General features: G+C 41.3%; 3 protein-coding genes across 3 annotated transcripts; all 3 read left to right on the top strand.

The window, feature by feature from the left end:
- The first annotated feature begins 12,315 nt into the window (after window positions 1-12,315).
- CNGA1 (cyclic nucleotide gated channel subunit alpha 1) lies at window positions 12,316-27,007 on the top strand. The gene is made up of 5 exons (XM_063309860.1): window positions 12,316-12,413; window positions 14,424-14,522; window positions 15,994-16,101; window positions 17,866-17,972; window positions 25,611-27,007. Exons 1-5 carry the CDS (start codon window positions 12,316-12,318, stop codon window positions 27,005-27,007), a joined length of 1,809 nt encoding a protein of 602 aa, XP_063165930.1.
- A 5,833-nt stretch (window positions 27,008-32,840) lies between these two features.
- NFXL1 (nuclear transcription factor, X-box binding like 1) lies at window positions 32,841-77,916 on the top strand. Its single transcript, XM_063309657.1, has 22 exons — window positions 32,841-33,003; window positions 35,281-35,457; window positions 37,214-37,323; window positions 38,505-38,638; window positions 43,171-43,349; window positions 43,980-44,141; window positions 44,370-44,470; window positions 45,318-45,432; window positions 45,797-45,921; window positions 46,950-47,072; window positions 48,408-48,498; window positions 49,808-49,928; window positions 51,671-51,830; window positions 52,352-52,443; window positions 53,262-53,283; window positions 63,280-63,420; window positions 66,080-66,246; window positions 67,328-67,397; window positions 67,829-67,933; window positions 72,398-72,484; window positions 75,115-75,168; window positions 76,906-77,916. Exons 1-22 carry the CDS (start codon window positions 32,856-32,858, stop codon window positions 77,077-77,079), a joined length of 2,658 nt encoding a protein of 885 aa, XP_063165727.1. The 5' UTR covers window positions 32,841-32,855; the 3' UTR covers window positions 77,080-77,916.
- Window positions 77,917-87,241: 9,325 nt separating this feature from the next.
- On the top strand, window positions 87,242-229,221 carry CORIN (corin, serine peptidase). The gene is made up of 22 exons (XM_063310346.1): window positions 87,242-87,276; window positions 112,872-113,016; window positions 116,537-116,950; window positions 135,627-135,837; window positions 160,910-161,091; window positions 168,818-168,931; window positions 171,947-172,054; window positions 174,636-174,746; window positions 175,325-175,441; window positions 180,867-180,974; window positions 191,841-192,072; window positions 199,831-199,976; window positions 205,283-205,390; window positions 207,801-207,914; window positions 212,609-212,719; window positions 214,548-214,677; window positions 220,841-220,963; window positions 221,770-221,819; window positions 222,730-222,904; window positions 224,782-225,053; window positions 225,500-225,633; window positions 228,020-229,221. Exons 2-22 carry the CDS (start codon window positions 112,896-112,898, stop codon window positions 228,200-228,202), a joined length of 3,264 nt encoding a protein of 1,087 aa, XP_063166416.1. The 5' UTR covers window positions 87,242-87,276; window positions 112,872-112,895; the 3' UTR covers window positions 228,203-229,221.
- Window positions 229,222-237,528: the final 8,307 nt, after the last annotated feature.

Here is a 237,528-nt window from a genome sequence, read left to right as displayed (position 1 = left end):
CCTCTCCAAATGGGTTGTCGGTAGGATCGACCTCCGCACGGGCAGCCCTCACCTTCCTTGGTCCCGAAGGCGACTTGCCGGATGACTTCCCTGGCCGCTCCTCGGATCTCTTTCTTGGGCATGCTGCTGTGCGATGTCCCTCTTTCCCGCATCTTAGGCACTGCCCTTTTGCAAAACGCCGTTCTTTTTCTTCCTCCCAACTCTTCGGTTTGGGCCGGCTTGGGAATCCCGGGGCACGGGCACTTTTACTTGACTTCCCTTGCTTCAGTTCCTTGTTATGTTCGAAAGTCTCTAGGGCGTTTTCAGCATTGCCTGCCAGCTGAATCCACCCATACAATGTTTTCGGATCGTCGCATCCCAAAGCCCAGCGGAGGACCTCCGTCTCCAGTCCCTGTTTGAACATTTCCACTAGAGTGGACTGGGACCAATCCTCCACCTTCCCAGCCAGGGCTTTAAACTCCAGGGCGTAGTCCGCCATGGAGAGAGATCCCTGGGCAAGTTTCCTCAGCGCCCGTTTCGCTCGTTCCTGGGCCAAGTGCTGGGTCTTCGAAGTGCTGTTTTAATGCCCACAAAAACTCCTCAAATTCTTCCAATTCCATGGCTTCGGCTTGGCATAGCTGTACATACCAATCCGCTGCCCTCCCCTTTAGTTTGTTGGCGATGGCATTGATTTTCCATGTTCTGAGCGAAAGCTTCGCCCCCAGTCCTCCATATAATTCCTGGCATTGGTAATGAAGAAGGACAACTTGGTGGGATCGCCATCAAACTTTACCATGAAAGGCGGAGGGGTTCTTGTTGACTCTTTCGGCTCAACTGTTTCCGCGAAAGCCAACGAACGCCTGCCCACCGCCTGTGCCCCTTCCCTGGTCACTCCCGACTCTTTTCCTCTCGCTTGCCGGAAAGCCCGAGTCCTACTTCTGCCCCTGGGTGATGGGGACCTCGCCCCTGGATTGAGCTGTTGGGTTGACATCTCCTCCGGACCCTCTCGCGGGGATCCCGACCCTCAGGGGGTTTCCTTTAGTATGGCAAGTATGGATTCGATTTTTTCCTCCAGTGTTTTTATGCGCGCGGGGGTAACCGGTTCTTCCAACGGCCCCTTGGTCACCACTACCATAGGTGACAATGGGATCTCCGGTTCCCAGGATGCCTGGGGCGATTCGACCTCGGATTCTCCTTCCTCCCCGGTTTGATAGTCATCCCCTGTAGCGCCGCTCACTTCAGACGGTAAACCCTGGTCTTCCCTCTGAGTGCCCCGCTTATCCCGGCGGGCTGCCCTCTGAGCTTGGGGCCACAAGCGCCTTTGTGGTGTCTGGCTCTTCCTCACCCCCTTCGCTCTCTTGCAGCCTGGGTTCGGACATCGCTAGCGTTCCCCTTCACCAATCACTTGGATGGGGCTAGCGGAAAATTTACTTATGGATTCTCAGCTTTATGTAATGGTTGCTTACTCCAAAATACTGTCTCACAAGCCCGAGCTTAAAGATAACTGATTTATTTAAGGAATAGAATGCAAATACAGAGAAAGCTGAGAATGAGCAAAAGCGCGTGAAATACAAACCAAATACTCTCGCTTCACCCCCAAACCCGCCCCTCGTCCCAGCATAGCAACCACCCCCTCCCAGGTGTTAGCAACCGTCCCACATCGGCCTGGGAAAGTAACCTTGAATACATGTCATAACCCAAACACACATTCCTGCATCGCAGCATGGAGATTACAGCCCGGCACGGCTGGAAGTCCCATCCCTGCCGATGAGAGACACGGAACATGAAAGTGACATGAGAAACGTTACGATGGACTCAAACCATTGAAACGAGGAACATGACAGATGTCCTCAGGACATGGTCAAAAAAGTCAAGATGGCAACCAGGATGGTGGACTCAAAGTTCTGCCTGTTTTAAATTTTTAAAGCACATGACTTTAAATTTAAGATTTTGGTCTACTTGAAGTAGATTTTTTTTTGTATCATAACAATTGCCATTATTCCAGATTAGAGAATTTTCACACCTCCTGCATTGCATCTTAACAGACCAATGAAAGAGTCCCCTTCACACAGATTCTGACAAGGGTCAACAAAGAGGCTTCTGCGCTTATTTAAATTAGCAATGGCAATTGTACCATCTCCCCTACTTGGGTTTTCCTTTCTAGTATCTCCCTGGCAAGATAAAAAAGCAACGGTCAGTTGGGAATACTCGCTTATGAAATACATTTAATAGATAACAATTATTATAGGGTGGAAGAGTGCAAATCCCACCCAGGTCCATGCTATCATAGGTTTCAAGTTACCCTGTGAAAAATGATGCATGACACTTTCTGATACAAAGGCTTAAGCAAGTCCCATCATAAACTGTAGGGCAGTTGGGATTTTTTATTACTTTTTATTACTTACTCCATTTGTGCTCAGGAATCCAGGTTTTTTTCCCCCCTGCATTCTTTCAAGCTGGGTAGTTTGCCTGAGGAGGCACAGTATACTGGTAGTCCTTGCTTAATAACTATTCATTTAATGATGGTTTGGACTTACGACCTATCCTCACACTTACGACAATTGCAGAATCCCCATTCTTGTGTGATCATGATTTGGGCACTTGGCAACCAGTTTGCATTTATGACTGTTGCAGTGTCCCGTGGTCACAAGATCGCCATTTTCGACCTTCCCAGCTGGCTTCTGGAAAGCAAAATCAATGGGGAGCTGCGTGATTCACTTAATGGCTGCAGTGATTCGCTTAACAACCACCACAAAAAAGGTTGTAAAATCAGGTCAGATTTGCTTAATGACCACTTTGCTTAGCAACCAAAATTCCGGTCCCAATTCTGGTCATTAAGCAAGGACTACCTGTAATGCAGAAAACTGTTAACAATGTTATTTGGTTGCTTATCCCCTTGGTGCAGGTAAAGAGCCCTATTCTGTGTGTTAGACCATTCTATCCGATTTCACTGAAACATATCCCTTAATTTGAAATGCATTTTACCAGATATTCACCACATACAGCAAATGAGCCTATTCATAACTCTCTAGCTATGTTCCCACCACACATTTGCTGAATTTAATTTAACCATTATTTGCACACTGAATTAGTTTTACATGTCCTCACAACACAAGGAACCATACATGAACTATACAGCTAGGTTCGTGTAACATGGTTGCTAACCTTGAGACCTGCAACAAAGTCATGTTAAATAAACCATGATTCAGTTACCCATAGTTTAACACAATGTTTCTCAACCGTGACAACTTGAAGAGGTACGCACCTCTTCAAGTTGTCACGGTTGACAAACACTGGTTTAACCTGTCATATAAACACAGTCTTTTTAATTTTAGGTAAAAAATAGGTTGATTTTAATCCTCTGCTGCATTGCCCTGCCTTTACTTTCTCATCTTCCGACTGAGACAATCTTTAAAGCCTTTATCTCTCCGCTATTTTTTCCTGCTCCAGAAACAGTCCAAGTGTCCATCTCTGGCTGTGGAGAATGAGCTCTCAACCTTTACCCTAAGTCACTGTTTAGTTTCCATTTGATCATTTGGTTGGTCAACAATGTTGCGATTTTCTCAGGGCAGCTGGTCAACTCAACAGGCTTATATTCTGCCTCCGCCGCTCTCACCTGTTGAGTTTCGGGGTGCCAATAGCTCTCACAGATGCGGCCAGCAAGAAACTTTCAATGCTCAGGACCTGCAGGCGGAAGAGCACGTGTGCAAAGCGTGCTACGTCCAAACGGAGCAACCCCCTAGCTAATCCCTTTCCGTTTGCGACTATATTGTTGTTGTTGTTATTATGATGGATGCTACAGTGCCAAAGGTGCTAACGTCCCATCGACACACACCGCTTCGGCACGGACCCAGGTGAGAGGCGAATGTCCGTGCAGAAATTAAGATCCCCCCAAGACGGGGAGAAGCTGGCCACTGACCTTCCCTGCACGTCTGGGGTAGCAACACCATTTTCTCCTCACGCTCGGACAGGTGCTGGGTTGCCCAATCCGGAGACACCCGCCAGGGACCGACGGACGATCCTCCCGTGGGAAAAGCAGCAACAGCAGTCCCGCGTCCCGCGCCCCGCGGAGTCGCCCACCTCGCTTTCAAAGGCAAGCATCTGGAGCGGCCTTCTCCCTTTCGCCGAGCCGCTCCACCAATCCCAGCCGAGGGGCGGAAGTCGCGAGGACCGAGAGACCTCCGGAGCCGGTCCGCTTCTTTGTGGCTCGCTCCGTTGTGACGTAATAAGGGACACGAGTCGGGAGAACGTTCGGCGCGGATCCGGGTTCCTGCAAAGGGGAAGCGCCGCTTCATCCGTCCGCAGAAACTCTTAACGACCCGAAGGTAAGGTTTTTTTTTTTTTTGAGGTGCTTTCTCTGACTCCACTGCTTTCCTCCTCCCGCCTGATCCCTCGGTCCTTGTGTGTTAGGTCTCTTCAGTCATGGTGGATCCATCTTCCTTGTCTTCTCTGGGAAACTTTGGGGATAAATGTGGGGTAAGGAATTAAAGGAATGTAAGATTCCCTTCCGCTCGTAAGGCGAACAGTTTAGAGGAGGAAGATGCACCAATTCCCGCCATCACGAGTTTGTGCTTTGTGATTTAGGCCCAAGAGCTTGGAGGGTCTGGCCGTTTCCCCTACTATTGCACATTCTTAAAAACACATTTGAGTCCAGAATGTTCTCCATGTGGGAACATCTGGGATGAGACATGGGAGCTGCAACTCTGTGTTAGCGCCCAGGAATGTAAACCCAACTGAATACCAGAGGACAGATTTTAGGTAGGTAGGTAGGTAGGTAGACTGTCTGTCTGTCTATCATCTACCTATCTATCAGTTAACTGCACTTGAAAATATCCCTGCTGTGACTGCCATTTGAAAAAATACATCTATTTTGTTTATCAGTTCATTAAATGTGATGCCCCTTTTCCCAGCTCCAAGTTTTTTTTCCCTTCCTCTTCATCTTTAGGCTGACCAGTTAAAGCAGTTTTTCTCAACCTTAGCAACTTTAAGATGTGTGGACTTCAGCTCCCAGAATTCTGTTGCTAAGGTTGAGAAACACTGAATTAGAGACTTCTAGCCTCTTTAGACTGAGAATGTCTGATCGGAAACTAATTTATCATCAACAAAAATGCTGTGTTCAAACCCCCAGTCATTAAAGCCCTAAATAAATGTTGCCCATATGACCTCGGAGGGGAAAATGTTTTAGCAGTTTTGTGTTGTTTGATGGTACTATTCAGATGTGCTGGATTAAACCATAATCTTAGTAGGTGTTAAACCATGAAATTTGCCTTTGCACTGAATTTAAGTCACAGTTCCATACTTCCTAGGAGACAGTGGTTTATATAAGCCATAAACAATGCTTAGATATATTTTAATTTTTGAAATACAATCATAACTACCATTTCATTTTCAGGTTGCTGAGTTTAAGGAGGGCAGGAGAGGCCTACAACAAAGTGTGCATGGCTTCAGGCAGGTGCAGACAGCTCCAGGCTGAGCCCTTAGACTAAGGGAAGGTAAGTTCTCACGCTACGCAGGGCTAGCTTTAAAACTGTTGTAGCAATGTTCACACACGTTAGGTTTGTGCAACCTTTTGAAGAAAAGATGCTTTGGAGTGCAAATGTAGCCTGCAGTTCTTTAAAGTATCCCACAGCTGCCTTCAGATGATCAACACGATACGGCTGCTTTTAAGGTTTGCAGACATCCCAGGGGGCTTTGAAGCAGCTCTTTGGAATTGAGTTTAAAGCACTGCAGAGTCCTACATGCAACATGCTAAGCTGTTGTGAACCATCTGAAACACAGGTTACAGAAGTAACCCAGTTCTTTGAGTATGCACCACAACACAGAGCTAAGTGTAGTAGCTGAGTTCCCAGTCATTGCTGGAGAGAAAACTCATGAGGACCACAGATCACTCTCTCTCCTCTGCTGTTTTTACAGCAAGGTTCATTTGTCTACTCCAGTGTTTCTCAACCTCAGCAATTTTAAGATGTGTGGATTTCAACTCCTAGAATGCATGCTGGCTAGGGAATTCTGGGAGTTGAAGTCCACACGTCTTAAAGTTGTCAAGGTTGAGAAACACTGATCTGGTTCATTACTGGTTTCCTAGGTGCTTCCAGGCAGAGCTTCAACTGCACTGTTGCAGGCGCCATGACATTTCTGACTATCTACCTCTGTAGATGCTTGATTATTCCAGATACTTAGGTGATTATAAGCCTTGAAGTCTGAAGTGACACAAAGTCCAGACAACCCAGTCCTATGGGTGTCACTGCATCCTAATCTGGGGCCTAGTTCACACATCACACTATGGTATAGTACACTATGAGAAACCATCCACGGTGGTACAGTGGATTGTATGAAGCAGGCCACTGTAGCTTAACCATAATTAAAACAAACTTATTTTAATGTGATATATGAATCTGTCTGGGCCTGTAGAATGTACAGAATAAAACTGTAAGAACTATCCAGAGTTTTCCTGAGAGGGTTTGGAAGTCTGTGTAATAATGATAGCCTTAATGGGATTGAAAGGAATTAGAAAATACTTGACTAAGCAAAATACAAGACAAGATTAAAGATGGCCTATTAAAAATAATCCAGTGCTGCTGTTCTCCAAACCATTTAAGATTTCAAATTGCAAATAATTAGAGACAAAATATTATTTTGCCCAGAAACTTATTGTACACAAATTTGTATGTATATATGGACAGATGGACTTACTTTGCTGTGAATGCTGGTCTGAGAAGGAATAATAAAAATACAGCACGTAGATAAATCACATGGGAGTTACGATTTGAAATATCAATTACTTACTCCTCACTGAGGAAATCTGAGAATAGAGCAAAGAATGTAAATTTTCAGAGGACAAAACAGCATTGTGCTGAAATTCAGCTTAGTTCTTTTTATTATTACTTATTTTTAATATTTTTCCTCCCCCTGCCCCTCGTCCTTGGGATTTCTGCAGCAGCACATTGGGGAGCCAAGCTACTGCTTGAAATAGCAACACGCAGTATTTTTCTCTGTAAAAGGGAAAAAAAGAGAAGTAGGTAAATCTTAGATTGTCCTGTATTTAAAGTACAGTAAGATTTCAAAGAAAGGTAGAACTTTGTCCCCTCTGAAAATCAGTGAGTGTCACCCACATATTTCAGCCGCAATCTGGGTTTAAAGGATGTTCTAAGCCCGACCTCAGTATTTATTTGTTTATTTTATTGTGCCTTATTTGATTCCAAGTTCCCATTATGTATGTGGTTGCTGTAGCGTGGAGACTTAAAGGATTTCTTTCATTACCACAAACGGCAGATTACATTTCCAAGGTAAGCGCATGCTGCAGCGTAATTCCATTGAATTGCCAACAGCACCATTGGAATCCTTTCTGTGTTACAGCTGATTTATTTTTCCCCAGGTTACTTCACTGTAGATTTATTCTTTAATAGAAGATTGAAGATTTCATTATCCCCTGGGATTTATTGCAGTGTATGGAACGAAAGAAATGAGGTTGGTATTTACAGTTTACTTCGTTTAGTTTTGTTTAAAATTCAGACTGCTATTAATCGATGGAAGTTGGCAATGGTCAGTGGAAGGAAAGAAGGACAGTACTGAAATGCGTGATTGAGTAAGGTTGCTAATTTTTTCCTGGAAGAAAGATGTGGAAATTACTGAGAACAAAAAGAAGGGAAATATGCCTCTTTTTAAATATATTGCGCAAAGATATATTCTTACAGTAGTCATTATGAATGCAAAACTAATTCTGAGTCTAAACTGCAAGAAATCAGGTTTATTCCTAGATACCTACAACAATGCTGGAAGTGGCAGATCAATGTCACTTTTGCCATAATCCAGCTAAATGCAAATGCATTTAATTTTTTATTTGTATTCCCACTGTGTTTATGGGGATTATTCCCTGGCATAAGTGTTTAGGTTTGCTGCCTAAAAATCCCCATGATGTGAAATGAAATACAAACCCAGCATTATTACAGAAATTGGTGAGGTGGAAATGTATTTACACTTAGTTGATCCCCATCTATAGTACATTCTTTCTTAATACATACTCCGTCGAGGAACATTTAGCCTTACTTATGGTGCAGCTCTGTGCATATTTAGTCAGAGGCAACCCCCCTGCGTTAAGTTATACCTGCATAAGTGGGTATAGAACTGTTTCTTAAATGCCATTGCTTTCAGTGGGAGAACGCTTTCATGGCTTCCATGAAAATCAATTGGATGTGATTTCCTTTTGCTGGATCGTGACTTATATTGGGTTGGCTTTGTTTTAATGCCAGACTTTTTAGCTAAAACAAAGTCTGGTTAGAAAGCAAGTGTTGTTGCGGTCATCTCACCACCTGTTGTTTATGGTTCCTCAACAGAATTATAGGCTTACGTCAACTTGAAGTTGAAACACTTGCTCCTTTAGATTTGCAGAAACTGGAAGTTGAGACCAAGGTTTGATGTAGGTTATGAACATTTGTTTCTGCAAATCCAAGAGTGGCCAATTTATATTCGGACAATCGGCAAGTGTAATTTGTGACACCCAGGAATGCCTGAGCAGACTGCTTATTCTCTAGAAAAATCCTTTTCCTTCTTGTAAATTAAGTCACAGATGTGGGGAGAAGCTGAATCCCATTCATTTCCAGTCCTTGGTCCAGCAACTTCTGCCTTGATTTTAAAAAATTAGAAGCTTTTTTCCTTTGCTAAAAGGTAGGGGGTTGGGTAATCTGCCTGCCTATGTGATAAAAGGAGCATCGCTCGCTCTCCTTCATGAAGAGGGAGATTCCATATTTGAGAAGACTGAGTAAGGATCCAAATCTAGCTGCTGGTTGAGTATCAGGGAATGTGAGAATGGGAGTTTGTCTACCCATTCACTATCCTTTGTTTACAAGAGGCAATTGGCAGACCACTGGTAAAGCAACCTGCATTGGATTCCTTAGAGGTGGGCAATCGTAGGCCACTCTTCCATGGTTGGATAAAATGATTAACACTGTGGTCATTCTCAGTTGCAAGCACTTCTGAAGGAATATCCTGACTTGTTTCAAACTGGCTTCAGAATGTTGAGACTGCCTTGGTTGGAGTATTGGTGATCTTTGGGGACCAATTATGGAATGTGATTTTTGGTTCTCCTCAACCTCTCGGTAGCTTTTGATATTACTGACCTAGATATACTTCAGTACTGCTTGACAGGCACTGCTTTGCAATGGTGCCATTCATACCACTGAGGCAGATTTCTGATGGTTTTGCTTGGAGACACTTGCTGAAAATGAGAAGTATTATGTAGAGTCCCTCAGAGCTCTATGTTGTCTCCAATGATTTTTATATCTCTATGAAACTACTGAAGGGAATCGGGAGATTTAAGACTGGTGCTGTCAGGATTACACGCAAATCAGTTGCTTTATAACATCTTCACCCAGGCCTTTGGCAACGGAGAGGGAGACCCCTCTCTTCATTGTGCTTGCCTTCTTTTATCTTTTGTTGATTTTATTGTAATTTGTTTGTTGTGAGCCGCCCAGAGCTGTTGAGAGTCAAGCAGCACATAAGTTTAATAAATTAATAAATTAAGAGCCAGTTTGGTCTAGTGATTAAGGCAACAGGCTAGAAACCAGGAGACCGAGAGTTCTAGTCCCGCCTTAGGCATGAAAGCCGGCTGGGTGACCTTGGGCCAGTGCCTCTCTCTCAGCCCAACCCACCTCACAGGGTGGTTGTTATGGGAAAAATAGGAGGAGGAAGGAGCATTAGGCATGTTCGCCACCTTGAGTTATTTATAAAAAAATAATAAAGGTGGGATAGAAAATAAATATAAATAAATTATCATCATCATCATCATCTTCAGGTAATGGGGAAATTCTCCTGAATGCCTGCTTACTGTCAGTATAATAAATGTAAACTGTATCCAGACAACACAGAGATCCTTTTGATCGATCAATTGCCAACATTTACATGCTACCTATTCAAACAACTCTAGGTGGCTTTCAATAAAAAAAACAAACTATCGGAATAAATAAGATAAAAAATACATACTAATTGCTGTCTGATTAAAATGTTATCCAAACACAGGGACAGTAGTGAACCATTGTTTTTCAAGAAATAGGGGGATTTCATTGCTTATATAAGAAATACGCATTCTGGAAACAATTGGTCTCAAACATTATGGACTTGTGAAAATGTTCCAGCGGTATGCAAATTGTTTCAAATTCAAATTAAAAAATTAAAAAAAAACAAAAACAAAAACAAGAGAACTGCCTTCACCAGTTTCCTGAAAACTGAAAAGGTGGGGCTGAACTGCTTTCAGGGGGCATGCTGTTCTGAAGAAAGGGAGCTACTGCTGAGAATGTTGTTTTCCAGGTCTCAACTGCCCTGATCTCTTGCAGAATAGATACCCAAAGTATCTTTTCTCTGTTAGGGTAGGTAGAATCTACTTGAAGCCATATATAATGTAATCACCAGCACTTTGAATTGGACCTGGAAGATACTGACCTCACTGAAGTTGCCACAAAATAGATGCTATTTTATTAAATGATCTGACACTGGTCAATAGGTGGACAGCTGCATTCAGTGCCAGCTGCAGCTTCTGAATGGTCTTCTGTGGCTGCAGATCAGAGTAGTCTAGCTTTGAGATGACAAAGCTGTGAGTCACTGTCTTCAAGGGCCTCCTGTTCCAGGAAAGGGCATAACTGGTAGACCTGCCCAAGTGTCAGTCTTAACAGGTAGACCAGACAGGAAACACGACCAAATAAGCTAGTCCTACTTTATTGTGATGCTACATTAAGAGAATCTTGCAAGTCTGAAAGTACAATTCTCCCACCTTCTTCTTTACAGCCTGAGAAGTTAGGGAGGGTCTCTTCTGAGCGTCTTGCCCTGCCCACTATCCAGCTGCAGGCTATGCCCCCTCTTATCTGACAGTTCCCTAGGCAGCATCTCTTTGCCCCATCTCCCAAGGTCTTTCCCACATACCATTACACCAAGTTGGCCAAAAGCTGTCACGGTCTCAGCTTCTACCTGCTGTTTAGTCTAGGAGAACCTCCAGGTTGAACACCACTCCTTCTTGGCTTGTGCAGAGTGATAGGTTTCTGTAGCAGCAGTAACTGTTAGGATTCAGTCTTAGATTCACTTTTTTGCCCACCTAAATCCATATGGCTTCTAGCACTGGGTCATGATGATCAGTCTCAATTCCAGAAAGGTAATAGATCTTATTGCTCTGAATGGGGTCACCTTCTCCCAGAAGGGAAAATATAATCAGTTTGTAGATCTGGACCACTTTCTGGTTTCCCAGATTGAGGTAATGGTTAAGAGCACCTTCATCAGGTTCTGTTGATATGTAATTGCAGTCCTCCTGGAAAAAAATGATCTTAAAATTGTGATGCACTTGCTGCAGTTTCTGGGTTTGATTGTTGTAGCATGCTGTGTGTATATGTATGCCTTTGTATCTAGTCCAAAGATACTAGATTATTATTTATTCAGATTTATTATAGCCATCCAACTTCAATGGACTCTAGATCTTTGGACTAGATAATAGATCAACAGTCAAGTCAACTTCTGGAAGAATGCAAGGAGATCACAAAGAAGTGGGCTCCAGTTCCTGTCGCTTAAGTGTTGCCATCGAGTGGGATCTAGGAAGTGTGCCTTTTCCATAGCAACTCCTGCCCTTTCAAATACCCGGCAGCGCCCCCCCCCCCACCTTTATACCCTTCCAGAAAGCATTAAAGGGCTGGTTTTGCCCCAGACGCTGGGATAGGATAAGGTTGGAATCGAATTGCTTGGATCCAAGTTACTTGAGATAACACCTTGACAACTTGAAGAGGTGTGGTGTAGACTTGAATACCCCTGGCTGGGGAATTCTGGGAGTTGATGTCCACACATCTTAAAGTTGCTGAGGTTGAGAAACACTGGTATAAGATATTCTCCACCCATGGAGATTCTTAGGAATTTGCCTACAGTTGTTGCTGGATGTCTGGTAACTTGGGATCAATGTTTCTCTGTAGATGACCCAGATCTATGGTGTGAACTCCTAGTTGAGTTGAGGGACCTAGTCTCTTCTTTGACTTTTTAAAAAACTCAGCAACATGCCTTTTAAAAGCAGGCTTTTGACCATTGTTTCAAATGATTGTTTTAAATTGTTTTTAGTATCTCAGGTTTTAATTTTGATTTTTCCCCCTTTTTCTTTAATGTAAACCACTGGGAGACCTTGGTAGTCAGTGGTATGAGTGAATAAGCAAATAAATAAATAATAAAACTTTGGTTAAGTTGCGAGGCATGCCAGAGGTAAGATGGACGTTTTCACATGCCATTATATATGAAAGCATTGTTACAAACTATTGGTCCACTTCGAATATATTTTTCTCTCTCACTCTCAGATAATAAATTATCACTACAAATGCAAGGATGGGGGAGAATGAAACCCAACACTCAGATTCAGATCCTCACAATTTAGCCAACCAAGGAAAAAAGCAGTGTGTAAAAATGGAGGATGGTGAAAGCAGGTAAGATGTATCAGTGAATGAATTAATTTTACTTTTTTTGCTGAGGATCTGAGCTTGGGTTAATGTCATGGTTCTTAATTCCTTGATTGAGCAATTACATGCCATAAAATCATTGTCGACCCTTAGCGACCACACAGATAGCTTTTCTCCATGACAGTCTGTCCCCATGTCATGTTCACTGTTTCAATGTGCACTGTACATCGTAATGTTTCACATGCCATGGTGCTGACGCGTGTTTCTGTTTGGGAGGGAGCTGCTGTGGAACCTTGTGCCAAGCTCTGTATCTATGTTCATTTCAATAGAATGTGTTTGGGTTATGTGCTCTGCTCAAGGCCTTTTCCCGTGGACCATCAGAAGCCGTTAGGAGCACCTGGGATTGTGAGCTTGGGAAGGTTCTACGGGGGGAGGGATCTCATTCGTACCGAGGGTTTTTAGTTTGCATTTCGCGCTTTTTTCATTCTCAGCTTTCTTTGTGATCCTGCATACTATTCTTTAATAAATCAGATATCTTTGTGATCCTGCTTATGAGTCTGATGGTGTTTTAGAATAGGCAATCTTTACACCCCAGCCTGGCCCTTCAGCTCTTCCAACGGTGCCCCCATCACAACTGAGTCTATTGACCTTGCTGCTGGTTGTCCTCTTCTCCTTCCTTCCACCTTTCTCAGCATTAGAGCCTTCTCCAGAGAGCTAGGTTTTTACATAATGTGTCTGAAGTAGAATAATTAGAGCCTGTTAATTCCATGGCTGCTCTGTTATATTGTTGACCTAATTAACAAACATTGGGCAATGAAAGGTGCAATTCCCTACTACTTATATATGTGGAGAACGATCCACACAAGTTGAATATATCTTGAAATCTCCAAGTAGAGCCAGAGGAGCTTATGACTGGAATCAGTTATTCAATGATTTTATTAAGCTTTAAGTCATGGTTTATTAAATCAACCATAATATACTGAATCAAAACCAACACATCACATTACAGGTAGTCCTCGACTTACGGCCACAATTGGGACCGAAATTTCCATTCTAAGTCATTGCAGTCATAAGTCAAGTCACCACATGACTGGACCCGATTTTACAACCATTTTACAGGAGCTGTTAAGCAAACCATGGGTCATTAAGCGAATCACTGCAGTCGTTAAGAGAATCCAGCTTCCCCAATGGGCGTTTTTTGCCAGAAAACATTGGAAAATGCTGCAAAACATGATCACGTGACCACAGGATGCTGCAACTGGTCGTAAATGCAAGCCAGTTGCCAAGCATCCGAAATGCGATCATGTGACTGCGGGTGTGTGTGACGTTTTGCGACCCTCAGAAGTGCTTTACAGACTATAAAGCCCCATTCCGAGGCCGTTGTAACTCTGGACCATTGTTAAACGAATGGTCGTAAGTAGAGGACTACCTGTATGATTTAGTATACTGTTACAGTTATGGTGTATTGGCTATCATTCCTTAACTTTGTGTGGATCATATCCATTACTTGGCTGAACTGTGCTTCAGTGTTATGCATCTGATATGAAGTATATTGCAGTGCAATAAAGAAGTGTTCCAGATCGTGTAGAGTGGTGTCTCTCAACCTTAGCAACTTTAAGATGTGTGGACTTCAACTCCCAGAAGTCCCCAGCCAGCAGGTTTATCAGACTGGCGCAATAACAATCTGTGGCAATAGCAATTATAGGTGTAATTGATTACAGAGTAATTTCTTAGGTATTCAGAAGGTAAAATGGTGTAAGGTAAAGTACTACAAAGAAAGAAGTATCACAATACTTTGTGGGGTTGTAGTTAGTTAGCTAGCTAGCTTAGTTTATTAGGGTCATAGACCAATCTGAAATATATTCAGAACTAAAACATACAATTCCCAATAGTGAGTAGTGAAAATGAACCATGGTATACAGAACTGTGGAACCTATATATGGCAGACTAATTAAAAATAAGACGGAATAAAACTAATACGATCGTATTTTTTATGGTGAGGGTGCTATTTTTAACAGCCATGAGTTTTTGTTTCAGTAAAACTGGTGATGCAAAGGAAAATAACATAGTGGACAAGGAAGATAAGGATGAGAAGAAAAATAAAAGTAAACCTGAGAAGAAAAATAATAAAGAGGAGTAAGTGCTTTTAAATTTCTACGCAGAATGATCTTCTGTTAAAACGAATCACTGCCCAAGTCAGTTTGCAGACAAGATCCTTTTGTTCTGATGTTAGCCCTGTGAGGTAGTCCAGACAAGAAGCCCACCAATGAATACTAGCTCTATCTTTATTGCAAAGTTACATTAACAGAATCTTGTGAGTCTGAAAGTATTCCTCCCCTCCCCTCCTCTTAATCTCTGAAAAACTAGGGAGGGTCCCTTCTGAAATGCTTCCCAGCCCCCTCCCTCCTGTGGACTGACATACCTTTTGCATGATGGTAGTCTAGGCTGCAGCTCTTCCTCCTGTCTCCCAAGGTCACTCCTACATATTATTACATCTGGGGCCCTACTATGGGGATAATAACAGCGATTTAGGAATGTGATTTGGCAAGTTGTCACAAGATCTATTTTTGCTAGAACTGTACTACAGCTAAGCCGGTGTTTTTTAACCTTTTTTTGCCTTTGGCCCCCTTCCGACCCTGTTTTTCACCTGCAGCCCTCTGGTCCAGGTCCCATTACTGGATACAGGTAGTCCTTGAATTACGACCATTCACTCAGCAACTGTTCAAAGTGATGGCAGCACTGAATGAATGTTACTTACGCCTGTTCTCCAAAGTTATGGCCATTGTACTTTCCCCAGTCACATGATCAAAATTCGGGCACTTGGCAGCCAGCCCACACTTACCACTGCAGGGGTGCTTCAACTCCCCACACCTGCCTATCTCCCTTTTGGCCCTCCGCACCCTTAGCTACCCTGCGCTTCGCCACTCCAGCTGACCTTCACCATCTGCTTGCTCCCGCTGCTGACCAAGCACAACCAGCCTGGCCCTTCACGGGGCAGCTGCTGGCTGTGCAAGGCTTTCTTCCTGAGGTTGCGCACGGCGGTTTCCTTGTGAGACCTGGGGAAGGAGGTCTCACGCAGCCAGCAGCTGCCTCATGAAGGGCGAGGCCGGGTGTGCTTGGTCAGCAGTGGGAGCAAGACAACGGTGAAGGTCAGCTGGGGTGGCGGAGCGCAGGACAGTGAGAGCAGCTGGGTCTGGGACTTTGCGCAGCGGGGCTGGTCCAGGCTGGGGCGGCTGTGGCTTTCTGGGGCAGCTGTAGGTTCCTGGGCGGCTGTGGCTTTGTGTCTTCTTGCAGTCCCAGAGCCATGGCATGTCAAGAAACCCCTAAACTGCAGTGGTTCTGGGGTTGCTTGCTGCCCACAAGCCAAAGTGCAGGGTGGCCAGAAGGGCAGAGATGCGGGGGGAATAGGCGGTTGGAGGGAGTTGAAGGAGGCTGGCTTGGGAATTCTGGGAGCTGAAGTCTTGAAGTTGTCGTGGTTGAGAAACAGTGATCTAAAGTTAAGTTCCCCTCATTTCTAAGAAAGAGTAGATTCAGTGAAATCAGTTGTTTCAACTTGGGCAGTCATTTTGTATGAGTAAGATCCTTTTTCCTTTTGCTTACTCTTTAGGGGGAAGAAAGAAATATTTGTCATTGATCCCTCTGGAAACCTTTATTACAACTGGCTGTTCTGCATCACGCTGCCTGTCATGTACAACTGGACAATGATTATTGCTAGGTATTGTAATATTACAGAAGACTGAGCCATATTAGAAATGTTGCTGTGTCTTAAACCCAGCTTCCCAACTTGGCATCATCCAACTGTGTTGCGCTCCAGCTCCCATAATTGTTACCCATCAAAGCAATTGGTTGTTTTAGACGGAGAAAGAACTTTTTTCTTTCTTAATCTTTATTTTAGATTCTTACTGTATTTTTTAAAAATGGTTTTAATTGTAAGCCGCCTAGAACTGTTGGGAGTCGGATAGCATACAAATTTAATAAGTAAATAAAGTGAAAATATGATCCTACCAGTCAGTCAGTCCAGTTAAGCTCATTGAGAAAGTATCGGTTGTCCAGGCTGTGGTTTAGGAAACTTCTGTGAACAATGAAGGTCTCAGCAAAAGCATCTCTAGAATGTAATACAGGTAGTCCTCACTTAATGACCACAATTGAGACCAGGATTTTGTTTGCTAAGTGAAGCAGTCTTTAAGCGAATCTGACCCGATTTTACGGGCCGGGAAGGTTGAAAATGGCAATCGCGTGACCACAGGATGCTGTGACAGTCATAAATGCGAACCGGTTGCCAAGTGCCCAAATCATGACCATGGGGACACTGTGATGGTCCTAAATGTGAGCACTGGTTGTAAGTTGTTTTTTCCAGCACCGTCATAAGTCTGAACTGTCACTAAACGAATGGTCATTAAGTGATGACTACCTGTACCACCTTCTCTAATCTGCAATATGGGTATAAGGATACTCACTTGTTTCACCAAGCTGTTCTGATGGCTACTGATAAAATATATGTAAACTGTTCAAAGATTCCATAAATGTTTCATAAATTATCATTTGCTGAACCTTCAAACTGTAAAATTTGAGACTGAATATCTGTATATTACAGATTTGAATGTGCAGTTGATTTAACCTTAGGAGATAGCTGATTTGTACAATGACACAACATCCCAAGTTTCAGGGAAGATTAATTAAAAAAAGAGTGGCACCTTCTTGCCCTGGTTAGAGATTTATCCAAGGCTTGGAATACCATCTGAAGCTGAAGTGGGCTTCTGGATATAGTGATTGAAATCTATGATAAGCCCCAATGTCAAGTATTGGTTTTCATAAATCCTAAGTGGTACCTGCTGTGGAATCACAAGACATGCTAAGCCTTTTGATATATGTGAGTTCAACAATTTTTCACTTGATGGTGCTGTTAACATCCAGCTTTTCCAAAACAACACATGTACATCAAAAGGTTTCAGGCAATCTCAGAAACACAATGGGTTTTTTTTGCAAAATACAATTCTTAATGGATAAGGTACTTATAATCTCTCTTACATGTAACCTGTATTTGCATAATCAACTCATTTTCCCCTCCCCCCAATTTAAATCCACTCTGCATCTGATGAAAGCTTATGCCTTTTTCTAAAATTTGTTAGTTGGAAAAGATGCTGCCAATATAGACTAACACTCTTCTTCCTATTCTGCTGCAATAGATCTGAACCTGTTTATCAATGGATTGCTATTACCAGTTTTTCTGCAGAGCAGGAGAAATTTGCAGGGATATGCAAATCTTCATTTTCTTTAACAGATAAAGTAGAATGACTACTGTACAGAATCAAATTTTGTGGCCCATTAAATTTCTGTCAGTTGCAACTCTTCCCCAGAATGTGTTCTTAAAATGCCACACAGTCACTCCTTAGTTCCACTGAAATGAAAACTGTGGTTGATGAGGAACATACTTGATGCTTACTTTTAAATTCTGGTTTCTTTTTTTTTCCTTACTCAGAGCCTGTTTCGATGACCTTAATAATAACAATTTAGAAATGTGGTTCATTTTGGACTATTCTTCAGATTTTATTTATATTGCTGACATGTTTGTACGAACAAGGACAGGTAAGAGTATGTTCTATTGTCTCTGTTGTGCCCTATATGGTGGTAAACCTGCCCTTGAATTCTTGAAAGTGACTTTATTAAGTATGGTCCAGCTTCACAAAATAGAGGAACTGGGAAGAGCTATTATTCTGCCCACTTCTCACATCTGGACAGAAATGTTTTTAAAATTAGTTTTTGTAATGAGATGTTTCATGGAGAAAATGTATCACGTGTGGTAGCTAAGAGTCGACAACTTGATGGCACTTAATCAATCAATCAATCAATCAATCAATCAGTCGAGATATTATTGTTCTTCTCTTCTCATTATATCAAGCCACATTATTTTATTAGCCATTCAAGGCAATTTCTTCCATGGGGCATATGTTGCAATTCATCGAGAGGTAATAGGGCTCAACTCTTTACGCATTTTTGTGGGTGCAGGATCAGCTCTTCCTAGCTGCCTTCCCCAGCTGTGCATAACAAGTGCATGTTGCTTACAGGCTCGAGTTCTCTGACTGGTTCTTATATCTGCTTCTATAAGGATTTCTTATATGAAGATTAAAAAAAACAACAATAGCAATGATGCAGTGGAAGGAGAATAGAAGGGAACATGACTGTGAGACAATTCGCTGAGCAATAGGGAGGTAACAACAAGGCTCTGGAGGGTTGTGTAACACATCAGCTTGCAAGTAGATAAGGTGCTTCAGAGTATGCACATATACCACCTGCCTTTTCTCTGATTGCAGTGCAGTGATGGTGAGAAGCTGGAAAAGAAAAGGCTTCCTATCCATATATAGATACATAGATACACAGATACAGATAGAAAAGTTTACAAAGATTAAAAAATACAAACTAAAAAAAAAATAAAAGAATGAAAAGATAGAAAGTGCAGAAAATAAAAGAAAAATAGAAAAAAAATAAGAATATAGTGAAGAAAAGAAAGGAAATATATGAAGAAATGACTTTCCCTTCATCCCAGCAAGGACAAATAATTTCAGCAGCTTCTCTGAAAATACAGTAAAAGATCTGGGCAACAAAATTCCAGAAACATTTAAGGGTGACCAGAACAACAACAAATATATTTTAACCTTGATCAACCAAACAAACTTTATATTCCTTCCCTTTGATTTTAACGATCTTTAATCCCTTTATGTAATATCCCAGAACTTGATTTTCTTGATTTCTTTTCATTTTCTCTGTCTCTTCTCAGAAAATCCTTCAAAACGTCAACAAGTCCCTTTTGTAAATCCAAAATAAGAAAGTTATCCAAATCACTCTTCTAGCTTATTATTTGTATATCCCTCTTAATTATTAAAACATCAGCCAGTTTCATTTGTATATCCAGCGTAACATCTTTTTCCGTATCTTTCTTGTAACTTGTCATTTTTAAATCCACATTCAAATTCAAATCAGCCTCAGTCTTGTCCAGTAAAACTTGTTCCTCTTCTATAACTTGTTTTAAAACCAGTTTGTCTATGATAGCAGATATAGCTATCTGAGTCCGTTGTTCACAAATATCCTTCAGTTTATCAAATTCAATTCAATTCATTAAAAGTTAAAGTATTTTGCTCCATTCTGTATTAGGGAGTCAAATTTAAGTGTTCTTCTCCTTTAATTATAATCTTTAGTTCTTTCTGGTTCCCTCTAGTGCCCAACCTTCAAAGTCCCAAAGTCCCATCTTACCATTTTTTTTTTAAACAACAGCATTTTCCCATGGGAAGATCTTATAATTAATTTCAAAATTATTTAAAATCCCTCTGGACCCATAATCCATTTATAACTTTCTAAAATCAAGATTCTGATCATGGTTTTGCTGTTTATCCCCCCCATTTTTTTTTAAGCCTTGTGCTTAAAACTTCTTTCTCCAAGGATTGAAGGAGACTCACCCAGTGAATGTTATAAGACCTGTTGATCCATTCTTAATAGTTGAAAAACAATTAAAAGGCAATTCCAAAAGTGATTAAGAAATGAGGCTCAGCTGAGCTTTTTGTCCACATAGGCTACGTTGCAACTGTGAGCTTAGATGGAATCCCTCGACTCTCAGCTGCTCAACTCATGAGCCAACCACAAAAACTTCAGTTCTGCAGTTTACTCACGAGGACTAGCTGTTTGGAGTGCATGTGGGCAATCTCACAATCTCTCCTTTTTCCAGAGATTTCAGCGGCCAGAACTCGCCTTCTGGTCACTGATCTCTGCCGCAGCATCATCCCCTCTCCTTCAAGGACATTCAGCTCACCATGTCCTCACTGGAAGTCTCACGAAAGCAAAAAAAAAAAAAGCTGCTTTAAGGAGTTACCAGAAGGTTACTTGTGTGCCCCTACATGTTTCTAAGCACCTTTTTCCTTCCTATCTGAACCACAGAACCTTCTTCAACTATTATTGTTATTTTGCCACTACACACAGGAAACCTGAGAGTGAGGAATAGGTTAACGATTCTCCTTTTTTCAATACTATTCATACTAAACATTGGTTTTTAAGTAATTTTCATCTGAGCTATTGCTTTCATCTTCAGCAAAGGACTGTTACCTTGTCGTGGTGCTGGAGCTTGAGCACCTCAATGATGCCATGAGCTAAACCGTGAAGGGCCACCCAAAACTGGAAGGTCATGACAGAGAGGTCAGACTAAATGCGATCTCTGGGGAAAGGTAATGGCAACCCACCCCAGTATTCTTGCCGTGAAAACTAAATGGATCAGTACAACCAGAGATATGTCGGTATACCATCGGAAGATGAGACCCCCAGGTGAGAAGATGGTCAAAATGCTACTGGGGAGGAACAGAGGATGAGTTCAACTAGCCCCAGACGTGATGACGCAGCTAGCTCAAAGCCGAAAGGACGGCTAGCGGCCGACGGTGCTGGTGGTGAACGGCGAATCCGATGTTCTAAGGATCAACACACCATTGGAACCTGGAATGTAAGATCTATGAGCCAGGGCAAATTGGATGTGGTTATTGGTGAGATGTCAAGATTAGAGATAGACATTTTGGGCGTCAGTGAACTGAAATAGACTGGAACGGGCCACTTCACATCAAATGACCACCAGATCTACTACTGTGGACAAGAGGACCACAGAAGAAATAGAGTAGCCTTCATAATTAATAGTAAAGTGGCTAAAGCAGTGCTTGGATACAATCCAAAAAACGATAGAATGATCTCAATTCGAATTCAGGGCAAGCCATCTAACATCACAGTGATCCAAATATATGCCCCAACCACAGATGCTGAAGAAGCTGAAGTAGAGCAGTTCTATGAGGATCTGCAGCACCTACTGGACAACACGCCTAAAAGAGATGTTATTTTCATCACGGGAGACTAGAATGCTAAGGTGGGCAGTCAATGACCCCTGGAATTACAGGTGAGCATGGCCTGGGAGAACAAAACGAAGCAGGACATAGGCTGATAGAATTTTGCCAAGACAACTCACTCTGCATAACAAACACTGTCTTCCAACAACCTAAGAGACGGCTTTATACATGGACTTCACCAGATGGACAACACTGAAATCAGATTGACTACATCCTTTGCAGCCAAAGGTGGCGGATATCTATACAGTCGGTAAAAACAAGACCTGGAGGTGACTGTAGTTCAGATCACGAACTTCTTCTTGTACAATTTAGGATCAGACTAAAGAGATTAGGGAAGACCCACAGATCAGCTAGATATGAGCTCACTAATATTTCTAAGGAATATGCAGTGGAGATGAAGAATCGATTTAAGGGACTGGACTTAGTAGATAGGGTCCCAGAAGAACTATGGACAGAAGTTTGCAACATTGTTCAGGAGGCGGCAACAAAATACATCCCAAAGAAAGAGAAAACCAAGAAGGCAAAATGGCTGTCTGCTGAGACACTAGAAGTAGCCCAAGAAAGAAGGAAAGCAAAAGGCAACAGTGATAGGGGGAGATATGCCCAATTAAATGCAACATTCCAGAGGTTAGCCAGAAGAGAGAAGGAATTATTTTTAAACAAGCAATGCGTGGAAGTGGAAGAAGACAATAGAATAGGAAGGACAAGAGACCTCTTCCAGAAAATTAGAAACATTGGAGGTAAATTCCAGAAGAGATCAAGAAAAGGTGGCAAGAATATATGGAAGACCTGTATAGGAAGGATAACAATATCGGGGATAGCTTTGACGGTGTGGTCAGGGCCAGACATCCTGAAGAGTGAGGTTGAATGGGCCTTAAGAAGCATTGCTAATAACAAGGCAGCAGGAGACGACAGCATCCCAGCTGAACTGTTCAAAATCTTGCAAGATGATGCTGTCAAGGTAATGCATGCTATATGCCAGCAAATTTGGAAAACACAAGAATGGCCATCAGATTGGAAAAAATCAACTTATATCCCCATACCAAAAAAGGGAAACACTAAAGAATGTTCAAACTATCGAACAGTGGCACTCATTTCACATGCCAGTAAGGTAATGCTCAAGATCCTGCAAGGTAGACTTCAGCAATTCATGGAGCAAGAATTGCTAGATGTACAAGCTGGGTTTAGAAAAGGCAGAGGAACTAGGGACCAAATTGCCAATATCCAATGGATAATGGAAAAAGCCAGGGAGTTTCAGAAAAACATCTATTTCTGTTTTATTGACTATTCTAAAGCCTTTGACTGTGTGGACCATAACAAATTGTGGCAAGTTCTTAGTGGTGTGGGGATACCAAGTCATCTTGTATGCCTCCTGAAGAATCTGTATAACGACCAAATAGCAACAGTAAGAACAGACCACAGAACAACAGACTGGTTTAAGATTGGGAAAGGAGTACGGCAGGGCTGTATACTCTCACCCTACCTATTCAACTTGTACGCAGAACACATCATGCGACATGCTGGGCTTGAGGAATCCAAGGCTGGAGTTAAAATCGCTGGAAGTAACATTAACAATCTCAGATATGCAGATGATACCACTTTGATGGCTGAAAGCAAAGAGGAACTGAGGAGCCTTATGATGAAGGTGAAAGAAGAAAGTGCAAAAGCTGGTTTGCAGCTAAACCTAAAAAAACCAAGATTATGGCAACCAGCTTGATTGATAACTGGCAAATAGAGGGAGAAAATGTAGAAGCAGTGAAAGACTTTGTATTTTTAGGTGCAAAGATTACTGCAGATGCTGACTGCAGTCAGGAAATCAGAAGACGCTTAATCCTTGGGAGCAGAGCAATGACCAATCTCAATAAAATAGTTAAGAGCAGAGACATCACACTGACAACAAAGGTCCGCATAGTTAAAGCAATGGTGTTCCCCGTAGTAACATATGGCTGCGAGAGCTGGACGATCAGAAAGGCTGAGAGAAGGAAGATCGATGTTTTTGAACTGTGGTGTTGGAGGAAAATTCTGAGAGCGCCTTGGACTGCCAGAAGATCAAACCAGTCCATACTCCAGGAAATAAAAGCCAGACTGTTCACTTGAGGGCATGATATTAAAGGCAAAACTGAAATACTTTGGCCACATAATGAGAAGACAGGACACCCTGGAGAAGATGCTGATGCTAGGGAGAGTGGAAGGCAAAAAGAAGAGAGGCTGACCAAGGGCAAGATGGATGGATGATATTCTAGAGGTGACGGTCTCATCCCTGGGGGAGCTGGGGGTGTTGACGACCGACAGGAAGCTCTGGCGTGGGCTGGTCCATGAAGTCACGAAGAGTCGGAAGCGACTAAATGAATCAACAACGACAACATTGCTTTCATATTTAATTGAACTGGTATTTCAACTGGCTGAAGAGCATCTCTGTGTTTTAGAAATGGAACCGGGGGGACCACAGGGGATCCAAAAAGTCGAGTTGGAGGTTACAACCGTGCAATCAAATTTTTCTGCTGCCCAGAGTCGTGTACGAGATGGGCGGCAGAGAAATTTGATAAATAAAAAAAAATCAAAGCCCCACCCCTCTTTTTCCAGATTCAGCCACATATTTGTGGCTGCCACCTTGAGCTTTTGTCCTCTTCCCTGCAGGTACCCCTGAATGGAACCATGCAGGCAGAAGCAACCATCAGCGTTCAATAGCACTTATGCCTAGATATTTATACCGCCCAGAGTCTCCTTTTCGGGAGAGATGGGCTGTGATAGAAATTTGAAAAATAAACGAACAAACAAACATACATATCTTTCAACATGCCTTACAGATTTATTGCAAAATAATTTTTGAATGCATTTATTTTTAATGTGGAACAGTTTGGGATGCATTTTATGAAGGAATTTTTAATGTTAGCTAGGTCCTGAATCCCCCCTCCCCCCCAAAAAAGGCCTCATTTCAGATCCCCATTTTTTAAATTTCTGGGCATGATTATCTTAATATCTGGACAGTTAAATTAAGAAACAGGTAGTCTTCCAAATACCCTCACACATAACACTTTAGCTATTACTGATTATCACAAACGAAGGCCAAACCCTAGTTCGAAAGGTGTTCAGTTTCTTGGATTGGATATCATGGGAAAACTTTATGAGCTGTATAACAATATAAAAGCAGCAATGTTTCTGAATTATTTGATATCATGAGCAATAAAATTAAGTTAATTCAGAATTTTAAGCTAGGGAAAGTTTCATGGAAGTTCACTGTATTAACAAACTATTGTTGCAGAAGAAAGGTGACAAATTTCTAAATTTGAGGGACCGTCTCATCCCCATAACATTGACTCGCCCCACCCAATCTTGCAGAGAGGGCATGTTACGGACCCTGTCCGTAAGAGAATTTCATCTGGCGGGGTCCAGGAGGCGGGCCTCCTCTGCAGTGGCGCCCGCCCTGTGGAACATTCTACCCCTCGAGGTGAGGCAGGCCCCTTCACTCCTGACCTTCCGGAAGGGTTTGAAGACCTGGTTCTGCCGCCTCGCCTGGGATAGGAAGGGCAACAGCTCTTCCTGGGGGTGGCTGGTGACGTAGAGTTCTCCCTACTGAATGGAAATTTCCCACTTGGATTCCGTATTTATATTTATTTATTATTTTAGTATTGTAGGTGTTGATTCGGTGATTTTATGATGTTGAGGTTTTAAGGAAAATTTTATTGTAAACCCCCCAGAGTCCCCCTTTTGGGGGAAGATGGGCGGTAATAGAAATGTGAATAATAAATAAATAAATGCATTACGGACCCCGTCTGTAACAGAATTTCATCTGTGGGGTCCAGGAGGTGGGCCTTCTCTGCAGTGGCCCCCGCCCTTTGGAACATCTTGCCCTTGGAGGCGAGGCAGGCCCCTTCACTCCTGACCTTCAGGAAGGCCCTGAAGACTTGGCTCTGCCGCCTCGCTTGGGGCGGGAAGGTGAGTAGCCATTCTTGGGGGTGGCTTGTGCCTTAGAGCCCCTCCCACTGGATTGGCATCTCAGAGCCACTTGGATTCTATATTTATTTACATTGTATTTTATATTGGTAATTTTTTTATTTTTATCGGATTTTAATGTTTATTGTCGTGGTATGAATTTTATTGTAAACTACCCAGAGTCCTCTTGGGAGAGATGGGCAGCAACAAAATTTGAATAATAAAATAATAAATAAATAAACGTTGATCGAGTTCTTCAGATTTTAGTTTTAAATGTGAACTAGAAATGTTAAAAATTCTCACTACTTGCAAGGATGAAAGAGGTACCTGATCTACGAGACAGTTCTAGATAACGGTTTAGTAATTACTTCTGAAAATAAATAGATTTGTATCATAAAGAACTGTTTACATTTTGCTTCAGGTTATTTGGAGCAAGGATTGTTGGTGAAAGAAAAATCTAAGCTCAGGAAAAGATACAAGGAAACATCACAATTCAGATTAGATGTAATGTCCATCATGCCAACTGATCTACTTTACTTCAAATTAGGACTGAATTATCCAGAAATAAGAATAAACAGATTACTTAGAATATCACGTATGTTTGAATTCTTCCAGCAAACAGAAACAAGAACAAGTTACCCAAATATCTTCAGAATCTCTAATCTTGTCATGTACATTATAATAATTATCCACTGGAATGCTTGTATGTATTTCTCACTCTCAAAAGCAATTGGCTTTGGTACAGACACATGGGTCTATCCCAACATTTCTCATCCTGAATTTGGCAGGCTTGCTAGAAAATATGTATATAGTCTTTACTGGTCAACACTGACCTTGACAACTATTGGTGAAACACCTCCTCCTGTGCTAGATATTGAGTACTGGTTTGTTGTTGTCGATTTTTTGGTTGGTGTATTAATTTTTGCTACCATTGTTGGTAATATTGGTTCTATGATCTCTAATATGAATGCTGCCAAGGAGGAATTTCAAGCAAGGATTGATGCTATCAAGCAGTACATGCAGTTTCGTAATGTAAGCAAAGATTTAGAAAAACGGGTTATCAAGTGGTTTGATTATTTGTGGACAAATAAAAAGGCAGTAGATGAAAGAGAAGTCTTGAAATTTCTTCCAGATAAATTACGAGCAGAAATTGCTATTAATGTTCATTTGGAGACATTAAAAAAAGTCCAGATTTTTTCAGATTGTGAAGCTGGTCTTTTAGTTGAGCTAGTCCTGAAGCTACAACCTCAGGTATTTAGTCCTGGAGATTATATCTGCCGGAAAGGTGATATTGGGCGAGAAATGTACATTATCAAAGAAGGAAAACTTGCAGTAGTAGCTGATGATGGCATAACTCAGTTTGTTGTTCTTAGTGATGGCAGCTATTTTGGAGAGATTAGCATCCTTAACATTAAAGGGAGCAAAGCTGGAAATAGGAGGACAGCTAATATTAGAAGCATTGGCTATTCGGATTTGTTTTGTCTGCATAAAGATGACCTAGTGGAAGCTTTAACAGAATACCCAGATGCCAAGACTTTGTTGGAAGAGAAGGGAAAGCAAATCCTTATGAAAGATGGATTACTGGATTTAGAACAAGCAAACTTGAAAAGAGACACTGGAAATCTTGAGCAAAAAGTTAGCCAAATAGAAGGAATGCTAGATAATTTACAAACAAGATTTGCTAAACTTTTGGCTGAATATAGTGCTGCACAGCAGAAATTGAAAACAAGGCTAAGACAAGTTGAGAACATCGTGAAACCATCTCTAGAGTGTGATTTTTCAGACTTAGAAGAATCGCAGAGAACTACTGGTCAATAAGGATCGAAACAACATTTCAGATATTCAAACGTGAGGATGAATTAATGAATGATAGACAGAATTATGTTAGACATTCCATTAGACATGGGAAGCTATTCATATCACCCAGTTTTTTCTGGGCATATATATATTTTTAAAACAAACCGTGTTCAACAGACATGTTTAAGAACTTAAATTTTGTCTCTAGGAAAGATATGCTTTTAGACAATGCCATCATGTTTTGTGGTTCTATAAATCAGAATCTCCATGGATCAACTTTTATGGGTACATCAGCAGGAACGAATGAATGATTAGTATATTATATTCTAAATTTCTTCTGTATAATGCACCTAGAAAGAAATAATTTTTCCAGTAGCCATTTTGTGTTTACAGTTGTTGAAGATCGTTAAACTGTCTGATCATGTTAGAGTCTTTAGTCATAGAACAACTTTGATAGCAGTAACTATCCAGAAAACTCAAAATAGTATAGTATAATAAGTGGAAATATTTCTACAAGAAAATTCTGCACTGCTAGTAATACAATAATGTTATTTATGCAGAATTGTGCTATTTGTACTGACTATAATCAGATTCAAATATATTGAGATTCATAGCAATGTAGAATTGTTATCATGAGACCTACTCTTTTTGATTATCATTGTTTTAAACAAAACATAATTTCTGTAGTAACTAGATGGTATAAATGAAGTGAAACCAGCCCTGCTCTCAAAATACAAGACTCAGTAAAGGAGGAAAGATAATGGAAAGACACCTAATTGAGGAAACCAGAATGAAGATGTAAGATACAGAACTGGCATGTAATCTTTCATGAAGATCCCCTGGAAAGAATGCAAGGCAGGGCTCTGTTCTGCTTGGATTAGCTAAGAAAAAGCTTCGATAGCCATCGATAAACAACCCACACTAACCAAGTGCTCCATTACCAAAGTAACAACCCAACCTCCCACCAGAGGTGCTGTGTTTAGAACGTTATTCAGACGAGTACAAATGCACTGCAGCAACCCAGAGCACCAGAAAAAGGAAAGAGGCTGCCTATACAGCATCTTCCAACAAAATGGATACCCCCTCAACTTTATCAAAAAGTGCCTCACCACTCAGCCCACTACAGCACAACCAATACAAGCTAGGAAAAGGGTAACACTACCATACTTCAAAAACATCTCAGAAACAATCAACAGACAGGGATGTACTTTGGCTCCTATCCTGTTTAAATCGTACATGAGCGTTATCCCAAGGTATCTCCATGATGTACATACAGTATGCCCAGAGTCAGACATAAATGTGTAAACATCTTACTTTATGCTAATGACATGGTTTTGTTATCTTACTCCCAATTGGGGAGAAGAAGATTGCTGCGTCAGTTTAGTTCTGATTGTGAACATAGCCCCCTGGCTCTTCATAAGACATAAGAATAAATCTAAGATGGTTGTCTTTGGGAAGAGACCAGCTAGATATAAGTGGAGGTCAGACGGAGAAGCAGTAGATCAAATTACCTGTACATAGGTGTGGTCTTTTAGAATCAGATTCTTGAATACCACATTTTAAGCAGAGCTCATTAAAGGCCATAGCTAGCTCTAATTCTCCAATGCACCTTGTCAGTCATAGCTATCCAGGAACTTTAAACACTATTGCCAAAATAGTTCCAATTTTAACATGGGGCAGAATTAAAGTTTTATGAATGTTCCTATATTGGAACAAATTCACTATTCATATCTGAAATGTATTCTGGGCTGAGCTGGGAATATTTACCATACAAAGTCATCTTATAATTGAGATGTATGTAACTATTGGTTGAAGATCCATTCAGTGGAAACAGACAACAGTCCTGAAAACACATCTGAATGTACTTGGGCTTCCCAAAACACCAAAATCACCTTGCAATATGGAACTTCAAAACAATTCCTAGTACAAGCAGGCCCAAATCTTAAGAAAATGATTGTGCACTAAGTCCTTGAAATGGCTGCCTACATTCAAGCCTCTATTTCATACTGAAAAGTATTTAATAGTCTATATGCCCCAACACCATACTGTAGATTAGTTTTTCCCAGGGCATCGTTTGAGCAACTCAAATCTGTGGTTAAGCTTGGGAGATTTTATAGAGTTGTGGAAAAGTTGGGCATATATAATACAAATGTAATTGAAGGTATTGCCCATCTGTTACTTGAATGTCAATAATACGCTGTAGAAAGGGCTGATCAGTCAGAATCCCACATAAAATTTAAAAACTTTTAGGAGACCAAGGTTAAATTGTCCCACTAACTGCAGGGAACCAGCTTGTTGGTCATTAGAATTGCCTCATTTATATATAGAATAATGCAGAAAAGGAAAGATCACCTAGCACAGATTGCAACTGATTGTAGGGTCGATGAAATGATCTGATCCATATTGATCCTGATTATCTTTTAAATTGTATTTCATTTCTTTGTGGGTATTTTTATTGTTTGATGATATAGTTGAAAGACTAATCAATAAATTGTTTATGTACAAAAGATTTTGCCATAATAAATGTGTTAGTTTTTTAAAGTGCCAACTGATTCATTGCTATTTTTCCATAACTGATATTTCTGCTGAGATCTCTTCATCCACATATAGAAAGTGCTATTGCGACCATTATCACTTAAAAAAACCCACAATATATTGGCATTTTGTGTTTAGATCGTCAATAAAGAATCAAACCTCTGGCTGGTTTGAAACAAAAGGAACATGGGTGGGTTTGCAGGAAAATGAAATGTGAAAAAACAGGATTCTAATTTAAAGTATATGTATGTACCTCTCAATTTTCAGGACACCGTGATTTCTAGTCCCGCCTTAGGCACAGATTCCAGCTGGGCAACTTTGGGCCAGTCACTCTCTCTCAGCCCTAGGAAAAAGGCAATGGCAAACCACTTCTGAAAATGTTGCCAAGAAAACTGCAGGGACTAGTCCAAGCAGGTACCAGGAGTCAACACTGACTTGAAGGCAGAAAATAAAAAAAAAACAATACAACACCGAATCATAAACTAACCATAGTGGCCAGATTCAAACAACAGGTAGCTTATTTGCAGAATAGCTGCATCTAGCATGAGCCACAGTTAAGTTACTTACCCAGTGATTCAAAGCAACCAGCACCCCAAGAACAAACTAGCTTTGCTAAAAAGCAGCCATCCTGAACAGGATGCAGTAGTAATCTGGATGTGAGTCCTTTTTATGTGACAGTTTGAAAAATCTGAAGCAGACTAAATGTAACTGGAGCTTCAGCTTAACTCTTTTTTTCCATTCTTTTTTTCTCTGTTACTCCCCCATGCACCTGTTGGAGAATTTTTTGAGTTTCTTTAAACCACCTTCACTGGTGATTGGTACTGGAGGCAAAGACAAAGGGAGGAGTTACAGTCCCTCTTTATAGACTTATGCACATTTAATTGGCTTCTGGCTTATTGATTGGCTTATAGCAAATGCATGTTAATGTGTGTGGTAATGAGGTGAGAAAGGTGAGGTCATGGGTCCTAATACAATGGCATCTTCGTGTTAAAGGGTTGAAGAAACCATTTCTGAAGACTAACATTTCTTTAGGTGCTAAGGAAAAGCTTTGAGTTCCCAGAGGTCCTTAGCTGACTGAGTTAACATTCTTTGAGGTTAACACTTTCCCTATCCTGCTACTGCTTGCAATATTCCTTGCACCTGAGTGTTCGTTGTACCTAACTAATTAATAGCTGAGCTAGCATTTTGTTTCTCCCTGGGAAGACATATTTGGGTAAGGGGCTTTTTGACTTGACCCCAATTTTGTACTTCATACCCATATTTATTTTTATATGTCAGCAGAGATGGAGCCATCCAGATCTCACCAGGGATGCTGACACCACAACATAGAAGGCATCCTTCCTGGGCCCCACCAGATGGCACTGTGTAATAGACAGGAGCTGGAGTATGCCAACCCTATCTGATTTTGTTGGGCAGGCAAAGACAATCAGGGATAGTTCCTCAATTATCCAAGCCATGTGCCATGAAGGGCTTTGTAGATGACAACCATCACCTTGAGTTGCACCAAGGTGCCTACTTGTAATCAGTAGTGCTGTTACATGGGCATAGTAAGGTGTGCCCATAACTACCCACACTGCAGCATTGTAGCAGTTGTGGCTTCCAAGGGATCTTCAAGGGCAACCAGAGTCATCCTATGCGAGATGGGTGGCAAAGAAATTTAATAATAAATAAAAATAAAATATTGCAGTAATCCAAAAGAGACCACCAAGGCATGAGGGATTGAGAGCAGGTCTTTCTGATCCAGGAATGGGCTCAGCTGGGGCAAAAGCCCTCCTGGTCACAGCTGCCACCTGCATATTGGGGCTGATGCAAGCCTAGGGAGAGCCTGAAATTGTGTGCCAGTTCTAACCAGGGCAATGCAGCCTCCTTCAGAAAGAAAGATGGAAAATCTCCAGAACCCACAGACAAGATGGAAATTCTCCAGAACCCACAGCCGAAGTTGGAAATTCTCCAGAACCCACAGCCATTCAATCTTGCTATGACTGTGCCTGAGGTTGTTTTTCCCCACCCAGACCCCCTCAGCCTCCAGACCAGTATTTCTCAACCTCGACAACTTTAGTTGTGTGGACTTTAACTACTAGAATTTCCCAGCCAGCCTTGCTGGCTGGGGAATTCTCAGACTTAAAGTCCACACATCTTAAAGTTGCCGAGGTTGAGAAATACTGCTCCATGTACTGAGATTCAACCTTGACCACATCACTGGAGTGACCAGAGTAGAGTCATACAGCTGAGTAAAGTCAGCAAACTGATGATACCTAGCCCTGTGCATAGAGACAACTAAAACATCTTTTTTACCAGGCTGCTTTAACACCCTGTTTCTGTGTCAGAATCAGAAAGACATTAAGTCACCTTAAGCGTTTATTCCAAACCTGGGCAGCATATGAAGCCCACGACAACAAACGTCGTGGAGAGAGATAATTATACTCTTTTTTTAATTATACTCTCTGCCCTAAGAAAGATCGGACTCCAGAGATCCATTTCAAGTTGTGCAAAAGTAGCCGTGAACTGCAAATTAGCCAGCCATGTTTTGTCCTCAACGGTTGCTAAAATCTGGTCTTTCTCTGAAATAGCCCGATACGTAGATCCATCTTTGAAAGTAACAGCGAACCGAAAACTGTATAATTTTAAAAAGAGCAGAATATATGAATTGACACTTTCCCCCACCGTTTGGCTCGATGCAGAGCGTTTCCACATAAAAGCTACGCAAAGCAAGATGGCATTTTTTGCAATTAGGGAACCCACCATGAATGCAGATCTATGTGGTCGCTCGGAGTCGAAAACGACTTGATAGCACATAATTAATCAACCAATGCATTGCAATTAATGCAGAGGGTAAATGAACGCTTCTCCCCCTCCGCAATTTTATTAATTTTTGCATCTGAATTGATTTGGGGACCGCAATGAATGCATTGCAACGGATGCAGAGGACGAATGAACGCTGCTCCTCATCCGCAGTTTTATTGATTAATTTTTGCATCTGAATTGATTTGGGGGCCGCCCGGCTACAAAAAAAAAAGATTCAAACATAAAAGAACACCTATCATACAAGCGGAGCTGCGCGAGTCCTCTGCCCGCTACTTCCGGCGGCGTCGGCTCGCTTTGAATAGCAAAGCCTCGCCTCTGGCCGGCCTTCCCGCCTTCTTCCGGCGGCGCTCTCCCGCTCCCCAGCGGGCTTTCTGTGCGTGGGGATGCTGGGAGTCGTAGTTTGGGCCGCCGGCCCGGCTGGAGCGGGAGGCGAAGCGCTACGTCGCCTCTCCGAGCCCTGGCCGGCGGAAGAGTGGCCGGCGGAGGGGGAGCTGCCGGCAGAGGCCCGCGGCTTCGCTTAAGCGGAAGGATGGAAGCCGCTGCTTGGCGCCAGGGCGGGCGCGGGAGGGGCAGGGGCCGGGCTGCAGCCGGCGGGGTGTCTTCGGGGAACGGACCCGGCGGCCGGGGAAAGGCGAGAGGAGCGGGGGGGCTGCCGGCGGGCGCGGGGGGAGCCCACGGTGAGTATCCCTCCCGTCCTTCCTCCTCCCCGCTGCCCTGAAGGAGGACCGGGGCGCTTCTTGTTTTAGCAGGGGGAGCTTTCTGGAGCCGCCTCCAGCCCGGAGAGCGAGTGGGGGGGACAGTGGCTGCTCGACCCTCCTTGCTCACCTGGAGCCTCCCCCTCGGTGGGGCTGGGCCTCCCCTCCAGCCTGGCCTCTGAGGGTCTGGCAGGATGGGATGGGGCCCCGGCAGCCCCGCGTGGGAAAGCTTGGAGAGCGCTGCCTTTAAAAAGAGCGCTGCACATTGCACACTTTCAACACCCCCCCCAGCTCTACTGTATAAAGTTAAGATAAATTCCTTTTTTATCCTCCCAGAGTTGCTGGGAGTCGGGTGGCATATAAATTTAATAGATTATTATTATAAGGATTATTGTTATTTCCTTTTTTTTTCTTCATTCTTCCAGGGAACTCAGGGGAACTCAGTTATGTTGAGTTTTCTAAATCAGGTTGAACAGTTTGCTTCTTGTTTCAGAGAAAGATGATTTCTTTCTCTCTCTCTCTCTCTGTAGGGGAAATGAATTCCTATGCGGCATAAAGGGAAATGGGTTTCTTCAAAGCCTTTATATTTTTCCAGCTGGTTGGTCCTGGAGCCCCTACTCCTCAATTGCTTAACAATCTTCAGAAATTTCACTAGCATCTAGTTTCCACTCTCATTCTTCTAGGAGTGTAGAAATGGAACAGAAACCTGGCCAGAGATCCATTTCTGCATTTGCACATGGTAGCTATGGAAACGCGGAATGTGTTCTTCCTAGATGCCTGTCTAGATGCCTTTCAGCACATTGCACGGGCCATATACCGTACACAGATAAAAACCCAATGCTGTGTCAAGTTTGCAAAACATGATTATTTTTCCTGTGATATTTAGCATTTAATGGTATACCACAAAGCCAAAGCATGAAAAAAATCTTGATACTTACGTTTTGATGGAGAGAGAGAGAGAGCATCTTTTTTTTTGTTAAAAGTATTTCTTGTAAACAGGTTCCATGAGCATGTACTATTTTAACTGTGTGTGGTTCTTTTTTTTTTTTTTAAAGAAAATCTTAAGGTGCAAGCTACTTAAAACAGGTGATAACTCTTTCTTAGGGTTTTGTTAAGTAAAGCTTGAAATCTTGTAATAATGTAGTTCTGTGATTAGTGAATACAACATCATACATTTTTCAGGAGCATTTGTTCATTGTAGATCCTGCATTCAGGTTACAGTAAGGACAGTGATGCTTAGCACTGTACAGTGTTGTTCATAATGCAGTCATAGGGAGCAGTTTCAAATGCCTGAAATCTCAGGCCTGCTCTTTCCCCCTTGGCTCCTTTCCTGGGAGGAAAAGGGCTCAAATTCTAACATGTTAATGGAATAATTATGAATACGAATGTAACTGAACTTGGATTCCCAAAGAGCTTAATTAAGTTAATAAAGAGTTAATAAAGGAAGAGAAAAATCACATTGAAACAGGTTATGAAGTAATAGCTGGGTATGTGTACATCTTGTGCAAATCAGCAGAGTTCTTATTTGGGACGTTTAAATACTGTAGCTTGGTTCCTTCTGTCAACAGAAAGTTTCCCTAGAGTTTGATTCTCGTAATGGGCAAGCCATGATTTCTGGCTTTTTTCTCCCAAATATGTCAGGAAAGGAAAGCCAAGCGGCTGAAGAAAGACTTTTCCTAAAGACTTTTCCTTTTTCTTTGTGCTCCAAATTAGCCCTTCTTGAAAAAGAAAGTTACATGCATTCATGTGTTATGCTTAGTTAAAATCCTGGATTCAAGCTATTATTGACTGACTTACTCCCTTCACATTTGCTTTCACACATGACTTCCTTATTGAAAAGATGACTGATTTTAGCATTTTGAGCATTTTTAGTGAAGTACAGTAAGAAACCTGGAAACCCTAAGGAGAGAGTAATCTTAATTCTCCTGGCCATGCATGCTTGAAGATAATTGAGATTACAGTATATGGAGAAAAGCTTATACCAAAACCTCTTTTTAAAGTTTCTGACCTTTATATAGATAAATATTTAAACAGAATTTTAGTTCATTGGCCTTAATGTTGAAAAAATAGTGCCTGGATTCATATTTCATGCTAAGCCATTATGTGACTTGTTTGGTTTGGGCTTGGTGTATTTATGTATGTTGTCACTGTGATTCATTCAGCAATGCAGCTCAATAAACCATTGTTCTTGTGCTGTATGACCCTAATTACTGTTTTAGGTTCTCCTAATGTGCAATTTTATCATTTTTATTTTAACAGAGCTTGCGTCACAGAAAAAATTTGATGAAATTAAGAAGGCTAATCAAGCTGCTGTTAAGAGGCTTGTTGAAAATCAATTTAGCTCCTCATCTGAAGATGATGATGATGATGAAGAAATTGAAGGAAAGCATGGACAAATATTGGCCAAAACGTTTACAAAATATACTAATCAGACTGGTAAATTTTTCTATATTGGCTTCTCAGCTTTCACTTTAAAGAGCAACATGCCGTTGCATTAGATATTGATTTCCATATTTCTGATAGAATCTTACCTTTATAGATTTCTTCTGGAAAACTCTTGCTAAACGTACTGAGTCAACCTTTGCTGTGTAGTTTGGACAAAGTATGTGAAATCTTGGTATAATCTGCTCCTGTAAGATGTAGAGTTGCAACTGCTGTTCCTCTCAGTGAGATTGAAATTTGCACTTCAGGACGCAGGTTTGGGGAAGTGAATCATGACCACTCATAGGAGATGTCTGTAGACTTCAGGAAAAGGGTTACCAATACATGAGACAAAAAAGGCTATAAAATCATTGCCAAAACATTGGCCTTTATCATTTTACAGTCAGGCAGAAAATATTCAATGCTATCATTACTTTTCCTAGGAGTGATGGTCAGACAAATTTTTCCTCCAAAGCAAGGCTTATGGTACACAGAGAGGTTGCAAACAACCCCAGGATGAAGGCAAAAGATCTGCAGGCCGCTCTTGCCATGTTAGATGTCAGTGTTCATGATTAGGAAGACATTGAATAAAAGTTGTATGCGTGAAAGGATATGAGGGAGGCAACTACTGCGTCCCAGAAAAATGCATTGCCATCCCTCTCAAGTTTGCCAAATATCACCTGGATAATCCAGATGGCTATTAGAACAAAACACTCCATTTCAACAAAAGACCCTCATCCCAACCATGAAGCATGGCAGTAGGAATATCATGGTTTGGGGCTGCGTTCCAGCCTTAGGACATGAATGGTTCTTTATCACTGAGGGAACCATGATTTCTAGATTGTACCAGCAAATTCTATGAGGGAATGTCCGGGTACTTGTCCATGAAATGAAGCTTAAATGAATGTGCATCTTGAGAATGATCCTAAACACACAAGTAACTCTATAATAGAATGGCTGGAGCAGAAGAAATTTTACATTTTGGAATGGGTGAGACAAAGAGCTGATTTGCCCCAATTGAAATATGGCATGACTTGAAGCAAATAGGCCATGCAAAACAGCCTTGAAATATTAATAAATTGATACAGTTCTGTAAAGAGGATTGGACAAAAATACAAGTGGGTGGGTATAATGGATCAGGCAGACATTTGGTTTAAATCATTGATGTTAAAGGATTTGCAGGCAGCTACTAAATCTAAAGCTGCTTATCCTTTTACTAACAAAGAGTGAATGTTAGCTCAATAAAGACGTAATGCTGTGCACGGTTTTGCGTGTTGCTCATTTACTCAGAATTTTTTTTAGGACTTAGATGAAGCTAAGATATTGTACATCGTAGGACGGGCGAGTTAAGTGTAGTTATAAGATTTACAAATGTACTCATACCACTGTATTATGGAAAATAAAGGAGTTATCTGTGAGACATCTTTTTACAGATCTTTGTAACTGAACAAAAGGATTTGGCAGCAGCATGAGTCACGCTTCTCTTAGCATTGTCTAGTAGGAAAGTTAGAGTCTAGTTCAGAGACATTCTGTAGAATTGATTAAAATGTAGGAGAAATAAATATTTAACACTCAGTGTGATAGAGGCTTGAAAAGAATACAGGTTATTTTGTGATTCTACACCACCTAGCCCTTAGAGGCAGAAGCAACTATCATACGGTATACCCTGGAAATGACTAACATGGAATTCTCAAAGAAGGTCTTGATTACCCATCTGCCTTGATCCTCTAACGTAATAAAAGTTTTGTCATCAATATTTTTCTATTCAAAGATGGAGATGCAAGTGAGCTGGAGCGCACAAAGCAATATATGAATGATGCCTTTCAGTCTGGGGCACTGACGTGCCTGATTTGCATTGCTTCAATTAAGAGAAATCAAGCGGTGAGTATCTTACATTGTGCATATTGCTGTATTATCTTTTCCCCAATCTGTATTTACTACTCTCTTGAAATACCTGTGGTTCCAAAAAGAGACAGCATATCAAGATGCTTATTTGCGATTCTTCCTTTGGAATCTCCGATCACTGTATTCAGAAAATGACATAAGTCCCTTTTTTCCCATTTCTGTGGTGGGTGGATGTATCAACCTGAGTGAATAGAATTTTTATAACAACCGTTTATCATTTTGGTGCCCACATTCAACCTGTCCACATCTGTTATAATTATTTGGGGGAATTTTCAGTATTTGAAAATACTGCTATGTTTGAGTTTACCTATTCTAATAGTAAAATTATCCTTTTTGAAACCTCTGATTTGTCTCTGCAAGGTGCATGAATCTATCTTAGCACTCAGTGCTATTGTCAAGCCCTGATTGCTGCTTATTTTATGAAGCTCAGTCTAGCCTGACATTGGCTGATATTGAAAAAGCAAAGCAAGGCTGCAGATTAGATTGATTTAGATGGAAGATCACCAGTCTGGACACTAGACAGGGAAGATGAAAAAGCATTCTGTAAGAAGCCAATGGCAAATGACTTTTGTATTGTCAAGTAACAACTTGAATGTGTCCACAAAGTCAATGTGAGTTGAGTCAACTCAAGGGAGACTTTATGGTTTATCTTATTACATTGGTATATGGTTCAGTTTTGTCCACGACAGTCCTACAGTTACGATTCTTGTTAGAGGCTAGTCAGATCCTTTACCAATAGGATCATAAAAATCTTTAGAAAATCAATTTTAAAGAAAGCTTTTATAAATGCTACAATATGTAATTTGTATCTGAAACTTGGTATTTTAAGTACTTAAGCAATATGGGTTCACTTTGCTTTGTGTTAAAATACCTTGTTAAACACAAGTAGAGATAGAAAAGTTTGGGAAAAAATAAAGTAAGACAGCTATACTGGTTAATAATTTATTGCTAAGACATCTCTAGCCACAAAATGCTATGTTGCCAACAGGTGAAGATAAACAGAGTTAATGTAGTAGTGAAACAACCAGGTATTTTACATCATGCATAGGCACAGTCTTGTCTTAGTCATTTTCTTTTGTTTTTAAGGATTAAATTTTATTTGCCAGATCAACACATTACTAAGAAGGGCTTCTAACGTATCCTTGTCTTTCTTCAAGGTCTGGAGTTGTTCTGGATGTTTCTGCATATTTCACATGCCATGCATACAGAAGTGGGCGAAGGATAGCCTTTTCTTAGTATCTTCTCCTCTGACAGATGATGATTTTGGAAAAAAGGATTATCCATGGCCATGGTAGGCTTTTAAGATTTTGTTGCAAAAGCTCGTTTATTTACTGGAAAAAAAAAATGAGCAATAGCTTTGAAAAAAGAGAGCAGATATAGCCAGAAGCCTGTACCTTATGTGCTGTAATTTTACCGCAGTGTAACCCCCCACAACTGATAAAATTTACTTCACATTGAAGTATGCTTAGCTAAATTAGAGCATCTTGAATATTGTGTAAGTTAAGAATATCACCTCTGTGATATTTTCACCAGGACTCCAGCCAAAATTGTGCACATTCTCAGCTTTCCGTTCAAAATTGTTGAAACTTGAAAATGCTTACATTTGGCATGACAGTAATCTGTGAATTTATCTGTTAGCCAGTGCTGAGTTGAATTTAGTTCACTGCTTATATCCATCATATCTGTTACAGGCCTTTGGTAAGTGAACTTCAGACTGTACTGTTTATTGCTTCAAACTTGCTGAAAATAACAAATGTAACTGGGGGAGCTGGGGGTGTTGACGACTGACAGGAAGCTCTGGCGTGGGCTGGTCCATGAAGTCACGAAGAGTCGGAAGCGACTAAACAAATAAACAACAACAACAACAACAATAACAACAAGGCAAAACAGTATCTAGGAACAGAAAGGCTGATGTTCCACTCTTCTTTGCCACCCTCGTTGGTATGCTGTCCTCTTGCATCTCCTTTTGCATATTGTTCTTGTTTTTTCGTTTAGTCGCTTCCGACTCTTTGTGACTTCATGGACCAGCCCACGCCAGAGCTTCCTGTCGGTCGTCAACACCCCCAGCTCCCCCAGGGATGAATCCATCACCTCTAGAATATCATCCATCCATCTTGCCCTTGGTCGGCCCCTCTTCCTTTTGCCTTCCACTCTCCCTAGCATCAGCATCTTCTCCAGGCTGTCCTGTCTTCTCATTATGTGGCCAGAGTCTTTCAGTTTTGCCTTGAATATCATTCCCTCAAGTGAGCAGTCTGGCTTTATTTCCTGGAGTATGGACTGGTTTGATCTTCTTGCAGTCCAAGGCACTCTCAGAATTTTCCTCCAACACCACAGTTCAAAAGCATTGATCTTCCTTCTCTCAGCCTTCCTTATGGTCCAGCTCTCGCAGCCATATGTTACTACGGGGAACACCATTGCTTTAACTATGCGGACCCTTGTTGTCAGTGTGATGTCTCTGCTCTTAACTATTTTATCGAGATTTGTCATTGCTCTTCCAAGGATTAAGGGTCTTCTGATTTCCTGACTGCAGTCAGCATCTGCAGTAATCTTTGCACCTAGAAATACAAAGTCTGTCACTGCTTCTACATTTTCTCCCTCTATTTGCCAGTTATCAATCAAGCTGGTTGCCATAATCTTGGTTTTTGGTGCCAGCTTTTGCACTTTCTTCTTTCACCTTCATCATAAGGCTCCTCAGTTCCTCTTCGCTTTCAGCCATCAAAGTGGTATCATCTGCATATCTGAGATTGTTAATGTTTCCTCCAGCGATTTTAACTCCAGCCTTGGATTCCTCAAGCCCAGCTTGTCACATGATGTATTCTGCGTACAAGTTGAATAGGTAGGGTGAGAGTATACAGCCCTGCTGTACTCCTTTCCCAATCTTAAACCAGTCTGTTGTTCCGTGGTCTGTTCTTACTGTTGCTACTTGGTCGTTATACAGATTCTTCAGGAGGCATACAAGATGACTTGGTATCCCAATACCGCTAAGAACTTGCCACAATTTGTTCTGGTCCACACAGTCAAAGGCTTTAGAATAGTCAATAAAACAGAAATAGATGTTTTTCTGAAAGTCCCTGGCTTTTTCCACTATCCAGTGGATATTGGCAATTTGGTCCCTAGTTCCTCTGCCTTTTCTAAACCCAGCTTGTATGTCTGGCAATTCTCGCTCCATGAATTGCTGAAGTCTACCTTGCAGGATCTTGAGCATTACCTTACTGGCATGTGAAATGAGTGCCACTGTTCGATAGTTTGAACATTCTTTAGTGTTTCCCTTTTTTGGTATGGGGATATAAGTAGATTTTTTCCAGTCTGATGGCCATTCTTGTGTTTTCCAAATTTGCTGGCATATAGCATGCATTACCTTGACAGCATCATCTTGCAAGATTTTGAACAGTTCATCTGGGATGCCGTCGTCTCCTGCTGCCTTGTTATTAGCAATGCTTCTTAAGGCCCACTCAACCTCACTCTTCAGGATGTCTGGCTCTAGCTCACCGACCACACTGTCAAAGCTATCCCCGATATTGTTATCCTTCCTATACAGGTTTTCTGTATATTCTTGCCACCTTTTCTTGATCTCTTCTTCTTCTGTTAGGTCCTTGACATCTTTGTTTTTGATCATACCCATTTTTGCCTGGAATTTACCTCTGATGGTTCTAATTTTCTGGAAGAGGTCTCTTGTCCTTCCTATTCTATTGTCTTCTTCCAGTTCCGCGCATTGCTTGTTTAAAAATAATTCCTTCTCTCTTCTGGCTAACCTCTGGAATGTTGCATTTAATTGGGCATATCTCCCCCTATCACTGTTGCCTTTTGCTTTCCTTCTTTCTTGGGCTACTTCTAGTGTCTCAGCAGACAGCCATTTTGTCTTCTTGGTTTTCTCTTTCTTTGGGATGTATTTTGTTGCCGCCTCCTGAACAATGTTGCAAACTTCTGTCCATAGTTCTTCCGGGACCCTATCTACTAAGTCCAGTCCCTTAAATCTATTCTTCACCTCCACTGCATATTCCTTAGGAATATTAGTGAGCTCATATCTAGCTGATCTGTGGGTCTTCCCTAATCTCTTTAGTCTGATCCTAAGTTGTGCAAGAAGAAGTTCGTGATCTGAATTACAGTCAGCTCCAGCTCTTGTTTTTACCGATTGTATAGATGTCCGCCACCTTTGGCTGCAAAGGATGTAGTCAATCTGATTTCGGTGTTGTCGATCTGGGGAAGTCCATGTATAAAGCTGTCTCTTAGGTTGTTGGAAGAGAGTGTTTGTTATGCAGAGTGAGTTGTCTTGGCAAAATTCTATCAACCTATGTCCTGCTTCGTTTTGTTCTCCTAGGCCATGCATACTTGTAATTCCAGATGTCATTTGACTGCCCACCTTAGCATTCCAGTCTCCCATGATGAAAATAACATCTCTTTTAGGCGTGCTGTTCAGTAGGTGCTGCAGATCCTCATAGAACTGCTCTACTTCAGCTTCTTCAGCATCTGTGGTCGGGGCGTATATTTGGATCACTGTGATGTTAGATGGCTTGCCCTGAATTCGAATTGAGATCATTCTATCATTTTTTGGATTGTATCCAAGCACTGCTTTAGCCACTTGACTATTAATTATGAAGGCTACTCCATTTCTTCTGTGGTCCTCTTGTCCACAGTAGTAGATCTGGTGGTCATTTGATGTGAAGTGGCCCATTCCAGTCTACTTCAGTTCACTGACGCCCAAAATATCTATCTTTAATGTTGACATCTTCCCAATAACCACATCCAATTTTCTCTGGCTCATAGATCTTACATTCCAGGTTCCAATGGTGTGTTGATCCTTAGAACATTGGATTCGCCGTTCACCACCAGCACTGTCAGCCGCTAGCCGTCCTTTCGGCTTTGAGCTAGCTGCGTCATCACGTCTGGGGCTAGTTGAACTCATCCTCTGTTCCTCCCCAGTAGCATTTGACCATCTTCCGACCTGGGGGTCTCATCTTCCGATGGTATACCGACATATCTCTGGTTGTACTGATCCATTTAGTTTTCACGGCAGGAATACTGGGGTAGGTTGCCATTACCTTCCCCAGGGATCGTATTTAGTCTGACCTCTCTGTCATGACCTTCCCGTCTTGGGTGGCCCTTCACGGTTTAGCTCATGGCATCATTGAGGTGCTCAAGCTCCAGCACCACAACAAGGAAACGATCCTTTGCTGAAGATCCTTTGCATATTAGGTTGAACTTTTTTATCTGCAGCCTCTGTGCACTGAAGTTTATTTTGTAAACTTCAATAAGTCTGCATGTGCACAAGGGTGCTTTGTAACCCCAATTAATTCTCTATCCATTTCAGTTCTGTAGATATAATTTTTCAGAGGCCTTTCTTTATTCCATTCCCCTTAACAATTAGTTTAAGTTATATTAAGAAAAAATTAGAGACAGAATCCATTTATGCATTTTAAGCGGTGGAAAAGTATTGTTATATTTGCATATAACAGAGCTGCAAGGTAAACATTAAATAGATTTTCAAATATGTTCTTCAATGGCCACTATTTTTTCTTTCCTTATAAAAAGTATAGAGGCAATAATTTTATAATCAGGAGAGAATAGATAGAAGGTAGGTTCTGTGTGTGCAGGTATATACGTCCAAAACCATACATAAATGTTCAGAAGGGAATTGAGCTGTTGCATATCTTTGATTTTAGGGGAACCAAAAAGATTTGTGTTTAGCGATGTCCATCCGCTCATGGAAAGCAATTATCAACAGAATTCATTCCCCTCCTCCTCATCACATCATCTTTCAGCTTCAGAGCAGATTAAGTGGGAACGAAACATTACTGAATGTGGCATTGATTTTTCCCTTTTCAGTCCAAAATGTAGGTTTGAATACAAGCGATCTGAGATTCCTACTAGATACTACTGCTATTGTGGGAAAAATGAGGATCCACCTCTGGATCCCTGGCTGGTTCCACATTCTTGTGGCCAGATCTGTGAGAGGGATTTCAAACCTTCTTGTGGACACAGGTGCCTATTACTTTGTCACCCAGGTATGTAATATTAAGGCAGTTGCTTGTAAGCTATCACAGATATAAGACCGTATGCCTTTTTCAGCAGTTAACATGAAAAGCAATCAGTAAGTTAGAGTTTTGAGATTATAGTCACTTGAGGACCATTTTATCTTATATATGCAACAAAGTGATATTGAGACCAAGGTGATAACGAGGACAAAAAATGAAAGAATTCATCTATAACAATTATGCAAGGTACAGTAGGATGAGATATAATGTTGACCTCAAACAGCCAATGAATTTTTTGGCCTCCTGAGGATTTCTTTGGGCCATTCTGTTAATTTATAAAGCAGTGTCCGGGCAGCTCGAGTTTGCATGCGGGCAGGGAGCATCTCTTACTCCCAAATGTCTGTTAAATTGCAAAAATAATGTCAGTCATGACTATTTACATCATTTGTAAGTGATGTCATTTGTGGGTGATGTCACACTGCAAATGATGTCATGATGTAAAATTGCCTCATCTGAACTAGTTCAGATACAGTAGACTTGTCTGTTATTTCCAGTGTTTGTGTGCATTGGAAGTTTGGCCCATTACATCTGAAGTCTATTAAATTGAGGTTTCAGTTGTATTAGTATATTAATTTCTTGATGTTGTCTTTTGCTTTGTAGGTCCTTGTCCACCTTGCCCAAAGATGGTCACGATAACTTGCTACTGCAAAAAGGCTAAGCCGGTGCCACGGAGATGTAGCACGAAAGAATGGTCATGTCAGCTACCCTGTGGACGAAAATTGCCGTGTGGGCAGCACAACTGTGAAAATCCTTGTCATCAAGGTGCAAATTGTATTGTTCAAAGACTTTGTTTGGCTAATTCCCTGTTAGATTACGTTACAGTTCTCTTATTACTTTGGGCTCTGAATAGATTTGGTGGCTTACAAATCAAATAAATAAAAAATTTCTGTTAATGAGCTTTTCCCTCTCCCCTACCTCCTCAATGGGCAGACCTTTAAAATGTTCTCTTTCCATGCTGTTTTCTAATCATTAGCTCCATCTTACTTTTAGGAGATTGCCAACCATGTCCAAGAGTCAGTAAACAAAGCTGCATCTGTGGTAAACAAATAGCAGAAAGGCAGTGTGCAAGTCCTTTATGGCAATGTGATGAGGTAAGTTTCCTTATAAACAGCAGATTTGTTTACAGCAATATTAAAGATTATAACTACTTAACTCCCATACTTCATTGTCCAGAAAAAATGTGGATTAGCATTCAGAACAAGGGTTTTAAGATTGAAGTAGGGAAAAAAAGACTTCTGTCCCAGTTCACATGTTCAGGAAGTCAGTATGAGGATTGCAGTGTGGCTTGCAGACGCACATGTGCAGTGAATTTGAAATTATCTCCCATCTGCAGACCCTTCCTTCTTCAGCTATTAGAATGATGAAAATTTTCCTAGTTACAGTATCAATTGTAGACAGTTTTTGTACTGAAAGAGTCAAATTCATTTGGCCTGTGTCTGAAATATGAAGTAATCAAAGGAATATATCCTCAAACTTTATTCAGCTAGAAACAAAGGAAGAAATAACTAGGAAAACTTTATTCCAGTGGTGGGGAGTTGGTAAGCCTCTAAATATCATTGGACCCCTATTTTCATTAGCTCTAGCCAATGATTGATGATACTGGGAGATGTTACCCAACAACACATCCTGAGAATTAGAGCTTTCCCATCTGTTTTTTATTCCATGATACAGGACAGGTCCCTTTAAATATTTTGGAATCAAACTCCCATTAATTTCCTACTGGAGAATTGTTTATACTGACTGGGGCTTATAGGAGCTGTAGTCTAGAACATTACTAGAAAATCAGATCAAATAAATATAATTAATTTTCATGTTTTAATTGTTTATGTACTAACTTATTTGGAGAACTTTATTTTTCTTCTTGTATTTTGTTGAATTATATCTGATAAGTTTCTAAGCTCCCTACTTGCAGTTGCTATATATATATTTTCTCACAAGGTTTGTGGCAGAACCTTGTCTTGTGGCTATCATGTCTGTGAACAAATTTGTCATGGTGGTTCCTGTGGAGAATGTCCCAGATCTGGGAAAAGGTCTTGTCCATGTGGAAAGTCAAGTAAGTGTTTCCTTCCCTGCCACCTTTTTGTTCACCATTAAGTCATTTAAGTAATACAATTTTCCTAAACTAGTGGTGATTCAAATTGCATTAAGAACAAGCTGAATATAGAAAAATCACAGCAGTTAAAACCCTACAAAGTACTGGGTTATTGAAAAGTTGCTGTAAATGATGTCCAACATTTCTACTTAGATTCAGTTACATTTGATCATAGGTGTAAAAATTAAGATTTTCAGTTTAACTCTGTCTTGAAGCAATACATTTTTTAGATAAATGTGAAATCACATGGACGTATAACCTTGCATTTTCATTTGTATATTAAATGGCAGCAATTTGAATAGTTTCAATTTGACGTTTATTTTAGAATTTTCTTTGCCGTGTACTGAAGATGTGCCTACTTGTGGAGATAGTTGTGACAAAGTTCTTGAATGTGGGATTCATAGATGTTCACAGCGCTGCCATCGAGGTGCTTGCGAAATTTGTAGACAGGTTAGCATTTTTCTTTCAGTTTATATCCTTTTGAATAGTTTAGCATTGTTTCAGGCCTGTTGAAAGATCTTATTTCAGTGTATTTTCCTGAGGTGCTGAATTCTTTTTCCTTTTCACAGTCCCTTATCTCCTTGAGTTCAAAACTTCCTATCTCCATTATTTCTAGGTGTGATTAAACAGGCCTCTGCCTCTTGTAGTTTCTGGTTTCTTTTGTTCAGAACCAAGATAATGCACATGTAGTTATTCTTTTACTGTGACAAATGGCTTGGGCAAGTGTGTTGGGGCATATTTAAATGAAGCTGATCCAAATAATAACATTCATACTGAATGACACAGGAACAGTGTGTGAATAACTGGGTCACAGTCAGGAAAAGAGGATCCTAACAAGGTACTTGCTTTTCCCAGAAATTGAATTCTAGTGAAAAATCACGGACAGGTAACTGGGAGGTTATTCCAGAGGTGAGGTGGTTGAGAAATGCTATGTTGAAGTAAATAAATAATTAACTGGGTGCCTCCGTCTCAGGAAGATGGGGAAGAAAGTTAAGAGAATGTGGAGCGAAAGGAGAGACATTAACAGATCACACACATATTTCAGAAATGATTATTTATTTATAGAGCATAATTAACTCGATCATTAATTATTATAACCCTACAATGGATTGAAACACAAATGCATCCATTTCCAATCTACAGAAAAGCTGAACTTCCTTATTAGATTACATCCAAAAGATCAATGAAAACAGTTTACAGGCTAACAACAGTCTATCCTAAATTTCAGTATGTATCTACACATCTTAAATTTGTCACTTTACATGCCATTACACGTTAACAGCTCTCCAACCAACATCGATTATTGTAATTATCTATGTAGATTTAAGGGGTTTTTTTCCCCAGTTGTTCCTTTTAATCTGCTCCTTTTTTCTCTAAAGGCTTCTATTTATAGGTCATCCCTTTTATTATCAAGTAACTTGATTCTGACATGCATAATGTATGCCAGCTTTAGTTTCTTTCCATCTGTACCTTAACAGGAAGTTGAAAAGCAGTGTCGTTGTGGAAAGCATATGAAGCAGTTGCCCTGCCATAAGCCATACCTCTGCGAAACAAAATGTACAAAAATACGTGATTGTCAAAAACACCAGTGCAAGAGAAAGGTCAGTGTGGCAGATTAGTGCTGTATTTTAGCTAAATTGGAAGTTTGGTGTCTAAATTTTCTTTGGATCTAAGAAACCATCTAATTAAATACATAAATATGCCAGGAAAAGACAAAGCAGCTTTCATCTTTCCTAGTATGTGAAATAATTATGTATGTAAAATTTACATTTTTTAAAACTGCATTTTCATTTAAATAATTTTTTTTGGTTAGGAATAATCTTATTCAAGAATAATGTTATCTCCTCTACAAAGGACATGCATAATTTGAAGATAGTGACTTTTATTGAACAAGATTATGAAGAGTCCAAAAGGAAAATAATATTTATTTATTTATTTATTTATTCAATTTGTCCCCGCCCATCTCTTCCCATCAGGGGACTCTGGGTGGTTTACAATAATTGATTAAAACAACAACCATACAATAAAATAAAATATACAAATATAAAATTATTCTAATAAATATAAATAAGAGTAAAAAGTAAAAAAGTCCAAGTGGCAGGAGAATCTAAAACAGTCCAAGTGTGGGAGGAGTGGTCTATAGCAGCCATCCCCATGTAGATCTATTCCCCTCTCTGCCCCAAGCAAGGCAGCAGAGCCAGGTCTTCAGACTCCTCCTGAAGGCCAGGAGCGATGGGGTCAATCTCACCTCCGGGGGCAGCATGTTCCACATGGCAGGAGCTACTGCAGAGAAGGCCTGCCTCCTGGATCCCGCCAAATGGAGTTCTCTTACAGACAGGGTCCGCAGCATGCCCTCTCTGCACGATCGGGTGGGAGGGGCTGATGTAATGGGGAAGAGGCGGTTCCTTAGGTAACCTGGCCCCATGCCATGTAGGGCTTTAAAGGTGATAACCAACACCCTGAATTGGACCTGGAAGCAAACTGGTACCCTTTCTAGAAGGCCATAAGAAGTCCATTGTAACATTGGGAGAATAGGTGCAGACAGTGTTTTCTGGCCGCAGCCCCCCTCACTTCATAAAAATGGGGAATCTCCAGTAGTTTTTCCCAGGAAGATCACCTTGGACAGATCCTCTCTGGTTGGAGCAGATGATCTTGCAGATACACTGGTACCAAGCCATAGAGGAATATCTAAGTCAGAACTAATACTTTGAATTGCACTTGGAAACCTATGGATCTGCCTGTTGCCCAGGCTTGAATCCAAATTGAAAGGGCTCTAGATAATCTACATCCTTCAGGGTTTTATAAGAACAGTCTTATGCATGCTTGCTTAGAACTAAGTCCTGCTGTACGGAATAGCATTTACTCAGGGAAATCTGGGTAGGCCTGCAGTTTCGTATAGCAATCCCTATATTTAAGAACTTATATATTTGATACAGTGTTGTCCTGGAAATTGTCCACCATGTGACCAAGTCTGTGGTCGAACGTTAGGATGTCGCAATCACAAGTGTCCTTCGGTCTGCCACAGAGGTAAGAATGAGCAGGAAATCCTGCTTGTAACCTTTCAGACTAAAGGGCATCTGGATCTTTGCCTGCATGTTATGGAAAACATTTACCATGCATAATCACGGATAAGCCAACCCTTGAAATTTCAACCAAAACACCATGAAAAATGCATCATCCGCAGATAAGTTGACTCTTGAATTTTTAACCACAGCAACAGGCAGGAAACTGCAAAGTGTTGTGTCATCATTTAAAGAACCACACAATTTTAAAGCTGTGAAAGGCTTTAAAAAATCTGAGCTCTGGTCTGCAGGTAAGCCAAACCCAAATTTTTGGACATATTTTGGAATCTAAAATTCTGGCTTATCCTTGAGTATATACAGTGGGCCAAAACTTCTCACTCCAGTTTAGGTGCCTTGTTAATTGTCTTGCATCCTGGACAGGGCTGTGTCAGAGATGATAAAATAACAATGAAATATCTTAAAGCATAAGCATTAGTAAAAAAAATCCCCACTAACTCCAATATCATCCATTTTTTATTTTTAATGGATTGATATTAGATAGTTACATGGTTTTCATGAAAAAAAAATTACAGGCAATTTTATCTATCTATCTATCTATCTATCTATCTATCTATCTATCTATCTATCTATCTATCTATCTAATTAATTTAATCACTGCCCATCTCCCCCCAAAATTTGCAACAGCTTGTTTGGCCTTCATCATATTGATGAAAATTACACAGGAATAACCATATAAATCAGTTGCTACACTTTGGCTTGAGGAAAATTTGGCTCACACATTGAACTGACAAATAAGCTTTCCACATAATTATTATTTTCCATTATATCACACATATGCATGCACGCACATAGAGCCCATTTTGTATTCTGCAAAAGTGCTTCAGATTTGTCTGAGGAAACTTTAGAGGTACAAACATGAAGCTTTTGGGCAGATCAGAGAAATGGTTGCTTTCTGGCCACTTGTGATTGAAAAGAGCTCCGTATAGAAGTCATAAATTTGTGGGTTCTCTTCTGAACTTTTGGAAATTACAGAGAAATGGCTACCAGTATAATTGTACTACTGGACAATTCCTTATTCATGAATAATTATGGATTGAGATGCATTGTAAATACGCAGTAGATACATGTGATTCAGAACTGTGAATGAAGGCCTTGTGTGGTACTGGAAATCTTGATTGTGTGATCTGGTACAATGGTAGTCGTAGTTGCTTTGATCGTGAACGATGTGGCATGATCGTTGCCAATGGCTTTCCAAAGTTTGTTAGTTGTCTTTTTTCAAAACTGCTCGATCACAACATGTGTATTAATTTTAGGCAGCTGCTATCCATGCCCTGAAACTGTGGATGTGAAGTGCAATTGTGGCAAAACTGTTCTCAAAGTACCCTGTGGGAGAGAACGTACCACCAAAGCTCCCAGATGCAAAGAACTCTGCAGGTTAGTATTTGTTTATTTTATCTATTGTTTTTTTAATTAAACTTGTACAGTAGGGAGTATGATACACATCAGGTGCATCTTTGGGAACTTACAAAGGTTGGGAACTTTTGTTTCCGGTTTTTCTTTTTGTGCCTTTGAGTCAATGTTGACTCCTGGCAACTGCCTGGCCATTGCCTGCTTCCTAGGCTGAGAGAAAGTGACCGGCCCAAGGTCACCCAGCTGGCTTTGTGCCTAAGGCGGGACTAGAACTCATGGTCTTCCGCTTTCTAGCCTGGTGTCTTGACCACTAGACCAAACTGGCTCTAGTTTGGTCTAGTTTAGTAGGCAGTTAAACTGATGCTCCTATACCAGGTACTGTAGGTATTTTAAAGAAGACTAATTCTGTTGCTGTTAACCATTTAAGAAAGTAAGAAACCAAGCTTTACCTAGTCTATCATTTTGTACACACAACTGTGGCTAACCAGTTGTCAGTGGGAAGCCCAGTAACAGGTCAGGAGCAGTTTAGCACTCTTTTCCTTCCTTGTGGCCCTTGGCCAATTGTAGTTAAAGGCATACAGCCTCCTGTAGTGAAAATAATGTATAGCTATATTGTAGCCTATATTGTAACTGTGAGAGCCAGTTTGGTCTGGTGGTCAAGGCACCAGGCTAGAAAGCGGGAGACCATGAGTTCTATTCCCGCCTTAGGCATGAAGCCAGCTGGGTGACCCTGGGCCAGTCATTCTCTCTCAGCCCTAGGAAGGAAGCAGTGGCAAACCACTTCCAAAAAACTTTGCCAAGAAAACTGCAGGGACTAGTCCAGGCAATCACTAGGAGTCAAACACTGACGCAAAGGCACAAAAAAATTGTAGCCTTACCCTCCATGAATTAAATTGTCACTGCATTTTCTGATAGCAAATTCCACAGTTTTAATTCTACTCCATGTGAACAAGACTCTCCACCCTTGGTTACACAAATTGCCCAGGTAATATTATGAGAGGGGATAAATTAAGTGTGATTGCTTCCTCGTCACTGTGAATAATTTTATGACTCTCTATCATATCCTCCATCTTAGTCACCATTTCTTCTTTTTCACCATTATGACTTCACTCGTAATGGATGTTCTGGCCACTTGAGTGTTCTAGTTTTTTATAGCCTCTCCAGCCTTAATATCTTTTAAAAATTTGATGACCCAAAGGTGTTTGTTTCTCTTACTTCTGCCTAATCAATTATTTTGATACTGAGGTTTTATTTATGTTTTAAAATGTAATAATAGCAGTAAGGGGGCAAAATCATTCCAGTTGGCCATCTGCCTGTTTAAATAACATATTTTCCTACTCTTGGTAAATGGGCTTCATTTCCAGAACTTGAGAGTGATCATTATGATTTGTGGATTAGAGGATCCCATCTAGGATTCAAAGTTTGGGGTTGATTTTGAGGTTGATTTCATATACTGTGAATTGTTTACATTTGTTAGTATTCATTTCTTAATCACAATTTCCCATGGATATTTTAATATTATGCATATCTCATTGCTAGCTCTGATTGAATTATGGCAATGGTATGAATGAATGAATTCACCAAATGCATCAGTGAGACATAGTGTGTGATCTGAGAACACATGACAAAGCTCCAGTAAGAAATGTTCTTTCAGTTAGGCTGGTTTCAAATGACTTAAGGCTCTATGGGTTGTACCCATTAATATGCATCATGCCAAATGACTATGATTCAACCATTGCATTGATTTCTAATTCTTCTTGTTCTAGGCAACCACCTACTTGTCATCATCCTAGTCGAGAGAAACACAATTGCCATTTTGGCCCTTGCCCTCCTTGCCATCAGGTCTGCAAGAAAGTTTTGGAAAAGTGCAGTCACCTATGCCCGGCTTCGTGCCATGATGAAGCACTTGTGAAGCAAACTGGCTTGGTGAGACAAAAGCCTGTAATGTAAAAGATGTCTTCTGCTCTTCTTAGGAAAGAGAGTTTTAACAGCTAAAAAATGCTTAAGGATAGACGTTATGGGTTTGCTTAACTTAGAAATCAAAAGATTTGTTGTTGTCTTTGCCCAAATTGTCTAATTTCTGATAGGTAGCCAGGACATGTTTTCACTTGGCGGCTGATGTCTTGGTGCTGGCTAGACTTAAACTGTAGGATATAATGAACCTTGGGACTTTGACAGATGTTGTATTTACCCTTACCCAGCAGGTGATCACCTACTCTGAAATAGTCTGAAATGAGTAACAGTGGGAGGAGAGGTGAAAACCTACCTCAAGTTACTGAAGTAGCATGGATGTGTCCATACGGAACTGGCAACCATGACTCGTAGAATAATGCGCTTGTAATTAATCATCACAGCCTGCGTTGAACTTAACTGTTGTGTATTCAGTTCAATTAAATCAACAAAGCTGAGCTTTGTTGGGTTTATCTGTTGATTTCTTTTTCTTATAGCATCAGCCTGCAGGACCCTGGGAACAGTCCACTGAGCCGGCCTTTATTCAGACAGCATTGCCTTGTCCTCCATGCCAAGTCCCTATTCCAACGTGAGTTATTTTGAACGGCATGATACTTTTTTATTTTGCTATTTTCAGTACATAGAAATACACAGTATTGCAACTTACTTGTATTTTAATTAAAGGAAGAACTAATCCTGAAGACCAAATTGAATCAGCTGAAATATGTAAAATCCAGTTTTCTCTTACCAACAGCACCTCCATCTTCTCCAGTTATAGTTTCAGCTTACTCAACCATTGTAACTGCTTTTCCATCCCTTTAGGAGTTTATAGGAGCTACCAATGTAAAACTAATCACAGAGTGATCTGTCCATGACAGTGGAATTACAGGGAGCTCCAGAGCTTTCAGATCAATCGAACAGAATACTCTGCTGAATATGTCGGCCCAGATGCCAGTAGATTTTACCAGCAACTGCCTGGTGTGCAAAAGCAGGACCTTTAGATTGGCATATGCACCATACGTATCATTTAGACTTCCTTGGTTAGACTGCAGCCTGAAAGAAAGGCCAAAAAGCGGCACATTCTTCTGAACCAGCAATGGCTAATTGCAGCCTCCTGCCATATCTTCCTTTGACAGTTATTACAACAGTTTTTTACTTCCAGAACATAATTCATTTTCCTCATCACCCCGATTCTCCCTATAAGAACAAGCCCTAATTAATAAAACTGGCTAACTGAAGCAGATTCTCCATGTTGTGAGTCCAGACTCTCTCTTGTTGCTCATACATAAAGACAAACAAATTGGCCCATCCAAGGGATCACTATAAGGGGTTACTAAAGGAACAATTTAGATTAATGAAATGGAGTCATATTGAAATAGCTTGAGCTTGTTTATTCTCTATTTGCAGGCAATGCCTTGGAAAACATGAGGTGAGTCATTATAGCTGTCATTCTTTGGAATAAATCTGAGCCATGCATAACTTGGTTTTAATTACAGTCCCAAAACTAAGTGTTAGCATTTAATTGATTTGACATGGAAGTTTGTTTGCAGCTGAAATGTTTTGGTTTTTGTTTGAAACCCACAGATAGCTTTTCATTAGAGATCTGGCATTTCCATCAGCAGAGTAATGCAAAATTGTTCTAAAGCATTTGTAAGAGGGGGATTCCTAGTTTGATTTAACTTCAAACTTTCGACATTACATTTCAAACAATGTGGAATGTTGGTGAAATGATGATGATGATGCTATTGGTTCAATCATGTCCGATTCTCCGCAATTCCAGCTTCCTCCATTTTTCTGCTTCTTTTTGTCGTTTAATGCTCTGGCTCGTGTTGTTGGTGAAATAGTCTTTTGTTAATGTTTAATAGCAAGATTTAGGTTAGCCTTTGTTTTATAGAGCTTTATTACTTTGTTTTTTCCATCTTGCTCAGAAATAGTTAAATGGCTTTTCTTGTGCAGCTGATACTGCTGGCATGATACATTTTGTGGGTGTTTTGAGAGCATCTGCAAATTATTTTGAAAATGGGTATTAAATGTTACTTAGGCAAGTATGATGACCAAAGTAGCATTTGAGAGCTCTCTAGTTGCATGTAGTATATAATATGTCTTAAGCTAAATATTTTACAAGAGGTCCTGAAGTCATCTGGGAGGAAGATGGGGAGGGTTCCTTAGCATTGTGTAGTGTGAATGGAAACCAACACTCACACTGTGTTGAATTACACAGTTTTCTAAAACAGCAAAACATGGTTTTTGTGCACAGGAAAGAAAGGAGGTTCTTTATTTAGAACAATAAATACGGTAACCAAATATATTGAAAGAAAAATATTTTGCTTTATAGTTGCTGATTTGGGTGTTACATTAGAATGACCCCTGAAGAATGTGTACTTAAATAACAAGAATATTCCATCATTAAAATGGCTTGAGGTTTATAAGGGGTTGAATTGATCTCTTACAATTGCATTTGAGCAACTGAAGTTAACTTTGATGGGTATGCTTAGAGGGAAGTTCTATTTTACTATAAATACCTAGTACATTTTTTTACAAAAAGGTTTGTGAGGACCTATGAGAACTAGAATTTATAAATATGATTTTGAGTCCCAGTTGACATAATAAACAGAATAAATAAACTGCTGCCAAATATAGTGTATCCTTCTAAGTTGGACGTGCCATTTTTTCCCCCTGTCCTCTGGGACATTAGTTTCCTTTCCCTGTTAGACTTCTTAAAGAGGTTTTAAAAATTGTTTCTGAACACAGGTGGGTTTCCATAAGCATTTTGATCCTCTTTTTTTTTTTTGATAACCCAATTTTGGCCACAATCCATCTACTGTGCAGGTAGTCCTCATTTAGCAACCACAATAGGACTGGCAACTCAGTCATTAAGTGAAGTGGTCACTAAGTGAAACTGCAACTGTGCTTATGATCTTACTTCAGCTTTCCTTTGCCTTACCAACCTGGAAAGGTCGTAAATGCAAGGATTGGTCACAAAGTAACCTTTTCATCCCCATTGTAACTGCGAACGGTCGCTAAACGAGTCAGTTGCTAAACAAGGACTACCTGTGCCTTCAAACAGAGTTTACTCTTAGAAAGAGTGTCTGATTTGATTATGAGATGAGAATGATGACAGTGTAGGTTGTCATGTACAGCTACTGTACATAACATGTAAGGTTTCATACCATGATGGATTTTAGATACTGATGTGCCATGGGAATTCACTATGGTTACTATTTAGTATAATTTAGAAAATCGTTTTCTCCCAGTTCTTTATGAAATGATTCTAGAAATGTAGTGTGGTCTTGGCCCTGCTGCTTTTTTGTTTTGTATCTTTTAAAATCATGCTTTTCATCTTACTGACTTAAGCTTAGGCTTGAAGTGAAGCATTATCCTCTTGTTCTTTATTCGTCCTACCCAGAGTTGTTTTGGAGTTGGGCAGCTTAGATTTGATAAATAAATACATCATCTATGAAATGTTCCATATTTTGAAATGAATGCTTAGACAGAACTGTCAGAGTAATTGATTGGCAACTTCGAAGTAGCATAGTTTAAAAGTAGCATTTGTATGCTGGAAGAGTTGTAGGCCATTCTGAGTCATTACAGGGAAGACTTTTGAGCTGCAAGATTAGCCCTCCAAAAAAAATGGTGCCAAAGAAAGCGAATTCTGAAGTAATAGTGATTATATGAAACATGCAATAAATGCTACTTTCTTAGACTGATTGTCAGAGTAGAACCACTTTCAGTCACCATGCAGTATGCTTGACAGAGATTTTTTGGTTGCTGTTCCTTCCTCTTGTTCATTGAAAAAATGATTCTGTATCTGTCAGTTGTGTGATTGTACGTTAGATCTGTGTCTGGACGTATACGTGCAACTGAATGATGTGGTAAACTGATACAGGTTGGATGCCAGTAGTGAATATTCCCACCCTAAGAGAAACTCTTCCAAAGGGAAAACCAATTCAGTGCAAACGCAAATACCAGCACAAGGATGTGTCAGTTGTTGTCAGAGCAGCCACACTCAGAATAAGACTCAGACTCACTTAGACGGTCTAAAGATTTCTGGTTTTATTTGAACGGTGTGCGTGCAAAGAGAAAGACGGGAATCCTTATGTGGTGACAGGGTGCCCTATTTATACTTTGCTGGCGGACGTTGTGCTCCTCTACCCTCGGGCCAGGACCGGATGGGTGCTTGAGACCGCGATGCGTCAGCTGATGGGCGATCCCGGCGATCTCCTTTGTCTCCCTGTCTTCGTCCGGACCGGGTGCGTCCCCTGAAGGTGTTTCCCCGACCTTCTGATAGGCGTTAACTACTGCGTGATGGGTGCTCCCATTATGTTGGGCATTACTCTGTGGACATGCGTGCCTGAGGGAGGTGTGAATGCATCCCCGGGGGAAATGGGAAGGCGTTCCCCTTGCCTCTTGATGGGTGCTAAGTTTGATCTGGAAGGCTTATCTATTGTGTTGGGGGTTCCCCTCTGTATATGGGTGCTTGAGTGATTTAGGGATTATGCTTATCCCTTCCTCTTACCTAATGTGCATGTTCCCCGTTGTGATGCACATATGCCTTGCAACGGGGAACATGACAGTTGTGCTGGTTTGTATTGGCACTGCGTTCCTATTTTGAGACGGCACTGAAAATATAATCTTGTACTACACATATTGTTACGATTATGATTAATATATTTTTTATTCTGCTTTTAATAATGAACAGTGGAATCATTTTTTTCTGTCTCTGTCTACTATATTATGGTATGGGCAAAGAAAGTAATTATATCTATCTTAAGTCGTTAAGACTAACACTGTTTAGTCAGTCAACTAAATAGTATTTATCTGAAAAATTAATTGAGATTCCATGTGACCTTATTATGAATCTTAGCAGTTATGATACAGGTTTGTGTTTTGGCTTAGCCTGTTGTGCAGACTCTTCAGCTGTGATTTGGAAGCCATGATTCTTTTCCCCCCTGAGCTAAAACTAAATAAATTTCATTATGGTGAGTCAAGCCATGGGTTTTTATAGTGATTTCTTTCCACTGAGAGGACAGCAGTTGCAAGTAAAACAGATTCCTCTGCTTCTTGATGTAGCCGCAAAACTGATGGGTTGGGGGGCTTTCTGAAGCGGTCTTGGGGTGAATTTGAAGGTTCACAGAAAGAAGAAAGCAAGGGGAAGTTTGTATGTACTGTATAACATTAGATGTGGCCCTAACGTTTGTTTCAACTTTTTTTAAAATTACATAATTAAGATAATGCATAGCTTAGAGCGATCATAGTATCACATTCAAATTGTAAATAGCTTCAGTTAATTTTTAGTAGAAGTAAGTAACTTGCATTAGAGGGTGGCAGCTTGTAACATGTTCATTTTCTGGTTTTTAGGAATTTGGAAAAAAAAGATACCAATTTGAATTATTAGATTATAGATCGGTAGTGAAATGGCCGTATCATAACTGTTGCCTGAGATAATGCTCTGCTGTTCTGCTTTTAACATTAATTGGGTAGGAAGAAAAAGCAAAATTTTCATAGCGATAACATAATGTACTGCCAACATAAGGCATTTTGATAACTAAAAGTTTCCAAATACACACTTTAAACATGTATTTTTCTACAGGAACTGTTCATATTACAAGAGAAAAATGACTCCTTTTAGTTTTAGCTACATAGTCCTCCACTGCTTGCTTATACAATGTGGTTTACATTTCATGGTAAATGAAAGTATAGCCTTTCATTTTCATCCCAGACTTCAGCAAACAAAGCCCTTCATAAAATATTTGAAAATATTTAATATTAAATATATGTCTGTGTTTGACCTAACATTATCTCAACATTAACATATTAGAGTTATATAAGAAATTTATATAAAACACACACACATTCTGGATGGACACACACACATGATATTCACACAGCATTTTTTTAAGTTCTGATCCTGGAATTTATGATTCTGGCTAAATCATTATAAGAGCCAAATAATACTTATATCAGCACATGCACATTTGGTATTTTTAAATTAAAGCTTTAACTTCTTGGATCCATTATGTTTGTTTTCCAAAAGTACATGATCTTTGTCTTCTGTTGACTTCCTGATTGTGGTGCTTAATATCCTTATCTGTCTCTTCTCCCAACATTGACACATACTCTTGATAGTAATAATGCTGTTCATTAGTCTTCTCATTTCTGAAATTCTTCCTTTAGTTCTGTCCTTTGTTTCATTTAATATATATACCTTATTTTCTATATTCAACATTTCTTTTCCTATAATGTTTAGATTTTGGTGTTCCATTTTCATACAGCCTCATGTGGCGCAGAGTGGTAGGTGGCAGTATTGCTACCAAAACTTCCCACAACCCAAGTTCCATCCCAGCGGAAGGTGGATTCTCGGGTAGCCGGCTCAGGTTGACTCAGCCTTCCATCCTTCCGAGGTCGATAAAATGAGCACCCAGGTGACAACTGGGGAAGGTGACGACTGGGGAAGGCAATGGCAACCCCCCCGCTATAGTCTGCCAAGAAAACGTCGCGAAAGTAGCGTCCCCCCAAAGGGTCAGACATGACTTGGTGCTTGCACAGGGGACCTTTCACCTTTCACTTTTTTCACATTTTCAAATAGTTTTCTTAGTTCCCTGGGTATATGTTATTTTTTTTTATCAGCATAGCACATCATTGCTATCTAAAAAAGGGAGCTTTTCTATGTAACATTCTTTACCACTTGGCCTTCAGTTGGGTCTTTTTCATCCTGAATTTAAAATGTGCTATAAAAACCATATTTCTGCATAGGTATTTTCTCCCTCATCCTTGTGGGCTTTTAAAAATTTTTTTGCCCTTTATTGTATTTGTACAGATATATATGCTTTAAGCCTTGGTTGCATTTGTTCAGTATGAAGTTACTGTCCCTCAATAATGTTAGATCATCTCTCTAAAATATCATTTCACAGTTTTAGGGCTTGTTTGCAGGCATAGCTAGCATTTTTATTGCAAGTGTTTTGTAAAACGTTACAGTTCCTTACAAACTTAAACATCTGCATTATTTGGTAAACCCAAATGTTAGAGTGTGGCATGTGTTTTAAAAGAAACATGTTTGTTTTAATTGATATATTTGCATTGTCTTCTGTTTGGCTTTGTTTCATTTTACTCGGCTTGTAAGGATTTCCTACTTAGTTGTTTTCACTTTCAAGGAGAGCTCCCTCCCTCCCTCCCTCCTTCCCCAAAAGAGAAGCATGTAACTTTACACCAAAGGAGGGAGTAGTATGTTAGATTGTAATGGTTAATTTTTCTGCTAATTTTTCTTGTTTCCCTGTTTCTGTCATTCCATAAATTATGTTGAGCTTTTGATTCCTGAAAGTATTTGTTTTTAGCAGAAATAATTATTTTTAAGAGTCAGTCAAGCAGAAAGAAGATAGTGGAACTTCAAAGCGCTCCTTGCATGCTATTCTTTCAGGCACGGAAAGGGAGGTTGTTGGATGCTCATAGCAGAAAGCTTTACATAGTCCAGTTGCTTCTGCTAGTATTTCTTTTCCTTTCTTTATGTGACTGACTCCACTTTTCTATCTAAAAGCACATTGTGACCAGCAAAGTGGCTTTAATACTAAATAATAGTAATAATTTTATTTATTTCATGGTATAAGTAAAGACTTTACCAGATACACAGTACAACTTACAATACATGATTATAACAACCTAAGCAGTAAATAAAGGGAAGCATATCTGAGGAAATCTGGGAAATGGCCACTTTACCAGCCAACTAAGAAAGAAAAATGGGCACTTCAAATGCAAGTAGGAAAAGAAACGAAGGATAGAAAGTATATTGGGCTGACAGTGTGTCTTGAAGATCATTTCCTCAGACACTGCACAAAATGAAAAAGGCAAGGGAGACATTGTTTAGTTGAATGCCTGCAGAGTACTAGGACACCTTGCATTCATCAGCTCTTGAATTTTCATACTAAAATAATGATTAATCTCCTGCAGTACAAAAGGACTACCTTGGCGAACTAGATTCAATAAGGCTGTAGTCAGCCAGTCATCTCAGTGTAGTTTCTTATTGTAAAGCAAGGGATAATAAAACGATGGGGAGATCTGAAGACAGTTACTACAAAATGTGCTTTTGCTGCTGTGCTTCTTACAGATTGCACAAGATGTCTCTGATGTATGTGTATTATAGAAAACATGTAGACTAGTGGGAATGTAAACTGTTGAGGCTAATGTAATCTGTGTGGCTAAAGTTAGGGAATTCAGCGTTAATGTATTCCAATGTAATTGAAGTGAGTGCAGAATATACCTTGCTGTTTGATTATTTGGTCCTTCATTTAGGTAGAGTTGAAATAATAATACTAAGAAAAATATATGTTGGTTGGTAGGAAATAACCTTAACAACTGCATGTATTCCGGCTGCTAAAATTTGGAAAATAATACCATTAATAATGGACTGGAACATCTGGCATAGATCGTTGATTTAGAACAAGTGTGGGTTATGTTTCAGGAGTGTGGATTGGAACTCTTGTTTCTCAGCTTTCCAGCAGGCTGCTATTCGGTGATGATGTGATGTCTGGAAGGTCAGGACAGAACTTTTGGGCTCATTTTTTTCAGATGGATGTGAGTGGAAGTGGGCATTAAGAGTTGGGAGTGGGATGTGTCCCAGAAGAAAACTATTACACCACAGCCTTTCTCTATAGTAAAAATTATGCACAACTGCAGCAGAATAGAGCGTATTCTACAAAAATGTCCATTCAGAATGTCAGAAGATGAAATAATGTCACTCCCAACCATACAATTCTTTGTCAATCTGTTCTAAAAATGGTATTATATTTTCATGGCCAATAAAGAACATTATTTTATTGTTGTTGTAGCTGGTCCATTTACAACACAATAACATTGTTTAAAGCAACAACAATAATAAATCAGCCCTTCCAGAAGATGAATGCCAATTTAACTAGAGTTGAAAGCTCCATGAAGTAAAATTGTCTTCCATATGCTGTGAGGGAGGGAACTTGATGAAATTCTGGATATAATAGTAACATTATTTATTTGTATTGATAGAAAAATAAAAATACAGACTTTCCAGGGGAAATTCTAATCTGAAATCCAAATTATGTATATGATTTGTGTGTGCTTATATGTTAATAGACTAGCTTCTCTTCTGGTTAATATTCTGAACAGGCAGTCTGGCGCTACTGGAATTTATACTTCTCCAGATGTAGTTTGCCCTTTCCTTCTCTTCTTTTGTTCCTTATTCCTTCTCAGATCAGCATTTTGTCTCTAACATCATCAGAATTCCTATTAGCTGCTGTCTTCATAAGCCGCCTGTGTATTTAATAACGTTGTTTGCTGTCTATTTTCTTTCTTCTCCTTGGCCGTCTTGGCTACATTGAGGGAGCTTAGCATTGAATATGAGGGGTTTTGTCATTCAGTTGTTAAGACAACCAAAATAAGACCCAGACTTCCTTAGAAGTTCCATTGAACATAAGTAACATGAGGTTACTTCTGAGCAAAAATATACAGGCTAATGAAACACCCCATGCCCGCTCTGTTTCTTTAAATATTCTGCTCTGGCCGAAGAATCTTCATAGTCAGATGCAACTCTCTCTGTTCTGATTGTCTTATGATTTCTGTTTCTCCAGAGAGATGTGCAAATCCTTCGAGCTGATAAGCAGATCTTTATTTTTGCTGGCCTAATTCAAAAATAATTTTACCAGCCATCTGGAGAGCTTTACATGGAGGAAAAAGCACAGGCCTGTTGTACAGTGGTAGTGGAGGCTGTGCCATTATGGACACCACCCAATGAAAATTAAACTGTAATGTCATATCTTAAAGAAAGAATCAAATAATGCCATGACTGGCGAATTAAAGGGATGAAAGATTTAATGAATCCTACTTCATGCAGCCGTTAAAATCATTACAGCCAGGTCTGATAAGTTAAAAAACAGTATTTCTCAATTTGATGGTAGACATCTTCTAAGATAATAACACCTTCACAGAAAGAAAAGCATTACAAGCTAAAATTACACATTTGGAAGCATAATCACACAAGAATAACATTAAAAATAGCATAGCTCAAGATACAGAAAAAGATAGTTCAAGATATGTATCAAATATTTGACTAACTGGTTTTCAAGTGAAAATAGAGCTGATCAGAATCCAGCTTCCTTCCCCTTGTAGAATTAAAAATATGTACCTTTTATTGATCGTTATCAGAATTCTGAAATTTAATCACTCTCCCAGATCTTTACAAGGAGTTGTGAAGTGCTAAGACTGAACTGAATATATTGTTCTCTGTAAAAGTAGATTTTGCACTAAGATGCCTATCATAGACTGTTAGGAAAACTCATAAAGACGTGGGGAGAAGCAAGTAGGCAGCTTTATTCCAGTGATTCAGGATAATTGTAATACCTATTTAATGTAAAGATGTAAATAGAAGATTTTCAGAATTTTACTCAAAAGTTTACAAAAAGGGCAAGGATTAAATGGAAATTGGTTTCCTTTCATTTCCCCTCTGGTGCTATTTTTTGAGCCTATTAATGAAGAAGAAATTAATACCTTGCTGATTACACAAGAAATTTTAAAAAGTTTCTCAACAGAACAATACATATTTAAAATTCTAGACTTTTATAAGAAAGGGTTTGAATCTAATATTATGCCAGCTTATTTTAATCATGCTTATATTACTAGAATTCCAAAACCAGGTGATGATCACAATCCTATTTCATTAATGGATATAGATGTCAAATAAGTACCTGGGATTCTTGCTGACCAACTTCAGAAGGAAATAGCAAATTCAATACATCTTGCTTGAGAAGGATTTATTTGTCAAAGGAAAGGAGCTGATAACCAGAGATTAATAGCTTCAAAGAACATCAGGATGAAACCACTTACAATTATTTCATTAGCCACAGTGAAAGCCTTTGATAACACTCATCGACAACATCTATTTTTTATTTTTTCAAAATCCTAAGAATTTTTTACAAAAACTCATAATTTTGTATTCTTTTCCAAAAGCTCAAGTGAAAGATTTATTTATGAGCAATAGAATTTTCAGAAAATGAATGGTGGAATGCTAAAAATCCAGTCTGTCTCACAATATAGATACGCTTCTCTGTGTCTGTAATGAAATAGTTGTAAAGAATTTGCCTGGCTTATTGATAGCCATGGTAACATCCTTATCAAAAGTAGAATTATTTATCTTTGGATACTGTTGCATGAAATGTATGGTACCATAATTATCAGTGGCCTTCTACTAGAGTTCCTTGGAGTCTATAATATTATTATTATTATTATTATTATTATTATTATGGTTTTACTGTTGTAAGCTGCTTACAGTCTGTTATTGAAGCAACATGTCCTAAATAAGGAAGATTAAATTTTATGTGTTAATTTGTATTACATGAAAGCTTGTGGAATTAATGAAATTTTGAAGGCTGTCTACAGTGGCCCTCAAGCATTTTTTTCAATCTTTCAGATAAGCCCATTGCCATGTCATCGTGCAGGACCTTATTCTTGTAAAAGAGTCTGCGGAAGGTTGCTTGATTGTCAGAATCATAATTGTCTGAAAGAATGCCATACAGTTACTGAAACAGATACCAACAATGACACGCAAAAGGTAAGTAATTTTTTCAGTGGCAAAGACAGTTGGTTTCTTAATAAGACCAGAGCCATTTTAATGGGTGCATTAAATTATAAGTAGGGGTTTATGTGTGTTACACAGGGCCTCTCAATGTAAATTTTTTTAATAGTAATAAAATCTGGAATAATGTATGTTCTAATAAGTAATAACTTGTTTATTCTTGCTTGTTGCATGGTGGTGCTATCTGACAGGGACCCATGAAGCAGGGAGGTGTTTACGAATGGCAGAGTTCTATGCAGCAATTTAAATAGGATCATAAAATCCAAATCTTCTTAACTATCACTCTCTCTGTGTATGCTGAATCGAAATATATAGCTTGCTTGTGCTCATGAAGGTTCATTTCATTGAATTCTTTACCAAGTATTTTGCTCCTAGATGATAATGGTGATGAAGATGTAGATTTGCAGATGAGAGCCAAGCATCACTTGGTTATTGCTGAGCCTCATAACAGTATCTAGATTTAGAACAGTAATTGCTGAGCCTCATAACAGCGATTTTATTCTGGCTAATGGCTGCTTTTTCTTTATTCTCCTATTGTGCTGCCTAAACTACATAATACTTTAAACATTTCTGGCTTTTAATATTAAAAAAAAAACACTTTACTGTATTTAAGGCCTTGGCCCACAAGGTGTTTCTGCCTTTAGACCATTACAGGTATTTTTACTCATCTGTGGCAGTTTATTTCCTGCATTAGGAAAAATCCTTATAACTGCTGTAGGAGACTGGCCTGAAATTTATAGCCGTTCTTCAGAGGTTTTCCTGACCTCTCATTTTCTGAACTTGGGTTCTGATCTTCACAGAACCTCTTCAGTTTGGACACTTCAGAGCTAACATGTTGTCCCTAGCAAATTCATCTGAAGCTAGATCTGATGTCTCTTCTGCACCAGGTGAAGCGTTATTTGCACAGGCCTCCCAGCTTATTGTCAAAGCTGGCATTCGAGAAGGCTAATGGGGAGGAAAAGGATAGAAATTTGGAAAACCTACTTATGAATGAAAGCAAGTGGAATGTTCACTTTTTTATGTATATAGGCCTCTAAATAGCTGTTGTTCCCTAGTGAGTTTGGGAACTTGCTTCCTAGGCAGTAAGCTGAAAAATCTAGGAGATGGTAATTAAAGGATCTCTTTTAAACAATTTTAAACTGAGTTACAGTAGATCCAAATAAAGACCTTTAACCTTAAGATGATCCATTATGAGAAAGGTATAAAAGTATATAATTACTCCAGTCAGTTTCTTTTTTCAGCATTTTGCAGAACAGTTTGCTGTCCTGAATAATTCAGAAAACCTTGCAAGTGCAAAAGTCAAGAGTTCATATAGAGAGATGAAAATATAAATTCGTTTAATACATAAATAAATCCTTTAATTAATTAATAAAAGCTGGCGACAACAGCCAGCGAAGTTAGATTCTCTCTTCCCCCATAGGCTATTTAGAAGGCCTTCTCATCTCCCCCATTGACATCAGCATCCACTGCCCCCAGGGAAGGATCCTAAATGTCTGTTGGTTTTGAAATAACACTGTATTTTTATTTACCAATGTTTATATTGCTTGTAAGCCGCTTTGAAAGGATTGTTAACCTAAACAATGGGATATAAATAATTCAAATGAATACATTGATTTTTTATAATAATTTTATTAAAAATTACACTTAACAACCTATAAAAAACTAATACAAACTACAAGTCCTCTCCTTGTCCGGCAAGAAATTACAAAGAGCCGGTCTACTTGCCAGTTCTTCATTCTGCTGCGGTCGTCAGCTCCGCTTTCAGCGGACCCTTCTTCAGTTTACCATTTCTTTCCCTGGAAGTGGAAAATAAAGAAATACATTGTAATAAATAAAAAGCAAATGTATTCTTGTTCATGGCAGATATTAATGGCTCCTAACGCTATAGCGTAAAGCAGAAGACTTTGCAAATAGCAGTTTTGTGTCAGAACTTCTTTTGTTCGATATATTTAAACAGTGGCAACTTCATGACTCAAATCAGTCTTTGCTCAATATTTTATGGGGTAAAAAAGCAATGCAGGTGCATTGGCTTTATGCTTAAATGTCATAGTCAGAATCACACAACCATTTAACCTTCCTGGGATTAAATTTGTGCCATTAACCATTCTTTGCTTTGCCTCCTGTGCTTGCCAGCTCTTACTGTAATTATCTCTTTCAAATTTTTGAATGCAGACTAGCTCTATTTAGTGGTGAATTTAAAAAATGGGGCATGCAACTAAAAGATAAAAGATATCTCCTACTGAAAGCAGTGCTCCTTTCAGTGTGCTTTGCCCCTCTCACTTCCTACCCAGGGAGGCCATTCAAACAAAAGAGAGAGCTTAATGTGGAAAAAAGCAAGCAGAAAACTGATGTGCAACATTCTTTGGGTACTCAGCACACTTAATCTTTATCAAACTGCAGATTCACTTAGGTCACACAGGAGGCTCCCCTACCCATCCTTCTTTAGGAGTGACTTTCAGGGAGGAGGTAAGGAAGACCAAATGCCCACATGGCTTCTGCATATGCATTTTTAGGTTTCGAGCCAAGATATTAAGAGTCTTTCGCTTGACCACCAAGTGCCTTTACATAAATTTAAATTAATGGATTGTCCAAAAAGCAAATAAATTATTAATCTCATGTTTTGCTGCTTTACTAGGCAGGTCCAAAATGTTCTCAGTGCGAAGAAGAATGTTCCAAGCCACGACCACCTGGATGTTCTCATGCGTGCCCTCTGCCATGTCATCCTGGGGAATGTTTGCCATGTGCTCAAATGATCCGAATAAAGTGTCACTGCAAACTGACAAGCCTGTACATCGAATGCTTGTACGTAATTAAAGGATTTTTTGTTTCAACTTTCAGTAATTAAACTATAATTATTTGTTTTCTGCACTGCTATGCTGAGATGAAGGTTTTCCCTCCCAATTCCCTTCCCTTCCCTTCTGAATAAACAGAGCAAGAAGCTGCTGGTGGGAGGCAAATTTACCCATGGGATGTTTTAATGGTTGTGTTTAGTCTGGACTGTCTTGTTTTATGTTTTAATTGTTTCAATCTACTACTATATTTTGTATGCTGCGCAGAGTCCACTGGAGTGGCGGCTGTATTAGATGATGATGATGATGATGATGATGATGATGATGATGATGATGATGATGATAGAGATTTACAAACAAATTGTGCGCGCATAGGTCTATTTGGAACTGTCAGGCAGGGCTTATCCCCCAACCCCATCCTAAGCAGACTCTACTCAGAATTGGTTCTAAAGTTTTTTGGCGGGGAAGCTGGTTGGAATGCTAGAGGGCGGTACCAATTTCTTAGGGTTTTACTTCAGTCTTGGTCAAACAACTTGATATACTAGGAGATACTAATAAAGTAGAAGGGCCTGTCATTTTACTGCACTAGCATATTGTACTGGCTGGCTCATCTGTCTTTCTGACTTCTTTTTGCTTGCTGCTTATGTTTCAGATAAGGTATCATACTAGACATAAAAGGCCAGAAGAACAGGTTTAAAGGTGAAAACTAGAACCACTGTTTTTGGGCACACTGGGTTAATGGCCAGTTTATCCTGTCTATAATTGTCAGGCTAGTTCGAATCAACAACCAAATTACCAAACGTATCTGAGATACACTGGGTGTTTCAGGTGTTGCCTTGTCGTGCCAGAACTTCTTGTTTTATTCTAATATACCGTAGCATGAGATTTTCATTAACTGTATCACTTGATCTGTGTTTAATTGTTCAAACTCAGTCTCACTTTATCCTTGCCTGTTTTACGTCTGCTTTCTCAGTTCCGCATAGATCTGTTTGCCGATATCTCTCAAAAATAGGGCAAAATTCAACAAATAGCTTGACTTACTGGTTATTTTATCTCTCTTTTTTTTTAATGACCATTGATTTATCTTTCTTCAGAAAAATCACTAATGCTGACCGGCAAGAAAAAGAAGAACTGTGTTCATGCAAAAACCAGTGTCCAAAAGAGGTAAGTCCTATAAGTAAAAGCATTTAAAACTATTTATGGGAATAATGTAGTATTGAAAATTGACAAGTAGTGCCACGGCAGATTTTACAAGCAACCTAAAGTGCTTATACCACGTATACCCACTGACAAATGCATCCGGTGATTTTGCTTTAATCCTAAAAGCTGATGGGGAAGAATAAAAGGACCGTGGGTTGATTCGAATAGAAAACTCTCAAGTAATGTTTAACTTCAGGTGACTACATGGATGCATCCTCATTGTTTTCTTGGTATTAGCGTGGAAATGGTTTTGCATTAAAATTGTACAGAAAATTTCTTTGCATCATTGGCTCAAAGTACAAGGAATTTAAGTATATAAACAGCTAATGTAAGTAAGCAATACTAAGCATTTAGGCTTCGTGTCAGACCCATATATTTTCTCTCTTGTATTACAGCTGCCTTGTGGTCATCGATGTAAAGAGATATGTCACCCAGGCGAGTGTTGTCAGAATTGCAATCAAAAGGTTAAGGTCCGTTGTCCTTGTAAGAGACTTAAAAAGGTAAGCCATATTTATGTGGTAGACTGTTATAAGCAAGGTTATTGTATCCCATGTATATTCATGGGTGAAATGTGATTTAGCACTGAGGGACTTGCTGGAGCAATTTTAGGGGGTCACACAGGGAACTCTTGTTCCACAAGGATAAATCAGCTCATTATTTATTTACCATTTGATTAAACTGTATTTAAGGCGTTTATGTATATTGCCCATGTAATACTTATTCTGGGATGACTTAGAAACAAAGCAATAATAAGGTAATAATATACCTTATATTATTGTGTGTGTATTACCAATAACACACACACGCACACAAATTTCATAGCAAATGCCTGTAAGCAATAACTCAGAATAAAACTTAAACACAAAACACACTAGCAATAAAAATAATATTGTTAAGAGATTAATTTGATAGATTCTACAGGCAATGAAACAGAACGTAACAGCATTTAAGTACATTGTATTATTCTGATCAAGAATAAATATGTAAATAGAACGAGTGTGAATGTCCTAATAAAAAGCACAGTATAAAAAGTAACTCATAGATTCAGTGGTTCCAAATTCACATAAGCGAAGATGGGCTGCATGAGATTTTCTTAAATTGCCTTTTCAGAACAGCTGCTGAAGCACATTGAATCAAGTTAAGTATAAAGCTCTTCTACTTTAGACACAATTTGATTTGGGCATCCAGCTGGTCTAATACTATAAAGTTGGCTTCCTAAGAATGCCCCTCTAGGGAGGCATAATTGGTCTAACTGCCTTTTCCACTGGAGGGAACTTTACTGTCTCATGAATTGTTTTGAATGCTTTGAAGAACTTTGAAGATATTTCTAAGGAATTTTGGTTGTACCAAAATTAATTTACAATGTTACATTTATGTACCAACTCTCAAATGATTCTCCTGTAAATTCTGATAGTTATGGTAGTGCAAATAACAACTTTGGATAAAAATTATGTCCAAAATGAGATGAATTGCCTTGAATATGGTTATTGTAGAATTATAAGAAATCCTCTGCAATTAATTGTGTTAAATTTGGAGTTCGGCATTCTGCTGGGAAATACCTAGTGTAGTTTAGCTCAAGAATGACTAATCCAGAGTGAAGAGAGGAAATATGTATTCCTGACTAATAATCAGGAGGTCATAATTGATTACATAAAAATGGACCAAGAATGATGGTTAAACCAATGAATTCCTAATGTATTTTACAGCAGAGATTCTGCAAGTCTCAACACTGCTATAGTGTTGTCATTACACATGAAATAAGCAATATAATGAATAAGTAATTTTGCCTTTTATGACTTTTTTTCTGAAGCCATGCATTGTCACTTGTCTTTATTCTACAAAGGAACAGTTGTTTAAATTTAAAATAAATCTAGATTTTCAGAATGTCTTTATAACTCGTTTCTGTATTGTCTAGATTTAATAATACGTTAAAAGACCAGTTAGTTGTTTATACTATACTGCTTTTCCTTTTTTTTTTTTTAAATTAGGTCACTATAATCACTAATATGAATATTTTTATTGTATTATGCTTAGTTTTTGTTAAATTTCACTATAATCTATAATAAAACTATATTGGAAAAAAGTAAAAGAATAAATGGAGCAAACAAATATATATTGTAATATTAATATATATATATATATATATATATATATATATATATATATATACGCTCCATTTATTCTTAATAGTTCAGACCTAAATTTATTTATTTATGTCTCAAATTTGTACTATCGCCCATCTCCCCCCGAGGAGGGACTCTGAGTGGTTAAATAGTTAAATATAGTATATTTATGTACTGCCCGACTCCCAGAAACTCTGGACAGTATACACATTTAAGTGCAACTTACAAGAAGGGTCTTTTTTTTTTTAAATCTTATGTGTGCTTTTCATTTTTTCTTTTTTGTAGTCACCCTTGATTAGAGAGAATTCCCCAAACTCCTTCCTTCAAGCTCTTCTTTGTATCTTTTTGGCTACTTAGTACAGGACTTAGATAACATATTGTGGATGCTCTTGAGATAGTAACAATAGAAAGCCAGTCTTTAAGCCCTATGATATGTATGGCATAGTTAGCATGGAATTAAATTTAAGTATGGTTAATTTCCCCATTTAATCAGTTGGATACGGCTGGATTTGGATATTTTAGATTGGTGATGACGTGCTGGCCAGATAGAAGAATAAAGGCAGTAGGTTAAATTCCATTTGGTGACAAGAGAGCAACTGGAATATCTGCTCAATTACCCACAAAAGAATTGTGATTTTTTTTTCCTTGAATGCTACTAATTATGCTAATAGGATACTCTGAAATTGGCCAGGCAGCACACTTCTGAGAGTCAAGCAGATGCCTGGGTAATAAACCAATGCCCTGTATAATTCCAATGTTTATGCTTGAGAAAAGGCAGACAAAACCTTCACTCTTTAGAAACAGTCAAGTGAAAATGTATTTATTTATTTAAAGGTGTATGCTAATTTTGTGATATTTCAGGAGATTCAGGTTCTATACGCAGTGTTCCTTCTCCATTTTTTTCACATAGCAACCAGGTGAAGGTGGTATGATTGAGAGACACTAACTGACCCCAAATCACCTAGTGAGATTTGTAGGTGACCCGTTGACCCATTTTATGTAGAACAGTGGCCCATTAGAACCCTCTTTGGCCTGGAGCAGTAATCTGTACATTACTGTGCCCTTATTTGTTGAAAAGTCTTACTGCATAGATGGCTGCTTAAGATGCTGCCACACCAACAGTTTATTTGTAAAACTAAAGCAATACAGAAAAAGAAAGTCAATATTTTTTAACCATGCAGTTAAACGATGGGGTTAAATACTGACTGGCTTGGGAAGCCTTCTTGAGATACAGTGTTCCTGATCTAAAAAGTCACAGGGCAGAGATAAATTCAAGCGTACTGTTTTCCCCAATGTGTACACAAATAGGAGACTTTCATATCAGTTTCCTGATTTGGGTATCATGGGAAACTGATTTAACAAACTGGTGTCTTGTTTGATGTTCAGCGTGCAAGGAGGAGAAAGGAATGTCACATTTTGTTATTTATTCCCATTTCAGCATTTGTTAATTGGGGAACATCAATATATGTGAATTGGGCTGGCATTTTTATTACTATTACTAGAATAGTCAGCCTGGCACAGAGTTATTTTTCCTAGGGGAAAACATTTATTGAATATTTAGCATAATAAGTATTTCGAATATTTATTGAATATTGACTTAAGAAATGAAGAATGATGAGGAATTCATTTTGGGAAATTGTTTTTTTATTTATACTCTTTTTCTGCCTTATAGGCTGTTAATGTGACTTGAATGTCCATCTAAAACAATCCAATTAAATGCCAGCGATGCATTTAATATGTTGACTATTTGCTAGAATATTGCCAGGTAGTAAACAACATAACAATACATTCAGTACAATAGAAAATGCAGCAAAATATTAAAAACAAACAAACAGTTAAAATACAAGCAAGGTAAAATAAGATGAATGGATGCAGTAATTAAATTAAATTTAATCTAACAAGAGTTGATGACCATTTTGGCATCCATATTATCATGATATGAATAATAGAAAGTACATTTCAGGATTAAAACTTATTTTGAGACTAAAATATAGCAAGATATAAACTGGCAGATAGATTTTTCAGCAGTTAGTGTAGCAAACAATCGTTAATAGATAATTTCTGAAAGAGAATTGGAGTTACAGTATTGATCTATCCACCTCAATTAACTTTGAAAAACATTAACATTGCACACAAAACAGGTGGAGTTTTGATTGCACTGTTAGGGCTTTTTACCATATCCTGTCTACACCCCTACATGTGACTTTTTGTTGTGCGCAACAAACCATTCTGGACTAACATTGGTTCCAGTTCTCCTCTTCTCATAAGAATGCTGGTTGGATCCATTAACGCCTGGGAGACTACCTGTTGTATTTCCCCTTAAGTGCTGCCCTGTATGTTTATTAGTTATTTGTCACATGCCTGGGTTCTACTTATACATAAAACACTTCGTCATACATGCATGTTATGATATAAGTCCATCTTCCCTATTTAGGAAGGGAAGAGATCTAGCATTGGGTGGGTGGATCTTCAGCTCCCTTTATTCTGTCTTCTGCTGGTCCCCAAATCTCCCCACTTGCTAACAGATTTTGAACGATATGGGAGATAGGAAGAAGAAGAGGAATGGTGACATCCATCCAGCTAGCAGATGAATGCAATAGGCTCCTTCCTTCCTTCCTTCCTTCCTCCCTCCCTCCCTCCCTCCCTCCCTCCCTCCCTCCCGCAAATTTATATGGCTGCCCATCTTAATCAAATAACTCAGAGCAACTTGTACATTGTTCATTGTGAGAATAAAATAGTTTTTTAGATTGTTTTGAACATTCTTTGTAGCATGTAATGTTATAATACTCAGAATTTGCAGGGGGGAAGTAAGTTTTTTTTTAATTTGAATTTTGCTCCTAGGAACTTCTGTGCAGTAAAGTTCGTGAAGGCCAGTTTTTCTTAGAATGTGACACTGTGTGCAAAGAAATGAAACGGAAAGCTTCTGAGGTAATTTGCCCTTTGCGGTTATAATGTATTGTTGCTATTTTGAGTAGGGAAAATGAGCGCAGGATTACTTTCCAAGGTTGTTGGGCAGGCCAATTAAATAGCAATTGCATGTTAAATTTAGTTTATTTGTACGTAGTGTGAATAAAGCAGAAAGTCTCCAGATGGGATTGAAAAACCTCTCTCTGGGCCAAATACCAATCCAGAAGAACAATATAGGATTAGATTAAAGAGGGATCTGCCTTGGTATAATGCAATAGACAGTAATCCAGATTCCATTGTCTTGCTCTTTAATGCTATGTGCCATGACACATGTTAGGTTACAATACTTTTAACTCTTACTTGTTCTTCTAGTCTTTCTATAATTGCTTTAAAATTGGGGTGCTTCTTGAGTCTTTTATAGGAGAGGTACATTTTCATTTCCTGGGAAACGTGCTGGCCGCTCTTACTCAATATTCTGCATTGTCTGATCTATTAGATTTCAAGTGCAATAATTTATTGACTGTATCTGTTACAGTTTCAAAACTCTGGCTGTTAGTTTATGCATGTGCTTAGCTGTATTTTTCATCACCTGACAACTATATACCTGATCCATTCTGTGCATGCAGTTTCAGTGATGATGCAGAACAAGAGTTCAGGGCATTGTGTTCATGACGTATAACCCATTGCGCTTACAGCCAATAGGTGACCAGCATGTATGCATGAATCAAGCCTCTGTGCCATTCATTCTTTATTTTTAATGGGAACTAAAGAGATACTGAAAAAAACCCTAGTGTAAGAATGGCAGTATTAGTGAAATATGCCTGTGTATGTAGAAATCATAATTCTGTAGGAATTTTACTGGGCAGCATATCAATAATAGGGAGAACTTAAGCTAAGTTATAGCTTTCTTAATAGTTATATTTAATGAATAGGCATTTCTGAAAGGAAAGAGTGTTTGCATTATGACATGCAAAAAAAAAAAGAAAGCTGTGCATTAGAAAAAGCTTGACTTCCAAAGTCGAACAGAGTAATTTGGAACAGATTTTAATATACTCAGTGAGGGCACAAAGCTGCATTCCCAGTTTGTCGCTTCTGAGCCCTAGCATGTTGCATGCCAGATGGCAGTGCAGCAACCTGTGCCAAAAAAAAAGAAAGGAAAGATGTAGTTATTGATGTAAAATACCCAGTCTGGGAACAGGACAAGTGGGAGTACTAGATACAAACACATTTGCCCTCGGATCTGTGATTGGATGTCTGTCATTTGCCTCAGTTGCAGCATTTGACAGCAGTGGAGAGACCTTGGGACATCCTCAGTTCTGCTATTTGTCTACATCAGGAATTCCAGTCTATCATTCCTAGCAGTTGCATATAATATCTGTGAACTCTTTTGGCTGGTTTACAGATGTGGCTGGTTCATTTTAGGAAAAGACCAATGAATTTATTTCTTATATTCCGCCTGCCCCTGACAATCAGCCTTCCTGCCTTCAGAGAAGAGACATGACTCTTCATCATCATCATCATCATCAATCATCCCCACATGCACGACACACACGGTCTCTTTACTTAACCCACTTTCAGCCAATTTTTCTGAAATCTGTGATGGATATTCCACACAATAGGAATCCTGTTTCAAGCAGACCTGACCACGTTCTACCTGTTGGGGAAAAAAGCACAGCTTTTAACAAATTCAGAATTTAAAGCAGAGACAGGCAAATTTTTGGTGACTGGGGGCCACACTTCAGGGATTCAGGGGCCCTGGGGGTCATATTGGGAGGGGGATGATGCAGACTGGGTGGGACCATCTCACATATGTGGGTGAGGCTGGAATATTCTACATTGTCTAGATTAAAGGTAGGCATTTTTTCCCTTATTAAACTAAGTTTTGCCTATTTTGCATGAGACAGACAGACAGTCATTTGGGGAGGCGGTTTTTTCCCCATGCTAGCTAACAGGAGGTCAGACCTCTGAGTTTCTGAAGCTGCTTCTGATTTCAGCAGCTAAGCTGGACCAACCCAGATCAGGTTGGGTCATTTCCTGAGCTCCAGATACAACCCTCAAAACCTGAGTGGGTGGTCTTCCCCTATTCCTGTAAGGAGTATGTTTATATCACTTGCAGAATAGATGTGGGCAGAGATGTCCACAAAATCCAGCACTTTTGTCAAAACAATGAAAACGTCATGCCATTGCAATACAAGCTTCACCGCTTTTAACATGCCTGCAATGTCATGAAGCATGTACAGAAGGGGCAGACCTTTTGCCACACTGGCACAATGCTGCTTTCCTAATTTGTCCCCCCAATGTACTGATGTCATTATTGCAAATGATATAAAATGATGGCAAATGATGCAATTTGTGTAGTTTGTGTGATGATGTCACTGTGGGTGATACATTCTTCAACTGAATGGACAATCAGGAATAGCTCATGCTCCCCCCAGTTTGACCATTAAATCAAGATTTTACTGTTCTTCTTAATGAAGACACAAAGCAAGTAGGGTAGCATGGCTAGAAAGTCCTCTGCCTATACTTTAGAGGGCTGCTGAAAATACTGCCATTTTCTAATATTGTGTCATATGAAGGTATGTTGTAGTTTAGATAAATAAGCCAGAAGTGTTTTTGCAAAAAGCAGTAAGTTTTATACTGTATTTACACAGATTAAGGAAGCAGAGGCTAGAGCTGCCATTGAAGAAGAAAAACGAAGACAACAGGTATACACTCCAACTGTATTTCCATTGTGTAGGAGAAATTTTTAATATGCTCTTGCTTTGAACTAGATGTTTCAGATTAAAGTAAACTTGTGAAATTCTAAGCAAGCCAACTTCAGTCCATGAGTTTATTGTGTTTAAACCAGTGTTTTTCAACCTGGGCAACTTTAAGATGTGTGGACTTCAAGTCCCAGAATTCCTCAACCAGCAAGGCTGGCTGGGGAATTCTGGGACTTGAAGTCCACACATCTTAAAGTTGCCCAGGTTGAGAAACACTGGCTTAAGCAATCAGTGGTCTGCGCTTACTCAGTTGATCCTGCTTAGCTCCTTCTGCCAGTCTAGTTTGTTTCATGTTCTGTATGAACTGTTTCCACCTGGGGTCTCTGTTTTGTTGCCCTCCTGATAAGGTAGTCTCTGACGCCAAGGTTTGTCCTTGCATACTTATTTGGGTATAATTAGTTAGGGATCCTGCTGAGAGATAATGCTGAACAAAACATATGTCAGGCTCCCTAATTTGCTTAGCTGCTCTTGCTGGCAGGGAGAGACAAATGGAATGATTGAATATTAGTTACTAATGCCCACTGCACAATCACGATAAGCCAGAATTTGGAAGAATTTTGGCTTATATGGGCAATTGGACCAATGTGTTCAAATATGGTTTGATAATCAGCTCTCAAAACTGCTCCATAACAGCTGTGGTTACTTTTGGCAGTTTCTGTTCTTCCAAATGTTCCTTCCTTTATGCATGACAAAGAGGATCTTCATCTGTGATAAGAGTGTTATTTATAATTGTGCCAAATACTACTTGTATTGTATATGTGATCATGGAAAAAGAGCAATGCCCGTGTGTTGTGTTGGCCAAATATTACTGCATAATTATATTTTTAAAGCTGTAGTGCCTATTACATCTAGAAATACTCTTCTTCTCTAATGTCTCCACTCTTGTCTGATTAAAATCTTCATGTATAGGTTTTGAGAATGCAGTTGTCAGGAGTTCTTGTTCCTGAGATGGCCTTTATTTAATGGAAGTATGAAATGTTTATCAACCGTAGCACTGTGATATTCTAAACCATAGCTTCTGTTTTTTCCCTTCCCCTTAGGCTGCTCATTGCAGCAACATTAAACATTCAATGCACATCCCATGTAAATACACCATAAACTTTATATGCACCATATAAAGATGGCTCTGCAAGGATGGGCTGGTGCTAAAGTTATAACGTTCTTCTTAGTAAGGAGCTACTGCCTCTAGAGCTGAAGCTCCTCCTTGAAAATGACTGCTCTGAAGAAATGTTCAATGAGTTCATTCCGTGCAGCTTCTCACACTAATGTCCATGAGCACACAAATGGGTTTTTTTTAAAAAAAATGAAGGCTGTAATTACTGGAACTTGCAGATTTCTGTTGCTTATTCCAAGACTGTGAAGAACCTGAATACTCTAGACATTTCGTTTCACTGCAGTTGAATTTCCAGCTGCAGTATACGGGTAGGGGCCAAGCGTGGGTCTTCTCCATGTCATAGAGCCGCTCTTCCAAGTCTGACGTTCTTGAGATGGGTTGGACTACTCCCATCTCTTTCCTTAATGAGCATCACCAAAGTCAGGCCTTAGCATTATTCCATTTACATAAAGTCAGTGTCTCATGCAGTGTACCATTTTGAGAAACAAGTGGGGAAAAAATGGGTAAGTTTCATTGTTAAAAATAGTTTTAACATTTGTTTTCATCTTTTATTTATTCTTCTCCAGGCAGAACTGGAAGCCTTTGAGAATAGATTGAAAGGACGTCGGAAGAATAAGAGGAAAAAGGATGAGATTGAAGTTGAACAACCTTTATGGCAAAAATATAAGAATATGATTTTGCTGCCAGTATGTGGAATTGTTGTCTTAATGATTGCCTGGTTGCTAGCGTACAATAATTGAAGTCTTAATTACTTCAGTACAGTTCAGCATGCTTCTATTTAAAGAATTGCTAAAATGTTCTGTGTTCTATATTGAGAATTAATGGTCATTGGTGGTTTTTAGTAATTTCCCTGTTTGCTGGAGAAAAACAAAACCTGTCTCAGTTTTTACCTCAAAATCCCTTTAAAATATGTTGTGATGATCATGCCATGCTGTCAATCCTAAGCAATTATGCCAAGTTCTTTAAAATGTCTGTGTAAGATTCATCACATATTGCTTCTCTGACATTATTTTATTTCAGGTTGTCTGTCTGTGCTTAATTATCTTGCAGTGTGTTAATGACCTCTTGGTGATTTAAACATTATATGTTAAAGTTGCTTTAGTACACCTGCATAGCCCTGCAGGTGTTTGGTTTAAAGCACTTGATATGAAACGCAGATAATTCAGCCAATTGACTTGTGGATCAAGCAGCTGCAGCTGTCTAAATGGAATTTAAGATTTTAATTTTTCATTTAGTTAGATTAATATAGGTCCTTAAAAGAAAACCTGAAGCTGCACAGCAATCCTAATTATACTGTGCCGAAAGTTGTTTGTTATTTTTTAAAATCTACTTTAAACATTCTGTGCTCTAAGATTCATTTTTGCTAATTATATAATCAAATAGCAGCTCTTTCCATATTAGACACCTTTCTGTGGAGATTTGCACAGTAGTCAATGTAAATGTCTTTTTCTTTAGATATAGCTGTCTTCAGCTGAAAAGACTTCCAAATCATTGTATTTAAGGCTAATATCTCTGCCCCTCTGAAAAATAGTTTTCATAAAGAAAATGTACTTTAAATAAATTATTACCTGTATCTATTTTGTGTATAAAGTGGCACTCTTTTATCAATATGTTTGCGCTCACACATACAAAGGATTTACCTGATTCAGGTGTGTTAATATGCAAAAAACCCTCTTAAAATCGTGCCTTGTAAATGAACATTTAAAAAGTTGTTTAAATGTTCAACTAACCTGCTACATGTTTACATTAGAATGTTAGCAGCCCTCCTTCAAACTTTCAGATGTTTGATTATTGTTCAAAATTCTGAAATAATTTATAGAGTGCACTGTCACAGTGAAGTGAGTACAAGATTATCTGGCTGTCTTGGTTCATAAACTAGTAAATTAAATATTACTGATTATTAGTTTCCTATAAAATAATGCTCATTTAAAATTGGCTGAATCTTGGACAAAGCAAGCTAGGTAAAAGCTAGTAGAAGTGTTTCAAGATGCTTTGAGAGGTGATATTTTCAAATATTAATGCAATGGATTAGACGAGATTACCAACATTACACATTATAAAAGTATCTAGGCCTAATAAGTGGCTCTATATGTATATGTATGCACATAGCCTTCAGATTATATATCAGAAAAATGGTCTGCAAATACTGTAATTTATTTGGGGAAGTGAAGAGTAGCTTTTAACTTATTTTAAAAAAATGAATTCTTTTGAAAAGACCCTTCCTGCAGTTTTATATTTTAGAAAATCAGCTCCTTAATTTACTTCATAGCTACATGACATTTCTATTATTTAAGGTCACGAGCGGGAAGCTTGTTGTCTTCTAGATTTCATTGAACTACAGCTTCCAGCAGTCCTTTTATTGTTCATGTTGGAGAGCCTGTTGGGAATTGAAGATCATGAATGTCTGGAAGGCCACAGGTCTCCGTCCCTATGCAGATTACATTTCATTCTCATGTATGTTAGTCTTTTTTTTTATTATCTTACTATTATAAAATCTATGTTCACAGGTAATTATATGAAAACCAGTAGCAGAACAGATTTTATCTTTGTGTATTATGTGTTGAAGTAGCTCAGTGTTGTCTCAGATTGAATGTTGGTGAAATTTCTTGGCAAATAGCTGGATAAACGTTTAGCTATTTCAGTACTCTCATTAATGCATTTGTTTCTCCGGCATGTAAGTACATAATGTACCATATCTAGAAGAGATTAATGTTTTGGCTATTCAGCTGAAGGAAACTAATAGGAGTGGACACAAGTATAAAAAGTGTCAAAATTATTTGCCACTATTAGATATGAATAAAGAAAGGGAACATAATTTACGAGTTCTGAGGGCTGTGCAGAGGGCAACAGAACATAGCAATGGGAATGTAATACAGAGTAGCATCCAGTAAAATCTGTTTTCATCATTTTCATAATGATGAAAATGCTTCTAATGTTTAATTAGTAGAGTTGGAGTAAAGAATGCCTAGTGGAAGCTTGGAAATTAGGAGTAGAAGTAGTGATGAGTTGGGATTTCAGATGTGACTGAGTTTGAGAAGGATTTCCTTACCTTGAACTGAGTCATTGGCCAATTTTTTTTTCCTGCAGGTGGGTTTAAATACCTGTGTCAAACTGAGAGCTAAAGGTTGCATGTTACATTTAAAACATGGAGAATCCTAGTCCATACCATTTATCTTTTACGGATGTTTCTCCTGCTTTTGATGGCTCTTCCTTTTGACTTTCTTTTGAAATTAACCAAATACACCAGTAATCCAGTTAGTTTTGTGTTCTAAATTATTTAAACCTCTAAGAGAAATTTTGTTTGTGCCCCTTACCCTGGTCTTGCTGGGCAGCATTCTTAGTACCTACAAAGTAGTGTTGTAGGCTACCGAAAATGACTTGGAGGGCTTTGTTCTAAATGATTTTTTCCACGTAGTTGCATGAAATCAAAATTCATGGTAGAAAAGCTGCAAGACTTCAATTGTTTTGGTGTATAGATTGTCCCATCTTTTCACTCACTGGACTTGCAATATTTTATTCCAGGGGGGGGGGAAACCAGATTTTTCTATCAGTGCATTCTTGGCCATAATGAAATATGGTTATCCTATGTATCACAATCACTTTCAGCTGTTGGAGGCTAATGTAGCATTTCTTCTGATAGGCACTTACTGTAAATCAGCCAGGTTTTCTATCAATTTGAAAACAAAGATGTCCAACCATAAATATTTAATACTTTCTATATACAGTACATGGAGGACTATTTTATTAGAAGTGTTATTAACTCTTTGTTAATAGTCAAAGAGTGTGTTTTTAAAAGCTTAAGGGATCCTGATAGCACATGTGAAGTTCCAGAACTATGGAAGCTTGAAGAAGTTGGAAGTTTCCCTTTGTGGGTAGACCAGGGTGGGAAACAGTTGGAAATAAACAAACAATAAAGGGATTTTAAAAACCAAGTAATTGTAAGAGAATGTGTAGAATAACAATTCATGACCAAAGGCTGTTTTTCACATATATGGATGATATCACAAATGGGCCCAAAGGTCAGAGATCATCCATGATACCGTCCAGTTTCGTAAGCGGCAGCTGCCAAACAACAAAAGCCATCTGAAGCAAGCATGTGTCCCCCAGAAGAACCACAGCTACACACTGGCTGCCTTAAGCACACCACAGTTTTGGCCACCACCCATTTTTTTAAGGGACATGGTGACTGAAATAGAGCTGCGCTTGCAGTGGGAAGGGTGCTTGCAGTAAGCTTCAGAAGTGCCAGCTGAACTACTGAAGTTCTCCTGCTCAGGAGGTCTAGTGGGTTGTGCAAAACTCTGGTAGAAGATCTGATTATTGTTAGCATGCTTCATATGCATTGCTATCTATTCATTTCTCTTGTATCTATGCCTGGTTGCTTAGTATTGTAAGAATGTTTTGGGTACTGGGGGGTGGGGGACACTTTTTTCCCCCCAGAAATTTAACAACTTTGCATAATTTTTCAGGAAAAAAGTATCCTAGATCAGAACAGCTAACATGTACAGACTTGGCCCATTAGTCTATCTAATCCAATACTATCAGTGCCAACTGCCAAGAACTCTTGAGGATATCAGACTGAAGTCTTTCTCAGCCTTGACTTGGAGAAGCCATGGATTAAATCTGGAATTTTCTGCATAGAAAGCAAAGGCTCTATCTGAGCTACAGCTCTGCCATTCCTTTTGGAAACTTTGGGAAGCATTCTGACAAACTAGAAGTGGAAACTGGTGAGTGTTTTAACAGTGGGGATGGGGGGAAATGGATATTGAAGACAGATACTTTTTGGAACACGCTTTGCTTTTACCCTGTTTTATCATCCCCCTTTCTTCATCTGCTAATATAATACAACTTTTGCATTTCTTGAATTTTAACTTGTACAAAAGCTCTTGCAGATTCTGTGCCTGCTTGAACATTTAAAGGGGTAGGTGGAAATGAAAGCATCAGAGAATAGATCTTTTCTAGTAGTCCTGGTGATTGAGTAGGCTGAGCAACAGCCAGGTGTACTAAGATCAGCCAGACCTTCAAAAATTGGTATACTAGGTCTACTCCCTATTTTCCTGTGGCTAAATCTGCTGCCTGTCAGGAGTGGACATCCAACAAAGTCATTCAGGTCCTAAAACAGTCTTACAGCAATCAGAGATTGGAAAGGAAAATAAATGGATGCTCAATCCAGATTTGACTGGTGAAATCTGAGTGGCATTTTGAATGTCATTTTGGAGAGGAAGGTAGGAAATGGATTAATTAGGTATGGAATATTGCTTAATCTAGCTTGCAGCTCACCTCTAGACTTTCTAGGTAAGAAACAACAAACCAGCAGCTTCCCCATAAATTACAGAAGATGAAAGTACATTAATCTCTGAATAGTTGTACTCTCAGTTGCTCAGAAAAAGGAAAATCCCATCCTGGATGAAACTGAAAGGGAAATGTGCAACCTTAATTTTACACTAGAACCTCTTCTGGTCTTCCATAAATGTCATTGCACCTTCAATCAGCTTTAACCCCCCCCACACACACCACATTCCCCTTAAAACAAAAACAGTGCCTAATAGGAGAAAGTTGATGAAGATTCTCAGTCATCCAGGTGAAATTCTCTGTAGGTTGAGTCATGGCAACTGGATTTCTTTCTTTTTGGTTGAAGCGTTTCGCTGCTTGTCCAAGCAGCCACTTCAGTCTGGGCAAAGGTTGGTGAGGGGAGCCCATATATGTCTTCCAGGGTGGCTGCATTGTCCCTACACCTGAATGGCTGTTAATCCATTACATGACAATCCAGACCTCCATGGCACAATTAACAGCCATTCAGGTGTAGGGACAATGCAGCCACCCTGGAAGACATATATGGGCTCCCCTCACCAACCTTTGCCCAGACTGAAGTGGCTGCTTGGACAAGCAGCGAAACGCTTCAACCAAAAAGAAAGAAATCCAGTTGCCATGACTCAGCCTACAGACTAATAGGAGGAAGGGCTCTTGACAATATTGGGCTATTTTTCAAGGCCAAGTGTAGCACGCACTCTAGCAGGCACTGTCCTGTTTTTGCAACGTATTTGTTATAATATATAAAGGGGCAGACTTTATCAGCACGCTCGCTCTCAGGAGAATATATAGTCACTTTGGGGGGGCGGGCAGGTCCCACTTCCTATTTCTGCACCCTTAGAAAAAGCATTTGTGCAGTATAAAGTCTGGGCGGGAGAAGCCCAGCCGCACCTAGGACAACGTGATGCATAATACCATGAATGTTGAAAGAACAATTCGTACAGTGACATTGTAACAGTTGAAGAGTAAAACAAAGAATTGAAAGCTGGGCCACAGAAGGAATTAGGAAGAACGTGAGTTTGCAACTAACAGACTAGGTACAAGAGAGGAAAGCTCTCCAAATCTGAGCAAAGCTATTTATAAAATAATCCTGGTGTTAAGTAAGAGTTCACTGTGGCTACCTTTTTTTTTTCCTAGAACAGGAGCTGAAGAATTTGAAACTAGAGTTGAATATTCAGTGTGAACCATTTCCATCATTTCAAAATACAAATAGTTTTAGGATTGCTTACTGTTTGTTAAAGGCCTGGTTTCTAAAGCTCAAACCTTTGATTTTCCATTTCCCTGAAAGTGAGTGCAAATGTGGAACTAAAATCTGTTGTGGCTGCAGAAAGAACATTTGAAAAGACTGATTATTGAGTATAATATGCCATCAACAGTCAAGATCTCTTTTAAGACATAAAACCCAAGTTTAAAGCTGTGAGACAAGCCAGCCACTGGCAACTACAGGAGGAGCCACCTAAGATGGTTTCAGAGCTGGGGGGTCATATAGAAAGAGGCCGTTTCTCAGAGAACTGACTCACCCAATATACTTCCATGGTGAGAGTTAGTGGGTTGTATTTTGTCTGGAAACAAGTTGGTAATCAACCAACATTTCCAAGTCAGACATAAAGCAGCCACAACATAGCACATCGCATCAGTTAATCCCAGACGTTACCAGTAGACACAACCACACTTTTAGGTCATTTTCGTCCAGGAAAGGACCCAGTTGATGAACCAGCTGAAGCTGATAAAGCGCTCTTGGCTGTTAAACCAAGCCAAATTAATGCTGATTTGTAATCACCTCCCAACTGCAGGCCTGCTTCTTTTGAGAGAGCGTAAACCTATTCAGAGAAAGAAGACCAGCCATCTTGGTCTAGGAGGTTAGTGAGACATGATCGACCTTTTCAAGAAGCCGTGTTGTTTTCCAGCGAGTTTAATGCATTGTACACGTTATTTTCTCATTACTTTTCACTGGTTTATTCCAAATAACTAACTAGACTGGTTTGGGTTTATTTGTTTTTGTAGGTTCTGTTGATCATCTTTTAGAAACTGGGGTTATATTGGCTGATAATTTTGCAATTCTCAGGGAAAATGCTGATATTTAGGGAGAACTTGCACATTTTTGTTGATCAGTGATTTCACATCTGAAAACCTCAGGTGGATCCCACCTGGATTAGAATTTTGGCTTAATTTCAGTGTATCAATAAACCCTTCTCTCTAGTCATCTCAATTCTTCCGATTTCTTTCCTGGGAAAAAACAAAAAGCTAAAGCATAATAGTCTGCTCTATAATCTCTGCAGATTAGATGGATGCAAAGGATTCATAAAGCATCTCTGTTACAGTATTTCTTTGTTCTCTGCTTACGCTTCTGTCATTCTAATGTCATTCAACAGTTCAACAGTTTTCAGCTCAGTTTCAGCTTCCAGCAATATTTTTAAATTTTATTTTTTCACTTTTAACATCCTGTAAAATGGCAAAGAAACAATACAACATCTAAGGATGGTATATCTGGAAAATGTGTCACAATTCCTGTATATCACTAGATTTGTCAAAATTAGACCTATTACTAGTATCGACATAATACGGTATGTATAATCTTTCCAGATAGATAAAAATGTGATTAATCCCTCTGTGAATTTAATATTTGAATTTTATCAGTATTTTTTTCAAGAAGAGCAACTGACCATACATACCTTGGTGCACTGATTGTCCAGTGATAAATTATCCAAGTTTCCACTTTTAAGTGATTATTGATTTAGCACCTAGGAATAAAAATATAATGTTCCTCTTTGCTTAGGAGTTACCTTCCTTGAAAATAGGTAATAATCCCAATTCTGGAACACATTCTACTTTTTGCCTAGTTGTTATTTTGAGCTCTTCTAATATTTTCTTCCAGAAAGACACAACCTTTTTGCATGTCCCCACATATGAAAAAACGTTCCATTCTGATAGTCTCTCAGAATTTTGATGAGTATCTATGAGATAAGGGACACGGTGGCGCTGTGGGTTAAACCGCTGAGCTGCTGAGCTTGCCGATTGGAAGGTCGGCGGTGTGAATCCGCTTGACGGGGTGAGCTCCCATTGCTAGTCCCAGCTCCTGCCAACCTAGCAGTTCGAAAACATGCAGATGTGAGTAGATCAATAGGTACCGCTTTGGCGGGCAGGTAACGGCGTTCCATTCAGTCATGCCGGCCACATGACCACAGAAGTGTCTATGGACAAACGCCGGCTCTTCGGCTTTGAAACGGAGATGAGCACCGCCCCCTAGAGTTGGACACGACTGGACTTAATGTCAAGGGAAACCTTTACCTTTACTATCTATGAGATATCTGTGTGATTTTAATTGGAGTTATATACCAGCCATATATTATCTTCCATTGCATGGATGGATGGTGATAGAAAGTCACCCATTCCTTTAGATTGGGAAGGATTACTATTAATTTCTCAAAGGCAGTTAAACACCAAGAGGCTGACTTCTTTATATCCTCCTCATTCAACAAGAATTTAAATTGGAAGCATGTTAGCCAAGACTAGTAGGCAACCTATTTGTAACTCAAGTTCTTCTTTATTCTGTGGTATCCTATTCCTCTAAAAGTCTCTTGCTCCATAGCAACTGAGATTTCTCCAAGTCTTCATTTCTATTGATCTATCTTGATTATAGAATCCTGACTATACAATTAAAGGTGTTAGGGGGAAGATGTCCTCATCAGCGCTTCATATTGTTTTTTCCACATCTGAAATGTAGCTTCTCATCCAACATGCTTAACTTCTAAGAAGTCGTCCATGGGTGAAAGCTCAAGAGTGATGCTTACTTGGGCGGTTCCTAACCAGGAAAGTGTTGTCCCAGGGCGGGATTGGATGTTTTCAGCAAAGTAGACAGTTGGATATTGCACCAACTTATTTCCCCCAAAAGATGATGACAAAGGGTTTTCCCCTTAGACAATGATTTAGGGGAGCCTTGAGACCAAAGAGGTCAGAGGCTTGCGTGTATGTCTCTGTGTGTTTTAAGCAAGGACATAATCTATTCTGCCGAATTTAGTAGCCATAAGGGATGTGTTTGGGAAATAAGGGAGAATGGGCAATAGTGGCTGGAGAATTATTCAGAGGGGATCTGTGTTTATGGAATATGGTGAAAGGTGAAAGGTCTCCTGGGCAAGCACCAAGGCATGTCCAACCCTTTGGGGGGACGCCACTTTCACAGTATTTTCTTGGCAGACTGTAGCGGGGTGGTTTGCTATTGCCTTCCCCAGTCGTCACCTTCCCAGCAAGCCGGGTGCTCATTTTACCGACCTCGGAAGGATGGGAGGCTGAGTCGACCTGAGCCGGCTACCGGAGAATCCAGCTTCCGCTGGGATTGAACTCGGGTCGTGGGGAGGGTTTCGGTTGCAATGCTGCCGCCTACCACTCTGCGCCCACGAGGCTCAGTAGATTATGGAATACACTGAGACGCAAATTATGATTCACAGACCAGAATGGCTAAAAACACCAATCATACAAGCTTATTGTTTAGAGTAACTTTTGTCCAACAAGTTTAAGCATGGTTAACCAAACCACAGTTTATCCAATTAACCTAATTTTCTTGGTTTGCATGATGCCTTGAACCATAATCTCGATATACAGGCAGGCTTTCCACAGCACACCAGCCGAAAACGCTGGTTTGTAGTCTATGCGTGGTGCCATCACAGCTAATCCAAAAGAGCAGGAAGCTCCATTGCCCTGTATGCAAAGCACTCACAATCTATAGAAATCCTCACTTCCGAGTTACGCAACCCTTGGTGGCATGTGTGTGTGTGCGTGTGCGGGGATGAAGGGGAAAGGAATTGCCCATCTTGGCTTTAATATTACTAGCAGAGGGGGGAATAAGTGCTTTTAGTGAGCATTTTGCTGTCTGGAGGACATTCTGCAGTATTTCATCCAAAAGACAGATTCTGAAGAGTGGTGTATCCTGAACAACACAAATGCGAATTTTATGTAACTCTGAGTGCTTCCTTTCAGTCCCATCCATCCATCCATCCATCCATCCATCCATCCATCCATCCATCCATCCATCCATCCAAACTAATACGGTTTTTCTCCACCTAGTTTTATCGGTGCAAGGTAAAAAGGGGCAAGCCCTGTTGGGGGCGGGGTGATAAAAGAAAGGGAACTTTGTTGAAAATTCTTCTATATGAGCTTCCGCGGGTCGCCCTTCTGCCCCGAGGGCTTCGTTCCGAAAGGAAAGGGCTGGGCTTTGAACACAGACCGCGTCCCCTTTAAGCCTGCTCGAGGGCAGCCCTTCCCTTGCTGCCTCGGTTCGGAGGTCTCTCCGGGGGACGAAGGTGGTCTCGATCCTGCCCTTCGCTTCCTCGCGCCGCGCCCGCTGTCCCGCCTGGCAGGCAAGGGGGCTACGGCTGGGGTCTCACCCGTACGCTCCGGCGGGGCTGGGTGTGGATCGCTGAACGGCCACATCCCCGAGCCACCCCTACTCGGGAGCCGCCTGCCTGCTGGCGGGGTGGGCTGGGGAGCTGGCTTTCGCCGCCGAGACCGCGCGAGGAGTCCGAAAGCCACAGCCGGGGAAAGTGGCGAAGAAGACGGACGCGCGGAGCATGTCGGCTCTGGACCGGCTCCAGCCGGAGGGAGACCGCTACCGGCAAGTCCTCCCCACGGAGCAGGTAAGGGTTACGCAGCTGCGCCCTTTGCAGCCCGGCCCGCTGGCAGCTCCCGCGGTGGTCAGCTCTCCTTTCCGCCGCTCCCCGCAGGGCGCGCAAGGCGCTGGCAAAGCTCGCCCGCGCTGCCTCTCCGTCGACCCTCCCGGGGCACGCTCGGCCAAAGCGCGGCTGGGCGGTGTGGCGTGAGCGTGCCGTGGGAATGCAGCTGGGCTGCGGGGCACCGAGCAGACGGGCTTTGTCCTGGGGAAGCTAATGCCGGGCTGACAGTCTTGGAGAGCCTTGGTCTTGGCAGGCGGGCGCTGTGCGGCCGCTTCGGGGGACCAATCTCGCAGGTCGTGTTTTCAAAAGCCCGACGCGAGCCCGCTCCTTCTGGGCACGGAGAGGCGGTGGTTACAAAGCAGAAGCGGAGTTGGGCTGCGCTTTTCTGGTTCCGGGAGATCGGGTGTTGGAAAGGCGAGCTCCGGGGCGGGTAAAATCGGAGAAAGGTTCCGCTGAAGCCTGAATGGGCGCGCGCATAGCCACGGTTGGATGGAAGTGCCGGCAAAGCTGGGCAGACGCCGACGGTCAGGAGCGAAGCGTCTGCGCGGCCCGCCGGTTTTCCCCGCCCGGCCCGTTCCGCCTTCGCCGGCTTCGCGGGGTTCAGGTCGCGCCGTCCGTCGCCTGAGCAGCTCCTGCGGGTGTCTCCGGATACCCCCTCCCCGCATTTGCTCCAGGCCAGGCGTGCAGAGGAAGGTTGTGTGCTGAACTTTATTGCATTTATCGGCCACAGGTTCACCGGTGCTTGGCTTTGCCAAGATTAAGCAGATTTTCTGAAATCTCGAGGAGCTCGAAACCATAAACTAAACCCCCGGGCTGGCACAACCCAATCGGCTAAAACGTGCACGAACTGTGCCAGTTATTGCAGGAACTCAACCCGCCTGCTCCGCTTCGGGAACCCCGCCATTTCGATTGGTGCATGCCCTAAATCACGGTTAAGGCTGACCGTGGTTTAACTATGGTTAGCGGAACTGGCGCATTAGCTCCTTAACCTTGGGTGAGTGTCCTGGGCTGGGCCAACCAAGCCCATTGGGCTTTTTTTCCTGATTCACACGACTGTGTTAACCCAGGAAACTGGCCACTTCCATCACCAAGGGGAACCTGGTGCGGTCCGGGGAAACTGAGTTCGTAGCTTTGTTCATTTCTAAGGTGTGAACGAACCGATTCGGGGCAGCGTTTTTGCAAACCGTATTGTGAAAGCAAGCAAGCAAGCCGGTGTGGCCCCCGAGGCTGAATTCCCGCCCTTGGGATCCGGGCCGCCGCGTCCTGCTCATCATCTCCTGCAGGTGTGCAAACCGGCAGGGGATCCAGCGCAAGCTGGTTGCGCGAGTTTGGCTGGGGAGGGAGAGTTCAGCCTAAGCCCCCGCGTGATTTGGGACCTGCGAAGCCAGGCTGCCTCCCGGGGTTTCCTGGAAGAAGGCAGGATGTGCCTCTCAAGAAGAACGGGAGAAGGGAGTGAACAAGAAAAGAAAGCTTTTTGTCCTCGGCCCCCGGTATTTAGGCTAGAGCCGGAGTTTTCAAAATTTTCAGGCCGGGGAACCTGCTAATTAAAAAGAAAAAGATCAAGAGGGAAGCCCCAGAGATAGGAAATCGGCTGCGCTCGACTGATTTTTGTTTTCTTTTGCCCCCGTCTCTCCCCGCAACCCTGTAAGTCCTTGCGGAGCCCCTGAGTGAAAAACGAGGGGCTAGAAGACAAAAGAGGTCGTGGCAGCTGCAGGATCCGCGCCGGATCCCGGGCTGCCGGAGAGCTACTCGGCTGCTTCCAGCGACGGCGGACGGGAGGCTCGAACTACCCAGCGACTTCAAGGCTCGCCCGCGGGTGCTTCGCTGCGGGGCTTGTAGGTGGGCTTTTGCTACTTCATTTCAGAGCCGGGAAAAAAAGAGCCGGTCCTTGTTTCTTCCCGTCTTTCAGGAGTCCACATCCCGCAGGTTTAACTTCCTGCTTTAACTTTTTCTTGGCTGCAGCGTTGTCTGTTCCTACTTCGGCTTTTTCCGCTGAGATCCCCCTCCAAAGTTAATCGTGGACCCAGCCTTAAGGGACAGCACAGGCGGACGGGGTCGCTGGCTCCAATTCCGTAGCGCCGACCTAATGCGGTGTGGTTAATAATTCTCACCTTCCAGCCCAGCCCGGCCTTTGCTTCTGGGTTACGGCTAAAAACAGAATTTAGTGGTTTTTTTTAAAAGACACCTGCAAAAAAAAAAAAAAAAATGAATAGGGCAGCAGCAAAGCAGAATGTGGCAGAAAATGCCGAACGCTGGAGGACAAGCTGTGGTGGTGGTGGGATTTGGGCATGATAATTTCTACTCAATTGCTCATCCAGTCTCTGTTCAATTAAAAAAAAAGGCACCTGAGTATTTGCTGGAATACCTGAGGTTGGAAAGGAGTTGTAAACTTCTACCTGGAGTTGTAAAGGGGTACAAAGTTTCCAATCTTAAGCCATTTCCTCAGTCACTAATGATTCATTGCCACTCCAAGTATCCATTGTGATAAAAAGCTTATTCTCATTACTGGCACAGCATCATCCCACCGTTCCTGAGCTGATGTACGATGCCCCACTAGCGGGGAAATAGCCATGGGTCTGATTGGAAAACATGCATAATTTCTAGTCTGGATTTGTTCATTTAGCCTCCACTTCCATGTTTTTCCATAGTGTGGACTCGAGGTGTTTTAAAAGTAAAGTTTCCTGGGATTCCAGAGGATGTCAGGTAGTTTTCTTGAAACAGTAGAGAAGTGGCTTGCTGTTGCCTTCTTTAGAGATAGTTTTCAACTTCCCACTTTGTTTTACAGCCCTGGCGTTTCCAGGTAATCTCTCATCCAAGGTCTAATTAGGTTTGATCGGTTCTTATTTTTTCAAGATTGGCTTCATGCTGCCACCTGCTGGGGCCCAGGTGGGCTGTACAATCCAAGCAACTTTTAAGTAAAAATATAAATGCCTTTTTGTGCTCACCTAGCTTTCTCTTAGAGTAGTGGCATATTTGTGCGGCTCTTAATAAAAGTCTAACGAAACAGGAGGTGTCTTTATTCATTTAATCAGTGTGTTTTCTGATGAGTAGGGAAGTTAAGTACCATCGGAAGATGAGACCCCCAGGTCGGAAGATGGTCAAAATGCTACTGGGGAGGAACAGAGGATGAGTTCAACTAGCCCCAGACGTGATGACGCAGCTAGCTCAAAGCCGAAAGGACGGCTAGCGGCCGACGGTGCTGGTGGTGAACGGCGAATCCGATGTTCTAAGGATCAATGCACCATTGGAACCTGGAATGTAAGATCTATGAGCCAGGGCAAATTGGATGTGGTTATTGGTGAGATGTCAAGATTAAAGATAGACATTTTGGGCGTCAGTGAACTGAAATGGACTGGAATGGGCCACTTCACATCAAATGACCACCAGATCTACTACTGTGGACAAGAGGACCACAGAAGAAATGGAGTAGCCTTCATAATTAATAGTAAAGTGGCTAAAGCAGTACTTGGATACAATCCAAAAAACGATAGAATGATCTCAATTCGAATTCAGGGCAAGCCATCTAACATCACAGTGATCTAAATATATGCCCCAACCACAGATGCTGAAGAAGCTGAAGTAGAGCAGTTCTATGAGGATCTGCAGCACCTACTGGACAACACGCCTAAAAGAGATGTTATTTTCATCACGGGAGACTGGAATGCTAAGGTGGGCAGTCAAATGACACCTGGAATTACAGGTAAGCATGGCCTGGGAGAACAAAACGAAGCAGGACATAGGCTGATAGAATTTTGCCAAGACAACTCACTCTGCATAACAAACACTCTCTTCCAGCAACCTAAGAGACAGCTTTATACATGGACTTCCCCAGATGGACAACACCGAAATCAGATTGACTACATCCTTTGCAGCCAAAGGTGGCAGACATCTATACAATCGGTAAAAACAAGACCTGGAGCTGACTGTAGTTAAGATCATGAACTTCTTCTTGCACAATTTAGAATCAGACTAAAGAGATTAGGGAAGACCCACAGATCAGCTAGATATGAGCTCACTAATATTCCTAAGGAATATGCAGTGGAGGTGAAGAATAGATTTAAGGGACTGGACTTAGTAGATAGGGTCCCGGAAGAACTCTGGACAGAAGTCTGCAACATTGTTCAAGAGGCGGCAACAAAATACATCGCAAAGAAAGAGAAAACCAAGAAGGCAAAATGGCTGTCTGCTGAGACACTAGAAGTAGCCCAAGAAAGAAGGAAAGCAAAAGGCAACAGTGATAGGGGGAGATATGCCCAATTAAATGCAAAATTCCAGAGGTTAGCCAGAAGAGATAAGGAATTATTTTTAAACAAGCAGTGCGTGCAAGTGGAAGAAGACAATAGAATAGGAAGGACAAGAGACCTCTTCCAGAAAATTAGAAACATCGGAGGTAAATTCCAGGCCAAAATGGGTATGATCAAAAACAAAGATGGCAAGGACCTAACAGAAGAAGAAGAGATCAAGAAAAGGTGGCAAGAATATACAGAAGACCTGTATAGGAAGCATAACAATATCGGGGATAGCTTTGACGGTGTGGTCAGTGAGCTAGAGCCAGACATCCTGAAGAGTGAGGTTGAATGGGCCTTAAGAAGCATTGCTAATAACAAGGCAGCAGGAGATGACAGCATCCCAGCTGAACTGTTCAAAATCTTGCAAGATGATGCTGTCAAGGTAATGCATGCCATATGCCAGCAAATTTGGAAAACACAAGAATGGCCATCAGATTGGAAAAAATCAACTTATATCCCCATACCAAAAAAGGGAAACACTAAAGAATGTTCAAACTATCGAACAGTGGCACTCATTTCACATGCCAGTAAGGTAATGCTCAAGATCCTGCAAGGTAGACTTCAGCAATTCATGGAGCGAGAATTGCCAGATGTACAAGCTGGGTTTAGAAAAGGCAGAGGAACTAGGGACCAAATTGCCAATATCTGCTGGATAATGGAAAAAGCCAGGGAGTTTCAGAAAAACATCTATTTCTGTTTTATTGACTATTCTAAAGCCCTTGACTGTGTGGACCAGAACAAATTGTGGCAAGTTCTTAGTGGTATGGGGATACCAAGTCATCTTGTATGCCTCCTGAAGAATCTGTATAACGACCAAGTAGCAACAGTAAGAACAGACCACGGAACAACGGACTGGTTTAAGATTGGGAAAGGAGTACGGCAGGGCTCTCACCCTACCTATTCAACTTGTATGCAGAACACATCATGCGACATGCTGGGCTTGAGGAATCCAAGGCTGGAGTTAAAATCGCTGGAAGAAACATTAACAATCTCAGATATGCAGATGATACCACTTTGATGGCTGAAAGCAAAGAGGAACTGAGGAGCCTTATGATGAAGGTGAAAGAAGAAAGTGCAAAAGCTGGCTTGCAGCTAAACCTCAAAAAAACCAAGATTATGGCAACCAGCTTGATTGATAACTGGCAAATAGAGGGAGAAAATGTAGAAGCAGTGAAAGAGTTTGTATTTCTAGGTGTGAAGATTACTGCAGATGCTGACTGCAGTCAGAAAATCAGAAGACGCTTAATCCTTGGGAGCAGAGCAATGACCAATCTCGATAAAATAGTTAAGAGCAGAGACATCACACTGACAACAAAGGTCCGGATAGTTAAAGCAATGGTGTTCCCCGTAGTAACATGTGGCTGCGAGAGCTGGACCATAAGGAAGGCTGAGAGAAGGAAGATCGATGCTTTTGAACTGTGGTGTTGGAGGAAAATTCTGAGAGTGCCTTGGACTGCAAGAAGATCAAACCAGTCCATCCTGCAGGAAATCAAGCCAGACTGCTCACTTGAGGGAATGATATTAAAGGCAAAACTGAAATACTTTGGCCACATAATGAGAAGACAGGACACCCTGGAGAAGATGCTGATGCTGGGGAAAGTGGAAGGCAAAAGGAAGAGGGGCCGACCAAGGGCAAGGTGGATGGATGATATTCTAGAGGTGACGGACTCATCCTTGGGGGAGCTGGGGGTGTTGACGACTGACAGGAAGCTCTGGCGTGGGCTGGTCCATGAAATCATGAGGAGTAGGAAGCGACTGAACGAATAAACAAGGGAAATTAAAATATTTAAAATGTGTTTGATTTTTCCACATGTCTTTACTATTACAAATAGACTGGGAACATTTATTGTGAATTAAAAAATAGAACATTTATGGTTCTCCAAACAGAGTATGCTTCTCCAAGCGTAGCAAAAGAGTGAACATAGCAGTCCAGTGATGAACACTGAGGTCAAAATAAATAGAAAGGATATAAAAGCAGAATTGTGATTGGTGTCTTCTGCAGACCATCACCTCAAGGAGAGGATGTGAATAATAGTTCCCTGAAACAGATTACAGAATTGCAAGGAAGGATCATTAATGGGGAAACTGATTTATATCTGCTAGCATATGAATTCTGTTGCGCATAAATCTCCCACAAATATGCGATACGCTTTATTAATAAAGCATGTCCTTTTAAAGAAGGAGAAAGGAAAGCAATTTGCTCTCCCTGACTTTAGCGTTAAGAAAATATGGTTAATCAGATTAAAGTAGTGTGAATTAGGGATCATGTCTGTGAAATTCTGGAACTCACGACCACGTGGAAAACAGTAGATGCTGTTAGTTTTCTTGTGTTCTGCAAAAGCACCCAAGCTTCAGACATGTGTTTGGACTTGGTTCCATTTAGGAATCAAATCCTGTTTTCCCTTGCTTATAATTAGGCATGGATCTTTAAATGGGAGGTACGCAGCACACCAATATTGTACTGTATAGAACAGCTTCACAAGGAGAAGTAACGTTCAGAAGTTTGGCAGGAACAGAAAGCCACTGAAGCTTAGTGGATGAGAAAGACTGCCATTTAGGAAGTTGCGGGGAAAAAAATGGAGATTACCTCACAGATGTCAGCTGAAATTAAAATACTTTGGGAGCTACCAGCCTTGTGTTGTTGATGGTATCCTTTTTCCTCTCCCAATGAAAGCCAGGGGAGCCAGAAAGACAATCCCCCACCTCTCCAATCCTGAAGTTATAAATAACTATATTAGATTCCTGGGACTCAGTGCTTCCCTGAGCAGTGGAAAGTCTGAGGCAAAAAATACCGCTATAAAAATAAAACCCCAGGACGCCTGGGAAGAATCCAGCACAGGATTGGCAGTAGGAAGTCTTCTCACCATCCTGGTAGATAACCATGGCTGCCAAGGGTAGTCACGCTTGCTTTCTCTCCTTCATGTCATTTGAGGGTCCAAGTCAATTTTGGCATGAAGCAAAGCGATGCAGCTTCAGGGTTTCATGACCAATTCCAGGGTGTGTGTGATTTCCCTCCTTCTGTTTAACATCTGAAAAAAGGAATGGGGAGTGTTATTACTGAGTTTGGCTTCACTGGAGGGAAATATCAAGGGCCAGCTGTAAGCAAAGGGCTGTTTCATCATCAGGGCATATTCCAGCAAGGACAATTAGGAGAGCCACAGTTAAAAACAAACAAACAAACATGGAGACTTGTGCCATAACAACTGTACAACACATAGAAATTTGGTAGTTGAAGCTTCCCACTTCACTGCGTCTGAAAAAGTTTGAAAGGTTGGATGTCTGTGGCTGAAACATGCAAAGGAAAAGCAAACGCAACTAGATTTTAAGCCCCAAAACTACATAGCTCACTTTTTACATCTTCTCCCATCTTGCATAATGGAGGTTCCCTTTTAAGGCCAAATGGTGCCGGTTCCTCCCAGAAAAAATAATAAATATGTAATTGCCTGAAATCACTTAAACAAAGACTTTCATGGGTGATCTTAGTAATTGTTGGTTGATTTATGCTAGTCCATTTATGCTAGTCCATTTTCTGTTGCTTCTCTTGTGCCTGAAACTTGAGTCTAGGTTCTTGCTGGCAGAGGAAGAATCTGCAGATCCCAGGTCCCATTCCATGATTTCCTTGCTCCAACATTTTCAATTACAGGGAAGATCGAACTGCCTTTGCTGCTGTGTTGGCCACATTTGAGCAGAAAAGTCCCATGGAATTTGCTGAGTTGGCAAACCATCAATCAGGCAATAGAAACCATATGTCAGCCAAAGGAATGTTCGGCCAATCATATTAAGCACAGTGATGGAGAGTAGTCTAGGGCAGGGTCTCCCCCTTGGACATGCCTTTGGATGAAGCTTCTATGATTGGACAATGTTCCACTGAAGGGCTGGGCCATGCACACAAAGACCAATTGGAAGAAGACCCTAGTTCCAGGGTCAGGCATTCCCCTCCCCTTTTGCATTGCTGTTTCAAGGCAGAGCAGGAATGAGGGGGGCCTTCATCCCTAATCAGTGCATCCCTAATCAGGGTCCACTTTGTGCCCTAATCAGTGCCTCCTGAAGCTCTTCCTTCAGGTCTCCCTCCCTCCAATATTTTTAACAGGATTAATCCAGGGGAATGACTTACCTGGCTTCTATAACAGGAAGTCCAACCCTAACCTTTAAGTGCTTCATAATCTTATTTTTATTATTAGCAAGTTAGCAATGGGCTGAAAACATCCATTCCAGGCAATCCCATTTACAAGACTTTTACCAGGAAAAGCTGAACGTCGGATCATCACGACCTCTTCAACCTGAGGTTTTGTCCACTGCAAACTCGATAGGGGCTGCAGAACTTGAGGATGTGCCTGCACATAGTTTTGGAATATGTAAAGGGGCTAAGCTGAAACCATCCTGAAAAGGCCAAATCAAATTCTGTCGCCACAGGACTCTCAGCCGTCTCCCATTTCTGCGTGGTCACTTTGGAACTCCTGAACTCTTCCCTTCCTTGTTCCTAAAAATAAGATGGGGTTACCCAAGCTGGCTGCACTTATTCACCGCCTAAATAAATTCCAGTGTCTAACAACTGTTACTGCTTTGAAATTATAAAGTCACATATAAAATATGTTTCCCCTCTCAGTAAGCGTTTTGGGTTTTGAGCAAAATATAAATAGACATAAAACAATAGTGCAATGTTACTGAACGTATTGTTAGTTGCACTTCATAGCACAATTCTTGCACTACCATTCAAAGACAAATTGGTTTAATTATAGATGCTTTTAATCAGTTTAGGTACGATAACAATGAAGGTTTCCACTTCTGTTAATCACTAAAAACCCAGGAAGTGAAGCATTGAGGACTTCTCAAAGGCAATGGATTGTTATTATTTTCATAGGGAATGAAAACTCATTTTAGATACTTACGTGTTGTAGAAAGTACTGTGCAGTGGGAGTTCCCTTCAAATGTTTTGTTGGAGTTGAACCAAAAGGAAACGACATACCAAAGACACTTTCTGCTCATGGACCCTTGATATGTAGTTCCCTTGTTGGCATGACTCCAACAACATATTTGTAGAGGAATTCCACACCACCAGGAATGAAATAGCAGATGTGAATGGATTCTAATTTAGGCACCTATCTAGACTAAAGCACCCACTGGAGAGCAGTCAGCATAGGAAGTGTTGCACTGGTAAAATAATAATTCTTCTCTATCAAAGCTGTATATTGGCTCTTCTGGAATGAGTGTGTATTGAAGGATTTGCCAGAATCCCTACTTTATAGAGAATTGGATCTATTGGGATGACTTAGAGCCTGATAATGAATATTTAAAATACCAATATTGTCTCCTCTAGGTTTGTAACACTACTACCCATATTCTTGGCAGATTGTCAACTTCTCTGGCTATGGGGAGGGGGTCTAGAAAGACTTGTAATTCCTGGGGAGAAGATTAGGTTAAGAGAGGAGAGTCTCTTGTGGTTATCCTGTTAAATCAGGATTCAGAACTTGGGTCACCTCTCTTGCTGGCTGTATGATCAGTAGAAGTGTGCAGCTTGCAAGCAGGCTACCCCTTATTATGTATTATTTTATTCACTAGTTTTAAACCCTGCCTTTTCTCTTTGTGTGAAAGGTAGCTTACTTTGGGATGTCCCTTCAGTTTATCTCCATAATCCTGTGAGATAGGCTGGGTTGGGAGAGAGCGATTGGCTCAAAGTCACCCAATGAGTTTCTATGGCTTAGTGAACTCAAACCATAGCCGGAGTCTCCTGAGTCCTAGGTGACACCACACTAGCTCTGCCATGCCATAGTTGTAAAGACACAGCACTCCGCCTTCACAAAATGTTTAGGCAGGGCGGATTGGCCTTGATTGGATGTCGGGAAGCTTCAGCAGCTGCAAAATGCAGCAGCACAGGCAGTTACATTATGTGTGCTCCAAGATTTGCACATTTGCTCTGCTGCATGAGCTGCATTGGTTGTCAGTTTGCTTCTGGGTCCAATTCAAGGTGCTGGTTATCACCTTTAAAGCCCTACATGACATGGGAGCAGGATATTTGAGGAACCACCTCTCCCCAGTTACATCTCCCATCAGGACTAGCAGGGGAGGCATGTTGCAGGTCCCATTGGTCAGGGAGTTCAGCCAGGCAGGACCTAGGAGGAAAGTCTTTTCTGCCATGGTCCCCACTGTGGAACATCATTCTCCCCAAAGTGAGGCTGGCCCCAACTCTGCTGGCTTTCCGGAAGGCCCTCAAAACATGGTTCTGTCAACTGGCCTGGGGATCTCACGATGGAGTGGAGCCTGCTAGATGGCTATATGATAGTTATTTGGAATGCACTTTCTTGTATGCTTTTTCACCATTTTGTTTTTATCTTTTTATTTTTATTTTGATTGCATTTTAATGGTTTTTATATACTTGGACTGTTTTACGATGTACGCCACCCAGAATCACTATGCAAGACGGGCGGCTATACAAATGTGATTAAATAGATAAATTTGTCTCATTGCTGGTCTTCCTCTTGTTCGTTCCTTCAGCCTTGCCAAGCATGATACTTTTCTCTAATGGTTTTTCCCATCATGTGATCTGTCAAAAATATGAAAGTCATTCTCTTCTCATTTGAGCTTCTAAGGAAAGCTTAAGCTTGGTGTCCTTCATCATTGATTTATTTGTTCAGTAGTAGCTATGGCAGGGACGCGGTGGTGCTGCAGGCTAAACCGCTGAGCTGCTGAGCTTGCCAATCGGAAGGTTGGCGGTTCGAATCCGCATGATGGGGTGAGCTCCTGTTGCTAGTCCCAGCTCCTGCCAACCTAGCAGTTCGAAAACATGCAAATGTGAGTAGATTAATAGGCACTGCTTCGGTGGGCAGGTAACGGCGTTCTGTTTAGTCATGCCGGCCACATGACCGCGGAAGTGTCTACGGACAAACGCCGGCTCTTCGGCTTTGAAACGGAGATGAGCACCGCCCCCTAGAGTCGGACACGACTGGACTTAATGTCAATGGAAACCTTTACCTTTAGCTATGGCACAGGGCTTGTAAGCCAATCAGGTCAGCCAACTCTGAGCATTGTGTGTTTGTGATTATAATAAGTATATAGTTATCCATCAATAAGTTATTAAGAAAAATGCTGGTTAGTTTTAGTCTTTGAATAAAGTCAACTACTTTAGCTTTGAGTATACTCTTATAGAAAGCACTGTTTCATTAAACAAAATTGTTATTGCATTTTATATTATTCCTACAGTAGAAAACTTTATAGAATTGTTCAAATGGCTTTAAAAAAAACTCAAGTAGATGTATATTTTCTTGCATTTTTACTTTCCATAAACCATGCACGTATATGGCACTTGAGAAAACAATGAGGAAATTGAGATTCCTAGAATCTAAAAATAGACACAAGAAGAATAACAGAAAAGAATAGGATTGGATGGAAATGTAAAATGGGAAGAATGTTCTATGTAGCTTGTAAGGAAGTTATATCATTGTATAAGTAAATAATAATTCTGTTTTGTAATAGACCTTTAGCAAGCACAGAGAGTTGGTTTTAAGTATCTTTTTCTCTTCATGCATAAATGCCTTGACAACACTTTTCCTCTTTTTCCTTCCAAAAACTGATGCCCATTCAATTTTCACATCCTGTTGTGGATTTAATTTTCAGAGTTATTTTTAATGGTTTCAACTACTGCTTCTGTTAACATTAGCAATATCTGATGTTATAAAGGTCTATGCTCATAGGATTGAAGCCAGGTTTAAGCTTCTCCCATGCTGGCTTGGACTTGGAGAAACAGTGCTAGAGTTGTAAGACTGTAACTGGATTACAGCCAGTTTGCAGAGTTCTGAGAGAGATTTAATAAATACTGTATATTTTAGTTTAATTCAGTGTTTCTCAACCTTGGCAACTTTAAGATGTGTGGATTTCAACTCCCAGAATTCCCCAGCCAGCATGGGAATTCTGGGTGTTGAAGTCCACACATCTTAAAGTTGCCAAGGTTGAGAAATGTGTGAGCTAATGTGGTGTCATCATTGGATGGCTGGGCTTTTGATTATTTTGCTGATGCCAAAACACTATACTGGCCACAGGAAGCATACAAGTTTCTGTGTGGATTGCACTCCTGAATTCCAAATTTAGGCCTTCCCTTCCTCCTCCTCTCTTTTTCTATCTCTCTTACCCTCATTTTGAAGAGGAGACAGGCCTGCAATATCTCACAAGCAGTTTAGAAATACTCTTCTGACTGCTGTATATAGTTTTCATTATGACTTAAGTTCCTACTTCTCAATTCTCAGTTCACAACTTGTTTTCGGCTGCTGGTGCATATTAGGAATACTGAGTGGAAAGACTGGAAAACCTCTTTGTGGTGATGGGAGAAGACAATTCCAAAAAGTAGCAAGCCATACTCCTTCATTTTGCAGGGGAAGAAATATACTAGATTTTGAAGCCTTTGCTGACACAGGACACTGATAAAAGCCAAGGGAAGACAGTGCCAACAAAGTATTTCAAGGCTTTTTGGAACATGGGTTTTGAGCAGTGCATGTTTTTTCCATGTCTGCCAGCAGGATAAAATTAACATGGATGCATTTCATTCTTGGTTCTGCCATTTGGCATCCTCCTGCAAAGTTTTTTGCACAGATTAGGAAACAATGAAACAGATCACCCAAAGTTGCCGATCAGCCATATTAAGAAAGCACAATTTGGGGAATCCTCACATAACTTTAATTCCAGTCTTGGATACTGCAAGGACATCTGAAGTTGCAGAGATGCAAGCTTAAGAGATAGAGTGGAAGAACTTGTGCAATCAAGTGGTGAGTTGCTCAGCAGTTTATACTTGACCTTGCTTCTCAAATTCTGGACTTAATGCTGGTGACCACAAGGGGACAAGCCAATGTCCAAATGTTTGTGTTGTGGTGCATCGTCTCCTCATGTGAATGTCAAACCAGCCAGGGATGCCTCCTACTGTTCACGCAGTACATGGAACCATTTTCAGAGATGTTGTGAATAACAGGATGCAAATCCTGACATTCACAGCTGATTCACAAAATACGTGTCATGTTCCCCGTTGCAAGGCATAAGTGCATCACAACGGGGAACATGCACATCAGGAAAGAGGAAGGGAGAACCATAATCCCTTAAACACACACATCATCCCTTAAGCACACAAACCCACAAGTAAATCACCAGGACAATAGAAGGGCACCTCAGACCGGACCTGGAGACCATCAGCAGATTGGAGGAACTCCCACCCATTACCCCGGGGGGACGCACCTGCACCGGACAAAGGCAAGAAGACAAAGAGGATCGTCGGAGATCGCCCGAATCACCCATCACCGAACCCATTACCACGCTAATCCCCCATCCAGGCCTGGCTTGGGAGGACAATAGGGGGTGGAGGGGGACAAGGTCCGCCGCCGGGGTATAAACAGGATGCCCTGCCACCCTTCACGCATTCCCGTCTTTTTCTCTGCATGCATTCCGTTTCAATAAAGCTGGAAATCCTTAGACCCTCTAAGTGAGTCCATGTTTTATTCGAGGCGAGGCTGCCCTGACATAAAGACGGGAATCCAAACTTTTTTTTTTCCCACTAGCACCCGTCCAGGTCCATTCTGTGAGGGAACCAAGCTAGCATGGAAGACATCAGCTCACGGCGAGGCGACTACCCGACGACCGGCAGCGGAACTCCCATCCCAACGAACGGAAGGTGCCCAAGGCCCCGACGGCGCGAGGTCCAGGTGAGCTCGGGATCGAGTTCGGAGGGAGAAGTAACGGCAAACGCCACCCGTGAGTCCCGTGGCACGTGGGCCACCATCAACGAGATGGGGGGATCCTTGCCAGGATCGCCCGGAACCCCGGAGGAGCCGCGGGACGTCCCGTCATCCACGGCATCAGGAACCGAAGGCGAGCGGAGGGACGACCGCACCAAGAGGAGCTCTCGAACGGTGGCAAGGCTGAGTGCGGTCGAGGAGAAGCTGGAGGCGATGCAGCAGTTGCTCCAGAGGTTAGCAGCGGCATACGAGTCCCACAGCCGGGGCGCGGAGGGGCCGGACACCAGATGCCCGACACCTCTTACCCCCCCCCGGAGACACACCAGCCGGAGAGACGGAGGAGAGGTCCAGAGGATGATGCAGCGCCAGGCAGAGTCCGTTTCCAGGAACCCGCCAGATGGGCTGCACCCCACCCTCCCACCCCGATGGCACGACGACTGGAGCGAAGCGGGAGCCAGCAAGAGAGGGCACCAACACCACCCAACGCCTGATGGAGGGAATCCCCACGGCGAGACCACGGAGCCCCGACTGCCCGAAGCACACCGAGGCGCCCAGATGCAGCTTGGAGCCCACCGAGAGTGGCGATCAAGGACTTCGGCATTAAGTTCGATGGGGACCCCACAAAACTCTCCTTTTTTCTCACCAACGCGAGAAACTACATGGAGGAATGGGGTCCCTACTTCCGAATGGAGAAAGGCAAGGTAAATGCCTTGGCAATAAAATTAAAAGGACGGGCCGCCGACTGGTATGTCCAGTTATGCCAGGCAGGCGCCCCAGAACTTGAGGACTGCAATGAGTTCCTATGGGCAGTGGAACTGCACTTTAGGGAACCCCTGGAAAGGGAGAGGGTGAAAAGAGCCCTGAAAGCCCTAAAACAAGGACAGCACTCCATGGCAGACTATGCCATGGAGTTCCAAGCCCTGGCCGGTAAGGTCGAAGTATGGTCTCAATCCACCCTCATTGAGAAGTTCAAAGAGGGGCTCAACCTGAATGTCCTCAGATGGGCACTCTGCAGAAACAACCCCAACACTCTGGTAGAGTGGATCCGGCTGGCAGGGGAAGCAGAGGATGCCCAGGACACTTTCCTCCAAGCGAAGAGGGAAGCGCAGCATGCAGAGGCGGCGAGAGGACCCCACACAGCTGCAGGACCGGCGAAGTTGAGACCCCAGCTGTGGAAGGAAGAAAGAGACCGACAGTTTGCAAAGGGCCAGTGCCTTAGGTGCGGGAAGGAAGATCACAAGGCGGCGGTCTGCCCGAAAGCGAAGGCGAGGGACAGCTCGTGGAAGACACCAACCAAGCCAACCCCAGCACCCAGGAAAATGCCAGTTGCGACAGGCAAAACCACAGCAAAGGACTTCCCTTACCTCACCGAGGAAGAGGAAAGCAGAAACGACGAACCGGCGGGAAACGCCAGCCACCTGCCCTAAGAAGCGCCAGAGGACAGGTGGAAGGAAACAAGAGGCACGACAATGGGGGGGTGAGTGAAAATTGTCCCACCCTATATGTAAAAGTCTCCCTAACGAATGGTGGGAAGACGGAAAAAGTTTGGGCACTAATTGACTCTGGCTGCTCGAAGTGCCTTATGCACCCGGACCTGGTGGCCACGCTAAACCTCCACTGCTATCCACTTCTGCACCATTTGGTGTTTACACAGTTGGATGGATCAGCAGCGGGAGGAGGCACAGTCACCCAATACACGGACGAAGTTGTGCTGCAGCTTGGCAACCACAAAGAAAGACTGCCCTTCATTGTGGCACCGGTGGGGCAACCCCTAATCATCCTAGGGATCCTGTGGCTGGTGCAACACAACCCACAAATTAACTGGACAACCAGGGAAATCACGTTTTTGGACGGGCGCTATCAAGCACCCACAGGGGATCGGGTTCCCCGTGCTGCAATGGGGAGGGCGTCGTCGACCTCGATGCATCTGGAGGTGGCGACCATGGAGGGCCTGCCAGCCAGATATGCAGAGTTTGCCGATGTGTTTGGCGAGAAGGAGGCTGACAAACTCCCACCCCATAGAAAAACAGACTGCACCATAGAACTGGTCCCTGGTGCAACCCTACCAAAACCCAAAATCTATGCGATGACCCAGAAGGAGCTGGCAGCATTAAGAGAATTCATCGATAAGAATTTAGTGCGGGGGTTTATTGAGCCCACAAACTCACCAGTCGGAGCCCCAGTCCTCTTCCGGGAGAAAAAGGACGGGTCACTGAGGCTCTGCACCGATTACTGCAGCTTGAATGCCACATCCATTTCAAATAAATACCCATTACCCATAATAAAGGACATCCTAGCCCACCTGGCAAAGGGCAAAATATTCTCAAAGCTGGACCTAAGGGAAGCCTACTTCCGAATACGAATAAAGTAGGGGGACGAATGGAAGACAGCTTTCAACTGCCCGCTGGGGTCCTTTCAATATAAAGTTCTACCATTTGGGCTGGCAGGGGCACCGGGAGTGTTTATGCAGTTAATTAATGAGGTCTTGCACAACCACTTATTTAAGGGGGTGCTTGTCTATCTCGACAACGTTTTAATTTATTCAGAGACCGAAGAAGAGCACGAACGCCTAGTGAAGCAAGTGCTCAGGAAACTCCGCAAGGCAGAGCTATACGCCAAGCTCTCCAAGTGTGGGTTTCACAAAGACCAAATTGACTACCTGGGCTATAGAATCTCGGCAAGGGGAATCGAGATGGACCCAAGCAAGGTCCAAGCCATACTGGCGTGGGAGCGCCCACGCACGAGGAGACAACTCCAAAGTTTCCTCGGGTTCACTAATTTCTACAGGGGTTTTATCCAGGGGCTAGCAGAGATTGTGCTGCCCCTGACCAACCTACGCTGGACAAAGGGCCTGGGGGACACACGTAAATCACGGAACCTGGGGGCGCTCCTGAACTGGACAGCTGATTGTCAAATGGCTTTCGTACGCCTCAAAAGCCTATTCACAGCAGAGCCAGTACTGCAACACCCCGACCCCACCAGACCCTTTGTCGTGCAAGTCGACGCATCTGACTTCTCCATCGGAGCACTCCTGCTTGAGCGGGATTTCGACAATCAGCTGAAGCCCTGTGTGTACCTTTCCCGCAAGTTCTCCGAAACGGAACGGAGATGGCACGTGTGGGAAAAGGAGGCGTTCGCAGTCAAGGCAGCCCTAGAAACATGGAGGCACCTCCTGGAAGGGGCCTTCTGCCCCTTCGAGGTCTGGACTGACCACAAAAACCTAGAGGCTCTCAGCACTCTGAAACACCTCAGCCCAAAGCAAGTACGTGGGGCGCAATTCTTCAGCAGGTTTAACTTCAAATTAAAATTCATACCAGGAAGAAAGAACTTCCTTGCAGATGCTCTTTCCCAACGGCCACAGGATGCCAGCCAGGCATCAGACATTGTAGGGACTGTGTGGACCAACACACAGCTGGGCTGCCCTGCTGTCATGTGCAGCCAGACAAGAACCCAACGCACCCCAGCGCAAACACCCATGAACGGAGGGAGACGCAGATCAATGTCACCAAACTGGCAACAAAGACTCGTTCAAACCCTCAAGACAGATACATGGTTGCAAACCAACCAACACCATGTATCTTTTACGAACGGTCTAGCCTGGAGAGAAAAAAACCTGTACGTGCCAGAGACATTGCGAGCGGAAGTTTTAAACCACTCCCACGATGACAAGACAGCCGGACACTTTGGTTTCGTTAAAACACTACACTTAATCAGGTGACAATTCTCTTGGCCCACCCTCAGAAAGGACGTTAAAGGATATGTCGCTGCCTGCCCCACATGTGCCACATCAAAACGAAAGGTGGGGAAGCCCCAAGGACTGCTGCAGCAAGTAGCAAGCCCCTCCCGCCCCTGGGAGGAAATTTCCATGGACTTCATTGTAGACCTACCACCCAGCCAAAGAAAAACGGTCATCTGGGTGGTAAAAGACTACTTTTCCAAGCAGGCACGCTTCATACCCTGCGCGTCCATTCCGTCCGCACAACAGCTGGCACGCCTATTCCTTAACCACATATATAAACTCCACGGCGCCCCCTCTCATTTGGTGACCGATAGGGGCACACAATTTACTTCCAGGTTCTGGAAAGAATTCTTAAAACTCATTGGCACCAAGCAGGCACTGTCCACAGCTTGGCACCCCCACACAGATGGCTCTACGGAGATCCTCAAATCCACCCTGGAGCAATTCCTATGATCATTTATCAACTATCAACAGGACAATTGGGTGGACCTGCTACCTTTTGCAGAGGTAGCCTACAACAATGCAGTGCACCAAAGCACAGGTCACACCCCATTCAAAATAGTCTATGGCAGATACTTCGTGCCAATCCCGGAACTGCCCCAACCAGACACCCCGCCCTGCTCCCCAGACGACTGGGCGGCACAACTGGCCACGGTTTGGCCCATCATCCAGCTGGCTCTGGCAGACGCACAAGCCATATACAAAAAATTTGCAGACAACCACAGGGTGGCGCAACCGAACTACAAAGTGGGAGATAGGGTCTACCTCTCCACTAAGTTCATCAAATCCCCACGACCATCAAAGAAATTGGCACCCAAATTCATCGGACCATTCCAGATCATAGAGATTATCAACCCGGTCACCTTCAAGTTGGAGCTACCCCACAATTTGCGGCGCATACACCCAGTATTCCACTGTGCCCTACTGAAACCAGCCACTCCTTCCAAATGGCACAATGAGACCCCCCCGCCCCCACCCATCATGATAGATGGGCAACAACATTTTGAAATTAAGGAGGTACTAGACTCCAGGAGGCTAAGGGGCACCCTACAGTACCTCGTCAAGTGGAGCATTTCCCGCACCCAGAGTGGGTCCAAGCACAAAATGTTTCAGCAAAACGGCTGGTCTAAAGCTTCTACGAAGCATACCCAGAAAAACCAGCACCTTAGACTTCTCTTAGGGGGGCAGCATGTCATGTTCCCCGTTGCAAGGCATAAGTGCATCACAACGGGGAACATGCACATCAGGAAAGAGGAAGGGAGAACCATAATCCCTTAAACACACACATCATCCCTTAAGCACACAAACCCACAAGTAAATCACCAGGACAATAGAAGGGCACCTCAGACCGGACCTGGAGACCATCAGCAGATCGGAGGAACTCCCACCCATTACCCCGGGGGGACACACCTGCACCGGACGAAGGCAAGAAGACAAAGAGGATCGTCGGAGATCGCCCGAATCACCCATCACTGAACCCATTACCACGCTAATCCCCCATCCGGACCTGGCTTGGGGGGACAATAGGGGGTGGAGGGGGACAAGGTCCGCCGCCGGGGTATAAACAGGATGCCCTGCCACCCTTCACGCATTCCCGTCTTTTTCTCTCCATGCATTCCGTTTCAATAAAGCCGGAAATCCTTAGACCCTCTAAGTGAGTCCGTGTTTTATTCGAGGCGAGGCTGCCCTGGCATAACGCATCTCCTTGTCTTGGACTTAGAATCAATATCTTCTCATAGGAAAGGTGCTCTTTTTGTCATATAGAGACAGATGCTCCCAGCACTCCCTTTGCTAGAGACAGGACAATAGAGAGTCTTTTTAGAACAAGACAGAAGTTGCTGAAGGAGGGCTGGAAAACAAACCAGTACCTCCCCAAACAGGTCCTGATAAATGGATGGAATCCTCAGGAAACGGATGAGATGTTTGAAGAGGCATCTACTTCTATAGGATTAGGTAAAAACATTTAACAAGGATTCCGCACTAAATTGATTTGTTTCTCTCTTCTTCTCTTTGCATACATTATAGAACTGGGTGTATCAGCCTCACCCTGCACTAATTCTTTCGGGCAGTGTGCAAGGCAGTCCTATTTCTTTTTAACTTTATGAAGAAAGTATAACAAACAAGCAAAAAGTAATGCATTAGTTATAATACAATAAGAAAACCACATACAGTGATTACAATAAATTAAAGGGGGAAATCTAATGAAAAAATGATTGATAGGTGATCAATAAAAATGAACTCAATCCTCAAACCTATTGTTACATGCATACCAAGCAGATCATATTGTGCTGTTTTCTCACTTTTAGAATATAAAGATATTTCAAAAATTGATAAAATGTGCCTTGAATCTATTGTATAGCTTATTATACAATAGATTATAGAGTATAGATTTCTTTCAATTTGCATAAAATAATTTGCTTCGTGCAAGATGGGTGGGGACGAAATTTGAAATATAAAGAAATAAATAAAAATTATTTTTGCTGACCCCAAGGCTTCAGTGAGTGACAGGTCTTCATAAAAGGTCAAATTTTGGGACGACAATTCAGCATCATATTTGCATCTTTTATTACTATATTTTCACCCCAAGGCTAAAGCAGCATAAATTATACTGTGACTTGAAACCAAAAAAGAAGGTGGATGCAGCCAAATCATGTGAGTCACAGAAAGCAAATTTCTTAGAACACCAACACAAAAATATCTGATTACCAGTCTTTTAAAACATTCTTTAATAAGTCCAACAAAAGCAAAAGAAAATGTTCTGATGAATTAACTTCATTCTTAAGTTCTAATAGGTATATTCTATATTTCTTAAAATATGGACCTACTGATTTTCCAGAACTGGATGTTCCAGTTCCTTATTCCACATATCATACATATCACTACATGTAGTCCTTGCATAACCATGGTAACTGGGACCAGCAACTTGGCTGCTAAGCAACACGGTCGTAAAGTGCAACATCACATGACTATGCCAACTTATAATGGCAGTTGTGGCAGTTAGGCGAATCCCATGCGGTCGCAGCATCCTGCGGTCGCATGATCACCATTTGTGACCTGCTGGCTTCCCCATGGACTGCTTGCCAGAAGCCAGCAGTGAAGGTTGCAAATGGCGATCATGTGACTGCGGGATGCTGCAACGTCGTAATTGCGAGCTGATCGCCAAGTGCCCAAATCACGATCATGTGACCAGGGAGGACACTGTGACTGCTGCAACTACAAGGACCTGTTGTAAATTTCCCTCGTTCAGCGCTGTCGTAACTTTGAATGGTCACTCAACAAGGACTACCTGTAATGCTCACCTTCATGCTGCCTTGTTTAGGTTTCATGTAAAATGAAATTGTTGGTTTCACTTCATGTACAGCATCCTTTAAAGAGCCTAGAATTTCTGCTACCTCTGAAGCTGCTCAAGCAGCTGGACCTTTTTTTTGTCATTACATGTTTAATTGTATATACAGCCAAGCAGTAAATCCTAGCCAGAGCATAGCATCTAAAAACCCTTAAAATAGCCGATTTAAGGTATTTAAGGTTTGAATGAAGTTGCAGTATTTCTGTAGAACCTTCTTGTATTGGTAATAGTAATTTAGGATCTCTTCTGAGGGTAGGGTGGAAATAAGGCGCTTGAAGCATACCAGAGTCATCTTGTGGTCTGCTTGGAGCATTTCTGGTATAATTCTTTTTCAACTGCTACGCTTGATTAGAACAGCTCTGACACTTATCATGACCAGCACAGTTTCAATTTTAATATTTTAATATACTATCTGAAGAGAAACCAGAGTATATATCCTCCCAGTTTTGTGCTACCATCTGTATAATACATTACACCATCAGTTAAGTTTGGATACTCATTTATTCATCACTTTTTATAATATTATTTTTATTTTATTTTATTATATATGTTCTTACTGATTTTTTGATTCTATTACACTCATTATTTTTCTGTGATATATATAGATGTGTGTAACAGTTCTACTATTAGATATTGTACTAAATCTGGCCTTACGGCTGTAATAAACTGATTGGATTTGAATATTTTAATATTTGCCTCCATCTTGCTATGCCCATGGAAGATATTGCAACGGAAAGTACCAAAGAGAAGCACCAGATTAACCCCATTCTCTGTAACATGGTGCCAAAGACCATTTTTTTCACAAGTTAAAACTGCTATAGAATTAGACACCTGTCTTCAAATGGCTGTTTGGGTGGTCAGGATGCTTAGTGGAGAAACCTTCCTGCTTAGATGGACTTGAAATGCACATGACGCAAATCATAGCTTAGCATAATGTTTGCGCCCACCTACAATCTTCTTTTTGGTTTGTTTGTATTTTCTGCCTCTTTAAATGTTAGCTGAGCTTAGTTCTGGACAGAATTAAAGAACTGGTTGAAAGGTTTTTTTCTATTATCATTTTATCAAGCATGTTCTTGTCAAATTTTTTGAGGATGATTTAATAGATGCCAACAACCCTTGTGGCCTCCCATAGAACTGTAAAAAATGGGCTCTTCTCTTGGGCATTAAACCAGAATGGTAGCTGAGCCTATTTCTGATATGAAAGTGTATTATTATCACCAGCCTTGATTATACGTGGCTTATATCTTGTTGATTCTTTTTCTTGATTCTTTTTCTTTTATTGGGTTTGTACGGTACTTATTTTTTTGTTTTCCTTTTTTGGATCTTGATTTTATTGTTGTACGCTGCCCAGAGTCACAAATTGTGAGAGGGGCAGCTTATCCAATTTTTAAAATAACTAACTAACTAACTAACTAACTAAACAAATAAACAAGCTTGAATATAGATTTAAAACAAATTTATTTAAAACTAGACGACTCTCCTATGTGTAAGGGCTAAACGTTAATCAGATTGGGTAGGCTTAATTCTTTGCTGGTGGGGTCAGGATAGAGAGATGATTGGAAGCAATTCCCATTTGACCGATGCCTCCTGGACTAGCAGATAGTCGTAAGGAGGGGAAGGTAGTCAGGAAGAAACAGTGAGGGTGAAAGAGACTTACTGTACTTTTCTTTGTTTATTGGCTCACGGCTGGCTCCTACAAAATAGTCAAATATTTTGTTTGGCTAAGAGAACCTCCATAGGTTTTAGATAGTGTGTTGATCTGGCAGCCAGAAAATGTCTTCTCTTTTTATACATTGCATTTTTACTACTATATTGCTCAGCTAACCTGCTTTAAGGTATATGTAGTATATTTAAGGTACTGTATTGCTAAAGCAACCCTTTCCAAGAATCCAAATAATTGCTCGGAAAGATTGACTTTTGAGTTGCATTCAGTGCAACTTGCACTGTGGAATTAACAATCATAATATTTGAACTATCTTATAGACATGGTACTATGTGCCTAAAATCCTGGGGGAAATAGCTGCTTTTTTTAAAAAAAAACAACAGGGAGTATGATTTGTATATTAAATGCTTCTAAATCTTAGTAAGTGCCAGATTTATCTATGGTATTTGGATAAGACATTAAAGGGATTGTTTGTGCTAGCCAAATTCTCAATCTGTATACGCATTTCTAGGATGCCCCCTATCATTACACAAAAGAGATTTACCTGTTCAAAAACTGAACCCTTTAAAAATTGAACAGAATTTAGGAAGGAATGAAGGAAGAAGCTATGGGAACAAAGGAGTTTTAATCATCACCCCAAAACAGCCTCTGGTTAAAGTTTGGACTTTCCAAGAATCTAGAGAAGACCAAGTAAACAAGCAGAGGAAATTCTGCTTCAGAAAATCATCTCTGTAGAGACAGGTACAATTCTTGGCAGCCTCTTGATTCATCTTTCTGTAAGGCGATGCTTAATCTTTATTGCCTCTTGTACAAGCAGGGAATTCTGTGTAACCTCAACCTTTTTATTCTGCCTTTATTTCTCTCTTTATTCACCTTTTGTGAGCTGAAATATAACTTGGAAGCAGTCTTTCTTCTGACATCTACCCTGTTTGAAACTGGTCAGCAACATCTTGTGGCTTGCTTGGAACACTGTATGTACTCCTGTGTATTTCTTTTAAAGTAAAACAAGTTTTGTTTATCCAGTCTTTTCCATTTTTTGAAATAAGAGTTGATTTTATCTCGTGCGAGATTACTCTTCCAAGGAAGGGATGAAACCTCTATGTAATGAATGCCTATTCCAGAATAATTCTCAGACTCACAAGCCAAAGCTTCATAAAATCTGGTTTTATTATAGAATAGAGTGCAAACACAAAGGAAGCTGAGAATGAGAAAAGTGCGCCTAAATTCAAACTAAATATCCCCTGATACAAATGAAGTCCCCCCCCCTTACAATCATCTCAAATTCACAATACCAGGTGCTCCTAATGAGTTCTGCTGATCAACGGGGAAAAGACCTTGAACAGAGAAGATAACCCAAACACATTCCATCTTAACAAGTACAGATAGAGAGCTTGGTGCAAGGTCCCTCAGCAGCTCCCTCCCAACTAGATATGCGCGTCAGCGCCTTGGCATGTGAAACGTTACAATGTACAATGCACATTGAAATGATGAACATGACACTCTAGTTGCATGCCTCTCAAGTGTATTGTCAGGAGGCTGAATTATAGCAGTTCTTTTATTTTTAACCCATTGTTCCCTTTTAAGCATCAGAAAAGCAGCACAGGGTGTTAGAACCATCAGTATCGTTGTGGAGGGCAGAGGGAACGGCTTTGAAGGACAGGAGGAAGAACCACTAACGAGGCAATGATCAGATAAGAGGGTCTTGAGCCTGGGCCAAGAAAGTAACTTGAGAAAACATCTCAGATAAGCCCCTCCCTAGTTCACATGAGGATGTTGAGGGAGTGGGGGAGAGCACATTCAGACTTGCAAGGTTCTGTTACTATAGCCATTACAATAAAAGTAGTCCTGATTTATATGGCATTGGTTTCTTAGTCTGGTCTACCTTGTAGGGCTGACACTCATCTACTGGAAGTAGGGGATGGATGCCAAGTGAGGCACTTCCTGGAAGATTGGTAATGGCAGTGGGGACTACCAAGATGCTATTCCAAGCCAGAATCAGAGTATAAAGATTCAGTGGCTTCTGGGACAGAGTGTTTGAGACCTCCAGCCTGTCATCCTATGGGCTTATCCATTTCTGCTAGAAAAAATATACAGGTAGTCCTCACTTAACAACCATTCATTTAGTGATTGTTTGTACTTATGACGGAAAAACCGACCTATGACCAGTCCTCACATTTATGACCATTGCAGTGTCCCGGCAGTCACATGATCATGATTTGGGCGCTTGGCAACTGGTTTGCATTTACAACTGTCACAGCGTCTTGCAGTCACCAGCTTTTAGACCTTTCCAGCCAGCTTCTGGCAAGCAAAATCAATGGGGAACCACATGATTCACTTAATGACCATGTGATTTGCTTAACAACTGCAGTGATTCAGTTCACAACCACTACAAAAAAGGTCATAAAATTGGGTCAGATTTGTCATGAGTACTGATGGTGAGCAGGAGGGGGCCCCTATCCAGGGGGGAAAACGCATGCGTAGTACTGAGGAGTTAAGCAGCCATTCAAAGAGACACAGATCAGACCCGCCTTGACTTTGGGGTTTATCTGTCTGGGTTTTTCCCACGCTTCTTCAGTTTGTTAGGATTTTCTGTCTAATGTAGCAGTAATAAAACACTAAAGACCTATTCCTTGTCTCAGCGTGGTTCCTGACTGTTAGGACAAGATTTGCTTAATGACCACTTTGCTTAGCAACCAAAATTCTGGTTCCAATTGTGGTTGTTAAGCGAGGACCACCTGTAGTTTGATTCAGTGGTAGTTTTTTGTTATAGGGTACATATAGAATTATAATTGCCTGTCTGTCTGTGTTTCAGGTCCCCAGAACAGATGAAGATAAAATGGAGGATGGCTGTTCTCAGAAACTGGCCTCTGAAAAATACTTCAGACCCTTATTGCTAATACTAATTCCATGCATCTGTACTCTTATACTTTTGTTTGTGATTCTTCTTTCATTTGTGGGTGAGTATAAGAAAAGATGAGTAAAGAAAAAAGAGAAACACATTGAACTTCATCAATAATTGGATGGTACAAACGATGACATAATTGTTTTTATGCAGGGTAAGAAAACATCCCTGAGATATTACTGGCCATCTTGATAGGCGAGGAAAATGAGCTCTGTGTGGAGCTACATTGTCCTGAAGGAAGATTGCATTAAGATGCAATCAGCATGAATCAAAGTTTTACTGGAATTGTTTCATTTTAACGTATCAGAAATGCCTTGCTTCTGAAATGCCTAGCACATTGGGGACAAGAGTTCTAGCCACTGATATCTATGAGTGATACACACTGGATAAATTCCAAAGCCTGGGCCAAATATAAATGTATAAACCTTGATTTGTGGCTTCTTGTGTCTGGAAAAAAGTGATCTATTTTCCCCAACCCCACAGTATTTGGACAGTGAGAGAATGAAGAAATAATCAAGTATTATTTTGTGGCTGACAGCTCTAGCTTCTGTTTTACTTCCAATTGCAATGCTTTTGGGAGGGATGTAAAAATAAATTAGGGTCTGTTTCTGTGTTTTCACTGCAGGCTGAGCAATGCCCAAGGCTCCCGGGAATACTTAAAGGCCAACTGTGAAATTGTCTGGAGGCACTGCTTTTCCTTCAGTGGATAGTTGCTGTTGAAGATTGTGCTTCCATTATTAAGTCAGCCTCCTCCAGGCTGTTGAGAAACGGGGGAGGAATCGATGAAATCTTAAACTACGAAAAGTATACAGAGCTGAAATTCTCACTTGCCTTGAGTCAATCAGCCTGTAGCTTATTAGTTTTCCTGTACTGATTTGGATGCCTGCACCTTGCAGGCTGTTGGTGCTACCAATCTTGAAGGTGCTAGGTGGCTATTCTTTTCTTCTTAACAGATATTTTTGCAGCATAATATGGAGAAATTGGCAAGAAGGCAATGGGTTGTGACAAAGGAAAGGCAACATTGTTTGGAATGTGGCCTGTTTGATCACCATGTATTATATCCAGGACACATTTCTTCAGCTGATCAGCTAATACTGTTGTAAAAATGTTATACTCTACAATCAGCAGGGAGATTGGTTTGTATGACTGTGGTTACTCTGGGTCATTCCCTTCTTTATAAATTAGGGTTATGCATGCCTCTTCCCATGCTGATGGTTTTGCCTTTGTTTCTTCAATTTCATTCATTGTGTTTGTCAGTGGCTCTACCAGATCCTCAAGTTCTTTGTAATGTAGCTCTATCAGCACAACTGGACCTGGTGCTTTTCCTGATTTAATTTGTTTTATTGCCTTTTTCACTTCTTGAACACTTATAAGTGCTTAATATTTGTCTACACTGGCCATTAAATTCTCTGATGACTGACTTTTTGATATATTTATTTGGTGAATGAGACAGGAGACTGGAAGTACTCATGAAGAAAGGATCGTGTAGTGGTGATCAGAAATACAGCAGGTGAAACATCCTACCAATTCACATAAAGGCACATAGAAAATGGGCAGAGCTTCAGTTGCACCATTGTGGCTGTCATCTTGATTTTGTTTTAACCATACCTTGCAGACATCCCTGGGGAGGAAAGGCAGGAAATGAATGGATGGATGGATGGATGGATGAATGTTTATGGAGAATAGGAAGTGGTGGTGTAAAAAGAATAAAATGTCACATTGGGACCCAAAAGCTCTGGCATTTTAGAATAGTCCCTTTTGCTCATTGAAGAAAGGAATTCATTCTTTGATGTGGATAATATTATAGGTAAATGTGACTGTAAAAATAATCTGTTTTTACACATCTCTCAGGTAATAATAATTCCAAGTGTTTAGATTCTATTTGGCTCGTTTCTGGTTAGATTACAGAATTGTCAGCGCCCCTTAAAATGCAGAAATCTTTATATCTGAAACAAAATATGAAAACTTTAAAAGTGACAAACTGCTAAAAATCTTTGAATTCGAATGCAATAGGTATTTGATTTTTATATGGAGCACACTGGCTGCTTTTGTAAACTTAATGAAATGCAGATTTTGGCCTGGTGTGTTGTATAAACCCAGAAAATTGTATGATGATGATGATTAGATTAATGGAGTTAGGTTAACCATGGGTAAATGAATTACCCAAAGACACCCACTAAGTTATAGCCAGAATGTTCTACACATGTTTTTAATATCTATCCTCTTTAAGTTTTACCTGAGGGCAAAGTGGTCTTCCTTTTCTCTGACAGGGGATATATATTTTGGCAGCTATGTGATGGCAACCATTCAGCAGTTGTTGCTTTTTAAGTCTTTGGCTTTCTGTCTTTCTTTCTAAGCCGGAGTTATTTGTTTTGTCTATAAGGTATGTATTTAAGTGCATATAATTCTACTGGAGACAGAAATAAAGTTTCCCTCAAATTGAATTTGACTCTTAGTGATACATCCATATAGTTTTCTTAGGAACAGTGCAGTTTGTCTTGCCCTTCTTCCACTACATTTTTTTTTCTTCCTTGTCTACACTACAGTCCTGGGATTTCTGATGGTTATCCATGCAAGTACTAACCAGTTCCAATCCTGGTTAGCTTTCTCAAGATAGCCGAGACACGCTAGTTGCTGCCACTTGCTATGAGTCAGAGTTAAAAATATAATTCAAGATTAGTTTGGGGTCTGTTCTTGGGCCCATCAATGTCCACCTATACACAAAAGATGTTTAAATTAATATTTTAATGTATTATCATGCTAAATACATTGTATAAAGACACATTCTTACACACACAGATTTATACACGGACACACTAAATTACTGTATGTTATGTAGAGCAACTTGTTGGCTTGCATGTTAAAATAAATATTTAACATAAATAAGGAGAATAGTTAATAAAAAAGTACATAAATAAGAAGTAGCAGATTGCCAGGACTTTAGAAATGAAATATTCAGTTTTGACAGTAAGTGGATAATCGTGGTTCAGTTGGTGAGGGACTGCAATCCTGAAATCCTCAAGAATGGTGAGATAGATGTCAATCTGTGAAAAAGCTTCCATAAAGATACAGCATCAGAAATGTCCATGAAATTCCTTCCCCAAGTGAGAATATGGTGGGGGACAAAACATAGAATGTTACTAAACCTTGTGGAATCCTTTGAAGACACAACATAAAGGCTTGTACAGCATGTTGTGTGTACTGTACTCTTAAATCAACTTAACTGTACATATATATCTGTACGTTGGGCAATAATACAATCATAGAATGTGGACTGTGTTCTGTGGATTTTTAAAGGTACAGCTGGCTAGGTGAAGACTAGGAAATTAAATAATGGATGGAAAACTATTGGTAACCAATTGCCATGATGGTTAGAATTAAAAACAAAAGAAAATAAAATCTTATCCTTATAAAATCTTATCCTTATGGTTTATCCTTATAAATTTTTTCCTCCCAATATTTTATAGTTTTCAACTGCCTCTTTTCATATAACAGGTTGAGTGTGGAATGTTTCCTGGAAGTTAATACATTTTTCAGCTAGGCTGATTATGTTTTATTATTTTTCTTCAACGCAGGTGTGTTGGGGAAAAAATGTGTTCATTCAAATGGAAGTGACTTACTTGGCACGGATGTTGTTTTTCCTAACATGACTAAAAGTGATCCAGTTGTGGTTCCTTCAATGGACAATAAAATGGAGCCACCCTCTTGGACGACAAACCCATCTTTTCACGTCAACCAGATGCACACGAACATTAGTATACTTAGGGGAGCCTCTCAGGTTGTCTCTCAGACTCCAGCAGTGAAATCTAATATGACAGATGAAAGGATTTTGACCAAAGCTCCTCACAAAAAGTGGTCATCAGCAGAGGGGGCAGCAGAAGAGCTGTGGTCCACCGACTCACCTGTCAAAGTCATAGGCAGGGCATCTTCTGTCCCTACAGTGAAACCTACGAAACCATCTGTTGTGCAAGACATGGGCTTGAAAAAAAGTAAGTTTATGTTAATATGAATTCTTAATTAGGACACAAGAAAGTGGTGTGATGATTGGAGAAATTCTTAGATTTACAGGTACTATCACTCAATAAAGGTGGTTTCCATGGCACCCCTTGGCTCCTTTGGATTATGCTTAGCCAAAAGCTACATATTAATGTCGAGCCCCACACAGTCAGATGCCTAACTGGTTATTGCAAACATGTTTATATAAGTGAAGGTGAGCTCCTGCAGATCCGAACCAGGGCAGCAGCAGACTAAGCTGTTTATTTTTGGAAAAGTCAACAGCCGAGGTATGCTGTCACTTAGCAAGTCCCATTAAACATGTTAAAGTACGTTAAGCAAGATGTGCTTGAAGCTTTCAACTGTTTCATTTCTTAAAACTGTCTGTTTATTCAAGGCCCTTGCTTCATTGGCAGCGAGTCAGCCGTGCTGAAATTAATAGCTCCAATCCCAAAATAATTAGTCTCACTGAACTCTAATTGAAACAAGCCATATTGCTTTAAACTGAACTTTAGCATAGGTAAGTATATTTGAAGTAGCCCTTTTCTTTTAGTAGCCTACATCCTTTTCTCTGACGTAAGACTGGGGCAGGTTTTCATAACTGTGGTATTTAAATTCGTAAATGGATTTTGAGATCAGCTCTGAAAAAGTCAAAAGTATTAAGCTGAATAAAACATAGTATTTTATTTTACTTTGGGAAATATTCATCATTAAAGAAAATGTCCTTGGCATTTTGATTTCTTTGTATGGTATTTCTTCATACAGTTCAACATCAGTAACTCACCCAGGCACTTTGCAAAGCAAAGCACAAAAAGAAGGAACTGTGGAATTGATGTATAATGTTGTAAATAACTGATCAAAAGCAGGCAGGGTGTGAAAAATGGAGCTCTATTGTTGTCATGCGCTGCCTACCTCCGAGTAATACACAGACGCTGATTCCGTGAAACAGGCTCTGGTTTATTCGCAGTGTAGATACAGTATAGGAAAAAAGCTGAGAGTGACAAGAGCGCGCCGGTGCGGGGTTTAAATACCCCGCGCTGGTCAGCGCCCCCTCACTCGCGGTTACGTCACCCCCCTTTGTCCAACACGCTGTCCTGCCGGTAGGTGAGGGGTTGCGAGGCCCCGCTGGCGTTCCGGGATCGCCCATCATCGGTTTCCCTATTCCTCCGGTGATTGCTGTCAGCTGGGCGATCTCCGTTGCGTTAGCGCTAACAGCTTGGGTGTGCCTCGCGATCCGTTTAGCCATTGTCTCTTGTCCTTCAGTCTTTGTAAGTTGATGGCTACTTATCTTGAGCCCCTTCCCCTGTTTCCTTGTTATTGTCATGTGTGCCATTGCGCTGATGTCTTCAGCTCAACGGCACTCATGACATACTGCCCCCTGTCCGAATAGTGCCCCCCCCCCGGTTTTCTGGTTTTTTACCAGGAGAGCTGTCAAAATGGTTTTCTTTTTTTTTTTGAATTTCCCGCCGGAGTATTTTTCGCCCCTCCCTTTGTTCCGCCCTCTACCACGTGCCTCTCTAGGGTGTGTTCTTAGTGCGCATGCCCAGGTCACACCCTGGGCGTGCGCATGCTCCGGCCACACCCTGTTTGTTTGGCTCAGTTCGACGAGGAGAGAGGCGTGGCCGGTCGGGTGCTTATCAGCTCCAGGTAGGGCCCTTCTTTTTTATTCTAAGTGCGTCGCCTTTGTTATGTGTGCTCCTGGACGTTGCCCCCAGGATGCACTGTTGACTTGCTTGCCACTCCCCCGAGGGCCCGGGGCGGGGGGAGGGTGCTGGCGACCGCTTGTTACTGCCTCGTGGGCCCGGGGCGGGGGGGGTGAGTCCCGGGGGGGGGGAGGTCCACCCAAGTCACGGGCTTGGGGGGGCCCTTTCCCTTGGGGCACGGTAGGCGGGGGGGGCCCGCAGGGGAGGGGTTATGCAGGTGACGGTTTGCTAGTCTTGGTTTTGGCTTGTCGGGGTATGCCCGGTGAAAAGCTCGGGTCAGGTCAGGCGCGTTAAAGTTGTGCGCCGCCACCCATTCTGGGTGGGGGAAGTGTTTCCACCTGACCAAATAGTGTAAAGTTCCCCATTGCCTGCGAGAGTCGAGTATGTCCCTTACGTCAAAGTGATGTTGCCCGTCGATCATCACCGGTGAGGGCAGTGGCGTGCTTGGGTGCCATCGAGAGGTGGTTGCTGGTTTCAGGAGGCTGGTGTGGAACACCGGGTGGAGTCTCCGTAGGTTGTGTGGCAGGTCCAAGCGTATTGCCACCGGGTTCACTATCAGCGTGACTCGGAACGGCCCGATGTACTTAGGCCCCAGTTTTTTCGAGGGTTGGGGTGACTTTAGGAATTTGGTGGATAGGTAGACCATATCCCCTGCCTGGAACGTCGGTTGTTGGCGCCGGTGCTTGTCGGCCTGCTCTTTGTAGGCCGCCTGTGCATCCTTCAGCGCTGCCGTGATTATTGGCCACGATTCCGCAATCTTCCGTCCCCAGTCGCTAGCGTCCACCTGGGGTTCCGGGGGTTGTGGTAGCTCCGGTATGGGGACGAAGTCGCGCCCCGAGACTACCTCGAACGGAGTTTTCCCCGTGCTCGTGTGGACGGCGTTGTTGTATGCGACTTCGGCGAACGGGAGCAGTTCGGCCCAGTCGTCTTGATGATAGTTGGTATATGAGCGTATGAATTGCTCTAGGGTGGCATTGAGGACCTCTGTGGCTCCGTCCGTCTGGGGGTGCCAGGCAGTGGGTAGGGCCTGTTGGGTCCCCGTCAGCTTTAGGAAGGCCTGCCAGAATTTAGAAGTGAACTGTGTGCCCCTGTCGGTCACCACACGTGCAGGACATCCGTGTAACCTGTACACGTGGATGAGGAAGAGTTTGGCTAGTTGTTGTGCGGACGGGACCGACGTGCAGGGGATGAAGTGGGCCTGTTTCGAGAAATAATCCTTCACCACCCAAATGGCCGTTTTCTTCTGGCTGGGTGGGAGGTCCACTATAAAATCCATGGAGATTTCCTCCCATGGGCGGGAGGGTTCTGCCACCTGTTGTAAAAGCCCCGCGGGTTTGCCTGGTGCCCGTTTGGCCCTAGCGCACGTTGGGCAGGACGCTACGTATGCTTTCACGTCTCGTCTTAGTGCGGGCCACCAGAATTGACGCCTTGTTAGGTGTAGGGTCTTAAGGAACCCAAAGTGTCCCGCTTGCTTGGCGTCGTGTGATCTATGCAAGATCGCTTGGCGTTGCGAGTCCGGGACATAGATTCTGCCTTCCCCCCATGCCAGGTCCTGTGCCATCGTTACCTTGTCGGGGTTTGCCAGGAACCAGGGGTCGGTTTTGAGGGCGGCGGCGAGGTCCGTGCGTATCCCCCCTGGTAGTTGCGGTTGGCGTCGTCTGGTCACAGGTTGTCCCGCCGTCGGTTGCGCCGTAGAGTCGAGCTGCCTCCGAGCGCCGCTTCGGGTGGTCACGGCCATCCCCAGTTGCGAGGCGGATAGGACCGTCCCAATGGTGTCTGGGGTGGGCTCTTCGTCTTGGGGCAGTCGGGAAAGGGCGTCGGCCAGGAAGTTCTTTTTACCCGGCATGAACTTCAGCTGGAAGTTGAAGCGGCTGAAGAATTGGGCCCATTGGACCTGTTTTGGGCTGAGGCGTCTGGGCGTTCGGAGGGCCTCGAGGTTCCGGTGGTCGGTCCAGACCTCGAATGGTTGGGTGGCTCCCTCGAGTAGGTGTCGCCATGTTTCTAGCGCCGATTTTACCGCGAAGGCTTCTTTCTCCCAGACGTGCCATCGCCTTTCTGTCTCGGAAAATTTCCTCGACAGGTAGGCGCATGGTTTCAGGAGTCCTGTGGGGTCCTTTTGGAGTAGGATGGCCCCCAGGGAGAAGTCTGAGGCATCGGCTTGGACCACGAACGGCCGTTCTGGGTCCGGGTGCGCGAGGATTGGCTCCGTGGTGAACAGCGCTTTCAGCTTGTTGAATGCGGTCTGGCACGCGGGAGTCCAATTCAATACTGTGCCCGGGTTCTTGGCGCGTCGGGTGTCCCCCACCCCTTTGGTTTTGAGGAGGTCCATTAGGGGGAGGGCTATCTCTGCGAACCCCCGGGTGAATGACCTGTAAAAATTCGCGAAGCCGAGGAAGCTCTGGAGTTGGCGTCTGTTGCGGGGGCGTTCCCAGTTCAGCACCGCCTCGACTTTTGCGGGGTCCATTTCTATGCCGTCTCCGGAGATTCGGTCCCCCAGGTAGACTAGGCGCGCTTTATGGAATTCGCACTTTGTGGGTTTGGCATAGAGCTGCGCCGTTCTGAGTTTGTCGAGGACTTGCCTGACTAGGGTCACATGTTCCTTGTGCGTTTTAGTGTAGATAAGGACGTCGTCTATGTAGACAAGGACCCCTTTGAACAGGTGTTCATGCAGGACCTCATTGATGAGCTGCATAAACACCCCGGGGGCCCCCGCGAGTCCGAACGGCAGCACTTTGTACTGGAAGGCGCCTAGGGGGCAGTTGAACGCAGTCTTCCATTCGTCCCCCTCCCTGATTCGGATGCGGTAGTACACCTCGCGAAGGTCCAGTTTGGAGAAGACTTTGCCCGTGGACAGGTGGGCGAGCATGTCTTTCACCAGGGGTAAGGGGTATTTGTTGGACAGGGAAGCCGCGTTTAGGCCCCGGTAGTCGGTGCAGAGCCGTAGGGTGCCGTCTTTCTTCTCCGACCGGTGAGCATGCTGGCTCTATGAATCCCCTCTCTAGGTTTTTATTGATGAACTCCCGGAGGGTTGCCATCTCCTTCGGGGTCATCGAGTAGATCTTCGGTCTAGGTAAGGGGACGTCAGGCAGCAGGTCGATCCAGCAGTCCGTCTTGCGGTGGGGGGGTAGTTGGTCAGCTTCCGCCTCTCCGAAGACCTCGGAGAAGTCGGCGTATTGTTCCGGTAGGTCTGCTGTGGTAGCGGCGTTGTCCTGTGTAGTCGCCTCTGCTCGTCCCACAGTGGGGTTGGTTCTGCCCACCGGAACTGGTGCCCGATACTCGCCGTCGCCAAATGTGAAGGTGCGGGTCTCCCAGTCGATGCGCGGGTTGTTTGTCGCGAGCCATGGCATTCCCAGGACTGCAATGGGTCGTCCGATGTGGGTGACGACGAACGATGTGCGTTCGGTGTGAGTGCCCATTTGCAGGGTGACCGGCTCGGTTTGCATCGTGGCTGGTTTCCCTCCCGCTGTAGAGCCGTCCAGCTGGTGGAATGCCAACGGCGTGGGGAGGGGGAAGCAGCGGAGGTCGAGTTTGGTGACTAAGTCGGGGTGGATGAGGTTTTTTGAGCACCCCAAGTCCACTAGTGCCGCGGCCGTGGTGGCTCCGTTGCCGGCAGAGAGTTTGATTGCCGCCATTATCACGGAGCTTTCGCCGTTCCGTCGAGGTGGTCCGTGCTGCTGTCCCACCGCCTGCCTCGCAACGCGTTTCAGGGCAGGCGGGGAGCGTTTCCCGCCGGCTGGTCTGGGTCTACGTCGTCCTCTTCCCCCCAGTAGGTGTCCCAGCCTTCCTCTGGTGTCGCTGTGGCTCCGGTCATTCGGCGGTGAGGGGGCGGCGGCGGGTTAGGTGGTTTGGGGCTAGTTTTCGGGGTGGGTTTAGGCACACTGGTCGGCGGTCGGTTGGCGAAGCAATCTGCCGTCTTGTGCCCTAGTTTTCCACACCTCCCGCAGGGCCCCCGATTAAATTTCTTCTTTGGGTATGTGGGGCCGGCCGTCCCCACGTGTGATGCGGGTACCTTTTTGCAGGTGTTGTTCGTGTCTTCCGTAGTTGTCATGAGGAAGGTGCGGTCCGCGTGTTCTGCTTTCCCCGTGAGGTGGATCCACCCGTGTAGAGTTTCTGGGTCGTCGCGGTAGAGGGCCCATTGAAGTACGTCGCGGTTGAGCCCCCTTTTGAACATTTCCAGCAGGGTGGTCTCGGACCAGTCGTTGACCTTCCCCGCGAGGGCTTTGAACTCGAGGGCGTAGTCTGGGACAGTGCGTGTGCCCTGTTTAAGTCTTTGGAGTGCGCTTTTCGCCCTCACTTTGGCTAGTGGGTCCTCGAAGTAGCTTTTCATCTCATTGATGAAGGCGGGGAAGTTGGCGAGGGCGGGGGAGCTGGACTCGTACAGTTGGACGTACCAGTCCGCCGCCCGGTCTTGTAGTTTGATCGCCACGGCAGCGATCTTGTCCGCTTCGGAGTCGTAGGAGTGTCCGTGCCTCCCCATGAACTCCCTGGCGTTCGTGATAAAGAACGACAGTTTCGCGGGGTTCCCATCAAAGAAGATGGGGAAGTCCTTTGGGGCCCGGGCGTTTTGTGCGCCCCTTCCTCTCGCTTCCCGGCCTGTGGTGTCGTCCGCCTGGGCCGTCTGTTGACCTTCATTTGGCCTGTGGGGGTTCGGCGCTTCGCTCGGGGTGTGGACCTGTGCGGGGACGTCATTGGGCGGCGCGGGGGGCATGAGCGACTGAAGCATGGTCCGGAGTTCCTTCAGTTGGGTCTCCATGGCCGCGAGTCTAGCTTGTGCGTCCTCGTCCGCGATCCGCGCCGCCGCTGGGGCCGGTTCCGTCGGTGTGTCGGCGGGGGTGGGTTGCCGGTGGGGTTCAGTCTCTCTCGGCCGTTGGTCCGCTTCCTCCGCCGTCTGCTGGGTTGCTTCATCGTCCTCCCCCGTGCTTACCGCCGTTGGGCTGCCGCTCCACGCCCGTTGCTGGGGTGCGATGTGGGGCGCGGGGTTCTCCGCTGGTCTCGGGAGGTATGTTGCTCCCTCCCGTGGTCGGGTTGCCTCCGTCGCCATCTCCCCTTGGGGTTGGAGCTGAGGCTCGGGTTGGGTCGGGTGGGCGTCCATGGCTCCGGGAGTCCGCGGTGCCTCTGGCCTCGATCGGTCCTCCTCTGCTTCTTGCCGTGCGGCTCGCCCCCCTTGTCCGCGTCGCGCCGGCCTCATCTTCCTGGTCTTCTCGCCGTCTACTCCTCCCGCGGCTCGTTGTCGTCCGGTGGGGCTCGGCGAGGCTGAGTTTATCACTCTCTCAGCTTTATGTCATGCGCTGCCTACCTCCGAGTAATACACAGACGCTGATTCCGTGAAACAGGCTCTGGTTTATTCGCAGTGTAGATACAGTATAGGAAAAAAGCTGAGAGTGACAGGAGCGCGCCGGTGCGGGGTTTAAATACCCCGCGCCGGTCAGCGCCCCCTCACTCACGGTTACGTCACCCCCCTTTGTCCAACACGCTGTCCTGCCGGTAGGTGAGGGGTTGCGAGGCCCCGCTGGCGTTCCGGGATCGCCCATCATCGGTTTCCCTATTCCTCCGGTGATTGCTGTCAGCTGGGCGATCTCCGTTGCGTTAGCGCTAACAGCTTGGGTGTGCCTCGCGATCCGTTTAGCCATTGTCTCTTGTCCTTCAGTCTTTGTAAGTTGATGGCTACTTATCTTGAGCCCCTTCCCCTGTTTCCTTGTTATTGTCATGTGTGCCATTGCGCTGATGTCTTCAGCTCAACGGCACTCATGACAATTGTGCAACTAGATACCCTGTAGTAAACATTCTTAATTCTGGCTTTTACTGAACTTATTTGGGGTTTTCCTTAGAAAGAACATGTACTGTAAATCATAATCCCAGAGTGTACATTTTAATGCTTGTGTTATTGTTTACTTACCACTTTCCCATGCTTGGTTTTTTTGAGATGAAGCTCTTATATTGCTCTTCTATAATGTCATCATTTGGTTTGACTATATCGCCATCCCTGTAAATTCAGAAGCTTTGTTTCTTGGTTACTTGATACTGTACATATATCTCACTAGAGGTTTAAGAAATCCATTATATCGAGGACACAAATACTAAAAGAGAACAGGAGATGGGCTGTGTTGCTGTGAAGGGCTACAGATTTCTCTAATGAGTTACGAAAAGTTGAACTTGCTCATAAGTGTTCAATTTCATAATGAGATTTGGGACATTGCATAATATGGTAAATAGCTTGAAACCTCTAATAAAAGTGCATTTACCATGCAACTAGTTTGGTTGACTGAGGAACAATACATAAGGACACCCAGGCCACAAAGCTCTTTATTTTATCTAACACTATTTGCATTTGTAAAGTGTAGATCTTCAGCAAAGGATTGTTACCTTGTCATGGTGCTGGAGCTTGAGCACCTCAATGATGCCATGAGCTAAACCATGAAGGGCCACCCAAGATGGGAGGGTCATGACAGAGAGGTCAGACTAAATGCGATCCCTGGGGAAGGTAATGGCAACCCACCCCAGTATTCTTGACGTGAAAACTAAATGGATCAGTACAACCAGAGATATGTCGGTATACCATCGGAAGATGAGACCCCCAGGTCAGAAGATGGTCAAAATGCTACTGGGGAGGAACAGAGGATGAGTTCAACTAGCCCCAGACGTGATGACACAGCTAGCTCAAAGCCGAAAGGACGGCTAGCGGCCGACGGTGCTGGTGGTGAATGGCAAATCCGATGTTCTAAGGATCAACACACCATTGGAACCTGGAATGTAAGATCTATGAGCCAGGGCAAATTGGATGTGGTTATTGGTGAGATGTCAAGATTAAAGACAGACATTCTGGGCATCAGTGGACTGAAATGGACTGGAATGGGCCACTTCACATCAAATGACCACCAGAGGACCACAGAAGAAATGGAGTAGCCTTCATAATTAATAGCAAAGTGGCTAAAGCAGTGCTTGGATACAATCCAAAAAACGATAGAATGATCTCAATTTGAATTCAGGGCAAGCCATCTAACATCACAGTGATCCAAATATATGCCCCGACCACAGACGCTGAAGAAGCTGAAGTAGAGCAGGTAAGCATGGCCTGGGAGAACAAAACGAAGCAGGACATAGGCTGATAGAATTTTGCCAAGACAACTCACTCTGCATAACAAACACTCTCTTCCAGCAACCTAAGAGACGGCTTTATACATGGACTTCACCAGATGGACATCACCGAAATCAGATTGACTACATCCTTTGCAGCCAAAGGTGGCGGACACCTATACAGTCGGTAAAAACAAGACCTGGAGCTGCCTGTAGTTCCGATCACGAACTTCTTCTTGCACAATTTAGGATCAGACTAAAGAGATTAGGGAAGACCCACAGATCAGCTAGATATGAGCTCACTAATATTCCTAAGGAATATGCAGTGGAGGTGAAGAATTGATTTAAGGGACTGGACTTAGTAGATAGGGTCCCGGAAGAACTCTGGACAGAAATTCGCCACATTGTTCAGGAGGCGGCAACAAAATACATCCCAAAGAAAGAGAAAACCAAGAAGGCAAAATGGCTGTCTGCTGAGACACTAGAAGTAGCCCAAGAAAGAAGGAAAGCAAAAGGCAATAGCAATAGGGGGAGATATGCCCAATTAAATGCAACATTCCAGAGGTTAGCCAGAAGAGATAAGGAATTATTTTTAAACAAGCAATGCGCGGAAGTGGAAGAAGACAATAGAATAGGAAGGACAAGAGACCTCTTCCAGAAAATTAGAACCATTGGAGGTAAATTCCAGGTCAAAATGGGTATGATCAAAAACAAAGTTGGCAAGGACCTAACAGAAGAAGAAGAGATCAAGAAAAGGTGGCAAGAATATACGGAAGACTTGCATAGGAAGGATAACAATATCGGGGATAGCTTTGACGGTGTGGTCAGTGAGCTAGAGCCAGACATCCTGAAGAGTGAGGTAGAATGGGCCTTAAGAAGCATTGCTAATAACAAGGCAGCAGGAGACGACGGCATCCCAGATGAACTGTTCAAAATCTTGCAAGATGATGCTGTCAAGGTAATGCATGCTATATGCCAGCAAATTTGGAAAACACAAGAATGGCCATCAGACTGGAAAAAATCAACTTATATCCCCATACCAAAAAAGGGAAACTCTAAAGAATGTTCAAACTATCGAACAGTGGCACTCATTTCACATGCCAGTAAAGTAATGCTCAAGATCCTGCAAGGTAGACTTCAGCAATTCATGGAGCGAGAATTGCCAGATGTACCAGCTGGGTTTAGAAAAGGCAGAGGATCTAGGGACCAAATTGCCAATATCCGCTGGATAATGGAAAAAGCCAGGGAGTTTCAGAAAAACATCTATTTCTGTTTTATTGACTATTCTAAAGCCTTTGACTGTGTGGACCAGAACAAATTGTGGCAAGTTCTTAGGGGTATGGGGATACCAAGTCATCTTGTATGCCTCCTGAAGAATCTGTATAACGACCAAGTAGCAACAGTAAGAACAGACCACGGAACAACGGACTGGTTTAAGATTGGGAAAGGAGTACAGCAGGGCTGTATCCTCTCACCCTACCTATTCAACTTGTATGCAGAACACATCATGCGACATGCTGGGCTTGAGGAATCCAAGGCTGGAGTTAAAATCGCTGGAAGAAACATTAACAATCTCAGATATGCAGATGATACCACTTTGATGGCTGAAAGCAAAGAGGAACTGAGGAGCCTTATGATGAAGGTGAAAGACAAAAGTGCAAAAGCTGGCTTGCAGCTAAACCTCAAAAAAACCAAGTTTATGGCAACCAGCTTGATTAATAACTGGGAAATAGAGGGAGAAAATGTAGAGGCAGTGAAAGACTTTGTATTTCTAGGTGCGAAGATTACTGTAGTTGCTGACTGCAGTCAGGAAATCAGAAGACGCTTAATCTTTGGGAGAAGAGCAATGACAAATCTCGATAAAATAGTTAAGAGCAGAGACATCACACTGACAACAAAGGTCCGCATAGTTAAAGCAATGTAGTAACATATGGACCATAAGGAAGGCTGAGAGAAGGAAGGTAGATGCTTTTGAACTGTGGTGTTAGAGGAAAATTCTGAGAGTGCCTTGGACTGCAAGAAGATCAAACCAGTCCATCCTCCAGGAAATAAAGCCAGACTGCTCACTTGAGGGAATGATATTAAAGGCAAAACTGAAATACTTTGGCCACATAATGAGAAGACAGGACACCCTGGAGAAGATGCTGATGCTAGGAAGAGTGGAGGGCAAAAGGAAGAGGGGCTGACCAAGGGCAAGATGGATGGATGATATTCTAGAGGTGACGGACTCGTCCCTGAGGGACCTGGGGGTGGTGACGACTGACAAGAAGCTCTGGCGTGGGCTGGTCCATGAAGTCACGAAGAGTCAGAAGCGACTGAACGAATAAACAACAACAAAAGTGTAGATAGAGTTCACACATGGTTCTAATTTAAGCCATAAGGCAGTATGCTTGGTTTTGGGCTTAACATGGTACAAAAAGTAAACTATTGTGGTTTGTGTACCATAGTTTGTGACTTATTGCAGTATCTGACCCCAGCTTCTTCTGGCTTATTCAACAAGCCATGGCTTAAAACATGTTTTCAACTTGATCATCACAAAAAAGTTCCCCTACAGAAATTCTGACTGGAAACTCATTGTGGCAAATAATTCTTACAGATGTTTTTGGTAATGCCTGCCAATTCTAATATGTGTTATTTCGGTTTCACATATAACATGCTTGTCATTCCATTGCATTACTTGCATGGACAATTAAACAGCACAAAGCAATTAGCTATGACTCCTTACTACTATACAAATACAGACTTTTTAAAAAAAAATATTTCCAATGTTTTATTCTTAATGGCACGAAATTGAGCAAAAAAAAAAAGTTGAGGCATTGTTGTGTATAAGAATACATTTCTTACTTAACTCTCCTCCCATTTCTTTCTCCCTGCAGAACTCATTTCTCTATCTTTATGAGAGATTTTATAAAGTGGCAAAATGGAAGAGAGAGAGAGAGAGAGAGAGAAAGGAGACAATAAGAATTTTCCATAACTTTCTGAAACAGTTGTCTGTATTACTTCAAGATGTGTTCTGTGTGTATAGGATAGCTGTATGTTTGCAGTGTTGTAATTCCTTTGGTGACACAGAAATGTAAAATAAAGGATTTTATCTAAGGTGAAGGAAGAAAAGCAATGATTGGTGCTCAAGGCACAAGCAGCAGATGATGTAGATGTAGAGTAAGTGTGCAAGAGAAGGACGGTCACACTCCCTTCATCCAGGTTCTGGTACAAGCCTTCCATGAGACTGACCATGGAGTTAAAGATGCTTCTTGAAGAGTGTTCTGTTGTAATCCATAGGGTTTTCATTGGCATGTTTTTGGGAGTAGATTGCCAGGCCTTGCTCCCTAGTCTGTTCTTGGTCTGGAAGCTCTGCTGAAACCTGTCCACCATGGGTGACTCTTTTGGTAGTAGAACCACTGGTGGCACAGCTTCCAGCATCATAGCCACACCCAAGCCACCACAGTACGACAAACACAACCAGAATGTTCCCTAGAGGTGAAGCTAACTAGGCTTAGACTCTCATACTTTGGGCACATCGTCAGGAAAGACCGATCGCTTGAAAAGGACATCATGTTTGGTAAAGTTGAGGGCCAGCAGAGAAGAGGAGGACCTTCAATGCAATGAACTGATACAATTACAGCAAGAATGGATGCAAACATTGGAACAGTCAGGCACATGGCGCAAGACCGAACAGCACTTCGTTCTGTTATACATAGGGTTGCCATGAGTTGTAAGCGACTTGACGGCAACTAACAACAACAACTTGAAGTGTGGGCAGACCAGTGCCCTTTCAGTGCTTCTGGAACCTCCCTGGTCCTCAAGAAGGGTTGACTAAGCCTGGATCCATCTCCCAGTCCCCTCCCTGCTACCTTTAACAGTCAGGTGAGGTAGGAGTCCAACCTCAAGGGATCAGCTTCACTGAATACAATGGGACTACTCAGTTTGTATGAGTTTGCATTGAATTGTGCAGATAATAGTTACAGTGATAAAGCCAAAGTTCATACAAATTTCAACTCAGTCAATGTAACGGGATAATTATGAAGGTCATTACACCTGCTAATGTGCATTTATAATAATTAGCTATACCGGCTATTCTAATCCTGAAATAAGTAAATAGTGCTTAGCAGAGCCTCCAAGCATAGATGAGACATATTATGTTACTCAATAATTTCTTTTAAACCTTAGCAATATGCAAAAAAAAAAAAAACCTACCCCAAACAAACCCTAAGGTCAGTAAATAGTTATGGATCACTTGGCTAGAAATCATGGAACAGATAGAAGTTTGAAGTTACTTGGGGCAACTGGGAGATCATAGAACTAAAATGTGCTTACAAGTGACAAAGTGTTCACAAGAGTAGCTACTGAGATTACTACAGGTATTCAGGATGGTCCATAAGCACTGCATTCTTAGAGAATGATGATTTGTACTTGGGCAAAAGACCAAGCTCTTTTGAGAATAATAAGCATCTTCTTTTGGCAGAGAATTAAACACAATAGTCCTCATGACAGTAATTTTTCTTTTGGAGCATCATCATTTTCTATTTCCTCTTGCTCCAACTGGGATCAAAGAAGTCCTGGGGGAAAGATTACCCAGTTTTGCTCTTGAACCTCTATGGTGAATATTGGTTTGATTAAATTGAGTTATAACCCTGACAACCTCACATTGTGCAATGTCAGACAGTTTCCTTCTGCAAACTTTGTTTTTTCATGCAAGAACATTTTGTGTTTGAATGTTTTTTTTTCTTCCAACAAGATAGACATCTGGTGGAAATATATTCAGTACAGTGATTCAAATATGAGTGGACACAATTTGTCTAAGTAGTTTACTGATACAGCGAAAAAGGTAAAACTAAAATTCCCACTTGGAAATAACATTCTACATATCTGAAACGATATTCTGGGCAATCAAAACAAAAAATAGATTGCAAAGTATATCTTTAAGTAACACTATCACATTAAAACAATACATAAACAGATGTGACAGCATATATTGAGTATGATTCCCATCACTCATATATTTATGGAATCATAATTAAGACTGTTACCTTTAGAAACTGAAATTATGGCTGTTGAGTTTTATTACCTTAATGTTTGCCTGTGTCTATGAGGACTAATTTTCAATATTACCGCTAGAAGTACCTTAGATATCTTCTCCCTTATTAATGAATAATAATGGCAACACAGCAATGACAAACATGCATATTTGTGGTACACAAAGCAGTATCTTAGTCTGTACCAAGTAATACATTGAGGACCTCCTTGACATGTGGTATCTTGATTCACTTGACATAGTTATAAAAGATAGTAACGTTTTTGCTTTTAACAAACCAACTGAAATGTTTATGCAAATAAAGATTAGCTTAAATCCAGGCTGTAGGGTGTGCTGCAGATATTCACCTTCAAGAACTCAAGGAGAGGATGGCCTGGAAGATAGCTTCATGATCATCAGCACCCTCCCTGTTGCATGTTCTGCCCCGGCCCCTGAGGTCAGGATGGCCCCAATCCAACTGTCATGCAAGAAGTGCTATTTTGCAGAACCTTCAAATTGGATGTTCTCAATAGTTGACATCATCGGAGGAAAACATACTTATTTTGATTTTATTATATGTATTGTATTTTTATGTTTTTAGCATTACAATCTTCCTAGAGTCTAGGGAGTAGATGGCATACAGATAGTTGCAAGAAATAAACAAATACAGCAGGCTTAGAATCAGTATTTCATATGGATTTTAAATTATGGTTGTGCTGGTAATAGGAAATGTTTTAAATTGATTGTTATAATGTTGATATTGGTCTATACTGTGTTATATTTTTATTGCTTTGTTTTGTACTTAGAAGTAAATGCACACTAAGTAAGTGTGTTAGTACTAGTACTATGTTCTTAATAATAACAGCTGTGCAATGCTTGAAGGGGATGCTCTGCTTTGACAAAGGGTCATGCCAAGCACACATTCAGAGCTACTTCGTGAAGCAAATATGTGCCCTTGCTTCTTAAAATGAAGTGAAACAGCCATGTTGCTTTCCTTTGAGACCACATCTGCAATTCCAGGGCCTGTGAGACCCTTCTGAGTAAGTGCAGATATGGAATGAGAGAGGGCAGCGGAGTGGGAAAAGATGAAGGAGCAAGTGATGGAGCAAGCAGTAGATTAAGAGAAGGCAATAGAACAAGTAAAGGAGTGAGTTGTAGAGCAGGTGGACATGTGAAAGGGCAAAAGAGAGTGTGTGAGAGACAGAAATACAGTATGGGTAAATATGAAAGACTGATCAAACAAGAGCAGCCAAGGAGAGAACGTTAGAGCGAAAAAAAGTGACAGAGAAGGTGATGGAGCATGCTACAGAGTGAGCAGCAGAGAACTGATATAGCAAAAGAATGCACAGGATGTTCCAGGCTGCCTGGCAGAGTTTAGATAGCTGTGGTGCCATAACATTCCCTGCTGTTCCAGCTAGAGGGGCCCATTCCAGGCACCCCAGCATCCCTGACCTTCCACTGTGGGACACTGCACATTTCTGCACACAGAGCTTCCAAAGGATGGTTGCAAACATGCAGAAGGTCTGTCTTGTTCACCAAAGATACTTTAGTCAATAGTGGGAAGGGGTAGGGACAGGACATAAGGTAGGAAATAGGAGGGGAGAAACTGGAGTTGAGTTTTATCTCTCATTTGGTCAGGACAAATTATCTCTGGAATAATGTAGAGAACACTCACGTGTTTGCCAAAATTTAGATAATACCCCTAGTTAAATAGACTCCTACAGAGTAGCACCATTCAATGGCCTTGTTACCAAGGCAGAAAGGAAACTGGTGGCTATGCTGGCATACTTTTGTGCTGCCTCACACAAGACAGGAAGGCTTGTTAAACTGGCTGTCTGTGTGTGTCCTGGGTCTGCAAGATGGCTTTATGTTTTTTCAGAAAAGCCATACGAGGACAAATCCCCTGAATTTAGATTCTCAAATTCCATAATCCAAAAGCTTTGCATTCCTTGACCTTCTAGTGTCTCTGGAGAAAGGATCCTGAGCAAGTTTATTATAAATATTTTATTAAGCAACAAGTGGAGGGAGGTTTATAGAACAAGGGGTGATCCCTGAATTTTCAACTTTAAAAATATCACATAAAATATTAACTTAAACATCTAAATCCCTCAGGAGACATTGTTGAAATAAATATGTTATCCATGTGTTAATTCAAAAACAACCATGAAGTAGTCTATTCAAAGGACTTCGATATCCTGCAAACTTGGATATAAATGGAGGAATGTGAAAAGATGGAGGACGAGGAGGAGGAATAATTAGTTTTCACTTTAAAAGGTCTCACTATATAGGGTTAAAAAAGAACTCGTACAAGTGTTAAAAGTTTCTAATTAAACTAAAACAGCAATCCTTTACAGCTTACTTGAGACCCATTAAATTTAACAGGACTTTGTTTTCTGAGTGGAAATTGACAGAATTGTGCAAGAAATGAATTTTTGTTAAGTTGTAAACTAGATTTCTAAGTACAAGAAATCATGAGAAGAATTCTGCTTTCTTGGCAAAGCAACATCATCATAACCAAACAAGTTCTAAAGAATATAAGATTATTGTATTTTATTTTAAATACGCTTCTCACAATAAAGTCAAGATTAAGCGAACTAAAACTAATTGTGGGTATCCTAGTTATTATTTGGATTGGAATACATTAGGGGGCGAAAGTGGTGTCCCCCCAAAGGGTCAGACATGACTGGGTACTTGCACCGGGAACCTTTCACCTTTCACATTGGGGGGGACAAATGTTCCTCCTGTGCCATATTTCTGTAATGGAGGGTTGTTGTTGTTTCCCTCAACATTAATTGCATTATCTGGGCACATTTTTTGTGAATCAAAATGGGAGAGAAAAGCATTATATTGTTTCCTGCATGTTGCAGTCCCAATAACAACCGTTTCCAATTTTTTAATTAATGAAAATAAATGTCCTGTAGTTAATATAATTTAACATTGTCATTAAAAATAACCAATGTGACATATTTCATGGAACATGTATACTCGAAAATAATTTCCCCAGATATAATTTGCAAGGTATGAAAAAAACAGCAGCCTCTGCTGCTGCTCTACCAATGGGCCCAAACTTCCCTTTAAAAGGACCTCCTTCCTGGCTGAAGCGGATGGGGAGAATTCCCATCCAAAGAAGTTCAGACGTGAAAGAGTGAAAGGAAAGCTTCAGCCTGACCAGTCAATCAAATCTAATTTGTCAATCCAGATGATGAGCAGAATCCAATAAAGCCTGGGAAACTCTTTCTGAGCAACCAGTCAGGAGTGAGAAGTTTTCAAAAGAACAGGAGGACCTGCTCCATTTTTACCTTTCTTGTACTTTGTCTTTCACAGGAAGAACAGCAGCATTTTCTTGGCTGGCTCAAAGCCAGATGAACAAAGCCCCGATTCCCTGCAATTTGGAATAGGAGAAATAAACAATACATTGTAATTTAGGAACCAGTGCAAACTAGAAGAAAATTAGAACCATAATTTTGTTTTGTAGGCAAAGATCTGAGCTGTACCTTTGTTGTCGGCTGTTTTATTGTGTTTGGGTGTGTGTGTATTCCTGGTGGAAGAACATCCACTGAGATGGGCCTTGCAGAATCTATTGTTATTTTTGAATTTTTTTTCTCACTTTGTCTTTCAATACCTGACCACTTCTGTAATCTTTATGTACATGATAACAATAAAAAAACTTGACTTCCTTTACTAACTTGGTACTTTCATGCCAAAATAGCTTTAACTTTAGCATATTCTCTGTGTGTGGCTAAGCTACTGAGCAAAGGCAAAGAAGGATTTCCATTTTACCCAAGGGTGAATAGCACAGGGAAGGACTTCTCTGGAATAAAGTGGACTTGTGGTGGAACTTACTGAGGAAGTTCTTGGGAACTTCTTGGGATCTTGGGAAAAGGTACAGGAGTATTGTAGGTGGTGGATCCACATATGGGAACTAGGTCCCCAGTCTACCACATCCCTGTGTGTTTGCATGTTAAAGTGTACTTAATTACTACAGGGAACCTAAGTGTTAGAAGATGTCATGTTTTCTTCTACCATGATACATGCGTATCATTATATATATTTGTACTTAAGCTTTATAAGACCAAAGGATCTGTATTAGAAATTGATATTATTTCATGTATCAATTTCTAATTTGATCTAAATATAATCTGAAATTGGGGTGAGTAGCACATTACTAAGAGTTCAAAGCACTCAGGAAAACTGATAATTCTGAAAAGGACCTTTCCAGGTTGGCTGAGAGGGCAAAAATTACCAGCTGATAATTAGCGTTAATTTGATCTATATACTGAATGTATCTTAGCTCCTGTGACTATATAGGAAAGATAAATGAAGACTATAGTGAATAGTTCAAGAGAAAGATCAATTCAGGGAGCACGAATACTGAAAAAGAAAATTGCATGGTATAAATCTGTAAGAGAGAGACTGGAAATGACGTGATCAACATCACAATACCTTCAAAAACTGCAAAACCAAATCAATGATCCAGTTACTTGCCAATGAAGGTGTCAGTGCCTATAGAGACCCACTTGGACATACGAGAAAGGCCTTTCTTCTGTGTCATTCCAAATTGTGGAATATTTGGTCCAGAATTACAGTCGGCTAAACCTTTCTTAGCTTTGAGAGAAAAACTTCCTTATTTTGCCCTTTCAATTACATGATTGCTATGTTGTTTGCATGTTCTAATTATTTTATTGACTTCTAAAGTTTTTTCTATTTCAACTGATGTGAATTGCCTTTGTAACTTTTAGGTGAAAGGGCAGCATCAGATATCCATAGTAAAATAATATAGTTGTTAAAGTAGCTGCTTCGTATGTTTTGAGCTAGCTAGTGACTTTTAGCTTTCAGTAGAATCCTGCTTTTAGTATCTCTCACAAACATGTTCTTATTTCACAGGTTTATGCATAAACATCAGCTACAGCCAGTGTGAAATGCTGCCATATAACCAGACTACTCTAACATCAGTTCTTTCCATTGTCAGAAGCATTGAAATGGAAAAATTTCTCAAGTTCTTTGGTTATCTCAACCGCCTTGGCTGTTATCAACACATTATGCTGTTCGGATGTAGCCTTGCTCTTCCTGAGTGCGTCAGTAATGGTGACAACAGGTATTTGGGAGCCAAAGTTAGTTAGTGATTAAAAGTGGTTACAGCAGATTGATGCATACCTAATCATGGCAACGCAGTATGGTGTTCAGCTTTGCAACCTTTTGGATGAAACTCACAGCTGAGCCTGTTTACAACAGAAGATTGCCAGGAAAAAATAGCTGCAAGGAGTACTTTATAGCATGTTTGTTTAGGAAGAACCTGTTTGTAGTATTATACTACCTTGAATTAAAGCAAGCTTGGTGAATAATCTTATTAGTGATTATGGGTTGTGATTTTGGCACAGATGCTGCTAATCCCCATTAAATTTAATGGCAGAATGAATAATACAGCATTTTGAAAAAGGCTATTGAAACCAATTGTTGTCTTCTACAAACGCTCCTGTATAAATGAATTATTTCCTATCTGAGTTAGCTGTTGTCTAGTTGAAGATGGTATTCTTGCACCTTTAATAGCTGCACTCCAGAAAGTTCACATTCTTACAACGTTAGTCCTAATCAAATGATTCCTTGGCCCACAAACTTTAGCAAAAGAATTTGGATAAAAATAAATACAAGCCCACATAGTTCTAGTGTGGTCCAAGTTTTAAAGTATAGTGGCAAAGCGTAATGTATTATCAGGCCCAAGCAAGAGACAAGGTTTTTGGGGAAGCAGACACTGTAAGACTTGCAGTCAAGACAGGGAAGTACATGAAATTGGGTTGTTAAGGAAGATGTTCTAGTACAGCTCCAGTGGCAAGATCCAGACTATCTGACAAAAACAGTCTACTCCTGAATAGAGCATCTCTCCTAAGGGGCTTTTGTCAGAGTGCTGGAAAGTGTTTGGCCCAAGAGATCAGAAAAATCGCACACCAGGCATTTCTATAAAAGTAAATTTATTTACAGAAAACACAAAAACACATTTTCAAGCTGTGCATTCACACGTGCTCAGAGAAGACTGAGCTGAGAGGCTGCAAAAGCAAAACTAAACAAGCCCAGGCAAGCTGCCCTCCCCCAGGCAATGCAGCTATTAACACCCAAACTGAGGACAATTAAGTTTGACCTCTTCACCCTGCCGATACTTAAGAAAGTACTCAATTACCATGGTAACCTAGTGGCTTGGTCCGAGCAAAAACAAAGAAATGCCAACAGCTTTTCCAAGCAACCTGCATTTCTGCACCTTTCATCTGTTTGGCTTTTAATCCAGTAGCACTGGTGCTTTTGTGGGCCAATCAAAACTCCACATTAGTACAGAGTCTACTATTGCAAAATTAGCAGCAGGACGGCATGATTCTTTGATACCAAGGTCTGGTTCCTCATAATCAGGTCTCCTTGTCTGCTCTCCCTCTATCATCCAATGAGGATTTATATGTCAAGAAGCTCTGGGAATATACACCATGAATTATTTTGAACAATCCAATGTACTAGCCATAGCAGGCAATTCAGAAAGCCATAGTTCCCTTCTGCCTTTCTGGGTAGTTTGGCCACACTCATGTTAAGAACATCTGACACTGTGATGGAATGCAAACATTGCAGTAGGTTGACTTGTCTGTGTTAGCAGAACATGAAGATATATACTCCAAAAGTGAAAAATACTTGCTCATTTGCATCATGATTAGCCCTGATTCACAAATAATATTTTCATGCAATTACTCATTTTATATGATTACTTGATGGGATGTTCCTCAGTGTAGCCACAGTTATTGCACAGAGATGTTAAGTACAATACTGCATTTATCTGGGTATCATCCAAAGTTGCCCTACTGACTTCACTAGAGCTAACTTCCCAGGTACATAGATTTGGGATTATTGCACATTTTGTCATGTGGAGACCAGATTTTTTTTTTTTTTTTTTAGTAAACCTTGACTTCTTTTTTCTCTGTCTTGGGATGATACATTACCAGAACACCAGTTCTTGTCTCTGACAGGAATCTTTGTTTTTCAGTCTCACTGATGTGGGTGGGTCAATCATCAGTCATTAACCATGCGGAGTCCTTGGTGCTCTCTGAGCCTTGTTGTTTTCTTGCAGACGTTTCACTGCCGGACTAGACAATATCTTCAGTGCGACTTGCACTGAAGATGTTGCCTAGTCTGGCAACGAAACGTCTGCAAGAAAACAACAAGGCTCAGAGAGCACCAGAGACTCCACAGTTCAACCCTGAGCTACAAATATTCTCTTTGATTGGTACATTAACCATGTGAAGTTCTAAAAAAAGTGCCAGAACTAAAACTTTCTGGGCCCCAAGATTCCATCTCCCCAGCTGTGTAAATTGACGGTGGGTGGGAGGAAGTGAGAAGGGTCACACACATGTGTTTTCCCTATTTCTGCCACAGCAGCAAAGAGTTCAAGCCCACAAGGCTCTCACCTTGCTTCCATAGTCACCACAAAGGATCTCTTCACTGACGGAGGAGAGGAGGAAGAGGGGATGCTACTGACTGAAGCAATAGCTAACTTGGGATGACAGCCGAGGAAGAGTTGGTGTGGCAGAAATAGCAGCCTCTCTTTCCCTCCTTCCTTCTGTGCCTCTCCTCCCCTATGGCTCCTATCTGGGCTTTAAAACATTATTTTTAAGATGGAAGGAATGGACCAAAGGAAGTCTGGAGTCATTTTACCATCCCTTTCTTCACAATTTATATGTCCCAGTACCGAAATCGGCAAAGTTCATCTTTCCTTATTGGCCAAACAAGGTCCATTCTTTACTAAATGCAGTAGTCTATTTTTAATGCATTTCATTGTTTAAAGACATGTCTGGAGTGTACTGTTCAGATACAAGACTTTGAGTTAGAAAATGAAACATTGAAGATTAAGCAAATTTGACCTGAACATTTTTCTTGAAAGTCTCCTATGCAAAAGTTGGGCTATTTTGTAACTTTAAGAACAAATTAGTTGATAAATATTTTATGTCTGATTTGATATTACTGGTTACCTGTTAACTGACTATAATATTCAGTATGAGACTAGTTAACAGTGACTAATAGTACTGAGTGTTAGACAAAGTTTATCACAGATAACTTAAACCCATTCTTTCATTTCATAGCTCTAATATTTTGTGTTTTATGCCTTCCAAAACAAATGAAAATTATTTTTGATAAGTCTTACATGTATTAATCCTTACCTTTATTATTGTTTTTAGCATTTAGAAAATTATGTTAGGAGCATTTCAAACTGAGGTCAAGCAGGCAAGGAAAATTGTGGGCTTTCTGATCAGCACAGACGTTAGCAACTTTCCCCAGCATGATGCTCTGTAAATGTTTTGGGATCAACCTCCAAAGTTCCTAACCATTAGTAGTCAAAGGCAGGCAAGAATTTCTAGGAATTATGGTCATATTCCTAACACATGTGGAGCCTATCATATTGGGAAAGATAGATATATATCATATGTAAAATCATAGCAACATCTGCTGAACTAATACAAAATTCAGATTTTTCTTAAATGATATATTGGCTGGGCTTCAAAGAATTATGTTAAACCACCAGCACAATAACCACCAGCATGTAACAAGCCTATACGTGTCTGTTCAGAATTAAGTTCCATTCCATTTATTGGAATTTATACACTTAATCAGAGGATTACTGTTTTATTTCAGTAGTTTGATATAAAATAGTAAAAACATAATGTTTTAAAATAAAGGAGACTCACACCACTCGTTCCTGTGAAATACCAGACCCATGATTTAAAGTTATCAAGAAATGGTGCTGAAGTGACAAGTGAGAACCACATCATGAATAAGGTTATTAAAAGCTTCTTGAAGTGCCTGGGAATTAGGGTATGTGTCAGATAAAGAGTAGTAACAAGATATAAGTTGGAGCAGTAAGGGCTGCTGACAAGGAGGTGCTGTATGTCAAATGGAGAACTGGGTTACAGATATGGGAGTCTGTAACTGTGGTGTTGGAGGAAAACCCTGAGGGTGCCTTGGACTGCAAGAAGGTCAAACCAGTCCATCCTCCAGGAAATCAAGCCAGACTGCTCACTTGAGGGAATGATATTAAAGGCAAAACTGAAATACTTTGGCCACATCATGAGAAGACGGGACACCCTGGAGAAGATGCTGATGCTAGGGAGAGTGGAGGGCAAAAGGAAGAGGGGCCGACCAAGGGCAAGGTGGATGGATGATATTCTAGAGGTGACGGACTCATCCCTGGGGGAGCTGGGGGTGTTGACGACCGACAGGAAGCTCTGGCGTGGGCTGGTCCATGAAGTCACGAAGAGTCGGAAGCGACTAAACGAATAAACAACAAACTATAATGGTCAAGAATTAACTTACACATACTGACAAAAATCAAAACACATTCATCATGAACATGAGTAATTTAGTAATTCAATCCTTTAAAGGTTTATTATGTTGTTACTGATGTGTTTCTTGTGGAAATAAGGTAAATTTTCCTCTGTCAAGCTTGATGGCCTTCATGGACACATGAAGCAACAGTTTAGAAGAGGTCTTCCATTCCCATATTCTGGAATGTTTTTTTGACATAGTAGTCTACAGTCCTGATATTCTCTGGAGCAGTGTTTCTCAACCTTAGTGACTTCAATATGAATGGGCTTGAACTCCCAGAATTCCTCAGCCAGCACGAAAGGAAAAAGCATTTTTCTTTCTCATACCCTTATTTTCCACTTGCGAAGGACTCAGTGTGCCCCAACATAGGGGAGCATTCCAAAATCTAATGATGACCTATCTTTGGAGTAAGGAACCCATCCAACCAATGGAGGCTGCATCCATAAGCTGAAAGCTGAATAAAAGCAAACTTCCTGCTGAAAAGAAACTTACCCCTCCCCTCACAAATTTACCCCACTTTTATGTTGCTCTCTGGGAGCAGGTACTATAGGTAAATAATTTTGTTTATTCCAATCCTCCAGACTTGGGTTCCATGAATACTGGATCCTGATCAGTTCCGGTTTGGGTGTGTTCCTAATAACGGCAAAGCAATGGCTGAGATGATTGTTCCAGTATTTTGCACCATAGCTTTTGATTATATCAATGTGTACAAGTCCATAATGGTCATTCCATTTATTTCAGCGCTTGTTTCTTCCCAACAATGCCATCATCATAGCATAGCATATCTTTTTCTCAAATATTGTCCTCTCTGGCCCTTTGCCCCCTATTTCCCCTTTGCTGTTAATTTCTATTACCTCTGGAATTCCTACTTTGCCTTCTTTTCTTCACAATCTACTTGGACAGATTCTATGCCCTCCCCTATGTAAGAGACAAGACATGTTATCACAGGCATAGATCAGCTCAAAAACCGAAAGAAAACAAACTGTGATACAGCAGATATAAGGCCTAGTAAAAGCCAATAACTATGAACCTGGTGTGGTCAAGGTGTGACATATTTACAAATAGGAAAAAAAAAAACTTAGCCATGTGAAGATCACATTGATCGGATAATAGCAACTGCCCTATGTATGAGATACCTCCAAGTTGTCAGATTTGCCCACTTATTGAGTTGAGTAGGAATTGCTCTCTGTATAGAATTGAACCCACTTACCAAATCCAAGCAAGCACATTTGACTGAGAGACATCAGTCTTTCTCTTTCTGAAAAGTCATTATGGGAGATACTCACTTTCTATTTATTATTCCAACGTGGAGGTTGAAAGTTTGTGCTCATCTTCCAACTTACTCTCCATCAAATACCTCTCTGCCTCAGTTCTGAAAGAAAGTTGATAATATTTAGTAAAATCTGAGAAATCTTTCCTTAAAAAATGTGTGTCAGCTTACATTATAGAATATAAGCTCAATTATTTTTCCATGCCCGAGGAATCCTCGATAGCTACATAGCAATTCCCACCATAGCTAGTTCTTGATGTTTACTTTTGATTCCTTTGATATGTCAATTACCTTTTAACCTGATACTTCTCCGTGATTTCGAACTATTTTCAGAGTTCTAGAGTTGTGATACAGAACTATCTTAAACATTTCCCATAACCCTTTTCTTCTCCTGCATTTATGTGTAAAAAGTTGGTAGTTTTTTTAAATTCTGGCAGAAATCTACACAACAAGTATATCAAATGTTCAGTCACATGTCTTCAGCTGTCAGGGTAGCCTTACTCCCAATAAGACACGGACTCACTTAGAGGGTCTAAGGATTTCCGGTTTATTGAAAGCAGATTGCACACGTAGAAAAAAGACGGGAATACGGGCATGGTAGCGGGGTACCCCATTTATACCCGCGTGGCGGACCTTGTCTTCCTCCACCCCCCATTGTCCCATAAGCTGGATCCGGATGGGCGATCTGAAGTGGTATGGGTCTGTCGATGGGCGATTTGGGTGATCTCCGCTGGTCTCCTTTGTCTTCTCATCCTTGTCCGGTGCAGGTGTGTCCCCCGGGGTAATGTGTGGGAGTTCCCCCGATCTGTTAATGGTTCTTAGGTCCGGGCAGAGGTGTGCTTCTATTGTCCTGGTGATTGTTTTAGGCGTTTGTGTGCTTAAAGGATAATGGTTATCCCTTCCTCCTTCCTGATAGGCATGTTCCCCGTTGTGATGCACATATGCCTTGCAACGGGGAACATGACATGCTGCCCCCCCAAAAAATTTCTAAGGTGCCGGTTTGTCAGGGTATGCTTTGTGGAAGCGTTGGACAAGCCGCTTTGCTGAAACGTTTTGCGCTTGGACCCATTCCGGGTGGAGAAAATGTCTCCATTTGACGAGGTACTGTAAGGTGCCCCTTAGCCTCCTGGAGTCTAGTACCTCCTTTATTTCAAAATGTTGTTGTCCATCTATCATGATGGGCGGGGGCGGGGGGGTTTCGTTGTGCCATTTTGAAGGGGTGACTGTTTCAGTAGGGCACAATGGAACACTGGGTGTATGCACCTCAAGTTGTGGGGTAGCTCCAACTTGAAAGTCACTGGGTTGATAATTTCTTTGATTGGGAACAGGCCAATGAATTTGGGTGCCAGTTTCTTCGAGGGCTGTGGGGACTTGATGAATTTAGTGGAGAGGTAGACTCTATCTCCCACTTTGAAGTTTGGCTGCGCTGCTCTGTGGTTGTCTGCAAATTTTTTTGTATGTTGCTTGAGCGTCTGAGAGGGCCAGCTGGATGACGGGCCAAACCGTGGCTAGTTGCGCCGCCCAGTCATCTGGGGAACAGGGCGGGGTATCTGGCTGGGGCAGTTCCGGGATCGGGACAAAGTCTCTGCCATATACCACTTTGAATGGGGTGTGGCCTGTGCTCTGGTGCACTGCGTTGTTGTAGGCTACCTCGGCAAAGGGTAGCAGGTCCACCCAATCATCCTGTTGATAATTTATAAATGATTGTAGGAATTGCTCCAGGGTGGAGTTAAGAATCTCCGTAGAGCCGTGGACAGTGCTTGCTTGGTACCTATTAATTTTAAAAACGCCTTCCAGAATTTGGAGGTAAATTGTGTGCCCCTATCTGTCACCAAATGGGAGGGGGTGCTGTGTAATTTATAGATGTGATTTAAAAAGAGGCGTGCCAGCTGTTGTGCGGAGGGGATTGAAGCGCAGGGTATGAAGTGTGCCTGCTTGGAGAAATAGTCTTTTACCACCCAGATGACCGTTTTTCTTTGGCTGGGTGGTAGATCTACAATAAAGTCCATCGAGATTTCCTCCCAAGGGCGGGAGGGGCTTGCTACTGGCTGCAACAGTCCTTGGGGCTTCCCCACTTTTCGTTTTGACATGGCACATGTGGGGCAAGCAGTGACATATTCCTTAATGTCCTTCCTAAGAGTAGGCCACCAGAATTGTCGCCTGACTAGATGCAGCATTTTGACAAACCCAAAGTGCCCCGCCGTCTTGTCATCGTGCGACCTGCTCAGAACTTCTGCTTGCAACTGTTCTGGCACATACAAGTTATTCTGTTTCCAGGCTAGGCTGTTCTTAAAAGATACATTGTGTAGGTTATTTTGCAACCTGCCTGTTTGTCTGTTGTGATGGCTTGAACGAACTGTTGTTGCAAGTTTGGTGAAACTGACATGTGTCTCCCTCCGTCCACGGGTGTGTGTGCTGGGGTACGTTGGGTTCTTGTTTGGCTGCGCGTGACAGCAGGGCAGCCCAGCTGTGTGTCGGTCCACACAGTACCCACAATGTCCAATGCCTGGCTGGCATCCTGAGGCCACCTGGAGAGCGCATCTGCTAGGAAGTTCTTCCTCCCCGGTATGAACTTTAATTTAAAGTCAAATCGGCTGAAGAACTGCGCCCAGTGTACTTGCTTGGGGCTGAGGCATTTTGGAGTGCTGAGAGCCTCTAGGTTTTTGTGGTCTGTCCAGACCTCGAAGGGGCAGGTGGCCCCTTCCAGGAGGTGCCTCCATGTCTCCAGGGCGGCTTTGACTGCGAACGCCTCCTTTTCCCACATGTGCCATCTCCGTTCCGTTTCGGAGAATTTGCGGGAAAGGTACGCGCAGGGCTTCAGCTGATTGTCAAAATCCTGCTGAAGCAGGAGTGCCCCAATGGAGAAGTTGGATGCGTCGACTTGTACGATGAAAGGCTTGGTGGGGTCGGGGTGTTGCAGCACTGGCTCTGCTGTAAAGAGTCTTTTGAGGTGATCAAAAGCCCTTTGACAGTCAGCAGTCCAGTTCAGGAGTGCTCCTGGGTTCCGTGACTTTTGTGTGTCTCCCAGGCCCTTTGTACGGAGTAGGTTGGTTAGAAGCAGCACAATTTCCGCCAGCCCCTGGATAAAACCCCTGTAAAAATTCGTAAAACTGAGGAAACTTTGTAGTTGCCTCCTTGTGCGTGGGCGCTCCCATGCCAGGATGGCTTGGAGCTTACTTGGGTCCATCTCGATGCCCCTCGCCGAGATTCTGTAACCCAGGTAGTCAATTTGTGATTTATGAAACTCGCACTTAGAGAGCTTGGCGAATAGCTCTGCCTTGAGGAGTTTCCTGAGCACTTGCTTTACCAAGCGTTCGTGCTCTTCTTCCATCTCTGAATATATTAAAACATCATCTAGATAGACAAGTACCCCCTTGAATAAGTGGTCATGCAAGACCTCGTTAATTAACTGCATAAATACTCCTGGTGCCCCCGCCAACCCAAATGGTAAAACTTTATATTGAAATGACCCCAGCGGGCAATTGAAAGCCGTCTTCCACTCATCCCCCTCCCGTATTCGTATTCAGAAATAGGCTTCCCCCAGGTCCAGCTTTGAGAATATCTTGCCCTTTGCCAGGTGGGCGAGTATGTCCTTGATTAGGGGTAAGGGGTATTTATTTGAGATGGACGCGGCATTCAAACCATGGTAGTTGGTACAGAGCCTCAGTGACCCATCCTTTTTTTCCCTAAAGAGGACTGGGGCTCTGACTGGTGAGTTTGCGGGCTTGATAAAGCCCCGTGCTAAATTTTTGTCTACGAACTCCCGTAATGCTGCCAACTCCTTCTGGGTCATCGCATAAATTTTGGGCTTTGGTAAGGGTGTGTTGGGGACCAGTTCTATAACGCAGTCCATTTTTCTGTGGGGTGGGAGTTTGTCCGCCTCTTTTTCGACAAACACATCGGCAAACTCTGCGTATCTGGCTGGCAGGCCTTCCAGGGTCGCTGCCTCCAGATGCATCGATGTAGTTGCCGCCCTCCCCATTGCAGCATGGGGAACCCGATCCCCTGTGGGTGCTCGATAGTGCCCATCCGAAAACGTAATTTCCCTGGTTTTCCAGTTTATTTGTGGGTTGTGTTGTACTAGCCACGGGATCCCCAGGATGATTAGGGGTTGGCCCACCGGTGCCATGACGAACAGCAGTCTTTCCCTGTGGCTGCCGAGCTGCAGCGCAACTTTGTCAGTGTATTGTGTGACCGGGCCCCCTCCTGCTGCTGATCCATCCAATTGTGTAAAAACAATGTGGTGCTGAGTGGATAGCAGTGGAGGTTTAACGCGGCCACCAGGTCTGGGTGCATAAGGCACTTGAAGCAGCCGGAGTCAATTAGAGCCGAAACTTCTGCTGATTCTCCACCGTGGGTTAGGGTGACTTTCACGTACAGGGTGGGACAATTAGCACTCACCCAGACGTTGTTGCACCCCTTGTTTTCTTCCACCTGTCCTCTGGCACTGCTCAGGGCAGGTGGCTGGCGTTTCCCACTGGTTCTTCTTGGTCGCTTTCTTCTTCCTTGATGGAGTAAGGGAAGTCCTTTGCTGCGGTTTCACCTGTTGTGACTGGCATTTTTCTGGGTGCTGGGGTTGGCTTGGTTGGCGCATTCCATGAGTTGTCCCTTGCCTTCACTTTCGGGCAAGCCGCCACCTTGTGGTCCTCCTTCCCGCACCGAAGGCACTGACCCTTGGTGAACCGTCACTCTCTTCTCTAGGGCTGGGGTCTTGACCTCGCTGGTCCTGCTGTTGTTCGGGGTCCTCTCACCGACTCTGCATGCTACGCCTCCCTCTTTGCCTGGAGGAAGGTGTCCTGGGCGTCCTCTGCCTCTCCGGCCAGCAGGATCCACTCCACCAGAGTGTTGGGGTTGCTCCTGCACAATGCCCACCTCAGGACGTTCAGGTTTAGACCCTCCTTGAACCGTTCAATGAAGGTGGACTGCAACCAAACTTCGACCTTCCCAGCCAGGGCTTGGAACTCCATGGCATAATCTGCCATGGAGCGCTGTCCTTGTTTGAGGGTTTTCAGGGCTCTTTTCACCCTCTCCCTTTCCAGGGGGTCCCTGAAGTGCAGGTCTATTGCCCAGAGGAACTCGTTGCAGTTCTCGAGTTCTGGGGCACCTGCCTGACATAACTGGACATACCAGTCAGCCGCCCATCCTTTTAATTTGATTGCAATGGCATTTATTTTGCCCTTTTCCATCTGGAAGCAGGGACCCCACTCCTCCATATAGTTCCTCGCGTTTGTGAGGAAAAAGGAGAGTTTTGTGGGGTCCCCGTCGAACTTGACCCCGAAGTCCTTTATCGCCGTTCTTGGTGGGCTCCAAGCCGCATCTGGGCATCTAGGTGTGCTTCGGGCAGTCAGGGCTCTTTGGTCTCGACGTGGGGATTCCCTCCATTGGGCTTTGGGTGGCATTGGTCCCATCTCATGTTGGCTCCAGCTTCGTTCCAGCTGTCTCGCCATCAGGGTGGGAGGGGGGGAAGTAGCCCATCTGGCGGGTTCCTGGAAGCGGACTCTGCCTGGCACTGTGTCATCCTCCAGTCGTCTCCTCCCTCTCTCTGGCTGGCACGTCTCCGAGGGGGGGGGGTAAGGGGTGTCGGGCTTCTGGTGCTTGACCCCTTCGCGACCCAGCTGTGGGTTTCGTACGCCTCTGCTAACCTCAGGAGCAGCTGCTGCATCACCTCCAGCTTGTCCTCGACTGCGCTCAGCCTTGCCGCCGTTCGCGAGCCCTTCTTGGTGCGGCTGCCCCACCGCTCCCCTTTGGTTCCCGACACCGTGGGTGATGGGACGTCTCGCAGTTCCTCCGGGGCTCCGGGCGATCCGGGTGAGGATTCCTCTGTCTCGTCAACGGTGACCCACGTGTCTTGGGATTCCCGGGTGGCATTTGCCGTCGCTTCTCCCTCCGAGCTCGATCCTGAGCTCTCCTGGACCTCACGCCATCGGGGCATCGGGCATCTGCCGATCGTGGGGTTAGGTGTTCCGTTGCCGGTCGCTGGGTAGCCGCCTCGTCGTGGGATGAATTCTTCCATCACTAGCTTGGTTCCCTCACAGGTTGGATCTGGACTGGTGCTAGTGGAAATTTTTTTTTCCGATTCCCGTCTTTATGTCAGGGTAGCCTTACTCCCAATAAGACATGGACTCACTTAGAGGGTCTAAGGATTTCCGGTTTATTGAAAGCAGATTGCATACGTAGAAAAAAGACGGGAATGTGGGCGTGGTAGCGGGGTACCCCGTTTATACCCGCGTGGCGGACCTTGTCTTCCTCCACCCCCCATTGTCCCATAAGCTGGATCCGGATGGGCGATCTGAAGTGGTATGGGTCTGTCGATGGGCGATTTGGGTGATCTCCGCTGGTCTCCTTTGTCTTCTCATCCTTGTCCGGTGCAGGTGCATCCCCTGGGGTAATGTGTGGGAGTTCCCCCGATCTGTTAATGGTTCTTAGGTCCGGGCAGAGGTGTGCTTCTATTGTCCTGGTGATTGTTTTAGGCGTTTGTGTGCTTAAAGGATAATGGTTATCCCTTCCTCCTTCCTGATAGGCATGTTCCCCGTTGTGATGCACATATGCCTTGCAACGGGGAACATGACATCAGCTAATAGATGACAATATAGTTATTCTTCAGAATGTGTGGGAGGAAATAAGGACTAAATCTCGCAACTCAGCAGTGGAGACTAGTAGGATTCAAACTTATTTGGGTTATAGACAGGAGGCAGAAACCCGGCCAGAAACCTGATGATGACTGGGAGTTGTGCCAATTGTGGCCTGACAACAACTGGGAGTCATGCCAGTTGTGGCAAAACTGTGGGAAGGAAGGCTCAGATGGTATGGACACGTCATATGTGGCAAAGAAGACTTGGTGGTGAGAACAGCCATGCCCTGGACCCTGGCGGCCAGCGGCCCCATGGTAGACCCAAGAAACGGTGGATGGACCACATTAAGGAGGACATGGAATGCATGAACGTCATCCCTGAAGATGCCTTGGACTGAGCCAGATGGAGATGGATATGCTGACAAGTGGACCCTGCCATAGCATGGGAAAAACACGAAGAAGAAGAAGAGGAGGAGGAGGAGGAGACAGGAGGCAGAAATTGAAATACATTCAGCAGATGTCTTCACATTATATAAACAGTGTTGCAAGCTATAGACTATACTGCATATGAAATGCTATTTTACTTGTTCATTTATTTTCTACTTTCTTGCCAACAGATGGCAATTAAGGCAGGTAATTGAAAAAGTAGAACATAATTAAAAGCATACCATGCCCAATTTCAGCAAAATGCATTTACATGTTAAAGTTCTTCCTAAACAAAAATATTTTGGTCTGCCAAGTGAATGATCTTTCTTGGCAGAGAATTCCAAAACCTCAGAACAACTACGAAGAAAGTTCTTGTGCACTCAATAAGATGTTCCTCTGATCATAAGCATGATCAAGAGAAGGTTGTCTGCTGAACGTCTGAATACTGAAGTAGATGTGTAAAGGACCACCTAATCTTTCAGGAAGCATATGTTATGTTGTGCAGACTTTATAAAGTTATAAAAGCATGTTGACTTGTATTTCAAATATTGGTATTCAGTGGAGCTAGTTCTGGAGCCTTGGAAGTTTCTAAATATTTTTCAAAGGTAGAACTAACCAAGGCATGTATTGCCTTCCCTAGAACAGCGAGTTTTAGAAATTGGGTGCAGCTGGCACATTAATTTTAGCTCAGAAATTTCACTCTGTAGTCAAAACCTGGACATTCAGATTCCAGGCTGAGTTCAGCAGAACACCCCCATTTAAATGGAAAAGTGATAGAGAATTGGGTATCAGCATATTGGTGGCATTTGGTTCCAGATGCTCCAGGTAACTTGGGCAGGGTTTGTCATAATGTGTTTTAATAGTACAGGGGATAAGATTGAGCTGTTGGGGGTAGCATAAACTGGCAGGCATGATACCAGACTGTACTCTCCTAGCACCACTTTCTTCAAGAAAGAACTAGAACCACTATAAAATTATGGAAGACCCATCCCAGACTGGTGAATCAGGAGGGTACGATGGTTGATAGTACTGAAGACTAGAAGAAGGCTCCAATGATAACAACTACATACCCTCCCCGCCCCGTTCTAATATTTGGTACTGATTGTCCACTAAGATGACCAAAGCAGTCTCCTTTCTTTAATAAGATCTAAAGCACGAGTGAACTATTCTGCCTAATCCAGAACCTCTAGGAGCTGAGACCCATTCCAGCAATGACTTTATCCAGGAATGTGGCCCTGGAGACTAGCCAGACATTATAGAACATGCTAAAGTTCAGGGAAGTCTTCTTTATTAATATTGCCTCTATGAAGTCTAGAGAACTCTGATTCACAACTATTCTTATTCATTCAGTAAGACAACTCCTGTTTCCTTTTATTAATGAGGAAGAACAAAATAAACATTTCTCAAAGTATCCTATTCACATCCTTGTGCTATTCAAATGAGAAAAAAATCCATTAGAAAAAAAAACCCAGCCAAATAGAGGCCAAAATTATATCAGTCCAGATCTGTTTCATGCATTGCATCCAAGTTGGCACATAAGCATTTTATGTGCACATCAATCTTAATAGTCTATCAAGTAGTCTACTTTTTTTTTGTGGGTCGAAGTGTAGCTGACTTCCCCCAAAACTTCTGTAGGTTTACTTTGTATAGGTGCAGCAGTAGGAGAGAGAACTCTTTCATTACTGCATAGATCTTCAAGTGGATTCAAGACATCTAAGGCAAGATTTGTTCTGAGATTTTTATCAATCTCATGTTGTCTTCCTTGTGTCATTGCTACTAACTCCTTGGAAAATTGGGGGCTTATCTGGCTCTTCTACTTAGTAGAAGGCACTCAAAAGCAATTGGATCAAGTTTCCATTTTCCCCATTCTGGAGAGTTTCAGTAAAATTGCTGTTTGGATCACAGAAAGATTACCATGAGTTACTTGAAATTATTCATATGCCATAGCTTCCTGCAGAAGAATTTATTTCCCATTCTCTTCCAAAAGCCTGTTACGTCTAAACAATACCAGAATATCTTTCTAAGACAGTGGAGTTACAGAGTTCTCCTACATACAGAGTTGCATAATCCACCCAGCAGGAAAAATCAGATTCAATACGTTTTTTGTGAAAGGAGTTAAGAGAGGTCTACTGGATATCATGGACGTTGCCATGGAAATCAGGAGTTCTGGGCTACTTCACATAGGACAGATTCTGCAACTAATTTGGTTGATCCCACCCTGGGCACTACGCTAACAGAATTCTTATTCTGTCCTGTGTACCTACCCAACTGAGTAGTCAATGCCTAGCTGACCTAGAAAGTTAAGTTGGCTTAACTCTTAATTAGCACTCTGTGGGAACCATCTGAGAAATCTACCGCTGTAGGTTCAACTGGGAAATAAAAAGTCATAGCCAGAGAAGGTGATTGCAAGCTGTTTCCATAGTGCTGCCAAGAAAACTGCATGGATGTGTCCATGCAGGAACTGACCAAGGTTTCCCCCCCTCTTTTTATTCCCATCTTCATATGTGCACATTTAAATCCTAATCAGGAATAAAGTCATGATAGACCCCAGCAGCTCCACTTCCTAGTCTGTAAAGCCTTCTCTGGGGTAATCTGGAAAATTTGTATTTGTATCCACTTTACAGATCAGTTCTCCTGTAGGCAGCTGTCATTTTCGCATTCAACAGGCTAGAATTTCAGAGCAACAGCTTCAACCCCGTAGGATCATCCTGAAGGAACACCCTCAGGTTGCCTGAATTGGGAGAAGGGCTGGGAATGGTCAACAGCCTTGTGCTCAAGTTTTTCCATCACCAGTTGCCCATTCTGGTTAATAATCACTGCTCCCTATCACCTTGCATTTCTCTAATCATTTTGAAAGCACAATTCCTCTGCCCAAAGGCAGTTGACCACCCAGTTGAGATTAAACAAAACAAAACAAACTATCCATTCAGATAGCTTTGTCTCCCTCAAAAGCAAAATCACTTTGTGAGGCACCTTCTCCTATGCATTGGCTCCTAGAACTTGATGCAAAATGGTGAAATTCGGGGCAGGTGGCTGTTTCAGGAAATGATGACTCACATGCTTCTTTCTGTAAGAAAGCACTATTTTTTGATATTACGATGGAGTTTCTCTGAAACCAAAACTGAAGCCAAAATAGACAGCAAGCAACAAGATGAAATAGAGTATTTCTTTATTTTTGTGGGAATGATCTCCTGACAAGAAATTAAAAAAAAAAACCTTTGTTCCACTAGGAACTGGCAAAAACTAAGCAACACAGGACTCTGACAGCTGATTTTATGTGTACTTATCTTGCTATTTTAAGTCTGTTGGAATACAAAGATCATACTGTGTAATATTATTCCATATCCTAAAATAGCGCCATTTGAATAGTCTGCTTAAAAATGTCAATGATTTATTGGTCTAAATACAGTACAGTTCTCTTTTAAGACCTCATAATTTCTACATGGTTATTAAGTTGTTTCTATAACAGAGTTTTTCCCCCTTACACCAGGGTTTCCCAAAGTGTGAGGTGTACCTCCCTTGGGGAACTGCAAATAGAGTCCAGGGGAGGTATGAAGAATCTTTTAATTGTACATTGTTATGATAAATCCACCTTTCCAAGAGCTTCATTGTATTGTTTTCATTGTTCATTTGTGTTCATTTTGGTGATTGGATTTTTAGGGGAGGTGTGTACATTAAGATTACACTAAAGGGAGGTGTGATAGCAAAAAGTTTAGGAACCCCTGCCTTACACATTCATTTTCATTTAGAGGAGAGTGAACAAGAGATGCGTCTTCAGATGTCAGATTACCTTCCTCATCATCCTGGCCTCCCTCACAACCACATCTGGATTGAGACAGCCTAAATGCATGATTGTACAGATATTGTACAGATATGAATGCTTAAACACTGACCAGTGGGGTAGAATGGTTAACTAGGACAGGGGAGAACCAGGTTCAGGTCCACCTTAGTCATGGAAAGTCACTTGGTAACTTAGGTTGGTCACTCTCTCCCAGTGCCCCCTACCTCACAGGGATAAAATGGAGATTCCCATGTAAACTGTCATGAGCTCTTGGAGGAAAGGTGGAATACAAATCTAGCAAATTAAAAAACTCACCTCATTTGAAATTTAATATAGCTTCACTCTATACTTTCCCACATTGAGTATAGTTGTAAAATAAGTGAACAACATAGATTTCCTTACAGTTGCAATATTTAGTATAACAAACATGCTGTTTTTATGTTTCAGTAATCTATCTGAGGCAATAGTTTTATTTATTCAACATTATTATTTTTAATTCTGATGATTTATATTCCATCTTTCATTCTACAGGTACTTACAGTGATTACCCCTCCCCCCCAAAAAAACAGAAATCATTAAAATTGTATTAAAAATCACTGTTAACTTAAATTGGAAAGACCTGGCTCTACATCAGGAAGTATGAATAAAACCTACTGTTTCATTCCTTCTATGGACCATCCCAATTCAGCAGTTCTGGAGGGGGTTCAGCAGCCTTCTAGAACTCAGCCAAAATCAAATTGTAGTGTTCCAGGGGTAGTCCAGCCCCTTAACTGGCCTTTTTTTTAGTTATAAAACCATTAACTGCTTCTAGTTCAGAGGATTAACTTCCATTCAACAACCAGTTCACTCCTAGAATGGCCAGAACGACATGGCCTAGTAGGGGAACAAAATGTTCTGGACTTCTCTGGAATGTTCCATTCATGGAGCAGTAGATTTTGCACATCCCTAACAAAATAGTATGCAAGCTTTTCACATTCAGCAATGCTTCACTGGATAAATTACTTTTAAAAAGATAAAAAAAGGATTCAAAAAAAAATTAGGTGAGGGAGATAAATGTAACTAGTATTTGAGACATGTAGCTCTCAAAATCCAGGAAGCAACCTGGACTTCACAGAATCCAAGACAACATTGAAGAATGAATGTATTGGCTCTGTTTCCCCCATTTCCCACAGATTTTTTTTTTAAATTTTCGCACATCAAAGCAAAATAATAACAGTAATGAAAAAATGAAGTGCTGGCTGCCACCCATGGCAAATGTGGCTGATATACTGTTGTTATAGTTCAGTTGTTAAGTTGTGTCTGACTCTTCGTGACCCCATGGACCATAGCATGCCAGGCCTTCCTGTCCTCCACTGTCTCCTGGAGTTTACTCAAATTCATGTTCATTGCATTGGTGATGCTATCTAACTATCTCATCCTCTGCCATCCCCTTCTCCTTTTGCCTTCAGTCTTTCCCAGCATCAGGGTCTTTTCCAGTGAGTCCTCTCTTCGCATTAGGTGGCCAAAGTATTTGAGCTTCAGCTTCAGTATCTGTCCTTCCAATGAGCAGTCAGGGTTGGTTTCCTGTAGGATTGACTGATTTGACCTCCTTGCAGTCCAAGGGACTCTTAAGATTCTTCTCCAGCACCACAGTTCAAAAGCATCAATTCTTCGGCACTCAGCCTTCCTTATGGTCCAACTCTCACAGCCATACATTACTGCCAAATATTAAAGGTGACCAACGAATCTTAACTGGACATGGTTTGTCATATCATCTAGCACAATATTATAGATAGGTGCCGTGGCATGAAAATGCTTTTTGTGTATTCATGTTTTAATGGCAGTTTGTAATTTATAATGAGAGTTCTAATATTTTAATATTGTAACTTTCAGTACAATTTTGCAAAGTGATGAATGGTTTTGTTTTGAAATTGGCATCATCTAAAAGGTTTGGGCTGGATGGAGAAAAATGGGATTTATAGCTTCTCTCACAGACAAGAGTTAAAAGCTATTTTAATTCAACTCCATGCAGTATTGCCTGCTTGCCAATTCAAGCCTTGTTATCTAAGCCGGTAACACCTTCAGAGCAAATCACTTAGAAAACAAAATTCCTGTTTAGGAGTGAACTTTATTTTTGGATGGTAATGGAACTTAGAATTATTTGGTATTTGCCAATATGTATCTCTAGGGAGGATTAAGAAAATAAAACTTTTGGGCAAATTGAATAAGATAGCTAATGAAATGTTTCTCTTTTATTTAATTTTTCAAAAAGAATGTTTTTTAAGCTAGGAAACTATTCATCTGAGTATTATATATATCAGTCCTCATGGCTATCCTTTTATGATATTATAAGTGCCTATTCTTAAATACGTAGGGTTTTTAAAATCAGGAATTAATTTGTTAGCTTCATAACTTTTTTAGATGTGCTATATCTGAACTTCTTTCTATCATGTTTGAATCTTTCTATCTTTTTTTTTTAATCTGTTCAATTGTGTCTGATTCTCAGAGACTGCCTGGACATGTCCTTGCAGTTTTCTTGGCAAGGTTTTTCAGAAGTGGGTTGCCATTGCCTTCTTCCTAGGGCTGGGAGAAAGTGACTGGCCCAAGGTCACCCAGCAGACTTCGTGCCTAAGGCAGGACTAGAATGCACAGTTTCCCAGTTTCTGGCCTGATGCCTTAACCACTACACCAGACTGGCTCTCTTTATATCTTAGTGTCCTTCAAATATCAGTCTCAATTTATCTATCTATCTATCACTGCCCATCTCCTCCCACCGGAGGGACTCTATACTTCAAGTATACTACAAGTATACAATCTATACATGTACCAAATTTCTGAGGCTTACAGGGTGAAAGGCTGGAGATGCTAAACCTCTTTTTCCAGAGGCCCTCTGAGTCTTCACACACTGCTTTGGGGTAGCAGTGTAATAGTTTCTTCCACAGGTGCCTCATCTGGTGTCCACCTTAACCCTGGTGCATGAGAAGGACGCCCCGTGCCATCTTTCTGGCTCTTAAAAGGACACACTACAAAAGTTGAAGTAAGTTCTATAGTGCAATCTCCTGGTCTTATACCACAGAGGTGAAGTGACTAGAAGATTCAGCCCTTTCTCCCTTCCTTTGGGAGGTAAGCAAATCTCACAAGAGATAATAAAAATAAACCTTTATTGCAAAAGAAACAATTTAAATATTAAAATGCAACATTTAATGTTGAAAAAGAGCAAATTACAGAGCTGCCCAGATCACAGTATACAGCAGCTTGCAAATTAGTGAAAAGAAGAAAAATCCCCCTCCCCGATAACTCCAGTGCTCTAGATAGATCACAAAGTGACCCTACTCTATTACAAATGAAGCCTCTTTACCAGAATCTCTGAAAAGATACTGGAGACGTTTCAAATTATTACAGACCACATGAAGACTGTGAAGAAAAAAAATGTGTTTTCTTGAACATAGTCTGAAATATGAATAAAGGCTGAAATTACACTCAGTTCCATAATGTATACAGATAAAGAACATGAGACAGCACAGCACGGCAAACAGAAATTTTAAAAAACCTAGCAGAAATTCCTGGCTTCAAGTATTTCCTCATTTCTACAGAACTTCAGCAAAGGATCGTTACCTTGTCGTGGTGCTGGAGCTTGAGCACCTCAATGATGCCATGAGCTAAACTGTGAAGGGCCACCCAAGACGGGAAGGTCATGACAGAGAGGTCAGACTAAATGCGATCCCTGGGGAAGGTAATGGCAACCCACCCCAGTATTCTTGATGTGAAAACTAAATGGATCAGTACAACCAGAGATATGTCGGTATACCATCGGAAGATGAGACCCCCAGGTCGGAAGATGGTCAAAATGCTACTGGGGAGGAACAGAGGATGAGTTCAACTAGCCCCAGACGTGATGACGCAGCTAGCTCAAAGCCGAAAGGACGGCTAGCAGCCGATGGTGCTGGTGGTGAACAGCGAATCCGATGTTCTAAGGATCAACACACCATTGGAACCTGGAATGTAAGATCTATGAGCCAGGGCAAATTGGATGTGGTTATTGGTGAGATGTCAAGATTAAAGATAGACATTCTGGGCGTCAGTGAACTGAAATGGACTGGAATGGGCCACTTCACATCAAATGACCACCAGATCTACTACTGTGGACAAGAGGACCACAGAAGAAATGGAGTAGCCTTCATAATTAATCGTAAAGTGGCTAAAGCAGTGCTTGGATACAATCCAAAAACTGATAGAATGATCTCAATTTGAATTCAGGGCAAGCCATCTAACATCACAGTGATCCAAATATACGCCCCAACCACAAATGCTGAAGAAGCTGAAGTAGAGCAGTTCTATGAGGATCTGCAGCACCTACTGGAAAACACGCCTAAAAGAGATGTTATTTTCATCACAGGAGACTGGAATGCTAAGGTGGGCAGTCAAATGACACCTGGAATTACAGGTAAGTATGGCCTGGGAGAACAAAACGAAGCAGGACATAGGCTGATAGAATTTTGCCAAGACAACTCACTCTGCATAACAAACACTCTCTTCCAACAACCTAAGAGATGGCTTTATACATGGACTTCACCAGATGGACATCACCGAAATCAGATTGACTACATCCTTTGCAGCCAAAGGTGGCAGACATCTGTACAGTTGGTAAAAACAAGACCTGGAGCTGACTGTAGTTCAGATCACGAACTTCTTCTTGCACAATTTAGGATCAGACTGAAGAGATTAGGGAAGACCCACAGATCAGCTAGATATGAGCTCACTAATATTGCTAAGGAATATGCAGTGGAGGTGAAGAACAGATTTAAGGGACTGGACTTAGTAGATAGGGTCCCGGAAGAACTCTGGACAGAAGTTCGCCACATTGTTCAGGAGGTGGCAACAAAATACATCCCAAAGAAAGAGAAAACCAAGAAGGCAAAATGGCTGTCTGCTGAGACACTAGAAGTAGCCCAAGAAAGAAGGAAAGCAAAAGGCAACAGTGATAGGGGGAGATATGCCCAACTAAATGCAAAATTCCAGAGGTTAGCCAGAAGAGATAAGGAATTATTTTTAAACAAGCAATGCGTGGAAGTGGAAGAAGACAATAGAATAGGAAGGACAAGAGACCTCTTCCAGAAAATTAGAAACACTGGAGGTAAATTCCAGGCAAAAATGGGTATGATCAAAAACAAAGATGGCAAGGACCTAACAGAAGAAGAAGAGATCAAGAAAAGGTGGCAAGAATATACAGAAGACCTGTATAGGAAGGATAACAATATCAGGGATAGCTTTGACGGTGTGGTCAGTGAGCTAGAGCCAGACATCCTGAAGAGTGAGGTTGAGTGGGCCTTAAGAAGCATTGCTAATAACAAGGCAGCAGGAGATGACGGCATCCCAGCTGAACTGTTCAAAATCTTGCAAGATGATGCTGTCAAGGTAATGCATACTATATGCCAGCAAATTTGGAAAACACAAGAATGGCCATCAGATTGGAAAAAATCAACTTATATCCCCATACCAAAAAAGGGAAACACTAAAGAATGTTCAAACTATCGAACAGTGACACTCATTTCACATGCCAGTAAGGTAATGCTCAAGATCCTGCAAGGTAGACTTCAGCAGTTCGTGGAGCGAGAATTGCCAGATGTACAAGCTGGGTTTAGAAAAGGCAGAGGAACTAGGGACCAAATTGCCAATATCCGCTGGATAATGGAAAAAGCCAGGGAGTTTCAGAAAAACATCTATTTCTGTTTTATTGACTATTCTAAAGCCTTTGACTGTGTGGACCAGGACAAATTGTGGCAAGTTCTTAGGGGTATGGGGATACCAAGTCATCTTGAATGCCTCCTGAAGAATCTGTATAACGACCAAGTAGCAACAGTAAGAACAGACCACGGAACAACAGACTGGTTTAAGATTGGGAAAGGAGTATGGCAGGGCTGTATACGCTCACCCTACCTATTCAACTTGTATGCAGAACACATCATGCGACAAGCTGGGCTTGAGGAATCCAAGGCTGGAGTTAAAATTGCTGGAAGAAACATTAACAATCTCAGATATGCAGATGATACCACTTTGATGGCTGAAAGTGAAGAGGAACTGAGGAGCCTTATGATGAAGGTGAAAGAAGAAAGTGCAAAAGCTGGCTTGCAACTAAACCTCAAAAAAACCAAGATTATGGCAACCAGCTTGATTGATAACTGGCAAATAGAGGGAGAAAATGTAGAAGCAGTGAAAGACTTTGTATTCCTAGGTGCAAAGATTACTGCAGATGCTGACTGCAGTCAGGAAATCAGAAGACGCTTAATCCTTGGGAGAAGAGCAATGACAAATCTCGATAAAATAGTTAAGAGCAGAGACATCACACTGACGACAAAGGCCCGCATAGTTAAAGCAATGGTGTTCCCCGTAGTAACATATGGCTGCGAGAACTGGACCATAAGGAAGGCTGAGAGAAGGAAGATCGATGCTTTTGAACTGTGGTGCTGGAGGAAAATTCTGAGAGTGCCTTGGACTGCAAGAAGATCAAACCAGTCCATCCTCCAAGAAATAAAGCCAGGCTGCTCACTTGAGGGAACGATATTAAAGGCAAAACTGAAATACTTTGACCACATAATGAGAAGACAGGACAGCCTGGAGAAGATGTTGATGCTAGGGAGAGTGGAAGGCAAAAGGAAGAGGGGCCGACCAAGGGCAAGATGGATGGATGATATTCTAGAGGTGACGGACTCATCCCTGGGGGAGCTGGGGGTGTTGACGACCGACAGGAAGCTCTGGCGTGGGCTGGTCCATGAAGTCACGAAGAGTCGGAAGTGACTAAACGAATAAACAACAACAACACAGAACTGCCCTGCTTCAGTTATCTGGATTCCTCTAATTTCCTAGGATGGTCTAAATGGTGATCCAGAAGCTGTTGGAGAGGTAGAAACCCCCTCCCCCCCAGTTCTTTATTTAGCCTTATTCAGTAGACTTGTGCCCTTTGTTTTAAATCATAATCAAACTGCATCCAGTAAAGAGAGGAGCTGGGATATCTGCTGAATGACAAAGATGCCCCTCTCACTTAAGGGGATGTGGATGAATCTTCAGTCTGCTGTCTGGTGTGCAAGCTACATCCACAGCAATAACTGACGGCATCATTTGTTTGATTTATTCCTCTTTCCTTCGGCTGTAATTGGGTACTGGTGATTCCTTGGGAAGTAAAGCTGCTGGCTGCTATCTGAAGGTGAGAAGACTTGTGCTATCCGTGAAGCCCTATTCCAACTGTGCCGTAGGAAATACCTTCTAGGTAGGGAATGGTCTTAATTCAGCTTGTAACATTTGCCACAAAGGCATACTGTTACAAGACATCTTTTGAACGTGGGTTCTCTTCTGCAACTGTCAACAACATAGAACCCACCTAGGGAAAGCCAAGATAAAGCATTGAATGTTTCTAAATATTATGTTTTGTCTTCCTATTAAGGAGCTTAAAAGTTACAATTCTTTATAGGTAGGGTTTTTTTTTTAGTTATTACATCGATTTTTATGTTTAACTCATGTTTCCTTGGTCAGTAGGTACATGACATCTACTGAAAGACACGAACTAAGAAAGTTGGCAGGAAGCACTTTGGTACTGCAATTCAGTTTAAAGTAACCCTGAGGAGTGAAGCAGAAAGCAGATAACAAAGTGTGGACTTGCATTTTGAGTAGAAGTACGAAAAGGAGTCATCGTATCATAGCATTAAAAGAAATCCTTCTGTTTTAATAAGGATCTAAACACACAGCATTTGGGGTCTCTGACACCAAGTGACTGTGTTGATGTGATGACAGAGAATAGTCACAACCTGGCTGTGGGAGTGTCTATGGAAGAAGAGGAAGTTGTCCATTTCCCTACAATTAAAACCTCAAACCGATCCTAGAAACAATTATTTTCATAGCATGAATGTTAAGAAAGGAATTTCAATGGGTAGAGGCCAAGAACATAATATATATCATAATATATAGTATATAATATAATGAAGATGACAAAAATGGATGTGCTCTAGCCAGGAGATCCATAGGGTTATCTGATTGCCTCGTATATGATAGACCATTATATAATTATTTATATTATTATATACTATATATATATATACACACACACATTATATATACATTATATATATTATATAATCCTATAGAAGAGAATATATGTAGCTCTGGAATGAACGGTGTGTTGTTTGTTTGCAGACGAGTGAGTGTGGAGTTTGCTCCCTGTTTATATACAGTAGCTCGCCCCGCCTGGGTTGGTGGGGGTGTGGTTTTCTCCTTGGTAGTCCCTTGACTGGGGTACTGTTTTCTGCTTGATCCCTGCTTATCTGTTTATTGGCTGCTGGAGAGGAGTGTTGCAGTCTTTTTGTTTCCTTCTTAGCTTCTTTTATTGTCTTTTTTAAAAAAATGAACTTTATTCAATTTCAACTCTTTTGAATGATGTGTAAATGTGATTTATCTCTAAGATAAGCAGGGATTTTGTTACCTTCCCTGGTGTGCAGTCTGTATTCAGGTTTGGTTTGTTGCCTTTACTGTTGTCTTTATTTGCTGTTTTTTTTAAACATTAATATGCGAGCTGCCTAGAATTATGTGAGTGACTGATATGGCATATAAAGGAAGAAATGAAATAATGTTCATCTCAACTTTAAGATGGGAGAATTCTGGGAGGTGAAGTCCACACATCTTAAAGTTACCAAGGTTAAGAAACATTGATCTAGAAAATGATATATTTCTGCCATTTTTTAAAAAGTTAAAATAAATGTAGGTACCAAAAGAGCAATAATCGTTTATTTTCTTTTCCTTTGCAGTCATGGACTTCTGCCTTGTAGATCGTTTTGTGAAGCTGCAAAGAAAGGATGTGAACCAGTCCTTGCAATGGTCAATTCTTCTTGGCCAGAGTTCCTTGCCTGTTCCCAGTTCCATAACAAAACTAAAAACAACAATGCCACCAACGTCTGCTTCTCCCCACAAGGAGAGAAATGGAAAGGATGTAAGTTTTCTCTCTTTTTTTTAGGCTGTGCTTTTAGCCAGAGTAAAACTGTGATGTGACATGCGAAATTAAATATTTTTTTTAAGGGGGGGAAAGCAGTTGGGAAATATTGAGCAGGCCAATAGAAAGAAATAGGCAATTTTCACCAAGTAGTTATTCGCTAAAATAAGAACAGAAGCTGCTGCTGATTGTTACAAAAAGTCAAGCAAGAGATGCACAAAACTTAGTCATTTTACTTTGCTAAAGATGCAAACTGAGATAAGTCTAACTTTTAGTTGAAACTAAATGCCAGACCCATATCATTTATCATGGCTTGGAGGTTTGCATCAAGTACTGAAATTCACATAAGGTTAAATCTGGGACATTAAATTTGCTGGTAGCCCTTGAGATCTGGGGCATCTCAGAAGCTAAACAGGTCAGCGTTAGGTAGTACTTGCATGAGAAAAATCCAGGGCTGGAAGAAAAAGTGGTAAGTTAAAAAGATATTCAGGAAAAAAAGCAATGGCAAACTATTTCCACATAATGCCAAACAAACCTCATCGAATTTTTCATGAATTGAGCTTGAGTTGAAGGTAGAACCGATTAATAGGCTGGGTCCATGCATCATGCTAAAACATAAAACACTATTTACAGAATGGCTGGGTTCATCCGTTGTACAGCCCAAACCAACCACAATATTGTTATGACTTGATTCATTTGTTGTGCTAAGCCATAATGTGTTTGATATGAGATTAGCACAGAGCCATTGTGGTTATCATGACTGAGTCACAGTAAATTGTGATTCATTCTTTCAGTAATTAGCACAACCATAGTTTAGTATGATTGATAACTTGCATGAACTTAGCCAAAACTTAACATGTAGGAACACAAAATCCTGGCATCCATAGGAGATTGTGGTTAGTATAGTCCTTTCGTATTGTATATGAAGTGGATTTTAAAGGTGGGTAGATATGTAAATATTTTGTGGTTCAATCAATGCATTTTTTGCCAAATTGGCCTCAATCAAATAAACAGAATGATACAAAAATCACTAGAATAGAGCTTTTGTGTCTAAGGGAACCTTTATTTGTTTGTATTGACATCTTTGTCCTTGCATGATACTGAAGCTGTTTTAAAAGTCTGAAGCCTCATTTGAAAAATTTGAGAGGCTGTGTTTTGTATCTTTGGATCATAAAACCTCTTTTTCACGGATGTCTTATAAGCTTTTAGAGTTGATGCTCTTAGAGTATAATACCATGTGTTTTAAAAGAAGAGATGAGAAAAGATTCAATAGACACTATCCTTGTTCCTCTCTTAAAAGAAGCATGCTATAAATTAATGACACTAAATAAAAAATGTCCATTTAGTTCAAGGATGGGTCTATACTATTTTCCTTTAGCAGTAAGGTAGAAATACCAGCAGCTGGTAGACTGGAGACTAGGGCATCAGTCTTCTAACACTCACACACCCACACATTATAAATATTAATATCTCTGTATACTTCCCCTCCAGGGGCATCCATGGGAGGTCAGCGATGTAGAAAGGGTGGGGCTTCGCATCTGCTGTTTTGACATTGTTGACCCCTCCGCATGGATGCTCTGCCCACTTCTTCAAGCATCTCTAAACCCCATCCTAAATATTACTCCCATCGTAAACATTCACTGACATATGTTACGTTCATTTACTCCCATCCACTCGTTGCAAACTGCTCAGAGAATTTTATTAAGAAACAATGCATAAATGTAACAGACTTTGACAGGGATCAACAGCCGTACCGATACCAGAGACACTGAGGCTTGGGATCTCAGAGAAATCCTTGCTGAGGTGGCTATATTGTCTCTAACGGTGAAGATGCTCTCTTCCAGTCTTTTTTTAAACAATAATCATTTTTTTATTATGGAGTGTTTGAATATAATCATCATCATCATCATCATCATCATCATCATCATCATCATCATCATCTGCCCTGGTGTGGTGTAAATATTTCTACAAGTTTTTCAGATAAGATGTCAGCTTGCATAGGAGTGAAAATCAGGATTCATCAATCATTCTTCCTGCTTGCTCCCTATGACCTTGCTTACTTACTCAGAAAAATGATACTGAAATGACATTCCTATGTCACCTCCCTAGAAATTTAAAAAAAATATTCACATGTTTTTCTTCATATCCTCCCTCTGCATCCTTTATATCATGCATTCTTTTAAGCAATCCAGGTTAGACATGGTCTTTAAAGCATGATTAATGAGGAAAAAAATAGCTCTGGAATCTTTTTCATTAGTTTATTTACAGCATCACTGGAATGGCCTGGCAACACCAGTTTTGCCCCAAATTTCCATCATTGTGTGTTACCCCCAGGATATGATTTAGGCCAAGTTAATGCTGCTGTATTTCAATCTTCAATCAATCAGAAAACAGAGATAGCACAGGGTCATGTTTTTTTCAATTGCCACAGCAAGGGCTAAGTTCCATCAAAATTCATTTTAAGCTTAAAATAATGATTACTGAATGAATCCTCTTAGTATGCTAGGCCATGTTTGTTTAATATTGGTTTATTGAATAAACTACAAACGGCATGTTGTGCAGGCTGGCCTCACTTCTCAGAGGAGATCAGCTTCCTGCCTCTTTCATGAAAGGTGGGAGAAAGAAAACTAGAAGCTAATGGTTTTGAATTGTCTATATGCAAAGCTCCTAGCTGAAAACAAAACTACTTGTTGGAATTCTTATGCTATCACCATAACCTTTTTCTTAATAAAATATACTAATTAGGACAAAGACTTGCTCTTTAGATCTTTGTTTACAGCCCTGATTACTGGTAGGGAGTTCCGAAGAGGACAGCAAGTATCAGATATTAACCCATTCTATATGTTTTATACACCATAGTGACTGTTTTTATTCCACAGGCTGAGCTGAAACCAAACAATCCATATTGTTTGCCCAGAAAAGTTCCTTGTAGATGAGTGGGGATGTGTTGTAGATGGAGGCATTGGAAGTTTCCATGTTGGTTTTAAATGGTTTTTACAGCTTTTTAAAAAATTGTTTTTTATTGTTGTTTGTGAGCTTCCAGGGTTATGTTGCATATGATGGGCAGCGATATAATTTCTTAGACTTTCTTGTACTAACAAATGTTACTGAATTGTTATGCTTCTGGGTGCAATTCGTAGCTGCTGGTTATTACCTTTAAGGCTCATTTTGGCTAAGAAGCTGGGTATCCTCAAGGTTGCTTGCTCTGCATGGAATCTCCTCTCTAGGTACTAAGCAGGTATAAGATTGCTTTGATTTTTAGGAGCAGGAAAGGACAACTTGGTACTAACACCTAGGTGGACTCTCTGTTCTAAAGTGAGTCAAAATAAAGATAAAAAGGAGCTGCCATTTCACAAGAAAAATGCCTTTTTGGCTCAGTCCTTGCCTTCTCCAGTATGTGTCTCTGCAACAGGTTATCCATCACAGCATGCAGCTCTTGATGTACTGTAAAAATGGTTGCCTACATCTGCCATAGAGGTGAAACCAACCCATAAGGTTTGGGTTAATAATTCCTTTCTTGGTAGCATATTTCCATCCTATAACGGAAAATGACCGTGCATAGAATAAGGAAATCAGGAGAAAAAGGTTAGGTAACATACAAAAGCTTTAAACTAAAAGTATAGATATAATTAAAGGACATTCTGTTAGAATTACAAACAAGGTGGGGAAGAAACCCTGGATTTTTAGGGAAAACTTGTCCATATTCTTTATCTTTCATTGCTCTCATATAATACATTCTACAGAATTATTTCCTATGTTGATCTTTGGTACCTGGAATAAAAAATGCTGACCTGATTTTTTCCCCTCAGGTTGATGATGATATTAAGGTAGCAACAATATTGCCTTGACATAAAGAAAATTGCAATTTTTGTATATAATTGTTCTCTGCTTCCCTGTATGTATGTATGTCACTAACCCTGCTTAGCTTTTTCAAGATCAGTCAAGACTGGAGGTAGTTAGTATTTGGATAGATAGAACAACATGGATGTGACCATGTAATCACCAGAAATTAAGCTCAACACGAACGGCTGTAGCAGCAAGTACAAGTGCAGAAGGTCAAGTCTAGATCAGAAGTCTTTATGGTAGTATAAATCTCACTCCACTGCAGCAATGTGAGAGCTCAGAAAAAAAAACCAGACAGGCTGACTTCAAAAACCAAGGTTCCATGCAGATAAATCCAAGATCTGGGAATCAGAGCTGAGTGCAGTCTTGTCCTGCTCCAAAGGTCAGTCAGGAAATTAGAAGCAACATACATTCAGGAGGTCAAGCTCAAGAAGAGTTGTTTGCCAATGAACTTCTGTGCCTTCCATGCCCTTCTATTATGCCACTGCCCATTTTCCTGAGTTGTGCCTCGCTTTTTCAAGGGTCCTTACTGAACATGTCGGTTCCGCTCCCTTGATCTTTATGTAATGTGTGAGGGCTGAGCAGGGCTGCAACTAGGTGGGGGGCAACTGGGGCATGTGCCCCAGGCGCTGTGCTGGGGGGGCACCAAAATAGGCGTGGAATCCATGTTTGCCCTGGGTGACACAGACCCTAGTTTGGCCCTGGGGCTGAGGGTGTTTTCCTTCTCTAAATCGGGATTCAACCTGTAGCTGTGCTTCTGTAACAGGTGGCCAATTCCCTGATGGCTGCAAACTTGCAGGCCCATCTTGCAAACTTGTTGCAAGACAACAAGTCCTGTCTCATCTGCAGATATCTGAGAACATGCTGTCCCTGGAGTTGCAAGGTCAGAACGTACCAAGCCCTGTACTTCCAATTCAGAGTTGGACTCATCAGACAGGCCCATAAGAGGGGCCTCATTTTAAGGTTGCTTGTGACTCACAGGGAATAACTGTGATTCACAGACAGTGCAGCTGTCACTGTATATGATCTCAGTGGAATGTACTATTTTTCCCAGCTACCATATACTGCATTAGGTTTTTCATAATCCACAGCACAGAACCTAAAGAGAAGATGTGGAATATGGGCAGCAAAATTGTGGAAAGCCAATATCTTTCCATATTGTCAGTTTGATCATGATGTTCCTTACCTTCCTAGCAGTGGCATGCATTGCGGGGTGGAGATCAAAAAAGGCAAGATGGCAACTGTGGCAGTGCAACTAAAGCCCTGATGCTTTTTACATGCAACATCACTGTACATCCAAAAGGGACCTTGACCTTGCTCCTGTGACCCTATTATGGATGCTACTGCTTCCTTGACTTGCAAATTGTCTGGATCTTAACAAAAGGGAGGGCATTTTCTTGCTGCTGCATGATGAGCTGGACTAGATAAGGAATGCAAAAGAGATGAATTTTGAAAATGGAGTTGGATCCACACAACAATAGAATAAAAGCTGTTATACTCTGCTTTAGGTAGGGTGTGGGACATCTTAGGAACCCTGGTGAGGGGAGCTTCTTATGATGTTGCTGCTGTGGCTTGATCACTTGTCTTCTCTTCCACCCCAGCCACGTTAGTGCAACATAGGATATTTGTGGTGGGGCCAGCAGGGTAGGCAGAATTCAGCAGGTGAATTGAACTGGCTAGAGATGGGCTTTGGAAAGCTTTGCTTCACTTCTCCCTATTATTGCAGGAGTTAAAGGGATCGGAGTCTTCCAGTTAGCCCAGCAGTGTGGAAGGCAGTGTACTGGGCAAGGGGACACAGGCAAAAAGGGAATTGCTGCAAATAAAAACAGGTTGCTACAGATAAGACACATGGCAATATTGGCTTTATTGGTTTCAGGTCACATGAGGTTTTGGGGTAGGTCCAGATCCAGTTTGCAAACCTGGCCAGCATTTTAACTGACTTCTTAACTGTTTCCCAGCCCACTGGTTGGAGTAAAAGCTCCCTGGAGTGCACAGGGAGTATGTGGCATGACTTGATCATGTGCTACATAGTCGTCCATTGTGGGGAGATCAGTCCTTGTTCCCCTAAAGTGGCCCTTAAGGCCTCTTCCACATTGGTGCCTTGCCAAGGGTCCCCATCTTATAGTGCCTGTTGCTGTCATGCTGTGCAAAATGAGATTCTCCTAGGATTGGAGGTTCCCACTGCAACCATGGATGTCCCAAGGAAATAGAAATGAAACTGTATTCAGGATTTCAAAAAGAGCAACATAAGAAAAGGGATCCTGAAACCTTGCTATTGATTGAGAAAGACTCATCTCCAGTCACACGACGGCTGAAAAGAATCAGCTTTTTTTTTAATCATATGGCATAGCAGTTCGGTGTTCGTGCTGATTTTTCTTGCTGGGAAATTCTTGTGAGGTCCAGCAGCCAGATGTGTAGACTATTTAGCTGTGACAAGTCACGTTGCTCAGGGTGCACCATGAGGAAGCTGTTGGCAGAGTGCTAGAAAGCATTTGACCCAGGAGAGATTAGAAAAGTCACACACCAGGCATTTCTATAAAAATAAATTTATTTACAGAAAGCACAAAAATATATTTACAGGCTTCTGCATTCTCACAGGCTCTCAAAGAGATGTTTACTCTCTACATGCCTAAAGAGAAGGGAAATCTGAAACTAAACCAAGTCCAGGCAAGGTTCCTCCCCACTCAGTGCAACTATTAACATCTGAAAAGAGGACAATTAAATTCAACCTCTTCACCCGGCCAAAATCATTAGTTACCACAGTAACCTTAATCTGTAGCAGAAAAACAATATACTAATAGAAGCTAGTCTATGTTGCACTGAGTTGGGCTGAGAGAGAGGGACTGGCCCAAGGTCACCCAGCAAGCTTTCATGCCTAAGGCAGGACTAGAACTCACAGAATCCTGGTTTCTAGCCCAGCACCTTAACCACTAGACCAAACTGGCTCTCAAGAATCAGCTAAGAGACAGTTTCATTTAATGGTTCTTAAAAAGCAAAAGGATGGGATGGGTGGTGCAGCATTAATATTCTGGTTTGAAACAAACTGGTCCTGTTATTGTTTCTCAAAAATAAATCTATGTCTTGTTTTCCAAGTAAGAACCATCTGCCTCTTTAGACAAGAAATCTTGTTCCAATGTGTCTTTACGAATAAACTGGAGCAAGCTTTGAAAACCCTGGAATTTTGCAGAATGCTGGCTTAGAGAGAGGGCTAGCAGTGACCAGAGAAATTTTGCTGGGAAGTCTTTGTTCTAAGAGACAACCCCAAGCTGTGAGTTCTTTTTAATGTGGATATGCACCACAGTGCTTTGATTCTATGGGGGAAAAAAACCCAATTTGCACAGGGTTGAAGCCAGAACAGTTTTATAATCTTGGGAGCATGGACGTCTATGGGACTTTGGGGTAGAGAGAGGAAAAGCAGAGTGTTTCTTTTTCTTGCTTCCATTTGTTTTATCACTGAACAGAAATAATCTGTTTAAGGTGGAAAGGATTGATTCAAATGTGCAAATCTGGAAAGATATAGTATTCCATGGCACTTTACTCAAATAGGTGAGCAAACCATATCTGATCTGTCTATAATATGGTTTGAAACACACACACACACACACACACACACACACAAATGATTCAGTTGGTATCTTTGCTAAAACTAGAAATAAACAATAAAATATGATTATAAGCATATGGGAAAAGAGAAGATGTAAGTAAAATGTATTAAATCTGCCATGTCAATATATTGCAGGCATGTAAAAAATATAGCTTGTAAATTAAAAAGTATGTTTTTATACCTACTAAAATTTAAAATGCATGGGACAGTATACATGTATTTGCTGGAGCTACAAACCATACAAAACTATTAACCTGTTGCTTGTTTTTCCTTTTTCAGTGCTTTGCGAAGAAGATGAGAGCTTCTTGTGCAGAAGCGGGATTTGCATCCCAAGGATTCTGCAGTGCAATGGCTTTAATGATTGTGATGACTGGAGTGATGAAACGCATTGCAGTAGGTTGCCTAAATGCATTAGACGGTATATTAATGGAAAGAACAACACTGCAGTTGTTAGAATGGACGTGGAAACAAATGTCATCCCCTGTATCCGTATAAAAATTTATACATGCCTATTTTAGATTTCTCTTTCAAAGATGAACTGTTTAATTTGGTTGAACCTACCCATTGAATGTTCTTATAGAATATGCTTTTTCATTTTACTTTTTTAAAAACATTTCCCTAGCTAAAATTTCTGCAAAAATGCAGATGCAGTTTTTAAATATCTGAATTATCATTTCACAAAAAGACACCCCAATAAATTTTTGCCAAGGCAAAACAAAAACAAAACACAACAAAAACATCTGACCCATCAACACAACCATTCCGTGGGCTCTATCGTATATTCCAACCCTCATGCCTGGTGGCATAAACAGGTTAGTTTACCAAGGTACTTTTCCCAATTTGCTGTCCTGACCCACTTCATTGCAAACAGCAAATTACGATATCATAGACAAAGAAAAGTTTGGCTTATGTAATAAATGTCAAGTCATATAAAGTTTTTTTTTTCCTCTCCAAAGTAATTCTCAAGTCTTTTCAACAACATGCTGCAATCAATTCTATCATGTTATTCCTGCCTGACCTACTGGATTGTTATTGTTACTGTTGTTGTTACCCTCAATTTCCTTCTTAAGGAGATTAAGAAGTTGACATACAAACCAAAAACACATACACCAATAAAAATAGTTTAAAACTCAGCTAATAATATTGGAAGAGTAATTAAAATACTTGCCAGCCCAACTTAGAAAGACTGGCTAAAGACAAAGAGAGTGATTCCTTTCATAAAAGTGGAGTCTGTGGGAGCCATAAGGAAGGGTGTCCCATAGTTTGTGAATAAAGCTGCAGAAGGGCGTCTTGTGTGTGTGCAAACAAATGAACCACTGAAGTCAAGGCCAACTTGAAGAAGGCCTCTCCTGCTGACTTTAGCATCCTTGCAGGTTCATATGAAGGTATGGATTCTCAAGTAGTCCAGCTTTGAGCCTAGTCCAAAAGTCAGAATCATCACTTTGAATTGTCTGTGTGGAAAGCAGTTGAACGATTAGAGTACTTGAGAACTCAGTGAGGATGTGAGAAAAATACATTCCATGCTAGGGATTACTAGAAATCTACCAGCATTTCAGTGCCTTTATACAAAACTATGGCATATCCACATCTAGAATAATGCATACGGTTCTGATTGCCACATTTGAAAAAGTTTATAATAGAGCTAGGAAAAAATAAGAAGAGGGCAACTAAAGTGATGTGTGGAATGAAACACCATCCCCACAAGAAAAGATTCTTTAACTTGGGAAAAACGGCAACAGAAGGGGACATGTTTCAGCTGTTCAGAATAATGCACGTGTGGAGAAAATGCACACAGAGAAGTTTTTCATCCTTCTCTCAAAATCTGGGGTAATCTTGTGAAGCTGTTTGGAAAGAGATTTAAGAGAAAAGAAAGCATAGCTTCATACAGCACATAATCTGTGGAATTAATTACCACAAGACATGGTCGTGACACCAACTTGGATGGCTTTAGGAGGGAACTGGAGAAATTTATGAAGGATATGTCTATCAAGAGTCATTAGTCTGGAAAACTCATTTGCCTCTCAGATAGGGGCAGCTTGCTTCCAAATACTAATCGTAGAGGAAAGATGGGGGAGGAGTCTGTCTCTAATGCTTTGTGGCCATTGGCCACTGTCAGAAACAAAACACTGAACTAAGATGGATCTTGGCCTGATCCAGCAGGGCCTCTATTAGGTTCTTAAAAGAGTCCTGATAGAATTATGCTGAGATAATCTTCCAGATATGCCTGGAATTGTTAGGTTACCACCTTCTTGATTACCATAGTCAGAAATGGTGTATTTGAAACCAGCCAGTTTCAATCTCCTAGGCTTCTGCATGAAGAGAAGGTAATGGCCTTATAATTGCCTCCTTAAAGCAGGAGCAGGTTTTTGTCTTACTTGGAAGAATGCATTAATTACCTCCTTTCTCCAGGACAATGTGATTGCACAAAAATAGTGCTCTTCCACAACATTAGAATCCAAATCAAGGCAAATTCAACTAACTTTATTCATAAGAATAATTAATCAACCACTGACTATTCAGATTTTTATAGAACAATCCAATAGTATTGAAAAAAAACCTACCTTTATTGTAAAGTTACAGTAACAGAATCTTGCAAGTCTGAAAGCACCTCTCCACTCCTTTACTTTTACTTTCCAGAAAGCTAGGGAGGGTCCCTTCTGAGACTCTTCCCACACCTTTTTTCTTCTGTGGGCTGTGATATCTTTTGCATGACAGTTGTCTAGTCTGCAGCTCTTCCTCCTGTCTCCCAAGGTCATTCCCGCATACCATTACAAGAGCTGAGTAAGAATTCTGGTCACCATTTGGTAGAACGGTATAGTTTTCATAGATGTTTTCCCCTCCACATAATCAGATGTATTGGGCAGAAGGAATAATAGGTCAGATAAAAGAAATCTGAATCCAGGCCAGAACTGTAACCTGAGGAAATGTCTCAGACAAGACCTTCCCTGGTTCTCAAGAAGATGGGCAGGAACTCATTCAGTTTAGCAAGATTCTGGAACTGTAACCTTATAATAAAAGTAGTATTGGCATTCATGACTTGAAATTGTCCTATTTATGGTTAGAGATGTAACTCTTACTGTAAGAGGTAGGATTAGAGTCACAGAACCAGCCTAACTCCCTTCCTTTAAAAGAAAGGCTTATGGTGGCTGCAGTTAACAGCCAAGTATGTAGCTTCCCTATGAAAAATAGTAGTAGGAGTTGAGGTTAGCTGGTATTTCCTTTTACTGCAATTTCAACCTTTACCTGTTTGTTATGCTGCTGAAAGAATGAAATGATAGTGTTAATTTAAAAAGTTATCTGATAATTACTTTGTAAAATAGCAGAAAATGAGTTAATATTTTGCTTGGGGGAATAGACTCCCTTAGTTCAAACAAACTAAGCTTTTAAAAAAATATTTCTATTTTGCAGATTGCAGTGAAGAGGCATTCCGCTGCCACACTGGGAGGTGCCTCAATTATACCTTTGTTTGTGATGGTTATGATGACTGTGGAGATCTTAGTGATGAGCAGAACTGCGGTAAATGAAAAATATATCTTAAAAGCTTAGAGGGAGAGGATTAACCTCTGCTCCCCAAAGAGTGGGATTCAGGCAGCATTAGATAATAGGCAGTACCATAGAAAGCTATGCTTGTTCTAAACTCAGAGCCCCCTGTTTCCAGATTCAGTTCTGGAGCAGACAGAAGCCGAGCATTAGCACAGACTTAAAAGATCATACTGATCAAAAGGTTTAAAGGCTTGTTATTCATGTTCTCTGCACATTATTCAGGTCTGGTGGAGGATCCTTTGTACCCTTCTAGAGCTAAGCATTTGGGCAGCAGGTCCCACCTTGATACCCCTTGTATTGTATAGCTTAGTCAGTTGACCATATCAAGAAACAATGATACTCATTATAGCAGAGTTTCTCAACCTTAGCAACTTTAAGACGTGTGGACTTCAACTCCCAGAATTCCTCAGACAGCCATGGCTGGCTGGGCTATTCTGGGAGTTGAAGTCCACACATCTTAAAATTGCCAACATTGAGAAACACTACATTATAGACATTGCAAGAGGAATCTCCCATCCTTTCCCTTCGTTCCTTTTTTTCTGCTATAGAAGGAAAATCTAGAGCAGTGTTCCGGTGGCTTCTTCCGGTTCCTTTTCTTATCTTTGTCCATTCTTTTCCTTTGCATTTTTCTCAGGATGATTTCTGCCTTATTCTAGCAACCTGTTAACCTGAAGCTTCCCTTTTCAGAAAATGGGTTAGGTGTAACATCTGCTTAGAGGAAAGTAATTGGTGGATATTTGCCTGCATTGCCAGCCCAGGACTAAGGAAATGCACTGCAGTCATTTTGTTCAACTGAGGGCCACTTTGTGAGCCCCAATTACTAAAAATACGACCTGGAAGGTGTCTTCAGCTAATCCCTGGCTCTGTCTGACAGATACTGTCTTCATCTCTGGTAATTCTTCTGGACCTCTTGTTCTGGTCCTACCATAAGCGATAGAGGCACAAGCCACATTGCTGCTTTCCATGGAATCAGACATGAGTTGTCTCTTCCTATAATATCATCTCCCCAGGAATTGTCTCTTTTGGAATCAAGGACTATATTTTTGCCTTGGCCTACAAAGAAAGATTTTTTCCCCTCAGGATTATTATTCCAAGATATTTAAAATAATTCAAGCACCAAATAAAACTCCATTTTAAAAGTTTATATAGATATTCTACAACCTGTAAGAAGTTTATGAGGCTTACTCCAATTATTTTATGTACTTAATATAATCGTTTATCAAACTGATGTACTATATCAATAAAGGTTGGTCCAGGACATTCATAATTATCAATGAAACATATCACCTGCATTAAATAATAATAATCAGTCTCAGGCCATTTATATATTTAGAATGTCCTTCAGTTGCTTGTTGACAGGCCATATCAAATTAGACAGAAGGGGAGGTAAAGGATTGATGACTTCCACAAAGTATCTTGATAGGTTATAATCCCATGTGTAATAACCCTGTCTGAAGGATTCCATATTTTAGTCCAGTTAATTAAAACAAATCCTTATTTGGCTAGAATTTGTTCCATAATTTTCCATTGGATCAAATCAAGGGTCTTTATGACAACCAACAAGGTTACCATTGCTGATTTTAGTTTTCTGAATGGTTATCTCAATTAGTAATTTAATATCATGTAAGGCTTGTGGCCCTTGTATGGAATCGGACTGAGCAGGATGGATAAGCAAAGGTAATATCGTTTGTAATCTACATTCCAGGGTCACTGCCTGCATTTTGGCATCAGCCTTCAGCCTGGAAATGCACAGTCAGTAGAACATTTACCAGCATTGAAAATCATTTATATTCGCCTCATTAAAGGAAATTGGAAAAACTTTATTCAAAATATCCACATTATAAACCTCCAGCAATGGAGGAACAAAAAAGTCAATATCTGTCTCACAAAGCTGAGTAGGATACCCATGAGGATCAAGAGCTTTTCCTGCTTTCACTATTTAATAATGTAGATTGTTTCCTGAAGAGATAAAGATACAGCCACCTTTTATCCTGTTAGACTTCGTACCATAAACATTTTGCAGGATAGAGGTAACTCTTCCTAACATGGAAAATGCAGTGATAAGGAAAACTGTTGGAATTCTTCCTATCCTATGTCTCAAGATAATCTACAGTGAGAAGCTTAATGGAGCCCCTATCAGGATTATGGGTACAGTACTCAAACTGGATCTCCCAAATCCTTTTTCTTTCTGTTATGTTTGGAGATCCAACCAATTTGGCTCAGGTTGGTGCCATGAAAAGATAATGCTTACCTATAATTCGATGTGCTGTTTCCTGGTGCAATTTTGATTCAAGCTGCTGTTACTTGTAAAGGAGAAAGAACAAGTACAAGTATTCTGTTGGGTCTGGAATATAAACAAAAAATCCTATCAGATGAAGCTAAAATAGGCCTTTGAATTCTGATCAAAGTTGCCACAGCATGTTTTTAATTATTACACTGACATCAACATTGACAAAAAAGGAAGAGAATTTCTTGAGTTAAGTCAATAGCCTGCTAGCCAGTTATAAACTCAGTAATGAATTAACTTTCTTTTTATCAATATTATCTATTAAAGATTGTAACCCAGTTACTCAGCATTGGTGTGGAGATGGGAGATGCATAACGATGGATTGGGTCTGTGATGGTGATCCTGACTGCCTAGACAAATCAGATGAAGTCAACTGTTGTAAGTGATCTGATAATACACCCTTTGACCGCAGTCTTTTTAAGCGCGGTATCTTCATATCTGGTAGACTTCCTTGTGAATCTTATTTGAAGTATCGTATTCAGCATAATCCAATTCAAGTGTCCATTTCAATATAAACTTTATATTTAAAGTGCTATTTTGCTAAATTATTTTATTAGTATGAAATTACTGTGTAGGATTCCTTCCAACCCCTCAGGCACAAAACCAACTGCATGTCCCTGCAGTTTTCTTGGCAAGATTTTGGAAGTGGTTGGCCATTGCCTTCTTCCAAGGGCTGAGAGAGAGTGACTGGCTCAAGGCCACCCAGTTGGTTTTGTGCCTGAGGCGGGACTAGAACTCACAGTCTCCTGGCTTCTGGCCTAGTGCTTAATCACCACACCAAACCAGCTCTTTGCTTATCTCCTCATTATTTTAACAGTGTAATGGAAGTATCCTATTTTTATCCTATGTTGTATTTGTAGGCTTTCTGTGATATCCAAATATGTATTAAGTGACTCACTGTAATTTATAAAAAAAGGAGACTCTGTAAAATGACCAGAACCCCTTCTTGTTTCCAGCATGCCACAGCCAGGGACTGGTGGAATGCAAAAATGGACAGTGTGTTCCTAGTGCTTTCCAGTGCGATGGAGACAATGACTGCAAGGATGGAAGTGATGAAGAGAACTGCAATGGAAGTAAGGGCATACCATATGTCATTCCCTACTTAGGTTGCTGGAGAAAAGATCTAAGATTTTCCTTTGGAAAATGAGTATTTCTTTTGTTCTATGGATTCTTTTGAGGATGGTAGCTCAGGCTGTCCATTTGAGAAATACCCCAGTGTTCATGCATTTCGTAGCTCAGAACACAATCCATTGTGAGAACTTCTCAAGAGTTTGGAGTCTTACAATAATTCTGCACAGCAGCCACCATCATTGTTTTGATTTGTCCCTTCTTGTCTATAGACGCACGGATGGGATTTTTAAGAGAAAATCTGTCTTGCCCCTTTCCTCCCCACCCATTTTTTCCTTTTGTTGTAATGTTGTAAATCATGATTCATTGTATTATTTCAATACAGATTTCAATGCATTGATGTTTATATAATATGATTAGAAGTTATTAACATTTTATTATTTAAGAAGCTTACAAAGTATTGAAAATAAAAAGAGGAAAGTAAACATTCCATCAGTATCAATTGCCATTTGGGATGTCAGTATTACAAATATAAGATTATTTGACTTTCCATCCAAAGTTGAATATAAGATAAAAAAGAAAGAACCACTGCAATTCACATCAAAGTATTAGTTGGTGCCTGGAGGCTGTAGGTGTCTGGATGAGGAACAACAGGCTTCAGCTGAACCCTGGTACAACGGAGTGGCTGTGGGTTGGGGGCTCCTGAGTACCCGGGAATTTGCCATCTTTGGCTCTGGAGGGGGTTGCACTGCCCCAGACAGACCCGGTGTGGAACCTGGGGGTTTTCCTGGACTCACGACTCCTGCTTGAAGAGCAGGTGGCAGTTGTGGCCAGGGGAGCCTTTGCAAAACTTCGTGTTGTGCACCAGCTACGCCCTTTCCTGGACTGGGAGTCCCTCCAAACAGTCACTCATGCCCTGGTCATCTCCCGCATAGACTACTGCAATGCACTCTACACGGAGCTACCCTTGAAAAGTATCCAGAAGCTACAGCTGGTGCAAAATGAGGCTGTGTGAGCAGTCTTGGGAGCCCCTAGAAGGGCATATAAAACACCGTTGCTGCGCAAGCTGCATTGGGTGCCAGTCTGCTTCCGGGTCCAATTCAAGGTGTTGGTTTCACCTATAAAGCCCTACATGGAATGGGTCCAGGTTACCTGAGGAACCACCTGATCCCCTCTACATCGACCCGTCCCACCCGCTCAAGCAGAGAAGGCATGTTACAGACCCTGTCCATGAGGGATTGCTGATTGGCAGGGTCCAGGAGGAGGGCCTTCTCCGCTGTGGCACCTGCCCTCTGGAACAAGCTACCCCTGGGGGTAAGACAGGCTCCCACTCTCCTAGCCTTTTGAAAGGGAGTAAAAACATGGTTATGCCACCTGGCCTGGCATGGGAGGGGTGACAGCTATTCATGGGGGTGGTTGGCCCCGTGAGGGTGCCAGGATAAGATCTTATTTCCAATTTTGAATTTTATATTTATATTGTATTTATATGTTTTTATATTATTTTTATTCTTTGTAAGCTGCTCAAAGTTGTGTACGAGATGGGCGGCAGAGAAATTTAATAAATAAATAAATGAATAAATAAACAATAGTTTCAGTCTTGGACTAATTATGTAATATTAAGATCTCCAATGTATTGTTACTTAGTGTGTGTGTGTGTGTGTATGTTTATATACTGATAAAAGGAAATAAAAAATAGACAAAGCAAGTTTAACAAAAGTTAAAGTACTTAAAAGTTAAAATACCTAAAAAATACAAAAAAGGTAATAATAATAATTTAATTCTTTAGCAATTCTTTAAGCAATGATCAATTCCGTCCTAAATCTTGTATCACTTCCACAGTGGGAGCACACTTTTTTGTCTTCTACACTGCAATCCTAAACACATGGGAGTAAGCTGTTTTAACACAGTGAGACTTCTGATCCAATCAGATCTTGGATTACAACTGTATTAATGTGAGTTAGCTTGAGATGAGAAAGATGCCAGTTCAATCCTAAAATAGGAATTATATTCAAAGATGTATTAAATCAATAGTTCTATTTTATTATAAACATGTGCCGAACTATATAGCCCTTCCTTAGGAATATTTTTTTTCTTTTCAACTCATGCAAGTGTAGTGCAATAGCTAGTGTTGAGTTCAAATTCTTTCTCAACTACCTACTTTTTTTTGAAGATGTTTTAAATACACAGGGACATCCACACACATCTTAATGCAGTGTGGATTGTATCATGAAATCGGTTGTGAGAGAACATAATCTATTGCAGTTTATTCTTCAGACAAATATATCTCTACATACTATGTAATATGGGATTTCTAGAAGAAAAGATAAATAAGAGAAGCAGCTTTGCACTGCATTTTTGCATTTGTGTATGATCAGTTAGTGGGGAAGATTAAAAGGGGTAGATAAGATAACTTATCTTAAAGTTGCCAAGTTTGAAGAACACTGAGCTAAATAGATGAAATAGCTTCAGAAATAGTGGGAAAGAAAGCATGTCTGAAATCATGAGTAGGAACCATAAGGTAGTAGTTGGGGCATGTCACAGGTGTGATTTACAAATGAAAAACATTTTTTCATATGGTTCTGAGGCGCTTAGGGGGTAGGTAACAGAACTGCCATATTTCATCCCTGAAGCCTTCCAAAGACATGTGTTTATCAGAATTTTACTTAAGCTGTGTGGTGATTAGCAGAAATCCATGCTAGAAACAACCCCCCGTAGGACATGGGTTGATGATTATATGCGAAGTTTCCCCTTGCAAGTAGAACTATGCAAACAGATTGCTTTGACAGGTTTCTCTAAATCCATATTCAAAAGCATGCCCAGATGAAAGACAGCTGAAACAGTTCCATAGCTGTGGATTAAGATGTGCATTTTAGTTAATTAATTAAAAATAAAATTTAATTGATCTGGAACATCCTCCCTCCTGAGATTAGGATGGCCCTGCCCCTTTTGGCTTTTCAGAAGGCCTTGAAGACCTGGCTTTGTGCCCGGGCCTGGGGCCCCAAGTGTGAGATGGGCCCCGTTTCATGGTTGTGCTGACACCGATGGATTTCAGTATCTCTTGGCTGTATTTATATTTAATTTTTTGTATTGTTTTAATTTTTTGACTGTTTTTTATTATTGTTAGCCACCCAGAGTCACTGGTCTGAGATGTGCGGCTATATAAATTGAATGAATGAATGAATGAATCAATCAATCAATCAATACAGGGAACTTGTTACAGTGTGAAAAACTCTCTTCTCCCAAAATCTTTCTCCAGATCTTCTCCAAATCACTTTCTCCACTATTATTGGAAGCAGAAAAACAGCAATCTTGATAGGCTGATTGAGGAGAGGAGATTATTTTTATTTATTTTATTTATTTATCTAATTTGTCCCCGCCCATCTCCTCCCATCAGGGGACTCTGGGCGGTTTACAATAATCAATTAAAACAACAATAATAAAATCCACAGTATAAAATTACAATAATAAATAATATAAATAAGAATAAAAAATAAAAAAGTCCAAGTGGTGAAAGAATCTAAAACAGTCCAAGTGTGGGAGGAGTGGTCTATAGCAGCCATCCCCATGTAGATCTATTCCCCTCTCTGCCCCAAGCGAGGTGGCAGAACCAGGTCTTCAGACTCCTCCTGAAGGCCAGGGGGCCAATCCTGCGCCGCTGCATTCTGGACCAGCTGAAGCTTCCGGATACTTTTCAAGGGTAGCCTCATGTAGAGCGCATTGCAATAGTCATTTTGTTGTGAATTCTTGGAGGTGTGTGTGTGTGGGTGGGATGGCAGAAACAACAACTGCCTTTCAGGGATATTTTTCATTGTATAACATTTCTAGAGCACTTATTTTGCTTTCATTGTTCACACTTTTTTTTGAAAGACTACAAAACATACATTTTCTTGCAGTCTGATCTTTGAAAGGTGTCTCATTGGTATTATTGCTATGGTACCTCCTGAGATGATAAATACTGTATGCTGTTTTCTTTTCCAAAAAATTCTTTCTAGTTTTCATGCATTAAATTTATCAGTGTTGAAGAATTCTCATAGCATAAAAGACTCAACCAATAATTTTCAGCCCAAAGCCAAGCTGACATAGAAGTGCTAAGTTTTACTTGTGGGCACACATTTGAACAAGTGAAATGTATAAGAATACACCCATGTTTGAATAAACATATCTTGTGGACAAAGTATAATATAGTTGTGGTGGGAATAAAAGTTTTGAGTTTTATATATATATAAAAAAGAGGAGCCTTTTATTGATTGATGTTTGAGACATTTCCCCCACCACCACCAAAGGATCTCTGAGACTTGACATTTAGGGGCAAACATTTCAGCTGCCCAGCTCAATTTACTATCCCTTAGTCCCATAAATATGACAAAATTGCTAGTTCTAGGTCTCAACTGCCCAGATCAATTTAAAAAGAGCCTTGGAGGATGATCCAGTTTAATGGATCCTTATTTGGTGAAGTTAGACATCTAACAAATTGAAATCTGACTATATTCTGTCCATTACAATGGAAGTCCTTCAAATCCCTTTGCCCAGAGACAAATTCCATCCGAAGTAGCAAATGCTAGTCAAATGTATGCTTTGACACATGCATTGGGCCAAAGATTAATGGGTTCCATGGAAGATGTAGAATGTTGTACTGCAGTTGGTTAGGATACCTTAGCATAGCATGCTTACTGAAATCCCATCAAAACACCAGCTTTGGAGAAGCAATCATCTTCCTTCAAGCCAAAGAGATGCCTAGGTTACAAGCTGGGTAGAAAACTAGCATAATCCTGTGTTTCTACTCTAATAATAAATACATGCATTAGAATTTGAAGGACTATAGTATTGCAAGATTTTTTTACCATTTCTTATCAGTTTCTTTTGGTAGCTCCTATTCAGGTACATTCCGGAAACCTGTTGCAACTGGCAGTGGCCTTCAGTAATACATTTTAATTACTATCAGCATAATAATGATCTGTGAATTTATTTAAAATGAAAGGCAAGAATCCTGTTTTTGGAAAGGATGATATATATTGATAGTCGTCATTATCACATTGTATTGTTGGGGTTCCTACAAAATTACTGTTGTTGCCCACATTCCTTTTCCTCCTTCAATACTTCCTAAGAAGGAGGAAGAATATATCTACTAGGGATGTAGTTATCTGCAGGAGAGTAATAAAGTTTACAGAAGGAGGAAAAAGGAGAGCCTAGTATATGTGATGCTTTCTGTTTGCAACTATTATCTCTGATTAGAAGCAATCATAGCCAGGAAATGAGAACAGGCATAGTCTTTCTCCACACCACGCAGTGCTCAGGTGATAAATGTATGTTTCTCCTTCCTGAAAACTCTGGATTGTGACAAGTGAACAGAATTCGGAAGCTAGATGACTATTGCATTCTTATTGTATAATTCGCCAATGAAGGTAAGATTTTGTGGTTGTGTTGTTCTAGATCAAACACTATGTGATGAAGGAGATCAGAGATGTAATTCAACTTCCTGTCCTGATTCCTGTGGCCATTCTCCTCTCTGTGACATGAGTAACAGACAAGCAAATTGCAGTGAGTAGCATATTGCTTTTTGAATCGTTGCCTCTTCTGTACACTTTCAGTAGCTTCTATGTTTCTTTTTTTAAATCATATTTTTATTAAAAGTTTTAACTACCATAATAAAAGAGAATACAAATGAAAAAGAAAGACGGAGGGAATAACAGGGGCAAGAAAGAAAAAAGAAAGAAAAAATAGAGAAAAGAAAAGAAAAAAACCAAGAAAGCGACTTCCCACCCTCGTCACAACAAGTATAAACATTTCACTATCTTTTCACCTCTTCTTAGTTAACAGATACAAAACCCTTCACCCCATAACTCAACTCTTAACTATAGGCAAGTCCAATAAACTATTTCTTTTCCAATCCAGGTGTCAGCAAAAAGTCCAAACGGAGCCCTAAAACGGTCACATCCGTTAACAAATCTAAAACTCATTATTCCATATCTCAGCTCTTAACTGTAAGCAAATCCATGCACATCTGTTCCAGTCCAGATGTCAGCCAGTCAAAAAGAACCAACCCCCCAAATTCCTAACGAAAGGCAAGTCCAATAAACAATGTCTTTAACAGCTTCTGTGTCTCTGTTACTGACAGTAGTGCAATTCAAAAGAAATCTGTGTGTTTAGTTATTTTTGAGGATTAACTGTCGTATATCACACTAATGGAAGTGTTTTGATTTGATCAGACAAAAAGCACAGAGTCATACATTACCACAACTAAAAAGATATGTTGTTTCTGTCCATCTTTTCCAAGTTTTTGTTCTCACGTGCTTCCTGTCCTTTCTTCTCCCAACTGGGCTTTCCTTGTTTCACAGTTTTTCAAAATACGTTGTGAAGGAATGAACACTCAGATGTCAAAGCTGTTCTGTGAATCTGCACTCTTTTTAATTTAAATGCACGTGGTTCAAGCAAGAAAGTGAAGTTAATACACAGGAGGTTTAGATCCATCCCCATTTTTCCTACTCTGTAGTTTCCCTGGTAGTGGTTCTTATATGGTGTGGAGTGGAGGAAAATTCATTGCTCAAAGAGAGAAAATAATTTCTAGGCAGGTTTGGCATCTTTGTAAGTCTCTGAGGAAGACTTATGTGTGAAATGCTTCTTGGTAGTCAATATAAATCAGTTTTCCCTGACTTGGGCATCCTCCAGATGTGTGGGCCACTCCCAGAATTCCCAAGCCAGGAGGACTATTGCTGCAAATTCTGGAACTTGGTCCATGCATTTACAGGGCACGTTGGTTGGCAGTGTTGATACAGACAATACTAAACTCATGATCTGAGCCATAAAAGGAAGAAATCTATGTTCCTATTTGAAACTTTGTGTGGTGGCAAACAAAATGGGTGCTCCTAGGACATATTTTACCGACATTGAAACGTGACAAGGACTAGGTAGGGCAAGGAAGAGATGGCTGGAGGAATCTCTTTGAGTGTGCACACTGGAGTGGAGAAGGGTCTTTTTCCTGCCTTAAAACTCAGCTGGAAATTTTCTGAAAGACGCTTGGCATAGACAGAGATCCAATTTGTTGAATGCAGAGGCACTCAGAGAACTCTAAGAGATAGAAAAGCAAGTGCTCTTTCATAACTAGGATGTGTTTATTTATCAAGTGGTCAAGGCTGAATGGAGAGGAGGCAGTTGGTGCAGTTTTCTATTTCTTTTTTTTCTGTCCCTAAAATGAGAAGGTGACAATGAAAAAAAGTTTCCACAATCAAGTAGAATGTATCTCCAGCTCCAGCTGTTATTTTCTCTAGGTGAAGAATAGAAAGAACATGTGAATTTGATTTTAACTATAAACTTGTCTTAAACTTGTCTTGGGTAAATGTCTGGGGCCAAAAAATATTTTTTAAAAAAAAAATCTTATTACCTTAGCAAACCCACTTGCATATGTTGTTGCAGATGCTGGGAAAGCCTTTAGCCCAGGAGAGGTCAACAAAGTCACACACCAAGCATTTCTATAAAAATAATTTATTTACAGAAAGCAAAAACAAAAGCAAAACATTTAAAGGACTTAGCTCTCATTGAGAGCTACCTGGCTTGCTACATGCCGGCAGAGAGAAAAAAAAAGAAGGAAGTGAGAAGACAAGTCCAGGCAGGTCCTCCCCCCAGGCTATTTTGCATGAAGCACGTGAGAGGAGACAATCACTTGCAACCTTTTCACCCAGCCAAATGATTAGGTATAAAAGTAGCTTAATCTGTTAGTAGGGAAACCTTAACACTCCCCTTTTTACACTACAGATTAAGATGCAAACCAATCTTCTCTGACAACTCTTTGTGTCTTGGTACAGGAAGAGGTTTGGTTAAAATATCAGCAATCATGTCTTTTGATTCACAATATTTTAACATTATTTCTCCTTTGCTTATCATATCTTTGATATATTGATATCTAATATCGATATGTTTTGTTCTACTTCTGCAGGCTTCAGATTTTGCCATAGCAATGCAAGCTTGATTATCCTCATAAACAGTTATAGGCTGGTTCACTTCCATGCCTATGTCTTTTAACAAATGTTTAAACCATGTAACCTCATTACAGGTTTGTGTTAGAGAATAAAACTCTGCTTCTGCAGTGGAAAGAGCAACAAGTGTTTGTTTTCTAGAATGCCAGCCTAAGCTAGATCCAGCAAATTGAATTAAAATCCCAGAAGTGGATTTTCTGTCACTGACATCTGCTCCCCAATCAGAATCGGCAAAAGCCTGCAATTTCTCAGTTCCAGAGGCATTTAGCATCAGGCAATAATTCTTTGTTCCTTGCAAATACCTCATTAACCTCTTCAATGCTGCTTTTCCAGTAGATGTAGGCTTCTCTACCTGTCTACTTAAAATGGCCACAGAATTTGAGATATCTGGGCGAGAATGATTTGCAATGTACAGTAAACTTCCAATTGCAGATCTATAGTTCTCTGCCTCAGTTAATTGAGTTTCTCCTATATCTTTCTGAAAATCTATTATCATCGGAGTAGAGACTGGTTTACAGTCTTGCATATTAAAATCTTCTAGGAGCTTTTGAATTTTACTACGTTGGTTTAACAGAAAGCTACCATCCTTGTTTCTGTGTACTTCCAAACCTAGGTAATTGGTCACAACTCCAAGGCTTTTTAATATGAAATGGCTTTTCATGCAGGCTTCAAAATCAAGCCTTTGTTTTTCTGTTGATGTGAACAGCAGCAAATCATCAACATAAATGCACAGATACATACAGCCTTGTTTGTCCTCCTTCATATATACACAGGGATCTGCTTTTCCTTTTTCAAAACCAAAATTCTGCAGTTTTTCATCTACTTTTTGGTTCCAGGATCTAGCAGCTTGTTTTAACCCATAGATTGACTTCTGCAGTTCACAGACTAGATTCTCCCCTTTTTCATAGCCAGGGGGTTGCTGCATGTATAATCTGTGGTCTAAATCACCATAGAGAAATGCAGTTTGAATGTCATAGTGGTTAACTGACATTCCCTTGAGTGCAGCAACTTTTAACAGTAATCTAATTGATTCACCTTTAGTAACTGGTGCAAAAGTCTTGTCAAAGTCTAAATCTTTCCTTTGAGTGAACCCTTTTGCAACCAACCTTGCTTTATATTTTTGGATTTTGCCATCAGCATCCCTTTTCAGTTTGAAAACCCACCTACAACCCAGACAGCGTTCATTGGGAGGTAGATTTACCAGTTTCCATGTTTTATTTTCTTTCAAGGATGCTAATTCCTGTTGCATGGCAGAATGCCAATTTTGTGCAATCTCAGGTGGTAAAGCATTCACTTGTTCTAAAGACTCAGGTTCTGTGAATATGTGAAAAGCCTTTACTGTTTCAGCCTGAAAACGTGATGGAGGAATGCCTTTATTACTCCTCTGAGATCTGCGAGGTAATACAGGGCTTAAATTTTGACTCCTATCACTTTCCTGAGAAGCATCTATCTCATCAGACAGATCTTCAGTTTGCTTTTCTGGTTTAATGTCCTCATCAGGCAAAAGATCACCATCAGCAAGTCCTTGCTGTTCTCTTGTGGTGGTCAGTTCAACTGGAGAGCTAGAATTTAATCTCCCCCAGTTTTGTTCAGCAAAAGAAGCGCTTTTGCTAATTATTAATTTCTCTCCCATTATGAACCTGTAGCTCCTCTGGCTTTGTTCATAGCCAACAAAGATGGCTTTCTTTGTTGTGGGGCCTCCTTTCCTTCTCTGCTGTTTTGGAATGTGAACCCATGCAGTGCTACCAAACACTCTAAGATGGCTTACCTTTGGTTTCACACCATAAAACAAATGGAATGGAGTGTCCTGAATCATAGAGTTATACAACCTGTTCTGAACATAACAAGCAGTCGATAAAGCTTCTCCCCAGAACTTAAAACATAATCGTGAATCTTTTAACATGCATTCCATCGCATTTTGCAAGGTTCTGCCCTTTCTTTCAGCAACACCATTTTGCTGAGGGGTGTAAGGGTTAGAAAGAATTTGTTCTATCCCTTTTTCCACTAGGAACCTTCTGAATTTGTGAGAAAGGTATTCTCCTCCTCTATCACATTGGAGTGCAGATACAGGCCTAGGGAATTTTCCATTTGCCCATGTCACAAAACTTTTAAATTTCTCAAATGCCTCATCTTTATGTTTTAAGATGTAGATAAATGTGTATCTTGAGAAATCATCAATGATGGTCATTGCATACCTTGCTTGTCCAAGACTTGGAGCAAAAGGACCAATAATATCAGAGTGTACAATTTCCAAAGGTCTAGTTGTAACTCTGTCACTGTGCTTACTCACAGGAGCTTTTAGTGTTTTGCATTCTTTGCAAACTACACAATCTAAGTATTTGTCACAGGGTTTTATCTTTAGGTCAGCACACAGCTGTGGCATTTGTGCTATATACTTGATATTAGCATGACCAAATCTCCTGTGCATCAGGTGTACACATTGGTCATGATATGGTGTGTTGCCAACTGCAGCCTTGCAGCTTGGCTTCCTTGCATTTTGCACAATGTACAAGGAGTCTTTTAACATACCAGTAGCACACAATTTCCCATTTTTACGTATCTCACAACCATTTTTCTTAAATGTTATGATATACCCTGTTGCAGCCAATTGTGCCACAGATAAAAGGTTTGATTGTAAATTTGGCACATACAACACACCTTTTACAGTTTCTCCTAAGCAGGATAAATACAAGTCACCTTGTCCCATAATTTTGGTCACAGACCCATCAGCCAAAGATACACTTTGTCTTTCAGTTTTAGACAGTGACACAAAAGAGCTTTTACAATTACATAAATGACAACTGGCCCCAGAATCTAACACCCATACATCAGAATTACCCTTCTCAGCAACCTGTGCAATTTGGGTTGTCTGAAGAGCCTTCTTCTGTGTTGCCCTTGTGTTCTTCTGCTCTGTCTTTCTACTCTTGGGTCTCATGGCACAGTCTCTTTGCAAATGTCCAGCTGAACCACAAGTGAAGCATCGCTGGCTGGCTAGTGCTGTGGCCTCAGGTTCCTTTCCCTTCTTTTCCCTCATTTTCTGGTCTTGCAGCTTTCCAAAAGAGATGGGGGGGGATCTTTCCTCTCTCTTCTCCCATTCAGCAAGTAAGCGCTGTGTAACATACGATGGGGTGAGGTCTGCTTCAGGCATAGCCTCCAGGGTACAAATCAGCGTGTCCCACGTTGCATTTAGTGAGGACAGGAGGATATAGGATTTTGTGAGAGGTGTAAATTCCATTCCTCTCTCCTGCAACTCAACAAACAGCTGCTGAATATAATGCAGGTGCTCAGGAAAGCTATCTCCTTCTGCAAGGTAGGCTCTGTACAGCTTTTTCGTCAGAGTAACTTTACTCCCTGCTGTTGCCTTTACATATAAGTCTCTCAAAGCGTCCCAAAGTTGCTTTGCAGACTGCATGCCTCGCACGTGGACTAGCTGATTGTCCTCAACTCCCAAGATAATGGTGGCTCTAGCCCGCTCATCCTGTCTCAGCCATTCAGCATTGGGATTTTGGGGGGTTTGCTCACCAATTGGCAGCCAAAGATCCTCTCTGCGAAGATACATTTCCATCTTCAGGGCCCAATTCAAATAGTTGGTCTCTGATAGGCGCTCCAGAGGCATCGCTGAGGGCTGGGAGGTAGCCATGGCTTCTTCCTTCTTTTGCAAGTCACCTCAGCTAGCTTCTAAGTCCTGCAGACCTGCAGTTGCTGGAAAATCTCCAGGTGGCTCCAATCTTCACAGGTCTTTGCTACCTGCCTTTAAATTGTGCATGAGGTGTGGAGTTGATCTCTCTTTTCTCTCTGGGTTTTACTGGGCTGTTTTACTGGGCCCATAACCTGTTGCAAATGCTGGGAAAGCCTTTAGCCCAGGAGAGGTCAACAAAGTCACACACCAAGCATTTCTATAAAAATAATTTATTTACAGAAAGCAAAAACAAAAGCAAAACATTTAAAGGACTTAGCTCTCATTGAGAGCTACCTGGCTTGCTACATGCCGGCAGAGAGAAAAAAAAAGAAGGAAGTGAGAAGACAAGTCCGGGCAGGTCCTCCCCCCAGGCTATTTTGCATGAAGCACGTGAGAGGAGACAATCACTTGCAACCTTTTCACCCAGCCAAATGATTAGGTATAAAAGTAGCTTAATCTGTTAGTAGGGAAACCTTAACATATGTGTAGGTCTCGTCTCCCACAAATTTAATTTTGAAGAAATTCTGAAACATTAGAGATGATTCATATTTGTGTTACACAGCACTTGTTCCATGGGATAATAGTAATATGTTGGCAACAGATAGGTAAAGGTAAAGATTTCCCTTGACGTAAAGTCCAGTCGTGTCCGACTCTAGGGGGCGGTGCTCATCTCCGTTTCTAAGCCTTGGAGCCGGCGTTGTCATAGACACTTCCGGGTCATGTGGCCAGCATGACAACTCGGAACGCCGTTACCTTCCCACCGAAGCGGTACCTATTGATCTACTCACATTTGCATGTTTTCGAACTGCTAGGTGAGCAGGAGCTGGGACTAGCAACGGGAGCTCACCCCGCCACGCGGTTTCAAACCGCCGACCTTCCGATCGGCAGCTCAGCGGTTTAACCCACAGCGCCACCGCGTCCCTATCTGGCAACAGATAGGCGATTGCTAATGGTATTTCTTTCAGATGTGTTGAATTGTCTCTTCAATTTTTTTTTTAAATTATCCTGAAAGCTAGGGATCAGTGATGAAAAATAATCTGCATATTCCAGTTATGAGAAGAAAACCTTAATTGTTGGTCATTTAATAAGAGAAAAGTAGTTGGAAGAACTGCAGTCTTTTAGAAGAATTAGAGAAGACAGAATGAGAAAAAAGATAGAGAAGTAATTGTCCTTCTCAAGAATCTTGTGTATTATTTCATCCTCAGATGTTGTAGGGTTTTTTCTAAGAGTCTGTTTTAAAACCCTTCATCTAAATTTTCATTTGTGAAACATTTTTAATTAAAAAGATAAACAATGCTGGACATACAAAAGAAACCAGATGATGTCTTAATAATTAAAAGGGATATACAAATAACAAACCAAGAGAGTGACTTGGATAATTTTTCTATATTGGATTTACAAAAGAGGCTTGTTAAAGCTTGAAAGAATTTTGTGAGAAGGGACAAAGAAAAAAAAATGAAAAGAAATCAAGTTCTAGGACATTATTTGAAGGGATTAAAGATCAAGATTGTTAGAAGTAAAAGGAAAGAATATAAAGTTGGTTTATTTGATCAAGGTTAAAATTGCTATGTTGTTATCTCTGGTAACCCTTAATGGACTTTTGCTGACATCTGGACTGAAATGACAAGGTTTTAAGGATTTGTTTATAGATAAGAAATGGGATATGGGAAGAAGAGATCATTTGTTGCATTTTAAGAGAAGAAGAGAAGAGAATTTTACTACAATTGTTTATACTTGTGATGAAGGGGGAAGTCACTTCTTTATATATTTCTTTTCTTTTTCTTTACTATAACATTATTTTTTCTTTCTTCTCTGTTTTTCTTTCTCTTTTTTCTTTTCTGCACCTTCTTTTTTTCTTTTTTTCTTTAGTTTGTATTAGTTTGTACTTTTATAATTGTAATCTTTAATAAAATTACTATAAAATATGTATCCATGCATAACTTATTATATTATTGTGCTGTAGCATGTCATGAAATACTTTTGAATGTTCTAAAAATGACCAGGAAGAGAATAATTATCACCATAGTTGCTTCCAGACAAAATAATGTCTTTATTTCCATCTTCTGTGATGATGACCTTCTTGTGACGTATGTTCAAGACTGATCTTAGAAGTTTGCTTGTAAGTTTGATTCTGAAATGAGGATTGTTTGCATATGTGTCATTAATGTTGCCAAATTTATATAAATCTTCCATTGGCTGACAACCTAATTTAAGAAGTTGCTTCATATTATGGTATGATTTTAACAAATAATTTTCATATTGTTTGGTTCCTTAGAAGACATTTCAAAGACAAACTGAGAACATATGTCAGAAATGGTGGAATAATTTTTTAAATTGAAACTTAAATTCCTAATGGCACATAAATAAAATTGGGCAGAGAAGCAGTAGTCTCTATATTAAAAAAAACCCCTTTACCTAAAAAACAAATAAGTAACAAACAGATATCAACAGACTGGTGGTTACTGCAGCTCAGAATAGGTTTTGAACAGGAGATTAGAACCTGTAAAGGGCAGTGGCAAACACCTGTCTTTAGAACAGAGTGAAATGACTGCCCCAGAAGGATTAATCAGATTTTGGATGAAATTATGGGTAGTCCTCACTTAATGACCACAATTGGAACCGGCAGCTCTGTTGCTAAGTGACACAGTCATTAAGTGAAAAATGTGACCATGACAGATTTATGACAGCACTTCCCATTTGGTTGTTAAGCGAGTTACCATGGGTTGTTAAGCAAGACATTACATGACTGTGACTTGCGATTCTACTGCTGGCTTCTCCATTGACTTTGCTTGTTGGAAGCTGGCTGTGAAACATGCAAATGGTGATCATGTGACCACGGGATGCTGTGATGGTCATAAATGCGAGGAATTGTCATAAAGTTACTTTTTCAGCATCGTTGTAACTTTGAACCATCACTAAACAGGATAGTTGTTAAGTGAGGTATACCTGTACTACAGGGATAAACATTTATTCATTTAGTTTTGAATTTATACCCTGCCTTTCCATTTATACCAACAGTCTAAAGGAGCTTGCAACAATAACATAGAAAATATAAAGCAAAACAAAATTCATACAATTATATCAAAATTAAAACCATTGATTAAAATAAGTTGCAATTAAGAGCTTGGCAAAAGAGGTATGTTTTGACTCTATATATTGGAAGAGCCAAAAAACACATCCTTAGGAGTGCATTCCATAATCTGGGAGTCTCATATTTGACACTTTTGCTTCTGGCAGGAGGGACATCTTCAGAAGGACCTCTCCAGCTCATCTAAGAAACTTAACAGATTCATAGTGAGACAGGTGATCCCACAGAAAATCAGATCCTAAATTGCTTAGGGTTTTAAAGGTCAACATTATCACCATAAATTGTGACCAGCAGGCAACTGGTAGCCAGGGCAAGTCATTCAGCATAGGCATCATATGATCCCTGTACCTTGCACTGGTAAACAGCCTGACCACTGCATTTTCACCACAGAGCAACAGAGTACAAGGTAGCAAATGGTGACTTGTTCATTTTTACGCTAATTACTATTGATGACAGATGCCATTTTGATTTTAATAAAGCTACGAAAATGTGGTGGGCTGGTACTATCAGCATCCTTTATAGATGGTCTTTGAAGTGGAATGGTGAATTTGGTAAATTGGGGCAACCTGTTTGGATAAGAATGAATTCACACCCATAATAATACTGTAGTGAATTCATTCAATATTGTAAGGAAAAGTGGCTCTGAAAACAGTAAAAAGATATATAAGAGATTCACCATTTCAGATTTTGAGTAGTAGACAAGAGTGATTCTGTCAAGTACTGTGATTTCTTGTGAAGGTTATTGAACCATGGAATTTTGGTGCCAGTTAAAAATGCACCGTAAAGAAAACTTAAGAATTGATCTTCTTGAGCATTTGAAGAAACATAATGACCTTCCAGTTATTGGTAGCAGTACCCTAGGATCAGAGCATAGGGTAAAGATCCAGAAACTCACAGTCTAAGAGAATTTTTAGACAGTTGGATAGTTCAGGGAAGGTAAGTGCATAAGAAGGATAGAAAACTGAGTGGGGGCAGGTGGCAATCAGTTGGAGAGAGGCCCACAGTTCCTCTTGCTTGTTAGAAGATTCAGCATCGCTTGCATTAGCTGTTAAGGGCACTAGGTGTAATGACAGCTAGCAGAAGACTGCTACACTCTTACCTCCTTTCCTTGCATAGGCACTCTTCCTTTTCTTGTCTCTACGTAGCATGCCTCCTGTTGCTCAGACTGATATTCTCAGAGCTGTTATTGCTTCTACTACCAGTTTCTCTCTCCTGCAAATCCTGTCTGCACTCACTCACTTTCTGGTGATGGAGAAAACTTCATGTCAGTTCTATGGTATAGATAGATTGGGTTGAAGTGCCCCTGCATCTGTAAGTGCAGGTGAGCTGTCAAGCACCCAAATTTGATCATGTGACTGTGGGGGCACTGCAATGGCTGTAACTTCGGGGACTGGACGTAAGTACCATTCATTCAGCGCTGCCATAACTTTGAACGGTCACTAATAAAGTTCTTATTAAAAAAACAAACTTTGAACAGTCACTGAAGGAATGGTCATGAAGCAAGGACTACCTGTATACTTTATTGTGGTTAGGAGATGGTATACCATAAAGCATCCATCTGTTTTTCTGGCAATTTCTTGTGTAAACTGTGATTCTTGTAACTATCATATAAGTCTGGAGTAATTGTTTCTGTATTGTTAAATTAATTTCCATTTTATTCTGCCCAGGTCAATGTGAACGTATTACCCTGGAATTATGCATGAACCTGCCTTACAATTATACTCATTACCCTAACTACTTAGGCCATTGGACGCAGAAGGAAGCCTCTATCAGCTGGGAGTCATCTCTCTTCCCAGCCTTGGTTCAGACTAACTGTTACAAATACTTGATGTTTTTTGCCTGTACCATCTTGGTGCCAAAATGTGATCTTCAAACAAATCAACGTATCCCACCGTGCAGGTAACATGCTGTATTATAGCTAGCCGATCCAGCAAGACAATTCTCGTGTTCTTTCTGGTTCTGCCTTTATAGCACTTTTCTTGATTTCTTTGGCTTTCAGTACATATTTCCTTACTTTCAACATTTCCAGCATTTTCAGCATGGGCGTGTTGTGTCATTTGTGCGATGCCATCATGATGCCTCTGCCCCATTGATGCCCTTGGTTGCCACTGTTACTTTTGGGACCATGTAAGGGGAAACAACCAAATCCTCATCTTGTTCTTGTGGAAAAGAAATTGCAGAATGCAATTTTTTGAAATCTCTATTTTGGCTCTCCAAAGGGCTTCAAGGCCATTAGCAACAAAAAACATTCATAAACATTTATAAATTAAGTCAGCACAGTTTTGGAGAACCAATGATGAACAAGAACCTAAAAGGTTTTGTGGAATAAAAAACTATCAGAACTCATCCATAACCTCTCTAAGGAGCATGTTTTAGAATGAGCGTGCTGTTTATTTAAATAGGAAATGCAAAGAAATTGCATTCAAAATCACCTTCAGAAGGAAGGGGCAAGCAATTTACTTAAGATAATTACATAAATCAAGGGAAATGTTTATGCAGAGATGGGCACAATAAAAAATAAAAAGCAAAGATTAACTAGAGGAAGAAGATGGAAAGAAGAAATGGCATGAATATGCAGAAGAACTGTTCCCCAAAGATGGCAAAATCAGTGATACCTACAAAAGTTTAATCCCTGAACTAGAACCAAACATTCTGGAAAGTAAAATATTGCTAACAACAGAACTACGGAAATGGATGAAATACCAGCACAGCCATTTTTAATTTTACAGAATTGTGCTGTTAAAGTGATATTGAGTTTATAAGCAGGTATGGAAAGCACAGAGGAGTGGGGTGGAGTGGAGTGGGGTAACTGAAAAAAATCATACCAAAAATGGGCAGAGTACTTTTTTTGGGAGTACAGAATTATCACAGTACCAAACAGTTGCCTCACTTAGCTCATACAATAGTAAGGTGGCAAGTTATTGCAATCCCGACTTCAGCAACACATGGCACATGAACTGCCAGATGTACAAGCTGGATAATGGAAAAGGTAAGGGAATTCTAGGAAGATGCCTATTATTGCTATAAAGCTTTTGACTGTAGATTACAATAAATTCTGGATAGCTCTTCATAAGGGGAGTGTATGAAGCTACTTCATCTGATTACTGAAGAATACGTTTGATGACTAGGAATCATGAGTTAAAATGGAATATGGAGCAATCGATTACTTAAAATTGGGAAAGGAGCATGCTCAGGTTGTAGTCAGCACACTTATTTATTATTTATATGCAGAATTAGTATGAGAAATGCTGGACAAGAAGAAATAGAAATTAAAATGTTAATAATACTATTTGGATGGCTGGAAGAAGACTTAAGGAATCTGTTGTTGAAGGTGAAAGAAGAGAGTACAAAAGCTGTCCACTGCTCAGTATTTTTTTTTTTTAAAAAAAACAATATTACTTCAATGGGCAAAGCCAACTAAATGAAGAAAAGGGAAGACATTCAGGTAGTAACAGTTTATCTCCCTAAGCTCAAAAATTCACAGGAATTGTGATTGTAGCCAAGAAATAAAGAAACAAATGCTATCCTGGAGCTAGACTATGCAATCTAGAAAAAAATACTGAAGTGCAGAGATGTTACACTGATAAAAAGATTCATTCTGTCAAGGCCGTGGTTTCCCTGTTGCATGAAAGCTGGGCCATCAGAAGGACTGAAGAAAAATCAGTGCCTTTGAAGAGTGGCGCTAAAGAAAGTTGTTGAGAATATTTTGGACTACAAGAATAAGGAATTCAGTACTGGATGATATAAACTCTGAAGTAGTGAAAAGTGAATTCAAGCTAAAGCTTAAATATTTTGAGGACATAATGTAAAAGCAAGAGTTATTGGAGAAAACCCCAATGCTTGGAAAAATCAAAGAGTGCCACAGAAGACAAGGTGACTGACTCTTCTTTCGCTGAGCCATAAGTACTGTAATTTTGAAACTTTCTGCATCTGCTAAGCAAATATATGATATATTTCATATACTTTTATGTAAGGTAAGCCACGATTAAATGGCATTGATTAATTTTAGATTTGGTTTGTAAGTGTAGTAGAAGTATTATATAGAGTATATTAGAGAGGGGGTGGGTTGTGAACATCTCTAACTTTGGAGCGTGGAGATGCCTCCGTCAATAACAATGAGGTTTTTCCCCTTAAGATTTCAAAAGTTCAGGAAATTCTACCTCTTTACCTTTTGAGAAAGATCACCTACAACTAATGCTTTTGGAATGCAAGCAATTCCTTGGAAATTGAAACTGGCTCAGCTGTTTGCTGGCCAAATGTTCTGTACAAACTGATGCTCATAGAGAAGTCAGTGACCCATGAGCTACAGAAAGCAGGTTGGACTTTCTCTGTTCTGTACACTTTGTGTGTGTGGTTATCTGTGTGTGTGAGAAGGAAAAGGGAGTAGGACTTGCCCATTCCCTTCCTGAGCCTTTTTCATTCTTATCATAGGAGTTTTGCAGCAGCATCAAGAATGCTAGCACAGGGAATTACTGTTTTTAAAGAAAAAGTGTGGCTTAGACCAAGATAATGGATTTCTGTGTTACTAGCATCGTCACAGATCTGCTTGTGACCACTGTAATTACATTCTTCAGATTTAAACCAGAACATCACAATCTGCATTTTGTGTTTTGTTTTCCTCTGATCTCATATTGGCTGAGGAGTATTTTCATCTGTTACTCTATAACAAACAGCCTTTACAGTGGTCCAAAACACTTTTTTGTTTTAGCGCAGAGCATAGAACCCTAGAAGACAAAACAGGATTGTTATATGGAAGTCCTAGCAGTTTTTGGATAAAGAGCACTGCATACATGACTGGTTACTATTCATTTATTTTTCTAACATGTCCTACTGTTTCAGATCTGTGGCTAAAGGCATGTGATTTTTTTTTAAAATCTTCACAACAATATTGCAAGTCAGGTTAGACAAAAAGGTTGTATAATGTTGAACTGAACATTGTGAATGAATAGGGACTTCGCATTCAATTCTCCCTTCTCTAGGTCAGATGACACTGATTAGTTAGTATTGGATGTGTTGGATTTCTGCTTTGTGGACTTGGTCACAGGTATAACAATAACAATCGAAAAAGAAAAGAATCGTTCTAGCACAGGCAAATGATTTCGGACTGATCTGCAGAACACCGTGATGCTGAAAATGTCAGAGATATGTTTTGTCATGTATGATTGCAATCTGGGAAGGGGGAACATTAGAATGTTTTAGAGCCCCTAAAGATGGTGGTAGTAATTTGTTTATTAAAGCATTGGATTTGGTTTCTATTCCATCCAAAATAATTATAATGGGTGATCAAATAAAGAATCATCAAAATAATTATGACTGTGGAAAGACTTCCATGTGAAGAAATTAAAAAGAAAAAAGGCTATTTCAATGGAAAGGGCTGAAAATGTAAAAATTGGATCTCTTCTCATTGGTATAAGTATATTTTTTGAGACTCATAAAATGCACAGTGGTTTAAATGGATGCATATTTTATCTGCCACTCTTCAGGATGTGAAGGAGAAAATTCCCCATGACCCAATTTGCGAGTGGAGACCACACAATCCGTTTGAGCCAAGTTTATTTGAACAGACCACAAGATTCTGTCCACTTGAGGAGGGTACAAACAACCTTTGTATAATTCTATAATAAATGCCTTCAGCAAAGGATCGTTACCTTGTCATGGTGCTGGAGCTTGGGCACTCAATGACGCAACAGCGATAGGGAGAGATATGCCCAATTAAATGCAAAATTCCAGAGGTTAGCCAGAAGAGACAAGGAATTATTTTTACACAAGCAATGCATGGAAGTGGAAGAAGACAATAGAATAGGAAGGACAAGAGACCTCTTCCAGAAAATTAGAACCATCGGAGGTAAATTCCAGGCCAAAATGGGTATGATCAAAAACAAAGATGGCAAGGACCTAACAGAAGAAGAAGAGATCAAGAAAAGGTGGCAAGAATATACAGAAGACCTGTATAGGAAGGATAACAATATCGGGGATAGCTTTGACGGTGTGGTCAGGGAGCTAGAGCCAGACATCCTGAAGAGTGAAGTTGAATGACCCTTAAGAAGCATTGCTCAAGGCAGCAGGAGACGACGGCATCCCAGATGGACTGTTCAAAATCTTGCAAGATGATGCTGTCAAGGTAACGCATGCTATATGCCAGCAAATTTGGAAAACACAAGAATGGCCATCAGATTGGAAAAAATCAACTTATATCCCCATACCATACCAAAAAAGGGAAACACTAAAAATGTTCAAACTATCGAACAGTGGCACTCATTTCACATCCCAGTAAGGTAATGCTCAAGATCCTGCAAGGTAGACTTCAGCAATTCACAGAGCAAGAATTGCCAGACGTACAAGCTGGGTTTAGAAAAGGCAGAGGATCTAGGGACCAAATTGCCAATATCCGCTGGATAATGGAAAAAGCCAGGGAGTTTCAGAAAAACATCTATTTCTGTTTTATTGACTCTTCTAAAGCCTTTGACTGTGTGGACCAGAACAAATTGTGGCAAATTCTTAGCAGTATGGGGATACCAAGTCGTCTTGTCTGCCTCCTGAGGAATCTGTATAACGACCAAGTAGCAACAGTAAGAACACACCACGGAACAACGGACTGGTTTAAGATTGGGAAAGGAGTACGGCAGGGCTGTATCCTCTCACCCTACCTATTCAACTTGTACGCAGAACACATCATGCGACATGCTGGGCTTGAGGAATCCAAGGCTGGAGTTAAAATCGCTGGAAGAAACATTAACAATCTCAGATATGCAGATGATACCACTTTGATGGCTGAAAGCGAAGAGGAACTGAGGAGCCTTATGATGAAGGTGAAAGACAAAAGTGCAAAAGCTGGCTTGCAGCTAAACCTCAAAAAACCAAGATTATGGCAACCAGCCTGATTGATAACTGGCAAATAGAGGGAGAAAATGTAGTGCAGTGAAAGACTTTGTACTTCTAGGTGCAAAGATTACTGCAGATGCTGACTGCAGTCAGGAAATCAGAAGACGCTTAATCCTTGGGAGAAGAGCAATGACCAATCTTGATAAAATAGTTAAGAGCAGAGACATCACACTGACAACAAAGGTCCGCATAGTTAAAGCAATGGTGTTCCCTGTAGTAACATATGGCTGCGAGAGCTGGACCATAAGGAAGGCTGAGAGAAGAAAGATAGATGCTTTGGAACTGTGGTGCTGGAGGACAATTCTGGAGTGCCTTGGACTACAAGAAGATCAAACCAATCCATCCTCCAGGAAATAAAGCCAGACTGCTCACTTGAGGGAATGATATTAAAGGCAAAACTGAAATACGTTGGCCACATAATGAGAAGACAGGACAGCCTGGAGAAGATGCTGATGCTAGGGAGAGTGGAAGGCAAAAGGAAGAGGGGCCGACCAAGGGCAAGATGGATAGATGATATTCGAGAGGTGACGGACTCGTCCCTGGGAGAGCTGGGGGTGTTGACTGACAGGAAGCTCTGGCGTGGGCTGATCCATGAAGTCACGAAGAGTCAGAAGCGACTGAACAAATAAACAACAACAACATAATAAATGCTGACCAGTTATGATATCAAATGCCAATCATCTTATTTCTGATAACATGGGTTAGATTTTCTGCCTATAGTGAGAATGCACAGTTAAGAAAATGGAGGTTGGCACGAGTCAATGTTTGTGGTTAAGATAACTGGTGAGCCAGCATCTGCTGATGCCTATGCAAGCTATTAAGGAGACTTACTTGAGTTCAGAGCCCTTGGTGGTGTGGAGGCCGTGATTCAGGATTTTACTCCTTTAGGTGGGAGGGCATAGCTCTGTACTGTAGTGGAAAATACAGAATGGTTCTGAACTACAGTAGAAGCAAAATATATGGAACTACCATTTTGAGGATTCTGGATAATAAACTCTGTAGGCACCTCTCCAAATCTGTGATGACACTGGGAGGAAGCTCCAGATCATACTCTGGATGTTGTCTGTTAGGCTGCCATATCTGGCATTCTGGACATCCGTGTCTCTGAATCAAATCAAATCAAGTCAAGTCAAATCAAATCAAATCAAATCAAATCAAATCAAATCAAATCAAATCAAATCAAATCAAATCAAGTCTCTCTCTTTCTCTGTAGAGAAAGAGATGGAGTGATAATATACCTCTTTTTGGGTAAAGGACTGCATTACTTGTATTACCAAAACCTGGTTGGGAGAGGCAACAAGTCTGCTTTCTTGGAGATGTGCCTTCCTGGGTTTTAAGTCTTACGTCAGCCATGATGTGAAGCCAAAGCTGGGGGGAGGGGGGTAGCAATAGTAGTAAGGCTTAAGAACGAACAGGTAGTTGGTTATGAATGCCTGTATGTGATGTTGGCTGTAGGAACAGACTAGGGATTCTGCTGTGTACCAGCCATATTGCTGCATGGCAGCATCATGCTTTGAGTAGGATTATCATCTGGTCTGTGCATCCTGTGTAGAGATGCTGAGGAGATTTTGTAGTCATGGAGAAGCAAATGTCTTCATTCAGAGATCTGTGGTGTTGTCCCTGCTGATATTTGTGAGAACATAGTTATTCCAATGTGTTTTTAACTGGTAAGATCACTGTCAGTTGGAGGTGGTTAAGAATAATTTCTAATGATGCATTGTTGGTTATGTTGTTATTTTATTGGGTACTCCAAACCACCTTGAGTCGTGAGGGAGTGCAGTGCTATAAAATATATATAAATAAATACAGATGAGGAAAATCAGTCATTTCTTCATGCAGGAGGATTCAGGAAGCTGTTTCTTTCCTTCTTCAGCTTGGAGAACTGGAAAGGCAGTCCTTGGGTTATGTCCATTTGTTCAGCGACCATTCAAAGTTACAATGGCCCTGAACAAGGGGGACTTACGACCGGTCCTTGAAGTTTTGGCTGCTGCAGCATCCCCACAGTCATGTGATTGCGATCTGGGTGCTTGGCACCTGGCTCGCAGTTATGACACCACAGCGAGTTGCAGTCAAGTGATTGTGATTTCTGACATTCCCCACCAGCTTCCCACAAGCAAAGTGTCATGAGCACTGATGGTGAGCAGGAGAGGGCCCCTATCCAGGGGGGAAAACGCATGCGTAGTACTGAGGAGTTGAGCAGCCATTCAAAGAGACACAGAACAGACCCGCCTTGACTTTTGGGGTTTATCTGTCTGGGTTTTCCCACGCTTCTTCAATTTGTTAGGATTTTCTGTCTAATGTACCAGTAATAAAACACTAGAGACCTATTCCTCGTCTCAGCGTGGTTCCTGACTGTTAGGACACAAAGTCAATGTGGAAGCCAGCAGGAAGTTGTAAGTTGCTGTCACATGAGGTCCTTGCTTAATGACCTGCATGGTCCTCGCTTAACAATGGCAACCAGAACTGCCAGAAGTGCCATCACTGAGCGACATGGTCACGTGATGTTGCGCTTTATGACCAGATTGCTTAGCGATGGCAATTTTGGTCCCATCTGCTGTTGTAAGCCTAGGACTACCTTGTATCATAGCACACCCACATGTGTTTGTGTATGTTATTATATATTTTTCTACCATATGGCTTTTAAATCTTCTGGTTTTGGTGGGGCTTGCTATGTGTATGTGTGTATTTGCGTGTATTTAAGTTATTTACCTGTTTCCTACTCTCTTTTTCTTTCCCCTCTCTCTCTCATCCCTTCCTTCCTCTTAATCTTCTTAGGATACTTTGTGAGCAGTCCAAGGAACGTTGTGAGTCTATTCTTGGAATTGTGGGTTTACAGTGGCCAGAGGATACTGACTGTGCTCATTTCCCAGAAGAAAATTCAGACAACCAAACTTGTCTGATGCCTGATGACAATGTAGAAGGTTATTTATATTTCTTAACTTTTAAGCTAAATATTGGATATTTCAATCTTGTAGGAGAGCAATGATGAACTGGTGTTTAAACTTTTTTCTCCAGTCAGATTCTGTATAAAATAAGAGAATAAAATGAAGTTTGGAAAATGCAGTTATAGTATATGGTAATTACAATAGAGGAGAGGGTAGCTCGTGGACATAGGATTAGTGCGTTCAAATAATGCTTATCCATTTGTTAAAGAGGAAAGATGGCATGGAATTTATTGATATCATTAAGCATAATAATTATCATAATAACTTAGGAGCACTGAAAGCCTCACTGAAATAAAATGAAGCTATACTAGGTTAAACTGCTGAGCTGCTGAGCTTGCCAATCGGAAGGTCAGCGGTTCGAATCTGCATGACGGGGTGAGCTTCCGTTGCTAGTCCCAGCTCCTGCCAACCTAGCAGTTCGAAAACATGCAAATGTGAGTAGATTAATAGGTACTGCTTCGGAGGGAAGGTAACGGCGTTCTGTGTAGTCATGCCGGCCATGTGACCACGGAAGTGTCTACGGACAAACGCCGGCTCTTCGGCTTTGAAACGGAGATGAGCACCGCCCCCTAGAGTCGGACACGACTGGACTTAATGTCAAGGGAAACCTTTACCTTTACCTTACAGTTGAACTGAGTTGAGTAGGATTGGGTTTGAGCAGAATTGCATGATTCATCTCTTACTTTGTTTCACTAAATGGTGCCCCAAATCTCTTAATGAAGGCCAGTATTTGTGCCATTTATCCATTAAGGCAGCAATGCTGAGAAGTATAAGGTTGAACGTAACTATGTAGAATTAGGACAGCTAACAGGGACTATCCTCCTTCATTCATTAATTCATTGTCCTGCATGGATGCGGTCTACCAATTTCTCCCAGTCCCACATAAAATAAAAACCTTTAAGGAAATACAACTCCAAGTTCTCAAGATGGTTTTTAGAATCAGAAAAAAAGCCTTTCCTTGCTTATGGACTTTTTTGTAGTTCCAACTACACTATGTGTGTTGGGTTAGCTTACTCCACTATTAAAATAAAACAGTACAACCCTTTAATTATGAAAGGTATCTGGGAAGGTGTAAAATAATTGTTTTCTTGCTCCTACTCTTACAGCAATGTTGCTTTCAACTTTAAAATTCCATGTTTAATGTTTAACATGATTATAAATAGCTTATTTTTGAGATTCCCTTGTGGGTTTTTATATGTACTTATTTTAAACTGTTGTCAGATCCCCCCGATGAAAGGTTTTACAAAACCCCTTATCAGAGCATCTACCATCATTTCCTTCTCCAAGGAATGGAATCTGTGTCGCCAGATGGGAGGGGGTGTGAAGTTGGAGTGTGAAGTGGTTTATTATGGCTATGGAGGACATCAAGGACACGGGGTTGAGATATGCCAGGAATACCATCTGGATGGGAGGGGGGGTGACATGGTTTCATGGGAAAGGGGACTAACTAAGGGAATGTAGTTTTAAGTTAGGTTTGAGCAGGAAATCTTTATTTGCTGCTTGCCTTCTATACAGCTCATTACGCTTCATTAAAACAGTTAAAGGAATCCCAGCCTCCTGACTGTGATTGTGTGAATGCTCAAATGATCAGGTGCTGACAACTGTCTTGAGGCTCACTTTATGTTGTTTCACAGGTTGTACCCTGTACTTTAGATAGTTAAGCATTCCAGTCGTTGTTTATTCATTTAGTCGCTTCCGACTCTTCGTGACTTCATGGACCAGCCCACGCCAGAACTTCCTGTCAGTCGTCAACATCCCCAGCTCCCCCAGGGACGCGTCCGTCACCTCTAGAATATCATCCATCCATCTTGCCCTTGGTCGGCCCCTCTTCCTTTTGCCTTCCACTCTCCCTAGCATCAGCATCTTCTCCAGGGTGTCCTGACTTCTCATGATGTGGCCAAAGTATTTCAGTTTTCCCTTTAATATCGTTCCCTCAAGTGAGCAGTCTGGCTTTATTTCCTGGAGGATGGACTGGTTTGACCTTCTTGCAGTCCAAGGCACTCTCAGAATTTTCCTCCAACACCACAGTTCAAAAGCATCGATCTTCCTTCTCTCAGCCTTCCTTATGGTCCAGCTCTCGCAGCCATATGTTACTACGGGGAACACCATTGCTTCAACTATGTGGACCTTTGTTGTCAGTGTGATGTCTCTGCTCTTAACTATTTTATCGAGATTTGTCATTGCTCTTCTCCCAAGGATTAAGCGTCTTCTGATTTCCTGACTGCAGTCAGCATCTGCAGTAATCTTTGCACCTAGAAATACAAAGTCTTTCACTGCCTCTACGTTTTCTCCCTCTATTTGCCAGTTATCAATCAAGCTGGTTGCCATAATCTTGGTTTTTTTGAGGTTTAGCTGCAAGCCAGCTTTTGCACTTTTGTCTTTCACCTTCATCATAAGGCTCCTCAGTTCCTCTTTGCTTTCAGCCATCAAAGTGGTATCATCTGCATATCTGAGATTGTTAATGTTTCTTCCAGCGATTTTAACTCCAGCCTTGGATTCCTCAAGCCCAGCATGTCGCATGATGTGTTCTGCATACAAGTTGAATAGGTAGGGTGAGAGTATACAGCCCTGCCGTACTCCTTTCCCTATCTTAAACCAGTCCGTTATTCCGTGGTGTGTTCTTACTGTTGCTACTTGGTCGTTATACAGATTCTTCAGGAGGCATACAAGATGACTTGGTATCCCCATACCACTAAGAACTTGCCACAATTTGTTCTGGTCCACACAGTCAAAGGCTTTAGAATAGTCAATAAAACAGAAATAGATGTTTTTCTGAAACTCCCTGGCTTTTTCCACTATCCAGCGGATATTGGCAATTTGGTCCCTAGCTCCTCTGCCTTTTCTAAACCCAGCTTGTACATCTGGCAATTCTCGCTCCATGAATTGCTGAAGTCTACCTTGCAGGATCTTGAGCATTACCTTACTGGGATGTGAAATGAGTGCCACTGTTCGATAGTTTGAACATTCTTTAGAGTTTCCCTTTTTTGGTATGGTATGGGGATATAAGTTGATTTTTTCCAGTCTGATGGCCATTCTTGTGTTTTCCAAATTTGCTGGCATATAGCATGCGTTACCTTGACAGCATCATCTTGCAAGATTTTGAACAGTTCATCTGGGATGCTGTCATCTCCTGCTGCCTTGTTGTTAGCAATGCTTCTTAAGGCCCATTCAACCTCACTCTTCAGGATGTCTGGCTCTAGCTAACTGACCACACCATCAAAGCTTTCCCCGATATTGTTATACTTCCTATACAGGTCTTCTGTATATTCTTGCCACCTTTTCATGATCTCTTCTTCTTCTGTTAGGTCCTTGCCATCTTTGTTTTTGATCATACCCATTTTGGCCTGGAATTTACCTCCGATGGTTCTAATTTTCTGGAAGAGGTCTCTTGTCCTTCCTATTCTATTGTCTTCTTCCACTTCCATGCATTGCTTGTGTAAAAATAATTCCTTGTCTCTTCTGGCTAACCTTTGGAATTTTGCATTTAATTGGGCATATCTCCCCCTATCACTGTTGCCTTTTGCTTTCCTTCTTTCTTGGGCTACTTCTAGTGTCTCAGCAGACAGCCATTTTGCCTTCTTGGTTTTCTCTTTCTTTGCGATGTATTTTTCTGCCGCCTCTTGAACAATGTTGCAAACTTCTGTCCATAGTTCTTCTGGGACCCTATCTACTAAGTCCAGTCCCTTAAATCTATTCTTCACCTCCACTGCATATTCCTTAGGAATATTAGTGAGCTCATATCTAGCTGATCTGTGGGTCTTCCCTAATCTCTTTAGTCTGATCCTAAATTGTGCAAGAAGAAGTTTGTGATCTGAACTACAGTCAGCTCCAGGTCTTGTTTTTATCGACTGTATAGATGTCTGCCACCTTTGGCTGCAAAGGATGTAGTCAATCTGATTTCGGTGTTGTCCATCTGGTGAAGTCCATGTATAAAGCCATCTCTTAGGTTGTTGGAAGAGAATGTTTGTTATGCAGAGTGAGTTGTCTTGGCAAAATTCTATCAGCCTATATCCTGCTTCGTTTTGTTCTCCCAGGCCATGCTTACCTGTAATTCCAGGTGTCATTTGACTGCCCACCTTAGCATTCCAGTCTCCTGTGATGAAAATAACATCTCTTTTAGGTGTGTTGTCCAGTAGGTGCTGCAGATCCTCATAGAACTGCTCTACTTCAGCTTCTTCAGCATCTATGGTTGGGGCATATATTTGGATCACTGTGATGTTAGATGCTTGCCCTGAATTCAAATTGAGATCATTCTATTGTTTTTTGGATTGTATCCAAGCACTGCTTTAGCCACTTTACGATTAATTATGAAGGCTACTCCATTTCTTCTGTGGTCCTCTTGTCCACAGTAGTAGATCTGGTGGTCATCTGATGTGAAGTGGCCCATTCCAGTCCATTTCAGTTCACTGACGCCCAAAATGTCTATCTTTAATCTTGACATCTCACCAATAACCACATCCAATTTGCCCTGGCTCATAGATCTTACATGCCAGGTTCCAATGGTGTGTTGATCCTTAGAACATCAGATTTGCCGTTCCCCACCAGCACTGTCGGCCGCTAGCCATCCTTTCGGCTTTGAGCTAGCTGCGTCATCACGTCTGGGGCTAGTTGAACTCATCCTCTGTTCCTCCCCAGTAGCATTTTGACCATCTTCCGACCTGGGGGTCTCATCTTCTGATGGTATACCGACATATCTCTGGTTGTACTGATCCATTTAGTTTTCACGGCAAGAATACTGGGGTGGGTTGCCATTACCTTCCCCAGGGATTGCATTTAGTCTGACCTCTCTATCATGACCCTCCCGTCTTGGGTTGCCCTTCACGGTTTAGCTCATGGCATCATTGAGGTGCTCAAGCTCCAGCACCATGACAAGGTAACGATCCTTTGCTGAAGCATTCCAGACCTGAGCTCTAAAAAAAAGTCCATACTAAAAACTTAAGAGTTTGCAGCAGATCCTAGTGGAATGTCCTACTGAGATGTTGCTCCTTCCAGTAATGTCATGAAACCTCAGATCACCATCCCTGGAGCAATTAGTACTTTAAAATAAAAATACTTTTTAATTAATAAGAGGATAAATGGTTATATCTATATACTTGAGAGTAGCAAGGTTGACCATTCTCAGTATTCAAGTTACTGGGTGCCCTTACCTGTCATTTTGGAAGTAAACTGGTTTGAAGGATGCTACATTCTGTTTCTTTTTTCTATGATAGCTTGTATACACCCTTTATACACCCTTTAGCACAGAAGTTTTAAATGATTGCACTTTGTAATTTTCCTGGCAGAGTGCTCACCCAGCCACTTCAAATGTCGTTCTGGAAGATGTATCTTGGCCTCCAGAAGATGTGATGGGCAGGCAGATTGTGAAGATGATAGTGATGAAGAGAACTGTGGTAAATGAATGAAGCAAGACTTACAACAAAGCAGTTGTGGACCAGAACCATCTGTGATTATTGACTTACACTGCAGTATTTTTTCTTGCTATAATAAGGACTTCATTTTATAAATTGAAAGTTTGTTTCAGTGTTTCTCCACCTTGGCAGCCTGAAGATGTGTGGACTTCAACTCCTACTTTATGTTGAAAGCAGGGAAGCACAAAAGTGAGAGGATAGGGTGTTCCCTTGTCTGCTGAACACAGAGGCACTTGTAATTGATAATAGGCAAGGTAGAAACAGACACAGGCACAGCATATGAAGGCCCTTCCCTTCATCTGTCTCTCGCCATTGGCCTTAATGGCCAGGTGTGGAAAGACATAATGGCATCTCCAACAGTAGTGACTTCTTGGGAAAATGATATAATACCATAGATTCTTTGCAGTACCTTCCCTTATTCTGTGGATTTACTTGAAGGAATTACTAACAGATTATATTGTTACTTTTCACAGATAAGTTACCATGTTCTTCAATGTAGCTTTATTTACCTTAATTTATTCCACCTGGAACCAAACATTTGTGAAATTCAGACTTTTTGATGTTCTATGAATCATACAAAAATGAAGCTCTACCTTTCTTCATACTGCTTGTTTAAAATGTGGATTTTTATAAAAAGTTACAGATGAATCTATTTTTAAGTTATTAATTCCTGTACAACCAGTTTATAGCACAGTGAAACTAAAGGGTATTGTATATATCATTAAAAAGCTTTTTTTAAAAAAACTTATGAGTGATCTGCTTAAGAATGCAGGTCATTCTTTCATCTGAATGCTGAAATGAGCTTGCCTTAAGTGAAAAGCACACAATTGGTCAAAAGATTAATATTTCATAGATCTGTCCTGAGACTTAATTTCCTTCATATGATGAAGTAAGAACTTAATATCAAGAGACTGATATAGTTATGCAAGAATTCATACTGAATTTATTATAAGACCAGTCGGACTGATTAAAAACACTTGGAGGACTGTCTTAGCATATCACTGTCAACTGACATTTCTTCATTTTACTGCATACCTTGTTACAGTCTTACCTATTGCCTCAAGTTTTTAAATAATCTCTACTTCCTTTTTCTTTTTAACATTCTCCTTTTAAAGCGTTCATTAGCACAGAATCAGATCCTATTCAGTTTAGTGGGAAAATTAAGCACAGAGCTTTCCCATTAAAATAATTGAAAATTGTTTGTTTAGATTATGCCCAGAGTTCACCCAATAATCCATGACAATAATTGTGGGGTGGGGGTGGGGAATGACACAAACATTATTTTGGTTGTCAGTATTTGAAATGTGAATGGATCGTATGTTATAGATAAGGGTTTAATTTTAAGGTTTCAGACAATATATTTATGTATTGATGAAGTTTAGCATCTATTACAGGTTGGATCTGAATTTAGTCACATTTACTTTCAGTCTTACTAATTTCACTGGATTTGTTCTAAGTATAATTTAAGTCTGGATCTAACCTGTTATCAACATTCAACTGGAGCAAACCAATGGTTTTTTCTTTTTTCTTTTAGATATTATAAATACTATAAATAAATAAATTTGTTTAAAGTAGCCCTACCTTGCAGTTTCAAGATTGTTCCTCAAGGCATTAAAAAAGTGATAATGTCACTTCACCTGAAAAAGCTTCCAAATTGACCAACTCAGCAAGATGGGTTGTGGTCTACCGACAAAGTTGGAGGATGAAAGGTTGAATCAGAGAGATTTGACTAACATAATGAGGAACTAGAATGCATCCCTATCTTTTTTCTGGGAAGGAATTCCTTGAACCAGTTGGTTCTAGAACTTTCAGACAGAAGTTAACATATAGCTATGAGTTTTTAAATTTAAATTTAATTTATTTTCTATCCCACCTTTATTCAAGGTGGCAAACATACCTAATACTCCTTCCTCCTTCTATTTTCCCCACAACAACAACCCTGTGAGGTGAGTTGGGCTGAGAGAGGCAGACTGCCCAAGATCACCCAGCTGGCTTTCATGCCCAAGGCGAGACTAGAACTCTCATACCATGCCTGATTGGCTCTTGGGCTGAGAGAGGGGCACTGCCCAAGGTCACCCAGCTGGCTTTCAAGCCCAAGGTGGGACTAGAACCCACAGTCTCCTGGTTTCTAGCCTGTTGCCTTAACCACTAGACCAAACTGGCTCTAAAATGGGCAACAACATTTGCCTATCTGTGGAGGATTGCTCCATTTTCCTCCATATTCCATCTCTGGATATCAAATCAAAAGCACATTTTAAGTCAAAAAATGTTGAACAAAGTTTCACACATGTTTGTGTGTGTTCCTGCATTTCAATTCTAGTAGCTCTTCTTACTACCTTTTATGCCAGTTCATAATGATGAATGATTTGTTATGTTAATTTCTTAACTCCAGGTTGCAAAGAAAGAGGTCTTTGGGAATGCCCATCAAACAAACTGTGCATTCAACATGCAATGATATGTGATGGTTTTCCAGACTGTCTTGACAACGTGGATGAAACCAATTGCTGTAAGTAATTCAAAATGTAATGCCTGCATTGCATTCTTTGGAGAAAGTCAAGGACACAACATGTCCTTTCTTAGCAAAATGATTTTAATTTTACTCCCTTCATTTCCTCTTTGATACGAGCCAGTATTCTACCTTTGACCTTATTAATTTCTGTCTTCATAATAACATTTTGTCTGGATGTCACTATGTTTTTATTTTGCCACTTTTTTTCTCTTTTTGCTATCTGTGTCCTTCCCTTCTTTTTCCTCTGTCCTGAGATTCCCTTTCATCTAATGCCTTTGTCTGAATATCAATTACTTTTGATAGGCTTTCTGTTCTTGTCATTCTTTATGGACTTTGCGTACTTTGTCTATTCAATGGCCACAGAATGAATAGATCAAAACAAATTATGCTCTACTTATTTTATAACTGGACTAAAATATGTTGTTCAGATTTTCAAATTTGGACTTTCTGAGCAAGGGTGAAAAGTAGGAAAGGTATGGAGATACATGCAGGCATTTTTCTAACTGCTGAGATTTGTTGTTGTTGTTGTTTATTCGTTTAGTCGCTTCCGACTCTTCGTGACTTCATGGACCAGCCCACGCCAGAGCTTCCTGTCGGTCGTCAACATCCCCAGCTCCCCCAGGGACGAGTCCGTCACCTCTAGAATATCATCCATCCATCTTGCCCTTGGTCGGCCCCTCTTCCTTTTGCCTTCCACTCTCCCTAGCATCAGCATCTTCTCCAGGGTGTCCTGTCTTCTCATTATGTGGCCAAAGTATTTCAGTTTTGCCTTTAATATCATTCCCTCAAGTGAGCAGTCTGGCTTTATTTCCTGGAGGATGGACTGGTTGGATCTTCTTGCAGTCCAAGGCACTCTCAGAATTTTCCTCCAACACCACAGTTCAAAAGCATCGATCTTCCTTCGCTCAGCCTTCCTTATGGTCCAGCTCTCGCAGCCATATGTTACTACAGGGAACACCATTGCTTTAACTATGCGGGCCTTTGTTGTCAGTGTGATGTCTCTGCTCTTAACTATTTTATCGAGATTTGTCATTGCTCTTCTCCCAAGCATTAAGCGTCTTCTGATTTCCTGACTGCAGTCAGCATCTGCAGTAATCTTTGCACCTAGGAATACAAAGTCTTTCACTGCTTCTACATTTTCTCCCTCTATTTGCCAGTTATCAATCAAGCTGGTTGCCATAATCTTGGTTTTTTTGAGGTTTAGCTGCAAGCCAGCTTTTGCACTTTCTTCTTTCACCTTCATCATAAGGCTCCTCAGTTCCTCTTCACTTTCAGCCATCAAAGTGGTATCATCTGCATATCTGAGATTGTTAATGTTTCTTCCAGAGATTTTAACTCCAGCCTTGGATTCCTCAAGACCAGCTTGTCGCATGATGTGTTCTGCATACAAGTTGAATAGGTAGGGTGAGAGTATACAGCCCTGCCGTACTCCTTTCCCAATCTTAAACCAGTCCGTTGTTCCGTGGTCTGTTCTTACTGTTGCTACTTGGTCGTTATACAGATTCTTCAGGAGGCATACAAGATGACTTGGTATCCCCATACCACTAAGAACTTGCCACAATTTGTTCTGGTCCACACAGTCAAAGGCTTTAGAATAGTCAATAAAACAGAAATAGATGTTTTTCTGAAACTCCCTGGCTTTTTCCATTATCCAGCGGATATTGGCAATTTGGTCTCTAGTTCCTCTGCCTTTTCTAAACCCAGCCTGTACATCTGGCAATTCTCGCTCCATGAACTGCTGAAGTCTACCTTGCAGGATCTTGAGCATTACCTTACTGGCATGTGAAATGAGTGCCACTGTTCGATAGTTTGAACATTCTTTAGAGTTTCCCTTTTTTGGTATGGTATGGGGATATAAGTTGATTTTTTCCAGTCTGATGGCCATTCTTGTGTTTTCCAAATTTGCTGGCATATAGCATGTGTTACCTTGACAGCATCATCTTGCAAGATTTTGAACAGTTCAGCTGGGATGCCGTCTTCTCCTGCTGCCTTGTTATTAGCAATGCTTCTTAAGGCCCACTCAACCTCACTCTTCAGGATGTCTGGCTCTAGCTCACTGACCACACCGTCAAAGCTATCCCCGATATTGTTATCCTTCCTATACAGGTCTTCTGTATATTCTTGCCACCTTTTCTTGATCTCTTCTTCTTCTGTTAGGTCCTTGCCATCTTTGTTTTTGATCATACCCATTTTTGCCTGGAACTTACCTCCAATGTTTCTAATTTTCTGGAAGAGGTCTCTTGTCCTTCCTATTCTATTGTCTTCTTCCACTTCCGCGCATTGCTTGTTTAAAAATAATTCCTTATCTCTTCTGGCTAACCTCTGGAATTTTGCATTTAATTGGGCATATCTCCCCCTATCGCTGTTGCCTTTTGCTTTCCTTCTTTCTTGGGCTACTTCTAGTGTCTCAGCAGACAGCCATTTTGCCTTCTTGGTTTTCTCTTTCTTTGGGATGTATTTTGTTGCCGCCTCCTGAACAATGCTGCCAACTTCTGTCCAGAGTTCTTCCGGGACCCTATCTACTAAGTCCAGTCCCTTAAATCTATTCTTCACCTCCACTGCATATTCCTGAGGAATATTCGTGAGCTCATATCTAGCTGATCTGTGGGTCTTCCCTAATCTCTTTAGTCTGATCCTAAATTGTGCAAGAAGAAGTTCATGGTCTGAACTACAGTCAGCTCCAGGCCTAGTTTTTACCGACTGTACAGATGTCACTGTGGATCACTGTGATGTTAGATGGCTTGCCCTGAATTCGAATTGAGATCATTCTGTCGTTTTTGGGGTTGTATCCAAGCACTGCTTTAGCCACTTTACGATTAATTATGAAGGCTACTCCATTTCTTCTGTGGTCCTCTTGTCCACAGTAGTAGATCTGGTGGTCATTTGATGTGAAGTGGCCCATTCCAGTCCATTTCAGTTCACTGACGCCCAGAATGTCTATCTTTAATCTTGACATCTCACCAATAACTACATCCAATTTGCCCTGGCTCATAGATCTTACATTCCAGGTTCCAATGGTGTGTTGATCCTTAGAACATCGGATTCGCCGTTCACCACCAGCACCGTCGGCCGCTAACCGTCCTTTCGGCTTTGAGCTAGCTGCGTCATCACGACTGGGGCTAGTTGAGCTCATCCTCTGTTCCTCCCCAGTAGCATTTTGACCATCTTCCGACCTGGGGGTCTCATCTTCCGATGGTATACCGACATATCTCTGGTTGTACTGATCCATTTAGTTTTCACGGCAAGAATACTGGGGTGGGTTGCCATTACCTTCCCCAGGGATCGCATTTAGTCTGACCTCTCTGTCATGACCTTCCCGTCTTGGGTGGCCCTTCACGGTTTAGCTCATGGCATCATTGAGGTGCTCAAGCTCCAGCACCACGACAAGGTAACGATCCTTTGCGGAGGCTGAGATTTAGAATTTACATTTTTTGTGGTTCATTTTGGAAGAAAAAGTTCTGAATTTCTATTTCTGCTTTATTTTGGCTTTGTTTTTCGTTTCTTCTCTTTAGTTTTATATGTTACTTCAAGTATTATTATACCACAATAAGTGCAAACATATGAATATATATTATTCATATATTTGCATTTATTCTGGTTTATTTATTTAATTCCATGACAAAGCCTAGAAGGCAATCTGGTCAATCATCGCACTGTGGGGTGCTGATTTTATCTACCATTGCAATGTGTGGCTCTCTGGGTATGCTTTGCACATTGATAATAAATGGTGACTAAAGAACCTTTGCTCATTAGAACTCTTTTTTTAAATTAGAATTTTATTAAATTTCAGACAAAGATAAAATACAGAAAAACAAAAAAACTACGAAGACAAAAAACCAAAGTGTGAAAACACAAGAGAATTTTTTTTAGAAATTACAGAAAGAGGTAACTTCCGACTTTAAACAGCAAGGATATACAACAACTCATTAGAACTCTTAAGAGAATTTGGTTCTGTAGAGATTTCACCATGCGGAGGCTTCAGGGTTGATAAATTCACATAATCTGGAATAGTCAGTTTTTTCATGGCTATTTTTTCCTGAAATGTATCTTTTGTTTATGCAGTAATGAAATGGTATATTTCCTTTCTGACTCTTGAATGTTGGCAGATCGTGATAAAATTACTCTAAGTAGTTAATCTGGTTTCTTCACACATGCAAAGGTGGCTGTTAAAGTGGTGCACACTTCCAAACTAATTTGGAAGAACTGCTGTGGACCTTGTGTGAGTATAGTAATTCTCACAGCTGCTCATTAAAGCAATCCAGCTTTTTTTCAAGCATCTGTACTGCAAGCATGATCCAAAGCTGAACTGTTTGCAAAGCACTTTGTGTGCAATCTACTGTGCTTGACCGGCTGACCTGGGCTTAACAAACCTGTTGTTCTAACTTCCTGGAAATGAAAAATCAAGATGTTTTTGAGCATTATGGTGTATTCGTTATGTCCTTACCTGCATTGTTGACTGAGTTTACAGAACTATTGCAGAATTAAGAAGTTCCAGAGATTTTACTCCTGCTTATGTGAAGCAACTTCAGAGTTTACCTCCAGGTAATAAAAATCAGCAGTTCTAATCTGTTATGACTGTATCCAGGCACAACTACTGTTCCCAATCACGTAAAGGATCGGTGTTTTCTAGAGGATTTAAAGCTTTACATTTCCGAAGATTGTTTTCTCCCAATCTGCATTTTTCATGGCAGCATTTTGCAAGAAGGATGAAATTACATGTGCAAACCATGACTGCGTACCCCGTAAATGGTGGTGTGATGGGCGAGCGGATTGTGCTGACAAATCAGATGAATGGAGCTGTGGTAAGTTTTAAGACTTGCATCATAACTGAGATGCTAATGTGAGGATTGCAGAGGAGAAGCAAACCTATGGGAAACAGATCAACACAGCTTAAAGTAAAGGACTAGCTCTGACAACCAAAGATGCAAGTCTAGTTTGTTGGCCATTGTTTCTTTCTGTTTTCATAAAAGGAAAGCTAAAACTGGCAGACATGACACAAGAATCCATTTGTGTCCTTGGCATCCTGAGATTTTTGCCTCCAAAACTCAATTTCTTAATGGCATTATTATTTGTTCTTTCAAAACAGATGGGAATGAAAATAGGAGACCAATCACTCCTACGGAATCCTTCAAACTATCTGAAATTACACTGCTGAAAACCAGGCCGATTGTCACTGAATTTTGGTGGCATGGTTTTTGGGGAAGTTTTTTTTTATAGGATGGATGTGGAAATGGGGCTTGCCTGTGAAGACATCCCATTCTCCTCTTTAATCCCCCCCCTGAAGATAATATGGCCTATCCTTTCTGGAGATGTAACTGGAACAAATTGGAGAGAAGACATGGCCTGTAACCTAACAAATTTGGCCATCTCTGCTTTAGGAAAGATCATACGAATGCATCATGGCTATAAAGTGATCTATATCTAGATGGACAGACTAGGTAAACAGAAGGACATAAGTATGTTCCCCTCTCAACACGTAAGTTCAGGAAAGGCTTCAATATATACCATTACAATTAACTCTTGGAATGAAGTTCTCAGACAGCAGTTCCTACAGGAAGCCAGAGTGATGGCAAAATGATTACATGCACATGGTGACATCATCACGCAAATGTCGCAATTATGTACTTGTGTCCTGATGTCTGAAGCAAGTATATAGGTTTTGGCATTTGTGTGATGATGTTGTGATTTTGTGTTGTGGCACTGTTGTCCCCTTGCCTCCCCTGCAAATGCTCATGTTCCCAGAGAAAAAACAAAACAACACCCCAACTATAAATATACAAACTAAGTGCATATATGATGGGCCGTATTTCTTTTCTCAGCCAGCCAACAATGCTACAATGATAGAACATTGCTGAAGCCAACAGCATCCTTTTCTTCATAAAGACTGTGATGGTTCTTATCTTGAATACAAGATAGCTGTCTGTCTGATGGTCTATTTTGGGAATGACATGACTTATGGAGAAAGCCATTAGAGGCTATTGAATTACTGGATCTTCTGAGTCCCCATCCCCTGGAAGTGTGTCACAGGGTTATATTCCAGAATATTTAACAGCTTCATTAAGCTTTCTGGGAATGAAAGCAGCTAGTTAGGTGATGTCTGGTGACCATATGGACAAATACTCCATATTTTGACCTGCCTTTAGTAATACCCCATAGAAGTTTTCAAAAGTGGGATGAAATCTTATCCTGAGCTCAACTAGCATTGCCTATATGAAATATATAAGGAGGCCTTACCTGGGAAAGTGACCTAGCAGTAGAGCATAGATCTTGAATTCATGCCTGGTGAGCAGATTCTCCTAACACATTATCATTTTTGCATTTCTTTTGGGTTGATATTCCATTGAACTGAGTAGATGGAGAAAAAGACAAGTTAAACTTTTTCTTTGATGGTACTAAAAGCAATCTCCCACCAAGCATTGGTAGTGGAGTTTGGTTATCTGTTTGCATAGTTTGATTCTCTGTTTGCATTTGGTATATTAAGCTGCATGGTGAAATTGTCTGTATTCATTCACAGTATTTTAAGCGATCCCACATTAATTTGCAAATCTTCCATGTCATGAGAAATCAATTAATCAATCTTCCACCTGGAAGTATTAAAGTTAAATTTTCATTTTGTTTTTCTTTCCACAGTGTCCCTGTCTAAAAACAGCAGCTCCTTGATGTTCCTGACTGTATATAGGTCAGCTACCAATTATTATGTATGTGCTGATGAATGGGAAGAAAATTTAAGCCACTTGGCATGCAAACAGATGGGTTTCGGGTAAGGTCAGTAGTTTGTAGCATTGATAAATCATAGCCCTGAGTGTGACTATAGGTTTGGAACAGTTCGTTAAATCTGTGATGTTTTCTTAATCTGAAGACGTGGGAGCATTTGGTTTTCTACATTTTTGCTAATTTAACACAACTGAAACCTTCTGATATTTGTTACTGCATGTGGATCTTCGGTACACTATCGATACCTTAGTCAATCAACAAAGTAGTTTATTTTCTGTGAAAATTTGTATTTTTCCCTTTGTTTCAGTACATGTATGATGCCATTTGCTTGGTGAGGTTCCTGAACATAATATATTGTCTTTAAGTGTGGAAAGATTGCCTTTGAGGGCAACTTTTAAAAATTGTACTGAGGTCAGTTTGAAGTTAGGGTTATGCTTCAGTGAGAACTTGGATCAGATTAATGGCTTAACCCTCTGGGAAGTTTTTAGACAGAATGGTGATCTTAAGGTTATGTTACATGAAATTGCCTTCAAAAGTACTTTTAAGGTTAAAAATTACTATTGGAATTAGAGTAACGTTAGAGGTAGGGTTAGGTTTTCTTGATTTCCATGGTTAAAATTAATGGCAAAGTTAGCTTTTTGGTGTAAATACTAGCCCTAGGGGGTGTTGCTGGACTGAATAGATTTTATGGGTACAAATTTCTATTGGATTTAGTGTGAAGTTAGGATTAGGCATAGGTGTCCTTGAATTTTATGGGCAGATTGAATGGTAGGGCTACCTTTCCAGTGAGTTTCTATGGGTATTGGTAGCCTTAAAGTTATTTTGTGAAGATATGTCCTGCCTGGAAAAAATAATAAATATAAAAATTTCTGTTAAATTCATGTGATGTTGGAGTTAGCATCAGGCTTCCTTATGTCCCAGGGTTAAATTTAATCTCAAGGTTACCATCAATATGAGTTTTTATGGTTTGTGGTAGCTTTACAATTATGCTATAAGGAGGCAGAATGACCAAGTGAATTTTAGGAATGTATTTTTTGGGGGAAATTAATGTTAGGATTAGGCTTCCTTGAATTCTGTGGCTTAATTTAATGACACATAGATTTCAGATGAGGTTTTACTCTAGTAATGCTCTTTGAGTTATGTAGGGACCGTCTTCAAAGGTATCGTTTAAGGTTATTAATATCTCTTTGATTAAATATGATGTTAGAGTTACAACTGGGCCTCCTTGAATACTATGATTCAGTTGAATGTCACGGCTAACTTCTGGGTGAATTTCTACAGCTAATGGCAGCCTTACAGTTATGTTATGAGTAGACAGCATGACCAAGTATGTTTTAGGGGGGGAAATTTATTAGAATCATTATTTATTTATTTGAATGTATTGGCCGCCCAACTCCAATGGACTCTGGGTGGAATGAGGGTGAAGTTTATTTTATTATTTATTTATTCAATTTGTATAGCTACCCATCTCAGACCAGTGACTCTGGGTGGCGAACAATCATAAAAACAATTAAGACAGCTAAAGCACAACACAAAAAAGAAATTAAATACAAATAGCAGCCAAGAGGTATTATAATCCATTGGTGTCAATATAGCCAGGAAACAGGGCCCTTCACACACTTGGGACCCCAGGCCTGGGCACATAGCCAGGTCTTCAAGGCCTTTTGAAAGGCCAGCAGGATCAGGGACATCCTAATTTCAGGAGGGAGGATTTTCCAGAGGGTAGGCACTACGGCAGAAGAGACACCCATGTTTCCTGGTCCCCACCAGCTGATATTCCTTGGCTGATGGCAACCAGGGCATGCCCATCCTGCTGGACCGGATTGGATGGGTGGAAACAATTGGGAGAAGACGGTCCCTCAGGTAACCAGTCCCAAGCCATGAAGGGCTTTAAAGGTGACAACCAGCACCTTGAATCACCCCCAGAAACACGCCGGCAACCAATGCAGCCCCTGAAGCTGTGGCGTGTGTTGAATAGCTGACCCGTTTACAACCCGGGCAGCTGCATTCTGAACCAGATGAAGCTTCTGAATGCTCTTCAAGGGCAGTCTCATGTAGAGCACGTTGCAGTAGTCCAAACGGGAGGTCACGAGGGCATGAGAGGCAGCAAGTAGAGCCTCCCAGTCCAGGAATAGGCACAACTGGAGCACAATCCAAAGGTGTGCAAAGGCCCTCTTAGCCACGGCTAACACCTGCTCTTCCAGCAGGAACTGCAAGTCCAAGAGGACCCCCAGATTGCACACCAGGTCCATCTCAGGCAGTGCCACCCCATCCAGGACCAGAGGTGGAAGAATCTTGGTACTGGAAGGCCCAAGCACCAAAGCATTTAGGTGCATCACATCTAAAATTGCCGGGTCTTCTGTTGGGTAGTCACAGCCTCCATTTTAACCTTTTTGACCTCCCGCTGCAGGATCCCCCCATGATTCCTTTGAATAAAACATGACACTTCAACTATTGCTTCTGTAGTGTATGCCACATTTTTTGAACACATAGATCACTTCTCATAATAATCGTATCAAATCCTGTGGTTTATGTTTGCTATTACAAGTAGTCCTCAACTTACGATCATTCATTTAGCGACCATTTGAAGTTACAATGGTGCTGAAAAATGTGATTTATGACAGGCCCTTGCACTTTAGGGTTGGTTTAAGCGTCCCCGAGGTCACGTGATCAAAAGTCGGCCACTTGGCATATGGCATGTATTTACGATAGTTGAAGTGTCCTGGGGTCACATGATTGCCATCTACGACCTTCCCAGCCAGCTTCCAACAAACAGAATCAATGGGGAACCATATGATTCACTTAACGACCACTGCAAAAAATGTTGTAAGATTGGGTGCGGTCGCGTGGTGCATTGCTTAACAACTGCACCCCTTAACTATGAATTTTCTGATCCCTATTGTGGTCATAAGCAAGGACTACCTGTAATCTTACTACTGTATATTACATTCTCCAGTAGACCAATTTACTGAAAGTAATCATGAGATTTGCCTGCAATGGACAAACTTAGTGCAGATAATCATGAGGTTTCCATCCAATGTTATATGAGCAAGTTTCCACTCAAACAAGGGAACTTTTCTTTACCTTTCTACCCCTTTCTCCCCATGTAGCCTTCAAATGTTCTTGGGAGAATCCTCTAATGCTCCAGAGCAAATATGTAAAATATGTTGAGATTTTTTTTTTTATTGTATGGCATAGCAGTTTGGTGTTCATGCTGCTTTTTCTTGCTGGGAAATCCTTGTGAGGTCCAGCAGCCAGATGTGTAGACTAGCGGTGACAACTCACATTGTCCGGGGTGCACCGTGAGGAGGCTAGTCTACATTGCACCAAGTTAGGCTGAGAGAGAGCGACTGGCCCAAGGTCACCCAACCGGCTTTCATGCCTAAGGTGGGACTAGAACTCACAGACTCCTGGTTTCTAGCCCCGCACCTTAGCCACTAGACCAAACTGCAATTTGTATATTGAGATGTTTTGCTAATGGAAAAAGCAATTCCATTAGCAAAATAGCCACCACTGACTGCAATTCATGTTAATACCAATGCAATTGTTTTTGCTAATGAGCACTATCCTAAAAACTATTATTTTCAGAGTCCTAGATATTACTATTCTAGTGTTCCAGATTTTAGGAATGAATGAATGAACCCCCTTGCCCAAATCAGAGAGCTTTCACATAGGATCCAGTGTCATTACTGGTATGTTCTGGATGCAAGGAAAGAAGAGATTTAACAGTACTTACGAATTCTGGGCCAGAACGTAATTAGTGTTTTATTTTGAATTATAATGTATTTGAGGAGGGAATGCTCTTAATTACCCCTCAATTGTAAAGTTCAGCTCCAAAATAACAGAAATCAGAAGAAAATAAACTGTACCATGCTAGTAGAAGGCACAAAACAGCTTACCACACGCATGTGAAATATGCTAGGTGGTTTGTGCGGAACTAATAACTGCTATAAATCACAAGCATGCATTAGGAATAAGCCATGAAGCAGGTGAATTTGAATTTTATCGAGTCCACTGAGATTATTTGTCCCCTGATAAATGAACCATGCTGAAATATGACTTTGGTTCATCCATTTGCAATTTGTATGGCCGGAAACTAGTACCTGGTTTAAATAATTCTTAGTGAAATCTGAGAAATAAGTTTTGAAAGGCTGCAGTGTAGAATGTTGCCTTTTGAGAAACTTGGATGCTTTTAAGAAATTTAATTTGTTTTTCTTAAGTTTCTTGTCTTAGGCTGGTTATCCAACAATGTATTTATGGAAAGAGCTGTGGAGCAGCACAAAAGTATTTGATGTAGATTGAGTCTCACATAATTAGTATTTAGGTAAAAACAATGTTTTTGGAGTGAGGGTGGATACATTCTACTCCAGATTTTTTTCTTTCTACTTCTGTGTACAGACCATCAACAGAAAAAGGCCTATTTTGTCATCAGTAATGCTAAAGTTATAAAAACAGTATCAAAAATACTGATTAGAATTATTTCATCTGTATGTATTTTGATTTCCCATCATTTGTTTGCCCAATATTGGCCCTTGGTTGAAGTGGGAACATTCATCACCTGGTGACCACAGTATCAAAGGAACCCCTTGCAACGAATAGGACATCTTAAATCTAATACTCCAGTTGTATCATCTCCAACTCACAGTGGGGGCAAGTCATACATTCAGTGGCCAGATCTGAAGAAATGAAGTGAACAAAGCCTTGGTGCTCCATCCTTGAATTTGTGAACAAAATCTATGGAAAATAGAGGGGAAAAGGGAGATAGCAGATTGGGTCAGCTGTGTTGTGGGTATAGTCTGTGGATATACATTGGATATTTCACATTTGTAGCCTGTATCCTACCAACATCAGTAGCTCTCACCATTCATAGACTGGATTTGTTATTTCCCCTCATAATTAGTAGCTGCTTCTTCCAAATGTGTTATTTTTTCTTTTCTATTCAATGTTTTTGTTATTGTTTTCAATGAAGATTGGCTAAATGCAGAATTGTTTAATCAGTTCCAATATCTGCAGAAGGGTGGTGTATATGCATCAATGGGTTGTGGCTGCTGGGCCCTGGGGAACAATCCTGTGCACACCTATCCAACATTCAACCCAGTAGATCTTATTTCAAGGAAGCATGTCTGAAATTACACTGTATAGCTAGGGGCACACGTGGGAAGGGGGTGCTAAAAAACATCAGGATGGCAGCTACCACTGTGCAACTGAAGCTCTGTCTCTTCATTTAATGTGTGGTGTATTTTAAAAAGGGGTACGGCTTTGATCACACCGTTTTGGCCACCCTCTTGACATTTTTGGACACTCTCTCCCAAGATGAATTCATTCTACAGGGCAGATCTGAACAGGGTAATGAAATTTTGGTATCTGATGACCAGCAGGGCCCAGGAATTACCTATAAGTGGCTTGCATGAACAGCTTTGTAGCCAAAAATTGAAATGCAGAAGGAAAGTTTCAATTACAGCAGGGAACAGAATTCAGAACTCGGAGCTGCCAATTCCAAATATTTACTTTTGAGTGTTTCTTAAGAAACACCTGACTTTGGTACAATCTGAGATGGTCTTTTCTTTCAATTGTTTCTTTGATCAGCTTAACCTTCCACTCTGATACTCATGATGTATCTCATTGTTCAAATCATTGGGAATCAGATTGACAGCTACATAGCAGCTGAGGAAAAATAGGCAGGAGAAAGAAAATCCACAGAGAGGAAAAAACACTAAATGTGATTATCTGTGCTATAACCAAGCAGTAATGTGTTAGTCAGATGTACTGTAAGTAAAATGAGCTTCACTTTGGGACACAAGAGCAAACACTTGCTCTTTCCATTTCACATTCTCATTCCTTCTGGATTTTCTCAGTAGTAATATAGTAAAACACTACCTTGAAACAATACCTGCAGAATCCCCAAAGCATATGCAAAATGAGGATACAATTCAATTGCCCATTTAAAAGGTGATTTAGAAGCCTTTTGCCTGTGTGGAAAAGCCTTCTGCTGCTTTAGGCCATGCGGAGTGTAGCGTTTAAAACCACTTTATGAGATGTATTTGCCTTCTTGTGGTGGTAGCCCTTGTTTTGGGGCATCCCAAAGGAGGGTCAAAAAAGTTAATATGGTGTCTCTGACTGCCCAGTGGAAGCCCCACCCCTTTTTACATGCCTCAGGTTCTGATATAAATAAACCCACTGAACTAGCTTGAATGTATGTTTTCTTTCAGTGGACCAGCTGTGACAGACCTTGTTCCAGTGTATGAGCTTCCACAACATGAAAAATGGTTGAATCTACATCCTCATTGGGAGAACAGAAATATGTCCACATTGCATGCTCTTTTAGTAGCAGGGTAAGAAATAGCTAATATAGTGTTATACTCTGTAGATGGAGAGAATATTGTAACCCAGTAGTCTGAATGAGGCGTGTTGTCAGCCCTTCAAGGTAGACCAGACTAGGAAAACAAAGTTATGAATGCTAATATTACTTTTATTATAAGATTAAAGTAACAGACTCGTCCAAATCTGAATACGCTTCCCCCTTCCCTCCATTTATCTTCATGAGAACTAGTCACGGTCAATGTCTGAGGCACTTTCTCAAATTACATTTCTGCCCCAGACTCAACTTTCTTTTATCTGACCATTGCCTTGGTTATGGCTCTTCCTCCTGTTCCTCAAGGTTATTCCTTCAGCCCATTACATATGAGAGGAGATCTCAGATTTCCTAGCAAGAAGAACTAGGAAGTTGTATATAAATAGTCTTGTCTACTCAAATTGCTTAATACCCTTCCAGACATGAGACTCCCCATTTTGGTCTGCATGTGTTCAAAGTGCATTTCCAATTGCATGGAAGCCCTACCCCTGCGTAGGCAGTCCATGTATAAAAAGGCCGGGCTTTGATTAGGCACTTACACTAAAAAAACTATTCAGCTTTGCTTTTCAGCAGATACACCTAGTTGCTGTCCAGAGGGTTTTTGAGAGAAATAAATGAAGCATCAAAATATTGCCTCTAAAAATCAAGAGTCTTCCAGTTTTCAAGCCCATATTTTGATGAGATAGGTAGAAGATAATACAAGTTTTTCAGTAAATGTATGATTCCTGTGCTTCTGTATTGTGCTGATGAACTTGAGCCTCATAAAGCTGTTGTTTCTACACCTAGGTTACCATGTAAAAGCAAGAATGTGATTTCTCTTCTCTGTGCCAAAGAAGGTAAGATCATAACTCATAGAACCATGAAGGAGTAAATTAGGTACTTCCAAATTATCCACTAATTTTTGGGAGTCTGAAGGGAACTCTTTTGTGAGAATAGAACCTTGCTTGATCTTCATCTAGGGCAGCATTTTGCTTTCTGGAATGGAAAATATATGCCTCTCAGAAGCCCAGAAGCAGCATTTAAAGCAAGAACGTTCTACAACATTGGCTGTGTTTTGTTTTTTACAGCCATCCTCCATTCCATTCCCTTCCTGCCATCATTTTTCATTTTTTCGTATTTTGGATTGGATTTTGTTCTTTGCTTGGAATTTTATCTATTGCTGTTTGTAGTTCTGCAAACCTCAGAACTCTGTTGGGTGGGCCTTGTTCTTCCTTCTAGGAAACAAAGAACCTATTATTGATGCAAATAAATAGAGGCTGGGTTGTTCCCTCTTGCCAGAATATTATTGTGATGGCCACCAAATTCGTTGAAGTTCTGAAGCACCTCGTTTGCAAGGTTACATAGGCTTGCAGAGCCCTAGAGTTAGAAGGACTCTTAGAGGTCAGCTCCAGGCCACTGCTCAGTGCAGCAAGGAGGCCCCCAATATTATCCCATAATTTGGGCTTGGCCTTTTATTTAATCAGGAGTTTTCTTATGTTGTTATTATAACTTGAGCTTAATAGTATCATAGCTTCTATAATGCTGTAATTACAGAATTCTGTCATGTTTTATTGTAAACCGCCTAGAGTCCCTCCTTTGGGGGGAGATGGGCAGTGATAAAAATCAAACAAACAAACAAATAAATGCTACTGTGTCTCCAGGTACAATACTCTACTCCTTTTGAGATTATTCTGGAGTAGGTGCTAAAGCTCTCCAGAAAATGCAGGCGCTCTTCTGGTACTTACTAGCGGATCTGTTTCTTAACAGATTGTGGCCGTCGCCCTGCAGCTCGCATGAGCAAGAGGATCCTCGGTGGCAGGACCAGTCGCTCAGGGCGTTGGCCATGGCAGTGCTCCCTCCAGAGCGAGCCCAGCGGGCATATCTGTGGCTGTGTTCTCATAGCAAAGAAATGGGTCTTAACGGTGGCACACTGCTTTGAAGGGTGAGTAGTGCTGAGAATGCTTCAGATGTAGGATGGCCATTGTAGCAAGAGAGAGGATCCTAAGCTGATCCTGTCAGCCTTACCAGGTGGGCCAGACAGGAAACAGGACCAGATGAGCTAATTCTACTTGATTGTAAGGCTACATTAACAAAAACTTCAAAGTCTGAAAGTACAATTCTCCCCCTCTCTCCTTTACACCTGAATAAATTAGAGAGGGTCCCTTCTAACTCTCTTACCCTGCCCACTATCCAACTGTGGACTATGCTGTCTCTTATCTGACCACTCCCTAGGCAGTGTCTCTGAGCCCAGTCTCCCAAGGCCATTCCCACATACCATAACAGGTCCACACGATTAAACCTTTCAGCATGGAAACATCTAGAAGCCGTGACCACAGCTGTGTTACAAAAATCATGACCCTTTATCATGTCCTTTTCTTCAGACCGCTTCTTCTAGCCTCCTCGTTCTTTTAGCAGTGGAAGAGGCAGGGGTCGCATGTGTGACACACATAGAACAGAGGTGGGCTGTGATCACAGCTGATTTTGGCCCCTTGGAAGAAAATTCCTGATACCGGCACTAGGGACGTGGGCCAGGGGTGGGTGGGTGAAAAGAAGTTCAGTCTGAATGCAAAACTGGATGGCGGAATGAGATTCGGCGTTGGATTTTATGATTAGATGTGTTGCTAAATTCATTTTGCAGAAATGGCTGAATTTGTGTCCCGGGGAAGGAAATTCTTGATGCAGGTGGTAGGGGTAAAGGCTGAGGGTATGAAAAAAAGTTCAGCCTGAATGCAAAAGCAGAGGGCAGAATGAGATTCAGGGTGGAATTTTCTGCTCAGAAATGGTCATGGATACTCTATTAAGGAATGGCTGATTTTGGGTCCACAGGAAGCAAATCCATGGTGCCAGCAACAGGGGCACATGGTGGGGTGGTGAAAAAAGTTCAACCTGAATGCAAAAATGGAGGGTGGAACGAGATTCATGGTGGTATTTTTTGCTCAGAAATTGTGGATATACATTTCTGGAATGGCCAATCTTAGGTCTCCAGGAAGAAAATTCTTGTTGCCAGCAGTAAGGGCACAGGCTGGGGTGGCGGAAAAAAGTTGAGCCTGAATGCAGAAAGGGAGGGAGGAATGAGGAATGAGATTCGGTGTGGAATTTTATGCCTAGAAAAGGTCCTGGATACTCTTTTTAGGAACGACCAATTTTGGGTCCCCAGGAGGAAAATTCCTGATGCTAGCAGTTAGGGGCATGAGGCAGGTGGGTGGTGGTGAAAAAACATTGAGCCTAAATGCAAAAACAGAGGATGGAATGAGATTTGGGGTGGAATTTTTTGCTTAGAATCTGTCCTAGATTCCCTTCCCCAGAATGGCTAGTTTTGTGTCCCTGGGAAGGAAACTCTTGATGCCAGCGGTAGGCGCATGTTTCTTCTGTTCCCTAAACTTAATGAACTCTTAGCCCTCATAGCTGCTAAGAGCTGCATGCAGAAAATGGGAAAAATCCTTCTTCAAGGCCCAAGCATGTGGCCATAATGGAGGGAGAGAGAGCAGCATGCATGCTGCCTCCTCAGTCGGTGGAAGAAGGAGGAAGAGAGGAGAGAGGGGAAGTGGGAGTGGCAACAAACAGCTTCCTTGCACATAGAGTCTTCATCCTAGAGTAACTCATACATATGCTAAAATGAGGCATGCTGATTTGTTAACATCTCCAACAATTATATTATCCAAATGGACTTAGTCCTTTTTTCTGTTGAAAAAGCCCTGCTTTCGCCTTTCTATTTATGTAGTTGGTGCACACATAGCAGGAAACCGAAGTATACATTATTTCTTATGAAAAATACATTCAGAATCTTCACTGTGTATCTTACGCCTTTCTTTTCACAAGGAGGGAAAATCCCAAGGTGTGGAAAGTAGTTTTTGGCATCAACAATTTGGATCATCCTTCAGACTTCATGCAAAGCCGCCTGGTGAAAGCTATTATTCTGCATCCTCGTTACAACCGTGCTGTGGTGGATTATGATATCAGCATTGTGGAACTCAGTGAAGACATCAATGAGACAAGCTATGTCAGACCAGTTTGCCTTCCCACCAGGGAGCAGCTAGTTAAGCCAAATACCTACTGCTACATCACTGGCTGGGGACACATGGGCAACAAAAGTAAGCATCCAACTGTGTCCAAGTTTTCCCACAAATCTTTTTCTGTTTCGTGAGGCCCAGTTGGTTCATTTGCTCTAATTGGAAATCCCCCATTTCAGACACAAATGAAAAATGTTCTGCTGTGCTAAACAGAATATCAGAACATAGAAACATAGAAGAATAGGGTTGGAAGGGACCTTGAAAGTCTTCTAGAGTCTTCTAGAACATATGTTATTCATTGTCATTCTAAACTAGGACATAAAAAAATCCAAGTATGAATCCATGGGAATGTCCACCAGGGGGCAGGAGTGGAACAGAAGATTGAGATGGTGGGTGCAACCAAGTGATGAAACACCACCTCTTTATACATGCATGTGACATCAGTGCCCAAAGGATTTGATCAGGCAGGTGACCTCATTTATGCAGTTATAGATTCTGATCACAGTTGCGTCTTTCCCTTTGTTTAGTGCCCTTCAAACTTCAGGAAGGAGAAGTGCGGATTATTTCCCTGGACCAATGTCAGTCCTACTTTGACATGAAGACCATCACAGTCAGGATGTTATGTGCAGGCTATGAGTCTGGAACTGTGGATTCTTGCATGGTAAGTCAGTTCACAAGGAGAAGGCCAAATTATGAGTAATTTGAATCTGCTGTATCTTATTTATTAAGTCTTTAGAGAGGATCTAAAATTATTTTAAATTTATAAAATAAATATTCCCTGCTGAAGGGATGCAAATGCCTAGCAGCAGCGGATATTTTAGAAAAGGGCCAGAATCTTTCTATTTAATGAAATAAACCCTTAAATTTGTGATGTTCAAATCCAAGCATGTTAGCATGTAGCATTTGTTCTTTCATGGTATCTTATCAGCATTTTCTATCCTTTGAATTGGAGCTAGGGGTGTAAACAAGGTTTTTCAGTTTTTTTCTACTCCTAAGTTTGTTCCATCCACTTTTTGCTCAAGTTGCAGGATTTTTTAGATGTTGGCATGAAAATTTTCCCGTGCAATTTTTCCTAATATACATTTTTTTTGGTACAAAATTCTCCCTAATACGTGCCTTTTTGGAGTATGTTGTGTCTGAAGGAAGTGCATCACAAATTTCAGAGAATAAATGTATACAGAGAATAAATCGTTCAAGTAAAATACAGTAGTAATACTTCTGAAGCCGCTTGAGATCAGATCGAGAATCTCCTAGAAGAACTGTGTTAACTAGTACAGTGGGAAACCATCAGATTAAGCTCCTCTCCTGGTGACCAATGATTTGGGCAATGTAATAGAAATGGTTGCTACCTCCTTCTTATGGGATATTATGTTAATTTCCAAGCCTAGCCGGGAGCCCTGGAATTTCCAGGCAGCCACCCATCCACCATTAATCAGATCCAGAGGGTCTTAGTTTTTGAAATCAAGCAAGGTTGGCTAGGTGCTATTACCTGTTAAGATTTTATTAAATAATCTGTCATTTCGAAGAAAAGTTGAATCATGAACAGGAATCTTCATCCATTCATACTGTTTGTAGGTTGAATCATGGCAACTGAATTTTTTTCTTTTTGGTTGAAACGTTTCGCTGCTTGTCCAAGCAGCTTCTTCAGTCTGGGCAGGGTTGGTAAGGGGACCTCATATATGTCTTCCAGGGTGGCTGGAATATATGGGGTCCCCTTACCGACCTTTGCCCAGACTGAAGAAGCAGCTTGGACAAGCAGCAAAACGTTTCAACCAAAAAGAAAGAAATTCAGTTGCCGTGACTCAACCTACAGAGAATTCCTCCTGGATGACTGAGAATCTTCATCAACATATCCATTCATACTGATTTAATGGAAAATATGCAGGCCATGCATATTCTGAACATGGTGGCAGGGTTATTGAAGGCCAATAAAATGAGACTGAATTCTAAGATGGGTGGGTAGTTCCCAGATGCAGGATCTGCCTGTTCTAAGTAGATTTTTCTTCAAACACAACAGATATGTAGCTTGTGGGTAGGCTCTAGAGTTCTTACCTGGTGGCCCATGTGACCTGGGTGGGTAGGAGTGTCTGTTATGAGCCTTAGTTTTGACTGATAGATCAGTTATGCCCTCTCCTGGACCACAACAGCATGGCTACTGTTGTAGTAATGTCACCTTTAGATTACAGTAATGTACTCTTTATGAGATCATTCTTCTTGCTGGTCATTGACTGTAGTTAAATACATATGATTTGAGGTTATTCTTGTATCTGATCCAAAAGTTGCTATTAGGCAGAATGTGGTCATAGGAACATAAGCCGTGCCCTGCTGGATCGGACCCCTGGCCCACCTAGTCCAGCAGTCTGTTCTCACACTGCACAAGCCAGCCAAGGTGGTAGCCAGCACCACATCTCGTGGTAGTACATTTCAAAATTTAATTACATGTTGTGTAAAAAACAAATATGCCCTTATGTCTGTCCTGGTTCTTCCAGGATTCAATTTCACTGGATACTTTGGGGAAAGGGAAAGTAGCTTCTCCTTGTCCACTTTTTCCATGCCATGCATAATTTTGTACACCTCAATCATGTCCCCTCTTCTTCTCCTTTCTGGACTAAAAAACCCCAAATTTCACAACGTTCCCTCCTAGAGAATCTGATCCAGCCCCCCAATCATCTGAGTGGCCCTCTTCTGAACCTTCTTGAGCTCCACTATATCCATTTTGAGGAGCAGCACCAAGAACTGCACACAATATTCCAGATGTGTTTGCAGCATTGATTTATATAAGGGAGTCCCTTACTGAAGTCCAACCTAATTCTTCTAAAGCAGTCACTAGTAGACCACATTGTTGCCAACTGGGACAGCCCAGAATTATCTATGGGCCAAGATATATCGCTGGGCACAGCCAGAAACCAGTTTCCTTTCAGTGACAAATGCCCTGCTTCTGTTAGTTTATAAGATCCATCCAGAAACCATCACTGTTACCACTATGATCGAATTCTAGTCTAAGATCAGTTGCCTTAAACTGTAAAATAATGTTGATATTCTTACAGGGTGACAGTGGAGGACCTCTTGTGTGTGAGCAACCTGCTGGACGCTGGACATTGTTTGGTTTGACTTCTTGGGGCTCTGTCTGTTTTTCCAAAGTTTTGGGTCCTGGAGTTTATAGTAACGTGTCTCACTTCGTTGAATGGATTGAAAGAGAAATCTACCTGCACACATTTTTGATTCGTTGATTCTTCAGGGTAGAATTGTTGCACTGACTGACCAAAAGCAATGTCTAAGGGCACTGAGACAATGAAAATGTTGAAGATGCTGAAGACATCTGATGAATTGTCAGTTTTGCAGGTTGCAGATGATAAGCAATAGGGCAGGGTCAAAGAATGTGTAAATCTTTTGGTGCCAAAGGTGCTTTTGAATAACAATCAAGTATTTTATAGTTATATCTGCCTTGTTGTTCCTGTAGCAGTTCTGTACCCCACCTTTCACCTCTCATTCATAAGAATCAACCAATTTCTAATGTTATATGATATGTTTCAGATACAAGATTAAGGCCACTGCAGAAGTATTATTTTTCTAAAACAAAGAGGAGAAAAAACATTGCTAACAACCAAACAGCACTTTTAAAAAGGCCGTGGTGCCTTGTCTCCCAGTCCATCTGATTTTCATGTGTTGGACCCCTGTGTTCCCTCACTTTAACAGAATGGGATGTTTCAGCACAATTAAGTTGGACATCTGTTTGGATACAGCTGTATTGTTAAAATCAATTATTTCTCATTCTCTTCCCCATGCTCAGTCTCCCTCCCCAGCCGTAGAATCAGTGCAGAACAAGCCTATTACTGGAGCTATATAAAATATATTGTTTAAAAATAAGGATCGGTATAAATAAGTAATACAGACGTTAACTTAAGAATAGCCACTACGGTTGGATCAAATAGTCTTTAGGTCATTTAAGAGCTAAATGTAATAATACTTTAATAATAACATTGATAAGGTAACCTGATCTGTGACCACTCAAACCTCTAAAAGTTAGTTCGAATAGAGTTTCAAGGGCAGTACTTGAGAAGGTAATGCAAAAGATCTCCACCTCACTGCTCCTGCACACATGTTGCAATTCATGAGCAACAGAATGATTAGGAATGCCATACTTGATACCTTGGAGGCATCTCCTGTGATAACAAAAGGTCACCTGCTGCTATTTCTCCCTATTTCTCAAGGTGTAGCAAGTTGTTTCTACTAACATTGCAATTTTTTTCTCTAATGTGTGTGTGCGTGTGTACATATATATATATGTGCATATATATATATACACACACACATATACATATATATATATATATATAGGTAGCTAGCAGTCTACTTTGGGGATTTTCTTTGAACTGTGAACTAAAGTTTGAATATATGGAAGGAAATATCTAGGGTCTTGAGAATCAGTACAGCCACTCAGAGGCTCTGCTCCCGTTTGTAGGGGAATCAGGACATTTTTTCAGTATCCAAAGGGCATCCTGTAGCTACAACATGGCCATGGGTGGTTGTACTGCCCCAGAATTGGTGATCAGGGTGTCTAATGAAGAGGCTCCATAGACATCAAGGTGACAACATTAATTCAAGAGGAGTATTGTGGCTACAGCTTTTATCCTATCTGGTATCAAACTTCTTTTTAAATAAGTAAATACTTTTTATTCAGCTGGTGTAATTTCAGCAATCCAGGCACAAAGATACGTAACAAGAAAATACATTTCTATTTGTTTTTCAGATACTGTATGTGGCACTAATTCCCCGAATTGCTTTCGCAGCAACACAATCAATTGCCTTGATTTTCTTCTGTAATGGTGCAAAAGGCTATGCATAAACTTCTGCTTATTCTAACTTTATTTTGGCTTTCATTAAACAACTTTGAAATAATGCTGTAATAAAACACTCTTAAGTCCATTCAAGAACTGGAAAGGGAAAATAATCAGATATTTCAGAACTCATCCAAAGCAGCGATTAAATTGCAATTTGTAATAGTGAATTGTAGTATTAGCAAAGCTTTCAACAGCTATCTCTATTATTTGCCATAATAATATCAGACATGTTACAATTTATTTCAAGCTACCCATATTGTCCAAGATACTTTAAATGTTTACCAAAAGAAAAAGAACATTTAAAATAATACAATTAATGGTAAAGCTTTTATAAAAGAACAAACCCTTTGCAATTGCCAATATGAGATGGGCGGTGGAAAAATATGATAGATAGATAGATAGATAGATAGATAGATAGATAGATAGATAGATAGATAGATGAAATTGAAATATAATTTCCTCAAAAATGCGCCAATCACTTTGGTTGCTTCTGGTGATTATAACAGTTTAGGGGTTCAGGAAAAAAAATCTGCCTTTTGAGATAGAACCCAAGAGCACAATTGGTATTTCACTCTAGAAGACTCCTGTTTTAAAATTGCCAATATCTGTCATAGACACCATTTTCTTGCTCAGCTCAGCATTCACAACTGAATGGGGGGTTGCTTCTATCAACATTTGTTGCACAGTGGGGAGAAACGACAACATTCAACACGTTTCTGGGTCTTGTTCTCTGACAATGATAAAAAAAAAATCCAGCAAAATAACACGGGCCCTGTTTAGTTTTACTGAAACTATAGCAAGGTTAGGAACGTCGTGTTGTAGAAAAAACCAGTCTACTAAAATATGAACCAAAGCAAAGGAGATTTGAAATTATTTTTTAAAAAATTAAACAAACCCTGTAACAGGGATCATTAGACCCCAGCCAAACAGACCAAAAGCCCCGAATATAGATTTGCAAAGGATTATATAGAAGATACATGATCAGTCATAAATAGTTAATCACATTACCTAGACAGGAAAAAACCCAGCTCTGTATTAACAGGAATCATCCAAATCTTGCTGATATCTGTAATCTTCATTCCATTATTATTATTATTATTATTATTATTATTATTATTATATGAGCCCATTTTACACTACCTTTTGTGTGACAAATTCTCGCGTTGTTGTCTTCTGCTCTCTTCCTCAGGGTCACATCAAACTGAATTACAATGTCAAAGGGTATCCTGGGTCTTCATAGCTTCCTTAATTTTGTATAGGTACATTTCTTGTACCACCAGAGTAACATGACTTTAAAGAGGGGGGGAAGAAATCCATGTCTTAACTAAGACAATATTCTAGAGGTGATGGACTCGTCCCTGGGGGAGCTGGGGGTGTTGACGACCGACAGGAAGCTCTGGCGTGGGCTGGTCCACGAAGTCACGAAGAGTCGGAAGCGACTAAATGAATAAACAACAACAACTAAGACAATCCACCTTTGCAAATTTTTAAACTTTCAAACTCCATAGTAGGAAAAATGGAAGCAGTAGAACTAACCTTGATCAGTGTAATATTGTAAATATTATCATATACTAGTTCTACTTTTCAACCACAGTTAAGTCTGGCGTGTTACTTTTATCAGTTTGTATTCGGAAATCCCACAATATTTTAACTTGCTCGTTTTCGATTACTTTTTCAACTATGTGTTCTCACCAGTTTTCCATTACCGGCACATGATCATTTTTACAGATGTTCCAGTGAATCGTTTTGGTGACTGTGTCATGTTGTTGTTTATAGTTAGTTTGTGCCATCTTCTTGCACAATAAATAATTATTTCTTGCACAATAAATAATATAATAATAATCCTTGCACAATACATAATAATAAAATTATTATTATTATTATTATTTACACAGAGTCTACCAGATATTTCTGACTGGGCTTGATACTTTTGACAATTGGATCCTTTCCAGATGATATAAGTGCAATTCCAAGAACTGCAACTTTTTGCATCTGATGAATTGAGATTCTGTCCATTCTGTTGTGCCTAAGTGCTTTTCCAGATCATTTGGTATGCACCAGGCACACTAGCCACTATCGGCACCACTATAGTCTTCTTTTTTCATGTCCGCTCAATCTCTATTTGAAAGTCTTTACGTTTCCCTATTTTTTCTAGTTCTTTCCCAGTGACCTTTCTCTAGCTATCGCAATATCAGGTATCCATACTTGTTTTTTTGTAACTACAGTCATGTCTGGCTTATTCTAGATTAAAGTTCGTCAGTTTGTATTTGGAAGTCACACACAATTTTAACAACATTTCTTCCCTCTCCCTCTCCCTCTCCCTCTCCCTCTCCCTCTCCCTCTCCCTCTCCCTCTCCTTCTCCTTCCCCTCCGCCTCCTCTTCCTCCCCCCCATTTCCCTATCTTCCCTCAGGCTAGCAAAAAATATGCACCACCCATTGAACAATTCTTGTAATACATACATACTTTTTTTCTAATCTGTTCAATCGTGTCCAATTCTTGGAGACTGCCTGGAGAAGTCCCTGCAGTTTTCTTGGCGAGGTTTTTCAGAAGTGGCTTGCCATTGCCTTCTTTCTAGAGCTGAGAGAGTGTGACTGGCCCAAGGTCACCAGCTGGCTTTGTAACCCAGGAGGGAATAGAACACACGGTCTCCTCGTTTCTAGCCTGGTGCCTTAACAACTACGCCAAACTGGCTCTCAATAATACATTACAGAATAGTAATTCTGTTCAGATGGATCTAATTTATAGATCTAAATCTAATTTATAATTTATAGCCAGTGCAAAACATTAAGGGCTCCTTCCCAAAGATAAATTCCAATCTCCCCAAGAGGTTTGAGATGTAATAGTATTTTTTGTTCAGTAGATGGTGATATTGCATCGCAGACTTCTGTTACAACAGCCTGCAAAAGAAATAGCCGCCTCATAGAAAGGTGGACGTGCTGGAATCAGAGCAGTATCCTGTCCAGTTTCAGTGAGTAACAGTGATTAATCTGGCCCTTCCTGTCCTGGCACAAATGTAAATGGAATCTCATTTTGAACCATCAGTATTCTCAAATTTATCCAAGATTTCTATCTCTCTGTGCCATTCGCAGTGAATTTCATTAGTTCAAACCACTTGCCTTTTCACATCACATCAGGCTGTTTTTGTTTTGTTTTTAAAGTTGTTCTGTAGGTGTGGCATAATGATCATACATGTAAAATTCCAGAGTTAGGAGATGGAAACTTGGTCTTGCTACTTGAAAGTGGGAAAAATATAAGAAAATATAGACCTCGGTTCCATGAACGTTCAAACTCAGTATCTTCTCTCCCTGATACATTGAAACTCGCACGATAGAACATTAAAAGCCCTTCCACAGCTTCTTATTTCTTCAAATCATGCTAGTACAGGATTAAAAATGAAGCTGTGTGGAATCGGTGTACAGATTTTTTTTTTCAGGTTCTAGCCTGTTTTTTTTTTTTCTCCGTGTCCAATTCTCAGAGACTGCCTGGACAAGTCACTCCAGTTTTCCTGGCAAGGTTTTTTGGAAGCAGTTTGCCATTGCCTCCTTCCTAGGGCTGAGAGAGAGGGACTGGCCCAAGGTCACCCAGCTGGCTTGGTGCCTAAGATGGAACTCACGGTCTCCCGCTTTCTAGCCCAGTGTCTTAACCACTGCACCAAACTGGCTCTTTCTAGACTGTTTAGGGTTACCTAAATGAACTCCCCTTTAAACAATGCATCCTGTTGCTCATTATAATGTCCTCTTTCTCTTTTCTTTTTAATGTGTTCTAGAAAAGCCTTCTTGCACTATTCAAAATTCTAAAATAAGAGGATTGCAGTAAATCAGACAGAATGCAAGATTTTGCTGCTTATAGAAAATGAATTGTATTTTATATATAAACCAGTGTTCTTTTCTTGAAAGCAATGGATGCAACTTCATTTTTTTAATTTTAAAATGAGGATACTAGAAAAGAATGTTATGCATGATGGGCATCTCAGGTTATGTTTAACAAATATGATTGCAATTGCCATGTTGTTGGAATTACAGCTGAGCAGAGGGAACACAAACCCAGGCACCCTTGTTTTGTTATATTTGGGCTGAAATTTATAGGATTTTTAATATGATTTTTGACCAATAATTTTCAAGGAGGCACATGTTTTTCTTGGCCAAATTCCCAATATATGGACTTTATCATGGATCAAGACTTGTGGAGACTTTATGTCCAAAAAGGCTAAATCTATACTTAATTTGTAACACTAGATGTGTTGTACAACAATAACATTAAGTGGCAGTTTTGGATAAAGAGGCAAGGAAGAGGAATGTTAAGCAATTGATTAATTTGGGGGAAAATGGTTTTGTCTGTGGTATCTTTCACTGTTCTTTTTCTTCCTTTTAAAACAAGCTTAATGTTAAATCCCATGTGTAACACAGTTATATATGTACATGACTGTAATTTTGAAATTGTCTGAATTCAGGAACCGTTGTTGTATTTCTGTCGCTTGCAAAAAGCATAAAGTGTGTATCTTGCTCTCTGCTGTTCAGTACATGTGGATGCAGCCTGATTGAAACAGCGGAGCTAGATGAAGGTGGTCATCTTCATTCAAATCCCACCTTTAGGTGGGCCCTTAATATATTACAGTCAAAATAAGTTGTAAGGTAAGGCTCTGAAAAGACGAGGGGATATGAAAACCCTTCAGGCATGACCTATGTGCACAGTTTACAGCAGCAGTGGCCCAATGCTACATAAACAGCATACATGATGAAGGTGATGATGGTGATGATAGGTCATCAAGTCAGTGTCATCTCTTATCAATCACGTAGATTTTCTCCTGGATGAGCTGTCCCCAACCTGATTCTTCAGTTCTTCCAAAGGTGCACTCATTGCCACTGTAATCCAGTCCACCCACCTTGCTGTTGGTTTGCCTCTTTTTCTCTTTCCTTCCACCTTTCTCAGGGCACAGAGATTAAGTAAAGGTAAAGGTTTCCCTTGACGTAAAGTCCAGTCGTGTCCGACTCTAGGGGGCGGTGCTCATCTCCGTTTCTAAGCCTTGGAGCCGGCGTTGTCATAGACACTTCTGGGTCATGTGGCCAGCATGATGACTCGGAACGCCGTTACCTTCCCGCTGAAGCAGTACCTATTGATCTACTCACATTTGCATGTTTTCGAACTGCTAGGTGAGCAGGAGCTGGGACGAGCAACGGGAGCTCACCCCGCCGCGCGGTTTCGAACCGCCGACCTTCCGATCGACAGCTCAGCGGTTTAACCCGCAGTGCCACCGCGTCGCACAGAGATTAGTTGCTATTAAATCTGTGCCACTGTTTTTAAAATGGGTCACTAGCAATCATCCTTTATTGGAGTTTGCTAACCCTTTTTTTAAGTTAATGAGGTTACTGCACTTATAAATATATTCAGCCTGAAGATTTGCTAAAGACCTCGCCTGAACTAACTTCCTCCGTCCCTCCCTCCCATTAAAGATGCATTCTCCAACTTTCCCCTTATTTTTTTCCCCAGAAAAGGAAAACACCATGGAACTAGATAATACACTGGGCTATATAGTAAATGTTTTTGGAGTTGTTTGTCTTTTTGCTGTTTATACTGTATCACCTCCCCATTTTAATTTCTTTCCGGTCAAGTTAAGGAAGGATATGAAACAAACCGGTTTCAGCATACAGCCAAACATTGGAACAAGCACAACTGTCAGCTATTGGAGGCTTTACAAAATTGATACACGTGCTTCAACAATTGTTGGTCCTGTTCTATTCAGGTTTTGGAGAACTGTTGGGCTGATGAATACTTGTTCTGTTGGGTTAGTAAGAATAAACATGCTATTCGATACAAGCAAGCTGGGCATCTATAAACCAGTCTCCACATTACAGGTTTTGGACTATATCTCCCATAATTCTTATCAGCATAAAGCAATTTTAGTCACTCCCCATTCTGAAAGTATTGTTCATTCAGTATCTTCTTGAAGATTGGTGAATTGCCCATGAGATGACCTCAGCAGATCAGAGCTGAAGAACCACCCTTTCAAGCCATTGTATGCCATTTATAATTACTGTTGCACTGATCCCAGGATCCTTGATTTCACAGCTAGCTCTGATTCTCCAGCACTCAGATGGCCTCCTGGTTCCAGATCCAATTCTGGGATCAAAGTAGGGGAAGCTCACATCATACCAAGGCTTAAAAGTGTAAAACCACATAATCCACCACCAACAAGACACTCATAGACCACTTGGCTATTGCCAGGAACCAAGAGAACGGAGGCTCTGTGGTTGGAGTTATCAGAGAACCTCATTAAAGGAAGACTAAAAAGTGATGATGTCCATTGTGTTGCGTGTCTGTTCACAACAGCTGGCAAGAATCCTCAGTAAGATTGCCAAAACCAGAACAAACAACAGTAATTAATTTTAATAAACATTACACTTCAGATAGGCAACTTTATACTATTACAGTTAATAGCAGTAGTCCTCCACATAAATATTCATGTACATCACTGCAGGGCTTGTCCTACTGTTCCATAAAGGGCAATAATTTTGTAGGTTATTTCAATACTTCCTTTTATTGCAATTGATTTCCTGGAGTTTGCACAGAATCTACAGCCAAATTAGTCATGTACTCTTCTCCCTCACCTGCTGTGCAACACAACTAGACTGCTTTGCTACAATAGCGTGTGTGTGTGCACTCTTGTCTCCTCCTATGAAAAACAGTTTAATGATTAGGAACTGGTAATCAGATATCTGATTTCCCCCCCCCCCCAAGCTGAAAGTACCGTACCAGACTCAAATGTAATAATTTCCAAATCTGGAAAGGTGAATTATACTTCACACTTAGTGAAATACTTCAATGTCAAATGTTATGCCCTAAGGACATTGTGTTTGGATAAAATAGAATCTGGAAATGGTATCTAGGATTGCATGTTATGGACCATTTTGTAAGGATTAATATGAAAGCAGTATGCTGATCAGATTCCTTTAAAAAAAATTACACATCTCTGCATGGGGGAAGCTAGAACTTTACATGGTGATTCACATAACCTTCATCATGCTTTGAAAGAGCAGGTGACAAGGGTCCACCTTTTCTACAGTTCCCTGATGGGAATTCTTGCAGTGGAATCCACCCCACCTTCCCTAACCTCCATTTGTTTTGAAAACATAGGAAAGGATTCTCCATAGGTACTAATACATGCATTTGAGAATGAATTTTGATTGGACCTGGATTCATCCATCCTCCTCCTGCTCCAAGCATTCCTGGAGTCAAGGAAGTCTTTCTATTCTTGCTTTTGGAAATTTTTGCCCATTCTTTCTTCTAGATGTTGTCCAGGTCAGAAATATTCTTTGGTCTCCTTGCATGCCCTGAATGTTTCACATCCCACCCAAGAGATTCAGACATGGCCTTCAGATTACTCCAGAGCCTCTATCTTTGTTTCCTGGAAGCACTTTATGGCTGATTTGGAGGAAAGTTTGGGATCATTGTCTTGTTGAAATAGCCAGCCTCTTTTCAGTTTCAAATTATTCAGACTGTGGGAGATTAGCTTCTAGGATGTGTTAATATTTAGCTGAGCTTCTTTCCACCAAAAAATATTTCTGGTGCTAGTAGCTGCCACATAAACCCAAGGCATAATAGAACCACCCCATGTTTAATGGTTGGCAACGTGTTATTTTCTTCAAATGCTCCACCCTTCTTTCTCCAAATATATCTTGTGTCCTTATGGATGAATAGTTCAATTCTTGTTTTTTT

The sequence above is a fragment of the Candoia aspera genome, chromosome 8, assembly GCF_035149785.1.
Source record: "Candoia aspera isolate rCanAsp1 chromosome 8, rCanAsp1.hap2, whole genome shotgun sequence".
NCBI lineage: Eukaryota > Metazoa > Chordata > Lepidosauria > Squamata > Boidae > Candoia > Candoia aspera.
Note: the sequence above shows the minus strand (reverse complement) of the source record. Positions and strands in the feature narration are given on the sequence as shown.

Coding starts and splice junctions, on each gene's coding strand:
- NFXL1 (XM_063309657.1), top strand. CDS start 32,856: ATGGAAGCCGCTGCTTGGCGCCAGGGCGGGCGCGGGAGGGGCAGGGGC. Junction 37,324..38,504: donor CAATTAAGAGAAATCAAGCG/GTGAGTATCTTA, acceptor TCTTTCTTCAAG/GTCTGGAGTTGTTCTGGATG. Junction 38,639..43,170: donor AAGGATTATCCATGGCCATG/GTAGGCTTTTAA, acceptor TTCCCTTTTCAG/TCCAAAATGTAGGTTTGAAT.
- CORIN (XM_063310346.1), top strand. CDS start 112,896: ATGGAGGATGGCTGTTCTCAGAAACTGGCCTCTGAAAAATACTTCAGA. Junction 212,720..214,547: donor ATCAGATGAATGGAGCTGTG/GTAAGTTTTAAG, acceptor TTCTTTCCACAG/TGTCCCTGTCTAAAAACAGC. Junction 221,820..222,729: donor TCTTCTCTGTGCCAAAGAAG/GTAAGATCATAA, acceptor GTTTCTTAACAG/ATTGTGGCCGTCGCCCTGCA.
- CNGA1 (XM_063309860.1), top strand. CDS start 12,316: ATGGGGGAGAATGAAACCCAACACTCAGATTCAGATCCTCACAATTTA. Junction 16,102..17,865: donor TGGACAATGATTATTGCTAG/GTATTGTAATAT, acceptor TTCCTTACTCAG/AGCCTGTTTCGATGACCTTA. Junction 17,973..25,610: donor GTTTGTACGAACAAGGACAG/GTAAGAGTATGT, acceptor ATTTTGCTTCAG/GTTATTTGGAGCAAGGATTG.